The 223,188-nt window shown below is 45.7% G+C and overlaps 2 protein-coding genes and 1 non-coding gene across 6 annotated transcripts; 1 reads left to right on the forward strand and 2 right to left on the reverse strand.

Annotated features, from left to right (window-relative positions):
- Window positions 1-12,500: 12,500 nt before the first annotated feature.
- Window positions 12,501-12,638, reverse strand: LOC119938696. The gene has a single exon (XR_005454491.1). It is a non-coding gene; the product is annotated as a small nucleolar RNA SNORA7 (small nucleolar RNA).
- Window positions 12,639-43,711: 31,073 nt separating this feature from the next.
- Window positions 43,712-153,750, forward strand: CDC42BPB (CDC42 binding protein kinase beta). 3 transcript variants are annotated; one of them, XM_038747575.1, is made up of 38 exons: window positions 43,713-44,084; window positions 83,975-84,066; window positions 88,761-88,844; window positions 90,617-90,712; window positions 96,617-96,765; window positions 102,078-102,171; window positions 104,084-104,284; window positions 106,667-106,915; window positions 107,967-108,046; window positions 110,235-110,401; window positions 110,498-110,617; window positions 113,626-113,759; window positions 116,438-116,680; window positions 118,152-118,262; window positions 118,542-118,786; window positions 119,890-119,995; window positions 120,397-120,521; window positions 120,992-121,097; window positions 122,690-122,838; window positions 125,474-125,568; window positions 125,661-125,740; window positions 128,662-128,712; window positions 131,054-131,143; window positions 131,577-131,654; window positions 133,285-133,390; window positions 135,754-135,890; window positions 136,658-136,797; window positions 138,246-138,327; window positions 139,728-139,944; window positions 140,379-140,441; window positions 143,048-143,644; window positions 147,557-147,654; window positions 147,755-147,839; window positions 148,287-148,404; window positions 148,506-148,623; window positions 150,268-150,373; window positions 150,450-150,520; window positions 152,462-153,750. In XM_038747575.1, the coding sequence occupies exons 1-38, from the start codon at window positions 43,910-43,912 to the stop codon at window positions 152,591-152,593; spliced, it is 5,190 nt and encodes a 1,729-aa protein (XP_038603503.1). In that variant the 5' UTR covers window positions 43,713-43,909; the 3' UTR covers window positions 152,594-153,750. The 3 variants fall into 3 exon arrangements, 2 of the variants coding, with proteins under 2 accessions (XP_038603503.1, XP_038603504.1); XM_038747576.1 differs by lacking the exon at window positions 128,662-128,712 and having other exon boundaries at window positions 43,714-44,084; XR_005451381.1 differs by lacking the exons at window positions 148,506-148,623; window positions 150,268-150,373; window positions 150,450-150,520; window positions 152,462-153,750 and having other exon boundaries at window positions 43,712-44,084; window positions 143,048-143,460; window positions 148,287-148,373.
- A 1,952-nt stretch (window positions 153,751-155,702) lies between these two features.
- On the reverse strand, window positions 155,703-197,244 carry AMN (amnion associated transmembrane protein). Of its 2 annotated transcripts, XM_038747419.1 has the most exons (13): window positions 197,007-197,243; window positions 192,153-192,271; window positions 192,006-192,050; window positions 173,677-173,764; window positions 170,903-171,138; window positions 169,132-169,269; window positions 161,312-161,423; window positions 159,833-159,915; window positions 158,631-158,817; window positions 157,652-157,832; window positions 157,083-157,191; window positions 156,472-156,602; window positions 155,703-156,065 (listed from the first exon to the last, which is right to left on the reverse strand). In XM_038747419.1, exons 1-12 carry the CDS (start codon window positions 197,059-197,061, stop codon window positions 156,501-156,503), a joined length of 1,455 nt encoding a protein of 484 aa, XP_038603347.1. In that variant the 5' UTR covers window positions 197,062-197,243; the 3' UTR covers window positions 155,703-156,065; window positions 156,472-156,500. The 2 variants fall into 2 exon arrangements, with proteins under 2 accessions (XP_038603347.1, XP_038603356.1); XM_038747428.1 differs by lacking the exon at window positions 169,132-169,269 and having other exon boundaries at window positions 197,007-197,244.
- Between the last annotated feature and the right edge of the window lie 25,944 nt (window positions 197,245-223,188).

Consider the following 223,188-nt stretch of genomic DNA (forward strand, 5'->3'; position numbering starts at 1 on the left):
GTGCCAAGCACTGGGGGGGGGAGGGGGATACAAGGTAGTCAGGTTGTCCCATGTGGGGCTCCCACTTTTAATCCCCGTTTCACAGATGAAGTAACTGAGGCCCAGAGAAGTTAAATGCCAGTTGACAAGTGGCGGAGCCGGGATTAGAACCCATGACCTCTGACTTCCAATCCCGTGCTCTTCTCACTGAGCCACGCTGCCCTTACTATGTGCCAACATATGTGCATATGTGCAACATACAGAGACGGACCCTACCCAGCAGCGGGCTCACAGTCTAGAAGGGGGAGACAGACAACAAAACAAAACATATTAACAAAATCAAATAAATAGAATAACTATGTACGAGGAAAATAAATAAATAAGTAGAGTAATAAATATGTACAAACATTTGTTAAGCGCTTACTGTGTGCCAGGCACTGTACCATGCTGGGGGGAGCAAATCAGGCTGGAGAAAGTCCCTGACCCAAAGTCACACAGTTGACAAGTGGCGGAGCCGGGATTAGAACCCATGACCTCTGACTTCCAAGCCCGTGCTCTTCTCACTGAGCCACACTGCCCTTATTATGTGCCAAGTGTGGTACTAAGCCCTGGTGTAGACTGTTTAGACTGTGAGCCCACTGTTGGGTAGGGACTGTCTCTATATGTTGCCAACTTGTACTTCCCAAGCGCTTAGTACAGTGCTCTGCACACAGTAAGCGCTCAATAAATACGATTGATTGATTGACTGGTGTAGAGAAGCAGCATGGTGTTGCGGATAGAGCAGGGGTCTGGTTATCAGAAGGTCAAGGGTTCTAATTTCGCCTCTCCCGCATGTCTGTTGTGTGACCTTGGGCAAGTTACATCACTTCTCTGGGCCTCAGTTACCACATCTGGCAAATGGGGATGGCCCATGTGGCATAGGGACTGCGTCCAATCGGATTTGCTTGGATCCACTCCAACGCTTAGTACAGTGCTTGGCACATAGTAAGTGCTTAAGAAATACCACAATTATTATGATGATTATTAGAGATGAGCTAATCAGGTCCCACATGGGGCTCACGGTCTAAGTAGGAGGGAGGACATGTATTGAATCCCCATTTTGCAGATGAGGAAACTGAAGCAGAGAAGTGAAGTAACTCGCCCAGGATCACCCAGTGGGCAAGTGGTGGAGTCACTTAACAAAAACCACAATTATTGTTATTAGGTTAAAGGTACATAATAATAGTAATAATAATCATCATCCTCATGGTATTTGCTAACCATTTACTATGTGCCGGGACCCGTACTAAATCCCTGTCCCACATTCATCCATTCATTCAATCGTATTTATTGAGCACTTACTGTGTGCAGAGCACTGTACTAAGTGCTTGGGAAATACAAGTTGGCAACATATAGAGACGGTCCCTACCCAACAACGGGCTCACAGCCTAGAAGGACTCACAGTCTTAATCCCCATTTTACAGATGAGGTAACTGAGGCACCGAGAAGTTATGTGACTTGCCTAATGTCACTCAGCAGACAAGCAGCAGAGCCAGGATTAGAACCTAGGTGCTCCTGACTTCCAGTGTTCCATCCTCTAATAGAAATAATAATAATAACAGCTGTGGTATTTCATTCATTCATTCATTGTCGTATTTATTGAGCGCTTACTGTGTGCAGAGCACTGTACTAAGTGCTTGTAAAGTACAAGTTGGCAAAATATAGAGACAGTCCCTACCCAACAGTGGGCTCACAGTCTAGAACGGGGAGACAGACAACAAAACAAAACATATTAACAAAATAAAATCAATAGAATAAATATGCAAAAGGAAAATAAATAAATAAATAGAGTAATAAATATGTACAAACATTTGTTAAGCACTTACTGTGTGCCAGGCACTGTACCACGCTGGGGGGAGCAAATCAGGCTGGACAAAGTCCCTGTCCCAAGTGGGGCTCACAGTCTCAATCCCCATTTTACAGAAGAAGGAACTGAGGCACAGAGAAGTGGAGTGACTTGCCCCAGATCACACAGCAGACAAGTGGCAGAGCTGGGATTAGGCCATGCTGCTTCTCTTCAAGAGTTTACACGCTAATGTGCAAGACAGCAACATGAATAGATTAACGTACAATCAATCATTCAATCAATCGTATTTATTGAGCGCTTACTGTGTGCAGAGCACTGTACTAAGTGCTTGGGAAGTACAAGTTGGCAACATATAGAGACGGTCCCTACCCAACAGTGGGCTCACAGCCTAAAAGGGGGAGACAGAGAACAAAACCAAACATACTAACAAAATAAAATAAACAGAATAGATATATACAAGTAAAATAAATAAATAAATAGAGTAATCATCATCATCATCAATCGTATTTATTGAGCACTTACTATGTGCAGAGCACTGTACTTAGTGCTTGGGTAGTACAAGCGCTTGGGTAATACAAAATATAAAGTAGTAATAAATATGTACAAACATATATACATATATACAGGTGCTGTGGGGAAGGGAAGGAGGTAAGATGAGGGCTATGGGTGAGAAAAGATATAAATAATGCATACAAACAAATGAATAAATCGATGAAGAGGTGGATGGGTGCGTGCAATGACAGGAAAGTTGGGGAGGTTAGTCAGGGAAGGCTTCCTGAAGGAAGTGGCTTTTCAGAAGGGATTCCAAGAAAGGGAGAGTACAAATTAGCTAAATAATACCAATTCCTTTAAGCTTTCCTCTCAAATCCTATTGTTTCAGTTATTTAGTCATCTCTGGGGCAAGCCTCCAAACCCTCTTTAGTAATAATAATAAGCACTTACTATGTGCAAAGCACTGTTCTAAGTTCTGGATAACTGCTCTTCATCCTTCTGAGGCTTCTGGAGTCCAGAACTGGATACGGGATTCAAATCAGGGCCTGATCGATTCTGGATTTCGCTGGGAAATTCTGGAAAACTCCATCTCAACCACCAGTAACAAATATTTCTTGAGCACCAGTAGGATGCCTGCTACGGACTGCTTGTGACCCACTAAGACCGCTAACTCTGCTTTGGTGGTTCTTGTACAAACGGCTTGTACATATTTATTACTCTATTTATTTATTTTACTTATTTATTTACTTATTTTACTTGTACATATCTATTCATTTTATTTTGTTGGTATGTTTGGTTTTGTTCTCTGTCTCCCCCTTCTAGACTGTGTATATATATATATATATATATATATATATATGTTTGTACATATTTATTACTCTATTTATTTATTTATTTTACCTGTATATATCTATTCTATTTATTTTATTTTGTTAGTATGTTTGGTTTTGTTCTCCGTCTCCCCCTTCTAGACTGTGAGCCCACTGTTGCGTAGGGACCATCTCTATATGTTGCCAACTTGGACTTCCCAAACGCTTAGTCCAGTGCTCTGCACACAGTAAGCGCTCAATAAATATGATTGATTGATTGATTGATTGATTGACTGTCACCATCATGTATCGGTGCAGTTTGTTTTCCTTCTGCGAACGCAACATCCCCTCACTGAAAGCCATCCTGTTCGTTTCTGACGGTCTTCTGTTGAGCGAGGTCATTTGGGATTCCGACTTCATCCTCCTGATGGTCAATTCCCCCAATTTTTATATGTTTGTACATATTTATTACTCTATTTAGTTTACTTGTACATATCTATTCTATTTATTTTATTTTGTTAGTATGTTTGGTTTTGTTCTCTGTCTCCCCCTTTTAGACTGTGAGCCCACTGTTGGGTAGGGACCGTCTCTATATGTTGCCAGCTTGTACTTCCCAAGCGCTTAGTACAGCGCTCTGCACACAGTAAGCGCTCAATAAATACGATCGATTGATTGATTGATCCTTCCCCTGAGGTTCGTTTCTCCACTTTAAGATTTGGACGATTCCCCCACATCATAGTTCCAACTTTCATTTTGAGGCTGATGGGCGGATTTTTAGGAGGTGGGGACGCTAAAGGGTGAGGCTTCCTCAGATTTCCCTGAAGGATTCGTCAAATTCGGAAGAACAAACAGACTCGAAGCTCGCTGTGAGCAGGGAATGTGTCTGTCAACTCTGTTACATTATACTCTCCCAAGCGCTTAGTTCAGTGCTCTGCATAACGTAAGCAATAAATACAATTAATTGATTGATTGATTAAAATAAGAAGAAAAGGGGTTGGAGGAAAGGGAGGTAGTTTTTCCTAAGGATTTTCTCTACAGTGCCTGGCCCATAGTTAAGCGCTTAACAAATACCATCATTGTTATTATTATTATTATTATCCCTCAGTAATAATAATAATAATGATAACAATGATGGCGTTTGTTAAGCGCTTACTATGTGCAAAGCAATGTTCTAAGCACTGGGGGGATGCAAGGTGATCACATTGTCCCACTTGGGGCTCACAGTCTTAATCCCCAGTTTACAGATGAGGTGACTGAGGCTCAGAGAAGTTAAGTGACTTGCCCAAGGTCACACAGCAGACATGTGGGGGAATGGGGATTAGAACCCGTGACCTCTGACTCCCAAGCCCGGGCTCTTTCCACTGAGCCACGCTGCTTCTAAAATGATGGCATTTATTAAGCGCTTACTATGTGCAAAGCACCGTTCTAAGCGCTGGGGAGGTTATGAGATGATCAGGTTGTCCCATGGGGGGCTCACAGTCTTTATCCCCATTGGACAGATGAGGTAACTGAGGCCCAGAGAAGTGAAGTGATTTGCCTAGAGTCACACAGCTGACAAGTGGTGGAGCCGGGATTTGAACCCATGACCTCTGACTCCAAAGCCCGGGCTCTTTCCACTGAGCCACGCTGTATTGAACGCTTTCTGTGTGCAGAGCACTATACTAAGTGCTTGGGAGAGTACAATATAACAGTAAGCAGACATTCCCTGCATCCCACACTGAACCCCTCCCATCTTGGCCTAGCTCAACCTAATAATAATAATTACACTTGTTAAGTGCATACTATGTGCTAAGCACTGGGGCATATACCAGAAAATCAGGTGTGAGAAGCAGCACAGCATAATGGCTAGAGCGCGGTCCTGAGAGTCATCATCATCATCATCATCAATCGTATTTATTGAGCGCTTACTGTGTGCAGAGCACTGTACTAAGCACTTGGGAAGTACAAATTGGCAACATATAGAGACAGTCCCTGCCCAACAGTGGGCTCACAGTCTAAAAGGGGGGGGGGGGGGAAGTGAAGTGGACTTGCCCAAGGTCACACAGCAGACAAGTGGCGGAGCTGTGATTCGAACCCATGACCTCGGACTCCCATGCCCGGGCTCCTTCCACTGAGCCACAATGCTTCTCTAAGCGCTGACTATGTGCAAAGCACTGTTCTAAGCTCTTGGGAGGTTACAGGGTTATCAGGTTGTCCCACGGGGGGCTCACAGTCTTAATCCCCATTTTACAGATGAGGGAACTGAGGCCCAGAGAAGTAAAGCGACTTGCCCAAAGTCACACAGCTAAGTGGCGGAGCCGGGATTTGAACCCATGACCTCCGACTCCAAAGCCGGGCTCTTTCCACTGAGCCACGCTGCTTCTCTATCTTAAGAGCCCAGCCGTCTATCTTCAGTCTTGGGTTCTAATCCTTGCTCTGCCTCTTATCTGCTGTGTGAACTTGGGCCAGTCATTTCACTTCTCTGTGCCTCAGTTTCCTCATCTGCAAAATGGGGACTCAATACCTGTTCTCCCGCCTACTTAGACCGTGAGCCCCACATGGACCCTGATTATCTTGTATCTACTCCAATGTCTGTCTCCCCCTTATAGACTGTGAGCCCATTGTTGGGTAGGGGCTGTCTCTGTCTGTTGCTGAATTGTACTTTCCAAGCGGTTAGTATAGTGCCCTGCACACAGTAAGCGCTCAATAAATACGATTGAATGAATGAATGAATGCTTAGTTCAGCACTTGGCACAAGTACAGTGCTCTGCACACAGTAAGCGCTCAATAAATACGATTGAATGAATGAATGAATAATAAACATTAATGGTTAGGGCACGGGCCTGGGTTCTATTCCTGGCTCCTCCACTGGCCTGTTGTGCGACCTTGGGGAAATCGTTTAATTTCTCTGTGCCTCAGTTCCCTTCTCTGTAAAATTCATTCATTCATTCAATCGTATTTATCATCATCATCATCAGTCGTATTTATTGAGCGCTTACTATGTGCAGAGCACTGTACTGAGTGCTTGGGAAGTACAAGTTGGCAACATATAGAGACAGTCCCTACCCAACAGTGGGCTCACAGTCTAAAATTTATTGAGCGCTTACTGTGTGCAGAGCACTGTACTCAGCGCTTGGGAAGTACAAGTTGGCAACATATAGAGCCGGTCCCTACCCAACAGTGGGCTCACAGTCTAGAAGGGGGAGACAGAGAACAAAACAAAATATATTAACAAAATAAAATAAATAGAATAAATATGCACAAATAAAATAAATAGAGTAATAAATACACACAAACATATATACATACATACAGGTGCTGTGGGGAGGGGAAGGAGGTAAGGCGGGGGGGAAGATCATGAAAAACTGGGGCACAATAACATGGCAGTGTTTCTTTTTTTTTCCCCCGCTATAAAAGTTCTAGGATCCACCCCTTTCTCTCCACCCAAAAACACCACCCTGGCCTGGGCACCATTTTTTGAAATGGTATTTGTTAAGCGCTTACTATGTGCCTGGCACTGTACTAAGAGGAGGAGGCTCTGTGGCATGATGGATAGCGCATTGGACATCTAGTGACGAGAAAGCGATTCCAAGTTTGTGGGTTCGAATCCCACCAGCGTCGGTTTATTTTGGAAGCAGCGTGGCTCAGTGGAAAGAGCCCGGGCTTTGGAGTCAGAGGTCATGGGTTCTAATCCCAGCTCCGCCGCTTGTCAGCTGTGTGACTTTGGGCAAGTCACTTAACTCCTCTGTGCCGCAGTTCCCTCATCTGTAAAATGGGGATTAAGACTGTGAGCCCCCCGTGGGACAACCTGATCACCTTGTAATCTCCCCAGCGCTTTTTGTGGGTTCGAATCCCACCAGAGTTGGTTTATTTCGGAAGCAGCGTGGCTCAGTGAAAAGAGCACGGGCTTTGGAGTCAGAGGTCATGGGTTCTAATCCCGGCTCCGCCGCTTGTCAGCTGTGTGACTTTGGGCAAGTCACTTAACTCCTCTGTGCCTCAGTTCCCTCGTCTGTAAAATGGGGATTAAGACTGTGAGCCCCCCCGTGGGACAACCTGATCACCTTGTAATCTCCCCAGTGCTTTTTGTGGTTTCAAATCCCACCAGAGTTGGTTTATTTTGGAAGCAGCGTGGCTCAGTGGAAAGAGCCTGGGCTTTGGAGTCAGAGGTCATGGGTTCTAATCCCAGCTCTGCCGCTTGTCAGCTGTGTGACTTTGGGCAAGTCACTTAACTCCTCTGTGCCACAGTTACCTCTTCTGTAAAATGGGGATTAAGACTGTGAGCCCCCCGTGGGACAACCTGATCACCTTGTAATCTCCCCAGCGCTTAGAACAGTGCTTTGCACATAAATGCTATCATTATTATGATGATTATTATCATGATTATTACTATTATATACTATTATTATATACTATTATTACTATTATATATGCGAATCAGGTTGGACACGGTCCCTGTCTTATATGGGGCTCACAGTCTTAATCCCCATTTTAAAGATAAAGAAACTGAGGCCCAGAGAAGTGGAGGGACTTGCCCAGGGTCACAGAGCAGACAAGTGGGGGAGACAGGATTAGAAACCAAGTCCTTTTGATGCCCAGCCCGAGCTCTATCCACTAGGCCAGGCTGCTTTTCGCCATTTCCTCACTTCTAAGGAATAACTACTGAGTCATATGCTGAATGAGTTGTGACTACAGTAAAAGGCAAAATCAATCAATCAATCATATTTATTGAGCGCTTACTATGTGCAGAGCACTGTACTAAGCGCTTGGGAAGTACAAATTGGCAACATATAGAGACAGTCCCTACCCAACATTGGGCTCACAGTCTAAAAGGGGGAGACAGAGAACAAAATCAAACATACTAACAAAATAAAATAAATAGAATAGAGGTGTACAAGTAAAATAAATAAATAAATAAATAGAGTAATAAATATGTACAAACATATATACAGGTGCTGTGGGGAAGGGAAGGAGGTAAGATGGGGGGGATGGAGAGGGGGGTGAGGGGGAGAGGAAGGAAGGGGCTCAGTCTGGGAAGGCCTCCTGGAGGAGGTGAGCTCTCAGCAGGGCCTTGAAGGGAAAATGAGGATTAACAGTGTAAGCCCTGCATGGGACAGGGACTGTGTCCAACCTGATTAGCTGTACATGCCCCAGCGCTTAGTACAGTGCCTGTCATATAGTAATCACGTAACAAATGCCACAATTATTATTATTATCAAGTCATTAGTCATCAATAGAACCAGAAGATGCCTCTTGAAGGGCAAAGAAGAAGCAGGAGCAACCTCTCAGGAACCCCGCCCTGTAATCAAGCCAGTCGGTGTATTTGCCAGCACTGGCGATGGTGACGTCAAAACTGGGTTGGAGAAGCAGCGTGGCTCAGTGGAAAGAGCCCGGGCTTTGGAGTCAGAGGTCATGGGTTCAAATCCCGGCCCCGCCAATTGTCAGCTGTGTGACTTTGGGCAAGTCACTTCACTTCTCTGGGCCTCAGTTCCCTCATCTGTAAAATGAGGATGAAGATTGTGAGTCCCCCGTGGGACAACCTGATCACCTTGTAACCTCCCCAGCGCTTAGAACGGTGCTTTGCACACACAGTAAGTGCTTAATAAATGCCATAAAAAAAAAAGCTGAGTCCTGGAAGGTGGCCAAGAGCAAAGGATTGCTTGAGAGGGAATTTCCAGGCAGAAAATTAGCAAGGTGCCAGCTCCGAACCGGATTTGGAACCACCCAGACTGAACAGCTACACAGTGTGTCATGGCCTTGAAGGCAATGGGATCATGGAACAAAATCATCATCAATCATATTTATTGAGCACTTACTATGTGCAGAGCACTGTACTCGATCAATCTATCAATCAATGAGCAGCTTACTGTGTGCAGAGCCCTGAACTGAGCGCTTGGAAGAGTAATAATAATAATAATAATAAAGATGGCATTTATTAAGTGCTTACTATGTGCAAAGCACTGTTCTAAGCTCTGGGGAGGTTACAAGATGATCAGGTTGTCCCACAGGGGGCACACAGCCGAAATCCCCATTTTACAGATGAGGGAACTGAGGCACAGAGAATAATAATAATAATAACGGCATTTGTTAAGCACTTACTATGTGCAAAGCACTGTTCTAAGTGCTGGGGTAGATACAAGATGATCAGGTTGTCCCACGTGGGGCTCACAGTCTTAATCCCCATTTTACAGATGAGGCAACTGAGGCCCAGAGAAGTGAATTGACTTGCTCAAAGTCACACAGCTGACAAGTGGCGGAGCCGGGATTTGAACCCATGACCTCTGACTCCAAAGCCCGTGTTCTTTCCACTGAGAGAAGTGAAGTGACTTCCCCAAAGTCACACAGCTGACAGTTGGCGGAGCCGGGATTTGAACCCCTGACCTCTGACTCCAAAACCCGGGCTCTTTCCACCGAGCCACGCTGCTTCAGAGTGGGTAGACACGTTCCCTGATTGCTGGCAATCCCTGTTGCCAAATTGTACTTTCCCAGCGCTTCGAACAGTGTTCTGCATCATCAATCGTATTTATTGAGCGCTTACTGTGTGCAGAGCACTGTACTAAGCGCTTGGGAAGTACAAGTTGGCAACACATAGAGACGGTCCCTACCCAACAGTGGGCTCTTCTGCACGCAGTAAGCGCTCATTAAATCTGTTGGGTAGGGACTGTCTCTATATGTTGCCAACTTGTACTTCCCAAGCGCTTAGCACAGTGCTCTGCACACAGTAAGCGCTCAATAAATACAATTGATTGATTGATTAAATGCGATTGAATGAATGAATGAAAGGAGTTTATAGGCTAGAGGAGGAGACCGACAGTCATGTCCAGGTCAGCTGACATCAGGAATGGGACTGTGCCCTTAGACCCAAGAGGTCAGGTTTGGGAGGGGAATCAAAAGCGAGATGATGATGGCATTTGTTACTAGGTGCCAAGCACTGCTCTAAACACTGAGATAATAATAATAATAATAATGGTATTTATTAAGCGCTTACTATGTGCAAAGTACTGTTCTAAGCTCTGGGAAAGTACAATTTGGCAACAGGGATTGCCAGCAATCAGGGAAGGTGTCTGAGATGTGAAGCAGCGTGGTCTAGTGGATAGAGCATGGGCCTGGGATTCACAAGGACCTCATCATCATCAATCGTATTTATTGAGCGCTTACTGTGTGCAGAGCACTGTACTAAGCGCTTGGGAAGTCCAAGTTGGCAACATATAGAGACAGTCCCTACCCAACAGTGGGCTCACAGTCTAAAAGGGGGAGACAGAGAACAAAACCAAACATACTAACAAAATAAAATAGAATAGATATGTACAAGTAAAATAAATAAATAGAGTAATAAATATGTACAAACATATATACATATATACAGGTGCTGTGGGGAAGGGAAGGAGGTAAGATGAGGGGGATGGAGAGGGGGGCGAGGGGGAGAGGAAGGAAGGGGCAAGGACCTGGGTTCTAATCCCCTCTCTGCCACTTGTCTGCTGTGTGACCTTGGGCAAATCACCTCACATCTCTGGGCCTCAGTGACCTCATCTGCAACACGGGGATTCAGAGCGTGAGCCCCTCGCAGGACATGGACTGTGTCCAACCTGATTATCTTGTATCTACCCCAGCACTTAGTACAGTGCCTGGCAGATAGCAAGCACTTAACAAATACTATTTAAAAAAGACAACACCCAGGCCCTGACCCTTAGGAATTTACAGTTTAGAAGGGGAATAGAAAAAGCCGACAAACCTATAATAACCTCAAACTCTCTAGGACAGGTGTGGTTCCAGAACTGTTGAAAGAAGCAACTCCTCAAATTTTCGTCTTTACCTCCTAACCACTGCCCCTCCCTATTCCCTAGTGCGACCACAGCCAAGAGACTGAGAGTTGATGAAATCAGTGGGGAAAAGAAAGCTTAGTGAGCTTGATTTTCATCTGGCCCAGTGAAGAGGCACGAGGAGTCAAATACCGTAGTTTCTTTCAATCAATCATCATCATCATCATCATCAATCGTATTTATTGAGCACTTACTATGTGCAGAGCACTGTACTAAGCGCTTGGGTAGCACAAATTGGCAACATATAGAGACAGTCCCTACCCAACAGTGGGCTCACAGTCTAAAAGGGGGAGACAGAGAACAAAACCAAACATACTAACAAAATAAAATAAATATCAATCAATCAATCAACAATAGTTTTTACTGAGCGCTTACTGTGTGCACTGCACCGCACTAAGCGCTTGGGAGCATGCAATATAACAATATCACAGAGTTGGTAGACACGTTCCCTACCCATAATCAATCAATCAGTGGTATTTATTGAGCACTTACTGTGTGCAGAGCACTGTACTAAGCACTTGGGAGAGTACAATATAACAAAATAACAGGCACATTCCCCACCCACATCAGGTTTACGGTCTGGAGGACGAGCAGTTTACTGTCTAGAGGGAGAGCGAGAGAGAGTCCATGGAAGTTCTTAGTTCTGTCCAATATATATAATAAATATATATAGATATAATAAACATATATATATATAATAAACATATGTATAATAAACATATATTAACATATATAACATATATAAACATACAGTGCTCTGCACATAGTAAGCGCTCAATAAATACGATTGATGATACATATATCTATATATATATAATGCAGGTGACCTAAAACAAGATTAAGGAGGACTGAAACATCCCGAGGAGCAGAAGGATAACAAAACAATGATAACAGTTGCAATATTTGTTAAGCCTTTACTACGTTTCAACCACTGAACTAAGAGTTGGGGAAATACAAGATTAATCAAGTTGGACCCAGTCACTGTCCCACGTGGGGCTCACAGTCTAAGTAGTAGGAGAACAGACATTTACATACCCAGATGAGGTGGAAACTGAGGCACATCAATTGTATTTATTGAGCGCTTACTGTGTGCAGAGCACTGTACTAAGAGCTTGGGAAGTACAAGTTGGGAACATATAGAGACAGTCCCTACCCAACAGGCAAGTGGGGAAGCTGGGATTAAAACCAGGCCCATGCTGCTCATTTGATCTTGGTTTTCAGGATAAATCTGGACTATCTATCAGCGGTGCTTACTGGATACTTGCTCTGACTTTAGCACAGGATTAAGCCCTTGGGAAAGCACAGCAGGGGTAGTAGACACGATCCATGTCCTCAAGGAGCTTACAGTCTTGTCTTGTCTTGTCTTATGCCGCCGAGTCGTTTCCCACCCATTTCCGACGGACACATCCCTCCCAGAGCACCCTGCTCTCCATCTGCAACCGTTCTGGGAGTGGATCCGTAGAGTTTTCTTGGTAAAGTTCAGAAGTGGTTTCCCACTGCCTCCTTCCGTGCAGTCAACTTGAGTCTCCACCCTCGACTCTCTTCCGTGCCACTGCTGCCCAGAACAGGGGAGTTTTGACTTATAGCAGATTGTCTTCCGCTCACTAGCCACTGGCCAAGGTAGGAATGGAATGGACAGGCCTCTGCTTGACTCTCCCTCCCGTAGCCGAGACTGGTAGAGGACTGGAAACTCTCCAGGTGCAACCCTGAGAGGGGCGCGTACAGTCTACAGAGCTGTGGGCTGGCAGATTTGGGGGGGAAGGGAGCCCCAGACTGAGGGGAACAACATCAATCAATCAATCAATCGCATTTATTGAGCGCTTACTGTGTGCAGAGCACTGTACTAAGCACTTGGGAAGTCCAAGTTGGCAACATCTAGAGACAGTCCCTACCCAACAGTGGGCTCACAGTCTAAAAGGGGGAGACAGAGAACAAAACCAAACATACAGATATATATATATAAGTGCTGTGGGGCTGAGGGTGGGGTAAATATCAACTGCTTAAATGATACAGATCCAAGTGCATAGGTGACTCAGAAAGCAGAGGGAGTCAAGGAAATCAATCGGTAGTATTTACTGAGTGCTTAAATTCATTCTTTCATTCAGTTGTATTTATTGAGTGCTTACTGTGTACATGAGTTGACTAGAGAGGTAGTGTGGCCTAATGGCTAGCACACAAGCCTGGGAGTCAGAGGTCCTGGTTTCTCATCCCAGCTCTGTCATTTTTCTGTTGTGTGACCTTGGGCAAGTCACTTCATTCATTCATTCATTCATTCATTCATCCATTCTATCGTATTTATTGAGCACTTACTGTGTGCAGGGCACCGGACTAAGCGCTTGGAAAGTCCAAGTTGGCAACATCTAGAGAAGGTCCCTACCCAACAGCGGGCTCACAGTCTAGAAGGGGGAGACAGACAACAAAACAAAACATATTAACAAAATAAAATTAATAGAATAAATATGCACAAATAAAATAAATAAATAAATAGAGTAATAAATACATACAAACATATATACATATATACAGGTGCTGTGGGGAGGGGAAGGAGGTAAGGCAGGGGGGATCATTTGGATGTGAGATGGGGGAGGGCTGGATTGCAGTCCCCTGTCCCTGTTGTCTAATGCCCAGAGTAGCGGAAAATAGGTCACCAAGCCCTGCCTTCTTATGGGTTGGGGCCCGGGGTAGGGAGGAATAACAATAATTGTGGTATTTTTTTAAAATGGTATCTGTTAAGCGCTTACTATGTGCCAAGCACTGTTCTAAGCTCTGAGATACATACAAGGTTATCAGGTTGGAATGGATACAACCTCCCACCCGTAGGCCAAAGTAAAACCCCCAGGCACAAAGGAAGAGGGGGCTTACTTCATCATCATCAATCGTATTTATTGAGCGCTTACTATGTGCAGAGCACTGTACTAAGCGCTTACTTCACTTCCCAGTGCCTGTTACACCTCCCCCCACTGTAAAATGTAGATTAAAACTGTGAGTCCTACGTGGGACATGGACTGTGTTCAACCTGATTAGCTTGAATCTACCCCAGCGCTTAGTGCAGTGCCTGGCATCTAGTAAGCGCTTATCAGCACTTAACAAATACCATAAAAAAAAACATGAAAGAGGGACGGAAAGCACATAGAGGAACGTAGTCAGATGATGAGCTGGGGAAGGGCGCATAAAATGGACTGATAGGTAAGGTGGGGAGAGTTGATGGAGAGCTTTGAAGGCAGTGGAGGTTTTGGAGAATCAATCGATCAATCAGTGACTGTGAGCCCACTGTTGGGTAGGGACTGTCTCTAAATGTTGCCAACTTGTACTTCCCAAGCGCTTAGTACAGTGCTCTGCACACAGTAAGTGCTCAATAAATACAATTGATTGATTGATTGATTGGTATTCCCTGAGTGCTTGCTTTGTGCAGGAAACTGTATTAAGTGCTTGGAAGTGGAGAGTTTTGTGCTGAACAGTCATGCAAGAAGATCTTCTAGACTGTGAACCCGCTGCTGTGTAGGGACTGTCTCTCTATGTTGCCAGCTTGTACTTCCCAAGCGTTTAGTACAGTGCTCTGTATACAGTAAGCGCTCAATAAATGCGATTGAATGAATGAATGAATTTGTGCAGCAGTGTGCAGAATGAACTGAGGTTGGGAGAGGCCAGAGGCAGGAAGGAAGACCAGCCCAACTTCATAAGCGCTTAGTACAGTGCTCTGCACAAAGTAAGCGCTCAATAAATATGATTGATTGATCTTAGGGCTTTGGCCCTTGAGAAGAAGTAACTGTGCTATGTACATTTCTATAAATTATATGTTATAAATGATGTATTCGTATTAATATCCATCTTCCCCTTTAGATTGTAAGCTCATGGTGGGCAGGGGATGTGTCTACCAACTCCACGTGTCTTCCACCAGCATGGCTTAGTGGAAAGAGCACAGGATTGGGAGTCAGAAGATGTGGGTTCTAATCCCGGCTCTGCCACTTGTCTGCTGTGTGACCTTGGGCAACGCACTTCACTTCTATGTGCCTCAGTTACTTCATCTGTAAAATGGGGATTAAGACTGTGAGCCTCACTTGTGACTTGCCCAAGGTCACACAACAGAAAAGTGACAGAGCTGGGATGAGAAACCAGGACCTCTGACTCCCATGATTACCTTGTATCTACCCCAGCGCTTAGTACAGTGCTCTGCACACAGTAAGCACTCAATAAATACAATTGAATGAATACTTGGCACATACTAAGTGCTTAACAAATACCATTATTATTATTATTACTCCCCCAAGCATTTAGTACAGTGCTCTGCACATAATAAGTGCTCAATAATTACCGTCGATCGATTGAAAATATCTGCCTCCCCCTTTAGACTGTAAGCTGGTCAAGGACTAGGAACGTGTTTACCGACTCTGTTGTACTGTACTCTGCCAAGCATTTAATACAGTGTTCATTAATTAATTAATTCATTCACTCATTCAATCATATTTATTGAGTGCTTACTGTGTGCAGAGCACTGTACTAAGCGCTTGGGAAGTCCAAGTTGGCAACATATAGAGATGGTCCCTACCCAACAACGGGCTCACAGTCTAGAAGGGGAAGACAGACAACAAAACAAAACATGTGGACAGGTGTGAAGTCGTCAGAATAAATAGAATTAAAGCTAAATGCACATCATTAACAAAATAAATAGAATAGTAAATATGTACAAGTAAAATAGAGTAACAAATCTGTACAAACATATATACAGGTGCTGTGGGGAGGGGAAGGAGGTAGGGCGGGGGGATGGGGATGGGGAGAGGAAAAAGGGGGCTCAGTCTGGGAAGGCCTCCTGGAGGAGGTGAGCTTGGAATAGGGCTGTGAAGGGAGGAAGAGAGTTAGCTTGGCGGATGTGTGGAGGGAGGGCATTCCAGGCCAGGGGGAGGATTGGGCCGGGTGTCGATGGTGGGGCAGGCGAGAATGAGGTACAGTGGGGAGGTTAGCAGCAGAGGTGCGGAGGGTGCGGGCTGGGCTGGAGAAGAGGAGGAGGGAGGTGAGGTAGGAGGGGCCGAGGGGATGGACAGCCTTGACGCTGAGAGTGAGGAGTTTTTGCTTGATGCGCAGGTTGACAGGCAGCCACTGGAGACTTTTGAGGAGGGGAGTAACATGCCCAGACAGTTTCTGCACAAAGATGATCCGGGCAGCAGCGTGAAGGATAGACTGAAGTGAGGAGAGACAGGAGGATGGAAGATCAGATAGGAGGCTAATGCAGTAATCCAGTCGGGATAGGATGTGAGATTGAACTGGCAAGGTAGCGGTTTGGATGGAGAGGAAAGGGCGGATCTTGGAGATATAGCGGAGGTGAGACTGGCAGGTTTTGGTGATGGATTGGATGTGAGGGGTGAACGAGAGAGCAGAGTCGAGGATGACACAGTAAGCGCTCAATAAATAACATGGATAACGACGATGAAGGAGGTTGACCAGAGCTTGAATCAGAGTAATAGCTGCTTGAGTGGAGAGGAATCAGCAGATCTGGAAGAACTGGTGAGATTTAGCAGTTGACTGAATGTGCATTCCAATTGATTGGATAGAAAGACTAAAAGGACAGGAAGCGGCCAAAGAGGATGCCAAGATTGCAGGCTTCTGGAACAACGAGGGTGATGGCGTTATCGATAGTTTGGAGGATTACTTTGGGGAGGAAGATAAGATATTTAGCTTTGGACTTGTTGCATTAGAGATATCTGCTGGGCATCTGCGTGAATATAGCCTGGAGGCAAGAGGAAATGTGGCAACACAGACTAGGTGAGAGGGGTTGATTTGGAAGTCGTCCATATAGCGGTGGTAGTTAAACCAAGTGAACAGATTACTTTTCCAGAGAACATAAATATAGAACAAGAAGTAACGTGACCTAGTGGAAAGAGCACGGACTTGGGAGTCAGAGGACCTGGATTCTAATCCCTGATCTGATGCTTGTCCTACTGTATGATCTTGGGCAAGCCACTTCACTTCTCTGTGCCCTTCTCTCTGATCTCCCATCCTCGTGTCTGTCCCCACTTCAATCCATACCTCATGCTGCTACCCGGATTGTCTTTGTCCAGAAACGCTCTGGGCATGTTACTCCCCTCCTCAAAAATCTCCAGTGGCTACCAATCAATCTGCGCACCAGGCAGAAACTCCTCACCCTGGGCTTCAAGGCCGTCCATCCCCTCGCCCCCCTCCTACCTCACCTCCCTTCTCTCCTTCTCCAGCCCAGTCCGCACCCTCCGCTCCTCCGCCGCTAATCTCCTCACCGTACCTCGTTCTCGCCTATCCCGCCATCGACCCCCGGCCCACATCATCCCCCGGGCCTGGAATGCCCTCCCTCTGCCCATCCGCCAAGCTAGCTCTCTTCCTCCCTTCAAGGCCCTATTGAGAGCTCACCTCCTCCAGGAGGCCTTCCCAGACTGAGCCCCCTTCCTTCCTCTCCCCCTCGTCCCCCTCTCCATTCCCCCGTCTTACCTCCTTCCCTTCCCCACAGCACCTGTATATATGTATATATGTTTGTACATATTTATTACTCTATTTATTTTACTTGTACATATCTATTCTATTTATTTTGTTAATATGTTTGGTTTTGTTCTCTGTCTCCCCCTTCTAGACTGTGAGCCCACTGTTGGATAGGGACTGTCTCTATATGTTGCCAACTTGTACTTCCCAAGTGCTTAGTACAGTGCTCTGCACACAGTAAGTGCTCAATAAATATGACTGATTGATTGATTGTGCCTCATCTGTAAACAGGGTATTAAGACTGTGTCCAAGCTGATGAACTTTTATCTACCCCAGTGCTTAGTACAGTGCCTGGCACATAGTAAACAGTTAACAAATACCTTTTTTTTTTAAAAAAAAGAACAAGTAGGGGACCTTCATCGCTCTCTTCCTCGCTGCTCTCCTATTTCAGCCCAGACTGCACACTTTGATCTTCTAATGCCAACCTTCTTGCTGTGCCTCCATCTCTTCTATCTCACCTCCGACCTCTTGCCCACATCCTGCCTCTGGTCTGGAATGATCTCCCTCCTCATATCTGACAAACAATTACTCTCCCCCCCTTCAAAGCCTTATTAACAATAATAATAATAATAATAATAATAATAATAATAATAATGGCATTTGTTAAGAGCTTACTATGTGCCAAGCACTGTTATTGAAGGCACATCTCCTCCAAGAGGCCTTCCCTGACTAAGCCCTCCTCTCCCTTCTTCCAATCCCTTCTATTTCGCCCTGACTTGCCCCCTTTATTCTTCCCTCTCCCAACCCCACAGCACTTAGGTACATATCTGTAATTTATTTATATTAATGTCTGTCTCTCCCACTAGACTGTAGGCTCATGTGGGCAGGGAATGTTTCTGTTATATTGGTATATTGTACTCTTAGTACAGTGGTCTTCACACAATAATCTCTCAGTAAATATGATTGACTGACTGAGTCTAGACTGTAATAATAACAATAATAATAATTATGGTATTTGTTAAGCCTTTACTATGTGCAGGGCACTGTACTAAGCACTGGGGTAGATACAAGTAAATCATGTTGGATGTAGTCCCTGTTCCACGTCGGGCTCACAGTCTCAATCCCCATTTTACAAATGAGGTAATTGAGGCACAGAGAAGTGACTTGCCCAAGGTCACACAGCAGACAAGTGGCAGAGCCAGGATTAGAACCCATGATCTTCTGACTCCAAGGCATGTGCTCTATCCATTATGCCACGTTGCTTCTCCGTAAGCTCATGGTGGGGAGGGAATGTGTGTTCTATTGTTATATTGTACTCTCCCAAGCACTTAGTACAGTGCTCTGCACACAGTAAATGTTCAATAAATCATCATCATCATCATCAATCATATTTATTGAGCGCTTACTGTGTGCAGAGCACTGTACTAAGCGCTTGGGAAGTACAAGTTGGCAACATATAGAGACAGTCCCTACCCAACAGTGGGCTCACAGTCTAAAAGGGGGAGACAGAGAACAAAACCAAACATACTAACAAAATCAAATAAATAGAATAGATATGTACAAGTAAAATAAATAAATAAATAGATAGATACAACTGACTGACTGATGGAAAGGATCCAGAACTGAGCCTTTCATTCACTCTACTGACGAGAACGTCCCCCAAATCAGGAAGCCTCTCGAGGGTCATTAACAGCCAGGGAACTACGCGACGCTAACTCGCCGGCTGGTAAAGCAAGACTCCAAGCCGTCGGAGAGACCCACCCCACTCGGGTGTAAAAACTTTGACCTAGAAAGAAGGCAAGAAAGTTGGGTGGAACCCCCTTGGGTGAAGAAACCCAGAAAGGGAAGCAGTGATGTGATGATGTGTCAGCGTCTTGGTGCATTCTTCCTGGCACATGAACTATGGTTCCCTTGCCGGGTGAAGGCAGTGGGGAAACGCATCTGCGGTGGATTCAAAACCACTTAGAATGGCCTCTGCCGTCATTTGCTATCTCAGGCAATCTCGAATAAACAGCGCAGAGACACCGGATCCCGCTGCTTGATTTCCGAACACTTCCAGTAAAGTGGGAATGAGAACAGCTTTTGATAACAAGAGAGTCAAAGGCCGCTTCGCAACGGGCGGCCTACGGAACAACTCGCAGTCATTTTCACACAGCGTATCCCGCTGGTTCCTGGCCGGAGTTCAAGGATAGTTTCTGGGAACGCCGATATGGGAGCAAAATGCCTTAGAAACCTGCTGCTTCCAGGTTCTACATTAAGCCGGGCATTAGAGATCAATGTTTTCCTACAGATGCTCCGGTGGGAAAAATAACAACATCCAGACTGGGAAAATGCACAAGGCATTAGGTAATATCGGTGTCCTGTTTTGATAACCGGTTTTCGCATTGCCAGCACCCGCTCTCCTATATCCGAGGGGTTTTCTCTCCACCGGCAAAGCGGCATTAATTGGGAGGCAATAATGTTTCATCGCTTCATCTAAATGAGTTTTCCTCCCTGACTTCATAAAAATGCTAATTCTGGCTGAGACGCAGTCCACGTACCCTGGGAGCTGCCCCTGCTCTCCGAGCAAAAGGTGAAAGAACTTCTGTGATTGCGAGAACTCACTCCACTGCCTCTCATCATCATCATCACCATCAATTGTATTTATTGAGCGCTTACTGTGTGCAGAGCACTGTACTAAGCGCTTGGGAAGTACAAGTTGGCAACATATAGAGACAGTCCCTACCCAACAGTGGGCTCACAGTCTAAAAGGGGGAGATAGAGAATGAAACCAAACATACTAACAAAATAAAATAGAATAGATATGTACAAGTAAAATAAAATAAATAAATAAATAAATGGAGTAATAAATATGTACAAGCATATATACATATATGAGTCCCACAGATCTGACAGGAGGACGGAGCACGTTGCCGCCGATTTCTTTCTTCTCTCAAGACGGTGACTCACCATCTTGACTACAAATCATGCTCGTTTTGCCCTTGACAACTCAACTGACAGCAGCGTTTTCATCAAGAGATGAGAAGAGTGTTTCACTTCGATTTTCCTCCTCTGTCTGGGACCTCCTTTCCTGCCCTCTCCTTTAGAATTCCGCTCTGAGGTCAGCCCCTCCAGGAAGGCTTCCCAGACAAACTCCATCAGGCCCAACCATTTCAAACACTTCAATCAATCAATCAATAAATCGATTGTATTTATTGAGCGCTTACTGTGTGCAGAGCACTGGACTAAGCCCTTGGGAGGTAGAAGTTGGCAACATATAGAGACAGTCCCAGCAGTGGGCTCACAGTCGAAAAGGGGGAGACAGAGAACAAAACCAAACAAACAGAATAAAATAAATAGAATAGATATGGACAAGTAAAATAAATCAATAAATAACAACCCACTTGAATGCCACTTTCTTCGCAGAGAAGCAGCGTGGCTCAGTGGAAAGAGCCTGGGCTCTGGAGTCAGAGGTCATGGGTTCAAATCCCAGCTCCACCAATTGTCAGGTGTGTGATTTTGGGCAAGTCACTTCACTTCTCTGGGCCTCAGTTACCTCACCTGTAAAATGGGGATTAAGACCGTAAGCCCCACATGGGACAACCTGATCACCTTGTAACCTCCCCAGCGCTTAGAACAGTGCTTTGCATAGAGTAAGTGCTTAATAGATGCTATTATTATATTATTCATTCATTCATTCAATCAATCGTATTTACTGAGCGCTTACTGTGTGCAGAGCACTGTACTAAGCGCTTGGGAAGTACAAGTCGGCAACATATATAGACAGTCCCTACCCAACATGGGCTCACTCCCCACCCGTTGGCACCTTGTACCATGCTGGGAACACAGATGGTGCCATGACCAGTTTATTAATGTCTGTCTCCCCCTCTAGACTGTAAGCTTATTGTGGGCAGGGAATGTGTCCCTTTATTGTTATTAGACTGTGAGCCCACTGTTGGGTAGGGACTGTCTCTATATGTTGCCAATTTGTACTTCCCAAGCGCTTAGTACAGTGCTCTGCACATAGTAAGCGCTCAATAAATACGATTGATGATGATGATGATGATGTAGTACTCTCCCAAATGTTTAGTACAGTGCTCCGCACACAGTAAGTGCTTGATAAATATGATTAAGTGAATGGAGGAGTATGGGGACAAAGAGTCAGGAGGCCCGGGTTCTAGTCCAGGCTCCACCACTGGCCTGCTGTGTGACCCTGGGCAAATCACTCAACTTCTCTGGGGCTCAGTCTCCTCACCTGTAAACTGGGGGGAAAAAAACCACAACCCTTTTCCCCCTCCCTCTCAGACTATGAGCTCTCCATGGAACAAGGGCTATGCCTGAGCTGATTTAGCTTGTATTTACCACAGCGCTTAACATAGAATAAGCACTTTAATAATAATAATAATAATGGCATTTATTAAGCGCTTACTATGTGCAAAGCACCATCATTATCATGATGATGTCAGAAAACGGTTTGGAGAAAATCCTCAGATCTTTGCATTTCTCATACAGATAATAATAATAATAATGGCATTTATTAAGCACTTACTATGTGCAAAGCACTGTTCTAAGCACTGGGGAGGTTACAAGGTGATCAGGTTGTCCCGCGGGGGGCTCACAGTCTTCATCCCCATTTTACAGATGAGGGAACTGAGGCACAGAGAAGTGAAGTGACTTGCCCAAAGTCACACAGCTGACAATTGGCGGAGCCTATAGCAAATGTCCCCCTGTGAAGACTCCTCACCCCGGAAATTAAAAAAGACATATCCTTATACTCTGTTGTAACCCCATCTGTCTCGTCTTGTCTTATGCCATCAAGTCGTTTCCGACCCACAGCGACACCACGGACACATCTCTCCCAGAATGTCCCGCTCTCCATCTGCAGTTGTTCCAGTAGTGGATCCATAGAGTTTTCTTGCTAAAAATACGAAAATCGTTTACCATTGCCACCTTCCGTGCAGTAAACTCAAGTCTCCGCCCTCGACTCTCTCCCAGGCCGCTGCTGCCCAGAGTTTATTTTAATGTCTGTCTCCCCCACCAGATTGTTAGCTCCTTGAGGGTAGGAAACAGGTCTACCAACTCTATTGTACGTTCCCAAGCTCTGTATCAATCAATCAATCAATCAATCAATCAATCGCATTTATTAAGCGCTTACTGTGTGCAGAGCACTGTAATAAGCGCTTGGGAAGTACAAGTTGGCAACATATAGAGACAGTCCCTACCCAACAGTGGGCTCACAGTCTAAAAGACTGAGTACAGTCTCTGTACTCAGTAAGCCCTCAATAGAGATCAGTGAACTGATTTGCCTACAATTTTCTGTCCATTCACTGGAAGGATATTATTATTATTGCTAATAATAATAATGGTATTTGTTAAGCGCTCACTATGTGTCAAGTACTGTTCTAAGCGCTGGGGTAGATAGAAGCTAATCAGGTTCGACACAGTCCCTGCCCTGCGTGGGGCTCACAGTCTTAATCCCCATTTTACAGATGAGGTAACTGAGGCCCAGAGAAGTGAAATGACTTGCCCAAGGTCACCCAGCAGACAAGTAGCAGAACCGGGATTAGAACCCAGATCCTTCTGACTCCCAGGCCTGTTTGACTTTAGAACAGCTAATTGATGATTCCTCTTCCTTCTTATATTAATGTCTGTCTCCCCCCTAGACTGTAAGCTGATCATGGGCAGAGAACATGTCTACCACACAGTAAGCACTCAATAAATACAAATGAATGAATGAATGAATGAATACCAATTCTATTGTATTATAGAGTATTATATTATAAATTATATTATATCGGAGAAGTTTCCCCAGATCCTTAATCTTTTCCACAGTGGCATGACTGGTTGAGTCAGGGTCAAAGGTGCCGCTGTCGCCATCCTAGGAAAGCAGAGCGGTGTGGTAAATCCAGTCCTGCTCAACTTATCCTAGGCTATCACACTTGAGGATTCATTCATTCATTCATTCAATCGTATTTATTGAGCGCTTACTGTGTGCAGAGCACTGTACTAAGAGCTTGGGAAGTACAAGTTGACACCATCTAGAAACGGTCCCTACCCAACAACGGGCTCACAGTCTAGAAGGGGAAGACAGACAACAAAACATATTAACAAAATAAAATAAATAGAATAAATATGTACAAGTAAAAGGGCATTCATTCATTCAATCATATTTATTGAGCGCTTACTGTGTGCAGAGCTCTGTACTAAGCGCTTGGGAAGTCCAAGTTGGCAATATATAGTGACAGTCCCTACCCAATAGCGGGCTCGTAGTCTAGAATGGGGAGACAGACAACAAAACAAAACATATTAACAAAATAAAATAAATAGAACAAATATGTACAAGTAAAAGGGCATTCATTCATTCCTTCAATCATATTTATTGAGCGCTTACTGTGTGCAGACCACTGGACTAAGCCCTTGGGAAGTACAAGTTGGCAACATACAGAGACGGTCCCTACCCAACAGCAGGCTCACAGTCTAGAAGGGGGAGACAGACAACAAAACAAAACATATTAACAAAATAAAATGAATAGCATAAATATGTACAAGTAAAAGGGCATTCATTCATTCATATTTATTGAGCGCTTACTGTGTGCAGAGCTCTGTACTAAGCGCTTGGGAAGTGCAAGTTGGCACCATATAGAGACGGTCCCTACCCAACAGCGGGCTCATAGTAGGTTAAAAGGCTGCCAACTGAGGCCTAGCAGGTAACTGTCAGAACGTGCTTTGCATCCACCAATAAACTCATCTGACTAAACTGTGAGGGGGCATTAAAAGTCTTCAGGCTAGTCACCTAGACATTCATTGAATCATATTTATCAAGCACTTACTGTGTGCAGAGCACTGTACTAAGCACTCGGGAAGTACAAGTCGGCAACATATAGAGACGGCCCCTACCCAAAAACAGGCTCACAGTCTAGAACCTGTATATATGTATATATGTTCGTACATATTTATTACTCTATTTATTTATTTATTTATCTTACTTGTTCATCTCTATTCTATTTATTTTATTTTGTCAGTTTGTTTGGTTTTGTTCTCTGTCTCCCCCTTCTAGACTGTGAGCCCGCTGTTGGGTAGGGACTGTCTCTATGTGTTGCCGACTTGTACTTCCCAAGCGCTTAGTACAGTGCTCTGCACACAGTAAGCGCTCAGTAAATACGATTGATTGATTGGTTGATTGAACATCATCATCATCATCATCAATCGTATTTATTGAGCGCTTACTGTGTGCAGAGCACTGTACTAAGCGCTTGGGAAGTACAAGTTGGCAACATATAGAGACAGTCCCGAGATGACTACTCTCAAGGCACGTACTCAAGAAGACACACACATTATAAGGAAACAGAGTAAGCAGGGTGTTTGGGGTTTTTTTTCCCCTCACACAAAGCACCACTTTTCCCAGTCAGGTTCCATTTTGGAGAGCAAATTCTAACCGGTCAATTAAAAGCCTCGTTGGGTACCGTAACATCTACCTTCAGTAATTGCTTGACTCCCATGATTAGCAATAATCTGGAAAAGCATAAGGTGGCTTCTTCTTTCTTTCCTATTCTCTCCCCGGAGCCCTGGCTTCCTCCACTCAACTCCGTGCCCTTCTCAGCAGCAATAAATGAGGAGCAAGGTTTTCCTGAGGTGTTTTTCTTTTGTTCCTCTCCTTCTTCCATTTGAGCAGAAGCAGCCAGCCAGAGAGGTGCCTGGCTAAGAGGCTGCCAAGGGATGTCTCTGGAATCTTGCTCTGACCGCTGCCTTCTGTTTCTCCTATTCCTTTAATCTTCCCAAACTGCTTCGCTAGTGGATTTTCCTGAAACCATTAGGGCAGTGCCATAGCTATTGGCTTTCACAATCCAAATTCCCTCCCGGTCTTTCTCTTTATTAGTAATTACGCTCACTGACGGGAAGCCAAGGGGCAAGGCGACTCTGGGCCTCGGAAAGGATTGGAACTTGAAAGACCTTTTCAGCGGCAGAGGGAAACGAGTTCTTCAAGTTACAGGTGATTCTGGAAAATCATTATTAATAATGATCGTCTGCAGTGAAAATGTCTTATGACTTCTAATCAGGCTTTGAGTGGCAGGCGTCAGATCAGCCTAGTCAGGTAAGGGGAAAGGAGCTACTGGACCACCACCATCATCATCAATGGTATTTGTTGAGCACTTAGTACGTGCAGAGCACTGTACTAAGTGCTTGGGAGACTACAATAAAACAGAGTTGGCAGGCACGTTACCTGCCCACAATCATCATCATCATCATCATCAATCGTATTTATTGAGCGCTTACTGTGTGCAGAGCACTGTACTAAGCGCTTGGGAAGTACAAGTTGGTAACATATAGAGACAGTCCCTACCCAGCAGTGGGCTCACAGTCTAAAAGAGGCTAGAGAGAGGCACAAAGGTCCAGGTGATGAGATAGGTGACGAGAGACGGGGATGGCAAAGGCCAACGGGGGTTGTGGGGTGAAACAATGCTTAGGGTGGCATAGAGAGGGGTTTTCAGAAGGCAAAGTCAGGACAAATCCCTTCAAACGTCATCAGAATGTGATTAAAACTAGGCCGTCTCATCTCCATGTTCTCCAGTTCCCAGAGCAGGCTCAGAGGTGGGACTGGCAAGATGAAATTCCAAAAAAAATAAAAATAAATCGCAATTCAGAGTCACTAAACCGCTCTGTGCCTCGGTTTCCTCAACTGCAAAATGGGGATTAAATTCCTATTCTCCTGCTACTTAAATTGTGAGTCCCATGCGGGACAGGAACTGTGCCCAACCAAATTGACGTGCACTTACCCCAGCTCTTAGAAGAGTGGATGACTCCTAGAAAGCACTTAACAGCTACTATTTAAAAAATTAGAAAGGGGGTTTTCTACTGAAAATATAAAGTGGGTCTTCCATCATTTTGAAGAAACACTGCAGCCACGGTGACACATCCAGGCGACCAGAGGGTACTCTGGGGCCAGCCCACTTGGGTCTCCCTTTCCTTAGAGATGGCATAGTCTCTCCAGGGCAATTGCAAGCCTGCTGTAGGCAAGGAGTATAGAGCTCCAGGGAAGCAGTATAGAGCTGGAAATGGGCAGGGAGAAGTGGAGAAGAAGAGCTGGAAGGAAGGGAGAGGGAAGAGGAGAGAAGATGGATAATAAAGGGAAGGAGTATAGAGCTGGAAATGGGCAGGGAGAAGTGGAGAAGAAAGAGCTGGAAGGAAAGGAGAGGGAAGAGGAGAGAAGACGGATAATAATAATAATTAAGTTGCTTGTTAAGCTATTACTATGTGCCAAGCGCTGGGGTAGCTACAAGTTATTATTTTTTTTTAATAATTGCATTTATTAAGTCCTTACTATGTGCAAAGCACTGTTCTAAGCACTGGGGAGGTTATAAGGTGACCAGGTTGTCCCACATGTCCCTCATTTTACAGATGAGGTAACTGAGGCACAGAGAAGTGAAGTGCCTTGCCCAAAGTCACACAGCTGACAACCGGCAGAGCTGGGATTTGAACCCATGGCCTCTGACTCCAAAGCCCGTTCTCTTTCCGCTGAGCCACGCTGATTCTCACACCTTCCCCATCCCAAAAGGGGCTCACTGTCTTCATCCCCATTTTTTTTTTTACAGGTGAGGGAACTGAGGCACAGAAAGGTTAAGTGGCTTGCCCAAGGTCACACAGCAGACAAGTGGTGGAGCCGAGATTAGAACCCAGGTCCTTCTGACTCTCAGGCCTGTGCTGTAGCCACGAGGCCAAGATGCTTCCACTGTAAAGGTGGAGGGGAAGGGAGAAAGGAAGGGAAGGGGTGGGGAAGGGGAAACAGAAGAGGGGTAGAAGGAGGAGATAAATGCTGCTAAACTTTTTTTAATGGTATTTATTAAGATCTTATTTTTTTATGATAGTAAGCGCTTACTATGTGCCGGGCACTGTGCTGAGTGCTGGAGTGGTTACAAGGTAATAACTGTGATAACTGTGGTATTTGTTAAGTGCTTACAACATGCCGGGCACTGTACTAAGCGCTGGGGTGGATACAAGCAAATCCAGTTGGACACAGTCTATAGTCCCTGTCCCACATGGAGCTCACACTCTTAATCCCCATTTTGCAGATGAAGTAACTGAGTGCTGGGGTGGTTACAAGGTAATAACTGTGATAACTGTGGTATTTGTTAAGTGCTTACTATGTGCCGGGCACTGTGCTAAGCGCTGGGGTGGATACAAGCAAATCCAGTTGGACACAGTCTATAGTCCCTGTCCCACATGGAGCTCACACTCTTAATCCCCATTTTGCAGATGAAGTAACTGAAGTAACTGAGCGCTGGGGTGGTTACGAGGTAATAAGTGTGATAACTGTGGTAACTGTGGTATTTGTTAAGTGCTTACTATGTGCCGGGCACTGTACTAAGCGCTGGGGTGGATACAAGCAAATCCAGTTGGACACAGTCTATAGTCCCTGTCCCACCTGGAGCTCACACTCTTAATCCCCATTTTGCAGATGAAATAACTGAAGTAACTGAGCGCTGGGGTGGTTACAAGGTAATAACTGTGATAACTGTGGTAACTGTGGTATTTGTTAAGTGCTTACTATGTGCCGGGCACTGTACTAAGCGCTGGGGTGGATACAAGCAAATCCAGTTGGACACAGTCTATAGTCCCTGTCCCACATGGAGCTCACACTCTTAATCCCCATTTTGCAGATGAAGTAACTGAGCGCTGGGGTGGTTACAAGGTAATAACTGTGATAACTGTGGTATTTGTTAAGTGCTTACTATGTGCCAGGCACTGTACTAAGCGCTGGGGTGGATACAAGCAAATCCAGTTGGACACAGTCTATAGTCCCTGTCCCACATGGAGCTCACACTCTTAATCCCCATTTTGCAAGCGAAGTAACTAAGAAGTGAAGTGACTCGTCCAAGGTCACCCAGCAGACAAGTCGTGGAGCTGGGATTAGAACCCAGATCCTTCTGACTTCCAAGCTCATGCTCTATCCACTAGGCCACGCCGATTCTTCAACCTTCTACGTGGGGCAGAACCTAGAATGAGGGTGTTATAAAATAAACACATAATAATAATGATAATAATCTGTCAATGGCATTTAGCGAGAACTTTGTAGGCGCAGAGCACGGAACTGAGTGCTTGGGAGAGGACAATACAACAAAATTAGCAAAAACCATCCCTGCCCGTATCAAGCTAATTGTGGTATTTGTTGTCTTGATTTGTTCCGTTGTTTTGACTCCCAAATCTACATCTCCAGCCCTGATCTCTCTCCCTCTCGGAAGTTTTCACATTTCATCATCATCATCATCATCATCAGTCGTATTTATTGAGCGCTTACTGTGTGCAGAGCACTGGACTAAGCGCTTGGGAAGTGCAAGTTGGCAACATATAGAGACAGTCCCTACCCATCATCATCATCATCATCAATCGTATTTATTGAGTGCTTACTATGTGCAGAGCACTGTACTAAGCGCTTGGGAAGTACAAATTGGCAACATATAGAGACAGTCCCTGCCCAACAGTGGGCTCACAGGCTAAAAGGGGGGGCTAAAAGGGGATCAATCAATCAATAGAGAAGCAGCGTGGCTCAGTGGAAAGAGTACGGGCTTGGGAGTCAGAAGTCCTGTGTTCTAATGCCGGCGCTGCCACTTATCAGCTGTGTGACTTTGGACAAGTCACTTAACTTCTCTGGGCCTCAGTTACCTCATCTGTAAAATGGGGATTAAGACTGGGAGCCCCACGTGTGACAACCTGATTACCTTGTATCCCACCAGCACGTACGGCATTGCTTGGCACATAGTAAGTGCTTAACAAACGCCATCATTAAGCACCTAGTACAGTGCTCTGCACACAGTAAGCGCTCAATAAATAATAATGGTATTTAAGCACTTACTATGTGCAAAGCACTGTTCTAAACACTGGGGCGATACAAGGTGATCAGGTTGTCCCACGTGGGGCTCACAGTCTTCATCCCCATTTTACAGATGAGGGAACTGAGGCCCAGAGAAGTTAAGTGAATTGCCCAAAGTCACACAGCTGACAATTGGCGGAGCCGGGATTTGAACCCCTGACCTCCGACTCCAAAGCCCGGGCTCCTTCCACTGAGCCACGCTGCTTCTCTATATACGACTTCCCAAGCGCTTAGTACAGTGCTCTGCACACAGTAAGCGCTCAATAAATACGACTGATGATGATGATTGAATTCAAATACGATCGAATGAATGAATCAATGGGATTTATTGAGCGCTTACTGGGTGCAGAGCACTGTACTAAACACCTGGGAAAGGACCGTCCCTCTAGACTGTAAGTCATTGTGAGCAGGGAATGTGTGTGTTGTACTCTCCCAAGCAGCCGGTCCATCGTATTTATCGAGCACTTACTATGTGCGGAGCACTGCGCTGTGCTTAGTGCCGGGCTTTGTGCACAGTAAAGTCTCAATAAATACCAATTTATTGATTGACTGATGACAAAGAGCTTACAGTCCATCTCCGGGGTGGGGGGAGACGGACATCGTCCTCTCCCTTACCCCTTACATTTTGAGAACTGTGAGCCCACTGTTGGGTCGGGACTGTCTCTATATGTTGCCAATTTGGACTTCCCAAGCGCTTAGTACAGTGCTCTGCACACAGTAAGCGCTCAATAAATACGATTGATGATGATGATGTTGAGAACTGGCTTGTCGGTCATCAGCTTGCAGTTTCCGACCTGCCAACTTTTTCTCTACTTTATTCCTTTCTTAAAGCCTCGAAATTGGAATGGCAGAGATCGTCCCAAGGCATCCTGGCCTTTCCCATCCCCCAGTGACCCTCCCACCCCATCAACCAATCGTACTTATTGAGTGCTTGCTACGTGCAGAGCACTGTACTAAGCGCTTGGGAGAGCACGGCACGGCAGAATTAGCAGACACCTTCCCTGCCCATAGACAGCGGGTGTTTAGCCACTTGCCTCCGCCTTTAGCCACACATTCTTTGACACCCCACATTTACTGCAGGTTTTTTTAATTATTTTTTTAATGTTGCTAAGCATTTAATAAGTGCCAGTCGTATTCAATCGTATTTATTGAGCGCTTACTGTGTGCAGAGCACTGTACTGGGCGCTTGGGAAGGACAAATCGGCGGCATATAGAGACGGCCCCTACCCGACAACGGGCTCACAGTCTAGAAGGAATAATTATGGTATTTGCTAACGCAAGCAAATAAGGGTGAGCAAGCAAATAAGGGTGAACACAGGTCCTGTCCCTCATAGTGATGATGATGATGATGATGATGGCATTTATTAAGCGCTTACTATGTGCACAGCACTGTTCTAAGCACTGGGAAGGTTACAAGGTGATCGGGTTGTCCCACGGGGGGCTCACAGCCTTAATCCCCATTTTACAGATGAGGTAACTGAGGCTCAGAGAAGTTAAGTGACTTGGCCGAGGTCACACAGCAGACATGTGGCGGAGCTGGAATTCGAACCCGTGACCGCTGATTCCAAAGCCCGGGCTCTTTCCACTGAGCCACGCTGCTAGTGTTCAAAGTCTTATCATCATCATCATCATCATCATCATCAATCGTATTTATTGAGTGCTTACTGTGTGCAGAGCACTGTACTAGAGAACAGAAAAGCAGCGTGGCTCAGTGGAAAGAGCGCAGGCTTGGGAGTCACAGGTCATGGGTTCGAATCCTGCCTCCCCCACATGTCTGCTGTGTGACCTTGGGCAAGTCACTTCACTTCTCTGTGCCTCAGTTACCTCATCTGTAAAATGGGGATTAAGACTGTGAGCCCCACATGGGACAACCTCATCTCCTTGTATTCTCCCCAGCGCTTAGAACAGTGCTTTGCACATAGTAAGCGCTTAACAAATACCAACATTATTATTATTATTATTACTAAGCGCTTGAGAAATCCAAGTTGGCAACATATAGGGACAGTCCCTACCCAACAGTGGGCTCACAGTCTAAAAGGGGGAGACAGAGAACAAAACCAAACATACTAACAAAATAAAATAAATAGAATAGATATGTAGAAGAAACCAAGGCAGAGAGGTTAAGTGACTTGCCCAAGGCCACAGAGCAGACGAGTGGCAGAGCCAGGATTAGAGAAGCAGCATGGCTCAGTGGAGAGAGCCCGGGCTTTGGAGTCAGAGGTCATGGGTTCAAATCCCGGCTCCGCCAATGGTCAGCTGGGTGACTTTGGGCAAGTCACTTCACTTCTCTGGGCCTCAGTTACCTCATCTGTAAAAAGGGGATTAAGATTGCGAGCCCCACATGGGACAACCTGATCGCCTTGTATCCCCCCAGTGCTTAGAACAGTGCTTTGCACATAGTAAGCACTTAACAAATACTATTGTTATTATTATTATTATTATTATTATTATTATTATAACCTATGACCTGCTATCAGGCCCATGCTGTATTCACACGCTATGCTGCTTCCCCTGAGGAGCATACTAAGTCACTGTACTAAGCACTGGGACAGATATAAGATAGGTCGGACACAGTCCATGTCCCACATGGGGCTTACAGTATTATCATCATCATCATCATCAATCGTATTTATTGAGCGCTTACTATGTGCAGAGCACTGTACTAAGAGCTTGGGAAGTACAAATTGGCAACATATAGAGACAGTCCCTACCCAACAGTGGGCTCACAGTCTAAAAGGGGGAGACAGAGAACAAAACCAAACATACTAACAAAATAAAATAAATGGAATAGATATATACAGGTAAAATAAATAAATAAATAGAGTAATCATCATCAATCGTATTAGACGAATTCCCTGTATTCACTGTATTAGACCCCATTTTACAGATGAGGTACCTGGGGCAAGGCAACTACAGTGCTCTGCACATAGTAAGCGCTCAATAAATACGATTGATTGATTGATTGATTGAGAAGGTAAATGACTTGTCCAAGATCTCACAGCTGGCCAGTGGCAGAGCTGGGATTAGAGCCCAGGTCCTTCCGATTCCCAAGTTTATGCTCCATCCACTAGGCCACACTGCTTCTCGAGTTGCTGTCTCTGAAGCGCCGCCTCTACTCTTCCACCCTTCCTTCCTAATAATAATATAATCATGATGGTATGTGTTAAGCGCTTACTATATGCGAAGCACTGTTCTAAGCGCCGGGGGGATACAAGGTGATCGGGTTGTCCCACGTGGGGCTCACAGTCTTAATCCCCATTTTACAGATGAGGTAACTGAGGCTCAGAGAAGTTAAGTCACTTGCCCAAGGTCACACAGCAGACATGTGGCGGAGCTGGGATTGGAACCCATGACCTCTGACTCCCAAGCCCGCCCTCTTTCCACTGAGCCATGCCGCTTTATCACTCGGCAGCCTGTCAGCCCCTTCCACTCCTGTTATAGGGGCTAGAGGAGAATAATAATATTAATAATAATAATAATAATGGCATTTATTAAGCACTTCCTATGTGCTGTTCTAAGCGCTGGGCACTATGGAGAAGACTCTATACCTATCAAAGCAGGGATAGCGCCATTTTGACTGAGCTTTCGCAAACCTGCCTCCTACTTTAAATTTCAGCCCGTTCCTGTGGTTCCAGTCATTCCAAGGAAGGAAAATCCTGGGGAATTTTCTCTGACTAAAGATTTCCGTAGGTTCCACCCGTGTGAAAGAAATCCTCATCAACCTGGTCTTCTTATCCAAGCAAAACATCATGCAACTCTCCCTCGATCATTCTTACGCTGGCATCTGCGCGGTCGATGGCCAACGCGTGGCTCAGTGGAAAGGGCCCGGGCTTTGGAGTCAGAGGTCATGGGTTCGAATCCCGACTCAGCCGCATGTCTCGGGAGAGGACAGTTTGACAGAGGTGGAGTCTTTGCAGCCTGAAGCGGCCAGGGGCCTTCTGAGTCCCTCTTCGTGAGCAGCGTGGCTCAGTGGAAAGGGCTTTGGAGTCAGAAATCATCATCATCATCATCAATCGTATTTATTGAGCGCTTACTATGTGCAGAGCACTGTACTAAGCGCTTGGGAAGTACAAATTGGCAACATATAGAGACAGTCCCTACCCAACAGTGGGCTCACAGTCTAAAAGAAATCTATTATTATTATTATTATTACTCTATTTTATTTGTACATATTTATTTTATTTTGGTAATGTGTTTTGTTCTGTCTCCCCCTTCTAATCAACCAATCAATCGTATTTATTGAGTGCTTACTGTGTGCAGAGCACTGTACTAAGCGCTTGGGAAGTACAAGTTGGCAACATCTAGAGACAGTCCCTGCCCAACAGTGGGCTCACAGTCTAGAAAGGGGAGACAGAGAACAAAACCAAACATACTAACAAAATAAAATAAATAGAAGCAGCGTGGCTCAGTGGAAAGAGCACAGGCTTTGGAGTCAGAGGTCGTGGGTTCAAATCCCGGCTCTACCACTTGTCCGCTGTGGGACTTTGGGCAAGTCACTTCACTTCTCTGGGACTCAGTTGCCTCATCGGTAAAATGGGGATTAAAACCGCGAGCCCCCGTGGGACAGCCTAATCAACTTGTAACCTCCCCAGCGCTTAGAACAGGGCTTTGCACATAGTAAGCGCTTAACAAATACCATTATTATTATTATTATTATTATTATTATTATTATTATATGTGCAAGTAAAATAGAGTAATAAATATGTATATGTGTATATATGTGTATATAAATATACACATTCTAGACTGTGAGCCCGCTGTTGGGTAGGGACCGTCTCTAGATGTTGCCAACTTGTCCTTCCCAAGCGCTTAGTACAGTGCTCTGCACACAGCAAGCGCTCAATAAATACGATTAAATGAAATTCTTAAGGGTGGAGCTTATGGACTCAACTCCGAGAGGAAAAAAAACCCCAAATGGTGGCACCTTGCCAAATCCAGCTCTGCCCACTGTATTATTGTTATTATCATCCTATTACATTATGATGTGCCTGTCAGACATCACAGCGCCTCTGCAGAGCACGCACACCCAGGTGCCCCATAAATGCTCTCTAATTAATTGACCCGGAGGCCAATCTCCCTAATTACGTCTGCTGCGTGACCTTGGGCAAGTCACTTAACTTCTCTGAGCCTAAGTTACCTCCTCTGTAAAATGGGGGTGAAGACTGTGAGCCTCACGTGGGACAACCCGATCACCTTGTAACCTCCCCAGCAGCTTAGAACAGTGCTTTGCACATAGTAAGCGCTTAATAAATGCCATTATTATTAATTAATTGACCTGGAGGCCAATTAGAGGGAGCCACCAACCCACATGTGACCCCAACTTCACCCAAGGGAGGAATGCGTTTATCAGGAGTCAGCGGGGCCAATTCTCATGTCCCGGAGACCTAAGTTCTCAGCCAAATCCTTGTATCCTGATACCACCAATCGTCGTACCACCATCAATCAATCAATCTTATTTATTGAGCGCTTACTGTGTGCAGAGCACTGTACTAAGCGCTTGGGAAATACAAGTTGGCAACATATAGAGACGGTCCCTACCCAACAGTGGGCTCACAGTCTAAAAGGGGGAGAAAGAGAACAAAACCAAACATATTAACAAAATGAAATAAATAGAATAGACACGTACAGGTAAAATAAATAAATATTTATTGGATGTCTTACGAACACTGAGAAAAGGGGAAAGTGGTGTGGCCTGATGGATCTAATTCCGGCTCTGCCACTTGTCTGCTGTGTGACCTTGGGCCAGTCACTTCACTTCCCTAAGTCTGAGTTGCCATCCTGAAGCAACCACATTTTTATAGCCCCCTCATTCATTCATTCATTCAATTGTATTTATTGAGCGCTTACTGTGTGTAGAGCACTGGACTAAGCGCTTGGGAAGTCCAAGTTGGCAACATATAGAGATGGTCCCTACCCAACAACAGGCTCACGGTCTAGAAGGGGGGAGACAGACGACAAAACAAAACATGTGGACAGGTTTCAAGTCATCAGAATAAATAGAAGTAAAGCTAGACGCACATCAGTAACAAAATAAATAGAATAGTAAATATCTACAAGTAAAATAGAGTAATAAAACTTATATTCTATTTATTTTATTTTGTTAGTATGTTTGGTTTTGTTCTCTGTCTCCCCCTTTGAGACTGTGAGCCCGCTGTTGGGTAGGGACTGTCTCTACATGTTGCCAACTTGTACTTCCCAAGCGCTTAGTACAGTGCTCTGCACACAGTAAGCGCTCAATAAATACGATTGATTGATTGATTGATTGACTGTACAAACTTATATACAGGTGCTTCATGAATGCTGCCCATAATCAAGCAAAAACTCCTCCCTCTCAGCTTCAAGGCTGTCCATCCATCCCCTCGCCCCCTCCTACCTCACCTCCCTTCTGTCCTTCTCCAGCCCAGCCCGCACCCTCCACTCCTCTGCCTCTAATAATAATAATGATGGCATTTATTAAGCGCTTACTATGTGCCAAGCACTGTTCTAAGCGCTGGGGTAGATACAAGGTAATCAAGTTGTCCTACGTGGGGCTCACCGACTTAATCCCCATTTGACAGATGAGGTAACTGAGGCCCAGAGAAGTTAAGTGACTAGCCCAAAGTCACACAGCTGACAAGTGGCAGAGCTGGAATTCGAACCCATGACCTCTGACTCCAAAGCCCGGGCTCTTTCCACTGAGCCACGCTGCTTCTCTAATCTCCTCGCCATGCCTCGTTCTCCCCATCCCGCCGTCGACCCCCGGCCCCCGTCCTCCCCCGGGCCCGGAATGCCCTCCCTCTGCCCATCCGCCCAGCTAGCTCTCTTCCTCCCTTCAAGGCCCTACTGAGAGCTCACCTCCTCCAGGAGGCCTTCCCAGACTGAGCCCCCTTTTTCCTCTCCTCTTCCCCTCCACACAGCACTTGTGTATATTTGTACATATTTACCCAGCGCTTAGAACAGTGCTTTGCACATTGTAAGCGCTTAACAAATACCATTGTTATTATTATTATTATTATTATTATTATTATTATTATTATTATTATTATTAAGGACAGTTTGAGATGAGAGAGAGCAAACCCACTGCTACAAGTTGTTTGGCCCCCTGCGGCATACTCTGTCACCCCCTTTTAGACTGTGAGCCCACTGTTGGGTAGGGACTGTCTCTATATGTTGCCAACTTGGACTTCCCAAGCGCTTAGTCCAGTGCTCTGCACACAGTAAGCGCTCAATAAATACAATTTATTGATTGATTGATTGATTTAGTTCTCGTGCGGAACCGCCTTATTAAACTCTGAGATGGGCACACTCGCACTCACCCTTGGGACACCCAACTTTTCCCACTTGCACACAAACCGTCCTACACACTCTCACACACATATTCAACTCACGGCGCGCACATTTCCTCAGTCACACACAAACAGTCGCTGACACCGCCACGCACATTTCTGAGAGGCACGGGCCTGGAACTCAGAGGGAGTCGGAGGTTGTGGGTTCTAATCCTGCCTCTGCCCTATTCATTCATTCATTGAATCGTATTTATTGAGCGCTTACTGTGTGCAGAGCACTGGACTAAGCGCTTGGGAAGTACATATAGAGACGGTCCCTACCCAATAAAGGGCTCACAGTCTAGAAGGGGGAGACAGACAACGAAACAAAACACGTAGACAGGTGTCAAAATCGTCAGAACAAATAGAAGTAAAGCTAAATGCACATCATTAACAAAATAAATAGAATAGTAAATATGTACAAGTTAGAGTAATAAATCTGTACAAATATATATACAAGTGCCATATGTCTGCTGGGTGACCTTGGGCAAGTCATTTGACTCATCTGTGCCTCAATTACCTCATCTCTAAAATGGGGATTAAGACTGTGAGCCCCATTTAGGACGGGGATTGTGCCTGACCTAATTACCTAATAATAATAATAATGATAATGATGGCATTTATTAAGCGCTTACTGTGTACAAAGCACCGTTCTAAGCACTGGGGAGGATACAAGGTGATCGGGTTGTCACACGGGGGGCTCACAGTCTTAATCCCCATTTTCCAGATGAGGTAACTGAGGCCCAGAGAAGTGAAGTGACTTGCCCAAAGTCACCCAGCTGACAACTGGTGGAGCTGGGATTTGAACCCATGACCTCTGACTCCAAAGCCTGTGCTCTTTCCACTGAGCCACGCTGCTTCTTGTGTCTACCCTAGCGTGTAGAGCAGCGATTGGCACATAGTAATCGCTTAACAAATACCACAATTATTATTATTATTATTAAGCTCTCAATCATCAATCCATTTATCCATCAATGGTATTTATTGAGAGCACGTCTATTCTCAGGGAAGACTGTGAACCCCACGTGGGCCAGGGATTGTATCCAACCTAAATAACAATAATAATAATGGTATTTGTTAAGCGCTTACTATGTGCCCAGCACTGTTCTAAGCGCTGGGGTAGGTACAAGGTCATCAGGTTGTCCCACGTGGGGCTCACACTCTTCATCCCCCATTTTACAGGTGAGGTAACTGAGGCCCAGAGAAGTGAAGTGACTTGCCCAAAGTCACAGAGCTAAGTTCATTCATTCATTCATTCATTCAATCGTATTTATTGAGCACTTACTGTGTGCAGAGCACTGTACTAAGCGCTTGGGAAATACAAGTTGGCAACATATAGAGAGATGGTCAGCGTGGCTCAGTGGAAAGAGCCCGGGCTTTGGAGTCAGAGGCCATTAGTTCAAACCCCGGCTCTGCCAACTGTCAGCTGTGTGACTTCTCTGCGCCTCAGTTACCTCATCTGTAAAATGGGGATTAAGACTGTGAGCCCCCGAGGGACAACCTGATCACCTTGTAACCTTCCCAGCGCTTAGAACAGTGCTTTGCACATAGCAAGTGCTTAACAAATGCTATTATTATTATTATTATTACCCAACAGCAGGCTCACAGTCTAGAAGGGGAAGACAGACAACAAAACAAAACATGGAGACAGGTGTCAAAATCATCAGAACATTCATTCATTCAATCGTATTTATTGAGCACTGTCATTCATTCATTCAATCGTATTTATTGAGCGCTTACTGTGTCCAGAGCACTGTACTAAGCGCTTGAGAAGTACAAGTTAGCGACATATAGAGACAGTCCCTACCCAACAACAGGCTCACAGTCTAGAAGGGGAAGACAAACAACAAAACATGGAGATAGGTGTCAAAATCATCAGAACATTCATTCATTCAATCGTATTTATTGAGCACTTACTGTCTCATTCATTCACTCATTCAATCGTGTTTACTGAACGCTTACTGTGTGCAGAGCACTGTACTAAGCGCTTGGGAAGTACAAGTTAGCGACATATGGAGACGGTCCCTACCCAACAGTGGGCTCACAGTCTAGAAGGGGGAGACAGAGAACAAAACAAAACATGGAGACAGGTGTCAAAATCATCAGAACATTCATTCATTCATCATCATCATCATCATCATCAATCGTATTTATTGAGCGCTTACTATGTGCGGAGCACTGTACTAAGCGCTTGGGAAGTACAAATTGGCAACATATAGAGACGGTCCCTACCCATTCAATAGTATTTATTGAGCACTTACTGTCTCATTCATTCAATCGTATTTATTGAGCGCTTACTGTGTCCAGAGCACTGTACTAAGCGCTTGGGAAGTCCAAGTTGGCAACATATAGAGACGGTCCCTACCCAACAACGGGCTCACAGTCTAGAACGGGGAGACAGACAACAAAACAAAACATGCGGTCAGGTGTCAAGTCATCAGAATAGTCATCAAAGTGGAGGAGCGGGATTCGAACCCACGACCTCCGAATCCCAAGCCCAGGCTCTTGCCACTAAACCACGCTGCTTCTCACAAGGGAAGGGAAGCAGCATGGCCTAGTGGAAAGAGCCCCGGCCTGGGAGGCCAAGGACCTGGGTTCCAATCCCGGCTCTTGTGCCTTGCCTGCTGTGTGACCTTGGACAAGTCACAGCGTGGCTGAGTGGAAAGAGCCCGGGCTTGGGAGTCAGAGGTCATGGGTTCGAATCCCAGCTCCGCCACTTGTCAGCTGTGTGACCTTGGGCAAGTCACTTCACTTCTCTGGGCCTTAGTTCCCGCATCTGTAAAATGGGGTTTAAGACTGTGAGCCCCCCGTGGGACAAACTTGATCATCTTGTATTCCCCCCCAGTGCTTAGAACAGTGGTTGGCACATAGTAAGCGCTTAACAAATACCACCATTATTATTATCTTTGCCTCAGTTTCCTCATCCGCAAAATGGGGGGGATTCATTGTTCTCCCTCCTCCTTAGACTGTGCGCCCCATGGCCTGATTACTCTCTAATAATAATAATAATGGCATTTGTTAAGCGCTTACTATGTGCAAAGCACTGTTCTAAGCGCTGGGGAGGGATATAAGGTTAGGAGAAGCAGCGTGGCTCAGTGGAAAGAGCTCGGGCTTTGGAGTCAGAGGTCATGGGTTCAAATCCCAGCTCCGCCAACTGTCAGCTGTGTGACTTTGGGCAAGTCACTTCACTTCTCTGGGCCTCAGTTACCTCATCTGTAAAATGGGGGGATTCATTGTTCTCCCTCCTCCTTAGACTGTGAGGCCCATGGCCTGATTACTCTCTAATAATAATAATAATAATAATTATGGCATTTATTAAGCGCTTACTATGTGCAAAGCACTGTTCTAAGCGCTGGGGAGGTTACAAGGTGATCAGGTTGTCCCATGGGGGGCTCACAGGCTTAATCCTCATTTTACAGATGAGGGAACTGAGGCACAGAGAAGTGAAGTGACTTGCCCAAAGTCACACAGCTGACAGTCGGCGGAGCTGGGATTTGAACCCATGACCTCTGACTCCAAAGCCCGGGCTCTGTCCACTGAGCCACGCTGCTTCTCCACTAATAATAATAATAATAATGGCATTTGTTAAGCGCTTACTATGTGCAAAGCATTGTTCTAAGCGCTGGGGAGGGATACAAGGTTAGGAGAAGCAGTGTGGCTCAGTGGAAAGAGCTCGGGCTTTGGAGTCAGAGGTCATGGGTTCAAATCCCGGCTCCGCCAACTGTCAGCTGTGTGACTTTGGGCAAGTCACTTCACTTCTCTGGGCCTCAGTGACCTCATCGGTAAAATGAGGATGAAGACTGTGAGCCCCCCGTGGGACAACCGGATCACCCTGTAACCTCCCCAATCAATCAATCAATCAATCGTATTTGTTGAGCGCTTACTATGTGCAGAGCACTGTACTAAGCGCTTGGGAAGTACAAATTGGCATCACATAGAGACAGTCCCTACCCAACAGTGGGCTCACAGTCTAAAAGGGGGAGACAGAGAACAGAACCAAACATACCAACAAAATAAAGTAAGTAGGATAGAAATGTGCAAGTAAAATAAATAAATAAATAAATAAATAGAGTAATAAATATGTACAACCATATATACATATATACAGGTGCTGTGGGGAAGGGAAGGAGGTAAGACGGGGGGATGGAGAGGGGGACGAGGGGGAGAGGAAAGAAGGGGCTCAGTCTGGGAAGGCCTCCTGGAGGAGGTGAGCTCTCAGCAGGGCCTTGAAGGGAGGAAGAGAGCTAGCTTGGCGGAGGGGCAGAGGGAGGGCATTCCAGGCCCGGGGGAGGACGTGGGCCGGGGGTCGACGGCGGGACAGGCGAGAACGAGGCCCGGTGAGGAGATTAGCGGCAGAGGAGCGGAGGGTGCGGGCTGGGCTGCAGAAGGAGAGAAGGGAGGTGAGGTAGGAGGGGGCGAGGGGATGGACAGCCTTGAAGCCCAGGGTGAGGAGTTTCTGCCTGATGCGCAGATTGATCGGTAGCCATTGGAGGTTTTTGAGGAGGGGAGTAATATGTCCAGAGCGTTTCTGGACAAAGATAATCCGGGCAGCAGCATGAAGTATGGATTGAAGTGGAGAGAGACACGAGGATGGGAGATCAGAGAGAAGGCTGGTGCAGTAGTCCAGACGGGATAGGATGAGAGCTTGAATGAGCAGGGTAGCAGTTTGGATGGAGAGGAAAGGGCGGATCTTGGCAATGTTGCGGAGCTGAGACCGGCAGGTTTTGGTGACGGCTTGGATGTGAGGGGTGAATGAGAGAGCGGAGTCGAGGATGACACCGAGGTTGCGGGCTTGTGAGACGGGAAGGATGGTAGTGCCGTCAACAGAGATGGGAAAGTCAGGGAGAGGACAAGGTTTGGGAGGGAAGACAAGGAGCTCAGTCTTCGACATGTTGAGCTTTAGGTGGCGGGCAGACATCCAGATGGAGATGTCCTGAAGGCAGGAGGAGATGCGAGCCTGGAGAGAGGGGGAGAGAGCTGGGGCAGAGATGGAGATCTGGGTGTCATCAGCGTAGAGATGATAGTTGAAGCCGTGGGAGCAAATGAGGTCACCAAGGGAGTGAGTGTATATTGAGAACAGAACAGTGCTTTGCAATCAATCGTATTTATTAAGCACTTACTGTGTGCAGAGCACTGTACTAAGCGCTTGGGAGAGTACAAGTTGGCAACAGATAGAGACAGTCCCTACCCAACAGTGGGCTCACGGTCTAGAAGGGGGAACATAGTAAGCGTTTAATAAATGCCATTATTATTATTATTATTATCAAGTTGCCCCATGTGGGGCTCACAGTCTTCATCCCCATTTGACAGATGAGGGAACTGAGGCTCAGGGAAGTGAAGTGACTTCCCAACTCCGCCACATGTCTACTGTGTGACCTTGGGCAAGTCACTTCACTTCTCTGAGCCTCAGTTACCTCATCTGTAAAATGGGGATGAAGACTGTGAGCCCCCCGTGGGACAACTTGATCAAGTTGTATCCCCCCCAGCGCTTAGAACAGTGCTTTGCACATAGTAAGCACTTAATAAATGCTATTATTATTATTATTATTATTATTATTATTATGTGGGGGAGCCGGGATTCGAACCCATGACCCCTGACTCCCAAGCCCGGGCTCTTTCCATAGAGCCACGCTCCTTCTCTATCTGCCCGAGCGCTTAGTACAGTCCTTGCCATGTAATAAGCGCTTAACAAGTGCCGTTTTCGTTGTCATTAGCAACGCATACTGGCGGCGCGCGCACCTTTCCTCTCACGAGCACGTCAGCACGCGCATGCGCGCGCGCACCGTCCCTCTCACAAGCACGTTAGCACGCGCATGCGCTCGCGCCCCCTCCCATGAGTCGAATCAGCTCAGCTTGTCCCCACCCAATCACCCGCCTACGGCAAGCGGCGAGGGCCGCGCCGGCGCAGCGGGGCGCGCGGACATGCGTGCTGAGGGGGAGCGGGTGGGTGGGTGACGTCAGCGCGCGTGCGCGACCCGAGGGTTAGGGTTGGTGGGGGCCTTAATAGGTGGGGTTGTGCCGTGAGGTCAGCGCGCGTGCGCGGGCTGTGAGAGAAGGGGGGGCCACCGGTGGGAGGGGCTGCGCGGGAAGGTCATCGCGCGTGCGCGACCCGAGGGGTGGTAGGTGGGGTTACGCGGTGAGGTCAGTGCGCGTGCGCGCGGGCTGTGGGGCGTGAGGGGGGGCCGCCGGTGGGAGGGGCTGCGAAGTGAGGTCAGCGCGCGTGCGCAACTCGAGGGGGGTGGGGGGGCCCTAGTAGGTGGGGGTACGCGGTGAGGTCGGCGCGCGGGCTGAGGGGCGCGCCGGTGGGAGGGGCTGCGAGGTGAGGTCAGCGCGCGTGCGCGACCCGGGGCGTGGTGGGCGGGGGGGTCCTAGTAAGTGGGGTAGTGAGGTGAGGTCAGCGCGCATGCGCGGGCTGTGGGGGGTAAGAGAGCGGGGGGGAAGGGCGGGGCTGCGAGGTGAGGTCAGCGCGCGTGCGCGACCCGAGGCCTGTGGGGCGGTGGGGGGGGGGGCCCCAGTAGGTGGGGTTGTGAGGTTAGGTTAGCGCGCGTGCGCGAGCTGTGGGGCGTGAGACGGCTGGGGGGCGGGGCCGGCGGTGGGAGGGGTTGCGCGCTGAGGTCAGCGCGCGTGCGCGGGCTGTGGGGCGTGAGAGAGCAGGGGGAGAGGGGGGCTGCGAAGTGAGGCCAGCGCGCGTGCGCCACCCGGGGCGTGGTGGGCGGGGGGGCCCTAGTAGGTGGGGTTGTGAGGTTAGGTCAGCGCGCGTGCGCGCGCTGTGGGGCGTGAGAGAGCAGGGGGGGAGGGCGGGGCTGCGAGGTGAGGTCAGCGCGCGTGCGCGACCCGAGGCGCGGTGGGCGGGGGGGGGCCCTAGTAGGTGGGGTTGTGGGGTTAGGTCAGCGGGCTGTGGGGCGTGAGAGAGCCGGGGGGGCGGGGCTGTGAGGTGACGTCAGCGCGCGTGCGCGACCCGAGGGGTGGGGTTGCGCGGTGAGGTCAGCGCGCGTGCGCGGGCTGTGGGGCGTGAGAGAGCGGGGGGGGTGGAGGGGGTGAGGCCAGCGCGCGTGCGCGACCCGAGGGGTGGGGTTGCGCGGTGAAGCCACCGCGCGTGCGCCGCTCGAGGGGCGTGAGGGAGCGGGGTCCGGCGTCGTCCGTCCGTCCGTCCGTGAGGGAGGGAGGGAGCGGGGCGTCGTCCGGGGCCCGTCTCCCGGCGGGCGTGAGGCGAAGGGGGGCTTGTCCCGCGGGCCCCGCCCATGGCCCCGGGGGGCCCGGACCCGCCCCGACGTGTCGGGCTAGGACCCGGGGCGGCGGCGACGACGGCGACGACGACCACCGCGGGGGTCGGGCCCGGCCGGGACTAGGGGTCGTCGTCGTCCCCCCTCGCCTCACACCCCCCCACGGCCGCCGCCATGTCGGCCAAGGTGCGGCTGAAGAAGCTGGAGCAGCTGCTCCTGGACGGGCCGTGGCGGAACGAGGGCGCCCTGAGCGTGGAGACCCTGCTGGACGTCCTGCTCTGCCTCTGCACCGAGTGCGGCCAGCCCGCCCTGCGAAGGGACAAGTACGTGGCCGACTTCCTCGACTGGGGTGAGTCCCTCGCCCCCCATCCTCCTCCTCCATTCATCATCATCATCATCATCATGAGCGCTTACTACTGGACTAAGCGCTTGGGAAGTCCAAGTCGGCCACACATAGAGACAGTCCCTATCAATCAATCAATCAATCAATCAATCGTATTTATTGAGCGCTTACTATGTGCAGAGCACTGTACTAAGTGCTTGGGAAGTACAAATTGGCATCACATAGAGACAGTCCCTACCCAACAGTGGGCTCACAGTCTAAAAGGGGGGAGACAGAGAACAAAACCAAACATACTCACAGAATGAAATAAATAGGAGGGATGAGGTGGTGCTTTTGATCGATCAATCGTATTTATTGAGCGCTTACTGTGTGCAGAGCACCGGACTAAGCGCTTGGGAAGTCCAAGTCGGCAACATCTAGAGACAGTCCCTACCCAACAGTGGGCTCACAGTCTACAAGGGGGAGACGGAGAACGAAACCAAACATACTCACAGAATAAAATAAATAGGAGGGATGAGGTGGTGCTTTCGATCAATCAATCAATCGTATTTATTGAGCGCTTACTGTGTGCAGAGCACTGGACTGAGCGCTTGGGAAGGACAAGTCGGCAACATATAGAGACAGTCCCTACCCAACAGCGGGCTCACAGTCTAGAAGGGGGAGACAGAGAACGAAACCAAACATACTCACAAAATAAAATAAATAGGAGGGATGAGGTGGATCATCATCATCTTCGTCATCAATCGTATTGAGCGCTTACTGTGTGCAGAGCACTGGACTAAGCGCTTGGGAAGTCCAAGTCGGCAACATCTAGAGACGGGCCCTACCCAACAGTGGGCTCACAGTCTACAAGGGGGAGACGGAGAACGAAACCAAACATACTCACAGAATAAAATAAATAGGAGGGATGAGGTGGTGCTTTCGATCAATCAATCGTATTTATTGAGCGCTTACTGTGTGCAGAGCACTGGACTAAGCGCTTGGGAAGGACAAGTTGGCAACATCTAGAGACAGTCCCGACCCAACAGCGGGCTCACAGTCTAGAAGGGGGAGACGGAGAACGAAACCAAGCATACTCACAAAATAAAATAAATAGGAGGGATGAGGTGGATCATCATCATCTTCATCATCAATCGTATTGAGCGCTTACTGTGTGCAGAGCACTGGACTAAGCGCTTGGGAAGTACAAGTCGGCAACATGTAGAGACAGGCCCCATCCTCCTCCTCATTCATTCAGTCGTACCGATTCTCCTTCATCATCATCATCATCATCAATCGTATTGAGTGCTTACTGTGTGCAGAGCACTGGACTAAGCGCTTGGGAAGTCCAAGTTGGCAACCTATAGAGACGGTCCCTACCCAACAGTGGGCTCACAGTCTAAAAGGGGGGAGGCAGAGAACAAAACGAAACGTATTAACAAAATAAAATAATTAGGAGGGATGAGGTGGTGCTTTCGATCAATCAATCGTATTTGTTGAGCGCTTACTGTGTGCAGAGCACTGGACTAAGCGCTTGGGAAGTACAAGTTGGCAACATACGCAGTCCCTACCCAACAGTGGGCTCATAGTCTAGAAGGGGGAGACAGAGAACAAAACCAAACGTATTAACAAAATAAAATAATTAGGAGGGATGAGGTGGTGTTTTCAATCAGTCAATCGTATTTATTGAGCACTTACTGCGTGCAGAGCACCGGACTAAGCGCTTGGGAAGTCCAAGTCGGCAACATGTAGAGACAGGCCCCATCCTCCTCCTCATTCATTCAGTCGTACCGATTCTCCTTCATCATCATCATCATCAATCGTATTGAGTGCTTACTATGTGCAGAGCACCGGACTAAGCGCTTGGGAAGTCCAAGTTGGCAACATCGAGAGACGGTCCCTACCCAACAGTGGGCTCACAGTCTAAAAGGGGGGAGACAGAGAACAAAACCAAACATACTAACAAAATAAAAGAATAGATGTGTACAAGTAAAATAAATAGAGTAATAAATATGTACAAACATATATACGTATATGATTCATTCAGTCGTACTGATTCTCCTTCCCTTCCCCACAGCCCCTGTATATCATCAATCGTATTTATTGAGCGCTTACTGCGTGCAGAGCACTGGACTAAGCGCTTGGGAAGGACAAGTTGGCAACATAGAGAGACGGTCCCGACCCAACAGTGGGCTCACAGTCTAGAAGGGGGAGACAGAGAGCAAAACCAAACATACTCACAAAATAAAATAAATGGGAGGGATGAGGTGGTGCTTTCGATCAATCAATCGTATTTATTGAGCGCTTACTGTGTGCAGAGCACTGGACTAAGCGCTTGGGAAGGACAAGTTGGCAACATCTAGAGACAGTCCCTACCCAACAGCGGGCTCACAGTCTAAAAGGGGGAGACAGAGAACAAAACCAAACATACTAATAAAAGAATAGATGTGTACAAGTAAAATAAATAGAGTAATAAATATGTACAAGCATATATACATATATAATTCATTCAGTCGTACTGATTCTCCTTCCCTTTCCCACAACCCCTGTATATCATCAATCGTATTTATTGAGCGCTTACTGCGTGCAGAGCACTGGACTAAGCGCTTGGGAAGGACAAGCTGGCAACATAGACAGTCCCTACCCAACAGCGGGCTCACAGTCTAGAAGGGGGAGACAGAGAACAAAACCAAACATACTCACAGAATAAAATAAATAGGAGGGATGAGGTGGTGCTTTCAATCAATCAATCGTATTTATTGAGGGCTTACTGTGTGCAGAGCACTGGACTAAGCGCTTGGGAAGGACAAGCTGGGAACATAGACAGTCCCGACCCAACAGTGGGCGCACAGTCTAGAAGGGGGAGACAGAGAACAAAACCAAACGTACTAACAAAATAAAATGAATAGATAGGCACAAGTAAAATAAATAAATAGAGTAATAAATATGTACAAACGTATATACGTATATAATTCATTCATTCATTCAGTCATACTGATTCTCCTTCCCTTCCCCATGGCACCTGTATCTATGGATATATGTTTGTACTCATTCCTTCCCTTCCCCACAGCACCTGTATATGTGTATATATGTTTGTACTTATTACTCTATTTATTTACTTTACCTGTACATATCTATTCTGTTTATTTTATTTTGTTAGTATGTTTGGTTTTGTTCGCTGTCTCCCCCTTTTAGACTGTGAGCCCACTGTTGGGAAGGGACCGGCTCTCTATGTTGCCGACTTGTACTTCCCAAGTGCTTAGTACAGTGCTCTGCACACAGTAAGCACTCAATAAATACAATTGATTGAGTGAATCGAATCCCGACTCTGCCACATAGTAATGATAATAATAATAATGATGGCATTGGTTAAGCGCTTACTATGTGCAAAGCACTGTTCTAAGCGCTGGGGGGGCGTGGCTCAGTGGAGAAGAGCCCGGGCTTTGGAGTCAGAGGTGATGGGTTCGCCTCCCGGCTCTGCCACCTGCCTGCTGTGTAACCTTGGGCAAGTCACTTAACTTCTCTGAGCCTCAGTTACCTCATCTGTAAAATGGGGATTAAGACTGTGAGCCCCATGTGGGGCAACTTGATCACCTTGTATCCAGCGCTTAGAACAGTGCTCTGCACGTAGTAAGCACTTAACAAATACCATTATTATTATTACAAGGTAATCAGTCATATTTATTGAGTGCTTACTGTGTGCAGAGCACTGGACTAAGCGCTTGGGAAGTCTGAGTTGGCAACATAGAGAGACGGTCCCTACCCGACAGTGGGCTCACAGTCTAGAAAAGCTGAAGTCGGGGGAGAGGAAGAACCACCAAAAGAGCTTGGGAAGTAAAAGGAAAACCAAGAGAGAATGATGCTGGAGAAATGAAAGTTAATAGGTTTCCTTCCCAATTGGGATGGCAGCCAAGAGGACGAAGTGGATCTTCGTGACTGTGAGCCGGCTGTTGGGTAGGGACCATCTCTATATGTTGCCAGCTTGTACTTCCCAAGCGCTTAGGTTGTCCCACACGGGGCTCACGGTCTTCATCCCCATTTTACAGATGAGGGAACTGTCTGCTGTGTGACCTTGGGCAAGTCACTTAACTTCTCTGAGCCTCAGTGACCTCATCTGGAAATGGGGATTGACTGTGAGCCCCACGTGGGACAACCTGATCCCCCCCGCCCCCAGTGCTTAGAACAGTGCTTTGCACATAGTAAGCGCTTAACAAATGCCATCATCATCATTATTATTATTATTATTACTGATTGAGCACCCACCGTGTGCACAGCACTGGGCTAAGCGCCTGGGAAGTTCATTATTCATTCAGTCGTATTTAGTGAGCGCTGACTACGTGCAGAGCACTGTACTAAGCGCTTGGGAAGCACGAATCGTCAACATATAGAGACAGGCCCTACCCAGTGATGGGCTCACAGTCCATAAAGGGGAGACAGACAACAGAGGATTGTTTTTTTCATTCATTCATTCAGTTGTATTTATTGAGTGCTGACTATGTGCAGAGCACTGTACTAAGCGCTTGGGAAGTACAAATCGTCAACATACAGAGACAGGCCCTACCCAGTGATGGGCTCACAGTCCAGAAAGGGGAGCCAGGCAACAGAGGATTGGTTTTTTCATTCATTCATTCATTCAGTCGTATTTATTGAGCGCTGACTACGTGCAGAGCACTGTACTAAGCGCTTGGGAAGACAAATAGTCAACATATAGAGACAGGCCCTACCCAGTGATGGGCTCACAGTCCAGAAAGGGGAGACAGACAGCAGAGGATTGTTTTTTTCATTCACATTTAATAATGATAGCATTTATTAAGCGCTTACTATGTGCAGAGCACTGTTCTAAGCACTGGGGAGGTTACAAGGTGATCAGGTTGTCCCAGGGAGGCTCACGGTCTTAATCCCCATTTTACAGGTGAGGGAACTGAGGCACCGAGAAGTGAAGTGACTTGCCCAAAGTCACACAGCTGTCAACTGGCGGAGCCGGGATTTGAACCCATGACCTCTGACTCCAAAGCCCGGGCTCTTTCCATTGAGCCACGCTGCTTCTCGATAAAAGGGGGAGGCCCAGAGAAGTGAAGTGACCCGCCCAACGTCACCCAGCTGACCAGCGGCGGAGCCGGGATTAGAAGTTCATTTCTAGACTGTGAGCCCACTGTTGGGTAGGGACCGTCTCTCTGTTGCCAACTTGGACTTCCCAAGCGCTTAGTTCAGTGCTCCGCACACAGTAAGCGCTCAATAAATATGATTGAATGAATGAATGAATGAGCCCACTGTTGGGTAGGGACCATCTCTCTGTGTTGCCAACTTGGACTTCCCAAGCGCTTAGTGCAGTGCTCTGCACACAGTAAGTGCTCAATAAATATGATTGAATGAATGAATGAATGAGCCCACTGTTGGGTAGGGACCGCCTCTATATGTTGCCAACTTGGACTTCCCAAGCGCCTAGTCCAGTGCTCTGCACACAGTAAGCGCTCAATAAATACGATTGAATGAATTTCGACCCCCGCCCGTTGACCTCATTTGTGCCTTAGTATTGATTGAGCGCCTTCCGTGTGCACAGCACTGGGCTAAGCGCTCGGGAAGTTCATTTCTAGACTGTGAGCCCACTGTTGGGTAGGGACTGTCTCTATATGTTGCCAACCTGGACTTCCCAAGCACCTAGTACAGTGCTTTGCACACAGTAAGCGCGCAATAAATACTATCGAATGAATTTCGGCCCCCACCCGTGGACCTCACTCGTGCCTTAGTATTATTGATTGAGCGCCTACCGTGTGCACAGCACTGGGCTAAGCGCTTGGACAGTACAGCTTGGCCCCTGCCCCTGGACCTCATTTGTGCCTTAGTATTGATTGAGCGCCTACTGTGTGCACAGCACTGGGCTAAGTGCTTGTAAGTGCAGCTGGGTCCCCCACCCCCATCCTCGACCTCATTCATACATTCAATTGTCCTGATAGAGCGCCTACCATGTGCACAGCACTGGACTGAGCATTTGGGAAGTACAGTTCAGCCCCCGCCCCTGGACCTCATTCATGCCTTCGTACTGATTGAGCGCCTACTGTGTACACAGCACTGGGCTAATCGCTTGGGCAGTACAGTTCGGTCCCCCCATCCTCATTCATAATAATAATAATGGCATTTATTAAGCGCTTACTATGTGCAAAGCACTGTTCTAAGCGCTGGGGAGATTACAAGGTGATCAGGTTGTCCCACGGGGGGCTCACAGTCTTAATCCCCATTTTACAGATGAGGTAACTGAGGCCCAGAGAAGTGAAGTGACTTGCCCAAAGTCACACAGCTGACAGTTGGAGGAGCTGGGATTTGAACCCATGACCTCTGATTCCAAAGCCCGTGCTCTTTCCACTGAGCCACGCTGCTTCCCATGCCTTAGTATCGATTGAGCGCCTACTGTGTGCCCAGCACTGGGCTAAGCGCTTGGACAGTACAGTTCGGCCCCCGACCCCGGACCTCATTCATGCCTTCGTATCGATTGAGCGCCTACTGTGTGCACAGCACTGGGCTAAGCGCTTGGAAAGTACAGTTCGGTCTCCCCCCATCCTTCCCCGCCCCTGGACCTCATTCATGCCATCGTATTGATTGAGCACCTACTGTGTGCAGAGCACTGGACTAAGCACTTGGGAGAGTATGGTTCGGCCCCCCCCCCCATCCTCCCCTGCACCTCATTTGGGCCATCGTATTGATTGAGGGCCTACTGTGTGCACAGCACTGGGCTGAGCACTTGGAAAGTACAGTTCGGCCCCCCCCATCCTCGACCTCATTCGTGCCATCGTATTGATTGAGCGCCTACTGTGTGCAGAGCACTGTACTAAGCGCCTGGAAAGCACATTACGGCAACACATAGAGACCCTTCTGGACTGTGAGTCCGTTGTGATGGAGGGATTGTCTCTCTCTGGTGCCGAATTGTATTCACTCATTCATGCCAACGTATTGATGGAGCGCTTACTGTGTGCAGAGCACTGGACTGAGCGCTTGGAAAGTACAGTTCGGCCCCCCCCATCCTCCCGTGCCCCTGGACCTCATTCGGGCCATTGTATTGATTGAGGGCTTAGTGTGCGCAGAGCACTGGACTAAACGCTTGGAAAGTACAGTTCGGTCCCCCCATCTTGGATGCCATTCATGCCATCGTATTGATTGAGCGCCTGCTGTGTGCAGAGCACTGGACTAAGCGCTTGGAAAGTACAGTTGGGTCCCTCCATCGTCCCCCGCCCCTGGACCTCATTCGTACCATCGTATTGAGTGCTTACTGTGTGCAGAGCACTGGACTAAGCGCTTTGGAGAATACAGTTCGCCCGCCCCTGGACCTCATTCATTCAGTCGCATTTATTGAGTGCTTACTGTGTGCAGGGCACTGGACTAAGCGCTTGGGAAGCACAGTTCGGCCCCGGGACCTCATTTATGCCATCGTATTTATTGAGCGCTTACTGTGTGGAGAGCACTGAACTAAGCGCTTGGAAAGTACAGCTCAGCAACACATAGAGACCCTTCTAGACTGTGTGCCCGCTGTGGGGGAGGGACTGTCTCCATCTACTGCCGAACTGTACTTTCCAAGCGCTTAGTAATAATAGTAATAATTATTAACAATGGCATTTATTAAGCGCTTACTATGTGCAAAGCACTGTTCTAAGCGCTGGAGAGGTTACAAGGTGATCAGGTTGTCCCACGGGGGGGCTTACAGTCTTCATCCCCATTTTACAGATGAGGTAGCTGAGGCCCAGAGAAGTCAAGTGACTTGCCCAAAGTCACACAGCTGACAAGTGGCAGAGCCGGGATTTGAACCCATGACCTCCGACTCCAAAGCCCAGGCTCTTTTCCACTGAGCCACGCTGCTTCTCTTAATTCTCTTAATTATTATTAATTCTTAATTATAAGAATTATTCTCTTAATTATTCTCTTAATTCTCTTAATTATTAGACTCCTTCTAGTCGGTGAGCCCCTTGTTGGGTAGGGACCGTCTCTGTTGCCGATGTGTACTTCCCAAGTACAGTCCTCGCTCAATCAATACGATGGAATTCATTCATTCATTCCATCGTATTGATTGAGCGCTTACTGTGTGCAGAGCACTGTACTAAGCGCTTGGAAAGCACAGCTTGGCAACACATAGAGGCCCTTCTAGACTGTGAGCCCGTTGTGGGGTAGGGATTGTCACTCTCGGTTGCCAGATTGTACTTTCCAAGCACCTAGGACGGTGCTGTGAACACAGTAATAATAATAATAATAATTAGCACTATGTGCTAAGCACTGTTCTAAGAGCTGGGGTAGATACAAGGTAATCAGGTTGTCCCACACGGGGCTCACAGTCTTAATCCCCATTTTACAGATGAGGGAACTGAGGCCCAGAGAAGTGAAGTGACTTGCCCAAGGTCACACAGCAGACAATCAGTGGAGCAGGGATTAGAACCCACGACCCCTGATCCCCAGGCCCGGGCTCTTTCCACTAAGCCACGCTGCTTCCAATTGAATGAATCCCTGCCCAACAACGGGCTGGCCCTCGTCCCGCTACCTCCCCTCTATACTGTGAGTTCATTGAGGGCAGGGACTGTGCTTGGTGTTATTGTGTGCTCTCCCAAGCGCTTAGTATAGTGCTGTGCACACAGTAAGCGCTCAATAAATACGATTGATTGAATGAGTGAACCATCCTCCTCCTTTTCACTCCCTCCCCCACCATCCACTCAATAAATATGATTGAATCCTCTCCCCTCCCACCCTCCTCCCCCCTTTTCAGCCCAAGCCTATAACCCCCCTGCCCATCAGTCTCAGTTGTCGCCTCCCCCCGACTTTCCATGCACCCTATTCGCAATCTTCAAAATCTGTCGTATTTACTGAGCGCCTACTGTGTGCAGAGCACTCTACTGAGCACTTGGGAGAGTACAGTAGAACAATATAACAGACCAGTTACCTGCTCACATCAGGTTTACACTCTAGGGTCTCTCCGTTCCTCACCCCCTGAGCGCCTAATACAGTGCCCTGGGCATAGGTACCCAGCAACGTGCAGTGGCGGTCGTGATAAGGATGATGATTTATTAATGATGTGTATGTATCTATAATTCTGTTTATCTGTACTGATGGTATTGATACCTGTCTACTTGTTTTGTTGTCTGTCTCCTCCTCCTAGACTGTGAGCCCGTTGTTGGGTAGGGAGTGTCTCTATCTGTTGCCGAATTGTACTTTCCAAGCGCTTAGTACAGTGCTGTGCACACAGAAAGTGCTCAGTAAATACGATTGAGTGAATGATGGCCATCCCGTTCTGGTCTCTCCTGTCCACCCCCAAACTCTATCTTCTCCATCCAGCTCTTGTAGCTCCGCCCTTCCCCACTCTTTCCCCTCTCCATCCCTGTGGGCTACATCTTCCCCTTGGGCTTGGCAATCACTCCACAGCTTCCTAGATCCACCCTTGAGCCTGGATATCATTTCCTGCAGTATTTCCTGGGATATCCGCCGTGATCGTTTCCTCCCCTCACCCCTCCTTCCATATGGCGTGTGCTTCCTACAGTGCTCTGCACGCAATAGGTGCTCAATAAACACCATGGATTGATTGATTGTGGGGTAAGTAGGGTCATTTGGGGGCTTGGGCACCTCTCTTCCCGGCAGCGTAATTCTGCCAGGACCTGGATAATAAGGAAAATGACAAGTCCGTGGATCTTGTGTCTGGGGCCACAGCTGCAGTAACTGTTTCCTGCTCTCTGGCCCTATTGCAAATTTCTATTACTACATTTTCACTGTACATGCTACCAAGTATCCACGTACCCATCGCCAGCTTAATGCTCCCTTTTTTCCTAGTGCCGAGGGAGCCCGGACTGACAGATGTGGTTTCAGAGAATTTAGGCAGATTGGGAAAGGGAAAAAAAAAAGTCATGGTTTTCATTCACTCATTCATTCAGTTGTATTTATTGAGTGCTTACTGTGTGCAGAGCACCGTACTAAGCGCTTGGGAAGTAGTTTTAATGGTGCATCAAACTTTAATAAATATTACTAAAGAATTTATTAGAAGTAGGGAGACCAAATGTCCTTTTGCACTGTTTTGGGGGATTGTTTTTTGTTGGTTTTTTTTTAAAGCAGGTGTCCTTAAATCTATTTATAATGATCAGTATCGTTGGCAGGCAAGAGATGAGGGCGAAGGGTATGGGTTAAACCAAGTTTCTAATAAACTCTTTTTATCTGTTAATCTGGTACCATAGTATCTAGGCCCTTTGATGTGGAGTCCCCTGTGCAAAGTATTACAGAGGAAGAGAAATTCCAACACCCCGGGTTAGTTGGGGCAACCCTTACCTGTGTATGCTGGATCTGGGCTTGCCCGGTTTGAACCAGCTGTTTTAATATAGGCTGTCTGCGTCGGATTAATTCACTGTTGCATCTTCACACACATCAGTCAACTCTCGCCTACCCCATCAGAGTGCCATAACCGAATTGCGGTCAAACTGTCCCCTACTTTGCGATAATGGTAATCCGACATTTGCTTCAAAACTGTTTAAAGAGTTCACTTGTTTCAAGAGTGAGTCACCTCCTCGGTGCTCTTCAGTAAATGTCGATGTGTGTCGTGGAAGACCAACAATAGACTGATGCCTTAAAAACCCATGGCAGCTGGTTCTGCCTCATTTCAATGGGAGCAGCCATTCTTTGTTATACATTAACAAACTAAGGGGATTCACTTCCTGGAGTCCTTTATCGACGTCAGTAATATGCTTTTCAACTGAATAATTAACCAGCCTTGCATCTGCTTTGAAAGGGATGTGGCAGGCTTGGGTGACTTCATTTCATTAATTCTCTGGATGTTGTAGTTTTCATTCATTTGCTAGCCACTCGATTTGGGACAGACCAGACAAATCTGCAAACAGATTCAAGGTAGTGGATATAAATAGAGCACAGTTGAGACAAGAGGGAAGCAATTCAGATGGGGAATGAGGAAGGGGTGGGAGGTAGTGTTCTCTGGGTTGGGGGTGGGGGAGAAGAGAGAGAGAGAGAACACTCCTCAACAGCTCCATGGCGATCATCTTTTAAGATTGAGCAGCCTCCATGTTGGCACCCATTATGTGATTAACATTCAGCGTAATTTAGTGGTCCCGCATCTCCCAGCTGATTTTGCAGCTAGGTATTTACTCTAAACTGTGAGTGCAGCAGTAACGATAGGGGTAACCTTAATGGTTAATTGTTTGCCAATCAAATGGACAGGACACCGACCATCCAAATTATGTGAACTGTAATTAAAATTTGCACGTAAACTATCCCCTAGTCTGTAGAAACTTGTGGTTAGAGACAAATAACAGTACTGTACCTCTGATTCACATGGTGTCATTCCTCTAAGGACCTCGGAGCACTTTTGTAAATACGTTAAGCACCCAAATATGTTGGGAAGGGTGTAGCCTAAAATTTCAGATTCTTCTTTTGTCACCATTTGTTTATTTCAGCCTGGACCTTTGTCATATCTCTCAGGTGTGGGAAAATAGAGCTCATCCACTACTCATCAAATAATTAGTAACGCCATTTAAAATCACTTCAGTCATCTTTGGCTGGATTGTCAGAAAATACTGGTCTGTCAGTGGTTTGGGGGAGACAGAATATTCCTAATTTGTAAATGGAAACCAGAGGAAAGGTCCCTAGACTCTTGCATTTTTGCTGTTTGCCCCATTTAATGATTTAGTGTCCTGACTACTAGACTGATTTAATCATTTTCCTGAGTGATTGCCGGAGAGGAAGAGGGGAGTATAGGCGATGATGTTTTTCCTCTTAAAAGAATGCACTACTCCCACTTAATCTGAAGTGCAATTTGTAACCATGTTGTCTTTGGACACACCCTGGATTATAACCATGCTTAAAATTTATCTCAGATAGCAATATAATTAGAGATCTCTGGTGTTCAGAGGGCCAAGTTCTCCCTCCACCCCCAAAGGAAATTTACTCAGACTGTGGACTTCAGTACTATACCAAGCAAGAATCTTGTCAAATGCTCGAGATGCAAGAGATAACTGGGCAGAGTTATTGTAACAATTGAAATTATAGTACGGATACAACCCATTTTAATAATACTTTAATTTTGAAATAATGGAATTGCTGAACCTCACTTGCTTTGGAAGCAATATACAGGCCATTTTAGAGCATTCCAAGCATGCTGGAGAGCAGGAAAGTCTCTTTCTGTCATACTTTCTCAGGTGCGTAGTACCAGTACACTGCATCCAGTGAGTGACCAATAAATACCATTACCACTACTACTACTAGAACTGGAAGCATTAAGTTCATTACAGTGTCTCTCTTTTAGAAACTTTGAAACCAGTAGGCTAACAGGTCAGATCTCCCAGGAATGAGATTATTTCTGATTCGGGTTTCTTGTCTTTTGTTGTAAGGAATCAATCAATGATATTTATTGAGTGCCAGCTGTGTGCAGAGCACTAGCTAAGCGCTTGGGAGAGTACAATACAACAAGAGTTGGTAGACAGGTTCCCTGCCCACAGTGAGATCACAGCCTAGAGGGAGGAGCTCGCAGTCTAGAGGAAAGGATTAGTCTCCTTTCACCTCCACAGTTTTGTCTTTAATTTTCCCCTGCTTGTGTTTATATTTTAAATAATTTTCTTGTTTACTGTCTAAATCAGAATATTAGTTGTTTCAGGTAGTCGTGTCCAGAAACAGAAGCTAACCCATTTTCGGTGACAGTTTATACATTTTTGTGGCCTTAAGATTCAGAAGTAATTTGAGGCGCTCGGTAGTTAAATGTTTTAGTAGCAGACTCAGGCCCTATCTATTGTTTGTATAAACAGGTTTTTAGCTAAACAATTGAGAATGTTTTTGATTTTAGAAATGAAGTCAGGTTATCTTGTGTGACGATCCAGTCAGTTCTTCTACAACATGGGGGTGGGGTTCCTAGAGAACCTCATGTTCACAAAAACTCACATTATAGTACTCATTCCTTGATGGATGCCTTGCCCAGGCATAAGTCTGTGTCTTGTGACCCTACACTGTCTCGTATCCAGACCACGTATGTTTGGGAAGAATGAGTCCTGCTTCTCTCATAGCATTCTTTTCAAAATGGGCATGAAAATATATGCTACAGAAGCACCGTCTGTTCTTTTTGTAATTTGGTTTCTTAAAAAAACTCTCACTGCACCTAAGTTTTTTCATCAGTTAAATAATTCCTTATTGGGTTTCAAATACTTCCATAGTAATGTCAGTCTATGACACTTATTGATTGCTTAATGAGTGCAGAGCTCTGTATTAGGCATTTCAGAGAGTACAGTGCAACAGAGTTGGTAGACACCTTCCCTGCCCACAACAAGCTTACAGTCTGGGGGCAGGGCGGGGGGGGAACATGACCAACATTAATATGAATAGTACCATTATATGGTCTCATTATTTCAAATGATCAGGTCTCATTCCCGCCCCCTTCCCCCTCACCCCCCAAAAAAGCATACCAATTGTCTTTCCTCTTAAATGATGAAGGCTTTTTGTATGACATAACTGATATTTGTTTGAGGTCCAAATGATTCTCTTCATTTTCGCAATCTGTTTTTATTCCTATTTACCTTGACTTCATGTATTTGGTTTTGTTATTTAATTTGCATTTATTTGAAATACCTCAGTTAATTTTGGAGTTCTTTTTTTTCAAGTGCTTCAGATTACTTTAAGGTCAAAGGGCTTCTCTGGAGCAAAATTATTTGAAATCTAAGCTTAAGGAGAAAAAGTCAGAAATTCGAACCCAAAGACATTTGGAATCAGATCTTCAGATAATCTTTAATGTCTTCACTGGGACCTGTGAGAAAATGAGACTGACATTTAACACCCAGAAAACCAAGAACCTTCTTCAACAATTTCTCAGTGAACAGACTTAACGCCGGCAGTTGAGATTAATTGGAAGACTAGAGGATTTTGAAGAATTGTTCTGCCCTTCGGAAATCTCACCAAAGGCTAACTTTGACCGAGAATTCCCACACCCGTTCAAATGGGCAAGCAAAGCTTTTGATCAACTTCAAAAATGGGTATTTGGGGATTGTGATAGTAAATATGGAAGTAAAGTAGTAGTCTTTTGAAGTAGTCACGATTCCCCTACGTCACCACCTTCTGTTCAGTACTGATCCGTGGCTGTGGTCCTGGAGATATTTTGAGACACTGAAAGTATTCTTAATGCTACCTACCTATGAAAGGGTCTTTGGAAGACTTAATAGCCACAGGCTAGCCACAGATAGGACAGGCCAGCTCCTGTTTGTGGCTAGCCAGTGGACATTAGTCTCCCAAAGAGTAGCTAACCATTCCACTAGGTAGGTCGCATTGTCCAGTTAACTTGATGACCCTCGAATCAAGTCCTTGTCCCAACTTAATATGTAGAATGCTCTTGCAGAGGGCAGAGAAAACCTTTCAAGGATATTCTGAAAACCACAAAGTAGATAGCAACTTGTGACCCAAGATGATCCCAGTTGGAGGAGGACTATACTAGATGGATCTCAGGATGTTGAAAGATACCACTGGGGGTGAAAAGCAAGTCCAGTAGAAACAACACACCGCAGTCGGAATGAACAACTAAGGGCTAGCGAGTCCACTGGAAAATCCAGGCCCACATCTGTGGATCCCAAATCAGCCTCGTAGGCCACTTAAAAGCCATAAATATAATAGTCATGGAAGTGGCTTTTGTCAAGCGAGATGTCATGAAGGACAGAAAATGTTTTAGAACATCATGTTCTTGAAAACGTCCTCACTTTATTTGTAAAGAGAAAGTTTGGTGCCCAGTCAGTTGGCTCTTAGAATAAATCTATTATTCATTTTCCCGGGTTATCGTTTGTTAACTGATTGTGACTATCCCCTTTGGAGGAACCCTTAAAGACGCCCTTTGGAGGGAGAACATCAGGGTTCATATGTCGACAGTACCTGGCAAGCAGTTTGCTCAGTCTCAGTTATCACCTGCTACTTAATCGTGGTCCTGAATGTGAGGCAAACTTGGCAAATGAATACCTGTATCGTCCTATTAAAATGTCTTACTACTCTGCATACTCCCCTGGAGAAGCGACTCTCAAACATTTTCTTTCAGTGACTCCCTTCCGTGACTCCCCCATGCACTCAAAGGAAGAAGGACCTACAGTTTTTCTGAGAGGGACCCATGTTTCTGAATCGTCTTTTGGAGGTTCAACAGCCCTGCCCTCAACACGATTTAAAATAATAGGAGGAAGGGAGTCCAGAAGGAAGCTTCAGGAAGTGGAGGAGGTCTGTTCGCCCCCTCCCCCGCCACTGGGTAGCCCACAGTTCAAAACAAATCACTTCTGTGTGGCTGTTTGGGGGTCTGCAGTTCTGGTTTCTATGGCCGCCTCTTCCTCTGCCGCCCCCGACTTCCCCAATCCCTTTGAGAAACACTGCAGAAGGAAGGTACGTGAATAATAAAATAGATGAAATCAACATTCTTTCTTGCATAAGCTGAATTTTTTACTCACCAGAGCACAGTATAAATGTCTGGGTGTGTGTCCTTTTCTCATATATTTTCAGATTTATTTGAAGGAGACTGAATAAAGCAGGATATTTTACAATTTCATTAATGAGAAGGGGGATGATCCTATTGGATTGATATGAAAAGATTACATGGGTAAAGCTTTTTTTGGGGGAGGACTTGGATTTTCCCAACATGGGAATGTTCTACCCCTACTTTTCCTTGCTAATCATCAAATAGTATTCCTTGTGCAAAAAAAGGAGTAGCAGCTTGTTAGCTACTTTTCTCACAGCAGTTTAAGCTGAATAACAGGTTTGGCAATTGACATCACACAACAAAAGTATAATTAAAACAATAGGAGAGATTAGGTCAAATGCCATTAGAATGGCATTCTGACTTGCCATTTTAATGTGAAATACTATTCTAAATTAAATGAACCACTGAGAAAAATTAGACATTTACAGTCTTTATACTACTATTGAATTTTTTTCTTATCGGGCTATGTATGTTAGTAACTGACATTATTTAGAAAACCTACTGGGCATGATTTGTTTATGTTCTTCAAAGAATGTAGCACGATGACTCTAAATAAACGTTTAATGGAAATAATAGTCTGTTGTAGAGTTGCCAAGGATTAAGTGGGTGTGGAGATTAGCAACTATTTCATTTGAGATGTTTTCCTGTGAATTGGACCTGAAGTTTAATGTGACTCTGTGGGAAAACCTGCCCTTCCTCTACTGAACCTGTTTTGTGACCGTTTGACTTTCATGGAAACTTCATTATTTTTGCTGTTTCACTTTGGCAACCTTTTGTGTGTACAGATATGAAGAATCAGAATAAAATTGGGGCTTAGAAGTCTAATTTTCCCAAATGTATAATTGCATTTCTGCCAAAGGAACATTTTGAGATGGCTCAATCACTCAGTTCTGTTTATCAGTTCGTTCATTCATTCATTCAATCAATCGTATTTATCAAGTGCTTACTGTGTGCAGAGCACCAGTTCTATCAGTGCTTACTGAGTGTAGAGCACTGTACTTAGCTCTTGGGAAAGTGCAATAAAATAGAGTTGGTAGGCACGATCCCTGCCCACAAGGAGTATCTATTAAAGGAATTTTGATTGTAATTCTGCCAGTTGCAGAACATAAAAAGAGAAGGTATTTGCTAAAAATTTATTTGGAGGGGGTTTTTGATAGGATGCAGTCATTTTTTTTTAAAGCACAATGGTATTATTGAATCTTGGGTCTTTAAATTGTAGTGTTTAGTTTGAAACATAATAATAATAATAATAACGGTAATAATAATAGTATTTGTTAAGCGCTTACTATGTCCCAGGCACTGTTCTAAGCGCTGGTATAGATACACGATAATCATGTTGAACATAGTCCCTGTCCCACACAGGGCTCACAGTCTCAATCCCCATTTTCCAGATGAGGGAACTGAGGCCCAGAGAAGTGAAGTGACTTGGCCAAGGTCACACAACCAACAAGTGGTGGAGCTGGGATTAGAACCCAGGACCTTCTGACTGCCAGGCCAGTGCATAGTAAGAGACTGCCTTTTCTGTGTTTTGTGAAAAAGGTGATATCCACCTGTATTCTAGTAAAACTGTTCCATAAAACACACCTACATGACGTCCTCATATATAAAAGCACTGGCCAATAGCCACCCAAGACTGGGAAAATGATTTAAAGCCTAAAGAATGATTACTTCTTGCAAAAACAAATTTGATTAATTTCTTTAGGTAGTGTTTGGTTTTGCTTTTCTTTAAAGAAGATATGTGTTCACTTAAAGGGGTATTAAAATCGATTTAGGCCGTTTGAAATTATTTTGAGGCAAGTACAACTTTCATCGTAGTTCATTGTTTATAGTGACGTTTTCAGAGAGACTCCCAACATCCTCACATCGTCTGAGAAATTAAAGAGGACTGTTGATATTTGAAGAGCCCAGATGGTTAAAAACATCAGTTAGCTGCAGTTGGCTTCAGTATCCACTTCTTTTTAAAAGGACATGCTTGATCATGGATTGACATTGTCCTTTTTATATCAAGCACAGGAAAAGATGCAGTACTAATACTTCATTCAGCAATTAGTAGACCTAAGTGATCAAATTAAAGACTACTAATTCAGGGAGGCTGTTGTATTTTTTCAGTGTCATGAAACGCATTAGCACTGTGCCCTGCACATAATAATGGCATTTATTAAGGGCTTACTCTCTGCAAAGTACTGTTCTAATTAGTAGACACCGAATAATACGCTGTTGATTATTAGAAAAAAAATCGTAATTTTGTTCAAAACAGTGTTCAGAACACTGTTCTGCACATAGTAATGGCATTTATTAATAGCTTACGCTCTGCAAAGTGCTGTTCTAATTAGTAGACACCGAATAATACACTGTTGATTATTAGGGAAAAAAAATCGTAATTTTGTTCAAAACAAGAATTGAGGACATAACCATGTTCTCTAGTCACTGCGCAACTGGCAGTAAAGCAGCCGTTTTCTGACGACACGGCATTAATCATTTACTTGCTGCAGGCATCATGCTAAGCATCCGTACTGAGTGCCCAGATGTGGATACAGATCCACACTCACCATCTTGGTCGAAATGACTCTTCGTTTTGCAGCCTTCCCCTTGATACCCCTGACTCCACCCCCTCCAGCTAATATTCTTTTTGCTGCTTCCCGAATCATCTTCCTGAAACACCACTCCAGGCTCACGTCTTTCCACTCCTCAAAAAACCCCCAGTGGTACCTGTTTCCTCCACATTCATCAGTCGTATTTAATACACTATTATACACTATTATTATATTATACACTTTTATACACTATATATTATTCGTATTTAATACACAGTCATTCGTTGTCGTATTTATTGAGCGCTTAGTGTGTGCAGAGCACTGTACTAAGTGCTTGGAAAGTCCAGTTCGGCAACAGATAGAGACAATCCCTTCTCACCAACGGGCTCCACATCAAACCAAACTCCTTACCATTGGTTTGAAGGCTCTGCGCCCATTTTCTCCATTAACATAGCAGCTTTGTTTACCCTTTACCCCCCAGTTGTCGGTCTTCACACCTCCCTAACTGTTCTTTGCAGTAGACCCTCCTGTCTCCAAGGCCCTCTCTCAATCTGTCCCCCCAGATGGATATTCCCTTGGCAACCCTCGACCCCAATCCCCCAGACCTCAGCTCTTTCCATCTTCAAAGCCCCCTTCTTCTCTGTTTGCTCTGATTAGTTTCGTACACCTCAAATGGAAGCAGCGTGGCTTAGTGGATAGGACCTGGGTTCTAATCTCGGCTTCGCCACTTGTCTGCTGTGTGACCTTGGGCAAGTCATTTGACGGCTCTGTGCCTTGGTTACCTCATCTGTAAAATGGGGATAAGAGTGTGAGCCCTGTGTGGGACAGGGACTGTGTCCTACCTGATTTGCATGTATCTACCCCAATGCCTAGAACAGTGCTTAGCATATAGTAAGTGCTTAATAAGTGCCATAATTACTATTATTATCAACCCAGCAGCCATCTGTAGCACTTAACGTACTTCTACCCATCCTCAGCATACATGTGCATGTACATTCAATTGTACATTCACTTATTTATTCTGATTTCATTTTATTATCAACCCAGCAGCCATCTGTAGCACTTAACGTACTTCTGCCCATCCTCAGCATACATATGCATGTACATTCAATTGTACATTCACTTATTTATTCTGATTTCATTTTATTATCAACCCAGCAGCCATCTGTAGCACTTAACGTACTTCTACCCATCCTCAGCAGACATATGCATGTACATTCAATTGTACATTCACTTGTTTATTCTGATTTCATTTGTCCTATTCCCTCTCTGACACTTGTTCTTTCTATACTACTCCTACTATGTGTATGTATTTTGTACGTTTTGTTCCCCTTTTAGATTGTGTTGAGAAGCAGCGTGGCTTAGTGTAAAGAGCCTGTGCTTGGGAGTCAGAGGATGTGGGTTCTAGTTCTGGCTCCGCAAGTTGTCTGCTGTGTGACCTTGGGAAGCCACTTAACTTCTCTGGGCCTGTTGCCTCATCTGTAAAATGGGGATTAAGACTGTGAGCCCCATATGGAGCAGGGACTGTGTTCAACCTCATTAGGTTGTGTCTACCCCAGCACTTTGAACAGTGCTTGGCATATAGTAAGCATTTAACAAATACCGTAATAATAATAATTATAATTATTTTGTGAACAAGGAATATCTTATTGGGTTTGGTTGTACTTTCCCCCAAGAGTTTGGTATCAATCAGTAGCAGCATAGGAAACATTGCAGCCTGGGAAACGGGAGACCTGGGTTCTAATTCCTACTTGCCTGCTGTGTGATCTTGGACAAGTCACTTCTCTGTGCCTCAGTTTCCTCATCTGTAAAATGGAGATTCATTACTTGTTCTCCTGTCTACTTAGATTGCACAAGGTGTCTGATCTAATTGTCTCTCCCCTTGCTTGGCATATAGTAAGCGCTTAAATGCCACAAGTACTGTTAATAGTAGTATTTATTGAACACCCACTGTGTGTTGAGCACAGTACAAGCACTTGGGAGAGTCCAGCTGAAGAAAACATGATCCCTGCCCATAATGAGCCTCCATTCTAGCTTGGGAGCCGGCCATAAAACAAAGTACAGCCAGGAGGAGGATCCGCTCAGGGGTGGCCAAACTGTGACTCATGGTGAACAAGGTATAATACTTCATTACTTCTTCATGGTGACGGTGGACTGCACTTTGCACTGTACTGTGCCCCAGGCTGTGGGCAGCAATCAATCAATCATATTTAATGAGCGCTTACTGTGTGCGTAGCACTGCACTAAGCGCTTGGGAAGTGCAAGTTGGCAAGTTGCAGCAGCACCTTGCTTCCTGCCGCCCGCTCACCAGCTCTCCCAGGAAAACCTCTCCCCCTTCCTTGGGAAACCCACCCTCCTCTGCCATTCATTTCTGCTCAGATTAAAGGAATTCTTTTTGCTGGGCGACTCACGGTTTAGTGGGCGGCACGTGCATTCAGGAGGCTTGGTTTACCCCAGTGCGATATGTCAAATGATATGTACTAAAGTATAATATTGGACTCGGTAGGCACGCAGTAAAAAACATTGCTATCACTACTACTCGGTAGAGTTTACAGTGAGTGTAGATAGACAGGAAATTCCCTGCTGCACGAGAGAGCTTAGCAAGTCCCCTGAGAAGAAGAAGAATGACGATTGTTTTTGATGATGATGATAATGATGATGGTATTTGTTAAGCGCTTACGATGTGCCAGGCACTGTACTGAACGCTGGGGTGGATACAAGCAACTTAGGTTCATTCATTCATTCAGTCATATTTATTGAGCGCTTACTGTGTGCAGAGCACCGTACTAAGCGCTTGGGAAGTCCAAGTTGGCAACATCTAGAGACAGTCCCCACCCAACAGTGGGCTCACAGTCTAGAAGAGGGAGACAGAGAACAAAGCAAAATATATTCACAGAATAAAATAAATAGAATAAATATTCATTCAGTCGTATTTATTGAGCGCTTCCTGTGTGCAGAGCACTGTACTAAGCTCTTGGGAAGTCCAAGTTGGCAACATCTAGAGACGGTCCCTACCCAACAGTGGGCTCACAGTCTAGAAGGGGGGAGACAGAGAATAAAACAAAACATATTAACCAGATAAAATAAATAGAATAAATACGATCCGGATCCGCGGCCCTGCCCTCCCCAGCCGCAGAGGTGGCCGTTGCATGAGAGGGGCCTGGCCCCCTTCCTTGCCTCCAGAGGACGGGGTGGGGTCAGTCAGGGTGTCCTCGGACCCGGGTGCTGATTCAGCCTCCCCCCTCAGAAAAAGGCTTTACCGAAGAAGGCACCCCGGCCTTCACCTCCGGCTAACTGTGTGGCCACCGGGACCAGCTGCAGGCCACCATCCAGTCCGTGCTGTGACCATCATCATCATCATCAATCGTATTTATTGAGCGCTTACTATGTGCAGAGCACTGTACTAAGCGCTTGGGAAGTACAAATTGGCAGCATATAGAGACAGTCCCTACCCAACAGTGGGCTCACAGTCTAAAAAGTGGGCTCACAGTCTAAAAGTGGGCTCACCACCGTGCTTTCTGTCGTTGCCGGCTCTTCCGAACCATCTGCTCCTGCCGCGTGCTCAATCCTCACCGCTAAGCATCACCGAGGAGGCCCCTCCGCGCTTGTAGGCTTGCATCTCTGTCTCCGTGTCCCATGACCCGGTCCCTGTCCCATGTGGGGCACACAGTCCTAATCCCCATTGTGCATGCGAGGTAATTGAGGCACAGACTTGTCCAGGGTCACACAGCTGACAAGTATCAGAACCTGGATTAGAACCCATGACCTTCCGACTCCCGGGCCCGTGCTGTCTCCACAACGCCATGCTGCTTCTGTAATTCAACAGGTCTCTCCCATTGCACCTTTTGCTGCTATTAAGTTTTCACCGATGTCCAGATCCCCAGTCAGAGCTTGGGACTCTGGATGTGAGTTTCCCTCTGCAGCTGGAAGACCTGAGTCAGGTGATAATTTGGGGAAGGAAGCCACCGTGTCCAAATCTTCCAGACTTGTTTGCCTTTTGAAATTGTTGTATTCAAATTACAAATTTCTCCCTATTGCTCCTTGAAAAGATGAACGTTACATTAGGAGTTTCATAATACACATGGTAGAATTAACTTTTAGTTTTATTAAAGCAGTAGGGAGGAATGCAGTACTGATATGCAGATTTTTTTAAGCAGCTTTAGGACAGGAAGCAGGCACGTGGTTCTACAGTAATTCATGTTTTTACTGTGCGTTTTGGGTAAAATGTTGTTAGGGAATTTGGGATTTTTTTGGCACAATCGGTGGTGTCAGACAATTGACCATGGTCTCACTGGTCTGACTGGTCAGTGGTCAGTGAGAGGCAGCATTGCTTCGGGAAAAGAATCCAAAACTGGGAGTCAAAGGACTTGGGTTCTAATTCCGGCTGTGTGCCCTTGGGCAAGTCACTTCTTTGTGCCTCAGTTACCTCATCTGTAAAATGAGAATTCAATCCTCATCCCTCCAACTGTAAGCTCCACTTGGAACAAGGACTGTGTCTACTTGATACATTTATATCTACTTCAGCACTTAGAACAGTGCTTGACACCTAGTAAGCATTAAGCAAATATCACTAAAAAAACAATGATATTGAGCACTTATTGTGTACAGAACGCTATACTAGGCACTTTGGGGAGTAGAATATTATAGAGTTGGTAGGCACAATCCCTTCCCTCAAAAAGTTTACCATCTAGTCGGGAAGACAGACATTAAAATAACGGAAGGGGGAAGCAGCTGAATATAAGGATATGTACATAAGTGCTGCATATCTCGGGGTGGGGTGAGTAATAAAGTAGTTAAGTATTGACCAAGTGCTTAGTTGAGGCAGAGAGGAAGGTAAATAGAGTGGGAAACGAGAGGTTAGTCAGTGAAGGCTTCTTGGAGGGGGTTTTTGTCAGGTTTTGAAGGTGAGGTGATCTGTCAGATTTGAAGGGAGAGGAAGTCCCATACCAGAGAAAGGACTGGTATATTAAGGGAGGACTTATAGTACTAAGCACATGGGAGAATATAATATGACAATATAATAGTTGGTAAATGTGCCTCATGGAGTTTACAGTCTATTGAGGAGACATACATTAAATAAATTAAGCATCTAAGATTAAAGCTCTTTTTTTAAAAAAAAAAACATGGTATTTAAGTGCTTACTATGTGCCAGGTGCTGTTCTAAACACCTGGATAGATAGAAGATAATCAAGTTGGGCACAGTCCATATACCACATGGGACTCACAGTCTTAATCCCCATTTACAGATGAGGGAACTGAGGCACAGAGAAGCGAAGCGATTTGCCCAAGGTGTCACAGCAGATAAGTGGCAGAGCCGGAATTAGAACCCAGGTCCTTCTGATTCCCCGGCCTGTGCTCTATCCATTAGGCCACGCTGCTTCGCTTTATGGGCAGGGAACCTGTTTTCCAACTCTGTTATATCGTATTCTTCCAAGCCCCCGAGTACGGTGCTCTGCCCAAAGCAAATGCTCATTAAATGACATTGGTTGATTAAGCATATATTCTTAAGGCTGTGGGGCTGGGGTGAGTGCCTAAATGATTAAAGGGTAAGGTTGAAGCAGTAAGGAGGGGAGTAAAGGGCAGGGGTGGAGATGAGAATTTAGGGAACGCTTCTTGGAAGGCGATATGATTTTAGTAGGGTTTCAAAGATGGAGCGAAAGCTTGGTCTTTCAGATAATTAGTGGGAGGAAGTTTCAGGCAGGAGGGAGAGAGGGAGCAAAGGGTGACAGACAGCAAGGGACAGTGAAGTAGGTTGGCATTAGAAGGACCGTCTCTATATGTTGCCAACTTGTACTTCCCAAGCACTTAGCACAGTGCTTTGCACACAGTAAGCGCTCAATAAATACGATTGAATTAGAAGAGTGAAGCGTGCAGGCTGGGTTGGAGGGGAAGAGGAGCGAGGATAGGATAAGTAACAGGGAGAGCCGATGGAGTGCTTTCAGTCTGATGGTGCGGCTTCTCTTGAGGCGGAGACTGATGGGCAACTGTTGGAGGTGTTTGAGAAGTGGGGAGACTTGCAGAGAACATTTTGTTAGAAAAAGGATCCAGGCAGCAGAATGAAGTATGGACTGGAGAGGGGAGAGGTCAAGTGAGCAAGGTTGATGTGGCTGTCGGGATAAGACATGATACAGTAATGGAAGAAACAGCTGTGCTCGTGTGTGGTCCTCTAGACTGTAAGCTTGTTGTGGGTAGGGAATATGTCTGCTTATTGTATCGTACTCTCCCACGTACCTAGTACAGTGCTCTGCACACCGTAAGCGCTCAGTAAATGCAATTAATAATAATAATGACATTTATTAAGCACTAGTAAGTGCTGGGGAGGTTACAAGGTGATCGGGTTGTCCCACCGGGGGCTTAGAGTCTCAATCCCCATTTTACAGATGAGGTAACTCAGGCACAGAGCAGTTAAGTGACTTGACCAAAGTCACACAGCTGACAGTTGGCAGAGCCGGGATTTGAACCCATGACTTCTGACTCCAATGCCCGTGCTCTTTCCTTTGAGCCATGCTGCTTCTCTTGCAGTTGAAATAGGGTGCAATTGAAATATGATTGAGTGAATGGTATTGGTATTGTTGAAAGTGCACATACTAAAATGTGAGTTTTAATGTGGGGTTCTTTGAGAGCATAACTTCTAAATCATAAGAGAACTGACTGTACTAGCTTTCTAAAGCTAAATGTTTTTTTCTCAGTGCTCTTGTTTCCAAAAATTGGAGTAGCTCTATAGGTACCAAGTGAAGACAAGATGAGGATACTTTGTTTTGGGGATTTTGTAACAGGATCTTTGGTTCGTGTAACTATTATAACTTGGCCAAAATAGTTGTTGTTTAAACAACTCTTTTATAAGACCGTTTTATTTTGAAAATATGTCTTTGGCCATTTTAGATTGTAAGCACATTATTTGTGGCATTATTTGTGGCAGCATGAAGTCAGATTTGGTTTGGGTGACTGTAGAGTAGATACAAAGATGTAGTTATTGGTGGAAGCTGCCTTGGTGATTTACCGCTCTGAATTCTGGCAATGCTGTAAAGCACTGGTTCATTAGAGACTGAAATGAGTGATAGCTGGTGGAAGATCATAATGGATTATCCTGCTCTTAAGGAGAGGAAGGAATGGACATGACCTGCTTTTAATTTCCTCCTTCGTTATTATTTTTTAAAAAACTGTTAGATGAAAGAAAATGCTAGTGATTGGATCCATTTGTATTTAATCTCCATTAGGCCTGAAAAAATATTTGAGATGATAGATAATTACTGTGAACTTTCATTAATCACTTAAGATTCCCTGCGGCGTAATGGGTTTCTGTCAGATATTTTTGCCACCCCTAGCGATGTACATAATTGTAACAGACCCTAGCGTTTACACAGTTGTTGTGGATTCAGTCCCCGCCACCCTGGATGGCAGAGAAGCAGCATGGTGTAGTGGATAGAGCACAGGCCTGTGAGTCAGAAGGTCGTGGGTTCTAATCCTGGCTCTGCCTCTTGTCTGCTGTGTGACCTTGGGCAAGTCACTTTGCTTCTCTGTGCCTCAGTTACCTCATCTGTAAAATGAGGATTGAGACTTTGAGCCCCATGTGGGACAGGGACTGTGTCCAACCCGATTTACTTGCATCCACCCCTGTGCTTAGTACAGTGCCTGACGCACAGTACGCACTTAACAAATGCCACAAGTATTATTATTATTATCATTAAATGGTACTCTACTGGGAAGACAGGCAAACCCCTCTAGACTGTAAGCTCATTAAAGGCAGGGAATGCATCCTCTAATTCTGTTGCATTGTACTCTCCCAAGCGCTTAGTACAGGGCTCTGCAGATAGTGAGTAATCAGCAGATACCATTGATGAATTGATTATAAGTGTATAGATTGAATGAAAACAGACTAGGTTATTGCAAACATGGAATACAGAAGTAGCTCATGATGGACGAACGAAAGGGAGACTAGATTGGATGCATTGGAGTAGAAACGAACAGTCTGTGGTGGTAAGTCTTTATTAGTCAAAGGAAATAGGTATTTCAGATGAATTTTGAGGATTGAGGAGGGACACTTTATCGGAGGGGCAGGATTGTAGAGAAGAACCAGGGCCTTCAGGCGTGTGGTGTAAGTTGAGTCGTGTTATCTCTGACTCGGCAAAGCGGTTCATAATCTTGTACTTATTTGCTTCCAGCGCACAGTCTTCAGCATACGGCTCCCGAGTGGCCGTCTCTCGGACCTCGAACCATCCTCCTCGTTTTTGGAGCTGGAGAATTTCTTAGAGGCCTACTGTAACACTGGCTCCCTTGTTGTTGCCCCCTCAAGCATGCTGACTTAGCCTTGTTACCCAGTCCTGCTTAATCTTTTTATAAGTAGTATTTATTAAGTGCCTGTGCTATTCAAGGCGCTGCACCATGCCCTGGGAAAAAATATGTGGGTGAGAATTAAACATAGTCCCTGCCCGTCCCGGTTTCTTGGTTGAAGAATAAGTGGGGAGAGGTTTGGCATCAGGTGTAGGTGCAGTCAATCATATTTATTAAATGCTTACTATGTGCAGAACACACTAAGTGCTTGGGAAAGGACAATATAGCAGGCACATTCCCGGCCCAGAAGGAGCTTACAGTAGGAAAGATAAAGAGAGGATAAATACAAAAGCAACGTACAAGACAGAAGTTAAAAGATCTGGAGGTCAAACATGCCTTAGGGTGCTTCTGTCCAGTTTTATCCAAAGTGCCTCCCAAGCACTTAGGACAGTACTCTGCACACAGGAAACACTCACTAAATTTCCAACCCTTCCAGATGTGTAGAGCTTGTGCTACCACTAGAAGAGTTAAATCTTAAATCTCTCACTGCCTCATAGGCGCAAGGGCCCTGGAGGGTGCACTTGGCATCCCCGTAGGGTGAGAGGCCCAGGGGGCCGTGCTGCTTTTGTCTAGTAGCGGATGGGTCAGAGAGGGCACTTTCAACTTTGCCCTGTGACCTTGGACAACTCACTTAACGTCTCTGTGCCTCATTGTCCTCATCCGTAAAATGGGGATTAAATGTCTTGTCTCTCATCTGTAGACTGGGCTGTATGTGGCTTGATTACATTGTACCTACTCCAGCACTAGAGCTACATGCAGCTCTAGGTAAGCTTCACACTCAGTGGTGTCTTCCTGCATAAGACAATTATGTGTATGGTAGTGAGAGATTTCAAGGTGACACATGGAATGCGCTGCATTCAATTCTGCCAGAATGCATTATTTCACTACTTGGTTTTGCTAGAGAGCGATGTCAGATTGTTGGAATACAGCACAATACCGTGACAGGAGAAACAGTTGTGCCCTTATATGCACCTAACATTGGATATGGGGAGAGCACTTCAGTAATTAATAATTAATCATTACGGTATTTGTCAAGCGCTTAATATGTGTCAAGAACCATTCTGTGCACTGGGGCAGATACAAGTTCATCACATTGGACACAGTCTGTGTTCCACTCAGGGGAGCACAGTTTGAGGAAGAACATCCTGAAGCCCAGAGAAGTTAATTTGCCCAAGGTCCCACAGCAGGCAGGTGGCGGAGCTGGGATTAAAACCGAGGTCCTACGACTTCCAGGCCTGTGCACTATCCACTAGGCAACACTGCTTCTCTTCCACACAAGTTTTCCTGGGTGTGCAATTTTGCAAGGAACACAACCCCAGTGTCCTAAGAAAAATAGGAGGGCTCCAGTTCCTCCCCAGCCACTGCTTTCATGGATAACCCAACAATAGTTACTCAACTAAACAAATGCGCTACCCCACTGTTTTGTGGCTGTGCATACTGTGCCGGCGGAGGTTTTTATTTCTATTTCAAGATTTGAGGAAGGTCGTATGAAGTAATGAGGCATTTAGAGGAAGCGTTCTTCCTTTAGAGCCCTCTAATATTTTGTGGCGGTGTCTTCATTTCAAGCTTTCAGAATGCTTTTCAGGTATTCATAAGTCAAATAAAAGAAGAGTGACAGACCCCACAATAAATCATCCAAATTGGTGTCATTAAGTGCTGTTTCCCCTCAGAAGCTATGGTCTTTAAGGGTGAAGAGTTTAATAAATTCTCCATTTATGTTTTCAGATCTTTCTGGTTGTGCTTTCTTCTTTAAAAGCCCTCCTTTAGTCAAAAACAAGAGCAACTGGTCACTTGTCCTTTATCTCAATTGACATATATGGATTTTTTTCTAAAATTGCCATTTCCCTGCTACCATAGGCAAGCTTCAGTTGTCTGATTAGACTGATTACACAGTTTTAGACTGTGAGCCCACTTTTTAGACTGTGAGCCCACTGTTGGGTAGGGACTGTCTCTACATGTTGCCAATTTGTACTTCCCAAGCGCTTAGTACAGTGCTCTGCACACAGTAAGCGCTCAATAAATACGATTGATGATGATGATGATGACTTTTGCCAGAGAATCCCTTTCAGGCCAATATTTCTTTAAATGATTTTCCCAGCAGTGAACTTTCTGTTCCTTCCTTTGAGTTTTTTTTTTGAACAGTAGCAATTCGTGTTTATAACTGAGTTCTCATTTGAAGCTCTCAGTAAACTTTTTTGGATGTTTTACAGTTATTTGTTTAATTCAGCCCTGCCTGGCTGTGGACTTTTCAGCTCTCTGCAACTGGAGCATGTATTACTGACTCTCCAGAATTACTATGCAGGAAGAAGCAAGAAGGGAAAACAAGGGTAGATACTAACCTGTAAAGGATCTCCTAATCATTTGTCTTCCCTGCGCTTTTGCCTTTCTGAAACTGACCCTCGAAAACCAGATATCTTCCTTGCCCTATCTCTCCAATTATCCCTTAGTTAAGCCTACTTAACTTGATTATGTTTCAGGAGAAAAACCTGCAAGCTCTGGCTTATTTATCTCTTTGGATTAGTACTCTACCAAAGGCCTCTACTGTTTTCTATTTATTTTTCACTCTACTACTAAGTGTAGTATCCTCAATCCTACTCTATGGCTGCATTTATAGCTTAATCAGAAATACTTGTTTTTAAAGAGCATTTATTCCCTTCTGGCCTGTCCTGGAACACCTATCTATGGCCTGCCTTTTCGGCCGTGTTTCGTACACTTTAGAAAGAAGAATCTTTGCTAGAAATATTGGGGAAGTCGGCATCTCCGAAGCTGATAATTGGCCAGAAAAAAAGGTGCTTTTTTTTCTTGGCAAGAAGTAGCTCAAATTCTTTCTGCCCCTTATCCTTGAGCTCAGATGCCAAACATTGCAACGTGATACATCCTTAGAAAAGAGATCCATCTCTCTTCTGATCTGCAAAGATTCATGAGCATTGGCACAGTTCCAGGAGTAGAAGGCAGTATGCAAGACTGCTGAAAAACTATTGCTTGTATAAGGATATGTCAATCGCGAGGGAGTGCTGTGTATGTAGGACTAGTCACCGTGAAGACTTTAAGTGGATCATGCCTTTGAAGGGCCTGTCTTAGGCCACATCATTTTGTCAGCGTATATCAATGCCAAGGAAGCAGGGCTTTTAGTGAAAGGTTTTGCATTCATGAATGATTCTGGGAACTCTTAAGGATGCAACCACCCTGGCCTCATCCTCACATCATCCCAGGGTACATATGAAGGTTCATCTTCTGATATGTACCAAGCTAACACAGAACCTTGCATCAAAAGGTGGTCTCTGTTAACCCAGAGACTCTAATCTCTAAGGGGGAGAAGATGACAGAGGTCCATGGGGTTTTTTCTTTTCATTCTGCTATCCAAGGTCCTGCAGAAAGTCAGGACAGTCGGGGCTCACCGTTTATAGCTGGGTTTCAAAAGGCCCAGAAATACTGAGCTCTAGTGCAAATAATAATATTAACATGAAGCAGTGCAAGACAGTCTTGCCCAGTAGTCCACTCAGGAGTTTAGGTTTTAATTTGAATTATTTTAATAATATTTACATTAAGCTTAGTTTCGTCAAATGAAAACGAAGGCCAAATGGACGTGAAGCCAGATGTCAATAAAAATGGGATGGTGAAAAATATAGTGAGTGTCTATTTACACACAACAGCAATTATATACTTTGGTTTCATATGCTTTGAAGCTTGACGTCATTTATTACTTTGTGGCAATAATTTAATTCAAATTATGACTCCTTGAACGATTTTGAGAACTCCGTGTGCTTTAAAAGGACCCGTAATGCTAGTTCCCTTTAATATCTCTTTATGGGTTTTTGCCCAAAGTAGAGCTTTGAGTGTCTTTGGCTTCTCAATTAGTACTTTTAAAAGACAAACACTTAACTGGGCGTGTGACAAAAGAAAAAGTCATGTATCATGGAATTTAAAAGGAAGCGAAACGAAAAATGCCCCACCCAAGAAATGTATGGCCAGAGTGTGGTCTGATCTTTAATGAAAGATGGGAAAAACATTTGTTTATATATATTTATATTGCCATTTTTCTTATTTGAAGATGACACTGTTGAGGCTGTGTCCATGCCCAGTAGTAGCTCAAATAAAACACTGACATTCATCCTATACATCTTGCCCAGCATAGCTCTTAGCTTGTGCATTAAATGCATTTTAGACCTTGTTGATCAGTCAGTCAGTGGTATTTATTGAGCCTTGTTGTATGCAGAGCACTGTCCTAAGCACTTGGGAGAGTCCAATATAATAGAGTTGGTAGACACGCTCCCTGCCCACCATGATCTTACAGTGCTCTTTCACCACCCCATTCGTAGCCATAAATGTGGGAGATCACCCATGTTTCTCTGTGAGCTTTGAATCAAGTCGGGGTCCGTTTGCAAATCGGACAGCTCTTTTGTTGAAGAGAAGCCATTTGAGAAGAAAGTGCAGTTGACACCCCGATGCGCTTTCACTCATCCAAAAGTGGGGGACTTCAGTCAGTTAAATTATATCCATTTCACACGTGAAGCACATCGTTTCTCTCTGGACAGTGCACTTGTTTTCAGTTTGGTCAAGACTATAAAAGGTGATGTTTGAATGAAGACATTTTGCAGTTGTTTGGGGCAGTGCTAATTTGGTGATCTACATTTGGCTTGAGGCAAGATACCTTTTCTAGGCCCTATCAGATGTGAGCTGAATAACATGATCCTGTTCAGACACCCAGGGGCCCCCTTCATATTCTCTAGCACCCGCTTCCACATGCTCAGAGGTCTTCCCCCACTCTGAAAAATCAAACTCACTTCCTTTCACCAACTGAAAATCCTTGTCCCTGGTAGACTCGAGTCTTCCTGCTAAAATCCCTGAATGAGGAGCCCTTCTCCGAACAGGGCAGGCCAGATGAGGAGTAAGAGAGTAGGCATCCAGATGTATCAGCTTCCTCATTAGTGGTTAGGCCTCCGTTCTCCCCCCGGCCCAGTCTATACTCATCTGAAAAGTACCAATGTTGTACAGTCAGGTAGGCCTTGTTGTGTGGACAACACTTCCAAGGAGTCGTCATTCTTGAGAGCACACGCCTGGGAGTCAGAAGGACCTGGGTTCTACTCCTGGCTCCGCCACCTGTCTGCTCTGTGACCTTGGGCAAGTCACTTAACTTCCCTGTGCCTCAGTTCCCTCATCTTTGAGATGGGGATGAAGACTGAGAGTCCCCTGTGGGACAACCTGATATCCTTGTAACTCCCCCAGCGCTTAGAACAGTGCTTTGCACATAGTGAGCACTTAATAAATGCCATTATTATTATTATTATCATTTCACTTCTCTATGCCTCAGTTACCTCATCTATAAACTGGGGGTTAAGTCTTTGAGCCCCATATGGGACAGGGACTTATTAGCTTGCATCTACCCCAGGGTGTAATAAAGTGTCTGGCACATAGTAAGTACTTAACAACTGGCATAAAAAAACAGCTTCGAATGAAATAAATGTCTTGCTGTGCCTCCCTGTAAATGGGCTTAGTGCCAAAGACTGAGGGAGTAGCCCCTGACACAGAACCTGCTGCCATCAGCTTGTTGCAGTGTGTTGTACCAGTAGGAGTGTAAATTAAAAGTTGAGAATGAGGTTTGGTCACACATAATAATGCTTGATCTCGAATCCACCTGCAGACACGTTGTTCAGTGACCTCATGGGGTCCATTTGGGTCACCATGAGAGCTCAAGTCCCACCTGTTATTTGACAGCCAGCCAGCCACCGGGTTGTGGGAGAGCTAAAGGAACTCTTGTAAGCCTTATAAAGGAACAACTAAGTGAATAAATACTGTCACTTCTTTTCCGTGCTTCTTAATTCTAACATCTGGCAAGAAGTTTGCCCACTCAGGTAACCCAAATCTTATGAGCAAGTCTTATACTTGCTCTCTTCCTAAAGAAATGGAAAACAGAGAAAAAACAGTGCAATCAAGTTATTCAACTGCAATTCAATTCCAGTGATATTTGTGAGCCACCCACCTGTTTTTATATATGGTGAGTGTTCTTTAAGCTTAATTTTCTCTGCTTCTGTGCATATGGTAGGTTTATTAGCAGGCACAGAGAAGTGCAGATAGATTTACATTTGACTCAGTCTCCTTATTTCTATTAATAATCATGTTTGAAAAACCAGGGCTCCTCTGTCTTAGTCGTTCCCCCCGCATATTATTTACTTATTTATTTTTGGCTCCCTCCCTAAGGCCACCAATTACCTCCCTTTAGCCGATTTCCTTGAGTTCTTTTCTGTCCTAATTCTCCTTGCTCTCTTGGTTTTCTGTGACACTTTGGACCACTCCCTCCCTCTGAAACAGTGTCAGACCTCGGTTTTGCTGACACAGATCTTCTCCGGTTCTCCTCATACGTTTCCGAGTGTTTTTTCTCGGTATCGTTTGCAGTCCTCTCTTTTGTCTCCCCTCCTGAACTGTGGCTGCTGGTCCACGGGCCTCTTTTTCCACACTTAACGTTGAATCTGCAGACATCCCTGCCGTCTCCCCCTACATGTTGTGCTTCTGGATCCGCCCCTTCCTCTCCACCCATCTTACTCCCACTGTGGTTCAAGCCCTGGTAACCTCATTTTTAGGCCATTCTAGCAGCCTCCCCTCTGGTCTCTCAGCCTCCAGGCTGCCTCTTCCCATTGCACGGCCGGGCGGCTCATCTTCCTGAGGCATCGTTCGGCCCGCGTTTATCTTGGCTGGCCAGGCATCCAGCCCACACTCCTCACAGTTGATTTTCAGGCTCCCCACCGACTCATATGTTCCATTCAATCAATCAATCAATCAATCAATCGTATTTATTGAGCGCTTACTATGTGCAGAGCACTGTACTAAGCGCTTGGGAAGTACAAATTGGCAACACATAGAGACAGTCCCTACCCAACAGTGGGCTCACAGTCTAAAAGGGGGAGACAGAGAACAGAACCAAACATACCAACAAAATTAAATAAATAGGATAGAAATGTAAAAGTATAATAAATAAATAAATAAATAGAGTATTAAATATGTACAACCATATATACATATATACAGGTGCTGTGGGGAAGGGAAGGAGGTAAGATGGGGGGATGGAGAGGGGGACGGGGGGGAGAGGAAGGAAGGGGCTCAGTCTGGGAAGGCCTCCTGGAGGAGGTGAGCTCTCAGCAGGGCCATTCAGCCATTGAGAAGCAGCGTGTCTTAGTGGAAAGGGCACAGGCTTGGGAGTGTCAGGGTCATGGGTCCTAATCCCAGCTCTGCCACTTATCAGCTGTGGGCAGGAAATTTCCTGCCCACAGGAAATTCATTGAATGAATTCATTCATTCATTCATGAAATTCATGAAATTCATTCATTCATTCAATTGTATTTAGTGAGCACTTACTGTGTGCAGAGCACTGTACTTAGCGCTTGGGAAGTCCAAGTTGGCAACATATAGAGACGGTCCCTACCCAACAGTGGGCTCACAGTCTAGAAGGGGGAGACAGACAACAAAACCTATTGACAAAATAAAATAAATAGAATAAATATGTACAAGTAAAATAAACAGAGTAATAAATACGTACAAACATATATACATGTGGTGTGGGGAGGGGAAGGAGATAAAGGGGAGGGATGAGGGGGAGAGGAAGGAGGGGGCTCAATCTGGGAGCAAAGAGCAAGGAAATGCTACTTATTTAGTTCTTCCCAAGGATTTGGTGCATTGCACCCAGATGGTGTTCAATAAACGTAAATACCTTAACCACTACTGGGGCCTAAGTCAAATAATTTTAACTCAGTTTCAACACCCCCACTTCCTGGACTTCCCTTCATCTCTCCCCACCACCAGTTGTGAGCAGCCCCGAACTCAGTCTGCAGTTGCGCCTGTTCAATTTTTATCCCCTCCAAGGTCCTGAAGCTCAGCCTTACCCTCTGTGAGTGACTGCTGGGGACTGTCTCTATATGTTGCCAATTTGTACTTCCCAAGCGCTTAGTACAGTGCTCTGCACATAGTAAGCGCTCAATAAATACGATTGATGATGATGATGATGATGATGATGGCCCAGGTCCAGATCTTTTCTCCCTCCTGGCCATGGCATGTGTCCCACCAGAATCCCAGCCCTCTCCAAACGCCATGAAGCATAGAAAGTCCCTCCTCTCCCTCTACCCCTACCACCTTCTAGAGCATGGAGGAAAAAAATAATCATAAATAGGGGAGGCAGTATGCCATGGTGTAAAGAACACAGGAATGGGTGTCAGAAGACTTGGGTCCCAGTCCTGGCTCTGCCGCTTGCCTGCTGTGTGGCCATAGGCAAATCACTGAACCCCTCTGTGCCTCATTTTCCCTCTTCCTCCCGCTTAGATTGGGAGTTCCATGAGGGATAGGAGCTGCATCCTATCTGGTACTTATCCCCATCCCTTAAACATTGAATAAGTACTGTCATTGTTATTTAATATTAGTCCTGGGTAAGGGGAGCCAGGTATGGCTGACTGCTCTAGGGATCTGCAGACCCAGCAGGTGGAACTAGAGGTCATCTCACCTTTGCTCAGAAATGAGGCCAGGCTGCATTTATCCATTTAAGGTGCCAGAACCTTTAATTGCTGTTGTTATGGGTGGGGAACGGGTTTGCTAAGTCTTTTGGAGTGTACTCTCCCAAATGCTTTGTACAGAACTCTGAACATAGTAAGCACTCAATAAATACCATTGATTTGAAGAAACGCTCTGGGCATGTTACTCCCTCAAAAATCTCCAGTGGCTGCCTGTCAGTCTACGCATCAAGCAAAAGCTCCTCCCTCTTGGCTTCAAGACTGTCCATCACCTCGCCCCCTCCTACCTCACCGCCCTTCTCTCCTTCTCCAGCCCAGCCCGCATCCTCCGTTCCTCTGCCGCTATCCTCCTCACTGTACCTAGTTCTCGCCTGTCCCGCCGTCGACCCCCGGCCCACATCCTTCCCCTGGCCTGGAATGCCCTTCCTCCACACATCTGCCAAGCTAGCTCTCTTCCTCCCTTCAAAGCCCTACTGAGAGCTCACCTCCTCCAAGAGGCCTTCCCAGACTGAGCCCCCTTTTTCCTCTCCTCCTCCTCATCCCCCCCACCCTACCTCCTTCCACTTCCCACAGCACTGTTGGGTAGGGACCGTCTCTATATGTTGCCAACTTGTACTTCCCAAGCGCTTAGTACAGTGCCGTGCACACAGTAAGCGCTCAATAAATACAATTGGATGAATGAATACATTTGTACAGATTTATTACTCTATTTTACTTGTACATATTTACTATTCTATTTATTTTGTTAATGATGTGCATATAGCTTTAATTCTATTTGTTCTGACGACTCTGACGCCTGTTTACAGGTTTTGTTTTGTTGTCTGTCTCCCCCTTCTAGACTGTGAGCCCGTTGTTGGGTAGGGACCATCTCTATATGTTGCCAACTTGTACTTCCCAGTGCTCTGCACACAGTAAGCACTCAATAAATATGATTGAATGAATGAATGAATCAACTTAGTTTCCAATCCATAACTGCTGTATTTCTCCGTTCCTGCAGCCTTTTCATTTTTCATCCAAAGCTCTTGGGGCCAAATAAATGGCCTGTGATATCCGTACTAACTTGCCCCAAAATTGACTTTTACAGATGTGGAAACTGAGGCCCAGAAAACTTTAACTGACTCGCCTGAGATCACACAGCAGATAAGTCACAGAGCAGGGATTAGAACCCAGGTCCTTCCGACTTCCAGGGCCTTGTTCTTTCCAACTAGGCCATGGTGCTTCTCTTTCTGCCGTGCTCTACACCGTCCCATCACCAAAAGTTCTTGATCCAATTATCTGATTATTTTCATGAAAACTATCATAGAAAAAAGGGAAAAGCTTATGTAATTTGATAGTCATATATTATATGTAGATGCCATTTGCCTTGATTTCTTCCCCCACTCTTTACACTGTATGTAATTGAAGAACGTCTGTGAATCTGTATGGAGTCTGGACTATAACTTCTCTTTTGATTTAACCTTTTTGATCGGGTCTCTAAAAAAAGTGCTTTATTTTTAAATACTTTTTTAGTGATCCTGTAGTCTCTGATTCTTGTTGTAACCAATTTGGAATCTGTTACTTTCTTTTCCTTTCAGTACTGTGTTTTTGTTTCTGTAGAACTGTTTCTGTAGGTTGTCCTCTTTCTTGGATTCTTTTGCCTTCCCTTTTTTCCCTTAGGTCTTTTATAGTGCCCGAAGGTTGTTGGAACCTTGGTTCCCCAAAGTTCATTTTCTTTAACTTGTAAACGTTTCACCTTCATTTTCTTAATGTCATAAAATCCTAAAGTGTCATTTTTGTGTTAGGCCAACAGTCCTTCCAGTTTTGTGTTTTATATTCATTGTCGTATTTATTGAGCGCTTACTGTGTACAGAGCACTGTACTAAGTGCTTGTTTTATATGTAACAGTAATAAATAATAGTATTTAAGTGCTTTCTACGTATCAAGTGTACTAAGAACTGGAGTAGATTCATGTCAGTCAAGTTAGACGCAGCCCCTGTCCCAATCTAAATTGGAGAGAGAACAGTGATTGAATCCACAGTTTACAGAGGAGGAAACTGAGGCTGAGAGAAGTCAAGGTAACCCAGCAGGCAAATGGGAGAACTGGGATTAGAACCCAGGTCCTCTGCCTTCCCAGGTCTATGCTCTTGTCCACTAAGCCACGCAGCTTCTCATCAGAGGTGGTCATAATTCTGACAGTGACAGAGTACTTGGAGAAACAGGGTCATGTTTGCCCTCCTGAACATCCTGCTTAATATTTGTGGTTGTACCTTCTAGCATCTCTAACTTTTCCCCCTCCATCCCTGACTCTAGCCACACATATAGGCCCATCACAGATGGCTTTATTCAAGCTTATTTGTTGTCTGCCGGGACAACTTTCTGTAGTAATGATACTTCTCACCCGCTTTGGTCAGTCAGTGGCCTACAGGTGACAAAATGTCGATAGGAGAGCAGTCCAAAATGGTAAGAAATTGGGAAAGGGGCCCTTAGAAAGGACTAAGAAATCAAGGAATCTGTCAGTGGAATTTATTGAGTGGACTTAAAATCATTTGGAAGGACTTGGGATTAATGTCAGGAGGAACGCCTTCACTATAATGGTTGTGAGACTGTGACGTGCATTATCAGGTGAGGTTGTGGAAACTCTTTAGATATTGAGAAAGAGCATTGGCTAGTATGCTTTAGTTGCAGTACTGCTTGGAAGCAGGAAGATGAGGTTGGGCCTTGGCATTGCCTAGAGAGGTTGTGGAATAGATTTCTGTGAAGGCAGGCTTGGACTGGTCAGCAGATGGGATATTGGGAAAATCCCGGTGGATTGTAAGCTCATTGTGGGCAGGGAATGTGTCTCCCAACTCTGTTGTATTCTCCCAACCTCTGCACCCGGTAAGCCCTCAATAAATACCACTGATGATGAATTGCCATGAGCAGTTTCAGTGTGTATGTCACTTGTGGCTTTTAGTCCCTTTACTGTCACTTGTGGCTTATAGTTTCTTTATATTCACTGAGTGGCTATAACTGATTGTGAATCATCGAGCCACCCAGAGTCATTAAGAGTTTGGTGGTTTAGAAGTAAAGGAACCTCCTCCCCACCTAGTCCTCAAGGGTTTTTGCAGGAAGGCACGATAAGAATTTTGGAACCACCGAGGCCCCGAACGGAGGTTAGGCTAGATTCTCTTTTGTCTAGGTTGGTTATGCCGGAGGGAAAGTGGATAGACTCGATAGTGTTTTTCAAACCAGTTGTCCTCTTCTGGCCCTGGATGACAGTAGGGAGTATGTCAGTGGATAAAAGGAGCCCCTTTTAATTGCGCTCACCCTACTCCGTCCCACCCAGAGGGCTGTGAGAGCTTTCTACCAGTTCTTCAGACCACAAGTCGAAGAACCATGGCGGTTCATTGCCCTTAAATCCTCCAGAAGCCTGGTGGTTTTCTCCTCCATCCTTTTTATAGTTTAAACTTCATGTTTTCTACTTTCTAACCTTTTTTATTACGTATAAATGATGCTTAGAAATAACAGTCTGTCATTTTCACTTCAGTTTATAAAATAAATGCTGGATAACTTCCTACTAGACTGGTTCACCATAAGCTTTTCAGTTAGTGTGTGGTTGAAGCAAAGCTGTTTGCATTTGTAATAAACTTTCCAAAAAAGGAAGGTAGGAAATTCAATTGATTGGAGGCCTGAACCCCTCAAGAAAGCAGAATATCGATTTCTTTTGGGGGGGCTTGGGTTTGTGAGGAAGTATTTCATATCACCTGTTACCCATTTTCAAAATTATTATAAAATCTTCTCTGTGAAGTGCTTAGGCAGTTAATGGAGATGGTTGTTTATTCTGAAGCAGTTTAATTGTGAGGCGTAATGAATTGGTAGGTGGTAGGTCAAGGAAGCATCAACTCGAAATTTAGACAGCCGCTGAGGTAGCTACTGTCTTAAGGTATATGCCTTGATTTTCCTCATTTCCTCTAGACTGTGGGCAGGGAACGCATCTACCAACTTTATTATATTGTACTCTCCTAAGCGCTTCGCACAATGCTCTGAACACTGCAAGCGCTCAATAAATATGATGGATTCCTCCTTCTCCCCAGGTTCCTCCTGCATAGTCCTTTTAACAGAATTGCTATGTTGATTGGTATTGGTTGAGAAGCAACACGACCTCGTGGAAAGAGAATGGGCCTGGGAATCAGAGGACCTGAGTTCTAATCCCAGCTCTGCCACTTGTCTGGTCTGTGACCTTGGGCAAGTCACTTAACTTCTCTGCACCTCAGTTCCCTCATCTGTAAAATGGGGATTCAATACCTCTTCTCCCTCTTACTTAGACTGCGAGTCCATGTGGGATCTGATTATTTCGTATCTACCCCAGCTCTTAGTTCAGTGCTTGACACATAGTAAATGCTTAACACATACCATAATTATTGTTGTTATTATTTATAAAGTCTAAGCAGATTAAAGACAGTGTGCCAAGTGACTAATTGTGAGAAGCAGCGTGACCTAGTAGAAAGAGCACGAACTTGGAAGTCGGAAAATCTGGGTTCTAATCCCAGCTCTGCCAATTACCTGCTGTGCTGTATTGGGCAAGTCACTTTGCTGTGCCTCAGTTTCCTCCTCATGTAAAATGGGGATTCTGTACTGAGCCCCATGTGGGACAGGGACTTTGTCCGACCTGATGAATTTGTATTTACTGAGAAGCAGCGTGGCTTAGTGGAAAGAGCACGGGCGGGCTTGGGAGTCAGAGGTTGTGAGTTCTAATCCTGATTCCATCACTTGTCAGCTGTGTGACTTTGGGAGAGTCATTTAACTTCTCTTTGCCTCAGTTACCTCATCTGTAAAATGGGGATTAAGACTGTGAGCCCCACGTCAGATAACCTGATTACCTTGTATCTACCCCAGCGCTTAGAACAGTGCTTGGCACACAGTAAGTGCTTAACAAATACCATCATTATTGTTATTATTATTATTTACCCCTGCACTTAGAACAGGGTTTGACACATAGGAAGTGCTAAACAAATACCGTAGTAATACTAAAGTGAGTGTTTTACAAGTGTTCAGAATTAACAGTTTAATAATTATGTTTTTCATAAGAGGTAGTAATTTAGAATAAATTGATTTTGGTTTTAACTTAATTTTATGTTCTTGTTTTGTTTATAGCAAAGCCGTTTACCCAGCTGGTAAAGGAAATGCAACTTCATCGAGATGACTTTGAAATCATAAAAGTAATCGGAAGAGGTGCATTTGGCGAGGTAAGGAGTCATTAATTCGACTTTAGGCCAGTCTGGTATAAACAGGTGCAGTACCTGGAGGGTTTCCCATAGCTTTCTTTTAATTTGGTTTATTAACAAAAGTATCATGGTTACAGCCTGGGAGGTGATTATTCTACTTCGTAGTAAGCGGGTATGTGCGGTGTTGGTTTATTGATGGCGCATAGGAGAGAGAGGGAATTGAGTGGAGTGCTTTATTCTCGTCCCTTCCCAGTCAGAGAACTGTAGGTCCTAAATCCATAGATTAAACCGGGGTTGAGGAAGATGTACCACTACATATGGCATCAGGATACAGTTCTGGGTGTCCTAACCAGGGCTTGTACAAAACAACACTGTCTGCTGACATGAAAGCAGGCATTCACTCCTGGAAACTCCACTGTTACTCTCCAGCCACCTTCTCTCTCCTTCCCTACGAGTCACTAAGAAAAGTGAATACAGGTGGTGGGTTGAATCACCCTGAGATGATTCTCTTCTTGAAGTTGGTATGGGTCTGTTAGGAAGGAGTGACTTTAGAAGGGAGATGGAGAATGGCTTTTGCCTTCCCAGCAGTTGAGAGATGGTCAGTCAACAAAAGCCCGTATTTAACATCTGCAGTCAACCCCTGCACTATAAAATAAGAAGACTCCACTGTATTAAACACTGAGAAGACAGAACAAAAACGGCAGCAGTGAAAATAGTATTTGATTCTTGGTTAGAGGTCACCATGGCTCCTCATTGCTCCAGACGTGTCCTGTTCCAGTTGGCCACAACTTTCCCAGCTTTCCAGTGTGTGCAGGTGGCTCCTATCCACTCTTCACTTCCGCAGAGATCGAACTTTCACTTTCGTGGAGTCGGATTGGGAAAGGGAGGAGCTATGCTCTTGCCAACAAATTTAGCAGAGTAAGACCCAGGAATTCCTGAAATAGGAATGCTCAGTCCAGGCTGAACTACTGTTTCCCGCAGCTTCACAAATAATCATCACAGCAAAGGATTGCCTTTTGGTGCTCACTGTGGCGAAGAGATTGACCTACTTTGATCTTTTCATCTACAGTGACACACATGGATAAAATATCACAACCGGTCATCTTAAAACAGATGTATTTGTGTATAAAATGTGTTGGGTGGTGATTTTTTTTGTGTTTTAATTACACATAGGTGTAATGTAGTTTTAGTACAAAAAAATACCATCCAAATAATTTTTTTATTCAAAACATTCTCCTTCCAGAAAGTACACATGTAGCATAATGAAATTGTGTCATTCCCTGTTATAATTTGCTGTATACCTTGAGCAAATGCTCTCTGTAGGCTTACTTATATAATAATAATAATGATGGCATTTATTAAGCACTTACTGTGTGCAAAGCACTGTTCTAAGCGCTGGGGAGGTTACAAGGTGATCAGGTTGTCCCACAGTCCTAATCCCCATTTTACAGATGAGGTAACTGAGGCCCAGAGAAGTGAAGTGACTTGCCCAAAGTCACACAGCTGAGAATTGGCAGAGCCGGGATTTGAACCCATGACCTCTGACTCCAAAGCCTACGAAGAGGCTCAGAATTTTCCACTGAGCCACGCTGTTCAAAAGATATGGTTCTTAAGAATGCAATTAACAGAAAGTTATGAGTATAATCCTGATGGGAAATTGTAGATGCTGAACTATGCTATGATGCTGTGGTCCCACGGGCCTCACTGGGGTTCTCGGGCCCAACCAGAGCAGGACGTCTTACCACAGGGAAGCGATGTGGTCTGTGGAAAGAACATGGGCCTTGAAGTAATAGGATCTATATTTTCATTCCAGCTCTGTCTCTTCCCTGCTGTGTGACCTTGGGCAAGTCACTTCACTTCTCAGTGCTTCAATTTCCTCATCTGTAAAATGGGCATTCAGGAGCTGCTCTCCCTCCTACTTAGCCCGTGACTCTCCCCGCGGGACAGAGATTGGGTCCAATCTGATTATCTTCTATTTATCCCAACATTTAGTACCAAGGTTGGCATATAGTAAATGTTCAACAAAGACCACGATTATTATGACTATTGTTGCGATTATAATTCATTCATTCAGTCGTATTTATTGAGCGCTTACGGTGTGCAGAGCACTGTACTAAGCGCTTGGGAAGTACAAGTTGGCAACACATAGAGACGGTCCCTACCCAACAACGGGCTCACAGTCTAGTAGACTGATTGATAGAATCTAGAAGATTGATAATTATCAGCGCTTAGAACAGTGCTTTGCACATAGTAAGCGCTTAATAAATGCCTTTATTATTATTATTATCAGTAAGTTGTTCTTCTGCTCGTGATTCTGTTAATAAGTCCTAGGAGCTTATGAAATGGAGCTAGGATCTTCTCCCAAACTGAGCCATGGCCTTTTAATACTGCTTTAATACAGCTGGCTTTTTTCAGAGAGAGATGAGCTTATGTATATTTATGGGCTATCAGCTTTTCCAATTATGGCGTTTCACGGCTTTTTGCCACTAGCATGGGTAGTTGAGTCAATTATAATTCAAGTATTAGCATTGAGATACATCCAAGGTAAACATGTTCTTATGTATAGTTTTGCAAAGGCAAACCCGTGCAAAGGACTTCAATCACACCTCAGTGTTTCCCCGAACCAGCGCCCTGAAATTTCTGGTAATCCTTTGTGGTTTTAAAATGGGTGGGGTTCTCAGGGCCCCAAAACCATTTAACATGTTGAAACTCTGCGGAGCCTGGGTGGAAGCGATGGAAGTTAAGGAGTTGGTGAAAGAGCGGGGAGAAAAAGCATGGTCCAGGAGCTGTTCTGAAGCTGTTCTGAATATCAAGACTATTAGGAGTATCCAATTGAAAAGCATCTAGATTTAGTCAGGCACCAAGGCGGGTCTTTGACAACAAAAATTGGCTACTTCCGAGTTTACAGTTATGTAATCAAAAGCCCCTTGCAGGTGAAATCATTCTGTCATCAGTGTTGTCATTAAGGGTGCAGAGATCTCATTTTCACAACTGCATTTAATCCCAAATATAGAGAGTATTGTGTGTCAATGCATTGCCAAATGAGAAGGTACTCCCCAGTTTGAATCCTGGCATTGGAAGTTGATCTCTTTTCAGATAGTATTTATCAGCTACAAAAGAAGCATGTATCAAATTGTTAGAAGAAGGATTCTGGGGCATTTTTGTACATACCTTAATATTTAAGTCCTCATCTGGGTATCCACTTTCGTTCTCTGTATCAGTAAATTATTTGAGTGTCTGTCTCCCCTGCTAGATTGTAAACTCCTCAAAAGACAGGGAGCATGCCTACTAGCTCTGTTGTACTCTTCCAAGTGCTTAATACAGTGTATTCTGAACATTATAGGTACTCAAAAATATTATTGATTGATTAAAAATGCTTTTGTTGTTCATTCATGCAGTTACACATTTCTCCATCATAAGGTTTTGCTAGAAAAGAGGGTTGGGTGCTCTTTAAAGTATATTTGATTTTTTTTTTTCCTCCAGCTCTACAAACCATGTCAGTAGTACCCAAGCAGCGAGTTTCCAAGTCATACCATTTAAGAAAATTCCAGTGTTGTTTGCAGTTTTGTTTCTTAGGGTGTTACGTGAGCCCTGTGTTCAACACAGTACTTGTGCTAAGAGGGAAATGCTTTGGCAGAAAATCTCCATTTCCGCAACTTCTTAGAGTCAGGTTCAGTGCCATCTCAATGGCACAATAAAGCCTCCTAGCTTATCAACTTCGAAGTTTTCCCAGTGATAAGTACTTTGAATTTTGTAACTTTAGCGAAGAGGCTCAAAATTTCATGTGCAAATTTTATTCCAGCCAAGGAGCATCCAAAGAAAAGGTTTTCCATTTCTGTACCCATTTACCCTCTTATAAGACAAGTTACAGAGTTGCTAGGATTTTCTGGTTCAGTAGTATAGCAGTCTAATAAATACCTGTTAATCTTTTCTTGCTCTTTGGGATTTAATCCAAATATGTTTACTCATCTTAAATTGTCTGCTTCCTTTTTCTCGTTATTTTGAAATATGCCTTTAGAATTATGTCTAGGCCGAAAGGAACTGCAATATCTACCCTTTGCATTCCTAAAACTGGATTTTAATTCCTTTATCTTAGTTTAAAGATGATGATATCACTCGGCCACCATCTCTAACTGAACTGAAGATTTGAGTTTGACAAAACTAGGTGCTTGATATACCTTTCTTCAAAAACAATGAACAGAACATTTCTCTAGTAGCCATTTGTTTTGTTTTGCAACTTAGAAAAATTGTCCGTTACACGAAATTTCTGGCTTCATTTTTCACCAGTATTTGGACCAGCTCCTGACTTTTGGTTTTGATAACTCATTTTCCCAGATAGAGAGGTTTTTCATTCACTGACTACCCACCTTGTATTTTGTGGATACCGTTCTGAATGTTAACTGGTGAAATCCATAAGTCTGTTTTTCTGGGCATAGCATCCCACCAGAAGCCTAATGTAGAACATGCATCCGTTATCTCAGGATTCTGAATGATAAAACATCCATCAGTGGCTTCATACTGAGCAGATTATTTGATGTGTGGTATTTGTCTAAAATAAAATGTTAACTTTAACCCTACTTAAACTGTCAAAAACAATCCATGTACTATTAATAGAGTTCTGTTTTTACAACGCACTTATATTTGGAATATATGTAGCTCTTGTAACTGTTTCATTAAAACAGAGTTAAAGGAATGAACCAACATTCATTTTCTAGGTTGCAGTTGTTAAAATGAAGAGCACTGAACGCATTTATGCAATGAAAATCCTAAACAAATGGGAAATGCTTAAAAGAGCAGAGGTGAGTATTGTATCCTGTATTAAAAATGCTTCTAGGGAAAAATTGTAGAGATATACAAATGCTTGACTGTTTTGGCTTCCTTTTTTAGAAATAAATGAGCTCCTTTTAGTGCAATCAATTTGGTCAGTCCCTTCCAGGCATTAAGGAGTATTCATTCACCAGACAGTCTGCCCTAGATTTTACTCTGAATTATATTGGTCAGATTTTTGTGTACTGTAAAGGCAAATCCATGGAAACCTCGGATTTCTGTTATGAACAATATGTAAAGAGGGGTATGGAAAATGGGCAGTTGATCCTTTTATTTGAAAACTATTAAGACGTATACTTGTTTCAATATTATATAAATCTAATCTATTAATTGTATGTGTTAAATATAATCAGTTGTTGAACAGAATTTTGAATTAAAAGTCTACAAATTTAGAAGTGAAAGTCAGAGCAGCTTTCCCTCATCTTAAAAAAGTTATCATTGCTGAAATTCTTAAACAGAAGAACACTTAAAAATGAGCTGGTTATATTTCTATGCTTGAAAATAATGTATAAAATAAAGTATCAAATAAAATAAAGTATCAAACAAAATCTCTGGTATTTTTGTTCACCTCAGAAGTTTATGCCAACATAATAATTGATGTGAAATGGCAAAAGTCTAAATCAAACCAGCTTTAGCATTTGTTAAATCTGAACAGCATGACTAAATGTAAATTCAAATTGTATAATCAAATATAATTTATTTTCAAGAATAATAAAGGTATTTGTTTTGTAGAGATTGTTCTCATGCTGCTATATGTGTCCAATATATTTCCTTTGGCCATTTCCACTTTTTCACTGGAGCTCATGTTTTCTTTGGACTATATAGTAGTTTTATTTAATGTGGAGCAGTAGAGAATTCTTTTTGGCTCATTCAAGTCAGCCCTGTGTTTTGTTGTTTTATATTTAGTTTATTTCATGAATCTGTGAAGTTATATTTTACAAGCAATAATATTAACTTATGTAAAAGATTGGCGTTGGAGAGGGAACCGACATTAAGTAAACAAGGGTGGAGTAGTAGGAAAGTTGCCTGCCAGCATCAGTTCTCACTTGAAAATAGATTTTTTTAGACAAGACCAGGCGTGTCCATTTATCCATTGTATTGTAGATTTAAAATTTAAGAATCTATTTCTGGCAGTTCAGTGCAGTGGGATAGTGTTTTTCAAAGAGCAGATCAAAGTGTAATCGTAAGCATCTTAATGTCTTAACCCATGTGTTTTAAAACATCGACATTTTCAGCACTGAATTATGGTAAATCAGCAAGTGTGTAAAGCCAAATCCAGTTTGGTGCCGTTATTTTAGACACTTTAATTTGATTTGCTCGTCTAGTTTTTTTTCCTCTCTGAATTAGTCTAAATTTAGCTGACTAGTCAACACAGAAAACTGGCATTTGGATCAATTGATTTTGATTTTGAAAGTCTGAGTTGTGTGCTTCCTGTCCATTGATCCTCAGTCCATCAATCAGTCGTATTTATTGAGCGCTTACTGTGTGCAGAGCACTGTACTAAGCGCTTGGGAAGTACAAGTTGGCAGTATATAGAGATGGTCCCTACCCAACAATGGGCCCACAGTCTTAATCCTCAAAAGTGGATTAAGCAGTTACAAAAATGTAAAATCCCAAAAGGCCACCATACATCTGCATGCCAAAATGAATCCAGTCTTATGTTTTGGAGTGGGAGAGATTTGCTTGTTCAGGTTTGCTTACCGGGCTGCTGCAAAGCTAACTTTCTTTCCCCCCTTCTTTACAGACAGCTTGTTTCCGAGAAGAGAGAGATGTATTGGTGAATGGTGATTGCCAGTGGATCACTACATTACACTACGCCTTTCAAGACGAGAACTATTTGGTAAGTTTGAGTCATAAAATCCTACCTTAAAAAAATTGTTATTAACATAATTCTTAATACTGACATAAGATCTTATTTTTAGGAAGATTGATACAACACTGAGTAACCTTTTAGCTTTCCTGATGCATTTTGTTCTTTGAGAGGTTCAACACGCTTGATAGGAATGCTTTATCCCAACCTAAGAATCCAAGAAATGCCTTTTCCGAAGCAGATTAATGGTTCGTCCAGTACTCAGTGAATGGCGTATTTTTAGAGGAGACTCATGATAGTTGTTCTTTTTGACATTGATCCCCTGATATCCCTTATTAATGACAATATAGATCACTTATTCTTGTCTTTATCCAATAATTCTTTCTTTATGACCTTAAAACCTGAAAATGAGTATACCCTTTTCCTTCCAACTCTTAATCAGTAATATTGAAAGTAATCATTTTTCTGTTGTACTTTAAAGTTAGTTTCAGTAAAGTGTCTTTGTAATATTTTTCATACGTGTAAGCTTACACACAACCGTACCTGAAGTTCAGAATCATTAATCAGTGAAAATTAGGAAGTTACCAGAGAATAGGGTTTGTACCTCTTATAACTTCCTTTGTTCAGAGCAGTGGACATGAGGTTGATTGATAAATGGGTTTTGATGATAAATATTAATATGTGTCTTTACTTTGTTAGATACTTGAGTTGTCTGCACTTCGGAGTGGTTTTTTTATTCTTTAACAATTAATTCTTGCCACCTAAAGTGCTGTTAATGCCTAAATTGTACCCCTCATACTTTCATTCTGATAGTCTTTTTCACTGACACCTTACTTAACTGTGATTTTGTTGTTTTTAAATTTTTCCTTTGTGAAAACTCTTATGAGTGGCTGTGGGAATGAAATTCGGTTTTGAGCACCCAACTTCAGTGGATAAATGATTCTTCATTAATTTCTGGTCCATTTGCCCATCCAGAATGAGTGTGTGTATGTGTGTGCACGGGCCCGTACACGTGGATGTGCTATAAATGTACACTCAGTGTGTGTGTGAGTGCATGTGCTGTATATGTACACTCACCAATTATAGCGTTACAATATGGTGATTTTATATTCATATTTACCTACTTAAAGTTGAAGAACTTTTTGTCTCTAGTGTGTATCATATTTGCAAAAAACTCAAATCATTAGCAAATAGCTATTGCGCTTAGTTTTAATGAATACTGATTTTCATCTATTTCTAGAGGAAAGCTTCCAAATCCCCCAACAGTTAGACCAAGTAGACACTAACTGGCCATCTGTTAGAGTTGTCCTTCACTTCAAAGTCAATGCTGACGATAGGGAGACTGCAGAGGTGGTTGTATCATTGAGAGAGAATTCCTAGGACACGCTGTTCTGGAAAGTGCAATAGAGCACCTTTTTTAGCCCTGGCCATTTTGGGAAGCATTGTCCATCTCCCAGTGGTTAAGAGGGGAAAGGTGTGTCCATTCACCAGCAGAACATGCCCTTGTGTTGTTTGGGGAATATGATGATGGTTTGCATTGAACCTTCTACATTCTCTCACCCTGAAACCCTGTGCTTGGCAGCAGGCATCGCAAAACAGCTAATAGAACAAGTGCAGTTGGTGTGGAACAGAGAATTCATTCATTCATATTTATTGAGCGCTTACTGTGTGCAGAGCACTGTACTAAGCGCTTGGGAAGTCCAAGTTGGCAACGTATAGAGACGGTCCCTACCCAACAGCGGGCTCACAGTCTAGAAGGGGGAGACAGAGAACAAAGCAGAACATATTAACAAAGTAAAATAAATAGAATAAATATGCACAAATAAAATAGAGTAATAAATTCGTACAAACATATATACGTATATACAGGTGCTGTGGGGAGGAGATCTCCACTAGCTGCTCTGTGCTCTAGCCTGTTTTAAGAAATCGTTAAGTATGTTACTAGGATTGACTTGGGAAGTGGGGGGGGGGGGGGCCTCTTCCACTTTCTTGTAACGAGAGAGAACAAGGCACGAGCGGGAGCAGTGAAAAAAATATGAAAAACTACAAAGTCTAGGCCAATGGCAAAGGATTAAATGGGTTTGGGGGTTAAAGCACCTTTATAAACCACAGGTCGCTTCTTCAGATCAGGGCTGAGACCCACAAAAAGGGTACTGCGAGGAAGGTAGTTATCGTGAGGATAGGTACATCTTCAGTTTGGCGCTGCCTATTTGTAAATAGGCAGTTATTTACAGGGAGGGGAGGGAAAGAGGAAAAAAACGAGCGGTGTAATCAAAGTACATCAGTAGCCGTCCACTTACGACTGGAGAGTAGTACCCATCTGGCTTGGAGCAGAAAACCTTCCTGGGTATCAAATGTTTTTCTGGATTCACCAGTGATAGCACCTGACAAGTAAACCCTCTCTCAGGATTCTACCTGTGCACCCCCAAACTTGGGCTTGGTATTAAATTCAAACCTGTTCCACTAGTAACTCAAAGGGTGTTGCCTGATTCCGGGTTGCATGACAGAGGAAATGATCGGTCTCTAGGACATTGAGTTCATTATTTCAAAAATGAGTTTCCACTTGTCTTTGTCTTAGGAGACTTTATGGTTTGGTATTTCTAAATCTATGGTCGTTTTCCATGAGGTTATCAAATATATTCAGATTCAAAATGAATCTGTCTCAGATATTCTGAAGGACAGATGAGGAGCCAGTCATCAACAGGAACTCATTAGCCATTAGGGAATGGGGCTGTTTATTACACTGTTGAGTAAACAGGTCCCAGCAACTTTTACCCAAATATTTATTTGTTTCAATGAGAAGCAGTGTAGCCTACTTAAAAGAGCACAGGCCTTGGAGTAAGAGGACATAGGTTCTAATCCCAGCTCTGCTACCTGTCTTCTGTGTGACCTTGAGCAAGTCACTTCACTTCTGCATGCCTCAGTTACCTCATCTGTAAAATGGAGATTAAGCCTGTGAGCCCCATCTGGGACACGGACTGTGTCTAACCTGATTAGTTTCTATCTACTCCAGCGCTCAGTACAGTGCCTGGCACATAGTAAGCATTTTTCAAATACCATTAAAAAAAATCAGACATTCAATTTAGAAATCAACAGTAAGTTGGGGTAGGAAAAATAGTATTTAGTTGGAAATCTAAAAATGGGACCCGAAGGGGACTGGGCTCATGAGTGGTCTCTTCTAAGTCTTTTCAGCATTTTCCTTCACTGCAACAGATCCCTGCTTTTCAAATCATTGCCTGATATTGGGGATGGAGGACGTGGTGTTAGTGTCCTTGGAAAGAAAAGGAAGGCTCAGCCCTGACTCGTTGCCCCAGGTGGGGCATGTCGAATTGTAATACTAGAATAAAAGGGTGGTATGTTGGCATGTTCACTCTCCCCTTGCTCTGCAGGCGAGTAGGTGGATGGAATTGGGGGAAGTGTCTAGCTGGCTTTTGGTTTCTTCTCTCGCCCCCCACCCCCTTTATTTTTGAGATTGATTTAAAATACAGCAGAAGACTGTGAAGAGAAATGTGCAGAGTTTTAAAATTGGTAGATTTTTGGAGGAGGACCATATGTGTGGTTTTTGTTGCTGTGCTTTTAATGTATCAAATGTGCCTGGGACTGTGGAGCCTGGGTTAAATAATAATGATTGTATTTATGAAGCGCTTACTATGTGCCAAGCACTGTTCTAAGTACTGGGGTAGATAACAAGGTTATCAGGTTGTCCCACATGGGGCCTACAGTCTTAGTCTGCATTTTAGAGATGAGGTAACTGAGGCTCATCATCATCAATCGTATTTATTGAGCGCTTACTGTGTGCAGAGCACTGTACTAAGCGCCTGGGAAGTACAAGTTGGCAACATATAGAGACAGTCCCTACCCAACAGTGGGCTCACAGTCTAAAAGGGGAAGACAGAGAACAAAACCAAACATATTAACAAAATAAAATGAATAGATATGTACAAGTAAAATAAATAGATAAATAGAGTAATAAATATGTACAAATATACATATACATATATATATACATATATACAGGTGCTGTGGGGAAGGGAAGGAGGTAAGATGGGGATGGAGAGGGGGACGAGGGGGAGAGGAAGGAAGGCGCTCAGTCTGGGAAGTCCTCCTGGAGGAGGTGAGCTCTCAGTAGGGCCTTGAAGGGAAGTGAAGTGACTTATGCAAAGGCACACAGCTGACAAGTGGCAAAGCTGGGATTCAAACCCACGACCTATGACTACCAAGCCCATTTTCTTTCCCCAAAGCCACGCTGGTTAAAGTCAGCAGGGACCAGTACCAGGGCTGCCGAAATAGGTACTTGGGGTCAGCCCGGAACAGGTGAGAAGGAGATGGGCTAGTGAGGGAAGTGGCTGGAGCCACAGCACCACTTTTCTTTCTAAGGGGTGGACTCCTCTGGGGTTACTGAGCCAACAGCCAAGGTAACCCCCAGACAGAAGGAAGGACCCAGCCTCCCCAGGCAGGCACTTCTGTAGGATGGTGAAGCGGTGTGTCCAAGTCTGTGGCTTTCTTGTGTTTGCAGGTTTAGATGCTCCATTGCAGGCTATGCACTCTGATGATCTAGGCCATTTAAGAAAAATTTCCAATGTAAAAATAAGTTCTATCCTACTAGCAGTGGCTACAGAACACAGACACTCACAAGCAAAATTCAGAAACTTTCATTAAGTTCCAATGTTTTTAAATGGTATATGTTCAGCACTTACTATGTGCCAAGCACTATACTGAACCCTGGGGTAGATATGGGTAGATGCCAGCTAATCAGGTTGGACACTGTCCATGTCCCATATAGGGTTCACAGTTTTGATCCCCATTTAACAGGTGAGGCATAAAGTAGTAAAGAGACTTGCCCAAGGTCTCACAGCAGACAAGTGGCAGGACCAGAATTATTATTATTATTATTATTATTATTAATTATTATCAGTATTATATTTAAGTGCTTACTATATACCAGGCACTTTACCAAGTACTGGAGTGGATGCAAACAAATTGGGTTGGACACAGTTCCTGTCCCTCATGGGGCTCTCGGCCTAAATCCCCATTTTACAAATGAGGAAACTGAGGTCCAGAAAAGTGAAGTGACTTGCTCAAGGTCACAGAGCTGGCAAGTGACAGCTGGGATTAGAACCCAGGTCTTCTGACTCCCAGGCATGTGCTCTAAGCCACGCTGCTTCTCATCCATTGTTAGATGGCTGCTCCCCATTCTTAGGTACCGTTAGCCCGGGATCTGGAAAAATTTGAAGGGGAAGTAAGCTCTAAAAGGGAGAAACAAGTTGCACCTGAGAGTATTGACTCCTTCCTAAAACAGTGCCACGATAGTTTTTCACTAATCACAGCTACTGGGGTCACTTGTCCAGCCACCAGTTAACTGTTGAGAACTGTTATTCTTGTTGATAGTTCAGTGGTTTGTTCAATATTAGATTTCAGTTTGGGTTGTATTTGTTTCCGGATTTGACCCATCCGGAATTTCATTTCTTGCTTCCAATTCCTCTTATCAGATTACCAATCAGACCAGTTCAGAACTTCTCATTGATTTTTCCAGGGAGCTCTGTCTGTAATTTAGCATCACTAGGAATACAATGGTGATAACTGCATCTGGCTTTTCAATAACTCTGTGAAGTCCTTACATCCCTCGAGATGTCACTTGCCTTCAAGTGAAGGTCGTTTTGACTATTGATAACATTTATATAGTGGGGACTGTAGCCGAGTGTTGTTTGGTTGTCTGACCCACAGTGGCAAAAGGAACATCAGTCTGGAAATTTCATGGAGCTCAAAGGTATCTACCTTCAATTCTAACTCTCCGACATAACCTTTTTCTTAAGCAGAGTTTTCATTTCTAGTAGCTTGTTTAGCGGTGTGTATTTATCCTTTAATTGCCACGTGTGGTTCCTATGCATGATGACTAAATATTGCGATGTTTTTCTTCCCCTCTGCTGTTTGTAGTATTTAGTAATGGACTACTATGTGGGTGGTGATTTACTGACCCTCCTCAGTAAGTTCGAGGACAAACTTCCCGAAGATATGGCAAGATTCTACATTGGCGAAATGGTGCTGGCCATACACTCCATTCATCAGTTGCATTATGTGCACAGGTAATGACCTCATTGCTGTCTGTGGAATAAGTGAATACACGGAATATGGGTTAAAGGGCTCCTTGTAGAATACTTAGGACCACCAGGCAGGAAGAGACCTTGAAAGGTCATGAAGATCAGAACTTTCCCACATGCATAAACCATCTCATTCAGGACAGTGTCCGACCTACTCCAAATAAATTATAGGAAGGAGATTGCACCTTTTGGTAGCCTGTTTCACAATCTTCGGCCCTTAGGATCAAAGGTTTTCCTTATTTATACAATCCTCACTATCAGATTTTTAATAATTATACTGTTATCCTGCCTAAGGACACATTAGCATATACTCAGATCATGCTATTCATCATCACATTAGTGGATCTTAATATTAAAATAAGATAAACTTTAAAAAAAAATTTTTCACGTTATGATCCGAAGAATGACAACCTTTTCAGATCAATGTAGGGAGGACATTCCAGATCTGGGGACAGTTGATGGAAAATACCCTTTACACTTTCCTTCTTTTTCCTTTGTTTTGATCTTCAGGCCTCACCTCTGTCATTGCTTCTGTCAGGGCTTATCCTCGGTTAGCTTTCATGTTATTTCCCCCCTTCTTAATATGGATGTGCTATTTCTCCTCCTTTTCTTCTGTCATTTGTTTTATTGGCCATGATTCCTGTTCATCTTGTGTTTTGTCATTCTGTATTTTATTTATGCTAATTTTCTCACTTTCTTTCTGAAATTCCCAGCCTTCAAAGCCATTAGCGGACTTGAGTATTTCTCTAGCAATGTCTAGCTTTTGCTTCCAAAACAGGTGGTTTTACTGTGACTCTGCAACTGGCTGAAATCCAGCCATCAAAGACATTTTTAACTTCCAGTTGCAGTGTAGACACAACAGAAGCAGCCAATTCATTTTGAATTGGAGTGATTTTATCAGGGAACTCAGGAAACATTTCAAGTGAAAAAAGTCAGTTGCAGAATCTGCCAGGTTTGGGTCTAATTCTAAACAACATTTTATTCAGTCCCCAATGGAGGTGGTCCCCAGGGCTTGTGTCTTTCATATACAATGTCCTGGAGATTGCACCTAGGCAGATCACCCACCCAAAAGCTAAGATGTCTTAGCATGGATTTTAAAATATAATATCTTTTTGGTCTTTGGTATCTTTCCGGTCTTTTCAAAAAGACCATTGTCTGTGGAATGGTAGTCGCTCTTGAAACAAATACCACACAAAGTAACTCAGATGTACTATTCAAGACCCGGAATCTAGCTGTCCTTCCTGGTGTTGGCCTTCAACAGGATCGACAACCTTTTGATGTAGAAAAGCCAAACAGATGAATCATTTGTGGAGTTGGTGCCCAAAAGCCAGTCACGCCATTTAACTTCATTGCGAACCTAAAAATTTTAAGTGCCTCGTTCCCCCAATCTACCCCGGTACATTGCCTGTTCCGGGTGATGTATGGCAACATTAAATCATGATATGTGAAATGTAGTGTGATGACACTGAGTCATGTGGCTGCTTCTTAGCAGCAACTGTTACTGTCAGAGAGGAAGAGCAGGAGGTAGGGGAAGGAAAGAAAGGAGAAGAGAAAGGGGCGGGGGAGAAGGAAAGGAAGGGAAGAGGAAGGGAAGGACAGTGTGATGAACTGGCAGAATTCAGCCTCTTTCTCCTCCCCTCTCCTCGACCCCACCTCCCTCCATCTTTTCCCAGCTTCGAAGACCAGCCAACCCAGTGGGAATCTCCAGGGAAGGCAGGGACCCTTTCCGTGAAGGGCCGGAAAGTCCCAGCGTGGCTCAGTGGAAAGAGCACGGGCTTTAGAGTCAGAGGTCATGGGTTCAAATGCCGCCTCCGCCACTTGTCAGCCGTGTGACTTTGGGCAAGTCACTTCGCTTCTCTGGGCCTCAGTTTCCTCATCTGTAAAATGGGGGTTAAGACTGTGAGCCCCCTGTGGGACAACCTCGTCACCTTGTAACCTCCCCAGCGCTTAGAACAGTGCTTTGCACATAGCGCTTAAGAAATGCTGTCATTATTATTATTATTATTATTATTATTCCCCGGTCCAAATGGTGGGTGGGTGGTCCGCGCAATGTGGCTCGACCCCAGAGGCAGCCAGGTTTATCCCGGCCCCCTGAAGCCCCCAAGATAAGGTCCCATAGCCTAAGGCATTGACTTTCTCTGTCCCAGGTATCAGTGCATTGGGCGGTGGAGCCCAATGGCCTCGTGCCATCGGCCAGCACTTTTAGGTTGGGTGCTGTAGCAGTGCCATCTGCAAAAACAGCACCATACATTGAGGACCATTCAGTAGGGCATAGTAATAATAATAATAATGGTATTTGTTAAGCGCTTACTGTGGCACTGTTCTAAACACAAGGTAATCAGGTAGTCTCACGGGGTGCCCACAGTCTTATTCCCCATTTTACAGATGAGGTAACTGAGACACGGAGAAGTAATTTGCCCAAAGACTTTGGGAGAGAGGTATCCCTCTCTCCCCTGACACCCTTTTAGCCCAGTGCCCCGCATGGCATCTTCTAACGCCTTGCCCTCCTCCTCCCCAGCCCCAGAGCCACATTTGATTCCAGGTAGGCCTCTCAAATCGTTAATTGCAACCACCCCCGTTCCCAAAAATGAGTTTTAAACTTTTGGGCAGTGTTGCTGACGTGAATATATAGAGCTTCTCAAGGGCTGGGATCATGTCTATGTACTGTACTGTCCCAAGCCCTTGGTACAATGCCTTCCACACAATAAGTGCTCAATAAATACCACCGAGGTTAAGACAAATGTCTAATTAGAGTGAAATTTCTGATCCTGTTGTTCTACTCCATCTTCACGAGAAGCCTGACACCGACAAGGCTCTCACGTTTCCAAAATCTAATAGAACCGTACCAGATGGGCATTTCTAAGGTGCATTTTCCAACTAGTTCAGACCCCTCCTCTCTTAGGTTTCTTCTTCAGACCCTCTCCTAGGCTTTGGGCAGGACTGTGATGAGAGGGCCACAGGGCTATGTGTAGGGGAAACGTAGAAACCTGGAGTGATCGCAAATTAGACAGTGTCATCTTTCAGAGGGTGAGAAATGTTGACCTCCTCCTGCTTGATCCTTACTGGTCTGATTTTGGAGGAGGGGAGTCAATTAATTCATCAGCAAAACTGTTTCTCAAGTGTAGGGACTCCAGTAAGCTCGTCCTCTAGACTTTAAGCTCATTTTGGGCAGCAGATGTGTCTGTTATTTTGTTACATCGTACTCTCCCAAATGCTTAGTACAGTACTTAGCACAAAGTGCCAAATAAATACTACTGTTTGATATGATAGTGTCTCAATTAGAAGAGAGGAGGTATATGCAGTTTTTTTGGGTGTGGTAGCTCTTTCCAAATAACTTCAAACATTTAAAATGCTTCTGTAGCAAACCAGTTCACACTCTAAAACCTTCCTTCCTCTCAGAGCCTGGGAGGAAATTAGTCAGGAAGCAAAAGTACACTTTGTACATTTTTTCTTTTCTTTTTTTTTAAGGAAAAAAATGCTTGGGCTCCACTTAGAAATGTTTCTTGCAAAATGCAGAACAAACAGGAGTGTGGTTTGGAAATAATACTCTTGTTTTTCTCAGGGTATGAATATGAAGGGCATAGTTTCTGCATTTGCTTTTCAGGCAAGAGGATTACATAGTTTAAAAGGATGTTAAATATGGATTCAAAAAGTCTCTGCCGTGTTATATTTTTACCCCTATGTTCTGCTGAATTCTGGTGTTGTCTGTAAACTGGTGTGGAGACAGGGTGAATTTTAATTTTTGTGCCCCATCCAGGATGGACACGTGAGAAATAAAACACACGTGTGCTAGAGGGGACTGCCAACCTAGTGCAGCATGGTCTGAATTCAGGCATATTTGTGGCAGCTGGTAACCCTACCCTTCAACTTTCCCCGCCACTGCAGGGCCTGGCAACTTCGAGGTGGGATTTTAGCCCCTCCATTTCCAGCCTCGATTCCTGGTGCTTCGCTTGGAATGCCATGGAGCTCGTATACTATTAGTCTTTCCTCCATTCTGCTCCAAGCCAGGACATTTACCTTATGGAGAAGCAGCGTGGCTCAGTGGAAAGAGCCCGGGCTTTGGAGTCAGAGGTCATGGCTTCAAATCCCGGCTCTACCAACTGTCAGCTGTGTGACTTCGGGCAAGTCACTTAACTTCTCTGTGCCTCAGCTACCTCATCTGTAAAAATGGGGATTAAAACTGTGAGCCCCCCGTGGGTCAACCTGATCACCTTATAACCTCCCCAGTGCTTAGAACAGTGCTTTGCACATAGTAAGCGCTTAATAAATGCCACCATTATTATTGTTATTATTATGTGCCCCAAATTCCATTTTTAGTACCCATCTAGCGCAGGGAGCCCTCAGGGCAGAGGCTCTTCTGACTTCTGGCCCGCAGAGTTGTCAGGCCAGAGCAAAGAAGGAAAATTTGAACCCGCCCGTGGGCACATCCACTTATACCCCACTTTTTCAGAGGTAAGATAGGAATGCAGGGATGATCCTTGCCTCATTCCCAATCAGGCGTTCAGTTTGCATATCCTTGGTAAATTTCCAAGCACCTGTTACCGTGCTGGGACAGAGTAGATACTTAATCAGCAGTAGTGGTAATAATAATAATGGCCACCCCCAACCTAAGGATATGGGATCAGCCTTGTGAACCCTGGCAAGCCCACTCGGAATCCCAACTGGTCACCAATCCCTGAGATGGTGTGCTGTAGGGAGGTCATTGCAGTTTTCATAGAAGTTCAGTGGGTATTTGAAAAGATGCTTCGAAACTTTCCCATTGGAAGCAGCTTTAGTTGGCTAATCAAGGATTTTTTAAAATCAATCAATAGTATTTGAGTGCTAAGTGTTTTATATGTACTCTCCATTTGTATACCTGATTATTTTCAATGTGTTGAGGATAGAGTGTCCCAATTAGAAAAAAGATATCTTACGTGGTTTTTTTTGGGGGGGTGGGGGGGTAGTAGTTATTTCCAAATAGCTTTAATCAGTTAAAATGCTTAAAATCTTTTGGATTTAAAATCATTGTTCTATTTTTGCGTGAATCAGTAGAAACTTTTTAGGATGGGCCAGTTTTCAATATGTAGAGCTGTCAGCATTAACACATACCGAAAGTTTCTATTTCCGTCACTTTGTTAAGGAAAAATTAAAGCCAAACCAAACGAAGCAGTGTCTTAAAAATGTTTTCTTCACATAGGTGTCTAAATCTATTCATCGAATTATATTAGCAACTCTTCAGTAGATCCGTTACTGAATAAATGTTTTGACTTAGTGTTGTTTGTAGTGAACTTAAATGATTAACTTTTTTGAATCCACAGGGATATTAAGCCTGACAACGTGCTTTTGGACATGAATGGCCATATTCGCCTTGCAGACTTCGGATCTTGTTTGAAGATGAATGACGATGGCACTGTATGTAATTTCATTGGACATTTTCTCTATTGTTTAGATTTTCTCCTCTTGGGGTGATAGGGGAATTTGAATTTTGCAAAGTAAATGATTTTAGTGAAAGAAATTTATTTTTTTTCATCATGGGTAGGGGTGATATAAAATCTATATAGGTCTGTTAAGAGCCATCAGAAATACTTCCAAAATTCCAATACAGTGAAGCCATTGCTTGCCAGGACTACCTTTTCTGGCAGGAATCCAGCACTAATCTTTGTTTTGTTTTTTTTCCCCACAGGATTTCCTTAAAGGACAAAAATTTTGCAGTTCCCTAGTAACACTAAAAATGCACATGACAAAACTTTACTGTATATTTTATTCTTAATCATTTGTGTCAATAATAATAATGATGATGGCATTTATTAAGCACTTACTATGTGCAAAGCTCCTGTCACTGAAGATAATTTACTGCTTATGTGACAGATAATGTGTCAGTTTTGGTACACAGACTCTAGCAGGTTACCATATATAAATACAAGTGATTCTCTTATAGTTTCAAGCATTTGGTCATCCTGTAGGGGTTAGTGCTCAGACTCTTCAAACACAAAATGATACCCTCCACACTTGTGCAAGACCTCTAAGTAGGCTTATGTCTTCTGTTATGCAGGGGTTATGTTTTTGACAGCCCTGCCCCGTTTGTAAAGTAAACTTACATTACAATACTGCTTTTTCCAACATAAAGTCCATATTGACAGTATCTGAAGAAGTCTTCCTAGTGTCCCAGCTGCATGCAGTTCAAAGCACATAATGAAAACACCCATTATGGGAAAACTGTCTACCCCAAACCACAACAGCGTGACCCTTTTTAGATAGAAATGCAGACTTCTGTCCAACTACTTGTTATGGGTTTAGTGCATGTTTTCAAAGGCGGATTTCAGCCTTGTTAGTTTGGAAAGCAAGACCTTCCGAATTCAGCAGTGCCTTTTTTTCATCCTCTTCCGGTTGTCTCGAAAGAATAATTTAGAAAGCTGAAGCATATCTTTTCCAAATTAGCTGTTTTTGCATTTTTTAATTCTAATCTCTTCTAATGTCTCTTCTACCCTCTTCTAATGTTTTAGTTGACATCCATAAGGCAAGTGAATTCCCTTTTATAATTCATGTGCCTCCAGAGCAGTATCATCCCTATTCTCTGGTGCATCCTGAATTTTAAAGGATCTGTAGAAACCAGTATTCACCCGATATTCACTTCCAATAGTTTACCGCATTTAGCTTTTAAAACTGAGTAAAGGATTTATGACTGTCAATCCTTTGCTCCCCACCCTGGCTCCAATGGCCCTTTAAAAAGTCCTGTGTATGCAACTCTCTTTGAATCTTGTGATGTGTGTACTTTTGATTGCAACACTGGTCAAGGCTGAGTCTAGAGGAAAGTTTCTATGACTCAAATTAACTCTTAATATGATAAGACAGATAAGTGTTAGAGACCACATGTTTTATTTTGCTGTGAGGTAGAGTTGATCAAATTAAAATCATCCTTTTGGTTAACTATCTGCTATTTAATATAGTCCCAAATTTTACATTAGTTCATCTACTAAGATTTAAATTTTTCATATAGTATAAGCTTTTAATGCTTTTTGAAATCAGGACCTCAAAATAGGTCAGAGCTTTCGTTAGTTTTTGTTTTTTAATAGCTAAAAATGTACACCCGGGGAATTGAACAAAGTTGTTCTATTCTAGTTACGTTTTATTAACATGAGCATTAGTTAATTTAGGGCATGATTAATGTTTGTTTTCCCTTCTATATAAGCAAACATTTCCTCCTGCCCGTTTGCCAGAAAGTAGCAGAATTGTGTAAAGAATGGTGAGTGAAATTGGAGGCTTTCCAAGGGTTATCTGTAAATGTTTTGTTTTCTTTTTAAACCCACACACTTGTTTCCCGTAGGTTCAGTCTTCTGTGGCAGTGGGCACCCCTGACTACATCTCCCCTGAGATTCTACAAGCAATGGAGGATGGCATGGGGAAATACGGCCCTGAATGTGACTGGTGGTCTCTTGGGGTCTGCATGTATGAAATGCTTTATGGAGAAACACCCTTTTATGCAGAATCATTAGTGGAAACCTATGGAAAGATCATGAATCATGAAGTAAGATATTTGCACCTTCATCTTATTATGTAAAGAGCGCTTGTGGCAGAACCAGTAATAGTGTATTTGTTTTTAGTGACTGGCTAACTCCGGGGAACTATAATTGGAGGAGGATTTATCAATCAGTCAATGATTGGTATTTATTGAGCACATTCTTAGGAGAATAAAATACATTAGAGTTGGTAGACATGATCCCTGTCTTCAAAGAGCCATTTTCCTAGTCTGATCAGCAGACAGACAATTTCTTATCCCAAATTCATTCAATCGAAGTCTCCCTGGATCAGAGTTTGGTCATTTGGGAAGCACCTTAACTTTTTCAGGCCCCCAGAATCCAATTTAGTGGACCACAGAGATGATAATGTACCAGTGACCTGAAACATTTAATGCTCCAAGAGATCCAAATTTTGCTTGAGGACTAGCGTAGCCTAGGTTCCAGTTGATTTTTATGTGTTTCCGATAGTGTGGTAAATTTAAGGTGTCTTCAGTTGTTAAATGTTCCATATTCAAAGATGGGATTGGAAGCAATTCATTGGGCTGTTTGGCAGGAGCAACATGGCAAAGTGGAGAGAGCACGGGTCTCAAGTCAGAAGGTTGTGGGTTCTAATCCAGGCTCTGCCACTTGTCTGCTGTTTGACCTTGGGCAAGTCATTTCACTTCTCTGTACCTCAGTGTCCTCATCTGTGAAATGGGGATTGAGACTGTGAGCTCCATGTGGACAGGGACTGTGTCCAGCCCAGTTGCTTGTATCTACCCAGCGCTTATACAGTGCCTGGCACACAGTAAGCCCTTAATAAATGCCAGAATTATTATTATTATTGTTGTTCTTTGTTGCATGCCACTGTCCTTGATAAGGTAAAATGTTTTGTGCTGCTGTTTTAACCCTGTACAGTAAAAAATAAGCCTTCTGAATAGAGACATATTTAAAATGTATTTTTTAGTTTTCTTAGAAAAAAACTGCTAGCTGTTTGAGAGAATGTAGCTTTATTGGGAAAAATCTAAAACCGTGTTTCTCAACGGGGTCCAGTACCAGGGCTACTTTACTAGGTCTAAAAGTCCTTCATGCCACCTCCCTTTAAAGTACCTTCACCTGTGGCGGGTGGGTGGTGCCTCAGCTACCCTGCCCTGGGGACTTTTACCTCTTGGGAGAAAAAAGGGGTAGGGAAGATCATTCTTTGCCCCACTCCCCTGGCTCTCTGCCCAAATTTCCTTCCTGATATCTCACACTGCTTCCAGCCAGCAGTCTAATCTCCTGGATGGGGATGGAACTGGGGGAGGAGAAGGATTGAAAACCAGAAATGGGAGGAAGGGCAAGACAGAAACAGACAGATCGTTCTTTCCCTGCCCTATCTCCACTCTTTATCCTCACTCACCTGAATCACTTCCTCTCCCTCTCCTTCTCTCTCTCTCTCTCTTCCTCCCTCCCTCTCCCCTCTTGGATTCACCGTCCCCTGCTCCTGATCCTCCACCCGCGAGTTCACTCTCCCTCTCCCCCGTAGTCCATCCAGACTCATTCCTGCCCTTTCCTCCAAAGCTTCCTACGGTCTTCACCTGCTGCTCCCCCCCTTTCTTTTCCTATCTCCTAGCCCTCCCAGATTGATTTTACTTCCGCCTCCTTGGACTCGTAGAACTGTGAACTCCTTAAGGGCAGGCATTTTCCTTAATACTTCCACATATTCCCTAGGCACCTAATTCAGTGCCTCTCCCAGAGAAGGTGCTCAGTTAATGTCATCGATGTTGTCAATGGCATCTTGCCCCTTTTTCCTCCCACAACTCGCCTCTCTTCACACTGTGCCACCCCCTCCCCCCGATTCACTTTCTTCTCTTACTCTGACCCCTTTCTGATTCAGCCCCCAAAGTTTTGGTCCGGATTCCAGTCTTCCCCTGAGTCTCTGGTCCTGCCTTTCCCTAACCTTTGGTAGATTGGCTCTTTCGGACCCTCTGTTCTCTGTGCCAGCCCCTTCCCCGCAACTCCCCACCCCATTCTTCCACTTTGTGTCTGCTGCCCAGCCCTTGGCACTCCAATTCCTCCTCCTGGCTGTTGGAATTGCTGAGGCAGGTGTGTTTGATTAGCTAGAGTTGCACCTGTCCAGGAGAGAGAGAGAGCCAGTCTCCATCTGCCCTCATCTCTCAGAGACAACAGCCGCAAGAGAAGGAAAGGCAGGAGAACAAATAGCACCAGGGGTTTTCTGGGGACCATGACTAATCTGCTACCCCTAGTTTGAGAAATCTTTGTCTCAGGCAAGTAAAACCTGGTTTGGGGGCATAATGGTTAACACCAAGAATAATGGATTAAGTGTATTAAAATTAGAGCTTTGGCTTTGGTGGTTAGCTTGAGTAAATCCCATGCCGAAATCCCGCATTTTGAACTCGATCTCTTTTTAGGAGCGATTTCAGTTTCCGTCCCATGTCACAGATGTATCAGAAGAAGCAAAAGACCTCATTCAGAGACTGATCTGTAGTAGAGAACGCCGTCTGGGACAGAATGGAATTGAGGATTTCAAAACTCACGCGTTCTTTGAAGGAATCAATTGGGAAAACATACGCAATTTAGAAGCACCTTACATTCCAGATGTCAGCAGTCCTTCCGATACATCCAACTTCGATGTGGATGATGATGTCTTGAGGAATCCTGTAAGTGTAAAGACTGCTTTATTGGGAACAAGTTTGTGGAATTTTGGATTATGAACTGTTTTGTTCCTGCTGCTTATAGGATGCTGTGTATTGAAGAAAATCCCAGGATGCTTGGGATTTTCCAGGGATTTAAATAGGAAAATCAGAGTTTGATTTGACAACACCTTACTTGGGCCCTAAGCTTCCTCGGAAACAGTGTGGGTTTTCCTCACACAGTCCCATTAGTCCTGCAAACCTTTAATTGCTACTAAGCCTTCCAAAACCAAGCACACAGTTGACCAGACTTTGAGGTTGTATATGAAATATACATTTCATATCTGACATGTAGCTCCACATCTTTGCTTTGAGGTTCCAAAGATGTGGAGCTACATGTCAGATATGAAAGTGTATTTCCTGGGGTGTTGAAGTCCTAGGGTGCTGGCTGCTCAGAACCATTGTGCGTGCCAGGGACAGAGGCCAATATGCCCACTGGAGCACATTCATGTGTGCCCCCAGTAGTGCCAACTGTTGTTGAATGCCCAGTAGGTATGTGACCTCACCCGTGGCAGAAATCCTCAAAACAGGTCATCACTGAAACATACACCTGAGTGTCTATTCATCTAGCCATCACCTCCTTGCACTTTTAGGTTTGTGAGACCTTTCCCCCTGATTTCAAGTAGCCTCTTGTAATCAAAGTAGACGAGACTGTTCTTTTTGAAATGCCGAGAGAGGTCTCGCAGTCCGTTTTCTTCCGTTCTAATGCGGGGGTTGCTTTTCTGGAAGGCCTCACATTAAAGAAAACCAATGTTGTAATGTTCTTGGGTGCCAGACCGTTTCTTCGAACACTGACTCGCTTTCTCCAAGAGACCGCCTAGCAACATTCTAGCATAATTGCAGAGTGTAAATAATATGTTATGACAAAAGTGAGTGTATTATCGTTTGGGGAGGGGGTGTGAATTTTTAAGTTCCACGGCACCCTGGTGATATGGAGGAAGCACACAACAAGGCAGGTAGTAAAAATGATTTATCTTCATTAATGTCAAACATGATTCTTGGTGTTTTGTGAATGCAGGAAATGGTACCTCCTGGTTCTCATACTGGCTTTTCTGGATTACACTTACCATTCATTGGTTTTACATTCACAACTGAAAGGTAAGTTTTGATTTGTCTGTAGTCGTATACTGAGAATTCATAGTTGGGTCTTTTCTTCAGGATTAAATAAAAAATTGTTACTTGAGTGGGCCCAAAGCATGCATTAATTTATGGACGTGACATGAGCAATGGAATGTTTTTATTGATTGATGTTGTTTCTCCTGCAGTGGAGAATTAGATAGGACTGTTACCTTTGGCAGTAGCCAACAGATTTCAGATTGTGTTTCCTTGAATTTATGTTGGAACTAGATTACCCCTCCACTGATTCCTCCATCTCTCCAACTTCTCACGGCAGCTTTCAAAGGCAAGTCATTAAGTGGATTAGGTCCCCTAAGAAAAAAATCAAGCCGTCAGAGCAAAAAAAAGCAGAAACCATCTGGGTGACTGCAACTGTTTAAAAGAATACGTACTTTCGAACCTCCAATGGCTGCCCATCCACCTTTGCATTGGGTTTAAAGCACTCAGTCAACTCGCCCCCTTTTACCTTGCCTCACTGACTTCCTGCCACAACCCAGCCCACCCAGTTTGCTCCTCTGTCTCCGTACTCACTACGCCTTGATCTCAACTCTCTTGCCAACGTCTCCCCTCTGGCCTGGAATTCCCTCCCCCCACGTATGAGAGAAGACCACCATTCTGTCCTCCTTCAAAGCCTTACTAAAGTCACATCGCCTTCCAAGAGCTTTTCCCCAATTAAGGCCTCCTTTCCCCTAGTCCCTTGCCCTTCTGTGTCCCCTAGGAGTTTGGATCTGTAGTCTTGAAGTACTTTGCTGTTCACTCCACCTTCACGCCCACAGCACTTATGTACATAGCCATAATTGATTTTAATGTCTGTTTCCCTGTCTACACCATAAGCTCCTTGTGGGCAGGGAACCAGCTGTGTTGTATTCTACTCTCCCAAGGGCTTAGCACAGTTCTCTGCACATGGTAAGCACTCAAGAAATGCATTGGTTATTCGATTACATATCAAAAGAATTGCACAATTCCCAGATCTGAGGCCCTTCCTTAGGAGAAGCAGCAGGGCCTGGGTTCTAATCCCAGCTCTGCCATGTGTCTGCTTCATGACCTTGGGCAATTCACTTTACTTCTCTGTGCCTCAGTTACCTCATCTGTAAAATGAAGATTAAGACTGTAAGCCCAGTATGGGACAGGGACTGTGTCCAACCCAATTGCCTTGTATCTACCCCAGCACTTAGTACAGTGCATGGCATATAGTAAGTGCTTAACAAGTGCCACAATTATTATTACTTGTTATTATTCCTTACCTTCTGTTGGCCAAAATCTTTTGCCTCATTTCCTAAAAAAAGGACGGGGAGGGAGGAAAAAGAGCCCTGCCTTGCAGTTTGCCCAGAGGAAGAGCCCACAGACCAGTGGCTGGCTCCCTGATAGATATCTGGTGGTGCCAGAGCTGATAGAGGAGAGGAAGAGAGGGAGAGAAAGGGTCTCCTACTTGTAGGGCCAGCCCTCATTCCTGCCTTCTGGTGAATCAAAAATGAAAATAGCCGGGGAAGAACTTGAGCAATGAGGCGTCCGCTCTGCAGCGGTTACAGCACATTCTTTCTGGGAGAAAACTAGTGAGAATTTCAGTAGCTCTTTCTCTTTTGATGCTCTGATGCCCCTAGGCTCTGAAATTCTCTCTGCAGAGCTCAAGCTGTGTCTCCCTCTTTTCAGAGTCAAGGATGAAGATCCAGGGAGGGGAAGATGATGTGGGGCATGGAAGGGGAAAAGGGTAGAGAGCCATCGGTTTAATAGGAGAATTAAGGATTCTCCGCTTACTAGCAACCAAGCAAAGGAGTTGAGCTTTAGGCTTTTGGTCAGTCACCGTGAACGGTTCTTCCCGCAACCCTGCCATTTTGCTGAGTGTTTTGGCATATACACACGTACACCCTCACAAGTGGAAATTTAGAAATGGAAGTTGGGGTTTCCATGGCTACTATATTTGTGTTAGCGCCCGACTGTCACCCTGATCCCAGCAGTGAAATGCACCATCTCGTGCTGCCCTCAGATTTCTAATAATCAGCAGTAAGGAAAAGTATTGTAAAAATTTGGCTCTATAAACAATAAACTCTTTCAGAAGTGTTTTTGTTTGCCAGTTTAAAGCGGCATTTTTTTTCTAACTGGAATATTTTAGATGCTGCAGAAAGAACCCACTAAACCTTCAACATGTCAAAAAACCTCTTGTATTTTGCAGCTGTTTTTCTGATCGAGGCTCCCTGAAGAGCATAATGCAGTCAAACGCTGTAACCAAAGATGCGGATGTGCAGCGTGATTTAGAGAACAGCTTGCAGATTGAAGCTTATGAAAGAAGAATCCGAAGACTGGAGCAGGAAAAGCTAGAATTAAGTCGAAAATTGCAAGGTTCGTTGTGGAAATTTTTCTGTAACAAGAGCACATTAATAAACATGATTAAATTTTGTTTTGGATTAAGAACTTTTCTTTTCTCCTCCCTTAAAGAATCTACACAAACTGTGCAGTCCCTTCATAGTTCAACTCGTGCAGCAGGAAACACAAACCGAGATAAAGAAATCAAAAAATTAAATGAAGAAGTTGAACGTTTGAAAAATAAAATAGCAGGTACACGTTTTGATTACTAAGAAAGCTGTTCAGTTTTCTATCTGGGCTGAACACCAGAATGCTGGGTATTAACTGTCTAAATGAAGAGGCATTGCCAATAGAGTTTGGGTAAATGAGAATGCAGAAGGAAACCTTAGCAGTTCTGTTTGTAGAGTAGTATTTGTCAGTGCATCTAAAAAAATGTCTATCTCAAACTCCCTTGGTTTGCATGACTCAGAAAAAAAATTTCTGCCTTTTCCATGAAAATCTAAGAAAACTATGTTTTGTTTTTGTTATTATAGTCCAAAAGGATTTGCCTTTCTGTAGCTCTATCTTTGAGAAGGTTCAGTCAGAGGCCCTGACCATGAGACATTTAAAATATACATATATATATATATATATGTATATTCATTCATTCAGTCGTATTTATTGAGTGCTTACTATGTGCAGAGCACTGTACTAAGCGCTTGGGAAGTACAAGTTGACAACATATAGAGACGGTCCCTACCCAACAGCGGGCTCACAGTCTGTCTGTCTTTCTCTCTCTCTCTCTCTGTCTCTCTCTCTGTCTCTGTCTCTCTCTCTCTCTCTTTTTATATATATATATATATATATATATATATATATATATAAAATAAGTCTTCTCCAGCCATCTTTATTTCATGGCTTCCTCCTAAACTATAGCTAGGCCCAAAATGAAAAGCAATTTTCTATTCATAACTTGTTTCTAAAAGAGGACCAAGATTTGGATCTTTTATTAGGACATCCATGGTATTTGACCCTGGCTCCACTTCATTCAGATAAATATCATCAAGAAAACCACAAAAGGAAACAGAGAGCTACTTTTAAATAAATACCAGATAAGCCTATGTTAGACAAGCTATACCAAGCTCTTCTTAAGTAGCTGTTACTCTCCAGAACTGGAAGGAGGAGGGCTGGCAGGGGGAGTCTTTAGGACAACTGACTTGTCCATACTGTTGAACCATCTGGGATTTTGCATCAACCACATCATTACTACTGATTTTCAGTCATCCAGTATAATTTTCCAGTAGAGGCATTCGTGACGTTGATTTTTCCACACAGTTTCAAACTCCTGTTTACCTCTGCCTTTTCTTGCTTGTAATAATAATAATAGTGATGGCATTTGTTAAGCGCTTGCTATGTGCAAAGCACTGTTCTAAGCCCTGGGGTAGATACAAGGTAATCAGGGTGTCCCATGTAGGACTCACAGGCCTCATCCCCATTTTGCAGGTGAGGGAACTGAGGGCCAGAGAGGTTAAGTGAGTTGCACCCCAGAGAAGTTAAGTGAGTTGCCCAAAGTCACACAGCAAACAAGTGGTGGAGCCGGCATTAGAACCCACGACTTACGACTCCCAAGCTCGGGCTCTCAGGCTCAGTGGAAAGAGCCCGGGCTTTGGAGTCAGAGGTTATGGGTTCAAATCCCGCTCCGCCACTTGTCTGCTGTGTGACTGTGGGCAAGTCACTTCACTTCCCTGGGCCTCAGTTCCCTCATCTGTAAAATGGGGATTAAGACTGTCAGCCCCCCGTGGGACAACCTGACCACCTTGTAAACTCCCCAGCGCTTAGAACAGTGCTTTGCACATAGTAAGCGCTTAATAAATGCCATTATTATTATTATTATTTCCAGTAAGCCACGCTGCTTGTACAGATTCAAGTTCGATATTCTAAATATCCCCATCCTTTCCCTTCCCCTAGCCCCTGGATGGAGCAAAATTCAACAAAATCAGCCCATCAGTGGCATTTATTGAGCACTTATTATGTGTGGAACACTGTACTAAGTACTTGGAAGAGTACAGTTCAACAGAGTTTGTAAACCACAGGGTGATATGGGGCTGAGGATAGGGTGAATATCAAGTGCTTCAAGGGTACAGATCCAAGTGCATAGGGGATGCAGAGGGGCAAAGGAGTAAGGGAATCAGTCAACCAATCGTATTTATTGAGCACTTACTGTGTGCAGAGCACTGTACTAAGCGCTTGGGAAGTACAAGCTGGCAACATATACAGTCCCTACCCAACAGTGGGCTCCATGAGGGCTTAGTCAAGGCGTTTCAGAGGAGATTGCTTTTAATAAGGCTCTGAAGGGCTGTTGTATATGAAGCAGGGAGCGTTCCTGGCCAGAGGGAGGGCATGACCGAGGGGTCCATGGCGAGATATAGATGAGGTTGAACTACAGCAAATAGCTTGGCGCTAGAGAAGCAGACTCGGCTGACTGGTTTGTACTGATTCTTGGCGTCGAATGATAGCGTTTGGATGAATGCCATGTAATTTCAATTTTCATCGTTGTTTTTATTTTCTTAAAGCTGACAGATCTGCCCCCTCCAGCTTCCAGAAAGGTGCTTTTGTTGCTATTATGGGCAGGGAACGGCTCACTGCTAATTCTGTTGTATTGTACTCTCCCAAACACTTAGTGCAGTGCTCTGCATGTAGTAAACACTCAGTTAATACAATTAATTGATTCAGCAGTTGCACATGTAAAGCACGTAGCCAGGGCAACCTTTATTAGTGAGACTAGGCGTACGTCCCGCCCAAGTTGGTGGGTTCGAGATTTCACATGGTGTAAATTCAGAAATCCAGGATTATCAGTCTCCTACTTGGGGCTGGATGTGGACTTGATATAATTTATCTTGATACCTGGTGAGTCTTTCCTTAATTTTTCTGAACAGTAAGATAAGTTAGGGAAGCCTTAGTTGCACTGATTTTGCTGGAAGGTGTCTGAAACTCTCAAATTTGCTAGTCTGAAAAATCCGTGCCAATAATAGCGTCTAGTCATCATCATCATCAATCGTATTTATTGAGCGCTTACTGTGTGCAGAGCACTGCACTAAGCGCTTGGGAAGTACAAGTTGGCAACATATAGAGACAGTCCCTACCCAACAGTGGGCTCACAGTCTAAAAGTCCCGAGAAGAGAGATCTTAACCTAGACACCGATTTGTTCAGGGGGAGCGTATTTGTTCATCTAGTTAGCTCACACAAAGGAGTAATGAACTAACTTTTGATTTTTGCCTAGATTCTAATAGGCTAGAGCGACAGCTTGAGGATGCCGTAACACTTCGCCAAGAACATGAAGACTCAACCCATAGACTGAAAGGACTGGAAAAGCAGTATCGAGTACTAAGACAAGAGAAAGAAGACTTTCATAAGGTTGGCAAGCTTCTGATGGCTGATAGACTGTATATATATATATATATATATATATATGCATATATATATATATATATGTATATATGTATGTATTTATTACTCTATTTTATTTGTACATATTCTTTTATTTTATTTTGTTAATATGTTTTGTTTTGTTGTCTGTCTCCCCCTTCCAGACTGTGAACCCGCTGTTGGGTAGGGACCGTCTCTATGTGTTGCCAACTTGTACTTCCCAAGCGCTTAGTACAGTGCTCTGCACACAGTAAGCACTCAATAAATACGAATGAATGAATGAACTGTAGTAATAATAATAATAAGCACTTACTGTGTGCCAAGCGCTGTTCTAAGCACCGGGGTAGATACAAGGTAACAGGGTTGTCCCACTTGGGGCTCACAGTCTTAATCCCCATTTTACAGATGAGGGAACTAAGACACAGAGAAGTTAAGCAACTTGCCCAAAGTCACACAGCTGATAAGTGGTGGAGCCGGGATTAGAACCCACAAAAGCTCACGTGGGCTGTTGTTTTAGCTGTTGTCCCCCTTTGGCCAGGTGGCTCAGTCCCAGTGCTGAGCAAGCACCCCACACTGGGCTCAGTACTGAATTCCCCCGGGCTCTGAAGGACATCGGGAGTTAGAGCCAATTTCCTCGTCCATTTCCTTCCCTGCCACTCGCCTTCACTGAAGTTCTTTTTGAGTAAGAAGGCCCCGTTGATAATCACTCCATCAGCCGTATTTATGGAGCACCTTACTTGTGTAAGCAGAGCACTGGTCTAGACACCTTTAGGAGAGGAAAGTAGAGTTCCTGGGCAGAGTCCTTGCCTTCAGCTCTTCTCGATTTCCCAGGAGAAAGAGGCGGTGGAGGAGCCTGGCAGTTAAATTGTGGGTTTATCCCGGCTGCGTTGCTGCCGTGGAAAGTGCTTTTTCAGTTCTGCTTGTGATAAACAGCATTCTGCTTGACCATATGCTTATGCTTCCTTGAAAAATGGGGATTCAGTTCACTTAGGATTCTCCCTCCCCTTTACACTGTGAGCCCCATGTGGGACAGGAACTGTGTCCAACTTGATTAGCTTGTAACTTCCCCAGTGCTTGGCCCGTAGTCAGCACTTAACAAGTGCTGTACTTATAATTATTATTGTTACATACTAATGCTGCTATTATGCTATTGCTTGACCATATGCTTATGCTTCCTTGAAAAATGGGGATTCAGTTCACTGAGGATTCTCCCTCCCCTTTAGACTGTGAGCCCCGTGCGGGACAGGAGCTGTGTCCAACTTGATAAGCTTGTAACTTCCCCAGTGCTTGGCCCGCAGTCAGCACTTAACAAGTGCCGTACTTATTATTATTGTTGTTGCATACTAATGCTGCTATTACTTTTAAACTTTTTTTAGAAGTTAGAGAATGGGGGCTTGGACTCAAATAGTTAAACCAGCTCTTCAATCAGCAGGTGATGGGTGTACAATTGTTTTCATTTTCATAAAATCCCAGTTGAACATTTAAAAAAAAATGAACTCATTTTCTTAGCCAGCCTTCAGTCATATTTATTGAGTGCTTACTGTGTGTAGAGCACTATACTAAGCGCTTGGAAAAGTGCAGTATAAGAGTTGGTAGACGCATACCGTGACCACAGTGAGCTTACAGTCTTGGCCAGTAACTACAGTATAATTCAGTTAAATGCCTGATATAGCAAATATGGGGTATTGCTGACTTCCATTCCTTTTCTGGGGCCCTTCCATGCATGCATTCTCCATGTGTCTCTCTCCTCACTTCCAGTAAATCTCCTCCTCACTGTTTTCTTGCCATCTCTTGAGAATAGTAGCCCTGGGCAATTGGTACCTCTAGAGAGCTCCACACTTAGTAAGCGCCCAGTAAGTACCAGTGATTGATTTAGTGTGTTTATTTTGACTGGAAGGCTGATGTTGGGTCACAGCGAGGGCCAAGAAATCATCTGTCGGGTCCCAAACCGAAAAAGTTTTAGAACCACTTCTTGAGCAGAAAATGTATTACATAATTTCAAGATGGAACAGTGAGGGGGGGTGTAAGGATTTTTCCCTCCCAGTTGCTAATGCTCTCTTACTCATATTTATTACTCTATTTATTTATTCATTATTATTATTATTATTATTAATAATAATTTATAATAATTTATATAATAATATATTTATATAATTTATGTTTATAATAAATTTATTATTTTTTATTTATTTATTTATTTTGCTTGTGCGTTTCTATCCTATTTATCTTATTTTGTTGGTATGTTTGGTTCTGTTCTCTGTCTCCCCCTTTTAGACTGTGAGCCCACTGTTGGGTAGGGACTGTCTCTATGTGTTGCCAATTTGTACTTCCCAAGCGCTTAGTACAGTGCTCTGCACATAGTAAGCGCTCAATAAATACGATTGATTGATTACTCTTATTGTGTTGGTAGAATTATCAACTGCTGGATTTTCCCAGTTTTCCCCCTTGGATTTGTCCTCCCCTTTTTAGACTGGGAATCCCATGTCGGCTAGTAACTGTATCTGACGTGTACAAATAATGTCCCAAGGCAGCGCTTCCTACATCTTAATCACTTAGTACTAAGGAGAACGGTAAGCCGAGTGAAGTGCGGTGTTCACCCTTCCAAATCAATATTTCCTGTTGGTTCAAGGAACGTAAAACATAAATTTTTCTCTTCCTTTCTTCAGCAACTTGTTGAAACCTCGGAGAGATTAAAATCCCAGACAAAAGAACTGAAGGATGCCCATCAGCAACGAAAGCTGGCCATGCAGGAGTTTTCCGAGCTCAATGACCGGATGGCAGACCTCCGCTCTCAGAAGCAAAAGATCTCTCGACAGCTCCGGGACAAAGAGGAAGAGGTGGAAGTGGTCATGCAGAAAATTGACTCGATGAGACAGGAAATCCGTAAATCTGAGAAGGCTAGAAAAGAGGTAAACCGGCAGGATGTTTAAGGAAACGCTTCGCTGTTGCCGCTTGCATGTGGAAGTTTTATTTACTCTTTAATAAAACATTTATGACAAACCAAGAATTCCTGGCACCGATGCCTTAAAAACGTGCTGGGTTTTCCCAGCAAGCAAGGTAAACTGGCCTGCCAATATAAATAGTCATATGCAATTCACTTCTGTAAAACATATTTTTTTAATGGTATTTAAGCGCTTAGAATGTGCAGGCACTGTACTAAGCTCTGGGTTAGGTACAAGATAATCAGGTTGGAAACAGGTCGAGTCTCACGGAGGGCTCACCATCTTAATCTTCATTTGACAGATGAGCTAACCGAGGCACAGAGAAGTGAAGTGACTGGCCCAAGGCCAAACAGCAAGCAAGTGGTGGAGCTGGGATTAGAACCCAGGCTCTTTTGACTCCCAAGCCTGTGCTCTATCCATTATGCCATGCTCCTTCTCTGTAGTTTTTTATACTGAGATTAAAATTAGAGCTGGTTGCTCTTAAATACTTAAGTTTCAGTAAGTTATTTTAAGAAAGAAAGGGAGTATAGACTTAAACTGTATGGCTAAAGCTATTTCCAGTCCAATTAAATCAAGTCATCGAAATAAACAGCAGTCTTGAAGCTGGTGTGTAATTTCCAGACATTGTTCCCAAGTGATGTGAAGTGAGTTGCCTGCTTATTTCTCATCAGGTGCAACCTCAGTTAGCAGCAGCGGTGATCCTCCGGTTTTCTGACGAAGCACCCCAGGACACTCCTTTTCCTCCTCCTCCTTTGATTCTGTGCCTTTTCTAGCTGTTTTTGTTGGAATTTGACTTCCAAAGTAAATTTAAACTCTAAATACATATTTTTACCTCAGTTCAGATTTTAGTTTAAAAATCTCCTTAGCAAGTTTAGTGAGACTGAGCCACCAAGCAAGTCCCACCAAACCATGGGTTAAAAATCACTATTCTGTGGCACTGAGGGCAGGTTGTGGTTTTCCTGAGCTATAATTCTTCTCTGTGTTGGAATTTGATTTCCAAAGTAAATTTAAACTTTAAATACATATTTTTACGTCAGTTCAGATTTTAGTTTAAAAATCTCCTTATCAAGTTTAGTGAGACGGAGCCACCAAGCAAGTCCCGCCAGAAACCGTGGGTTAAGAATCACTATTCTGTGGCACTGAGGGCAGGTTGTGGTTTTCCTGAGCTATAATTCTTCTCTGAAACCTAAATAGTAATCAAATTTTGATTTTTAAAGTATAATCCCCAAATAGATTTCACTGTTGGTCCGCCTTTCAGGATGAAAGGAGGTTGTTTGACTCGTGATTTTTGGCTTTTGCCAAGTTGGGGAAAGGGAAAAAGAATTTCAAGATTGACGTTACTTCAAGGATTCCTGAGAGAGAATGAACTAGAATCACCAGGATTGTTTGGCGAGGATTACTAATGTGTGTGTGTTTTTTAAATAATTTTATTTTATAGTTGGAATCTCAACTGGAAGATGCAGTTGCTGAAGCCTCAAAGGAGCGCAAACTTCGAGAACACAGTGAAAGTTTTTCTAAGCAGCTGGAAAATGAACTGGAAGTCCTTAAGGTGGTGGTTGTTTTGGGAGTCTTTTGTGTGTTCATGACATTTTCCTTTCTTGTTCATTTGCAATAAAACAGATTGTTATTTCTGTCGATGCTAGCAACGTAATGACAACAGGCCTGCTAGGTAGCACCTCCTATTGGGTAATTCAATTAAAGAAATCTAGTAACGATTTTATTTTCTTGGACAGTTTTCTGCAACCAAGTCTCCCTTCTAGGAGACTGAATCATTGCATTTGACAAACTAGAAGATATTTGTATGATCTTTATTGTATTTCATTTCCAGGTAAAGCAAGGAGGCCGTGGACTAAGCGCCACGTTAGAGCATCAGCAGGAGATCTCCAAAATCAAATCTGAACTCGAGAAGAAGGTCTTGTTTTATGAAGAGGAATTGGTCAGGCGTGAGGCCTGCCACGTCTTGGAAGTGAAGAATGTGAAAAAGGAGATGCATGATTCAGAAAGCCTTCAGTTAGCCCTGCAAAAAGAGATCCTGATGTTAAAAGATAAATTAGAAAAGTCAAAACGAGAAAGGTAACCTTCTGAATGCTGACTACTGCGTCAGCCTCTTCTCTGACCTCTCTGCCTCCTGTCTCTCCCCACTCCAGTCCATACTTCACTCTGCTTCCCAGATCATTTTCTCGAAGAAAACGTTCAGCCGATGTCTCCCCACTCTATAAGAACCTTCTCTACATCCACCTCCTTACCCTCAGTTTTAAAGCATTCAGTTAGCTCACCTCCTCCTACCTTAACTCGTTGATTTTCTTCTACAACCCAACCCACGCACTCTGTTCGCTTAACACCAATTTACTGTATCTTGGTCTCACCTCACCGCCAAGCCTTCCCACATCCTCCCTTGGGCCTGGGACGACTCCTTCCTCCTTATACGTCAGACCGCCACTCTCCTCGCCTTATTAAAATCACATCTCCCCCAAGAGGGCTTCCCCAATTAAACCTTCCTTTCCTCTTCTCCCTTTCCCTTCTGCATTTCCTATGCCCCTAAAGCACTTGATATTCACCCCACCTTCAGCCCCACGGTAATGTACAGCTGTGTGACTTTGGGCAAGTCACTTAACTTCTCTGGGCCTAACTTCCCTCATCTGTAAAATGGGGATTAAGACTGTGAGCCCCCTCGGGACAACCTGATCACCTTGTAACCTCCCCACTGCTTAGAACAGTGCTTTGCACATAGTAAGCGCTTAATAAATGCCATTATTAAATTGAAAAAAATGCATAGTCGTAATTCATTTGTCCATCAGTGGTATTTAGTGTGTGCTTACTATGTGCAGAGCATTGTACTAGGCGCTTGGGAGAGTACAATACAACAGAATTACCAGATACGTTCCCTGCCAATAATGAGCTTACAGTCTAGAGGATGAACTTATTTATATCGATGTCTGTTTCCCCCTTCAGAGTGTCAGCTCCTTGTGGTCAGGGAACGTGTCCACTACTCTGTTGTATTATACTTTCCCAAATGCATAGTACAGTGCTCTGCCCACAGTTAGCACTCTATAAATGCCGTTAATTTTTTAATTGAATAGAATGATATAGTTTGAAAATGTGATTCTCTAAAAGCATGGGCTTACATTTTGACGGAATTCCTATTGTGAGCAGAGTTCCCCTCTCTTATTCCATAGGCACAGTGAAATGGAGGAAGCAGTGGGCACAATAAAAGACAAATATGAGCGAGAAAGAACTATGCTATTTGAGGAAAACAAGAAATTAACCACTGAAACTGAAAGGGTAATTATATAACCATTTGCGAATAATTACTTCTCATGGAAATTAATCATTTGAGTGAGTGTTTGGAATTTAATGGGCTCAATTTTCTTCTTTCTAAAGGACTTGCTCTGTGTAGTTGTCAAGTGAGCATCAAAGGATCTAGCCTTTGAAAAAGAGAAGTTATCTTTCTATCAGGAATAATTCTGATGATCCTGCTGAAGAGTTAAAATAATGGAAGCATAAAATCAAGTTTTATGTTCTAGTTTGAACTGGAAAATAAAGCTTTGTCTTTCATGAATCGGTGGGAGGTTTAGAAATTTGGATCGTGGAGGTCAAGGGGAGAACACTTTTTAAATGCTAGTTCTGTGCCTAAAATGTATCAGATGGGCAGGTTACCTAGTAAAACACTCTTTTTATTACAGCTTTGCTCCTTTGTGGATAAACTGACAGCACAAAACAGGCAACTAGAAGACGAGCTTCAAGATTTAGCAGCGAAGAAGGAGTCTGTTGCCCACTGGGAGGCTCAGATTGCAGAAATTATTCAATGGTACGTGGTTAGACAGAAGCTTCAGATTAACCAAACAGGCTTTCTCCATCACTAAAAATGATCATTACGAATTTAGCCTAAGTACTTAAAGCCTTCTAGGCTTTATTTTCTCATGTTTAAGCTTTATCTCTCTAAGTAATTTATGCAGTGCCATCTACGCCTTGCAGCCCAAGTTGGGTGGGCTAAAAATCTCCCTCTAACTTTCACCGTAGCTGTTTAATTGGAAGTTGTCTGAGGTATCATGGTCCAGCATTAAGGCACTGAGCGCTGCCCCAACTCTGATTTGTTAAATGGCCTGGATCAAGCTCGATCTGCTGCCCTTCGATTCCTCCATCTATAGGGAGGTGGTGATAGCTTTTCTCTGCCCACCCCACATAATGATATGGGAATTGTCGCTTCCCGGCACCTTTGGGTGACTGCCTGGGTTGGCACCGTCGATCGATAATGCTTCTTTTGGGCTTTCCTGCTAGGGTAAGTGACGAAAAAGACGCTCGTGGATATCTCCAAGCTCTAGCTTCCAAGATGACAGAAGAACTTGAGTCACTTCGAAGCTGTAGCCTTGGATCAAGAACACTGGTAAGCTCTTCTGCATCAGTCAGTCACTCTGAGTGGAGAGCACTAGATTTCAGTCCCTTCAAGTTTCCCCCAAGAACTGTTTCTTAACAAGGGTGTAAGTCACCGACTCATGTGAATCCCAGGTGAAATCATCCACAAGTGTTTGCGCTCTGGCATTTTGCCAAGTCCTTGGTTTTATTAGGAGCGATGATTGCTAACTCTAGATTGAAAGTGAAGCAGAGGAAGCACTTTGATTATTTAATGAGGATTTGATCGGGTCTTAACAACGATGACTGCGTTAGATTGTGAACTACAGTAAATTGATACAATTTTAGTTTTCTTTGTCTCATTAAATCAATAGCTTATAACAAGTTTGGTCATACTCCAAATTTATCAAATTATTTTAAGGTATTTCACACTCACATTACAAATTAGTAGGCTGCTACCATTACCTAATGTGTTTTGAAATCATCTGTAACTTCCGATCAAATTCTCTTTTCACCCTCTTTAAAATGTAAAATGCAAGCAGCAAAAGGGCAATTTCATTCAGTTTTCAGGATATGGGCTCTTAATCTCAAAATCACACGTTTGAAGTTAATTTTTGCAAGTAAAAGATATGGAAATTTAATGTGAAAATGATAATTGTCATAGTTAAGTGCTGACTATGTGCAACACACTGTATTAAGTGCTGTGGTTGATATCAGACACGGTCTCTGTCCCACTTGGGGCTCTCAGTCTGAGTGGGAGGGAAAGCAGGTATTGAAGCCCTTTTTTCAGATGAGGAAACTGAGGCACAGAGAAATTAAATGACTTTCCCATGGTCACACGGCAGGCAAGTGGCAGAGCCAGAATAGAACCCAGGTCCTCTGACTCTCGGGCCCATGTTCCACTTACTAGGCCGCATTGCTTCATTGAAACTCTGGAAAAAGTTGTGTGGTTTCCAGTATTTTGACTATATTAATTTAAAAAAAGAATCTTATCCATGGGTTAAATTTTATTACTTTTAGTGAATTTTCTCATGAATTCCACAAAGGATATGCATTTTTCACTCCACAAAGAGTATATTTTTTAGAGTTTGCAGAGAGCATTGTACTAAACACTCGGTATGGATCTGCTAATTCTGATGAACTCACCCAGGCACTTAGTTCATAGCTTGGCAGTATAGTGAGTGTTCAATAAATACCATTGTTTGATTGATTGACTGATTTGGGAGAGTTCCACAAACAGTAGAGTTGGCAGATAACAATCCCTACCCTCAAGGAGTTTACAGTCTAGTCAAGGAGCTTATAATATCATTTTATACTTTTCATAATCAAATGCATAATCAGTCAATAGTATTTGTTGATTCCTTACTGTGTACAGAGCACTGTACTAAGCACTTGGGAGAGTACAATACAGCAGAGTTGGCGGACACTTTCCCTGCCCACGAGGAGCTTACAGTCTAGACTGAAAGTGGGAAAGTGGGAATTACAGTATTAAATCAGTGGTATTTGAGTGTTTACTACATGCAGAGCACTGTCCTAACAACAGCGTTAGCAGGCAGGTTACCTGCCCACGTTGAATTTGCAACCTAGAGAATTGTCAGTTACCTTTGTTTTAATTTATTGCCACAGGATCCACTATGGAAAGTGCGACGTAGTCAGAAGCTGGATATGTCAGCCAGACTTGAGTTGCAGTCTGCTCTTGATGCAGAGATACGGGCCAAACAGCTTGTTCAAGAGGAGCTAAGAAAGGTCAAAGACACAAACCTGTCCTTTGAGAGGTACCAGATACTAAATCCCTCTTTTCTTCTTCTGTTTTTATTCACATGAAGTCAGGAATATTTTGTAAACTTTAGCAACTTAAAAGCAGTGATTGTCTTTTGTAAATGTATGTAGTTTATTGGTCTGTTTTATAAGGTGTGTCAGTTTATTTTGCAACAGCAAGTAAATTACATATTTCATGTTGACCATAACAAGAGCTTTTTCCCAAGTGTGGGATACTCCCAGCTGATTTTTGCAATACTTGGGACTCCTTTTATGTCATGCTTCCTCACACCAGGGTTTTTTTTTGTTGTGTTTGTTGTTGCTGTTGTTTGTTTTTAATTTGACCCCGTGCTCCTATAAAAAAATCAAATCTGAGAATGCAGCCTGAACATGACCAGGTCTTTCCCCAAAGACTTTTCCTCAGAACTTCAAACAACCTTTTTATTTAGTTGACATAGGATGGGATAATGGTAAGTAGAAAGACCAAATCCAGGTGCAACCGTCGATCCATATTGGGGTCCAGATCCATCCATTAGTATGTGCCAAGCATTGTTCTAAGCACTGAAGCAGCTCAGGTTGGACACAGTCCATCTCACATGGGGCTCAAGGTCTTAATCCCCATTTTACAGATGAGGTAACTGAGGCCCAGAGAAGTGAAGTGTCCTGCCCAAGGTCACACAGCAGACAAGTGGCGGAGTGGGGATTAGGTGAAAGCTGGGCTCCTGACAGGAGGAGGGGGCCTAGAAGAGGTAGTGGCGGCGTGACGGGACGTTCACCCATCCCCCCCGTCGTCCACTGCCGTGCCAATTGCCTTCAGGCCTATTTCCTTCCTTAATGCTGATCCCCGCAGTTCCGCCTTGGGAAAAATAAGCTGCCATCTTGCTACTTGCACTTTAATCCCCTCCAGGAAGTAGAAGGCAAAGGCCGGAGGAAACACCCTTGCATCTCACTGGCACTCACGGAGGAACCTGGCACCGACTCGGCTCGGCTCGGCTCCCGGGAGTCGGGTGGGAGCTGAGAAAAGCTCGCTGCATTTGAGCCAGCCCTGATCAGTCCACCCCACCAAGCCCCTCTGCCATGTCTGATCGGGCCAGTTGTCGACTGGACCTGGCCCGTGGTCCCAGCCGTGGGGGGTCAGGTCAAGACAGCACTAGTCTGAACCAATTCCCTTTCCAGGCCCAGCTTCCTCTCCCTACCTAAACTCTAGCAGCGGGAAAGGGAAAGACTACGTGTAAATTTCAAATATGCTCCTCTGTTTGGGCCTCACCTCCTGTAGGGTCAGTGTTGCGGGGTGGGTACGCAGAAGAGGGTAGGTGTATCCCCGGCCTTAAACTAGGGAAGACTTATCCAAGTGCAAGTGTCTCCCCGTTGCTATGAGAGAGTTAAGGCCCTGCTGCCTCCTCAGCTACAGGTACATTTAAAGAGCCACACCCCCTTTAATATAGTATATTGGCCCTGCAGCCAAGAAAGTCTTCTATAATCTTGGTGTTTGGGTGGGCTAGAGTCCAAATGTTTTAATGCCTTTCTGGTTTGGGCTTCATTGGGCCAGGTCCTAAGACTCCAACCCATCAGGGCTGGCTATTGTCACTGGCCAAAATCCTGTTCTCTATATGGAAGGATTGCAGTACATCCCTCGATACTTACTAGTTTCCTGCACGAGGGAGAGATTGAAAGGTGCCAGGAAGGTCACATCACACCATCACATCGTCATCATCATCATTCAGCACTCAGAACAGTGCTTTGCACATAGTAAGCGCTTAATAAATGCCATCATTATTATTATTATGATAGCACCCCCATCTTGGAAACTAGAATTTGGTCAAAGAGCCAGCACACGGTGAATTAAGGGGACCTGCCTCAGACAGATGGTTTTAAAATTTGAGTTTTAGGTGGGCCAAACCCCAGGCTTTATATTTTCCATCTTAGGCTGTCAAAGTTCAGCCCTCAAATTTAGACTCTTACCGTATGAGATGACAAGTGAGGAGGGGCTGTTCCTTGTTCTTTCTGTTTCTGCTCTTACGGTGTTTCTGGTGAACTAGCCTGAAGCAAGATGGGATGGAGCTCTGTGCTTCCAAATGCTAAGCTGTGAATTTTGTGCCTTTCCACTAAATCGTCTAAGCACAGTTTGATCAGCTATCAGGCTTGACCCGGTATAGTCCGGCACTGCCTGCATCAGGTTACTGAACCATAAGTGGCCAGAAACTCACTTGAGCGAGCCGAATGTTCCCAGGCAGAGTTTGGGTTCCTGTCATCGTCATCATCATCATCATCATCAATCGTATTTATTGAGCGCTTACTATGTGCAGAGCACTGTACTGTACTAAGCACTGGGGAAGTACAAATAGGCAACAACTGTCAGCCCAGAGGCTCAGGTTCACTGGGACTTGTGAGCCTCTTCCAGTCCACCCCAGGACTGTATTGTGCCACCTGACTTTACTTTGCCAGTAACGGGGTAAGAGGTACTGATTTACCTTGTGGCGTTATTACGCGAAGTAATATTTCAACCAAATTTGTTCAGTCACCTTTAAAACGTATCTAGCTGTCTGAGACAAATCGGCAGTGTCCAGAGTCAGTCATCCTTCACTAGCAAAGCCACTGTATATCGAGAGTCTTATTCACAGACTCCCTAAGAACTTTCTTTTCTCATTTTAGTAAACTAAGGGAATCTGAAGCAAAAAACCGAGAACTTTTAGAAGAGATGGAAAATTTGAAGAAGAAGATGGAAGAAAAATTTAGGACAGATGCAGGTAAATGGAACAATAGCCCCAAATCCCAAATTAGTAAAAATCAGCCTGTCATCTAGTCATTAAATCTGGTCATGATTTTTCTCTCCTCTTAGGTCTGAAACTTCCAGATTTTCAGGATTCAATTTTTGAGTATTTCAACACTTCACCTCTCGCGCATGATCTGACATTTAGAGTAAGTGCCTAAGCTGACTGGTTCGACTGCAGAAATAAGTGCCAGAAGGCTTTTAAGTTTGAAGTGTTATGGTGGAATAACCTAAGGTTATCTATGGAAAAGATCAGCAAATTAACATCCCCACAGAGGCGGACAGCATATATTTACCACCCATAGCACTGGTTTGTGGCTTAGAGTTAAACATTTATAGTATGATAGGATGCTTGAAAAATATTCCAGAACTAAATCCCTTTAAAGTAAATGGAGATAGATTGAGAACATGATTTCTTTCACAAGCAGAAATTGACCATCCACCTCAGAATTTACGATGCCTGAGTAATGTATTAGTTTGAAAGAAAAATAAAAATATGGTAAATTATACTAGCCAAGGGAAAACGCCTCGAGTCACACAAGGATTCATCTAGCCAATTAAGGTAAACCACTTCCTTTGAAATACGTTAGCCATGTCCATTTGAAACCTCGGTATTACAAACTGTCCTAGAGTACAAAGAGGAGAGAAACAAAAGTACTCCTGTAATTATGAGGTCTTGCCGCTTTCTTCAGCTGTAATTGGTACTTGCTATGATGAGGAGTTTTTGTTAATTTTGTTTCACCACTGTTGGGGTTTCCCTGGTTGACTCGAACCAGGAAGTAATGGATTGATCATGAGATGTGAAGAAACAAGGAAGGTTGGGAGAGAGGGTGTGGGGAGGCTGGAATGGTGAGTACTTGGAAAGTCTCGTGGAGCTTGTTGGATTGGATTAGGGACCTGATGAAATATCCCTTTTCATTGAAATAAATAAATCAAGTGAGTAACTCAAAGGAAGCTTTCTAGTGTTGATAGATGGCACATCCACTGAGGAAGCAGCTGCTAGGTCTGAACATGAATCACTTCCTCACTTTTCATGCGGGAGTTACTTAGTGGATTTACATGGAGTGGTACATTGTTTTCGTTCCTTTTTATTTTTTCAAAACATTAAAAAGGCCCGTGAAGAACAAGAGGTGACAAGCCACAAAAAAATTGAATGTTACCCATCTGGAAATAAACTGTATTCACGGGGACTTGGGGTCAATTTTTACTGTCAAGCCCCATTCTGGACTCCGTTAATTGTGGTGATTGATAAGAGCTTACTATGTGTCAATCACTGTTCTAAGCACTGGAATAGATACAAAATAAAGAGATCAGACCCGGCCCATGTCCCACCTGGGGCTCACAGTCTAAGTAGGAGGGAGAACGGGTATTATTGAATCCCCGTTTTTTCAGATGAGAAAACCGAGGCACAGAAAAGTGACTTGCCTAAGGTCACACAAGAGACTAACAGGATTAGTAGCCAGGTCTTCCATCTCCGAGGCCCGTGTCCTTTCCACGAGGCCACATTGCTTCCCACATTGGTACGTGCTTTTCTAAAACGATAGGCTCTACAAAATGTGAAGTCTCCTCACTGGATGTGAACTCTGGGAGGTGGCATGGTGAGATGCCAAATTGGCATTGCCCCAAGCTGCTGTTAGCCAGTGGGTTCCAGCTGCCAGACCCCTTAGACTGAGACCACCAGCTGAGTCCTTGGCAGCCACGGGCACTGATCCTGCCCCCAGGCATTGCTGGACCTGTCATCCATTCCAAGGATACCTCAGGGACCTGAGTGGTCCCGGGCTTAGAGGTTAAGGCGCGTACTCACGGGCTTGGGATCTGTAGCCACCTGAGCCAAACCAGGATCCTGGGGCCCTACCCACCAGGGCAGTTGCAGAACCTCCCCAGCTACAGGAGAGTCCCTGAACGAGGAGTCACTCCAGCTCGGAGCAGGCCACTGCAGGTCTGTTGTTCTGGGAGTCCCCCAAGCTGCCGCAGGGTTTATGAACACAGGGTCGGGCACCTTGTCCATTGGTTTATTTACCGCTGCCTAATGAATGGCATGCCCGTCCCTCTCCCTCCAGTACTGGCAACTGTGTGAGAAAGGAATGGGGGGAAATTGCCTAGAAAGTGAGACTTTTGAAAAACCTAGGTTGTCAACACAGGGCAGATTGTTGATCTCGGAGGTGAGAGGGAGCTTTCATTCACAGTCACTAAAGGAAGCTTTAGAAATCTCTTCAGTCGCGGGTCAGTTAGTGAACTTTTACATTAGCAGTAGCGTTGAGTGAAGTGCTTACTCTGTGCGTGCACTGTACTCCCCACTGACCTCCCTGCTTCCAGTCTCTTTCCCCCCTTCGCCCCATACTTTGCTTTGCCTCAGTAATTTTTGTAAAACATGGTTCCACACACATCTCCTCACTCCTCAAACACCTCCAAGGCTTGTCCATTCCTTTTCTTTCCCCATCAGACATAATCTTTCGACCTTTGGTTTTCAAGGCACTCTATCAGCCGCCTCACCCCAGCCTATTTAATCTCTCTCTTCCACTACACCCCTGCTTGTGTACTTCATTACTCTCAAACCAGTCTCCTCCTGGGCCTCGTTCTTGTCTCTCCACCGCAACCCTCTTGCTCATCCCCTCCTTCGCATCCTGTGGACCACTGCTATACCCATCTTCAGAGTCCTTCCAAAGTCATCACCTCCAGGAGTTCTTCCCCTGCTACCACCATTTGAGTACTTTCACAGCAGCGAAGCACTTGGATAATCACACACTACTCTCCCCAGTCTCTGGCTCCTTTGATGATTTTTTTTTCCTTTCCACCTCTAGAGCTGATACCGAGTCTGGATTGAAATAAGATGGATGGGAAGTTTCTATTATTTTAAAAAAATCATTTGACAGCAGCCTGTAAATGTGATAGTGTGTTTACAGAAATTTAGAGCATGTTTTCCAAAACATCTCCACTTCATATGCCCCTTTATAAAATTTGGTCAGTCTGCAAAATGAATCATTATTGAATTTGCTACGAGATCCTCTTTGAGAAAGTCTTTGGGTAGATAAATGATCATTTTTATCCCTCCTGTTTTGTTACCACCAAGGATTCTGTTTCTTCCTCGTCTACGTCTTCTCTACTAGCCTTTTGGGAAGAAGTAAGTCTCTGCTGGTAGTTTATGCTTCCCTAAGCTTTCTGTCTGTATTAGTAAAACTATTATCCTAAACTAGTGAGTTTCCTGCTCCTAAATTTTTAGCCCTTTTGTAAATTAATCCATTAAATATAACAAGCACTGTTCTACCTAAATTAAATCATGTAATAGTCTTTTGAGGTTTAGTCATTTGAAAATAGAGCACCTTAATGATTTTAACAAACTTGATGTGTAGAAGAAAATCCCCATTTTAGCTGTAAAATGTCTAACAATCTGCCACTATCCTTCTAAATCTGTGACTCTTAGAAATGTGTGTGTTCATATATTGAGTTACTTTTGTCATCGTCTCTGCGGTAAATCTGGGTCCTGTTTAGGAACCTTGTCAATGACCACAGTTTTAAACCATGGAACTGGCTGTGTTGCCCTCATATTTTCCAGAGAGTACAATTTAAAGTAGTTTCATTTTGGAATATCCTTGCCTAGCTGTGGGCAGTGTCAATTTGTAGTTGTTGCCTACTACCTCCTTGTGTTATCAATTAGTAATGTAGAATTAGCCTATTAAATAATAATATAAAGTATTTGGGATGGGGCACTCCCTTTCCCAGTTAGTAGAAACATGAAATGTAGTAGACTGAAGTGGTGTGGGGATTTTCATAAAATTAAGGGCAATTCAGTACCAACTTAGCTGAAATTGGTGAAGAAAAACCAGTGGCTCCCCTGTTCCCTACATTTTCCTGGACAGTTGCTCTTGGGAGCTGGCAGTCAGTGGCACTCAGTGGGGCCACCTCTTCCATAAGTTTTTCTCCTTGGCACTCATGCCTGGTGCCCAAGCAGGGAGGGTACGGCGTGGGCAAGGAGGGTTTCTCTGTTTCCCTCAGGAGCCTTTTCGAGCTTAGCCTTGCCAAGGCAGGAGAGAGGTTTCCCAACCCAGTTTAGCGTAGTGAAAAAATTTCATCCAGGCACCCCCTTCTCCTTCCCCCCAGCCCCCTCCCCTGAGTAAGATATAGGAAACCATGGCTGGGCCTCTCAAGCACTTAGTACAGTGCTCTGCACACAGTAAGCGCTCAATAAATACGATTGAATGAATGAATGAATGAACAAGAGGGCCCGAATGATGGGTTTTGTTCCTGGGGGACCAGGCCACAGAGCCTGTGCCCTCAAGCCATTTGCTAGTTACGGCTGGTAATGCCCAGGCAGATTACAAAGATGAAATACTCTGTGTGAATTAGTTTCATGGGAAGGTCCCTTTGCCTGCTTTTAGGCTTGAATTGAATTTTTGAAAAACCCTTTCTAGCCTTACAGATTTGTTGTCATTGCCTCGTCATCTTTCATTGCTTGCACAGTCGTAAAATCATCTCTTGGTAACCTTTAGTCATAATTCTTTCATCATTAAGCTCTCTGTCTCTTCCGTTTGAGAGCACTCTACCTTCCCAGGGTCCATCCCCAGTGGAATTCACTCATTCAGTCATATTTACTGAGCACTTACTGTGTGTAGAGCACTGTGCTAAGTACTTGGAGAGTACAGTTCGACAGCAGAGATAATCCCTACCCAACAACGGGCTCACAGCCTAGGAGTGGGAGACAGAAAACAAAACAAAGCAAGTAGGCATCAGCAGCATCAAAATAGATGAATAGAATTATAGATATATACACATCATTAGTAAAATAAATAGAATAATAAATATGTACAAATATACACAAGTGATGTGGGGCAGGGAAGGGGGTAGAGCAGAGGGAGGGAGTCGGGGTGATAGGGAGGGGAGGAGGAGCAGAGGGCCTGCTGGAGGAGGTGAGCTCTCAGTGGGGCTTTGAAGGGAGGAAGAGAGCCAATTTGGCGGATGTGAGGAGGGAGGGCATTCCAGGCCAGGGGGAGGACGTGGGCCGGGGGTCGATGGCGGGACAGGCACAGAGAACGAGGCACAGTGAGGAGGTGAGCGGCAAAGGAGCGGAGTGTGCGGGCTGGGCTGGAGAAGGAGAGAAGGGAGGTAAGGTAGGAGGGGGCGAGGTGATGGATAGCCTTGAAGCCGAGAGGGAGGAGCTTTTGCTTCATACGAAGGTTGATAGGCAACCACTGGAGATTTTTGAGGAGGGGGGTGACATGCCCAGAGCATTCCTGTAGAAAGATAATCTGGGCAGCAGAGTGAAGTGGGGAGTGACAGGAGGTTGGGAGATCAGAAAGGAAGGAAGGGAAGGTGGGAAAAACCACTGGCAAGGGCTCCCTGGATCTCCCAGCCCCAGGAGGGGTGTGCCTTCTTGAATGGTGAAGAATTCACCATTGAATTCCTGAATGGTGGCAGAGACCATGACGTAGTGCTCTTCACAACTTTATTTCTCACTGTTTTCTCAGACCAGCTCCACCAGTGAGCAAGAAACCCCGGGTCCCAAACCAGAAGTCTCACCCTCCACCTCCGTGTCTCTCAGTGCAGAGCAGCAAGAAGTAAGGCAGTTGACATTTGCTTATTTTGGGAAATTCCCCTGAGCCTCTTTGCCCAACTGGTGGGTGGTAAATGTTTATTGCAGGCAGCATCCTTGATGAAGTGAGAGGCCCAGTCAGATTATTGGCAGGTTTACTTCACGCCTCTAAGAACAGTCTGCATATGAAGCTGTTTCCCAGGCCTTCTTTAATGAGCGTATTGACGTACTTGATCTTTGTACTAAATTTTGCCCTGCTACTGCCTGACCTGTGAAATGCTGATGAGTGCTTTGAGAAGGGTATGCCACAGGTGTAGTAAATCCCAAGTGAAAGTGAAGTTGAAAGTGACTCGGTATCTTAATGTATTTTGCAAGGAAATCTATCCTCAGTGCAGAAAGTTAAAAGCAAAGCTGCTCAGAGCCCAGCCTCACTAATCTTGTAATTTACTGAAATCCAGGGAACGACTCGACTTCAGCAGAGAGTACCTGCTACTCCTTCCCCCATCATTCAGTCCATTTCACTAGCTGTACCAAAGGTGAGCTCTTACTAAATTTTGTGACTTAAAAGAGTTGTGTGTGTGTGTGTGTGTGTGTGGAGAGAGACAGAGAACTTAATGCATTACTGAACTTCTTTATAGAGTTGTAATAAATCCTCATTAATCCAGTATCAGTTTATTCAAGGAAATGCATCATTTGAAGCCGTTTCTGTTTACCAGTAAATTGGGAAATGTCTTATTAAGAAAAATCCCAACTTGGTTCATTGAAATATTCGTTTCTGAGCTGCTGATTTGCCAGTGAACAAGACTCTTTTTCCAGACGTTAGGTTTATCAAGTTTTGAGTCTGTTTCGTCTTTTAGTGTGCCCAAGTGAAAGCGCCTAATACTTTAACTTGATGAGGCAGTATAATCTAAGTATAAATATAGGTGAAGAAAGATTTGAGCAGTTCATTCGCAGGTAAGTTTGTTAGGCTAGATCGGGGCTGGAAACCTAAGGCTCTTTTTTTTGTTTGTTTTAAATGGTATTTGTTAAGCGCTTGCCGTGTGCCAGGCACTGTATTAAGCACTTGGGGTAGACACAAGCCAGTCACATTGGACACGGTCCACGTCTCACCTGGGGCTCACAGCCTTGATCCTCATTTTACAGATGAGGTAACAGGCACACAGAAGTGGAGTGACTTGCCCAAGATCACCCAGCAGACAAGTGGCAGAGCTGGGATTAGAATCCAGGTCCTCTGGCTCCTAGGCCCGGGCTCTTTCCACTAGGCCACACTGCTCTTTCTTGATGCCAAATGTGGCTTTGAGCATAGGCGCCCACTCTTTAGGGGGTCAGTGTCCCACAGACGGAGCACCCTGGAAGAAATGCCGTCAGCTCTGCCCACATACCTCCCGGGGCAAGGTGTAGCCGACCCGTTCGGCCCCATTGAGCCAGGAAGGGGCCGAAGTGGAGCTAAGGTGGTGGCTTGACTCCTTTACCCTCTGCCTACTGGAGGCAACCTCACCTGGTCTGGGGATAAGTGGAGCTCCCGTTGTCATCATTGGACAGTAGGATGAACTGTATGCCAGTCAGGGGCAAGAGTAGCCCCTTTGCCAAGGGTCACACATACGTGTCGTGGCTCCCACGACGGGACGAAAGTCTCCCCATGGTAAAGGGCAGTGGAGGAGAAGGAGAGGAGGAGGAGAAGGAGGAGGTGGTGAATGAGATGGTGATGAATCCTCTGGCACCCATCCTCCTCCCTTCCCACAGGAATAAGTTTGTTCTTTCCCTTCGTCTCTCTCCCCTTCTCTTTCCTCCTCTCCCTTCCCCTTCTCTTTCCTCCTCTCCCTCTTTCTCTTGCTCTTCTTTCTTCTCCTCCTCTACCTCTTTTCTCTTTCTCCCTCTAAGTCCTTCTAATAAATAGCAATGTAAGTACAATATTCACTTATCTTTCTATCATTTCATAATTACACAGTGATGTAAACTACATCTCTGTGCGTCCGTAAAAGCATTCGGCTTTCTGCACGCCAACCTCTCGGGTGATGTTTCGTTTGGCTCTTGCACCAAACAGCAGCTGATCCCTGGGCTAGATAATGGCTTGTTATTTTGATATAGACTTAGAGGTGTTAATCTGTTCTAGACATTGCTCTTAAACTTGTTTGCAAGTAAATTGATCAGCCTTTTCTGTTTCAGCCTAAAGCTCACCAATTCAGTATCAAGTCCTTTTCAAGCCCAACTCAGTGTAGTCACTGCACTTCCCTCATGGTGGGATTAGTCCGACAAGGCTACGCCTGTGAGGGTGAGTAATTTGGATTTGGGTTGTTTTTGAGACCACGTAAATGGAGTTCATTACTCTGAATAGCCTCTTACTTTAATCGTTTTAAATAAGAGCATCTTTTTTTAACCTACGGTGAGGCGTTTCCATCCCACACTCTCACCACAGCATGCCTGGGGAGCACAGAGGAAGGATAAGAGGGCACGAAGTGGAGGAGAAAGTGCTCTAAATGAGCAAGACTGGCTAGAAGCCCGAGCACAAAGCAAAGTGCCTGGGACACACGGTCGACTATATGGTCTTTTGAAACATTCAAAGGAAGATTTTTAAAAACCAGCAGTAAAAACTGCCCTTAGAGAGAAACTCAGTGGGATTGGGTTTGGAGTTTGAAGACCAAAATAAGGCACAGATATTGCTAGAGTGGAGAACCGAGACAAGGATGTAGCAAATCAGGAAACCGTCCATTGCTGACACATCCCAGAGATTTTGGGGAAACTGGGAGAGATGGAGGTTTAAATGAGGCAGCCCCAGACTTAAGAGAAAGAAGCCTCAAGAGCCTTTGGAACTGCTGGGTGATGGAAACCAGGAAAGGCAAGAAGTAGGGCAGACAGCCCAAAGACACCATCAGAAGGGGGGATAAGAAATAGATATAACTGGTGTATGGCTGACTCCTCAGTAAACCAGTGAGGCAGGGGGTTGGAGCAAGAAATCCTTAAGAGAAACAGGGAAAAGCTTCTTTAATCCTTGTAAGTCTTTGATGGTTCTCAAAGAGACCACAAATTCACATGGCTTAACTCATCACATCCAGACATCCAAACTACCTTGAACTATGGAGTTGTCATCAGACCATATATTGGTGACATTAGTATTTGGGAAAAGTCAGCTATTTCCAGTGACTGATACCGACTTGTCTCCGACGCTGTTAGCTAGCATTTGTCAGAGGGTCACCAGGTAGGAACCCTTGGCTAAGGGTCACAGAGGTACCGCCACTTTGATTTTCGATGTTTTTTCAATTTTTTGCACAGTGAAAAAGATGAGAATTTCCACTGGCGTTGCATATTTTTTTTACAACCGAGAAGTTTAACCACAGGACCTTTGTAATTAGAGTGAAATACAACTGACTTTTTCAGTCTGATGGGACCAAAGCATTTTGGCTGTCTTGTCATTGTTATTGGGGATGTATACTAATCGTAACCCACTTTTCTAAGTGACAGAAAGAGGATCTTTTTTAACACTCCTCTGATCATCCTCCTTGAGGAGTTTTCTTGCTTTCTGCTGGTCATGGGGCAGACAGGATAAGGGGATGGCTCCTTGCAAACCAGGTCCACTACTGGGAAATCAGTTAAAGCACATGACCTCCCCGGAGTGAGATTCCTCCTACTCTTAAACCAAAGTTCTCTGGAAGTCTAGGTAGCTCAGGATATTGTTTGTGGGATTGATTATCTGGGAGCAGCATAAGACCTTGGGTGCCTGAGCTGCCCTAATTAGGGATGGATTGCTCTCCCTAAGTGGGTAGGGGGCTAATAATAATAATAATAATGGTATTTGTTGAACGCTTACTATGTGCCAAGCACTGTTCTAAGTGCTGGGAGAGGTACAAGGTAATGAGGGTGTCCCACATGGGGCTCACAGTCCTAGTCCCCATTTTACAGATGAGGTAACTGAGGCCCAGAGAAGTGAAGTGACTCACCCAAAATCACACAGCCGACAAGTGGCGGAGCTGGGATTGGAACCCGCGACCCCTGGCTCCCAAGCCCGGGCTCTTGCCACTAAGCCACGCTGCTTCTCATTTGCCTGTCTCACCAACCTCAATGTTTGCATGCATAGATGGGGCCTCATTATTAATCACATCGTCCTGAAATAGAAGAAATATTTGAAGATGGTACACATATTTTTGTGGTGTACATTTGGTACAGTGTTCTGCACCCAGTCAGCACTCAATAAATACCATTAATAATGATGACGACAGTGATGATATATATGCCGTAGTCCCTCTGTGGGTCCAGAGGGAAGAGCACAGAAGACATGGGTCCTAGTCTTGTTTCTGCCTGTTACTGGCTAATGTAGGTGAAATCCTTGTGTGGACTTGACGATGTATTACACGCCTTCCTGCCTATGTGCTTGTTGCCCAGCAAGGACAAGAGACAGGAGAGTCTGAGTGATACCGGGCAAACCCCTAACACCAGAATTAATTCTTCTGCTGGTTTTTGATGCTGGGGATCTTCTGATTAAGTTCTTATCCATCATTCCAGATAACAAACTCCATTATCTCATATATATATATATATACATATATATATATACACACACACATATATGTATGTATGTATGTATACATGTATGTGTGTGTGTGTGATAAATAACGGCATGTTTTATGTTTGTATTTCCAGTGTGTTCATTTTCGTGCCATGTTTCCTGCAAAGATAGTGCCCCTCAGGTCTGTCCTATACCTCCTGAGCAATCGAAAAGGCCTCTCGGAGTAGATGTGCAGCGAGGGATAGGAACCGCCTACAAAGGTTACGTCAAGGTAAGCCTCTTAACAAGCTCGTGTTTACTGAGCAACTCCTATGGGCAGAGCACTGAACTAAGAGCTTGTGAGAGAACACTAGAGTTGAGACCCAACCCCTGCCCTCAATAATAGTAATGATGGTATTTGTTAAGTGCTTACTATGTGCAAAGCACTACTGTATGCACTGGGGGGGATGCAAGGTGATGAGGTTGTCCCACGTGGAGCTCACAGTCTTCATCCCCATTGTACAGATGAGGGAACTGAGGCACAGAGAAGTTAAGTGATTTGCCCAAAGTCACACAGCTGACAAATGGCAGACCCGGGATTAGAACCCTCAAGCCATAATGTGGCAGGGGAGACAGGCGTAGGAAAAATAATAATCATTATGACATTTCTTAAGGGCTTTTCTTTGTGCTAAGCATCAGGGTAAGTAAAGATAATCCGATGGGGCACAATCTCTGTGTCCCACACAGAGTTCAGTAAGAGGGAAGGAGGGAGTGCTCAAATAGAGGAATGAAAACATAGGATCACTTTTTTCCCATCGAATCACACAAATGCCTATTGAAGCATCATTAAAAATCAGTTACTCTTAACCCCACTGAATTCCAGCCCTTCTGGATCTTCTGTGTAAATACCAACTGAGAAGCAAAATGAAAAGGTTTGGTTATTATTTTCACGGGAGTATTCACATGGGGAAATGGGAATCAGAAAATGTACCGTCCGCGGTTCAAATATGCGTTATAAGTAAACCTTAAAATATAATGTAATCAAATATTTCTGAGCAGGTTCCAAAGCCTACAGGGGTGAAGAAAGGATGGCAGAGAGCATATGCAGTTGTCTGTGACTGTAAGCTCTTCTTGTATGATTTACCCGAAGGAAAATCCACCCAGCCTGGAGTTGTTGCAAGCCAAGTTTTAGATCTCAGGTTTGTTTTCTTTGCTGCTTAAAAATTATAATACTAGTATTTATTAAGCCCTGTGAGCTAAGCCCTGGGGTAGATTCAAGATAAATCAGATTGGATACAATCCCTGTCCCACGTGAGGCTCGTAGTGTTTAAGAGAACGAGAGAACCGGTTGGTTTTTTTAATCCCCATTTTGCAGATGAGTTAACCGAGGTGCAAAAGAGTTAAATGACTTGCCCAAGGTCACACAACAGGCAAATGGCAGACCCAGGACGAGAAAAACTCAAATACAAATGCTGTCTTTATTTATACAGATGATTTTCTAGTCAAAATGGGAAATTATTTCTTGGAAATGGCCATATTCTAATGTCTTAAGATTTCATATCCTTTATTTTCTGTAATTGTAAACAAAAATGATTAAAGCTTCCTTGTTTAAAATGTATAGCTTCCCTTCCTCAGTTGCTTTTGGGGGAGAAATGACCAGGTGAGCAGGTGGAAAAGAGTTCTCTGCAGTCAAGAAACCAGAGGAAATGATCATCATCAATCGTATTTATTGAGCGCTTACTATGTGCAGAGCACTGTACTAAGTGCTTGGGAGGTACAAATTGGCAACATATAGAGACAGTCCCTACCCAACAGTGGGCTCACAGGGGGAGACAGAGAACAAAACCAAACATACTAACAAAATAAAATAAATAGAGTAATAAATATGTACAAACATATATACATATATACAGGTACTGTGGGGAAGGGAAGGAGGTAAGATGGGGGGGATGGAGAGGGGGATGAGGGGGAGAGGAAGGAAGGGGCTCAGTCTGGGAAGGCCTCCTGGAGGAGGTGAGCGCTCAGCAGGGCCTTGAAGGGAAGGGAAATGATGTAAAGAAGTCGGCTGACCTTACTGAAATGAGAACATTAAGCTTGTCCAGTTGCTCTAAGGATATAGAGAGCATTTCTTCCCCCCTCAAAATAGAGATCCGAATCTACATCCTGATCCAGGTCTATCCCTGAGGCAGGGCAGTGGAAGGAAATGTTGGCCCCAGATACTTGAACTGGGAAGTTAGCAGTTATTGAAACCTCCCTCCATTTACCTTTTCCTAGCCCAAGTGTTTGCTCTCCTATTTTGTCAGTTGGATGCAGTTCTTTCACGAGTGTCCTAGAAGTGCCTTGTGCCTGCTGTAGCCAGAGATACAGACCAAATGGGTATTTGGTGGTAAGCTCATAATTGAGAAGTTAAGAGCTGTTTGGAATAGAATGTATCCAGAACATCCATGAAGCAGCTGTTTAGATGTCATTTATTGCCAATTTATGCTTAAATTGAAAAGAGCTTATGCTTTCTAGTATAGTCTGTGGGTTCAAAAAATAAATAACCCTTTCCAGAAGAGAAGGTAAAACGCATAAAAATAATCAGAAAGAGAATGATCTTCCTCTTTCCTTAGAAAGTCAAACTGTCCCAATTTTCTGTTTCTTGCAGAGATGAAGATTTTTCTGTAAGCTCTGTCCTAGCATCAGATGTAATACATGCTACCCGCCGAGACATCCCTTGTATATTCAGGGTATGGTCATTATACTTTCTTTTCATTTTAAGAGAGAGTTCGAGTGTAATTCCTTTTCGTACTGTAGAAAATAATCACAGACTGGCTGCCAAATATACATTTCAGAAGCTTTTTCCCGAAGTTTCCTAACAAGAGAAGGTGTTTCACCACATTTCTAAACAGTTGTGTTTTCTTCAACTTGGGAAGTGTGATGAAACCCACCTCATTGAAGTTTTGGCATTTTAATGCTTCGTGTATTGCTTTGTTCCCACGTTAAAAGAGATCTGATTTTCCAACCTTCCTTTCTTGCTCCAGATTCCTTGTGCACCTTGCGTGTGTCCATCCCGCTTTCCATCATCACCACCACCACCATCACCACCACCACCACCACCACCTAGCAGCTGCTTCCTCTCTCTTTTCTCACAGCCTTATCCCTGTTGGTGTGGAACCTTCTGTGCAGCTGCTGACATCTGAAGCAAACCTCCATTTCGCCACCTCACAGCTCCTCTGTCTCTTTTCAAATCACTCCTGTGTACACCACTTTCCTACGTGGTTTGCATCTCAGATTACTCTGTGCTCTCTCCTTATTTGAACTTTGAGCATTTCGTTCTAAGAGAAATCTGGGGATGGTGTTGACACTTTCATTCCTTTAATCATTAGAGCACTTTGCCATACTTCGGAGTGTGCTTTTTCAACTCAGTCGAGTTCTGAATTTCGCAAACGAAGTCTAGGAATCACCTTTGGTATTGAATCCCATTTCTCCACACAGAGACCACCAAAGTCCCTAATGCAGAAAGAGAATTGTAATCATTTCACAACTAAACAGCAAGCAGAACGATCCAGGTTCTCATAATGAGTGCCTAGGGAAGATTTCACCCCATTGGCGATATCATTTGAATTGAAATTAAGTGCTTCTCCATAAAGAGTATTGCCTCCCTTGACAGTAATCTGAGAATCCGTTACCACTACTTTCCCTGAAATAAATATTTTCAAAATATGCTACCACACCAAATTCACAAGGAACCTAAATGCTGGTGAATTAATGGGATTTCTCACAGCTGGGTTTTGGACTAATGTTGTAGTTACCTTGTTCCGTATTTGGTATGAAAACCTGAGGGGAAAGCTTGAAGAAAAGCGGAAAGCCTTGGAGACTTAGTTATTGCCAGACCCTTGACTGTAAAGGGAAAATAAAATAAAATAAAATAAAAATGGCATTTTAGCTCAAAGTCAAAAGGGTCGTATTCTGTACGGAACACGTAGTTGGCTCCATTTCTTCCACTCAGGGAAAAATAAAATTTGTGCTCTTTGGAAGTGATCCACTGTCAAATCAAATGCCTTTTTTGTAGTAGGATCTTGTATTTTGTCTGTATTCGGTCTAATTTGATGTTTTATAAGCCGGTCTTTGTTTTGTTCTTTTGAAGGTGACAACCTCTCTCTTAGGATCTCCTTCTAAGACCAGTTCCCTGCTGATCCTGACAGAAAACGAGAATGAAAAGAGGAAGTGGGTGGGAATCCTAGAAGGGCTCCAGTCAATTCTGCAGAAAAACAGACTGAAAAACCAAGTTGTACATATTCCACAAGAAGCCTATGACAGCACACTGCCTCTGATTAAAACCATTGTAACTGCTGCTATAATCGGTACGCATATGGGGATGACCATTTAAACCAGTGTGTGCTTTCCGACAGCTTTGCAAAGTTTGATCAGGACGGTCTGTCCAGGATCAGCCTCTGCAGCCACTCCCAGACCCCATGGGGGAGCGTCAACACCAGAACCGTCACCTGCAAACCCCGAGGATGGTGCTATACATAAACGTGCACTGCCACACGTACCCACATCTGCAAAGCAGAATGTTTTCAACTGCTGTAATATGTAGGCTTTTATATGTAGGCTTTTATTTGAAAGATGAAAGCCAATTGTTAGGAAAGCACAGGCTATTTTAGACCTTAAGTTACTTTGGCCTGTGCTTCGAGGTAATCTGACCAAAAGCCAACATTTTGGTTTCTAACATAAACACAGTCCCCATTTTTCCTGGTTCTCCTCTTCTCATCCATCGCCCTCTTGTTTTCTCCAGATCGGGATAGGATAGCTGTCGGTACAGAAGAAGGGCTGTATGTGATAGAAGTGACCCGTGATGGTATGTTGCTGGCGGGGGTCGGGGGCATGGTTTGGGGGAAGGAAGGGGCGCGTATTTAGCTGGTGCTTGTGTGGTTGTTTCTCAGGCAAATTTGGGATAGAAAGTGTCTGTGTTCACACACACACCCACCCACACACACACACTCACTCACTCTTAGGGGGACTTGTAAGGACCATCTATTCAAGTGAGTAACCAATACCCTTATGCCTGAGAGGAAAGTCAAGCTACTGGAAAGCATGGAAAAGCATTTCAGTGCTCCACTTGCCCAAAGCCCTGTTCTTAACCAAGTGAATGGTGAAAACTTCACCATTTCAACCCAGACTTTACCTGTGCCGATAATAGTCCTTGAGGTGCCCACCCAGTCAGATAACATGAAATAGCTTCTGCGTGGTTTAGTTGCCGGCTCAATTATTCTTTCTCAGTCAACCCTATGCTATCATAGAGGCTTTCTCAAAACCAGGGTCTTCCTTTCCTGTTCGCTCTTTTGACCCAGTTGGGTTAGAAATTTGAGAGCAGCCGTGTCTCAGCCTGAATTAATCTCATTCTTCCCTGAGAAGAAAGTCAAGTGTTTCTCCCCTCTGCTGTTTGATGGACCGCGTGTGAACGTGTGAAAAAATCCCGAAGCAAAATTGGCCTGTGTTCCTTCCCTGGGGAGGTGGCAGGGTTCTGTGTGTGGTGAGTTAGCCTCCACCCCAGAATGAACAAGAGCATTTTTCTGGGCTGTGTCACCTCAGATTGTGTTTCCTTTCGCTTTGCTGTACAAAACCCAGTGGTTTAGCTCAGAGGTGGGGGAGCACCACAGAATCGATTTCAGCAAGGCCCGTTGCCATGTGTCACACACCCTGGCCCAGCCCCTTCACAATCCATTCTGCCCTGGTTTCAGCCACTTCTGAGTTCACGGAGCGCTGGCCTGAAAGTTGCCCTGGGTAACCCGAGCCAGAAAGTCTGGAGATCTTGGAGCGAAGCTAGGGTCGGTCAGCGTAGGCCTGGAACTGCTACTTTAGCCCCTGGGATTGGGGAGGAGCCAGACCAGTACCACCCCTAGACCTTCTCCATCATCAATCGTATTTATTGAGCGCTTACTGTGTGCAGAGCACTGTACTAAGCGCTTGGGAAGTACAAGTTGGCAACATATAGAGACAGTCCCTACCCAACAGTGGGCTCAGACCAGACATCCCCAGTAACTGCAGTATGAAGTCACTGCAGGGTTGTTTCTCTGAGCCCGGACTCCCAAGCATAGCTCCCCTGAAGGCACTCTCCCAGGGCTAGAGAAGTAGTAGACTGTGAATGTGTGTGTGTGACTATTTTTAGCTGGTGATCTTAGAAGTGCTTGGCTTCAGACTTTACATTACAAAGGGTCTTTAATGTGCTTGCCATACCTGCCCAGGGAGCCTGTGGATTCTCTTCCTGGACCACTGGGGAGGTCTCCAGTTCTTAGTTGAGATCACCCTCCCTCTGGCTCTCTGCCACCCTTCTCACTGTACCTCAATCTCGTCTGTCTCGCAGCCAACCTCTCGCTCATGTCATGCCTCTGGGTTGGAACGCTCTTCCTATTCATATCTGACACAGTTACTCTCCCCACCTTCAAAGTGTCTATATCCTCCAAGAGGCCTTCCCCGACTAAGCCCTTTTTTCCTTTTCTTCCACTCCCTTCTGCATCACCCTGACTTGCTCCCTTTATTCATCCCCTCTCCCTTCCACCAAGCGTTTATGTACATATCTGTAATTTATATTAATGTCTGTCTCCCCCTATAAACTGTAAGCTCGTTGTGGGCAGGGAATGTGTCTGCCATACTCTCCCAAGGGCTTAGTACAGTGCATTGCTCATGTTGTCTGTCTCCCCCTTCTAGACTGTGAGCCCGTTGCTGGGTAGGGACCGTCTCTATATACTGCCAACTTGTACTTCCCAAGCACTTAGTACAGTGCTCTGCACACAGTAAGCACTCAATAAATAAAGTTGAATGAATGAATGAATAAATGCAAGTGACTGACAAACTGACTCTCTGGCTAGCTGCAGATGGGCATGCTGCTCTGATACTGCTTCTCTGCCCTCCCCCACCCCACAAGGGGACAGTTGCCAAAGAGGAAAATGAGATTTTGAAGGGAAGTTTACTGTTGGCTGTTGACTGCATTTGTGGGTGGAGAAGAAATAAAATCCGGATTTCCATGCCTGCATTACATATCCTAATGGGTTGCAGTTGGATACGTTTCCATAGCTTTCATCCCACCCCCACCCCAAGAATAGGGACTTTGTCCAATTCCCACTTAGGTTTTCTCTCCCAACGCTTAGTACAGTGCTGTGCACCCAGTAAACACTTTATAAGTACTATCACTCAATCAATCGTATTTATTGAGCGCTTACTGTGTGCAGAGCACTGTACTAAGCGCTTGGGAAGTACAAGTCGGCAACACATAGAGACAGTCCCTACCCAATAGCAGGCTCACAGTCTAGAAGTACTATTAGCCCTGCATTGTGCTTACCTCCAAAGAGGAGAGCAGTCCAAAGAAACCCCTTCTTTTCTGGCCTTCTGTCCCCAGAGTAATTTGGGATTAATGTTACTAGGAGTCATCTAGGCACTAAGCAGTACGTCTGCGTTGTGTTTCAGTAATCGTCCGAGCTGCCGACTGCAAGAAGGTGTACCAGATAGAGCTTGCTCCCAAAGAGAAAATTATCATTCTCGTCTGCGGGCGGAACCATCAAGTGCACCTGTACCCGTGGTCGTCCCTCGATGGCTCCGAAGGCAACTTTGACATTAAGCTTCCGGAAACTAAAGGCTGCCAGTTTATAATAACCGCCACCCTGAAGAAGAGCGCCTCAACTTGTCTGTTTGTGGCCGTAAAGCGACTGGTTCTTTGCTATGAAATCCACAGAACTAAACCTTTCCACAAAAAGTTCACGGAGATTCTGACCCCAGGAAACGTACAATGGATGGCAGTGTTCAAGGACAAGCTCTGTGTTGGCCACCCATCTGGGTTCTCTCTGTTGAACATCCAGGGAGATGGACAATCTCTGAACCTGGTAAATCCTAATGACCCCTCGCTTATGTTCCTCTCACAACAATCTTTTGATGCCCTTTGTGCTGTGGAGCTCAGTAATGAGGAGTACCTGCTTTGCTTCAGCCATATGGGATTGTACGTGGATTCACAAGGTCGGAGGTCACGCATGCAGGAGCTAATGTGGCCTGCAACTCCTGTTGCCTGTAGTATGTATATGTTTTTCTGTTGCCATATCCCTGTTGCTGCTTTTCTCATCAAAAAATCAGCCTGCGTTCTCTATTCTGCTTCGGTTTGTCTTCCAGTTTCTCCAGTTCAGGTGGAAACGCCAAGATCTGTTTCTCCTCTGCCCTGCGCAGTAGAAGTTCCTGCCGGTAGAAATGTCGGGTAGAAAGGAGAGCACAGCTTTGCCCATCGTTTTCTTGAGGCATGGGGCAAGTCGCTCTGAGCCTCACACCCCTTGTTGGTAAAGGGTTACGTGCTTCTCTTGCAAATCCTGCGAGAACCCCTCCTGCCGGAGATTTTTCAGCAGAAGTCTGCTGGCGGTTTATTCTTCTCACGTAGAGAACAGTTGCCCAGCGATTTCTTTTTTATAGAGATGCGAAACAGCAAGAAATTGTTTGAGGAATGTAAAAGCCAGCTCTCTAGATTTTTAAAGGACTCGTTCCAAAGGGAGGTAGCCAAAGCCCCTCTCCTGAATGTTCATTTTTCTCCCGTCGATTATATGTTTGTTGACTTCTGGATAGTTGAACTGATTATTTCTGAATTTGATGATGATGATGATGGTATTTGTTAAGCGCTTACAATGTGCCAAGCACTGTTATAAGCGCTGGGGTAGATACAGGGTAATCAGGTTGTCCCACGTGGGGCTCACAATCTTAATCCCCATTTTATAGAGGTAACTGAGGCACAGAGAGGTGAAGTGGCTTGCCCAGGGTCACACAGTAGACAGGTGGCAGAGTGGGTTTTAGAACCCACGTCCTCCGACTCCCAAGCCCTTGCTCTTTCCACTAAGCCACACTGCTTCTGTCTTTGAATTTGGTTTAAAGGGATTAATTCACATATCAATGTTCTGTTTTAGGGAGGAAGTATATTGTTTGAGAGAGCACTCCAAGCTTGTGATCAATAAAAAGAGGCTGTAATAGGATAGCCCATGAGTGGATTCATTAGTTTATGAGGCTCTGCTGTACAGCCTGCTTTATAATCAAAACTTTTAAATCGTTTGCTTATTTAGCAATGAGAGTGGCATACTGAAAGATCCATAATTTTTCGGACAGTGGTGCTAGATGAATAGAAAATGAGAGCATTGCTGTTAAGGATCTTAAATTAATAACTTGATTAGCTGAGAGTTCATTTCAGGTTTTTGAAACTGGAGAGCCCTTAGGCTAGATTCCATTGTTAGTTGTACTGGGTCATTGTAGCACCTAAGGGTTCGAAGCAGGAACAGAAACTTCTAAAATGCCTTTAATTTCCTTTATTCCCTCATACAGCTATTGCAAACTCGACGTCAGCCAGTCAGATTTAGGGGGGTGTTGGAGTGCTCTTTGGTGGTGTTTTTGAGAACTAAGTGCAGGTTCTAATCTGAAAATAGCTATGGTGAGGTTGTGGGCGCGAGGAAAGTCTGGTTCTCCACTTGGTTTTGATTAATGTACTTCTGATGTACTCTTTAATCATCCTGCCAACAGCATTGCGTGCAGATCAACACCGTGCTAGTGCTGCTTGACCCTGATAGGGAACCAACCTCGGGAACTTCCCATTTTAAGAAGTTCAGAGTTTGGAGAGGTAATCCATCTCTCAGATTGGCCCAGGTTCTCCACACTCTTCCAACAGCCGTTAGTGGTCCAGCCAAGGTTTCTGAGGCTACTGGATGATCTCCCACCCTCTCTTCCTCCTCCTTATCCCACCGCCCCGAGGCGTTTGTCCTCTTCCAGGCTGCTGCTCGTAATATTAAGTCAGGGGTCTGAGAAATAGGTAAGAAGCACATTCCTCATTGTCCTCAAGTGCTGCCCTTAAAGCAGTTTATAGAGCCACATCTTGTGACTGGGTTGGGTCAGTTGGGGAGCATATAAAAGGATACAGTCGTCTTGACTGTATGCTCTTTCTGGGCAGGGAACGTGTCTACTAACTCTGTTTTATTGTCCTCTCCCAGGTGCTTTGTACAGACACAGTAAGCACTCAATAAACACCCTCAACTGGCTGAAGGATGAGCGTTCCGATAGAAAAACCAAAAAATGACACCCTTTAACGAGCAACCAGAATTGGGTGGAAAACCCTGACCTTGCCCAAGCAGGGCCCTTGATCTTGCCCAAGCAGAGCCCCTGACCACGGTATCGGGTCCAGGTCCAGATGGGACCCGAGAGAGATCAGCCAAGCCAGGAGGTGACCCGAGCCTCAGGGACGGGGCATGCAGCGATTTCAGGTGCCAAAGGCAGTCTCAGTAGTGTAGGGGGGCTCACAGGGCGAGCCCAACAGCACCACAGGCACCAAAGCCACAAGCTTCACCCCATGGTCAGAAGTGGATTAAAAGGGACTGCGGGAGCAGCTAAACATAGCCGGACTGGGCCGCAGATTCCAAACTGGGGACTAGGACTAGAGCCCGCTTCAGGCATCGGCCACCCCGAGTTGGGGAAAAAATTCACCACGTCTTCCTGCTCCTTATGAAGGCCTCTTGGTCCAGAGCCATTGCGTTCCCCTCTCAAGTCCCTGCTCATAGGGAGGCTGGGAGCTGTTCCATTTGGAGCTTCTTCTTTTCTCTCTGATGGGTTGCCATCAAGAGGCTGCTTTGCCCACTTATCATCTGAACCCAGCAGTTCAGGGGCTGTTACGTCAAGAAGCAATAGTAAGGTTTTAACTGAAATGGCCTGAGAGCAGCGATCACAGCCATATTCCGGAGGAAATTTTCCCCCAGAAAATGGAGATCCAGGTTAGATAGGGGTCCCGTTCTCCCGGAAGGCACCCTTCTGCCTGGGAATGCCTTTTCGGTAAATTTCATTTCCAAGAGCTCCCACTGCGGTTTCTCAGGGACTCGGTCGGAAGCGTTTTGGAAGTCTGTTGTGACTTCCGTAAATGCCTTCCCCCACCCCCACCGATTTGACTGACTTGTAATCAAAACGTAATTTCACTTTCTCATCAATCGTATTTATTGAGCGCTTACTATGTGCATAGCACTGTACTAAGCGCTTTCTGAAGAGTTTACCTCAGGTTTACGTATGCACAGCCAATAGCACCGTCCCTGCCCGTTGGAAATGTTTTGCCTAGGTAATTGATGTTCCTTCTTCAAAAGAAAGTTGGCTAGTCCTGGGAAGGAATGTTCTCTTCAGTGGGCAGAGATATGAATAATGGAAGTGAAATTTTCACCTAGACGAAGAAGTTGAAAAAATGGAAACAAAAGCTGAGCCATACCCTTAGGCCCTTGACTCATACCTGAAAATGCTTGCACTGCCTGTGCCTGATTAGCAGGATAATGCCCAAGATATGCTACACTCCCTGCCCAACCCAACCAGTGTAGGATTGGCAGGATATTAAAAACTCATTTGCCTGCCTTAAGCACTGTTCATTTCTTTTTATCCAGTTCTCTTTTCTTTCCCCCCTTTTTTTTTGAGAATGTCAATTTTTGGAAAGCGGAAAATTGCTCCTGTCTTCCCTTGGATTGCCAGGTTTAGACTTGGCTTAACTTGAGCAGTTAGCTTTTTCAGGAGAATCTTACCAAGGCCCTCGATGACGTTTAAAGTATGGGTTCTGTCTTTGAGGAAAATCCTCGGGGTGGTAAAGATTCGTGGCAGCAGTTTTTCTTTGCCTAAGTGAATGAGCATATTTACAGTGTGCAGTTAGGATAGGATTGAACTTCAGGAGCAGCTCCAATTCTGAAGAGGGCTGAGGAGTATGTATCTTTTGAAAACAGTTTTTCTCAAGTTTGAGGCCGCCGATCAACTCCTTCCATATCAACTTATCTAAGGAGCTCCCGCTCTGATTCCTAGCTCCCGAGTCTCCCGCTGTCATCTTCGAAGGTTTCCGAGTTTTGAACAAAAAAAACTTTGGCTATTCACCTTTGCTGTTTCTCAAGTTTCTGCCGTATTTAAATCCTGTCACATCTTGACTTCTTTTGGTTTTGTCCTTATCAGGCTGCAACTCTTCCTATGTCACAGTGTACAGTGAGTATGGCGTGGATGTCTTTGATGTTAATTCAATGGAATGGGTTCAGACTGTTGGTCTCCGCAGGGTAAGGAATCCCACCCTCCTTTAGAGATTAGCTGAATCAATTTGCCGAGGTTTGGAAAATGGACGATGTAATGGACGTTGCCCTTTTATTTCCAATCCAGATCCGACCACTAAATGTAGAAGGCACACTGAACCTCCTTAACTGTGAGCCTACTCGACTGATATACTTCAAGAACAAGTTTTCAGGTAAGCAGTCTTGGGGGAGAATTCAGGAAGACCTGTAGTCCTCTGTTCACTTTAGGACCTCATTTAAGGTATTGTGAATGAACCCATTTGACTCGAACCAATGCCAGACATGCTGTATATGCAATTTATTCATATATATGCTGTATATATGTATATATGTTTGTACATATTTATTACTCTATTTTACTTGTACATATCTATTCTATTTATTTTATTTTGTTAGTATGTTTGGTTTTGTTCTCTGTCTCCCCCTTTTAGACTGTGAGCCCACTGTTGGGTAGGGACTGTCTCTATATGTTGCCAATTTGTACTTCCCAAGCGCTTAGTCCAGTGCTCTGCACATAGTAAGCGCTCAATAAATATGATTGATGATGATGCTGTGGGGTGTCATTTTGAGTATACACTCTGTAGCGGGTAATTACTCTGCATTGTTTACTTTCCCTGTAGGAGCTGTGCTCAGTGTGCCAGAAACTTCTGATAATAGCAAGAAACAAATGCTCCGAACCAGAAGTAAAAGGCGATTTGTCTTCAAGGTTCCCGAGGAAGAGCGGTTACAGCAGAGGAGGCAAGAATCTAGACATCCATAAAGTGGGGTTGGGCTAATTTAGAGGGACCGGGCCAGGATATGCAGCTTCAGGTAATTCACCGCGTTTTCTTTTTCCCCAGAGAGATGCTCAGAGATCCAGAACTAAGATCAAAAATGATATCGAACCCAACAAACTTTAATCACGTGGCTCATATGGGACCAGGAGATGGGATGCAGGTTCTGATGGATCTCCCTCTGGTAAAATAAAGCCGCGACAGACTGCATGCATGTGTGTCCCTGTGTGTGTCTGTGAGAGAGAGCTTGTGCAGCAGGGAGCCTCTATCCAGTAAACACAGCCCGTCTGGCCCGCATCTCCACAGCTTGCCCCTTATCTGACCACGCATACAAGAAAGGAGCTGTAAGTGTACAGTGCTCGCTGCTCTGAATCCTCTTTGAGGAAAACATCCCTTTTCAAATGGAAAGCTGCTCCTGAAAAGATAGGCAAATATGCACTGCCTGGCGCTTGATAGGACTTTATAAATAACCTGTCCCTCTCCTTCCTTTTTTTGTTTGTCTTAGTAGAATAACAGAATGAATTTCCTTCCCCCTCATCCTCTGACACTCGGCTCTGATACCTCCTTCCACAAGCTTTGAGCGGCCTATCTCACTCCCCTAGCCTTAATGAAACCTTTCTCCAGAATGACCGTTTCTCTCTCCAAGGCCTCCCTCTGCTTTCTTCCTCTTCCTGCCTCTCCCCCTTTTCCGGAGCAGGCCTCAAAATAGCTCTAAACCTTTAGGGATTAGTCTGCTTTGCAGAAGAAACTCTTTGCATTCAGTGTCCATCAGAAAGAAAGTTAACACCTGTTTCTTCCCATTTTTTGACTGTGGTCACATCATCATCAGTGGTATTTATTGCGCGCTCAGTATGTGCAGAGCACTGTACTAAGCACTTGAGAGAGTACAACAGAGTTGGCAGACCGGTTCCCTGCCCACCAATTAGAGAAGAGCCCGTGAGAAGCAGCGTGGCTTAGTGGAAAGAGCACGGGCTTGGTTCTAATCCTGGCACCTCCACTTATCAGCTCTATGACTTTGGGCCAGTCACTTAACCTCTGTGCCTCAGTTACCTCATCTGCAAAATGGGGATTAAGACTGTGAGCCCCACGTGGGACAACCTGATTACCTTGTATCTACCCCAGGGCGTAGAACAGTGCTTGGCAGATAGTAAGCACTTAACAAATATCATCATCGTCATTGTTATTATTAAGTACATTCAGATTTGAAGTTATTGGCCTGTTAATATCAGTTACCCCCAAGGAAAATGAAATGGGAATCATGATTTTTTTTCCTAAATGGCAGCTCCATATAAATGAATGAATGTGATTGTTTCTTTGCCCTCCCCTTTCTTTAACAACAACAACAAATCCCCGGAGTTTGAATGTGTCTTTAACTGGGTGAGAAAACAATCTGGAGTTTCCTCATTTGTCAACAACAGTAACCTTGGTCATGCTGATAAGATGGGAATAAATTGCTCACGTTGTGGAGAGATCTTTTAGCTGCTGTGGTCCTCAGAGCCCCCTATAGTGATAAATAACCTTTTGACAAGGCAATGGTTGCTCGGGGGCTGGGCCGCCATCAGTAGCCCTGGTACTGGTGGGCCGAGTGGTCCCGAAACCTGTAGCCTGGCCAGTCCCGAGCCCCATCGTTTCTGAGCGTGCCATTTCACATTACGAGGCTGGAGCCTTGCACTGTTGCTTACTGGGAGCCCAGGCAACCTTTTTAATTACCAATTCAACACTGAATTTGCTCCGTTGTCACCAATGGGAACGGCCGGTAAGGTAGCCCTTAACACATAGCCCTGCAAAGGCTTTGGACGCGTTAACAGGATTGCCTCTCCTCCCGCAGAGCGTTCTGCCTTCCTCGCAAGATGAAAAGCCCGGCCCGCCCCCGACCAACCTCTCCCGACAACCGCAGTCAAGGAACAAAACCTACATTTCGTGGCCCTCTTCAGGTACCAACTGCAGCTCTTGTGAGTTCGGGTCATGTCGTTGTTTCGGATGAAGTGCTAACCTGCCCTTGTCCTTTAGGGCCTGGTGATTTGGGAGTGGCCATGCCTTTAAGAAGTACATCAGATCCGGACCAGGATGGTGATAGAGAGGTAAGAAGGGGTCTCATTCACCAAGCAGGAATAATGTTGGGGATGGGGAGGAGGGCTTACTATGTACTGCCTTAATAATAATAATAATAATAATAATAATAATGGCACTTATTAAGCGCTTACTATGTGCAAAGCCCTGTTCTAAGCGCTGAGGAGGTTCTAAGATGATCAGGTTGTCCCACGGAGGGCTCACAGTCTCAATCCCCATTTTACAGATGAGGGAACTGAGGCCCAGAGAAGTCAAGTGACTTGCCCAAAGTCACATAGCTGACAATTGGCAGAGCTGGGATTTGAAACCATTGACCTCTGACTCCAAAGCCGGTGCTCTTTCCACTGAGCCGTGCTGCAATCATAACGTAATAGTAATAGTAATCATAATAGTAGTCATACGATGGCGGTGATAATGGTGGAGCTATTTATTACCCTCTAACTCTGTGCTAAGCATCGGGATAGATAAAAGATAGAACAGACATAGCCCAATCCGGATAAATAAGGTGATTTTATGGAAAGATGATTCCCCTGTCTGTGCCCTGGGGAGGGTCTTTTTCGGTGTGGAGTTGTTTGCAAACCTAAAAAAGCTCCAGTTTTAACTCCAAATGGCATGACTGGCTAGTTTCATTTAAAAAAAAAAAAACTGCCTGTCTTTGGTCACCAGATACTCCCTTTATGGTTTCTAGTAAGAAGTTCTTGCCCTAATATTCAGTGACATTTAATAAGTGCTTACTGTGTGCGGAGCACCGTACTAAGCGCTTAACATGGCACCCCTTAGCATTTTACTCATCTTTGCCATCCAGGACTCCCAATTCCCTTACCGACCCAGTAATTCCGACCCTTCCGGCAGCTCGTTTGATCCAAGGGCAAACCAGGTGAGGAGGATGGGAGCTGAGTAAGGATCAGCCCTCTAAGGTAGTGACACTTGGCCTCAAGCCCAAACCACTAAGGAGGGAAGAGGGCACAGGTAGTAGCCACCGGTCAGTTCAGCAGCCGCACTGCCTGCCTGTCAGTCAGTCATACTTCTTGAGTGATTACTGTGTGCAGAGCACTGTACTAAGCACTTGGAAGAGTACAATGTGATAATAAACAGACACATTCCCTGCCCACAGTAAGATTGAGCCTCCAGCTCCCTGCTGGTGCTTGGCCCAACAGGGTCTTGCCCCTTCAGAGTTTTCCACCCAGTGCCTCTCAGCTATCAGGCCCCTGTCCAAACCCCGGGTCAGCATTTCTCAGGGTTGCCATGTTTCCTTCAGCCAGCCTGAAAATCGGGTACTTTTTTGTGATAGTATTGCACCTGCGGCTTTACAGAAATATTCCACTGGAAACTTTCTGAAAGCTTCTAGGGAAACATCACTTGTGTTGAGTTGGCGTAATAATAATAATGGGATTTGTTAAGCGCTTACTATGTGCCAAGCCAGGGGACCTGACCCTCGGAGGTAGTTGGGAAGCTCGAGAGCATAAGGCTTCCAGTCCCCAGGGCTGGGTGTGAATGTGCTTCTTGGCAAAGGTGGAGGCAGCTCCCTGGCCTAGGACTCCACTCCCATGAGGAGAGAGGCCCGGGAGTGTCTCTGCAGGCTTCTGGCCAGGAGAGGAAAGGAAGGGGAAACGCGTCCAAAGCCTGCCCTTCCTGTGAGGGATGCCCCTTCCCAAAAAGGGAAGGAAGCTCTCTGCCGCGGGGTGTTCCTTCCTCCGATGGGTTTCAGGAAGGGTCCCCTCCCCCAGTTCCTCTAAGGGTCCCGGGGCCGCCATCGGAGATAGTCCTGGACGGGCTAGGCTCGGAGGCTGACCTGGGGTTGTCACCCGTAACGTGGGGCTCTGTAGTGGGTCCTTTCCACTTCCCCCACCCCTGCGGCCAAGGGGTCAGGTCCTGGCCTTTGGTATTCCTCACAAGGAATCCAGCAGACCATCACCTCTCCCTGCTAACGTTCATTCTCTTTCTCTTCCCAGCCTGATTCGGATTCCACCAAACACTCGACTCCGTCTAACAGCTCGAACCCGAGTGGTCCCCCAAGCCCCAACTCCCCCCATAGGAGTCAGCTCACACTAGACGGGCTGGATCAGTCGAGCTGTGACGCCTAACCCTCCAGCCGGCTCCAGCTTCTCCTCCACACCTCCCCGTCCCGCCCAGGCGGGGCCGGCCCAACTCCCGCAGTAGGGCCCGGCCACCCGCTTGACCCCTCTCTAGTGTTGCACAAGACCGGCTATAGATCCAGACCGTAGACAAGCGATTCGGAAGGGATCACGAGAGCGGTGCGGGCTGGTACGCAGCGTTGCTCAGTGGTGATGCATATGCATTTCTACCCAGCTGCGATAGGTAAAGCATTAAAGGCCACCAAGAAACAATCCAATTCTTATGCCGAGAAAGAAACAGAGAGATCCGGAGGTGCTGGTAGTGTTAGTGCTAAACAGTATCAGCGATATTATTTTTCTATAGAATGAGGTAATGTCTCATGAGCAGGAAATCCTTTTAGACAGAATACCGACCCCTGCCTAGGAAGTGCAGGCAGGTCTGGTTCCATCCTCAGCTGAATGTGCTTGTCCCCGTTCCCTAAGACCCTAGGAGAATGAGAGGAAGCTCGCCCTTGCTCCCGGCGTCACCAGAACCGGGCAGTCAGATGAAAGCTGGGGTTTGTTTGTGGCCTTTTTACTCGTTCAGCCATTACGCATTCAGCTGCAGAGAACAACAGTCTTGGCAACTTTGTAGTCTTGTATATAGGCTGTACCAGAAACGCTCCCCCATCCCCTCTTCCCTAACCCCGCTAATCTGCTTCTTCGTCCTCTTGAATCGTGACCCACGGTCAGGGCTTTTTAGACACCAGAAACCACTACTGTGAAAACCAGTTTTACTCTTCCGTGTCCCGCGGCCCTCGGCGGAGAAATGGTTTCTCTTGTTTTTCAGCGTAAAGATACACTACACTTTTATCTAGCCAGGATCCTTGCAGCCTAGAGCGGACTGGGCAACGGCCTCACACTAAACGTTGGTCCGTTTCTCAGCTTCCAAAGTGGAATGGGAGGGAATCTGTCAGTGAGGGTGCTGCTTTCTCATTCGTTGTATCCTCACCCGCATGAAGACCCCATGATTATGAAGTGTTGATCATGTAGAAAGATGCCACCCCACACTCCTGTATATTTCCCTTGGGACCGCGTGTATATTTAATCTCATGCTTCCATGTATTATACGTTTAGTAATCAAAGATTTGTGACCACGTTTCATTAAAAGCTTGTAATTAATTCCATGGCTGGCCTATCCAGTTTGTCATTGTCACCCTAGTGTGCCTTCTGGGCCAATTTGTTGGATGACAGTCAGGTGTCACTTATTTAAAATTTGGTTTTCCCGGGATAAGAATGGTCTACCCATGGTTAATGTTCTTTTCTGAAACACTGTATAGGACGTGCACTTATTTTTAGTTGAAACGGAGGGTTCTCGTCAACATTTAATCCTGTTAAATTAAGCGTTCGCTCCGGGCGTGTGCTTTCCTCAGATTATCGGTAAGGGGGGCTCAGATGGAGCCGGACACTACTGCTTGGGGGTGGGTGGGGGGGTGGTTCTGGTTTTTACTTTTTTAATGTAAGTCTGAGTCTTTGTAATTATTGATTTGTGAGAACATTTTTGAACAATTTACCTGTCAATAAAGCAGAAGAGGGAGGTTTTAAAACTCAAAGTGGTCTGTCGTGACATGTGGAAACTACGGCCCTGAATGCCCGTGGATGACCCGACTCCCTTGGACTAACCCTTCCTCAAGAGCAGAGGGAAAACCAGGTTAAAAAAAAGCTTCCCATCTTGTGCCTTCCCTGTGCTGCTCTGCGGGTCGGATATGGATATGGATGAGGAGTCTGGGATGGGTCACTAGAAGGGGACAGATGTGTGTTTTGGATGTTTCATCCGTAATCCCCGGGGGTGGGAAGGGAGGAGTCCAGGGAGGGCGACCAATACAGAACACCGACCCTCTGGGCCCAAACCCCGGGCCTGACCAAGGATGGGGGCTTTATGTCCCTCTAGCCTGTAAACTCACCTTTGAGGTTGTAAGCTTGTTGTGGGCAGGGAATGTAGCTGTTTATTATTATAGTATACTCTCCCAAGCACTTAGGACAGTGCTCTGCACACGGTAAGCACCAAGTAAATAGAATTGACTGATTTAGAAGGGGGAGTTCAGTGTGAGGAGTGGGGTGCCTGGTGGTAGTTCTGAAGTGAGGCAGGGAGGAAAATGAGGGAAGCTTAGCAAAGCAAGTGCAGACTGCCTGGAAGTGGAACCAGGGTTTTGTTAAGTGGAAAAGGTCTGGGGAATTTTCAACCTGAAATAAAGGACGGCTCGAAGTTGAATCTGAAACCATTACGCAGACACTGCACCGACCTGAGGCTGGCTGTGCAGGTCGCCTTCGTGCGCCTCCACCTATGCCAGGGAATCCAAACTTAACCCGGATCCAAGCGCAGAAGCGATGCCATGTGACTTCGCGTCTCCCCAGATGGTAGTTTGCTCTGGCCCAGTCAGCCGATCGGAAGGTGAGCCCCCATGGGTGGCCAGAGGACAAGTTAGTGTTGGTTCTCACCTGACCTCAACTCTGCATCTTATTACCCAGCAAGCGAGAGGTGGAAGGGTGGAGGATGAGGGCGTGGGGAAGGTGGCCAGACTAATGGCAATGGACTGAGATTCCCAGTCTGAGGGTGGGTAAAACTTCCCCACTCAGCTGCAAGCTTTCTAGATCGAGTCTTTGGCATCTCTGACTCATCCTGAAACTCCAAAACTCACCTGTCACCCATGAGCACAAACACACATGCTTCCCCTTCAGCTCACCCATCGGGGCTGGAGGTACAGTCCCCTGTTGCTGCTATTACATCATCTGAAGGAAGAATTCAGTCCCTGGAAACTAGCTCCCGGGAGAAGTCTTCGCTTCCTTGAAGTAACAGAAAGAGGGTTGCTTCCAGGGAATGGGAGGCCACCAATGGGAGGCTCCTTCCAGGCTGTGGGTGGGGAGGGTCCCTTTCCCATGGGGAGCTTTAAGGAAACCTTCCCCACTCCTGTGCCTCCCAGCTCTTGGAGACCCAGGCCACTTCAGCAGGACAGGCATTTGGCTCAGAGTAGTGGAATGGATGAGCTCTGTGGTTCTCCCCTTATTACTTACTGTCACATACTGGGGGCTCTACTTACCCACACCCCTGATCACCAATCACTCATCCAGGAGCAAGTCCAGAGTGCAGTTCAACTTTATTGGAAAGCTGGCTCCAGTTCCCAGGGAAACATCCAGCTCGTTCACCTGGACAGAGGGAGAGGAGCTGGCTTTCTCTCTGGATAGGGCTGGGGTTGGGGGGCGAGGGGGGAGGAGTCCAACAGCCTCCAATGCCCCCTTCCCTTCGCCTCTTCCCCCTCCACACACCCCCATCTCCCCTCCATTGAACAGTGACTAGGTTTGGGGTTACTGTGCTGAAGGGTATGGTGAGAAAGCCTGGCCTTCAGAAAGAGCAAGTGTGGCAGGGAGTCAAGAGACTTATCCTAACTGCCGCTGGGTGACCTGGGGCGAGCTGCTCCACTTCTCTGGGCCTCAGTTTTCAGAGCTGTAAAATAAGGATAAGCACTCAGCTGTCTGGATTATGCGCTCTGTGAGGATCAGGGACTAGGTCTAAATTGATGGTCTTGTATTTACCCATGTAATTAATACAGTGCTTGTACATAGCTATAGTATTAGGTTAGTACAGTGCTCTGCATAGAGTAAGCACTCAATCAATACGATTGAATGAATATAGCATTTATCAAACACTTACAAGGAGGCCCAGCCAGGACAGGAGAGGAAAAGGCAGGGATAGAGAGAGTGAAGCCGAAAGCCACGTGGTGCTGCGTCTCTGACCACTGCACCCCCCTGTCCAGAGCCGGCTACATGCCGCATCTCCCTCTGGCAATAAAGAGAAGCCTCTCTCCCTGCGCCCTCCATTAACCTTCACGTAACCCATGCCCCTGGCTTACCGAGGTGGGAGCGAGCTTGGGGCGGGCTGTCACACTTCCAGCTCTGTGACATCAAACACAGGGTTAACAAAGTAGCAGCCACTTTCCCTTGCCCCCTGCGGCTTCTGGGGGACCGGATCTAGTTCTGACTCCTGCAGAGAGAATCAAATCAGTCAATCAAATTTATTGAGCGCTTACTGTGTGCAGAGCACTGTACTAAGCGCTTGGGAAGTACAAGTTGGCAACATATAGAGACAGTCCCGACCCGACAGTGGGCTCACGGTCTAAAAGGGGGAGACAGAGAACAAAACCAAACATACTAACAAAATAAAATAAATAGAATAGATATGTACAAGTAAAATAGAGTAATAAATATGTACAAACATATATACAGGTGCTGTGGGGAAGGGAAGGAGGTAAGATGAGGGGGATGGAAAGGGGGATGAGGGGGAGAGAAGAGTCAAGAGATAAGTCAGGGAGCAAATGCTCAAGGAAGCAACAGTCCAGCCAAGGCCCTGCTTCCCCCAGCCGGCTTTTCCCCTCCCCATGCCCCGTCCACCACCGGTGCAAAGCTTCACAGAGTCAATGCCACCCCTGTCATTGGATCAGAGAGGGTCATGGGTGTCACTTACGGCCAGCGGTGGCGTGTCAAACATTGGGTTGTCGAAGTCTTTAGCCACAGTCTCTGCCAGGGTAGAGGCCCGGCGGCCCCAGGCCATAGGGGCGGGCAGGCTCGGGATCCTAGAAGAAAATTAGTGACTCCGGATGCTATACAGTTATCTGCCTACATAGAGGAGCATGGGGGAGACAGGACGCCTTGGTTCATTCAGTTGTATTTATTGAGCACTTACTGTGTGCAGAGCACTGTACTAAGCGCTTGGTTCCCCCCCCCCCCCGAACCTGGGTTGAATCCCATCCCATTCTCCCCTGTGGCCCACCTCTTGCAGGAAGCCTTCCGGGGACTCCCGTTATGGGCGTACAAGGGTCTGCGCAGGAGTGGGCAAGTGCCTGTGGGTGTTCGGGAAAGGATGGGGGGTGTTCTTTGGGTGAGTGCATGTGTCACCGACCATCCCGGCAGCCACACGATTCCCAACTAGGAAAGACTGCGGGGGGGGAACAAGTAGTATGAAGCGGTGTGGCCCAGTGGTAAGAGCCCAGGCAAGATAGGAAGGGATTGGCAGAAGGGGAAGGGGTCAGTGACCTGATCAGCCCCTTCCTCTGCAGCAGCAGCAGCAGGCTACCCCCGACAAGCAGCAAGCCCAGGAGCAGCCCCGCCGAGATCCCGGCCACCAGCCCGGCAGCCGGGCGAGCCCCGCTTCCCTCAGCCGTCTGGCTGCCCGAGGAAGTCTGCGTGTGCCTGGACACGATCCCGAAGGCCCCCCCTGGAAAACAGGGAAGACAAGGACAGTCAGCCACCTGGGAGATTCCCTCCCCCACTGCCTTCAAACTGTGGCTCAAAACCACCTCCTCCAGGAAGCCTTCCTTGATCAACCCCACCTAATAATAATAATTATTATTATTATTTCCCATGCAGATGTGTGTGTCTGTCTCTCCCTCTGGGTGCATCCTAATAATAATAATAATACTGGTATTTGTTAAGCGCTTACTATGTGCCAAGCACTGTTCTAAGCGCTGGGGTAGATACGAGGTTATCAGGTTGTCCCATATGGGGCTCACAGTCTTCATCCCTATTTTACAGATGAGGGAACTGAGGCCCAGAGAAGTGAAGTGACTTGCCCAAAGTCACACAGCTGACAAGTGGCAGAGCCGGGATTTGAACCCACGACCTCTGACTCCAAAGCCCGGGCTCTTTCCACTGAGCCACGCTGCTGTATCCCCCAGCTGCCTGGCAGTCCCAGCGTGGCTCAGTGGAAAGAGCCCGGGCTTTGGAGTCAGAGGTCATGGGTTCAAATCTCAGCTGTGTGACTTTGGGCAAGTCATTTCACTCCTCTGGGCCTCAGTTCCCTCATCTGTAAAATGGGGATTAAGACGGTGAGCCCCCTGTGGGGCAGCCTGATCACCTCGTCACCTCCCCAGCACTTAGAACAGTGATTTGCACATAGTAAGCGCTTAATAAATGCCCTTATTAGTATTATTGAGGGCAGGGCTGGGCGACTTCCCCCCCTCTGTTCCTCCCCCGGGTCCAGCCTAGTATCCAGAGGCAGCCGGGGCCCGGTCACCGTGCTGGGTGATGTCTCTCAGGAGGTCCTGGCCTAGCCGCTCGGCCGCTCGGCCCGCCTCTGCTCCGGCGAGGGCGTCCGCCAGCACGATCTGGATCTCGGCCTCCGGCTGGTGGCCGCGGGGCTCCGGCGTGGCTGGGGGTCTCTGCACCTTGGAGATGGCCATCTGCACCCCGGCATGCTGCGGCTGCCGGGACACAGGGGGACCCCAAAGCTACTCCGGGCCGGGGCTGGAATTGGACAGGCCTAGCCTGGCCACCCTGGCATGGCAGGCACAGTGCTCTGCACACAATAAGCACTCGATAAATAACGACTGAATGAAGGAAAAACCAGGCTCCTCAGCCCCTTGAGGGTTGTTTTAGAACGGGGTGTGTGCATGCAGATACATGTATGTGCATACACACAGACACACACATGCAGAGTCCACCAGGTCAAGGCTCAGCATCCCAGCCAAACCGTGGTCATTCCGATCAATCAATCAATCGTATTTATTGAGCGCTTACTGTGTGCAGAGCACTGGACTAAGCGCTTGGGAAGGACAAGTTGGCAACATATAGAGACGGTCCCTACCCAACAGTGGGCTCACAGTCTAAAAGGGGGACAGAGAGAACAAAACCAAACATACTAACAAAATAAATAGATATGTACAAGTAAAATAGAGTAATAAATATGTACATACATATATACAGGTGCTGTGGGGAAGGGAAGGAGGTAAGATGGAGGGGATGGAGAGGGAGACAAGGGGGCTCAGTCTGGAAAGGCCTCCTGGAGGAGGTGAGCTCTCAGTAGGGCCTTGAAGGGAGGAAGAGAGCTATGGCAACCCAGGGTGACCTCTGACTTCTGCGTGCCCAGGTAATCATCAATCGTATTTATTGAGCGCTTACTATGTGCAGAGCATTGTACTAAGCGCTTGGTAATGCCAGAGGCAGAGCTGCGGCCTTAACCCTCCCTCCCTCTCCCCTTTCTCCATCCCTTCTCTGCCTCTCCCTCCCGTAGAGGGTAAATCTGTAGGGACAGCAGCCTTTCCTCACTCGTTCTGGGCCCAGGAGGGAAAGTAGGGCCACGGTCAGGCCACTGTCAGATCTGAGAGGATGCTGGGACTGGCTGAAACCCTGCTGCCCCTGCCCCCTCCCTGCCATGAGAAGTCCTGACTCTGCCCCGGGACCAAAATCAGGTGCCCTTCCCAGCCTGGAAGACTGTACCAGGTTCAGGAAGGTGTGGAAGATGCGGGCCCGGTACCTCTCAAGGTCAAAATCAGCTGTGTAGTCCAGGGTGAGAACAGCACCTGTTGGGAGGAGAAGAACAAGGCTGGCAGAGCCTGTGGGGCCCTGCAGCTGAGGTCACCTGGACCAGCCCCCTGCATCCCAGCAGGGGCATGACTACTCATCATCAGTCGTATTTATTGAGCGCTTACTATGTGCAGAGCACTGTACTAAGCGCTTGGGAAGTACAAATTGGCAACATATAGAGACAGTCCCTACCCAACAGTGGGCTCACAGTCTAAAAAGGGGAGACAGAGAACAAAACCAAACATACTAACAAAATAAAATAAATAGAATAGATATGTACAAGTAAAATAAATAGAGTAATAAATATGTACAAACATATATACATATATACAGGTGCTGTGGGGAAGGGAAGGAGGTAAGATGGGGGGATGGAGAGGGGGGCGAGGGGGAGAGGAAGGAAGGGGCTCAGTCTGGGAGGAAGGGGCTCAGTCTGGGAGGAAGGGGCTCAGTCTGGGGGCTCTGCTCTCTCTTCAGGGGCCACCAGGTCCAGGGCCACTGTGGATCAGGCTGGGCCCTGATATAAATCTCAGTGGTTGTGCGGGGTGGAGAAGGGGGTGCATGGACGGCCACAGGGACAGCAACCGGACCTGCTCAGCTCTGGGGCCGTCCAAACAGCCACCCCAACTCCTTCAGAGGGACCTCCTCAATCAATCAATCGTATTTGTTGAGCGCTTACTGTGTGCGGAGCACTGGACTAAGCGCTTGGGAAGCACAAGTTGGCAACACATAGAGACGGTCCCTACCCAACAGGGGGCTCACAGTCTAGAAGGGGGAGACAGAGAACAAAATTGAGCCCCTTCCTTCCTCTCCCCCTCGTCCCCCGCTCCATCCCCCCCATCTTACCTCCTTCCCTTCCCCACAGCACCTGTATATATGTATATCTGTTTGTACATATTTGTTACTCCATTTACTTATTTATTTTACTTGTACATATCTATTCTATTTATTTTATTTATGTTTGCTTTTGTTCTCTGTCTCCCCCTTTTAGACTGTGAGCCCACTGTTGGGTAGGGACTGTCTCTATGTGCTGCCAGCTTGTACTTCCCAAGCGCTTAGTCCAGTGCTCTGCACACAGTAAGCGCTCAATAAATACGATTGATGACGACAATGATGATATTAACAAAATAAAATTAACTCTCCCTCCCCAGGCCCAGCAACCTCCACCGTCAGTGAGGCCTGGATCAACCCCCCCTTTTTTCCCCTTTGAGATTTTGGACCAGTACAGGCCCGGTCAGTCCGCCTATACTATCCTTCCCTCGGGAAGGCCCACCAGCTGCCCCTCAGCAGACAAGGGTCCCGGACAAGCTGCCGGTCACTTTTCCTCCGGGAGCGGTCCACCCCAGAAGACCAAACCAAGACCAGGTGAGGCGGGGAGCGGCGGGGCAGACTCACCACACATCTCGCAGCACTGGCCCACTGGCATCAGAGGCAACTGGCAGCTTAGCTGAGGGCAGGCACCCTCAGCGCTGGATTGGAGCAGGGCCGCACAGATCTTGGGGCGCAGCTGGCGGGGAAAGCACCCGCTCAGAGACCCCGCAGCCCCCCCTCATCCCAACTCCCCGACCCTCAGCCTTCCCTTCGCCCTGCCTTCGACCCAGGCCTCCCCTCCGAGCCCCGACCCGAATCCCAACTGGGCGAGGGCTGGCCCAGGGCTAAATCAGGGTCGCAGGCTGGTGCTGAGCAGCGTGGCAGTGCCAAATGGCTCCAGCCTTTCCTCATTATCATCAGTGGAATTTATTGAGTGCTCACTTGTGCAGAACACTATCCTAAGTGCTTGGGACATTACAACACGTGGCAGACACATTAATAATAAGTGTGGTATTTGTTAAGCACCTACTATGTGCCAAGCACCGTACTAAGCGCTGGGGTGGATACAAGCAAATCAGGTTGGACTCAGTCCCTGTCCCACTTGGGGTTCATAGTCTCAATCCCCATTTTACAGATGAGGGAATTGAGGCATAGAAAAGTACAGTGACTTGCCCAAGGTCACATAGCAGACATGTGCGGAACACTATACTAAGTGCTTGGGAGAGTACAACACGTGGCAGACACATTAATAAGTGTGGTATTTGTTAAGCACCTACTATGAGCCAAGCACTGTACTAAGCGTTGGGGTGGATACAAGCAAATCAGGTTGGACTCAGTCCCTGTCCCACCTAGTGTTCACAGTCTCAATCCCCATTTTACAGATGAGGGAATTGAGGCATAGAAAAGTACAGTGACTTGCCCAAGGTCACATAGCAGACATGTACGGAACACTATACTTAGTGCTTGGGAGAGTACAACACGTGGCAGACACATTTATAATAAGTGTGGTATTTGTTAAGCACCTACTATGTGCCAAGCACCGTACTAAGCGCTGGGGTGGATACAAGCAAATCAGGTTGGACTCAGTCCCTGTCCCACCTGGGGTTCACAGTCTCAATCCCCATTTTACAGATTAGGGAATTGAGGCATAGGAAAGTAAAGTGACTTGCCCAAGGTCACATAGCAGACATGTGCGGAACACTATACTAAGTGCTTGGGAGAGTACAACGCGTGGCAGACACATTAATAAGTGTGGTATTTGTTAAGCACCTACTACGTGCCAAGCACCGTACTAAGCGCTGGGGTGGATACAAGCAAATCAGGTTGGACTCAGTCCCTGTCCCACCTGGGGTTCACAGTCTCAATCCCCATTTTACAGATGAGGGAATTGACGCATGATAATAATAATAATGGCATTTATTAAGCGCTTACTATGTGCAAAGCACTGTTCTAAGCGCTGGCACTGTTCTGAGCGCTGTAGAAAAGTAAAGTGACTTGCCCAAGGTCACATAGCAGACAAGTGGGCGATCTGGGATTAGAACCCATGACCTTCTCACTCCCAGGCCCGTGCTCTATCCACTACGCCATGCTGCACATTCCTTGCCCACAGCAAGCTTACACTCCTGATCTGTTTCCTTCCTCTGCGGAGACCAAGATTCAAAAGTTCCCAAGCCATCCCTAGCACCATCATCATCAATCGTATTTATTGAGTGCTTACTGTGTGCAGAGCACTGTACTAAGCGCTTATAATAATGCTGATGGCATTTATTTATCAATAAATACGATTGATCGACTTACCAGACTGTGACCCGGACTCCCTGAAACCAGGCTGCCTGGTTTCCCTTTGTCTTAAAGCTTCTCTGCTAAATTGTCAGCTGTTTTTTTCTTTAGCGCAGGGTCACTCTACCTTATTACTCTCTCCCTCCTACCTTACTGAGCCCACTGTTGGGTAGGGACTGTCTCTATATGTTGCCAACTTGTACTTCCCATGCACTTACTATGTGCAAAGCACTGTTCTAGGCACTGGGGAGGTTACAAGGTGATCAGGTTGTCCCATGGGGGGCTCACAGTCTCAATCCCCATTTTCCAGATGAGGTAACTGAGGCCCAGAGAAGTGAAGCGACTTGCCCAAAGTCACACAGCTGACAATTGGCGGAGCCGGGATTTGAACCCGTGACTTCTGACTCCAAAGCCCATGCTCTTTCCACTGAGCCAGCCTCCTGGGCCCCTTTTTCATCCTCCCTCTTCTCCCCCTTACTTTTCAGGCATCAGAGCACCATACAGAGCACTCGGGAGACCTCAATAAAGCTATAAACATATTCTCTACCCTAAAGGAGCTTACTACCTGAGGGAAGGGGGAAGGGGCAAGACAGATACTAAAATAATCCCAGGTAAGAAAGGATCTGGATATAAAGCTCCCTAAATAAGTGCCTATGAGGGGAATTGTGAGTACTTAGTTGCTTAAGTGACACTGAAGTGCTGGCTTGGGAGTTGGGGGATAATAAACAGGGGCAACTAGTAATAATTTGGGGAAGGCCTCCCGGAGGAGACGAGGTTTCTAAAGGGTTTACCCTCTTCCTCGGCTTTGTCTCAGAATTTCTCTCTGTCTTTGCTTATCTTGCTTATCTTAGTACAGTGCTAAGCGCTTAGTACAGTGCTCTGCACATAGTAGGCGCTCAATAAATACGATTGATGATGATCTTTCTGCCCTTTAGCTCTCTTCCTCCCAGAATTTCTCCTTCCTCTCAGAATTTCTCTCTGTCTTTGCTTATCTTTCTGCCCTTTAGCTCTCTTCCTCCCTTCAAGGCCCTACTGAGAGCTCACCTCCTCCAGGAGGCCTTCCCAGACTGAGCCCCTTCCTTCCTCTCCCCCTCGTCCCCCTCTCCATCCCCCCCATCTTACCTCCTTCCCTTCCCCACAGCACCTGTATATATGGATATATGTTAGTACATATTGATTACTCTATCTTACTTGTACGTATCTATTCTATTTATTTTATTTTGTTAGTATGTTTGGTTTTGTTCTCTGTCTCCCCCTTCTAGACTGTGAGCCCGCTGTTGGGTAGGGACTGTCTCTATGTGTTGCCGACTTGTCCTTCCCAAGCGCTTAGTGCAGTGCTCTGCACACAGTAAGCGCTCAATAAATATGATTGATTGATTGATTGATTTAGACTGTAAGCTCTTCCCCTAGGCTGTAGGCTCATTGTGGGCAGTACTTCCCAAGCGCTTAGTACAGTGCTCTGCACACAGTAGGTGCTCAATAAATACGATTGATTGATTGATTTAGACTGTAAGCTCTTCCCCTAGGCTGTAGGCTCATTGTGGGCAGTACTTCCCAAGCACTTAGTACAGTGCTCTGCACACAGTAAGTGCTCAAAAAATACGATTGATTGATTGATTGTTATATTGCTCTATTGTACTCTCCCAAGTGTTCAGAACAGTGCTCTGCACACAGTAAGTGCTCAATAAATACGATTGATCGACTTACCAGACTCTGACCCGGACTCCCTGAAGCCAGGCTGCCTGGTTTCCCTTTGTCTTAAAGCTTCTCTGCTAAATTGTCAGCTGTTTTTTTCTTTAGGGCAGGGTCAGTCTACCTTATTACTCTCTCCCTCCTACCTTACTGAGCCCACTGTTGGGTAGGGACTGTCTCTATATGTTGCCAACTTGTACTTCCCAAGCGCTTAGTACAGTGCTCTGCACACAGTAAGCGCTCAATAAATATGATTGATTGATTGATTGATTGATTAATGCCAACCTACTCCCTGCATCTCTGTATCTTCTAGACTGTGAGCCCGTTGTTGGGTAGGGACCGTCTCTATATGTTGCCGATTTGTACTTCAAGCGATTAGTACAGTGCTCTGCACACAGTAAGCGCTCAGAAGCGAAAGAGCCCGGGCTTTGGAGTCAGATGTCATGGGTTCAAATCCCGGCTCCACCAACTGTCAGCTGTGTGACTTTGGGCAAGTCAACTTCTCTGGGCCTCAGTTCCCTCATCTGTAAAATGAGGGTGAAGACTGTGACCCCCCGTGGGACAACCTGACCTCCTTGTAACCTCCCCAGCACATAGAACACTGCTTTGCACGTAGTAAGCGCTTAATAAATGCCATCTTCTAGACTATGAGCCCGCTGTTGGGTAGGGACCATCTCTATATGTTGCCAACTTGTACTTCCCAAGCACTTAGTACAGTGCTCTGCACACAGTAAGCGCTCAATAAATACGATTGAATGAATGAATAAAATAAAATAAAATAAAATTATATGTATATATGTTTGTACATATTTATTACTCTATTTATTTATTTATTTTACTTGTACATATCTATTCTATTTATTTTATTTTGTTAGTATGTTTGGTTTTGTTCTCTGTCTCCCCCTTTTAGACTGTGAGCCCACTATTGGGTAGGGACTGTCTCTATGTGCTGCCAACTTGTACTTCCCAAGCGCTTTTTACAGTGCTCTGCACACAGTAAGCGCTCAATAAATACGATTGATGATGATGATGATAAATACATACGAATGAATGAATGAAGGAAGGAATCTCGATCTCATCTGTCTAACCGCGGACCTTTGCCCACATCCTCCCTCTGTCCTGGAACTTCCTCCCTCTTCATAGCCAACAAACCACCCCTCTCCCCATCTTCTACTAAAATAGCATCTCCTCCAATTGACCTGTCTCTATATGTCGACAACTTGTACTTCCCAAGCGCTTAGTACAGTGCTCTGCACACAGTAAGCGCTCAATAAATACGATTGATGATGATGATGACCTTCCCTAAATCCTCACTTCCCCCATTCATCCTCCATTCTGCATCACCTATGCGCTTGGATCTGTAGCCCTTAAACACTTCTATATTCTCCCTACCCTCAGCCCCACAGCTATGTACCTCTCCTTACATAGAGAAGCAGCGTGGCTCAGTGGAAAAGAGCCCGGGCTTTGGAGTCAGAGGTCATGGGTTCGAATCTCGGCTCCACCAATTGTCAGCTGGGTGACGTTGGGCAAGTCACTTAACTTCTCTGTGCCTCAGTTACCTCATCTGTAAAATGGGGATTAAGACTGTGAGCCCCATGTGGGACAACCTGATCACCTTGTAACCTCCCCAGCGCTTAGAACAGTGCTTTGCACATAGTAAGCACTTAATAAATGCCATTATTATTATTATGGGTTCAAATCTCAGCTCCGCCAATTGTCAGCTGAGCGACTTTGGGCAAATCACTTAACTTCTCTGGGCCTCAGTTCCCTCATCTGTAAAATGGGAAGTAAGACTGTGAGCCCCTGGGGGGACAACCTGATCACCTTGTAACCTCCCCAGCGCTTAGAACAGTGCTTTGCTCATAGTAAGCGCTTAATAAATGCCATCATTATTATTATTATTCTGCCATTTTTCCTATCTGTAACTTCTTTTCATGTCTGTCTCCCTCTCTAGACTGAAAACTCACTTTAGGCAGCGATCGTGTCTACTGTGAGCCCCACGTGGGGCAACCTGATTACCTTGTATCTACTTCAGCGCTTAGAACAGTGCTTGGCACATAGTAAGCGCTTAATAAATGCCATCATTATTATTATTATTCTGCCATTTTTCCTATCTGTAACTTCTTTTCATGTCTGTCTCCCTCTCTAGACTGAAAACTCACTTTAGGCAGGGGTCGTGTCTACTGTGAGCCCCAAGTGGGGCAACCTGATTACCTTGTATCTACTTCAGCGCTTAGAACAGTGCTTGGCACATAGTAAGCGCTTAATAAATGCCATCATTATTATTATTATTCTGCCATTTTTCCTATCTGTAACTTCTTTTCATGTCTGTCTCCCTCTCTAGACTGAAAACTCACTTTAGGCAGGGATCGTGTCTACTGTGAGCCCCACGTGGGGCAACCTGATTACCTTGTATCTACCCCAGCGCTTAGAACAGTGCTTGGCACATAGTAAGCACTTAATAAATACCCTTATTATTATTATTACCAACTCTTTTGTATTGTACTTTCCTGGTGCATAGTACAGTGCTCTGACACAGTAAGCACTCAATCCTCCCCCTTTATTCATTCAATCATATTTACTGAATATTGAGCACTTACTGTATTGCAGAGCACTGAACTAAGCGCTTGGGAGAGTACAAAATAACAATAAGAATACAATATAACAAAAGTACAATAACATGCATACAGTATGAGCAGGGAACGTGCCTTCCTTTTCTGTTTTACTTTACTCTCTCAAGGAGTTAGTACCATGCTGTGTACATAGTAAGCGCTCAATAAATGCCACTGATTGAATAAGCAGTGTGGCTTAGTGGAAAGAGGACGGGCTTGGGAGTCAGAAGACATGGGTTCTAATCCCAGCTCCGCCGCTTGTCTTCTGTGTGACCTTAGGCAAGCCACTTAACTTCTCTGTGCCTCAGTTACCTCACCTGTAAATAGGGAATTAAGACTATGAGCCCCATGTGGGCCAACTTGATTACATTGTATCTACCCCAGTGCTTAGAACAGTGCTTGGCACATAGTAAGCGCTTAACAAATACCATAATTATTATTACCATATACTGATTGACAATTAGTACAGTCCTCTCTAAATGCTTAATACCATTATTGAGAGGCTGTGGCCAAGTGATTGGAGAAGCAGCATGGCTCAATGGAAAGAGCCTGGGCTTTGGAGTCAGAGGTCATGGGTTCAAATTCTGGCTCTGCTAACTGTCAGCTGTGTGACCTTGGGCAAGTCACTTAGCTTCTCTGGGCCTCAGTTACCTCATCTGTAAAATGGGGGTTAAGACCGTGAGCCCCACGCGGGACAATCTGATCACCTTGTATCCTTCCCAGCGCTTAGAACAGTGCTTTGCACATAGTAAGCACCTAACGAATGCCATCATCATCATCATCATCAAGTGGGAAAAACACAGACCTAGGAGTCCAGAGACTTATATTTTAATCCTGATTCTAGCACTTGTCTGCTGTTTGGCCTTAACCACCCCTGTGCCTCAGTTTCCCCATCTGTAACAAGGGGGATAAAACACCTGTTCTTTCTCTTAGACTGTGAGCCCCATGTAGGACGGAGACCGTGTCCAATCTGCTTATGTGGTATCTACGTGACTGTGAGCCCACTGTTGGGTAGGGACTGTCTCTAAGTGCTGCCAACTTGTACTTCCCAAGCGCTTAGTACAGTGCTCTGCACACAGTAAGCGCTCAATAAATATGATGGATTGATTGATTTTACTTGTACCTATCTATTCTATTTATTTTATTTTGTTAGTATGTTTGGTTTTGTTCTCTGTCTCCCCCTTCTAGACTGTGAGCCCACTGTTGGGTAGGGACTGTTTCTATGTGTTGCCAACTTGTACTCCCCAAGCGCTTAGTACAGTGCTCTGCACACAGCAAGCGCTCAATAAATACGATTGATGATTGATTGATTGATTTTACTTGTACCTATCTATTCTATTTATTTTATTTTGTTAGTATGTTTGGTTTTGTTCTCTGTCTCCCCCTTCTAGACTGTGAGCCCACTGTTGGGTAGGGACTGTCTCTATGTGTTGCCAACTTGTACTCCCCAAGCGCTTAGTACAGTGATCTGCACACAGTAAGCGCTCAATAAATACGATTGATGATCTACCCTAGCACTTGGCATGGTTCTTGGCAAACCCAGTGAGCTCTCAATAAATACGAACGAATGAATGAATGAATTAATGGTACTATTTCTTGAGATATCATTACGTCTTACTGTGTGCAGAGCACCGTACTGAGCGCTTGGGAGCGTACAGAAACAAATATCACAATTATTTACAATATAACAATAAACAGACGCATCTCCTGTCCACAACAAGCTTACAATCTAGAGATTGATTGATTGATTATGGGCAGATAGGCCCCCCATCCTGGGAAATATCTGGGTCCCGTCAGCTCCTGGGTCCCATCAGCACTGACCTCGGCGTTCCCGCACAAGCAGCCGGACGGGTCGGAGCAGGGGGTGGGATCCACCCGCAGGGATCCGCCTCCCCAGAACTGCAGTCTCCCGGAGCTGGTCCCCAGGTACCGGCTCAGGTCTTCCTCCTGGGTGAACTTCTACCAGCCGGGGCACAGAAGACATAAAGCCCCCCTCCCGGCCTCACCGTTCCCCCGCACCTGGAATGCTCTCCCTGCTCCTCTTCCCCCAACCGCATCGTTCCCCTTCCTGAAAATGTAGCCAAACAGTGCTCAGCGCTTCGAACAGTGCTTGGCGCTTAGTAAGCGCTTACCAAATACCATCATTATGAAGGCTCATCTCCAAGGCACTGAAAAGAGTGCTCTGATTGGCATGAAGGGCTCTCCCACCCTCCAACTGGTGTCCCAAGCATCCACTGCCTCTGCCCCAAGTGTTGGGCAGGCAGAAACTCCTCACCCTGGGCTTCAAGGCTGTCCATCCCCTCGCCCCCTCCTACCTCACCTCCCTTCTCTCCTTCTCCAGCCCAGCCCGCACCCTCCGCTCCTCCGCCGCTGATCTCCTCACCGTTAGGCCTCGTTCCCGCCTGTCCCGCCATCGACCCCCGGCCCACGTCCTCCCCCGGGCCTGGAATGCCCTCCCTCTGCCCATCCGCCAAGCTAGCTCTCTTCCTCCCTTCAAGGCCCTGCTGAGAGCTCACCTCCTCCAAGAGGCCTTCCCAGACTGAGCCCCTTCCTTCCTCTCCCCCTTATCCCCCTCTCCATGCCCCCCATCTTACCTCCTTCCCTTCCCCACAGCACCTGTATATATGTATATATGTTTGTACATATTTATTACTCTATTTATTTATTTATTTATTTTACTTGTACATATCTATTCTATTTATTTTATTTTGTTAGTATGTTTGGTTTTGTTCTCTGTCTCCCCCTTTTAGACTGTGAGCCCACTGTTGGGTAGGGACTGTCTCTATATGTTGCCAATTTGTACTTCCCAAGCGCTTAGTACAGTGCTCTGCACATAGTAAGCGCTCAATAAATATGATTGATTGATTGATTGATTGATTGATTGATTGAGCCACTTGGGAGTGACCCATTTAAAAGAAATCTGCCTTCCTGCCTGGGACCTTAACCGCCCCAGGAAGTCCCGTGGTCCCCCGCTTCCCAACCAGTCACATACCACCCAACAAATGTGTTAGTTTTGGCCAGGCCCCTGAGGGTAAATTCACCATTTTCTCCCCAACTCTTAAATCACCGGGACTAGTCCAGGGAGGAAGGGAAATGGGGATGGGAGAGGGAATGTGTGGGTTGGGGGCAGGGAATGGGGGGAGTTCTCTGCATCGTTCATGTCATGTTGGGAGGTCATCAAACACCCCTAGCTAGTCAATCAATCAATCGTATTTATTGAGCGCTTACTGTGTGCAGAGCACTGTACTAAGCGCTTGGGAAGTACAAGTTGGCAACATCTAGAGATGGTCCCTACCCAACAGTGGGCTCACAGTCTAAAAGTCCAGCCTGGACGGATGACAGTCCCTCCTGGGTAGACTGGAGAGGCACCCCCGCGGGTCTCCAGGTCCCCGGATTGTGATCTCTCCCCCACCCTTCAGTCTAACTGAAATCCCTCCCTCTGCCATTTAAAACATTCAGCTTTGTTCTAAGTTGTCCATCCCTTATAGACACCCCCCACAAGACACCGAGAGTCGGAAGGAACACCTGAAACTGCCGCGGCCAAACCGCAGGCCGGGGGATCCGGTGGGAAGGGCATCCCAACTGCACATACCTGACCCAGGATCGAAACGCTCCGGACCTCAATGGTCCGTCCCGCTGAGCCCACGTCCACCCGGAAGGAGGTTTCGGCGGGGAAAATCACATCGTCGTGACGGCACGGGATCCGCTCCTCATCCACGGAGAAGAGATGGGGGCCCTGCCTCAGGTCATCCAGGCTGGAGGCCGAGAGCCACAGCGTGGGGTCCAACCAGCTGTGCCGTCCCGCCCCGAGGAACCGAGTCACTGGGCCTGCAGAGGGTGAGGGGAACTGGGGGCTCCGGCCGGGGCCATTCCAAAGTCCTGGACCGGGTGAGCAGTGCCATGGCCTGCTAAAGCTGCCAACTCCCCCCAGTCCTCCCCTTTAGTGGTGGGGGGCTGCAAGGAACCGACCACTGGCCCCTAAGTGCCCCTCCTCCCACCCCAGAGTGGCCCATCCAGTCCAGGACTCTGTTCCCAACAGGGACACCAGAATGCTTGGCTTGCTCCCTTTGTCCATCCCCTCTCCCAGCCCCACAGTGCTTAATAGTAATAATAATAATAATGGCATTTATTAAGTGGTTACTATGTGCAAAGCACTGTTCTAAGTGCTGGGGAGGTTACAAGGTGATCAGGTTGTCCCATGGGGAGGCTCACGGTCTTCATCCCCATTTTACAGATGAGGGAACTGAGGCCCAGAGAAATTAAGTGACTAACCCAAAGTCACACAGCTGACAAGTGGCAGCGCTGGGATTTGAACCCATGACCTCTGACTCCAAATCCTGTGCTCTTTCCACTGAGCCATGCATAAATACATAAGTACATAGACTGTGAGCCCACTGTTGGGTAGGGACTGTCTCTATATGTTGCCGACTTGTACTTCCCAAGTGCTTAGTACAGTGCTCTGCACACAGTAAGCGCTCAATAAATACGATTGATGATGATGATGATATGTACTTATGCACATATCTTTAATCTATTCATTCCTATTAATGTCTGTCTCCCCCTCTAGACTGCAAGCTCATTGTGGGCAAAAAATGTGTCTTTATTGTTCAATTCATTCAATCATATTTATTGAGCGCTAACTGTGTGCAGAGCACTGTACTAAGTGCTTGGGAAGTACAAGTTGGCAACATATAGAGGCGGTCCCTACCCAATAGTGGGCTCACAGTAGAGAAGGCGGAGACAGACAACAAAACAAAACAAATTAACAAAATAAAATAAATAGAATATGTACAAGTAAAATAAATAGAGTAATAAATACATACAAACATATATACATATATACAGGTGCTGTGGGGAAAGAAAGGAGGTAAGGCGGGGGGATGGAGAGGGGGAGGAAGGGGAGAGGAAGGAGGGGGCTCAATGTGGGAAGGCCTCCTGGAGGAGGTGAGCTCTCAGTAGGGCCTTGAAGGGAGGAAGAGAGCTAGCTTGGCAGATGTGCGGAGGGAGGGCATTCCAGGCCAAGGGGAGGACATGGGCCGGGGATTGACTGCGGGACAGGTGAGAATGAGGCCCGGTGAGGAGGTTAGCTGCGGCAGAGGAGCAGAAGGTGCGGGCTGGGCTGGAGAAGGACAGAAGGAAGGTGAGGTAGGAGGGGGTGAGGTGATGGACAGCCTTGAAGCCGAGGGTGAGGAGTTTCTGCCTGATGCATAGGTTGATTTGAGGAGGGGAGTAACATGCCCAGAGCGTTTCTGGACAAAAACAATCTGGGCAGCGGCGTGAAGTATGGATTGAAGTGGGGAGAGACAGGAGGATGGGAGATCAGAGAGGAGGCTGATACAGTAGTCCAGATGGAATAAGATGAGAGCTTGAACGAGCAGGGTAGCGGTTTGGATGGAGAGGAAAGGGCAGATCTTGGCAATATTGCGGAGGTGAGATTGGCAGGTTTTGGTGACGGCTTGGATGTGAGGGGTGAACGAGAGAGCGGAGTTGAGGATGACACCAAGGTTATTGTTGTAATGTACTCTCCCAAGTGCTTAGTACAGGGCTCTGCACACAGTAAGAACTCAGTAAATATGACAGTGAATGAATGAGCCGTGAGTGCTGGTTATCCCCTTAGACTGAACACCCCCATGATCACCTTTCTTTCTAGCCCACCGTTTCTCTCCCTGTCTCCGGACCTCCACCCGCCAGCCCCTCCCCACTTTGTGACTGACTCTCCATCCGTCTAAGGCCATCAGGACGAGCCCTCTGAGCCCACCCAACATCCGCCCAGCCTGGATCTCCAACAGCGACACCAGAACATTCGATGCAACCATGTGCTCATTCCCTTCTGGACACCTACTTCATGGTTAGGGCTGTACTGTCCACCACCCCTAATTCTCCCCTCTCCCTCTCCACCCCTGACTCTCTGTCCAGCAACCGAGCACGGACAAGCCAACACCCCTAACTTTCCCTTCTCCAGCCTTGTCTCTCTGTCCAGTGACCAATATGGACAGTAGATCACCCCTTAACTCTTGCCTCTCCACCCCTGGCTCTCTTTACAGTGACCCAGCATGGACAAGCCAACACCCCTAACTTCCTCCTTCCATTCCTGACTCTCCCTGCAAGTGATCCCAAATGAACCACTCATCCATGGACCTATCCCAACCTCTCTGGCGTTTCCAGTTGCACAGCTCCCTGTAGGAATTGGTGGGGGGCATTCACACCCAGCAGGAGGAAGGAGTGTTTTTTCTTATTTTTTGAATCTGTCCCCTCCAGCTCCAGTGGGGAACAATGGTGGTGATTCCTTCTGCTCTTCCTCTCCCCATCCCTCTATGCCTGGATGCCCAAATTGACCAGAAATTGCCACGGGGCTTGCCCGTTTACCTGGGTCGCAGCTTGGATCAAAGTCGCCATCGAATGCTCCAAATCCGGCGCTAGGTGCCAGGATGAATTCCGCATCCAAAGGCAGGTACTACAGGAAATAGCAGAGGGGAATCTCGGCTCCCGAATCCCCAACTCCCTCCAGCGACGGGGGGAACTGGGGAAAGCACTGGGTTGGATGCTGAGGTCCTGGGTTCTAGTGCCCATCATTCATTCATTCATTCAATCGTATTTATTGAGCGCTTACTGTGTGCAGAGCACTGTACTAGGCGCTTGGGAAGGACAAGTTGGCAACATATAGGGATGGTCCCTACCCAACAACAGGCTCACCAACCTTGCTTATGTGCTGGATAATAATAATAATAATAATAATAATAATAATAATGGCATTTATTAAGCGCTTACTATGTGCAAAGCACCGTTCTAAGAGCTGGGGAGGTTACAAGGTGATCAGGTTGTCCCACGGGGGGCTCACAGTCTCAATCCCCATTTTACAGATGAGGTAACTGAGGCCCAGAGAAGTAAAGTGACTTGCCCAAAGTCACACAGCTGACAAGTGGCAGAGCTGGGATTTGAACCCGTGACTTCTGACTCCAAAGCCCATGCTCTTTCCACTGAGCCACGCTGCTTGGATGATCTTAATCAGCTCACTTACCCTCTTTTGGCCTCAGTTTCTTCATCTATACAATGGAGAGACTCCTGCTAAGTCCTGCTCATCCCCCAGGATTGAGGGGGAGGGCAGAGAGAGCCCCGGGAGGAAAAAGCAGGCGCTATTCATTCATTCATTCATTCAATCGTATCTATTGAGCTCTTACTGTGTGTACAGCACTGTACTAAGCGCTTGGGAAGTACAAGTCGGCAACATATAGAGATGGCTCCTACCCAACAACGGGCTCACAGTCTAGAAGGGGAAGACAGACAACAGAACAAAACATGTAGACAGGTGTCAAAAATCGCCAGAACAAATAGAATTAAATCTAGATGCACATCATTAGCAAAATAAAAAGAATAGTAAATATGTACTAAACAATCAATCAATTGTATTTATTGAGCGCTTACTGTGTGCAGAGCACTGGACTAAGCGCTTGGGAAGTACAAGTTGGCAACATATAGAGACAGTCCCTACCCAACAGTGGGCTTACAGTCTAAAAGGGGGAGACGGAGAACAAAACCAGACATACTAACAAAATAAAATAGAATAGATATGTACAAGTAAAATAAATAGAGTAATAAATGTGTACAAACATATATACATATATACAGGTGCTGTGGGGAAGGGAAGGAGGTAAGATGAGGGGGATGGAGAGGGGGACGAGGGGGAGAGGAAGGAAGGGGCTCAGTGTGGGAAGGCCTCCTGGAGGAGGTGAGCTCTCAGTAGGGCCTTGAAGGGAGGAAGAGAGCTAGCTTGGTGGATGGGCAGAGGGAGGGCATTCCAGGCCCGGGGGAGGACGTGGGCCGGGGGTCGATGGCGGGACAGGCCAGTATGTTTGGTTTTGTCTCCCCCTTTTAGACTGTGAGCCCACTGTTGGGTAGGGACTGTCTCTATATTTTGCCAATTTGTACTTCCCAAGCGCTTAGTACAGTGCTCTGCACACAGTAAGCGCTCAATAAATACGATTGATTGATTGATTGACAGGCGAGAACGAGGCGCAGTGAGAAAACTAAACGTTTTCCAATGGCTGTTAACAGGGTCCAAATATTTCCTAAGATAGTGTTGCGATGACCCAGCCAAGAGGAAAAAGCCTCAACTGGATTTTCAACACAGTCGGATAGATGTCTCTTACTGTTACACCTGTACCTGGGCACCTTGATCCGGAGATGGGATAGCCTCCTTCCCAAATTAAGAGGACAGCCTGACTTTTGGGCCCCCTAAGACATCCCTCCAGTCTGGGCTAGGTTCAGGGCAACACACCTACCGTCCTGAGGGAGGGAACAACTGCCTTGCAGCATGTTACCCCCAAAATCTGGCCAAAAACAACTCCAGCCAACACCTACCACCCACGGCAAGCAGCGGGCAAGGAGGGAAGGCCACCCCCTTCAACTGGGAAGCAGTGTGGCCTAGTGGAAAGAGCCCAGGCCTGAGAGTCGGAGGATTTATTTATTTATTTATTTATTTATTTATTTTACTTGTACATTTCTATCCTATTTATTTTATTTTGTTGGTATGTTTGGTTCTGTTCTCTGTCTCCCCCTTTTAGACTGGGAGCCCACTGTTGGGTAGGGACTGTCTCTATGTGTTGCCAATTTGTACTTCCCAAGGGCTTAGTACAGTGCTCTGCACATAGTAAGCGCTCAATAAATACGATTGATTGATTGATTGACTTGAGTTCTCATTCCAACTCTGCCACGGATCCGCTGCATGACCTTGGACAAGTCACTTCTCTGTGCCTCAGTGCCCTTATCCGCAAAATGGGAATTCAACACCCCTTCTCCCTCCTACTTAGACTGTGAGCCCCATGTGGGACCCAGTGATCTTGTATCTTTCCCAGCGCTTAGTACAGAGCTTGGCACATAGCAGCGCCTAACAGATCAATCAATCAATTGTATTTATTGAGCGCTTACTGTGTTCAGAGCACTGTACTAAGCGCTTGGGAAGTACAAGTTGGCAACTTATAGAGACAGTCATCATCATCATCATCAATCAATCAATCAATCAATTGTATTTATTGAGCGCTTACTGTGTGCAGAGCACTGTACTAAGCGCTTGGGAAGTACAAGTTGGCAACATATAGAGACAGTCATCATCATCATCATCAATCATATTTATTGAGCGCTTCCTGTGTGCAGAGCACTGTACTAAGCGCTTGGGAAGTACAAGTTGGCAACATATAGAGACGGTCCCTACCCAACAGTAGGCTCACAGTCGAAAAGGGGGAGACAGAGAACAAAACCAAGCATACTAACAAAATAAAATAAATAACACACAATCTTTACTTATTATTATTATTTAATTAGCAACAGGGGGGATTTAAGTTAGAGTTTAAGAAGAACTTCTGCACCAGGAGGGTAATAAAACCCCTTCTGATATTCATTCATTTACTCAATTGCATTTATTGAGTGCTTACCGGGTGCAAAGCACTGTGCTAAGCGCTTAGGAGAGCACAATATAACAATGAACAGAAACATTCCCTGCCCACAACGAGCTCACAGTCTAGAGGGGCTGGCTTTAATCAATCAATCAATCGTATTTACTGAGCGCTTACTGTGTGCAGAGCACTGTACTAAGCGCTTGGGAAGTACAAGTTGGCAACATCATCATCATCATCATCAATCGTATTTATTGAGCGCTTACTGTGTGCAGAGCACTGTACTAAGCGCTTGGGAAGTACAAGTTGGCAACATATAGAGACATTCCCTACCCAACAGTGGGCTCACAGTCTAAAAGGGGGAGACAGAGAGCAAAACCAAACATATTAACAAAATAAAATACATAGAATAGATATGTACAAGTAAAATAGAGTAATAAATATGTACAAATATATATACATATATACAGGTGCTGTGTGGAAGGGAAGGAGGTAAGACGGTGGGGATGTCTCGGAGCTCAGGGGTGATTCCTCCTCTGGTTATGATGGTTTAAGAATTGTTCTGCAGGCAGGCAGAGGGATGGAGGGGATGATGATGATGTTATTTGTTAAGCGCTTACTTTGTGTCAGGCACTGTACTAAGCACTGGGGTGGATACAAGCAAATCAAGTTGACCTCAGTCCCTGCCCCATGTGGGGCTTCCAGTCTCAATCCCCACTTTACACTGTCCAATCAGTCCATCATATGTATTGGGTGCTTACTCTGCAGGGCACTGTACCAAGTGCTTGGGACGTATTTATTACTCTATTTTATTTGTACGTTTATTCTATTTATTTTATTTTGTTAATATGTCTTGTTCTCTGTCTCCCCCTTCTAGACTGCGAGCCCACTGTCGGGTAGGGACTGTTGCCAACTTGTACTTCCCAGGTGCTTAGTACAGTGCTCTGCACACAGCAAGCGCTCAATAGATGCAATCGAATGAATGAATATGAGGTAACCGTGGCCCAGGGGAGTGAAGCGACGTGCTTTGCACGTCGTAAGCGCTCAACAAATGCCGAAATGATTCAATACCGTCATGACGAGCGTTATTATTCGGTCCAGGCCCTGGCAGAAGCAGGATGTAGTGGAGCTCTGAGGCCTGTAGATAGCAGCAGCAGCCAGCCCGCTCCCTGCCGCAGAAGCGGTGGGCACGAAGCCTTGGTACCAGATTGGGGGGCATAATAATAATAGTAATAATAATAATAATAATAATAATAATAATAATAATGGCATTTGTTAAGCGCTTACTATGTGTAGAGCACTGTTCTAAGCACTGGGGGGGGATACAAGGTGACTAAGTTGTCCCATGTGGGGCTCACAGTCTTAATCCCCATTTGACAGATGAGGTAACTGAGGCTCAGAGAAGTGAAGCAGTGTATATATGTTTGTACATATTTATCTTAATCCCCATTTTACAGATGAGGTAACTGAGGCTCAGAGAAGTGAAGCAGTGTATATATGTTTGTACATATTTATTACTCTATTTATTTTACTTGTACATATCTATTCTATTTATTTTATTTTGTTAGGATGTTTGGTTTTGTTCTCTGTCTCCCCCTTTTAGACTGGGAGCCCACTGTTGGGTAGGGGCTGTCTCTAGATGTTGCCAGTTTGTACTTCCCAAGCGCTTGGTACAGTGCTCTGCACATAGTAAGCACTCAATAAATACGATTGATGATGATGATGACGTGACTTGCCCAAGGTCACACAGCAGACATGTGGCGGAGCTGGGATTCGAACCCATGACCTCTGACTCCAAAGCCCGGGCTCTTTTCCATTGAGCCATGCTGCATCCCCAAGTGCATCCCCAGCGGGATTAGGGGGGCTCTCTGCAAACCGGGGACCCCCATAGCCCTCCCAGGAACACGCCCAGTGGCTCAGTGGCAAGGCCACGGCTTTGGGAGCCAGAGGACGTGGGTTCTAATCCTGCCTCTGCCACCTGTTTGCTTCACTTCTCTGGGCCTCAGTTCCCTCATCTGGAAAATGGGGAGGAAGACTGGGAGCCTCGCGGGGGACAGCTTGATTACCTTTAGTAGGAAGAGCCCGAGCTTGGGAGTCGTTCAATCATATTTATTGAGCGCTTACTGCGTGCAGAGCACTGGACTAAGCGCTTGGGAAGTACAAGTTGGCAACATATGGAGATGGTCCCTACCCAACAGCGGGCTCACAGTCTAGAAGACATAAGGATATAATAATAATAATAATAATTGTGGCATTTGTTAATTATGATTAGCAATTGTGATAATTGTAATAATAGTAGTAATGACAATAATAGTAATAATAATAATAGTAATAATAATAGTAATTAACAATAATAATCTTATGATTACTGTCATCATCATAATTAGAAGCAGCGTGGCTCAGTGGAAAGAGCGTGGGATTGGGAGCCAGAGGTCGTGGGTTCTAATCCCGGCTCCACCACTTGTCAGCTGTGTGACTTTGGACAAGTCACTTCACTTCACTGTGCCTCAGTTACCTAGTCTGTAAAATGGGGGTGAAGACTGTGAGCCCCCTGTGGGACAACCTGATCACCTTGTATTCCCCCCCCCAGTGCTTAGAACAGTGCTTTGCACATAGTAAGTGTTTAACAAATGCCATCATTATTATTATTATTATTATTATTATTATTATTATTATTATTATTATTAGCCACAAAGGAAGGGGGAGGGAGAAAGCGAGTTGGGAGATAGAGCAAGCACTGCTCCCTGCTGGTCTTGCCCCTCTCCACCTCGTCTGCTGTCCCTGTGCACAATAATAATAATAATGATGGTATTTGTTAATATCTTATTATTACTATCATCATCAGAATTATTAGCCGCAAAGGAAGGGAGAGGGGGGAGGCTCTGGGGGAGGGAGAAAGAGAGATGGGACAAAGAGCAAGCACTGCTCCCTCCTGGTCTTTCCCCTCCCCACCTCGCCTGCTGTCCCTGTGCACAATAATAATAATAATAATGATGGTATTTGTTAAGCGCTTTCTATGAGCCAAGCACTGTTCTAAGCGCTGGGGTATTATTATTATTATTATGGTATTTGTTAAGCGCTATGTGCCAAGCACTATTCTAAGCGCGGGGGGGAGGTACAAGGTATTATTATTATTATTATGGTATTTGTTAAGCACTATGTGCCAAGTACTATTCTAAGCGCAGGGGGGAGATACAAGGTAATCAGGTTGTCCCACGTGGGGCTCACAGTCTTTAATCCCCATTTTCCAGATGAGGGAACTGAGGCACAGAGAAGTGGAGTGCCTTGTTCAAAGTCACACAGCTGATGAGCGGCGGATATCTATTCTATTTATTTTGTTTTGTTAGTATGTTTGGTTTTGTTCTCTGTCTCCCCGTTTTAGACTGTGAGCCCACTGTTGGGTAGGGACTGTCTCTATATGTTGCCAATTTGTACTTCCCAAGCGCTTAGTACAGTACTCTGCACATAGTAAGCGCTCAATAAATACGATTGATGATGATGATGATGACCTCTGACTCCCAAGCCCGAGCTCTTCCCACTGAGCCACGCTGCTTAGACATGGGTTCTAATCCCTGCTCCGCCACCTGTCTGCTGTGTGACCTCGGGCAAGCCACTTAACTTCTCTGGGCCTCAGTTACCTCATCTGGAAAATGGGGATTAAAACAGTGAGCCCCTCGTGGGACAACTTGATTACCTTGTATCTACCCCAGCACTTAGAACGGTACTCGGCACACAGCGCTTAACAAATACCATAATAATAATAATACCCCAGGGCTTAGAACAGTGCCTGGCACATAGTAAGCACTTAACAAATACCATTATTATTATTATTATTGTGCACAGGGACAGCAAGTGAGGTGGGGAGGGGAAAGACCAGGAGGGAGCAGTGCTTGCTCTTTGTCCCATCTCTCTTTCTCCCTCCCCCAGAGCCTCCCCCCCTCCCTTCCTTTGCGGCTAATAATTATGATGATGATAGTAATAATAAGATATTAACAAATACCATTATTATTATAATTATTGTGCACAGGGACAGCAGGCGAGGTGGAGAGGGGCAAGACCAGCAGGAAGCCGTGCTTGCTCTTTCTCCCATCTCTCTTTCTTTCTCCCTTCCCCAGAGCCTCCCCCCTCCCCCTTTGCGGCTAATAATTATGATGATCAATCAATCAATCAATCGTATTTATTGAGCGCTTGCTGTGTGCAAAGCACTGTACTAAGCGCTTGGGAAGTACAAAAGTTGGCAACATATAGAGACGGTCCCTACCCAACAGTGGGCTCACAGTCTAAAAGATGGTAGTAATCATATTAAGCGCTTACTATGTGCCAAGCACCGCATTCCACCCTGTGGGAATGTGGAGGAAGGGGAATTCTTGGGAGGAAAAGTGAGGCCCAGAGGTGTTAGGTGACTCGCTCCACGTCGCCCAGCAAATCCATAAGGCGGAGTGTGGGCTGTGAATCCAGGGGCCCACCACGTGCCGGACGGGACGGTCTCCGAATTAATCCACAGCGGGTGGAGGTATCCTGCGGCTGGGGTTGGGAAGCAAGGGGAAGAGGAGGTTGGGTGACGGGCCGAGGAGAGGGAAGAGTTCTTGTTCCAACCAGGCAACCTTTCCTACATCGTTCACGTGCGAGTCTTGTCTTGGCCGCTCTGACGGCTTTGCAACCTTCCCAGGGAAGATTTCCCTCTCATTTCAGTATGGAAGTGGGAGGGGAGCGGAGGGGAGCCCCACAGACTAAAGAGTTGGACTAGTTTCCCCGGGGAAGGGAGGCCTTTGGGGAGGAATGGGAAAAGAAGGGGAAATTTTCCAGGACTCTCAAGATGGGAAAGGACATCCATCAGTCAGTGGTATTTATTGAGCACTTACTACGTGCAGAGCTCTGTACTGAGGGCTTGGGAGAGTACAATAATAATAATAATAATGATGGCATTTATGAAGCGCTTACTATGTGCAAAGCACTGTTCTAAGCGCTGGATAATAATAATGGCATTTATTAAGCGCTTACTATGTGCAAAGCACTGTTCTAAGCGCTGGATAATAATAATGGCATTTATTAAGCGCTTACTATGTGCAAAGCACTGTTCTAAGCGCTGGGGAGGTAACAAGGTGATCAGGTTGTCCCACGGGGGGCTCACAGTCTTCACCCCCATCTTACAGAGGAGGTCACTGAGGCCCAGAGAAGTGAAGCGACTTGCCCAAAGTCACACAGCTGACAAGTGGTGGAGCCGGGATTTGAACCCATGACCTCTGACTCCAAAGCCCGGGCTCTTTCCACTGAGCCATGCTACAATACAGGAGAATTAGCCGACAAGTTCCCTGCCTATAACAAGCTTACGGTCTAGAGGGGTTTGCCTGTATTCCCAGTAAAGTACAGTCCTCTGGACATAGTGAGCGCTCAATAAATACCACCGGTTGACTGATGCAAGCTCCTTGTGGGCAGGAGTCATATCCACCAACTCCGCTGCATTATACTCTCCCAAGTGCTTAGCACAGTGCTCTGCACACAGTAAGTGCTCAAATCCCGGCTCTGCCAACTGTCAGCTGTGTGACTTTGGGCAAGTCACTTCACTTCTCTGTGCCTCAGTTCCCTCATCTGTAAAACGGGGACTAAGACTGATCACCTTGTAACCTCCCCAGCGCTTAGAACGGTGCTTTGCACATAGTAAGCGCTTAACAAATACCCTCATTATCATTATTATTATAAATTCCACTGATTGATGGATTGACAATTGGGTCCTATTTGTTGTGTCTCTTTCCCCCTTAGGGACTCCCCTGGGCCCAGTCCCCAGAGCCTGAAAGGAGGTAGGAAGAGAGAGGGGAAACAGTCTGTGACTGGAAGAAGGGGCTGAAAACATCCATCCCTCATCCCCTCAGCGCTTAGTACAGCGCCTCTGCACTTAGTACAGTGCCTGGCATATAGTAAGCGCTTAACGTGTCGATTTTTTTCTTCCCAAGCTCTCAGTACAGTGCTGTGCACACAGTAAGCGCTCAATCAATCAATCAATTGTATTTATTGAGCGCTTACTGTGTGCAGAGCACTGAAGAAATACAACTGAATGAAAATGAATGAACAAACACCATAATTTACCTATTTCCCCAGCACCCGCTTCCCACACTATGGTCCCCATCCCCTAAAATGGACTGGCCCCTAGCATCCTCAGCCTCCCCCTGTCACCACTCCTACCCACGTCCCCCGCCCCGCCAGGGCCAGGGTAGGGTGGCGGGGTAGAGAGGGGAGCTGTGGATAAAGCCACAGACAGAGGCAGTCCCACAGCGGGGAAACGGGAGACAGAGGGAAGGCCAGAAGAGGGTTAAAAATGCGCCATTCCCTCTGCAGGAGCCTGGCAACGGAGCTCAATCCCAGCCTCCTTCACAGGCACCAAGAGGGGGCTACCTTTCTCCCCCTCCTCTGTCTGTCTGCCTCTCTCTCCCTGCTGCCCATCTGTCTGCTTAAATAGCTGTCTCTGGCCGGGATCCGTCCACCCCCTCCCTTTCCCCTCCTCTCCCATCCCCTCCCCGGACCCTGGCTGACTTCTGCTGTGTGTCTGCTGCCATCCCTGCCCATCCCGAGCCCACCCCGCACCCGCTTGCGACTCTCCAGCCTTCCCTGACCCACAGGCCCCACTGCAGGTAGAAGCGAAGGCCCCTTCCCCAGCCCGCCCACCGCCTTCCCCCCTGACTGCGGTACCCAAGGACCCCCTCGACTCTCCCTGGCAGGGGGTGGATTCACGCTTCTGCCAGTCTAGACACAGCTCCTGGTGCGCTGTCAGTGTGGGGTTGCCGTGGCAATGCCTTGTCGCCCCCACTGCCCCCAACACACCTCCGCTTCCCCTCATCGGTGACCTTAAGGATGGGTGCAGGGGGAGAGGGGGCGACATCTTGAGCCAGGGGGTCACTCAGGTCAATCAATCAATCAATCGTATTTATTGAGCGCTTACTATGTGCAGAGCACTGTACTAAGCGCTTGGGAAGTACAAATAGGCAACACATAGAGACAGTCCCTACCCAACAGTGGGCTCACAGTCTAAAAGAGTGGGCTCACAGTCTAAAAGATCCATCCGCTGTCCTGCCTCCTGGTAGGTCCTCCCCCTCTAGCCATCCCAAACAGAAGGCCTCTCCCACCGATGCAACCACCCTGGGAATTTTAAAGTCCTCTCAAAGCTCCCACATGTGCCCCTCGCCAGTTGGGAGAAGGAGTCATTGCTCCCCTCCAACCCCAGCCTAACCTCAGGTCCTCCCACTGTAGGCTCCCCCTCCCCTGGGGCCTGCCTCAGGTCTCGCTTCATGGACGCTTCAATTCCTCGGTGGTATTTATTGAGCTCTCTGTGTGCAGAGCACTGTACTGTGTACAGAGAAGCAGCGTGGCTCAGTGGAAACAGCATGAGCTTGGGAGCCAGAGGTCATGGGTTCTAATCCCGGCCCCGCCACTTAGCTGTGTGACTTCGGGCAAGTCATCAATCGCATTTATTGAGCGCTTACTATGTGCAGAGCACTGTACTAAGCGCTTACTGCACTTCTCTGGGCCTCAATCAATCAATCAATCGTATTTATCGAGCGCTTACTGTGTGCAGAGCACTGGACTAAGCACTTGAAGTACAAGCCAGCAGCACATAGAGACAGTCCCTACCCAACAGCGGGCTCACAGTCTAGAAGGGGGAGACAGAGAACAAAACCAAACATACTAACAAAATAAAATAAATAGAATAGATATGTACAAGATAATAAATAAATGAGGCCTCAGTTGCCTCATCTGTAAAATGGGGGTTAAGACTGTGAGCCCCACGTGGGATAAACTGATCACCTGTATCCCCCCAGCGCTTAGAACAGCGCTTCGCACATAGTGCTTTCTAGACTGTGAGCCCACTGTTGGGTAGGGACCGTCTCTATATGTTGCCAACTTGTACTTCCCAAGCGCTTAGTACAGTGCTCTGCACACAGGAAGCGCTCAGTAAATACGATTGATTGATGGATTAACAAATGCCATCATTATTTTCATTACTAAGCACTTAGGTTGGGCTAGAATAATAATAATAATAATAATAATGGTATCTGTTAAGTGCTTACAATGTGCCAGGCACTGTACTAAGCACTGGAGTGCTCCGCACATAGTAAGCGCACAATAAATACGATTGACGACTGATGATGGAGTGGATACAAGCAAATCGGGTTGGACACAGTCCCTGCCCCGCAGGGGCTCGCAGTCTTAATCCCCATTTTGCCGACGAGTTAACTGTGGCACGAGAAGCAAAGTGACTTGCCCAAGGTCACGCAGTAGACAAGTGGAGGAACCAGGATTTGAACCCACGACCTTCTGACTCCCAAGAGAGGCGGGAGTGGAGAAGTGATAGGATCCTAGGTATGAAACCTTTTAGACTGTGAGCCCACTCTTTTAGACTGTGAGCCCACTGTTGGGTAGGGACTGTCTCTATATGATGCCAACTTGTACTTTCCAAGCGCTTAGTACAGTGCTCTGCACACAGTAAGCGCTCAATAAATACGATTGATTGATTGATTGATTGATTGAAACCGAGTCCAGCCCTGAGGTTTCAGAACCTGGCCTGAGGCAGGGCCCCACCTCCACCCTCATCGCGCAACGCGAGGACCCCGGCGCACACGGGCGGATACCAACGGAGGCAACTAACCTCCTACCCAGCCCAGAAAACAAATTTCCCATCCCATGCACCCAGGCTGCTGCAGCGCTCCAGGATCCAGAAATTAATTCAACTTTAAAGAGGGAAAATCAATTAGCTTCCAGAACAGGCCGCCGGGCGGAAGATAATTACTCTGGCTCGATCCGCGTTGGAAATCTCCTGGAAAAGCCGTGGGGACACAGCTTGGAGAGGGTAGGCACTTTGTGGGGAAGGGGCAGAATGGGTTTCTTCTTCTTTTTTTAAATGATATCTGTTAAGTGCTTACTATGCGCCAGGCACTGTTCTAAGCGCTGGCACTGTTTCCGAGGGGATGGTGGGCTCCCCTTTCTCCCAAACCCAGAGCTCTGAGCCCCTTCTCCCCTCAATTTTCTCTTGCTTTCCATCCCTCGGCCCCAGCCCTGGGACTCCCCAGAGACGGCAGGTGGGCACCCGCTCACCCACAGTGGAGGGTCAAAAGCAAAAAAGTCAAATCCCTTGGAGGCAGAAAAAAATTTGGGATCCAAAAGGACAAGGCCTTAGGTATTTATTGAGCACTAGGTATTTATTGAACCCAAGACAAGGACAAAGGGGTCCAAGACAGAAGACTCCTGTCTTGGGAGTTGATGCAGGAAGTTGCCAACTTGTACTTCCCAAGCGCTTAGTCCAGTGCTCAGCACACAGTAAGCGCTCGATAAATGCGATTGATTGATTGATTGATTGATTGAAAGTAGGACACCTGTTCTTCCATTCCCATCTCTGCCACAGGAAGCAGGGACGCCCTGGTCCAGAGATTTGGGGGGTGGAAGGATTTGAGTCCTAAAGCAGAGATGGATCTATAGATCTTCCAGCGCTTAGAACAGTGCTTGGCACATAGTAAGCGCTTCACAAATACCAACATTAATTATTATTATTATTATCTTCCAGCTCTGTCATTTTGTACTCTCCCAAGCTCAGAAAGACCTGTATACCTGTATGTTCTGCGCACAGATTGATTGATTGATTGACTGCAGCCCCCGATGGGTGGAAGGCCAGCTCAGAAAGGCCTAACTGACACCAAGGCCTGCAGTCTGTGCCTCCACTGGCCCTAATGACCGGGTGAAAAACAAATTGTGGGGAATTTTGGTCCTGCTGAACGGAAATCCCATCCTCCTGCCACAGAGACTAAAATTTGGAGAGAGGTAAGTAGGGTGCTGGCCTTTCCTCTGGCGTGATGCTCCTGGGAGGCAGGGGGATGTTCTATGTTCTAGTTGGCCCCTCTGGGTTATTAGAAGCATCATGGCCTTGGGAATATAGCACAGGCTTGGGAGTCAGAAGGTCCTGGATTCTAATCCTGACTCCGCCACTTCTCTGTTGCGTGACCTTGGGTAAGTCACTTCACTTCTTTGGACCTCATCTGGAAAATGGGGATTAAGACTGTGTCCAACCTGAATTAGCCTGTATAATAATAATGATAATGATGGTATTTGTTAAGCGCTTACTATGTGCAAAGCACTGTTCTAAGCGCTGGGGGGTACAAGGTGATCAGGTTGTCCCACGTGGGGCTCAGAGTCTTAATCCCCATTTTACAGATGAGGGAACTGAGGCTCAGAGAAGTGAAGTCACTTGCCCAAAGTCACCCAGCTGACAAGTGGCGGAGCCGCGATTTGAACCCGTGACCCCTGACTCCAAAGCCCGGGCTCTTTCCACTGAGCCACGCTGCCGTATCTACCTCCAGTGCTTAGAATAGTGTCTGGCACATAGTAAACCCTTAACAAATACCATTTAAAAAAAACCCACCACAAGCCAACCCCCCCCACAAAAAAAACCTTCTAACCTGAAGATTCTGTGACCTCAATGATGATGGTATTTAACGCTTACTATGTTCCAGGCACTGTACTAAGCGCTGGGGTGGATACAAGCAAATCAAGTAAAGACCTTAAAGACCCAACCCAACTTCTTCCCACAAACTGCCTATTAGTTTCTAGTTTCTAATGGACTCTAGACTTGTAAGCTCTTTGTGGGCAGGGAGGGAATCTGTGAACGCTTTTATACTGTCCTCTCCCAAGACTTAGTACAGGGCGCTGCGTACAGTAAGTCCTCAGTAAATAATAATAACGGCATTTGTTAAGCGCTTACTATGTGCAAAGCACTGTTCTAAATGCTGGGGGGATACAGGTGATCAGGTTGTCCCACGTGGGGCTCACAGTCTTAATCCCCATTTTACAGATGAGGTAACTGAGGCACAGAGAAGTGCCTTGCCTAAGGCCACACAGCTAAGTGGAGGAGGCGGGATTCGAACCCATGACTTCCAACTCCCAAGCCTTTGCTCTTATCCACTGAGCCACGCTGCTTTAGATAATGTCTAGTTATGCCTTCGATGGGCTGGGCTGGGCTGGACTGGGCTGCCCCAAAGCCACCTGGGTTCCAGGTTTGGAGGAGGCACGTAAGGACAGTGAATGTTTGCCCAACAGGCAGACAGTGAAACGCAGCCTCAGACGACACGGTGTCTGTCCCAGGAGCCAGACGTCGGCTCCGAAACAGAGCTCCTCATCTTTCCACCCCAAACCTGTCCTCCCCCAGACTTTCCCATCACCGAAGACAACACCGTCATCCTTCCAATCTCCCAAACTCATTACCTCGGTGTTGTTGTCGATTCATCTCTCTCAGCTGAACCTCATATTCAGTCTGTCACCAAATCCTGTCAGTTCTCCTTTCAAAACGTCTCTAAAACCCTCCTTTTCCTTTCTCTGCAAACTGCTACCACACTGATCCAAGAACTTATCATACCTCACTGTAACTATGGCATCAACCTCCTCGCTGACCTTCCTGCCTCCTGTCTCTCCCCACTGCAGTCCATATTTCACTCTTTTGCCTAGATTATTTTTCTCCTTACTCCCCACTCCTCAAAAAACCTCCTAGGGCTGTCCAACCATCTCTGCATCAAAAAGAAACTCCTTGTCATTGATTTTAAGGCACTCAGTCATCCCTCCTGTTCCAACCTTAATGCACTGATTTCCTACAATTCATCATGCATACTTCACTCCTCTAACATCAGATGAGCCTCAATCTCATCTGCTTCACCACCAACCCTTCGTTCATGCCCTCCTTCTGGGCTGAACCTTTGACAGACAATAACAATAACTGTGGTATCTGTTAAGCGCTTACTATGTGCCAGGAACTGTGCTAAGCACTTAGGTGGATACAAGCAAATTGAGTTGGGCACAGTCCTGGTCCCATGTAGGGCTCACAATCTCTATCCCCATTTTACAGATGATACCTCATCATCATCTCTCGTGTACTGAGGCAGAAAAGTCCTGCTAAAATCACATCTCCTCCTGGAGGCCTTCCCCCACTCACCCTGCCATTTCCTCTACTCCTCCTTTCTGCACCGCCAATGCATTTGGATCTGTACCCTCTAAGCCCTTTGATGGCTATGTAGGTAAGTGCTGTGGGGCTGAGGGTGGGATGAATTACAAATGCTTAAAGGGACCAAATCCAAGTGCAAAGGTGACGCAGAAGGGAGAGGGAGTAGGGGAAATGAGGGCTTAGTCGGAGAAGGCCTCTTGGAGGAGATGGGATTTTAGAACAGCTTTGAAGATGGAGAGAGTGATGGTCTGTTGTGTATGAAGCCCTTAGTACAGTGCTCTGCACACAGTAAGCGCTCAATAAATACAATTGATTGATTGATTGATTGAAGGGGAAGAAAGTACCAGGCCAGAGGGAGGATGTGGGCAAGAGGCTGATGGAGAGATAGATGAGACAGAGGTACAGTGAGCAGGTTGAAATTAATAATAATAATAATAATAATAATAATAATAATGATGGCATTTATTAAGCGCTTACTATGTGCAAAGCACTGTTCTAAGCGCTGGGAAGGTTACAAGGTGATCAGGTTGTCCCACGGGGGGCTCACAGTCTCAATCCCCATTTGACAGATGAGGTAACTGAGGCACAGAGAACTTAAGCGACTTGCCCAAAGTCACACAGCTGGCAATTGGCAGAGCTGGGATTTGAACCCATGACCTCTAACTCCAAAGCCCGGGCTCTTTTCCACTGAGCCACGCTGCTTCTCTACTTAGAAGAATGATGTGAGAGGGGTGGACTGTAATAGGAAATCAGTGAGGTAAAACAGGAGAGAAATGCTTTAAAGCCATTTCAAGTTTCTGTTTGATGTCAAAGTGGCTGGGCAATCAGTGGAGGTTCCTGCAGAGTGGGACGACATGGACTGAACATTTTTGTAGAAAAATGAACCGGGCAGCAGAGTGAAGTATGGACTGGAGAGGGGAGAGACAGGAGACAGGGAAGTCAGTGAGGAGGCTGATGTAGTAGTAAAGGCGGGATATGTTAAGGGCTTGGGGGTTAGAGTAGTAGCAGTTTGGCCCTCACAGACTTCCACTGGCCAGCCATTCTCATCCTTCCCAGCCATCTGTCATGAGATCTCCTCTCTGCTTTCAAAATCTCATCCCCTCACACCTTATAAAATCACTTGCACTCCTTCTTCTTCCTTCCTTGACCGCTACCTTCAACCAATCACTACCTGAAGTTCATTTCAGTGGCTGTCTCCTCCGCTGGGTTGTAGGCTCCTCGAGGGCAGGGATAGCATCTACTGACTCAATTTGCCTTGTCCTCTCTCAAGTGCTCAGTACAGAGCTCTGTGCAGATTAAGTGCTCGATAAAAGCTATTGATTGATTGTGGCCGCTCAGGGAGAAGGGGCTGGCACTTCCACAGGACTGACAGGCGATTAATGACTCCTGGGTAACCCCGCAGAGTCTGTCCCTCCTCCCACAGACCCCCGCTTTGGAGAGGTCCCTGCCTGAATCAATCAATCAATCGCATTTATTGAGTGCTTACTGTGTGCAGAGCACTGTACTAAGCGCTTGGGAAGTACAAGCTGGCAACATATAGAGACAGTCCCTACCCAACAGTGGGCTCACAGTCTAGAAGGGGGAGACAGAGAACAAAACCAAACATATTAACAACCATGCCAGACTCGCTGCTGGTGCAGACAGTCCTGCGGGTCACTGGCCACCTGACACCCCGCAGCCCCTCTGGGCCGGTCAGCGGGGGAACCGAGTCCCATCGCTTGGGTTCCTGCACCTGTGCCTGTGGGCCCACTCTTCCCCTGGTCAGTGTGAAGCCTGGTGCGGCAGCAGAGCTCGGCACCGAAAATCAAGCGCCAGACAGAAAAACATCCCATCCCCCGCAACCCATACTGGTAATAATAATAATAATGACATTTATTAAGCGCTTACTACGTGCAAAGCACTGTTCTAAGTGCTGCGGAGGATCCAGGGTGATCAGGTTGTCCCACGTGGGGCTCACAGTCTTCATCCCCATTTTACAGATGAGGTAACAGGCCCAGAGCAGTTAAGTTACTTGCCCAAAGTCACCCAGCTGACAATTGGCAGAGCCGGGATTTGAACCCATGACCTCTGATTCCAAAGCCCGGGCTCTTTTCACTGAGCCATGCTGCATCTCTACTGATCATCATAACCAGAACTTGCTGTCTTATGGGTACTGCTTACTTCGTCCCTGATCAGTTATTGGCCTTTCCCGCCCCATGCAGGCCCATAGGAGAACTCACCATCATAATAATAATAATAATGGCATTTAGTAAGCGCTTACTATGTGCAAAGCACTGTTCTAAGCGCTGGGGGGGGGGGTTACAAGGTGATCAGGTTGCCCCCCACGGGGCTCACGGTCTTCATCCCCATTTTACAGATGGAACTGAGGCCCAGAGAAGTGAAGTGACTTGCCCAAGGTCACACAGCTGACAAGCGGTGGACTCGGGATTTGAACGCCTGACCTCTGACTCCAAAGCCCGGGCTCTTGCCACTGAACCACACTGCTTCCCTATACTGTGCTGTACCATGGTACCCGCTCCAACTTCAGGGCCACTTATAATAATAATAATAATAATAGCGTTTATTAAGTGCTTACTATGTGCAAAGCACTGTCCTAAGCGCTGGGGAGGTTACAAGGTGATCAGGTTGTCCCACAAGGGGCTCACAGTCTTAATCCCCATTGTACAGATGAGGTAACCGAGGCTCAGAGAAGTGACTTGCCCAAAGTCACACAGCTGGCAATTGGCGGAGCCGGGATTTGAACCAATGACCTCTGACTCCAAAGCCCGTGCTCTTTCCACTGAGCCATGCTGCTTCCCATAACGTATGTAACTAGGGTTTCTCTCCTCTCCGCGCTTAGAACAGTGCTTTGCACATAGTAAGCGCTTAATAAATGCCATTATTTTTTAAAAAAAGCCTGGCAGGGGCTGAGCTGGGTCGTTCTGCTTCTGTTCGCCTGCCCAGCCCTCTAAATCCACCCACTGTGGGGAAGTCCGGCCCCACACCACCAGCTACGTCCCCGTGGGGATGCCAAGCCCCGACGCGGTCAGGCCTTCCCCCTGCCCTCAGCAGGACCCCCGCAGGGGAATCAATCAATCAATCAATCAATCAATCGTATTTATTGAGCGCTTACTATGTGCAGAGCACTGTACTAAGCGCTTGGGAAGTACAAATTGGCAACACATAGAGACAGTCCCTACCCAACAGTGGGCTCACAGTCTAAAAGGGGGAGACAGAGAACGGAACCAAACCTACCAACAAAATAAAATAAATAGGATAGAAATGTACAAGTAAAATAAATAAATAAATAAATAGAGTAATAAATATGTACAACCATATATACAGGGGAAGCTTACCACATCTGCCAGCCAGTGGGTCTGCCGCACGTAGACCGACACCTCCTGAGGGGAGAGACGCCCAGTGGGTCACCATCCTCGGGGAGGAGGCAGGGGAGCCGCAGGCCCCGCGGAGAGTTCCCCGCCCTTGTCCCCTCTGCCTGTTACCTCCTGGGCCTCGAACCGGGCCGTGGCTCCCGCGCACGGGGTCTGGTTGCGGTCCCAGTTGGATCCGGTTTCAAAGTTGGTGTTGGGTGTCCACTGCTTGAAGAACCCGTCGGAGACACCTGGCAGGGCCAGTGAGAGAGGGAAGAGAGTGGCTGAAATCCCGCATCCCAGAAAGTGGCTGAAATCCTGCATCCCAGAACCGGGAGCGGATTCTCCAAGAGGCCTTCCCAGACTGAGCCCCCTTTTTCCTCTCCTCCTCCCCATCCCCCCTACCCTACCTCCTTCCCCTCCCCACAGCACCTGTATATACGTTTGTACAGATTTATCACTCTATTTTATTTGTACATATTTACTATTCTCTTTATTTTGTTAATGATGTGCATTTAGCTTTAATTCTATTTGTTCTGACGACTTGACACCTGTCTGCATGTTTTGTTTTGTTGTCTGTCTCCCCCTTCTAGACTGTGAGCCCGTTGTTGGGTAGGGACCGTCTCTGTATTCGTTCAATCGTATTTATTGAGCGCTTACTGTGTGCAGAGCACTGTACTAAGCGCTTGGTATATGTTGCCAACTTGTACCTCCCAAGCGTTTAGTTCAGTGCTCTGCACACAGTAAGCGCTCAATAAATACGACAATGAATGAATGAATGAATTTGACGGAGAGAAGAGGTGGGGAGGAAGCCAGTCAGTCTTGCCTCTGATCAGAGGTTTCTGGGATGGTGCCTTCCTCCTTTCCTCAGTCCCCCTTCCCTGGTTCATTCATTCATTCAATCATATTTATTGAGGGCTTACTGTGTGCAGAGCACTGTACAAAGCGCTTGGGAAGTACAAGTCGGCAACATATAGAGCCAGTCCCTACCCAACAACGGGCTCACAGTCTATACCCCTTCCATCAGCCTGAAAGGAGCTTGGTCTGAGGAGCAGCATGGCCTAATGGAAAGAGCCCGGTTTGGAAGTCAAAAGACCTGGGTTCTAATCCTGACTCCATTGCTGTTCTGCTGTGTGGACCCTGGGCAAGTCGCTTAACTTCTCTGGGCCTCAGAAACCTCATCTGAAAAATGGGGATTAAATCCTGCTCCCTTCTGTCTAGACTGTGAGCCTTATAAGGAACAGGGACTGTGTCCAACCTGATTATCTTCTATCTACCCCAGTGCTTAGAATAGTGCTTGGCACATAGTAAGAGCTTAACAAGTACCACAATTCTTATTATTCTTATTATTATTATTGTGCTTTCAGAAAAAAAAGTCTACCCTGCCATCTCACTCTAAAAGGACTCCTGGTTTCCACTTACTCTGACCACAAGTCAACCCCACTGAAGCGCTTCTCCTGGTGTCTGGCCATGTCTCTCCCAAGGTTACTGGGAATCAGCATATGGAAGCAGGGAGTGGAGCTACTGGGCAATTAGGCAGGCAGATGAGAGATGGGAAATAGTTAGGGAGGAAAGTGGACTCAAGGTGAAGGAGTGGGGGGAGTGACACGGCTCAGATCCACCTCCTCTCAGCCAGGCCTAAAGGGGTTCGCTGCAGCCTTCAGCGGAGATATGGCAGGGCAGATATAAACCCCCAGAATTTTTAGTGTGCACTTTTAGCGTGTCCAACAAACTTCCACGGGTAAGTGGATTTCCTTCTTTTTTCCTGCTGCTCTGGTGGGAGGCAGGATTAATGATTCTGGTCATACAGGTAGGTAAACAGGTTCAGAGAGGTTAAGTAACTTGCCCCAGGTCCAACAGCTCATCCGGGCAGAGTGAGGACTGGAACTCGGATCTCTCAAATCAGTCACGGACTCAATCTGCTGGATCCCATGACAGGACTGGGGAAGAGGCAGATGGCCTGGATCAAACACAGCCTGGCCAACTCTCCATCCCTCCCATCTTACCTCCTTCCCTTCCCCACAGCACCTGTATATATGTATGTATGTTTGCACATATTTATTACTCTATTTATTTTACTTGTACATATCTATTCTATTTATTTTATTTTGTTAGTATGTTTGGTTTTGTTCTCCATCTCCCCCTTTTAGACTGTGAGCCCACTGTTGGGTAGGGACTGTCTCTATATGTTGCCAACTTGTACTTCCCAAGCGCTTAGTACAGTGCTTTGCACACAGTAAGCACTCAATAAATACGATTGATTGATTGATTGATTGGCCAATTAGGGGGCTTGTCCTTGAGGCCAATGCATTAAGCCAAAATTCCTTTCTGAACAACCAACCATCAGAGTAGGCATGTACTCTCTCTCTCAGGAGAAATTGGAATGATTTTGATCGGCACCTGGGATGGAGCAGGGGGGAGAGGGAGACTTGTCTATATTGTCCTGGAGCAGGAAGGAGGATTTCCTGATGGGAGAGGGAGCCATCCCGGAAATAATAAACAGGAATTTCCAGAACCTGGAGCTCAACGGGGTGGGTCCCTCGGAGTTAGGAACCAGGTGAAACCTAGACTGTGAGCCCCAGGTATGACAGAAACTGAGCCCAACCTGATTATCTTAATAATGATAACGATGATAATAATTATGGTATTTGTTAAGAAATTATTATGTTCCAGGCACTGTACTAGGCTCCGGGGAAGATATAAGCAAATCGAATTGGACACAGTCCCTGCCCCACATAGGGCTCACAGTCTCAATCCCCATTTTACAGATGAGGTAGCTGAGGCGCAGAAAAGTGAAGTGACTTGCCCAGGGTCACACAGCAGAAAAGAGGTGGAGCCAGAATTAGAACCCATGACATTCTGACTCACAGGACCATGCTCTATCTATTATGCCATGCTGCATTTATCGTCTTTATCTACCCCAGTGCTTAATAATAATAATAATAATAATGGTATTTGTTAAGCGCTTACTATGTGCAAAGCACTGTTCTAAGCACTGGGGAGATTACAAGGTGATCAGGTTGTCCCATGTGGGGGGGACTCACAGCTTTAATCCCCATTTTACAGATGAGGTAACTGAGGCCCAGAGAAGTGAAGTGACTTGCCCAAAGTCACACAGCTGACACAGTGCTAGGCACATAGTAAGCACTTCACAAATACCATTTAAAAACAACTGCAACTACAACAACAATAAAAACCCCTCAAACAGTCTCCAAACAGGTTTTCAGTCAGCTCTGTGGTTTCAGACATGGGGTCTGTCACCAGGTCGGGACCGACCAGTCATAGGATGCACAGTTTCCACGTAGATGTCCATGTGGGACAACCTGATCACCTTGTATCGCCCCAGTGCTTAGAACAGTGCTTTGCACATAGTAAGCACTTAATAAATGTCATCCTTATTATTATTATTAGTTTCATTTTGGCCACCTGGAACAGGCTAAGGGGAAGGGTAGGCTCTGGGAGTTATCTGCAGGGCTAGCAGAAGCCAGATCATGAGAGCCAAAGTTGGGATTGGAGGGCTCCCTGAGTTGCTGGAAGATGTGGTGCAAAGATAGGAGGAGGAGGGTGAGGAGAAGGGCTAGGAGGGGGAGGAGGAGGAGGACAAAGAGGAGGAGGAGGAGAAAAATGAGAAAGGGGAGGAGAACCACGAGGAGGAGGAGGAAGAGAAGGTCTGGCCCCACAGCGGGCTCCTAACCAGGAAGGGATTGGCCAAGGCAATCAGGGCTTCAGTAGGACAGCAGACATCCTCCTCCCTACCCATCCCGCCAGTGACTCATCCTATCCCGTCTGGACTACTGCACTAGCCTTCTCTCTGATCTCCCATACTCGTGTCTCTCCCCACTTCAATCCATACTTCATGCTGCTGCCCGGATTATCTTTGTCCAGAAACGCTCTGGACATATTACTCCCCTCCTCAAAAACCTCCAATGGCTACCGATCAATCTGCGCATCAGGCAGAAACTCCTCACCCTGGGCTTCAAGGCTGTCCATCCCCTCGCCCCCTCCTACCTCACCTCCCTTCTCTCCTTCTCCAGCCCAGCCCGCACCCTCCGCTCCTCCACCGCTAATCTCCTCACTGTACCTCGCTCTCGCCTGTCCCGCCATCGACCCCCGGCCCACGTCATCCCCCGGGCCTGGAATGGCCTCCCTCTGCCCATCCGCCAAGCTAGCTCTCTTCTTCCCTTCAAGGCCCTGCTGAGAGCTCACCTCCTCCAGGAGGCCTTCCCAGACTGAGCCCCTTCTTTCCTCTCCCCCTCGTCCCCCTCTCCATCCCCCCGTCTTACCTCCTTCCCTTCCCCACAGCACCTGTAGATATGTATATATGGTTGTACATATTTATTACTCTATTTATTTATTTATTTATTTATTTATTTATTTATTTTACTTGTACATTTCTATCCTACTTATTTTATTTTGTTGGTATGTTTGGTTCTGTTCTCTGTCTCCCCCTTTTAGACTGTGAGCCCACTGTTGGGTAGGGACTGTCTCTATGTGATGCCAATTTGTACTTCCCAAGCGCTTAGTACAGTGCTCTGCACATAGTAAGCGCTCAATAAATACGATTGATTGATTGACTTCAAACAAACCCCTAACCCCCACTTTATCGGTCAGCCAGGGCCACCCTTTCTTGTAACCACCAATGTCTCAATTTAGGAGCCTGTATGCTCTTCCCAGAGGCAAAAAGCAGACAACCAAAACAAACCAGATCTAGGCAGGGACCCTCATCCGGTCTCCTAGCCCACGGGGAAAAGAGCCTGGTTTTCCGTTGGCATCACTCCCGAGTTCAGAGTCTCTAGCAACCAGTGATCATCTTCCCCGGGGCCTGGGGCACTGCGGTGGATGGATGCTTCTGCTAACAGGCCTGTTAGCACGGGAGACCACCACCGATCCCATTGTATAGATGGGGAAACGAAGGCCTGGAGAAGTGGACTGTTATCTCGGTTTGGGTCGTCGTCCCCCCGCCCGCGCCGCCAAGCTCCTACTCACCAGAAAGCAGAAGGCAGAGCAGAAGACCAAGTCTCAGATGGTGGTGAGGTTCCATCTCTCCTTCTCGGGCTGGGGCATTCGCCGAGTCTCACACCGGGTTCCTTGGAAACTTTGGACCTCTGGATAATCCCAAACCCACGTGACTGGCCATCGGGTCCATGGGGGCGTGAAGAGCCAGGGAGCCGGGGAGGGGTGGTGGTGGCCAGGAGCGTTGTAAACCGTGAAGTCTTCCGAGCCTGTTACACATTTACATCGAAGATGCCAGGTCAGCTCCAGAGTCCGGAGTCCCTGTTGGGGAAAGGCTTCTTCGCTGGAGCATTAGCTCCACTGCTCGGGGCATCTCCCAGTCCCTGAGAAATGTCACTGTGGGAAACTCCTCAATCACTCAATCAATGCCATTTATTGGCTCTTAATGTGGGCAGAGCAATTTGGTAGGCACTTGGGAGAGTACAATAAGAACTGCGGTACCTGTTTAGCGTTTACTGTGTGCCAGGCACTGTACTAAGAGCTGGTGTGAATACAAGCAAGTTGGGTTGGACACAGTCCCTGTCCCAAATGGGGCTTGCGGTCTCAATCCCCATTTTACAGATGGGGTGACCGGAGAGCCGGAGAAGTGAAGTGACTTGCCCAAGATCACAGCAGATTAGTGGATTAAAACCCATGACCTCCTAACTCCCAGGTCCAAACTCTATCCACTATGCCATAGTTTGGGGGAACACAGGGAGAAGAGATGAGACTGTAAGCTCGTTGTGGTACTCTATTTATTTATTACTCTATTTATTATTACTCTATTTATTTATTTATTACTCTATTTATTACTCTATTTATTATTACTCTATTTATTTATTATTACTCTATTTATTTATTTATTTTACTTGTACATATCTGTTCTATTTATTTTATTTTGTTAGTATGTTTGGTTTTGTTCTCTGCCTCCCCCTTTTAGACTGTGAGCCCACTGTTGGGTAGGGACTGTCTCTATATGTTGCCAACTTGTACTTCCCAAGCGCTTAGTACAGTGCTCTGCACACAGTAAGCGCTCAATAAATACGATTGATGATGATGAATGTGTCAGTTACATTGTACTCTCCCAAGTGATGTACATATTTATTCTACTTATTTTATTTTGTTAATATGTTTTGTTTTCTTCTCTGTCTTCCCCTTCTTGACTGTGAGCCCACTGTTGGGTAGGGACCGTCTCTATATGTTGCCAACTTGTACTTCCCAAGCGCTTAGTACAGTGCTCTGCACACAGTAAGCGCTCAATAAATACGATTGAATGAATGAATGAATGATGATGACAATGGTATTTGTTAAGCGCTTACTATGTGCGAGACACTGTACCTAACGCTACCTACTACAGTGCTCAATAAATACAATTGAATGACTGACTATAATCAGGGAAGGCCACCTGGAAGAGATATGATTTCAGACAGGTTTTCAAAATAGGGAGAACTGCGGCCTGCCAGGGGTGAAGGGAGCAGGAATTCTAGGCAGGAGGGAGGGTGTGAGCAATAGGTTGGCTGAGGAAGAGGCAAGAATAAGGCACAGTGAACAAGCAGGCTATCTTGAGTGGGATGAAGAATGTAATAATAATAATAATAATAATAATAATGGCATTTATTAAGTGCTTACTATGTGCAAGGCACTGTTCTAAGCGCTGGGGAGGTTACAAGGTGATCAGGTTGTCCCGTGTGGGGCTCACAGACTTAATCCCCATTTTACAGATGAGGTAACTGAGGCACAGAGAAGTGAAGTGACTTGCCCAAAGTCACACAGCTAACAAGTGGCGGAGCTGGGATTTGAACCCATGACCTCTGACTCCAAAGCCCATGCTCTTTCCACTGAGCCAAGCTGCTTCTCCATAATTGTGGCATTTGTTAAGCGCTTACTATGTGCAAAGCACTGTTCTAAGCACTGGGGAGGTTACAAGGTGATCAGGTTGTCCCATGGGGGGACTCACAGTCTTAATCCCCATTTTCCAGATGAGGTAACTGAGGCACAGAGAAGTTAAGTGACTTGCCCAAAGTCACCCAGCTGACAAGTGGCAGAGTTGGGATTTGAACCCATGACCTCTGACTCCCAAACCCGTGCTCTTTCCATTGAGCCACGCTGCTTGCAAGATGGGGTATAGAGGGAGAAGAGAGAGGAGAGGTAGGAGGGAGAGAACTAATCGAGTGTTTCAAGGACAACGGTGAGAGATTCCAGAAACCCCTCTACATGTAAGGTCATTGTGGGCAGAGGACATGTCTACAAACTCTGTTATATTGTAGTCTCCCTAGTGATTAGCACAGTAATCTGCTCCCAGTAAATGCTCAATAGATTTGACTGATTGATAAGCACAGTTTGCTGTGGCCCAGAAAGAACGAGCCAAGGCAGAGGATTCCCGTGCCTGAGATCCAGGAGGCCGACTTCTAGGGAATCTGACTTCTGGTCTACTTCCCCACACGGCTGCCGACCTCCTGCCCCTGAGTGACAAGACCCCGGATCAGCCCCGTGGTCAATCCAGTCCCGGACCCTGTTTCTGAGAAGGGTTACGGGACTCTTGGAGGAATCATGTGCAGGTTGCCCTCATGGTTAGGGATGGAAGAAGCAACACCCCTGATTCTCCCCTCTCTATCCCTGCTTCTCCCTCCAGTGATCCAGCACAGACCATCCAGCACCCCCAACTCCCCCTTCTCCAGCCCTGACTCTCCCGCCAGTGACCAGCATGGTCCGCCCAACACCCCTAACCCTCTCCTCTCCATCCCTGACTCTCCTTCCAGTGATCATCACCTGTATTTATGTTTGTACATATTTATTACTCTGTTTATTTATTTTACTTGTACGTATCTATTCTATTTATTTTATTTTGTTAGTATGTTTGGTTTTGTTCTCTGTCTCCCCCTTTTAGACTGTGAGCCCACTGTTGGGTAGGGACTGTCTCTATGTGTTGCCAACTTGGACTTCCCAATAATGGCATTTAGTAAGCGCTTACTATGTGCAAAGCACCGTTCTAAGCACTGGGGAGGCTACAAGATTATCAGGTTGTCCCTCATGGGGTTCACAGTCTCAGTCCCCATTTTACAGATGAGGTAACTGAGGCACAGAGAAGTGAAGTGACTTGCCCAAAGTCACACAGCTGACAATTGGCAGAGCCGGGATTTGAACCCATGACCTCTGGCTCCAAAGGCCGGGCTCTTTCCTACTGAGCTACGCTGCTTCTCTAAGCGCTGCTTCCCAAGCGCTTAATACCGTGCTCTGCACACAGTAAGCGCTCAATAAATACAATTGATTGATTGATTGATTGATTGATCATCCGATACTCCTAACTCTCCCTCCTCCACCCCGATTCTCCCTCCAGTGACCCAGCACGCTTCAAGCTTGTTCAAGGATCAGCCAAAGCCCTCTGAACTTTCTGCTATTCCTAGCGCTTCAACATCCATTCCTCATTTTCTGAGGGGGGAAAAGGTAGGGGCGGGGAAGAGGTGGAGAGGTGTGTTGAAGCAGAAGGTGGCTCAGGGCCGGTCCAGAGGTGTGGGCATGGGTGGGAGGAGAAAGCTCTGTGAAGAAGCCATCTAGCTCTGCTCCCTTGGGAAACAAAGGAAGATATACACAGGCCTGGAATTCCAGCCTGAAAGGGGGAGGAATTCCGATCTGAATTCCCGTTGGCAGCCAGCAGCCTCTCCCACCCAGCCCACCTAATTCCCACAGGCCAGGGCCCTGTCCCCCCTGAAATAACTTTAATCCAGTGGTTCCTCCCCTTGATCCTATCTCCCACCCTCCCTTTGCTGGGCCGGGCTCCCATCTGTCGGGGCTCAGGACAGATGTGCGGAAATCGGATCATTCCAACCTCCCACTGGGAACCTGCAGTCGTGGGAGTAGCTGCCGGGGACTACAGTCCTCTAGACTCTAAGATCCTTAATAATGATAATAATAATTTTTTATTTTGTACAAATTTGTACAAATAATTTTGCACATATTTGTTACTTTGTACGTATTTGTTACTCTATTTATTTATTTAGTTTACTTGTACATATCTATTCTATTTATTTTATTTCGTTAGTATGTTTGGTTTTGTTCTCCATCTCCCCCTTTTAGACTGTGAGCCCACTGTTGGGTAGGGACTGTCTCTATATGTTGCCAATTTGTACTTCCCAAGCGCTTAGTACAATGCTCTGCACATAGTAAGCGCTCAATAAATACAATTGATGATGATGATGATGACTGTCTCTATATGTTGCCAACTTGTACTTCCCAAGTGCTTAGTACAGTGCTCTGCACACAGTAAGCACTCAATAAATACAATTGATGATGATGATGATGATAACAGTAATAATTATGGTATTTATTAAGCAGTTACTATGCGCCGAGCACTGTTCTAAGCTCTGGGATAGATACAAGTTAGGTCGGACACAATCCCTGTCTCACATATGTTTCACACTCTTAATCCCCATTTTCCAGATGAGGTAACTGAGGCCGAGAGAAGTGAAGTGACTTGTCCAAGGTCACACAGCAGACAGATAGCAGAGCCGGGATTAGAACCCATGACCTTCTGGCTTCCAGGCCTATGCTCTAGCCACTAAGTGAAGAGCTGCTTGTGGGTGGGGAATGTTCCTTCCAGCTCTCTTATACTGTGCTCTCCTAAGCGCTTAGTACAGTGCTCTGCACACAGTAAGCTCTGAATAAATACGATCGATTGACTGACTGCAGAACTGGGCTGTCCTCTGACCAGGCCTCCCTCCAGGCCATCCTCTCGCCATACATTCCCAAGCTGAGCTTCCCTCCCCTCCCATCATTCATTCAATCATATTTATTGAGCGCTTACTGTGTGCACAGCACTGGACTAAGCGCTTGGGAAGTACAAGTCAGCAACATCTAGAGACGGTCCCTACCCACCAGCGGGTTCGCAGTCAAGAAGGGGGAGACAGAGAACAAAACAAAACATATGAACAAAATAAAACAAATAGAATAAATATATACAAGTAAAATAAAAAGAGTAATAAATGTGTACAAACGTATATACATATATATAGGTGCTGTGGGGAGGGGAAGGAGGTAAGGCAGGGGGAGGGGGAGGAGGGGGAGAGGAAGGAGGGGGCTCAGTCTGGGAAGGTCTCCTGGAGGAGGTGAGCTCTCAGTAATAATAATAATAATGATGGCATTTATAAAGCGCTTACTATGTGCAAAGCACTGTTCTAAGCGCTGGGGGGGTTTACAAGGTGATCAGGTAGGGCTTTGAAGGGAGGAGGAGAGCAGTTTATTGAGTATTGATTGAGCGCTTACTCTGCGCAGTAAAATGATACGTCCAATCGACTGGATGCGTCTTAAGGGGAAAGAAAATGCCACCCTTCCCTGCTTCATCATCATCATCATCATCATCATCAATCGTATTTATTGAGCGCTTACCGTGTGCAGAGCACTGGGCTAAGCGCTTGGGAAGTACAAGTTGGCAACATATGGAGACGGTCCCTACCCAACAGTGGGCTCACAGTCGGCTTCACCCTGTAAAGTTCCAGGTCAGTGCCCGGTTGAGCCATTAAGTTTGCCACCCCCCCCAAACACAAGCACACACACACACACACACACACACACACACACACACACACACACACACACAGAGATACACAAACACACACAGACACACACACAGACACACAAACACACAACACGCCGAACCCATCCTTTCATAGCACCTACTGGTGCAACTATCCCGGGGTTCCAGCCCTCTCCCACCGCACCGTTCTCAGGGTGATGGTTGGAGAGTAACAAAAATTCAGCCCACCCTCGATCTCCTCATCTTCCCGTTCTCTGAAACCTGGGAGTCAGAGTAGTCCAGAAAGTTCCCTTTGCTTGAGCTTCATCTCCTCCCATCTCCACCCAACCTGTCCTAGAGCTGCTGCCCAGGGTGTCCCTGTGACCGTCTGAGTCCCCTCGGATGGCGATCATTCGTTTATTCATTTAATCATATTTATGGAGCACTTACTGTGTGCAGAGCACTGTACTGAGTGCTTGGGAAGTACAGTTCAGCAGCAAAAAGAGACAATCCCTGCACACAATGGACTCACAGCCTAGAAGGCAGGGGGAGACAGACATCAAAACAAGCAAACAGGCATCAGTAGCACCATTATAAATGAATAGAATTATAGATAGATATACATCATTATTAAAAATAAATAGAGTTTTAACTATAAATATGTACATATATAAACAAGTGCTGTGGGGTTGGGGATAGAGAAAAGGGAGTGGGAGGGAGGGAGAACAGTGAGCCCACTTTTGGGTAGGGACTGTCTCTATATGTTGCCAACTTGTACTTCCCAAGTGCTTAGTACAGTGCTCTGCACACAGTAAGTGCTCAATAAATACGATTGAATGAATGAGTGAATGAGAGGGTTGGGGCAATGGGAAAGGGAGAGCAAGCAGAGTAAAAAGGGGGCTTAGTCTAACAAGGCCTCCTGGAGGAGGTGAGCTTTCAGGAATAATAATAATAATGATGGTATTTGTTAAGCACTTACTACATGCCAAGCACTGTTCTAAGCGCTGCGGGGTGGGGGTGGGGGGCGTGTACAAGGTAATCAGGTTGTCCCACGTGGGGCTCACAGTCTTAATCCCGATTTTACAGATGAGGCAACTGAGGCACAGAGAAGTGAAGTGACTTGCCCCAAGTCACACAGCTGACAAGCGGCGGAGCAGGGATTAGAACCCATGACCTCTGTCTCCCAAGCCCGTACTCTTTCCAGGGATCAGATGACTGTGAGATCCAGGGGAAGCCGGGAGGGGGCAATCAATCAATCCATCAATCAGTGCTATTTATTGAGCTCTTATGATGTGCAGAGCACTGTAGTAAGTGCTTGGGAAGAATAAAATACAACAGCAGATATGATCCCTGCCCATAACGAGTTTCAGTCTAGAGACTGTAGCACATCTCCACCCTCAGCAGGATTTCTGCTGGGGAGAATGGATGTGGGTCGTGGCTCTGCTGAGCCCCATAAATTAATCATCAATCAATCAGTCATATTCACTGAGTACTTACTGGGTGCAGAGCACTGTACTAAGCACTTGGGAGAATACAATGTAACAGAGTCGGTAGTTATGTTCCCTGCCCATTACGAGCTCACAGTCTAGAGGGAAGTAGCTACTTCGGAGAAGTAGCGTGGCTCAGTGGAAAGAGCCCGGGCTTTGGAGTCAGAGGTCATGGGCTCAAATCCCGGCTCCGCCAGTTGTCAGCTGTGTGACTTTGGGCGAGTCACTTCACTTCTCTGGGCCTCAGTCATCTGTAAAATGGGGATGAAGACTGTGAGCCCCCCGTGGGACAACCTGATCACCTTGTAACCTCCCCAGCGCTTAGAACAGTGCTTTGCACATAGTAAGTGCTTAATAAATGCCATTATTATTATTATTAGAGGGGGAGACAGACATTAATGTAAATAAATGACCAATATGGACATAAATGCTGAGGGGTTGAGGGAGGGGTGAATAAAGGATGCAAATCCAAGTTCAAGGGCTTCTAGACTGTGAGCCTTCTAGCCTTCCCCCCTTCTAGACTGTGAGCCCACTGTTGGGTAGGGACCGTCTCTATATGTTGCCAACTTGTACTTCCCAAGTGCTTAGTACAGTGCTCTGCGCACAGTAAGCGCTCAATAAATACGATTGAATGAGTGAATGAAAAGGGCGATACAGAAGGGAGCGGGAGAAGAGGAGATGTGGGCCTAGTAGGGGAATCAATCAATCGTATTTATTAAGCGCTTACTGTGTGCAGAGCATTGTACTGAGCGCTTGGGAAGTACAAGTTGGCAACACATAGAGACGGTCCCTACCCAACGGTGGGCTCACAGCCTGGAAGGGGAAGACAGAGAACAAAACAAAACATATTAACAAAATAACAAAATAACTAACTAAATAACTAACTAACTAACTAAATAAATAAATAAACAAATAAACATAAATGAATGAATGAATGAATGAATGAATGCCTACATAAATACATACATACATAAATAAATAAATAAGCACAGCCTAGAAGGGGAAGACAGAGAACAAAACAAAACATATTAACAAAATAACAAAATAACTAAATAACTAACTAAATAAATAAATACATACATAAATATGTACATAAATACATAAATAAATACATAAATACATACATACATACATACATAAATACATAAATAAATAAATACACACATACATACATAAATAGATACATAAATAAATGCATACATACATACATAAATACATACTTAAATACATAAATAAATACATAAATACATACATAAATAAATACACATATACACACATAAATAAATAAATACATAAATACATAAATAAATAAATGAATACACACATACATACATAAATAAATAGATACATAAATAAATAAATACATACATACATGAATACATACATAAATACATAAATAAATAAATACATAAATAAATACATATATACACACATAAATAAATAAATAAATAAATACATAAATAAATAAATGAATACACACATACATACATAAATAAATAGATACATAAATAAATAAATACATACATACATAAATACATAAATAAATACATACATACATAGATAAATACATAAATAAATACATAAATAAATACATAAATAAATACATAAATAAAAATAAATAAATAAATAGATGAATAAATAAATAAATAAATAAATAAATACATACATAGGAAGGCCTCTTGGAAGAGAGATGTGCTTTTAATAAGGTTTTGAAGGTGGGGAGAGTGATTGTCAGATACTAAGAGGGAATAAAGTCAGGAGCCCCCACTGTGGCCTCCCATCCCTTCCTGGGCTGAGCCCACCCTTCTCCAGATCTCTCCCTGAAGGGAACCCCAACACAGGCAGGTCGACAGCCTCCTTACCCTGCCACCCACCGCCTCCTGTCCCACCTTCCCACCCCCGCCTCTCCGGCCGCTGGTGCGCTTGCAAGATTGCCAAAAGGCCGCCTGACTCCGTGTAGGCTGCTAGATCTATCGGAGGGTTGGCTAGGGAGAGGACCAGGCCGTGCGGGAGAAGCTTCCGAGCTGCGGGGGCCCAGGAGAGTGGGGGCCGAGGCCTGGTCTTTGCCTCGGGAAAGATCCCCTTCTTTGCTCTCCCACAATAGTAGTGCTAGTACTACTAGTGCTTATTAAGCGCTTACTGCGTGCAGAGCGCCGTCCTAATAATAACTATGGTATTTGTTAAGTGCTTGCTATGTGCCAAGCATTGTATTAAGGGCTTGGGTTGATTCAATATACGCAGATGATGGGACACCGCCCCTGCCTCACACAGAGCTCGCCATGCTGAACACCAAGAGAGAATATACAGGAGGGAATTAGACACAGCCCCTGTCCCTGCCGGGCTCCCTCTCTCTACTTAAGGCGCTCCTTCTGCATGGAGTAGCGCCCTCGCTCCATACTCCCTTTTAGACTGTGAGCCCGCTGTTGGGAAGGGACTGTCTCTATATGTTGCTCTGCACACAGTAAGCGCTCAATAAATACGATTGATGATGATGACTGCCTCTATATGTTGCCAACTTGTACTTCCCAAGCGCTTAGTACAGTGCTCTGCACACAGTAAGCGCTCAATAAATACGATTGATTGATTGATTGATTACTCCCATTTTACAGATGAAGTAACTGAGGCATAGAGAATTTAAACGACTTGCCCAAGGTCTCACAGCAGACAAGTGGCAGAACCCAGGGCCTTTTGATGCCGAGGCCCGTGCTCTATCCACTAAGCCACGCTGCTTCTATTCCTTGCTTCTTATTTTTCGGTTTCCCTCTGGTTTTCCCTCCACCCACCCTTACTCAGATACTCGGAGTATCATACTGAGCGATGGCTTATTCATTCATTCATTCGTATTTATTGAGCGCTTACTATGTGCAAAGCACTGTTCTAAGCGCTGGGGGGATACAAGGTGATCAGGTTGTCCCACGTGGGGCTCACGGTCTTCATCCCCATTTTACAGATGAGGTCACTGAGGCTGAGAAGTGAAGTGACTTGCCCAAGGTCACACAGCAGACATGTGGCGGAGCCGGGATTCAAACCCATGACCTCTGACTCCAAAGCCCGTGCTCTTCCCACTAACCCACGCTGCTTCTATTCCTTGCTTCTTATTTTTCGCTCTGGTTTTCCCTCCACCCACCCTTACTCAGATACAGATACTCAGAGTATCATACTGAGCGATGGCTTATTCATTCATTCAATCGCATTTATTGAGCGCTTACTATGTGCAAAGCACTGTTCTAAGTGCTGGAGGGGATACAAGGTGATCAGGTTGTCCCACGTGGGGCTCACGGTCTTCATCCCCATTTGACAGATGAGGTCACTGAGGCTCAGAGAAGTGAAGTGACTTGCCCAAGGTCACACAGCAGACATGTGGCGGAGCGGGATTCAAACCCATGACACCTGACTCCAAAGCCCGGGCTCTTCCCACTGAGCCACGCCGCTTATCAAAGGATGAGGCTACCAGATGGGAGAAGCAGTGTGGACTTTGGGAAAAAGCACAGACCTGGAAATCGGATCGATCAATGGTATTTATTGAACGCTTACTGTGTACAGAACACTGTACTAAGCGCTTGGGAGAATACAGTACGTCAGAGTTGGTAGACATATTCCTCGCCCACAACAATGCAGTCAGATGGACCTGAGTTCTTAACTCAGCTCCTCCACTTGTCTACTTGATGACTTTGGGCAAGTCACTTCACTTCTCTGTGCCTCAGTTATCTCATCTGTAAAATGAGGGTTATGACTGTGAGCCCCATGTGGGACAGCAACTGTATCCAACCTGATAAGCTTTTACCCCAGGGCTTAGTACAGTGCTTGGCACAGTGTAAGTGCTTAACAAATGCCATTAAAAAAAATGAGCTTGCAAACAGTTGGTCTGATCCCAACTCCATCACTTGCCTGCTAGGTGACCTTGGGCAAATCACTTAACTTCTCTGTGACTCAGTTTCCTCATTTGTACAATGGGTATTCAATACCGGTTCTCCCTCTCCCTTAGACTGGGGGACAGGAACTACATCTGACCTGATTATCTTGGATCTGCCCTAGCATTTAGTACAGTGCTTGGCTCATAATAAGGTCTGAACAAATACCGCAATTACTATTATCATCCATCTCACCATGTGAGCCTATCTTCATCATCAATTGTATTTATTGAGCACTTACTATGTGCAGAGCACTGTACTAAGCGCTTGGGAAGTACAAGTTGGCAACATATAGAGATAGTCCCTACCCAACAGTGGGCTCACGGTCTAAAAGGGGGAGAAAGAGAGCAAAACCAAACATACTAACAAAATAAAATAAATAGAATAGATATGTACAAGTAAAATAAATAAATAGAGTAATAAATATGTACAAGCATATATCCATATATACAGGTGCTGTGGGGAAGGGAAGGAGGTAAGATGGGGGGATGGAGAGGGGGATGAGGGGGAGAGGAAGGAAGGGGCTCAGTGTGGGAAGGCCTATCTTGCCACTGACCTCTCTCGCCACCTGCCCTTGGCCCTCCTTCTTCTTGGCCCCTGCTTAATAATCATCTTAGAACAGTGCTTTGTACATAGTAAGTGCTTAATAAATGCCATTATTATTATTATTATTATTAATAATAATAATAATAGTGGTATTTGTTGAGTATTTTCTATGTGCCAGGCTCTGTACTAACTGCTGGAGTGGATACAAGCAAATCAGACTGGATACAGTCTCTGTACGCAGTGGGGCTCACAGTCCACTCCCCATTTTACAGATGAGGTAACTGAGGCCCAGAGAAGTTAAGAGACTTGCCCAAAGCCACAAAACAGACAAGTGACAGGGCCGGGATGAACCCAGGAGCTTCTGACCCTCAGGCCCCTGCTCTATCCACTACACCGTGCTGCTTCCCCTGCTACTTCAAAGCCTTATTGAAGACACATCTCCTCCAAGAGGCCTTCCCTGACAAAGCCCTCTTTTCCTTTTCTTCCACTCCCTTCAGCATCTCCCTGAGTGGTTCCCTTTATTCATCCACCCCCCCCCCCCAGCCCCACAGCGCTTAGGTACATATCTATAATGTATTTATTTATATTAAAATTGTATTTATATATTTATATTATATTCCCCCCCGCCTTTTCCTCTGCTCCTCCTCCCCTCCCCATCACCCCTTCTCTCTCCCTCTGCTCTACCCCCTTCCCCACCCCACAGCACTTGGGTATATTTGTACATATTTATGATTCTATTTATTTTATTAATGATGTATATATATATATATATAATTCTATTTATCTACTTTAATCAATCAATCAATCATATTTATTGAGCACTTACTGTGTGCAGAGCCCTGTACTAAGCGCTTAATGCTATTGATGCCTGCCTACTAGTTTAGTTTTATTGTCTGTCTCCCCCTTCTAGACCGTGAGCCCGTTGTTGGGTAGGGATTGTCTCTATCTGTTGCCAAATTGTACTTTCCAGGCGCTTAGTACAGTGCTCGGCGCACAGTAAGCACTCAATTGAATGAATAAATAATGTCTGTCACCCCTGCTAGACTGTAAGCTCGTTGTGGGCAGGGAGCGTGTCTGTGAGCGCATCTGTTCATTAATCAATCATATTTATTGAGCGCTTACTGTGTGCAGAGCACTGTACTAAGCACTTGGGAAGTACAAGTTGGCAAAATATAGAGACAGTCCCTACCCAACAGTGGGCTCACAGTCTAGAAGGGGGAGAACACATTAACAAAATGGAATAAATATGTAGAAGAGGATTATGACGGGTGGGTCGGGGGGCACCTACAGGGTCATCGGCAGGCTCCACTTGACCTCAACGGTGCCCAGCCATCCCCAGAAGAAGCGGTGGTTGAAGTGGACGAAGAGGGCCCGCAGGTCGGGGGTGTTCATTATTCTATTCTACTCTCCCAGGAGCTTAGTACGGTGTTCAGCACATAGTGAACGCTCAATAATCCCGATCAACGGGCTTACTGACACTTACCATGGGCTCATGGTAAGGAGATTAGAGAACAAAGCAGGAATAAGGCCTGGGCCCGGAGCCCTGAACCGCTCTTTGGCGAGAGCATGAGCATCCGACCCCACGGGTTCATAGCCCAGGCTGGCCGATGCTGCCCATCAGCACGTTGGATAACTCGGTGCAAGACTGGAAGCTCACTGTGGGCAGGGAATGGGCCTTCCGAATCTGCTTTTCCAAGCGCTTAGTACAGTACTCTGCACACAGTAAGCACTCAACAAATATCACTGATTGAAACCAAATGAGGACTGTAGCGACTGCAGCCAGAGTGACTGTTCTCACAGTCACTGTTTTAGACTGTGAGCCCACTGTTGGGTAGGGACTGTCTCTCTATGTTGCCAATTTGTACTTCCCAAGCGCTTGGTCCAGTGCTCTGCACACAGTAAGCGCTCAATAAATACGATTGATGATGATGACAGGCCAGCACCTTGCATCTTCGGGCCCTCTAGGGAGGGTGGCCCTCTTTGGAGGGAGCTCTGTTGATTGTAGGAGACGCTGGATCTCCTCCCCCTCCCACTCATTCATTCCTTCAATCGTATTTACTGAGCCCTTATTGTGTACAGAGCACTGTACTAAGCACTTGGGAAGAACAGTTCAGCAACAAAAAGAGATAATCGCTGCCCATAACAGGCTCCCACTCCCACCAATGGCCCCACATTTTGTGTGGGGAGAGGAAGGATAAAGTTGGGGGAGTGGAATTTTCTAAATCAAGACTTTCCAGGGTGACAGTAGGGAGTCAAAAATACCGACGCTACTCCGGCAGGCAGTGTGGTTCAGGAGGTAGCACCTGGGGCAGGAGTCACGAGTCCCAAGTTTAATCACAATTCTGCCATTTGATACGTTTGACATTCACCCCACCCCCAAAACACTTCTGTACATATCTTTAAATTACATATAATAATAATGATAACGGTATTTGTTCAGTGCTTACTATGTGAAAGGCACTGTAATAAGCGCTGGGGTGGATACAAGCGAATCAGGTTGGACACAGTCCCAGTCCCACGTGAGGCTCGCAGTCTCAAGCCCCATTTTATAGGCAAGGGAACTGAGGCCCAGAGAAGTGAAGTGACTTGCCCAAGGTCACCCAGCCCGGGCTTTGGAGTCGGGGGTCACGGGGTCGAATCCCGGCTCTGCCAATTGTCAGCTGTGTGACTTTGGGCAAGTCACTTCACTTCTCCGGGCCTCAGTTCCCTCATCTGTAAAATGGGGATTAAGACTGTGAGCCCCCCGTGGGACAACCTGATCTCCTTGTAATCTCCCCAGTGCTTAGTACAGTGCTTTGCACATAGTAAGAGCTTAATAAATGCCTTTTTTTTAAAAAAAAGTGGCAGAGCCAGGATTAGAACACATGACCTTCTGTCTCCTAGGCCCATGTTCTATCTGCTACACCATGCTGCTTCCCCATAAATTATTTACTTAAATTAATCAATCAATTATTCAATCAGTCATATTTATTGAGCACTGTGTGCGGAGCTTGAGAGAGTACAATGTAACAGACACTGTCCCTGCCCACAGCAAGCTTACAGCCTAGAGGGGGAGACAGACATTAGTATAAATACATTATGAGTACAAACATAAGTATATTTGTACATATTTATTACTCTATTTATTTTACTTGTACATATCTATTCTATTTATTTTATTTTGTTAGTATGTTTGGTTTTGTTCCCTTTTGGACTGTGAGCCCACTGTTGGGTAGGGATCGTCTCTAAATGTTGCCAACTTGTACTTCCCAAGCGCTTAGTACAGTGCTCTGCACACAGTAAGCGCTCAATAAATACGATTGATTGATTAATTGATTGATTGATTGATTGATAAGTGCTGTGGGGCTGGAAAGGGGGATAAATAAAGGGAGCAAGTCAGGGTGACGCAGAAGGGAGTGGAAGGAAAGGGAAAGAGGGCTTAGCCAGGGAAGGTCTCTGGGAGGAGATGTGCCTTCATTAAGGCTTTGAAGTTGGGGAGAGTAATTGTCTGTCAATCAATCAATCAATCAATCAATCGTATTTATTGAGCGCTTACTAAGTGCAGAGCACTGTACTAAGCGCTTGTCGGATATGAAGAGGGAGGGCATTCCAGGACAGAGGCAGGATGTGGGCAGGGGTCAGTGGCGAGATAGACATGATTGAGGTACAGTAATAAAGTTCACATAAGAGGGGCCAAAGTGTGCAGGCTGGGTTGTGTAGGAGAATAGCAAGGTGAGGTAGGAGGAGGCAAGAGGACTGAGTATTTTAAAGCCTATGGTGAGGAGTTTCTGTTTGTTGCAGAGGTGGATGGGCAACTACTGGAGGTTCTTGAGGAGTGGGGAAACAAGGACTGAATGTTTTTGTAAAAAAACAATCTGAGTAGCAGAGTGAAGTATGGATTGGAGGCAGGGGGTAGGGAGGAGGCAGGGAGGCTAATACAGTAATCATCATCATCATCATCAATCGTATTTATCGAGCGCTTACTGTGTGCAGAGCACTGTACTAAGTGCTTGGGAAGGATAAGTTGGCAACATATAGAGACAGTCCTTACCCAACAGTGGGCTCACAGTCTGAAAGGGGGAGACAAAACCAAACATACTAACAAAATAAAATGAATAGAATAGATATGTAGAAGTAAAATAAATAAATAGAGTAATAAGTATGTACAAACATATATACAGGTGCTGTGGGGAAGGGAAGGAGGTAAGGCGGGGGGCATGGAGAGGGGGAGGAGGGGGAGAGAAAGGAGGGGGCTCAGTGTGGGAAGGCTTCCTGGAGGAGGTGAGCTTTCAGTAGGGCCTTGAAGGGAGGAAGAGAGCTAGCTTGGCGGATGGGCAGAGGGAGGGCATAATCAGGGCAGGATAGGATAATAATAATAATGTTGGTATTTGTTAAGCGCTTACTATGTGCCAAGCACGTTCTAAACACTGGGGCGGATACAAGGTAATCAGGTTGTCCCCCATAGGGCTCGCAGTCTTCATCCTCATTTTACAGCTGAGGTAACAGGCACAGAGAAGTTAAGTGACTTGCTGAAAGTCACACAGCTGACAAGCGGTGGAGCCGGGATTAGAACCCGTGACCTCTAACTCCCGAGCCCGGGCTCTTTTCCACTAAGCCACACTGCTTCTCTGGATTAACATGGTACCAGTGGGGATGGAGAGGAAAGGATGGATTTTAGCAATGTTGTGAAGGTGGAACGGATGGGATTTAGTGATAGGTTAAATATGTGGGTTGAATGAGAGAGAGGAGTCAAGGATAACGCCAAGGTTACGGGCTTGTGAGTAGGCTCTGCCAACTGTCAGCTGTGGGACTTTGGGCAAGTCACTTAACTTCTCTGTGCCTCAGTTCCCTCATCTGTAAAAAAATGGGGATGAAGACTGTGAGTGCCCCGTGGGACAACCTGATCACCTTGTAACCTCCCTAGTGCTTAAAACAGTGCTTTGTACATAGTAAGCACCTAATAAATGCCATCATCATTATTATTATTATTAGGAAGGAGGGTGGTGCTGTCTACAGTGATGAGAAAGTCAGGGGAAGGACAAGGGTTTGGTGCAAAGATAAGGAGTTCTGTTTTTGATATGTTAAATTTGAGGTTCTATCCCCCCTCTAGATTATAAGCTTGCTATGGGCAGGGAACATGTCCACCAATTGTTGTAATGCAGTCTCCTAAGCGCTTAGTATAGAAGCGCTTAGTATTGTAAGCGCTCATAAATCAGTATAGTACTACTGACTGATTGATGTGCTGTGTGACCTTGGAAAAGTCACTTAATTTTCTGGGCCTCAGTGTCATCCCTATAAAACAGGGATAATAATACTTGCCTCTTCCTTCCTTGAGAGAGCTTTGAGAGGACAAAATGGGACAACTGAGTTAGAAGCATGGTTGAGTCCTAAGAGTCAGATTATAGCTTTCATAAACCACCCCACCCTTTCCAACGTGAGTTTCCCAATTACTCACTTCTTGGCTCAGAAACGGGAGACGGCAGTCAGAGCAGCGAGGAAGAGGGCCGAGGCTCCTGGAATTTTCTTGCTGGGAGAAAACTGAAGTTGGAGTAGTTTGAGGGAGGAATCATTTGCAAAGGGCTCAGAGGGCTTTGGGGAAGGATATCTTGTACTTTCCAAGCCGACTTGTACTTCCCAAGTGCTTAGTACAGTGCTCTGCAAACAGTAAGCGCTCAATAAATATGACTGACTGACTGAATGAATGAATATCTTGCAGGAAGCGATTTTGCTGGGACCCAAACCCCACAAGGCAGACTTGACTCAATCTCTTATCCATAAGATATCGAGACTTCATCTTTTCCCACTTCTTGCAATTCAGGGGCAAAGGGGAGAAATAATCCTGCTCCTCATCCTTCAATACTGCTTTTGCATGATTCCCGCCCCCCCCCCCCCTCCTTTTTTAATGGTATTTAAGCACTTACTATGCGTTGTTCTAAGCACTGGAATCGATGCAAGTTAATCAGGCCAGACACAATCTCTGTTCCACATGGAGCTCACAGTCTAAGTAGAAGGGAGAACAGGTATTGCATCCCTATTTTGCAGTTGAGGAAGCTGAGGCACAGAGAAGTTAAGTGATTTGCCCAAGATCACACGTCAGGCAGTTGGCAGAGCTGGAATTAGAACCCAGCTCCTCTGGTTGCGTCTTATCATCATCATGCCATCTAGAAATGGCATTATTCATTCATTCATTCATTCAATCGTATTTATTGAGCGCTTACCGTGTGCAGAGCACTGTACTAAGCGCTTGGGAAGTACAAGTCGGCAACATATAGAGGCGGTCCCTACCCAACAGCGGGCTCACAGTCTAGAAGGGGGAGACAGACAACAAAACACATTAACAAAATAGAATAAATAGGATACTAAATATGTACAAGTAAAATAGAGTAATAAATCTGTACAAACATATATACAGGCGCTGTGGGGAGGGGAAGGAGGTAAGGCGGGGGGGATGGGGAGGGGGAGGAGAGGGAGAGGAAGGAGGGAGCTCAGTCTGGGAAGGCCTCCTGGAGGAGGTGAGCTCTCAGTAGCTCTCATTACAGAAGCAGCATAATCTAGAGGCAAGAGTATGGGCCTGGAAATCAGAGGACTTGGGTTCTAATCCCAACTTTGCCACATTTCTGCTGTATGACCTTGGGCAGGTCACTTAACTTCTCTGTGCCTCAATTATCCCATCCGTAAAATGGGGATTCAATCCTACTCCCTCCTTCTTAGACAGTGAGCCCAATATGGAACAGGGACTGTTTCCTACCTGATAAACGTGTATCTATCCCAGTGTTTAGAATAGTGCTTGGCACATAGTAAGGGCTTAACCAGTACTAATATATATGTACATATGTATATCAATCAATCAATTTATTGAGCACTTACTGTGTGCAAAGCACTGTACTAAGCGCTTGGGAAGTACAAGTTGGCAACATATAGAGACAGTCCCTACCCAACAGTGGTATATATATATATATATATATATATATATATATATATATATATATATATATATATATACTCTATATATATACACAATATAGAGAGATGTAGATCTATATCTATATCTCTCCCTATGCAGAGATATAGAGAGATATCCCAAAGGCTTATACAGTGCTCTGCACTCAGTAAGTGTTCAACAAATATGATTGATTCATAGATATATTATACTTACATATAGAGAGAGCTAGAGCACCCCATCAACTCCAAATAACTCCCCTGGAACCACCACCTCCAAACCTGCCAGCTCACCCATATCCTTCCTCCCCACAAATAAAATAATAATTGTGGTATTTGTTAGGCGGTTTCTATGTGCTAGGCACTGTACTAAGTGCTGGGGTGGGTACAAGCAAATTGGGTTGGACGCAGGCCCTGTTCCACATGGGGCTCCGTCTTCATTCCCATTTTACAGAAGAGATAACTGCGGCGTTACCTGTTAACAGAGAAGTGAAGTGACTTCCCCGAGGTCACACAGCAGACAAATGGCAGAGCCAGCTTAGTCTGGAGGACTCCCAGCCCTGTGCTCCATCCACTAGGCTACGCTGCTCCTCTTTCTCTCCAGAGACCTTCCAATTTCTAGACTACTCCATTTATCCCAAACCATCTGGACTCCCTACCAACCATCCCCTTCCTGGATGCATAAATCCATCTCCTCAACTCTGCTTCTCCGCCGATCTCAACTTTCTTTTTTTTTTGGTGGTATTTGTTAAGCGCTTACTATGTGCAAAGCACTGTTCTAAGCGCTGGGGGGATACAAGGTGATCAGGTTCCATATCCCTCTGCCAGTCTCCTACCTCCAATGCCCACCCAACAATCAATCCTCCTAAGTTCCCTTACCTCTCTGGTCACTCTGGTCACTCCCTGAGAAGCAGCGTGGCTTAGTGGAAAGAGCCCGGGCTTCGGAGTCAGAGGTCTTGGGTTCTAATGCCAACTCCGTCTGCTGTGTAACATGTATTTATTTTACTTGTACATATCTATTCTATTTAGTTTATTTTGTTAGTATGTTTGGTTTTGTTCTCTGTCTCCCCCTTTTAGACTGTGAGCCCACTGTTGGGTAGGGACTGTTTCTAGATGTTGCCAATTTGTAGCGCCCTCACTCCATACTCCCTTTTAGACTGTGAGCCCACTGTTGGGTAGGGACTGTCTCTATATGTTGCCAATTTGTACTTCCCGAGCGCTTAGTACAGTGCTCTGCACACAGCAAGCGCTCAATAAATACGATTGATTGATTAGGCAAGTCACTTCACTTCTCTGTGCCTCAGTTCCCTCACCTGTAAAATGGGGATTAAGGCTGTAAGCCCCCCGTGGGACAACCTGATTATCTTGTATCTACCCCAGCGCTTAGAACAGTGCTTGGTACATAGTAAGCACTTAACAAATACCATCATCATCATCCCTCTCAATCAATCAATCAATCGTATTTATTGAGCGCTTACTGTGTGCAGAGCACTGGACTAAGCGCTTGGGAAGTCCAAGTTGGCAACATATAGAGACAGTCCCTACCCAACAGTGGGCTCACCGTCTAAAAGGGGGAGACAGAGAACAAAACCAAACATACTAACAAAATAAAATAAATAGAATAGATATGTACAAGTAAAATAAATAGAGTAATAAATATATACAAACATATATACATATATACAGGTCTCTCAGTCTCTTTCTCCAGCTCCTCTTTCACCTCTCATCCCCTGTGGGTGCCCGCCAAGACCCTGTTCTGGGTTTCCCATTAATTAATCACTAATATTCATTGAAAGCCTGTGGGCAGAGTACTATACTAAGTTTTTTGGAAGATGACAATAGGGTTAGTAGGCATGATCCCCGCCGTCAAGAAGTTTACAATCTAACCAGGGAGACAGACACTAAAATTGCAAACAAGAGGAACTAAGCACTTAGTACAGTGCTCTGCACACAGTAAGCGCTCAATAAATACGATTGATGACTAGAGTGTAAAGATAGCAATCAATCAATCATTGAGCACTTACTCTGAGCACTTGCTCTGTGCAAAGCACTGTACCTAGCATTTGTGAAAGTACAACAGAATTAGTGGACACATCCCCTGACCATGATGAGCTGACAGTCTGGGGGTGGGGGGACGACAACAGACATTTATATAAATAATAGATTTGTAATATATAAATTAAAGATATGTGCATAAAGAAATGATATATAATATATAAATTAAAGATATGTGCATAAATAAATGATATATAATATATAAATTAAAGATATGTGCATAATTAAATAATATATAAATTAAAGATATGTGCATAAATAAATGATATATAATATATAAATTAAAGATACGTGGATAAATTTGGTGGGGACGGGGACGGGTTCATTCTGGAATCGGCGCAGCGAAAGAGAGGGAGAGAGAATGGGGACAAAGGCCTGAGTTTTATACAAAATTTATGATTATTTTGGATGCAGCAAGTTGAATTATTTGATTATCTTGGACACGGTGAATTGAACCTCCCTTTAGGGAGGAATATGATAATTTAATGATATTAGAGCTTCCTTAACAGAAGGAATATACTTAATGTGTTACTCATGCATGGCAAAAAAACCCCAGGCCCCACCCAGGTGGAATTAATTTATGGTTTATTCTCACGTGGTGAGGCAGCTGGCTCCCACCTACGAAAGCTTCCCACTCAGGATGAATCCACTTATTCATTCATTTATTCAATCGTACTTATTGAGCGCTTACTGTGTGCAGAGCACAGTACTAAGTGCTTGGAAAGTACAATTTGGCAACATATAGAGACGGTCCCTACCCAACAACTGTCTCACAGTCTAGAAGGGGGAAACAGACAACAAAACCAAACAAGTAGACATATATCAATATAAATAAATATAATTATATCTATACATAAATAATTAATATAAATAGAGTAATAGATACGTACTTAAATAGACACGTGCCGTCAGGAGGGGAAGGGGGTAGAGCAGAGGTAGAGAGCTGGGATGATGGGGAGGGGAGGAGGAGCAGAAAAAAGGGGGCCTTAGTCTGGGAAGGCCTCTTGGAGGAGGTGAGCTTTGCATTACCCACCCGTGGAGAAGCGCCGCGTAGAACAGTGCTTGGCACATAATTAATGCTAGCATTTGTTGCAAGCGCTTACCATGTGCGAAGCACTTTTCTAAGCGCTGGGTGGGGGTGACCAGGTTGTCCTACGTGGGGCTCACAGTCTTAATCCCCATTTTACAGATGAGGTAACTGAGGCCCAGAGAAGTGAAGTGACTTATCCAAGGTCACACAGCTGACAAGTGGCAGAGCTGGGATTAGAATCCATGAACTCTGGCTCCCAAACCCGGGCTCTTTTCTCCGAGCCACGCTGCTTCAGTGCTTAATACTATTATTATTATTATTATTATTATTATTATTATTATTATTATTCCAGGCCCAGGAGCCCTTGCCAGTCTGGAGGAACGGGCTTAGGCGTTCCCCAGCCGTGGAGAAGTGAAGTGAAGTGAAGTGAAGTTTTGTTCTCTGTCTCCCCCCTTTAGACTGTGAGCCCACTGTTGGGTAGGGACTGTCTCTATATGTTGCCAACTTGGACTTCCCAAGCGCTTAGTACAGTGCTCTGCACACAGTAAGAGCTCAATAAATATGATTGATTGATTGATTGATTGATTGAGAAGCGGCAGGCCTGAGTCCCAAGACTGTGGCATCCAGTGGGCTGGGCAGCCCACCGCGCTGGCACAGCAGCCCCGCTGCCACCTGCTCCGCAAGGGCACAGGCTGCGTCCATCCACCAACCACCTGGGCTCCCAGCCCATTCCACCTTCCGGCCTCAGTTTCCCCAATCGCCCCCCTCCCTCCCTAATTTGCCTGGCACGGGGGTGAGGGACGCCTTCTGCATTCCTGGCCCAGGCTGTCAATCTAGCAGTTTTTGGTGGCTGGGGCAGTATCCCCCCAACTCTTCCCTGTTCTGTCTTGCTGGCTCAGACGGTCACGAGATAATAATAATAATAATAATAATAATAATGGCATTTGTTAAGCGCTTACTATGTGCAGAGCACTGTTCTAAGCGCTGGGGGTGGACACAAGGTGATCAAGTTGTCCACATGGGGCTCATAGTCTTAATCCTCATTTTACAGATGAGGTAACTGAGGCTCAGAGAAGTTAAGTGACTTGCCCAAGGTCACACAGCAGACACGTGGCGGAGCCGGGATTCGAACCCACGACCTCTGACTCCAAAGCCCGGGCTCTTCTCCACTGAGCCACGCTGCTCCTCTACTCCACTGAGCCACGAGATGACACTTGACCTGGTGATGGTGGGTACCCCGGGGTCACCTTGGGACGGGGTGATGTGGGGGAAGGCCTCTGTTATGAACTCTGTTGAGAAGCAGCGTGGCTCGGTGGAAAGAACCCGGGCTTGGGAGCCAGAGGCCGTGGGTTCTAATCCTGACTCCGCCGCTTGTCTGCTGTGTGACCTTGGGTAAGTAACTTCACTTCTCTGTGCCTCAGTGACCTCATCTGTAAAATGGGGATTAAGTCTGTGAGGCCCTCGTGGGACAACGTGATTACCGTGTAGCTACCCCAGCGCTTAGAACAGTGCTTGGCACATAGTAAGCGCTTAACAAATGCCATCATTATTATTATAAGTGCTGTGAGGGGTTGGGAATGCTTAGGAACCACCAAAATGGCAATTGGAGGGATATAGGTTGAGGAATGAGAGATTAATGGCTCAGTGGAAAGTGCACGGGCTTGGGAGACAGAGGTCATCCCAGCTCCACCACTTGTCAGCTGTGTGACTTTGGGCAAGTCACTTAACTTCTCTGTGCCTCAGTTACCTTATCTGTCAAATGGGGATCAAGACTGTGAGCCCCACGTGGGACAACCTGATCACCTTGTAATCTCCCCAGCGCTTAGAACAGTGCTTGGCACATAGTAAGCGCTTAACAAATACCATCGTTATTATTATTATTATTAATCAGGGGAGACCTCCTGGAGGAGTTGCCCTTTCAAAAGGGCCTTGAAAATGGGAAGAGCTGGGGTTTGCCAGATGAGAAGGCAGAGGAAGTTCCAGGCAGAAGGGAGGGTATGAGCGATGACAAGGAGACAAGGTGAGTAAGTAGGTGGGCTTGATTCGTCTCACTTTACACTCACTTGGCCACTCCCTTGGCTTCAGATCGCACCTCTCTGTAGATGACTCTCAAATCAATCTGCAACCTCATATCAATCAATCAATCAATTGTATTTATTGAGCGCTTACTGTGTGCAGAGCACTGTACTAAGCGCTCATATTTCCTTTAACCTCCACAACAAGTCCTCCGGATGTCCTGCCGGTAGGAGGTCTTGCATTAAATTCTTTGTCCCACACCACCCACCCCCATCCAATAATAATAATAATATTGGTATTTGTTAAGCGCTTACTATGTGCCAAGCACTGTTCTAAGCGCTGGGGGGGATACAAGGTAATCAAGGTTGTCCCACGTGGGGCTCACAATCTTAATCCCCATTTTACAGTTGAGGGAACTGAGGCCCAGAGAAGTTAAGTGACTTGCCCAAAGTCACACAGCTGAGAAGTGGCAGGGCCGGATCCTCAACCTAACTTTTCTGAGTTGGCAACTCCCCATCTTCCCTGTCTCCAAAGCTCCACAATTTTGATGATACCCTTGACTCCTCATCCTTTTTCAACTCTCACATTGTTGATTAATGTTTTTTTCCCCTCTGCTATATTCCCAGAATCCATCCCTTTCTTTCCAATTAAATACCCAACACCCTTTTCCAGGTGCTTATCATATCCTGATTAGATTACTGAATCAGCCTTTTGGCTGACTTCCCTGACTCCAGTCCATACTTCACTCTGTTGCCCAGAAAACCTTTCTAACATATCATCATCATCATCATCATCGGTATTGAGTGCTTATTATGTGCAGGGCACTGTCCTACGACTTGGGACTGTCCACGTCTCACCACTTCTCAGAAGCCTTTATTGGGTACCCGTTCCTCTCTGTAGCAAATATAAACTCCTGACCAGGGTCAGATTCTATCCACTAGGCTTCACTGCTTCTTTAGGATTGGCAGGGGCCAGTATTTGGCTCAGAAATTCCCTTATGGATTTTTATTCTGGGCAAAGAGTCACATAGAACAGACTCTGTTACGTATCTAGAGAGAATGAACAAGGGAATCGGTCCATCTCTGAGGTGGGCTGGATTAAATAATAATTCATTCAATCATTTATTAAGTGATGACTGTGTACAGAGCACAGAGAGCTTGGGAAGTGCAAATCGGCAACATAATATTTGTTAAGCACTTTGTGTTACACTAAGTACTGGAGTAGATACAAGGTAATCAGGTTGTTCCATGTGGGGCTCACAGTCTTCATCCCTATATTACAGATGAGGTAACTGAGGCACGGAGACGTTAAGTAACCTGCCCAAAGTCACACACAGCTGATTGTCACAGAGCTGAGATTAGAACCCGCAACCTCTAACTCCCAAGCCCGTGCTCTTTCCACTGAGCCACGTTGCCTCTCCAACACCAGGGCACACGCAACCCTTGGACTCTATTAAGTCTACTCCTTACTTGAACTGAGGAAATGGCCACAGGAATCAGAGCCCTATCCTCGTGCCCAGTTTCTTGAATCAACTCCTGGCACGGTTGACCTATCGGCATTTCAGGGCCTGGAAATGCCGAGGCTGGATTCTGAGAGGAGAAAATACAAAGCATTTTGGTTTCAAAGTGTTCCAGTTATTTTTCTAAAAAGGGCAGGGGAAGGGGGACGAAACATTAAGTGCTAACTTTTCACTCTGCGTATGGGGGTTTTGGGTGAAAACAGGGCAGGGATTGAGGGGGAGGGAGAGGAGGCTTCAAAAAAAGCCAGAAAGCTACCATCTTGGGTGTTTGCCTTCGGAGGCCTTCCCAGACTGAGCCCCTTCCTTCCTCTCCCTCTCGTCCCCCTCTCCATCCCCCCATCTTACCTCCTTCCCTTCCCCACAGCACCTGTATATATATGTTTGTACATATTTATTACTCTATTTATTTATTTTACTTGTACATATCTATTCTATTTATTTTATTTTGTTAGTATGTTTGGTTTTGTTCTCCGTCTCCCCCTTTTAGACTGTGAGCCCACTGTTGGGTAGGGACTGTCTCTATATGTCGCCAACTTGTACTTCCCAAGCGCTTAGTACAGTGCTCTGCCCACACTAAGCGCTCAATAAATACAATTGATTGATTGATTGATTTGCCTGGAAACTCTCAGGCCTGGTCAGAGTTCTAGGAGGAGCAAGTGTGGGAGTCCCGCTTTAATAGCTGAGGAGGCCATCACCCCCATCACCTCAGAGTGAGCACCTGTGGCTAGAAGGGATGTTAAACCCTTCCCACTTCCGTGGCAGCAGCTGCCCTGGCCCAATCATCATCAATCATATTTATTGAGCGCTTACTATGTGCAGAGCACTGTACTAAGCGCTTGGGAAGTACAAATCGGCAATATATAGAGATGGCCCCTACCCAACAACGGGCTCAGGCCTGAGGGTGCAACTAACGCAGGTGAAAAGACCCCGTTCGCAAGTCTTCAACTCACCACCTTCCAGTCTTTCCCGATGTAGAACTCCTGCGGAAACTTCTGGCATCCAACCCTCCGGCAAATCGGGTACCACCGAGCAGCAGCCTTGAAAGCCAGAACCCTCTGGAATGGCAAAGCTGTCTGAAAAAAATAATCAGCCAGTGCAGGGCCTCTTGGTACGGCCCGGGAACTCCACGGCAGGGCCGGGGGCTCGGCTGGCAGCCTGCCCCTCTAGGGTGGCGTCGAATGGGTT

The sequence above is a fragment of the Tachyglossus aculeatus genome, chromosome 1 (assembly GCF_015852505.1).
Source record: "Tachyglossus aculeatus isolate mTacAcu1 chromosome 1, mTacAcu1.pri, whole genome shotgun sequence".
Classification (NCBI taxonomy): domain Eukaryota; kingdom Metazoa; phylum Chordata; class Mammalia; order Monotremata; family Tachyglossidae; genus Tachyglossus; species Tachyglossus aculeatus.

Coding starts and splice junctions, on each gene's coding strand:
- CDC42BPB (XM_038747575.1), top strand. CDS start 43,910: ATGTCGGCCAAGGTGCGGCTGAAGAAGCTGGAGCAGCTGCTCCTGGAC. Junction 108,047..110,234: donor TTTACATTCACAACTGAAAG/GTAAGTTTTGAT, acceptor TGTATTTTGCAG/CTGTTTTTCTGATCGAGGCT. Junction 148,405..148,505: donor GAGCGGTTACAGCAGAGGAG/GCAAGAATCTAG, acceptor CTTTTTCCCCAG/AGAGATGCTCAGAGATCCAG.
- AMN (XM_038747419.1), bottom strand. CDS start 197,061: ATGGAACCTCACCACCATCTGAGACTTGGTCTTCTGCTCTGCCTTCTG. Junction 192,272..197,006: donor GCTCTGCCTTCTGCTTTCTG/GTGAGTAGGAGC, acceptor TGGCCCTGCCAG/GTGTCTCCGACGGGTTCTTC. Junction 157,192..157,651: donor CAGAGGAAGGGGCTGATCAG/GTCACTGACCCC, acceptor ATTTTCTTCTAG/GATCCCGAGCCTGCCCGCCC.